Source organism: Homo sapiens, chromosome 11 (genome assembly GCF_000001405.40).
Source record: "Homo sapiens chromosome 11, GRCh38.p14 Primary Assembly".
In the NCBI taxonomy this organism is placed as follows: Eukaryota; Metazoa; Chordata; class Mammalia; order Primates; family Hominidae; genus Homo; species Homo sapiens.
The window spans coordinates 60,963,341-61,173,270 of record NC_000011.10 but is presented as its reverse complement, the minus strand read 5'-3'; the positions used below and the strand labels follow the sequence as shown (position 1 = coordinate 61,173,270).

At 49.3% G+C, this 209,930-nt stretch overlaps 3 protein-coding genes, 4 long non-coding RNA genes and 2 pseudogenes across 28 annotated transcripts, besides 27 other annotated features; 4 read left to right on the top strand and 5 right to left on the bottom strand.

Annotated features, from left to right (window-relative positions):
• Nucleotides 5,957-6,106: a silencer, noted in NCBI's record as "silent region_3386". NCBI's record gives its function as "represses an Ori minimal core promoter by ATAC-STARR-seq in GM12878 lymphoblastoid cells {active_cell/tissue: GM12878}" and the evidence as "EXISTENCE:reporter gene assay evidence [ECO:0000049][PMID:35858748]".
• Nucleotides 6,959-7,636: an enhancer, noted in NCBI's record as "NANOG-H3K27ac hESC enhancer chr11:60933107-60933784 (GRCh37/hg19 assembly coordinates)". NCBI's record gives its function as "activates a minimal SCP1, AML or CMV promoter by ChIP-STARR-seq in primed H9 embryonic stem cells {active_cell/tissue: H9 hESC(primed)}" and the evidence as "EXISTENCE:reporter gene assay evidence [ECO:0000049][PMID:30033119]".
• Nucleotides 11,196-11,788: an enhancer, noted in NCBI's record as "H3K27ac hESC enhancer chr11:60928955-60929547 (GRCh37/hg19 assembly coordinates)". NCBI's record gives its function as "activates a minimal SCP1, AML or CMV promoter by ChIP-STARR-seq in naive and primed H9 embryonic stem cells {active_cell/tissue: H9 hESC(naive and primed)}" and the evidence as "EXISTENCE:reporter gene assay evidence [ECO:0000049][PMID:30033119]".
• Nucleotides 11,196-12,382: a biological region, named in NCBI's record as "H3K27ac hESC enhancers GRCh37_chr11:60928361-60928954 and GRCh37_chr11:60928955-60929547".
• Nucleotides 11,256-11,395: an enhancer, noted in NCBI's record as "active region_4794". NCBI's record gives its function as "activates an Ori minimal core promoter by ATAC-STARR-seq in GM12878 lymphoblastoid cells {active_cell/tissue: GM12878}" and the evidence as "EXISTENCE:reporter gene assay evidence [ECO:0000049][PMID:35858748]".
• Nucleotides 11,406-11,455: an enhancer, noted in NCBI's record as "active region_4793". NCBI's record gives its function as "activates an Ori minimal core promoter by ATAC-STARR-seq in GM12878 lymphoblastoid cells {active_cell/tissue: GM12878}" and the evidence as "EXISTENCE:reporter gene assay evidence [ECO:0000049][PMID:35858748]".
• Nucleotides 11,446-12,205: a silencer, noted in NCBI's record as "silent region_3385". NCBI's record gives its function as "represses an Ori minimal core promoter by ATAC-STARR-seq in GM12878 lymphoblastoid cells {active_cell/tissue: GM12878}" and the evidence as "EXISTENCE:reporter gene assay evidence [ECO:0000049][PMID:35858748]".
• Nucleotides 11,789-12,382: an enhancer, noted in NCBI's record as "H3K27ac hESC enhancer chr11:60928361-60928954 (GRCh37/hg19 assembly coordinates)". NCBI's record gives its function as "activates a minimal SCP1, AML or CMV promoter by ChIP-STARR-seq in primed H9 embryonic stem cells {active_cell/tissue: H9 hESC(primed)}" and the evidence as "EXISTENCE:reporter gene assay evidence [ECO:0000049][PMID:30033119]".
• On the top strand, nt 11,845-43,014 carry VPS37C (VPS37C subunit of ESCRT-I). Of its 4 annotated transcripts, none has more exons than NM_017966.5 (5): nt 11,845-11,880; nt 34,436-34,534; nt 39,064-39,235; nt 39,934-40,016; nt 40,732-43,014. In NM_017966.5, the coding sequence occupies exons 2-5, from the start codon at nt 34,442-34,444 to the stop codon at nt 41,449-41,451; spliced, it is 1,068 nt and encodes a 355-aa protein (NP_060436.4). In that variant the 5' UTR covers nt 11,845-11,880; nt 34,436-34,441; the 3' UTR covers nt 41,452-43,014. The 4 variants fall into 4 exon arrangements, with proteins under 4 accessions (NP_060436.4, XP_047283134.1, XP_005274134.1 ...); XM_047427178.1 differs by having other exon boundaries at nt 39,934-40,140; XM_005274077.4 differs by lacking the exon at nt 11,845-11,880 and adding an exon at nt 12,001-12,190.
• Nucleotides 35,160-35,660: an enhancer, noted in NCBI's record as "H3K4me1 hESC enhancer chr11:60905083-60905583 (GRCh37/hg19 assembly coordinates)". NCBI's record gives its function as "activates a minimal SCP1, AML or CMV promoter by ChIP-STARR-seq in primed H9 embryonic stem cells {active_cell/tissue: H9 hESC(primed)}" and the evidence as "EXISTENCE:reporter gene assay evidence [ECO:0000049][PMID:30033119]".
• Nucleotides 35,661-36,161: an enhancer, noted in NCBI's record as "H3K4me1 hESC enhancer chr11:60904582-60905082 (GRCh37/hg19 assembly coordinates)". NCBI's record gives its function as "activates a minimal SCP1, AML or CMV promoter by ChIP-STARR-seq in primed H9 embryonic stem cells {active_cell/tissue: H9 hESC(primed)}" and the evidence as "EXISTENCE:reporter gene assay evidence [ECO:0000049][PMID:30033119]".
• Nucleotides 37,483-37,998: an enhancer, noted in NCBI's record as "H3K27ac-H3K4me1 hESC enhancer chr11:60902745-60903260 (GRCh37/hg19 assembly coordinates)". NCBI's record gives its function as "activates a minimal SCP1, AML or CMV promoter by ChIP-STARR-seq in primed H9 embryonic stem cells {active_cell/tissue: H9 hESC(primed)}" and the evidence as "EXISTENCE:reporter gene assay evidence [ECO:0000049][PMID:30033119]".
• Nucleotides 37,999-38,514: an enhancer, noted in NCBI's record as "H3K27ac-H3K4me1 hESC enhancer chr11:60902229-60902744 (GRCh37/hg19 assembly coordinates)". NCBI's record gives its function as "activates a minimal SCP1, AML or CMV promoter by ChIP-STARR-seq in primed H9 embryonic stem cells {active_cell/tissue: H9 hESC(primed)}" and the evidence as "EXISTENCE:reporter gene assay evidence [ECO:0000049][PMID:30033119]".
• Nucleotides 43,180-43,474: an enhancer, noted in NCBI's record as "tiled regions #3147 and #8872 (exact overlaps); K562 Activating DNase unmatched - State 5:Enh, and HepG2 Activating DNase matched - State 8:EnhW". NCBI's record gives its function as "activates a minimal TATA promoter and a strong SV40 promoter by Sharpr-MPRA in K562 cells, with weaker activation in HepG2 cells {active_cell/tissue: HepG2 | K562}" and the evidence as "EXISTENCE:reporter gene assay evidence [ECO:0000049][PMID:27701403]".
• CD5 (CD5 molecule) lies at nt 45,419-79,308 on the bottom strand. Of its 2 annotated transcripts, none has more exons than NM_001346456.2 (11): nt 78,955-79,308; nt 58,177-58,215; nt 54,791-55,096; nt 54,294-54,356; nt 53,696-54,037; nt 51,367-51,660; nt 50,239-50,364; nt 49,334-49,387; nt 48,120-48,239; nt 47,430-47,520; nt 45,419-46,983 (listed from the first exon to the last, which is right to left on the bottom strand). In NM_001346456.2, exons 3-10 carry the CDS (start codon nt 55,017-55,019, stop codon nt 47,432-47,434), a joined length of 1,317 nt encoding a protein of 438 aa, NP_001333385.1. In that variant the 5' UTR covers nt 55,020-55,096; nt 58,177-58,215; nt 78,955-79,308; the 3' UTR covers nt 45,419-46,983; nt 47,430-47,431. The 2 variants fall into 2 exon arrangements, with proteins under 2 accessions (NP_001333385.1, NP_055022.2); NM_014207.4 differs by lacking the exon at nt 78,955-79,308 and adding an exon at nt 70,656-70,782.
• Nucleotides 80,350-81,312: an enhancer, noted in NCBI's record as "H3K4me1 hESC enhancer chr11:60859431-60860393 (GRCh37/hg19 assembly coordinates)". NCBI's record gives its function as "activates a minimal SCP1, AML or CMV promoter by ChIP-STARR-seq in primed H9 embryonic stem cells {active_cell/tissue: H9 hESC(primed)}" and the evidence as "EXISTENCE:reporter gene assay evidence [ECO:0000049][PMID:30033119]".
• On the top strand, nt 80,913-144,408 carry LOC105369325 (uncharacterized). Of its 2 annotated transcripts, none has more exons than NR_188502.1 (2): nt 80,913-80,974; nt 142,876-144,408. It is a non-coding gene; the product is annotated as an uncharacterized LOC105369325 (long non-coding RNA). The 2 variants fall into 2 exon arrangements; NR_188503.1 differs by lacking the exon at nt 80,913-80,974 and adding an exon at nt 129,933-130,205.
• Nucleotides 81,591-81,640: an enhancer, noted in NCBI's record as "active region_4792". NCBI's record gives its function as "activates an Ori minimal core promoter by ATAC-STARR-seq in GM12878 lymphoblastoid cells {active_cell/tissue: GM12878}" and the evidence as "EXISTENCE:reporter gene assay evidence [ECO:0000049][PMID:35858748]".
• On the bottom strand, nt 95,362-99,559 carry LOC124902677 (uncharacterized). Its single transcript, XR_007062690.1, has 2 exons — nt 97,080-99,559; nt 95,362-95,624 (listed from the first exon to the last, which is right to left on the bottom strand). It is a non-coding gene; the product is annotated as an uncharacterized LOC124902677 (long non-coding RNA).
• LINC02954 (long intergenic non-protein coding RNA 2954) lies at nt 105,674-117,880 on the bottom strand. The gene is made up of 4 exons (NR_186234.1): nt 117,759-117,880; nt 117,478-117,586; nt 111,396-111,560; nt 105,674-105,840 (listed from the first exon to the last, which is right to left on the bottom strand). It is a non-coding gene; the product is annotated as a long intergenic non-protein coding RNA 2954 (long non-coding RNA).
• Nucleotides 111,156-112,355: an enhancer, noted in NCBI's record as "P300/CBP strongly-dependent group 1 enhancer chr11:60828388-60829587 (GRCh37/hg19 assembly coordinates)". NCBI's record gives its function as "activates an origin of replication core promoter dependent on BRD2, BRD4, P300/CBP, MED14 and CDK7 cofactors, with strong dependence on P300/CBP, by STARR-seq in HCT116 cells {active_cell/tissue: HCT116}" and the evidence as "EXISTENCE:reporter gene assay evidence [ECO:0000049][PMID:35650434]".
• Nucleotides 111,261-111,500: an enhancer, noted in NCBI's record as "active region_4791". NCBI's record gives its function as "activates an Ori minimal core promoter by ATAC-STARR-seq in GM12878 lymphoblastoid cells {active_cell/tissue: GM12878}" and the evidence as "EXISTENCE:reporter gene assay evidence [ECO:0000049][PMID:35858748]".
• Nucleotides 111,851-112,090: an enhancer, noted in NCBI's record as "active region_4790". NCBI's record gives its function as "activates an Ori minimal core promoter by ATAC-STARR-seq in GM12878 lymphoblastoid cells {active_cell/tissue: GM12878}" and the evidence as "EXISTENCE:reporter gene assay evidence [ECO:0000049][PMID:35858748]".
• Nucleotides 116,041-116,541: an enhancer, noted in NCBI's record as "H3K4me1 hESC enhancer chr11:60824202-60824702 (GRCh37/hg19 assembly coordinates)". NCBI's record gives its function as "activates a minimal SCP1, AML or CMV promoter by ChIP-STARR-seq in naive and primed H9 embryonic stem cells {active_cell/tissue: H9 hESC(naive and primed)}" and the evidence as "EXISTENCE:reporter gene assay evidence [ECO:0000049][PMID:30033119]".
• Nucleotides 144,535-144,594: a silencer, noted in NCBI's record as "silent region_3384". NCBI's record gives its function as "represses an Ori minimal core promoter by ATAC-STARR-seq in GM12878 lymphoblastoid cells {active_cell/tissue: GM12878}" and the evidence as "EXISTENCE:reporter gene assay evidence [ECO:0000049][PMID:35858748]".
• Nucleotides 146,523-147,088: an enhancer, noted in NCBI's record as "H3K4me1 hESC enhancer chr11:60793655-60794220 (GRCh37/hg19 assembly coordinates)". NCBI's record gives its function as "activates a minimal SCP1, AML or CMV promoter by ChIP-STARR-seq in naive H9 embryonic stem cells {active_cell/tissue: H9 hESC(naive)}" and the evidence as "EXISTENCE:reporter gene assay evidence [ECO:0000049][PMID:30033119]".
• Nucleotides 151,587-151,636: an enhancer, noted in NCBI's record as "active region_4789". NCBI's record gives its function as "activates an Ori minimal core promoter by ATAC-STARR-seq in GM12878 lymphoblastoid cells {active_cell/tissue: GM12878}" and the evidence as "EXISTENCE:reporter gene assay evidence [ECO:0000049][PMID:35858748]".
• On the bottom strand, nt 152,894-201,591 carry CD6 (CD6 molecule). 17 transcript variants are annotated; one of them, XM_047427881.1, is made up of 14 exons: nt 201,357-201,591; nt 179,892-180,072; nt 166,629-166,697; nt 165,361-165,711; nt 164,426-164,737; nt 163,397-163,699; nt 162,136-162,201; nt 159,708-159,848; nt 159,257-159,352; nt 157,436-157,558; nt 155,721-155,792; nt 155,258-155,512; nt 154,878-154,982; nt 152,894-154,017 (listed from the first exon to the last, which is right to left on the bottom strand). In XM_047427881.1, the coding sequence occupies exons 5-14, from the start codon at nt 164,679-164,681 to the stop codon at nt 153,953-153,955; spliced, it is 1,482 nt and encodes a 493-aa protein (XP_047283837.1). In that variant the 5' UTR covers nt 164,682-164,737; nt 165,361-165,711; nt 166,629-166,697; nt 179,892-180,072; nt 201,357-201,591; the 3' UTR covers nt 152,894-153,952. The 17 variants fall into 17 exon arrangements, 16 of the variants coding, with proteins under 16 accessions (XP_047283837.1, NP_006716.3, XP_011543662.1 ...); NM_006725.5 differs by lacking the exon at nt 179,892-180,072; XM_011545360.3 differs by lacking the exon at nt 179,892-180,072 and having other exon boundaries at nt 154,878-154,979.
• Nucleotides 159,677-160,266: an enhancer, noted in NCBI's record as "NANOG-H3K4me1 hESC enhancer chr11:60780477-60781066 (GRCh37/hg19 assembly coordinates)". NCBI's record gives its function as "activates a minimal SCP1, AML or CMV promoter by ChIP-STARR-seq in naive and primed H9 embryonic stem cells {active_cell/tissue: H9 hESC(naive and primed)}" and the evidence as "EXISTENCE:reporter gene assay evidence [ECO:0000049][PMID:30033119]".
• Nucleotides 160,267-160,856: an enhancer, noted in NCBI's record as "NANOG-H3K4me1 hESC enhancer chr11:60779887-60780476 (GRCh37/hg19 assembly coordinates)". NCBI's record gives its function as "activates a minimal SCP1, AML or CMV promoter by ChIP-STARR-seq in primed H9 embryonic stem cells {active_cell/tissue: H9 hESC(primed)}" and the evidence as "EXISTENCE:reporter gene assay evidence [ECO:0000049][PMID:30033119]".
• LOC105369326 (uncharacterized) lies at nt 165,160-169,909 on the top strand. Its single transcript, XR_950155.3, has 2 exons — nt 165,160-165,224; nt 168,326-169,909. It is a non-coding gene; the product is annotated as an uncharacterized LOC105369326 (long non-coding RNA).
• Nucleotides 165,299-166,007: an enhancer, noted in NCBI's record as "H3K4me1 hESC enhancer chr11:60774736-60775444 (GRCh37/hg19 assembly coordinates)". NCBI's record gives its function as "activates a minimal SCP1, AML or CMV promoter by ChIP-STARR-seq in primed H9 embryonic stem cells {active_cell/tissue: H9 hESC(primed)}" and the evidence as "EXISTENCE:reporter gene assay evidence [ECO:0000049][PMID:30033119]".
• Nucleotides 165,358-165,557: a silencer, noted in NCBI's record as "silent region_3383". NCBI's record gives its function as "represses an Ori minimal core promoter by ATAC-STARR-seq in GM12878 lymphoblastoid cells {active_cell/tissue: GM12878}" and the evidence as "EXISTENCE:reporter gene assay evidence [ECO:0000049][PMID:35858748]".
• On the bottom strand, nt 177,166-177,235 carry TRA-TGC10-1 (tRNA-Ala (TGC) 10-1; annotated as a pseudogene).
• Nucleotides 183,843-183,932: an enhancer, noted in NCBI's record as "active region_4788". NCBI's record gives its function as "activates an Ori minimal core promoter by ATAC-STARR-seq in GM12878 lymphoblastoid cells {active_cell/tissue: GM12878}" and the evidence as "EXISTENCE:reporter gene assay evidence [ECO:0000049][PMID:35858748]".
• RNU6-933P (RNA, U6 small nuclear 933, pseudogene) lies at nt 188,104-188,210 on the top strand (annotated as a pseudogene).
• Nucleotides 201,592-209,930: the final 8,339 nt, after the last annotated feature.

Genomic DNA, 209,930 nt, shown 5'->3' with positions numbered 1-209,930 from the left:
GGAACACCAAAGAGGGCAGCACTGGCATGATAATAGACCTAAAGGATTGTAAGTCACCTGGTAAGGTTAGATGGTAAGGGTCATGGGCCCAGTTGATGCATGATATTAGTCAGCATGGGCAGTATATGCTGCAGTAACAAGCAACACCCAATTTCACAATAAGAAGGTTTCTCTTTTGCTTTCCCTATATGTCCATTACAGGTCATCTAGGGCTCTGGTTTGAGACGTTTTCACTCAGAGATGCAGACCGATGGAGACTTCACCATCTATGGTGTCACTGGTGGCCACAGCAGGGGGAGAGGCACATGCCAACTCATGCACCGGCCACATCAGAAGTGTCTGCAGGAGTGAAATGGGTCACCACTATTTGCACTTCATTGGCCCAAGTGACGCCAAATTTCAAGGGATTATGGAAGTATAATTCAACATGGTTTTAGAATGAGGACTAGGAAACTCTGGAGAACACTGCTAATGATTTACGGCTTAACATGGGGAAGGAGAGCAAGGACTACATCATGGTAGGCTTTGAGTGCCATGGTTAGGCACTTGGAATGTTTCCTGTAGGCAATGAGGAGCTTTGGGTGGGTGGATGAGGTATGAGCCTACAAAGAAGGGAGCAGAAGAGAGGAAAGTGAGGTTTAAACATGAGAAGGGCGCCAGAGCCAAGAGAAGAGGAAGGAAGCACGAAACATCAAACAGAGAGGGAAGCCAGAGAAACGGGTTGGGGAAGCACTGGACAGTGAGTGAAAGTCAGGCCCTCCGGTCTCCAACCCTCCCTTTCATTGGAAAGAGAGAGACTGGGGAGAAAGGGTTGGTGGGAGGAGGTGGGGAAGATGGAGACCAGACAGACATTTTGAGGGGTTGCTTAGACTGGAAAATCAAGACTTCGGTGGAGCTTGAGGGCCAACCACAAATATCTAAAAGTTTTTTGCAAAAACAAGGGACTAGACTTATTCGATAGCAAATGTTCAGAGTAGCATAGGGACAAAGACTGGGAATTATAGGGAGGCGGATTTAACTTTTATTTGATAACAACTTCTGTTATCAACTTAAGCTTGTTATTTGAACTATGTACAAGCACCTTGCAGGGGTGAAGAGGCGTGTAATGTTTTGAAATGTTAATTTCCTTCCTGTTCTCATGGCTGAAGGAAAGAATGAATGAATATTTAATACTGCAGGCTAGGGCAGTGCTTTGAGGGTGACAGGTGACAATTAATGGCTTTGTGGTATTCTAGGACTGTACTGAAGAAAACCCCCACCCAAGCCGGTGTTTAGAAGATGAAGTTAAATGAGAATGGGGAGGTAAATAGAGGGGTAAGTGCCATGTTAGAAATGAAGAGGAAAAAGCTGGGTGTGGTGGCACACACCTGTAGTGCCAGCTACTTGGGAGGCTGAGGTGGGAGGATTACTTGGGCCCAGGAATTGGAGGCTGCAGTGAGCTGTGATCGCACCACTGCACTCCAGCCTGGAAGACAGAGTGTGACTCCATATCTAAAAAAAGAAAACAGAAAATCCCCCCAGAAATGAAAGAAGGAGGAAGCCCTCTCTGGGGGAAAGAGGGGTGATGGCTTCCTTACACAGCTGAGGCTGGTTATGCTCCCAATTCTGGGCCACAGAAAGAGGCAGAACTTATGATCCTAGGTAGGTCTCATTTCTGAGCATGTGGCTTTGGGAGGACCTGGCAGGATACCCTAGGAATTGTCCTTGCCCTGGCTTGGGCCCTTGGAGTGGCATCTCTGTGACCTGCCCAGTGACCGAAGGCATTGCCATGTCACCCTGCGGCAGACGAGGCTGTGGCTAAGAGGGTGATCACCATGGTGTCTAAACTCAGCCCCCATTCCCCCTAATTTTCCTTTTATTTCTTTTCTTTTCCTTTTTTTTTTTTTTTTTTTTGAGATGGAGTCTTGCTCTGTTGCCTAGGCTGGAGTGCAGTGGCACAATCTTGGCTCACTGCAACCGCCGCCTCTCGGGTTCAAGCAATTCCCCTGCCTCAGCCTCCTGAGTAGCTGGGACTACAAGTGCCTGCTGGCATGCCTAGCTAACTTTTGTATTTTTAGTAGAGACGGGGTTTCGCCATGTTGGCCAGGCTGGTCTTGAACTCCTGACCTCAAGTGATCCGCCCACCTTGGCCTCCCAAAGTGCTGGGATTATGGCATGAGCCACTGCACCCTGCTTCCCTCTAGTTTTTCTGACTTTGTCCTGGTCTGGAAATCTCACAGGATTCTATGGAGTAGGAGGAAGGAATGAACAGGCTGCTTTGGGAGCCTCCAGGCCTGCACGGGGATCAAGCAGAGGCTGTCTGACCTCCAGCTGGTCCGAGGGCTCTTCTGGGATGCTTCCCAGAAGAGAGACTGCCCTTTCATTCTGATGTCCAGCTAGCCTTAGGGGTTGGGGGGATTTGTTTGACTCCCTGTGGCCTTATCAGCTGATACCATGTCCTTTCCAAAGACTTGAGAACCTTCGCAACGTTCCTGGGCAGGTCCTTGCCCAGAGACCAATACGGATCCAAGTGTAGGGAGCTGCAGTGGCCGCCAAAGCTCAGAGTTCCTGGGGGCTCAACCTAATGGGACGGAGCCTGGCTGGTCGTGGCCGAAAGCTTTATAACAATCACGCCACTCCCTGCATCTTGCTCTTAAAGAGCTTGTGTTGGGGGGCAGGATTTAAATGCCATGGGTGCCACTGGGGTGAGTGCATTCTTCCTCCAGCTGCTGGCTTCTCCACAGATCACAGGTGCGGTGGGACACACCTGTAATCCTAGCTACTGGGGAGGCTGAGGCAGGAGGATCACTTGATGCCAGGAGTTTGAGACCAGCCTGGGCAACATAGCAAAATTCCATCTCTAAAAACAAAAAACAAAACTTAAAAAAAGGGAATCTCTTTATGTCTTTTCTGTTCCATTGAGGGGGTTTTGGCCACTGGGAACCAGAAAGGCTCTCTCCCTCAAAGCCTTTTTAGGATTCCTGATATGATGTTGATAGGAGTAGAAGAGGTGTGGAACATCCCAACATCACCTGAGCTTGCACTTTCACGGGGTTTGAGGTGCTTTTGCTTCTCATGGCACCTATGACTTGTCTTTGGAGAATAGAATACATTGGCCCACAGGTGTAGGGTGGCCCTTAGCCAATGACTGAGGGGTACAGGTGGGAATGTGAAAGCCCAGCTTGCTTGCCTTAGGTTGGGGCAATTTTCAGGCATGACTTACATTCCAGGGCTCCCCTGTGGGATCAGGCTGGAGCTTCCCTCGGCAGGACTTGCATAAAATCACACTTTGGCTTGGCTTCATCCCCTTCCCAGTCCTGCTTCCCTGCTCCCTCCCTCACTGGTTTCCTGAACCACCTTTGAAATAAATCACTTGTACATGAAACCTCATCTCACTGGTTACTTCTGGGGAGCTTGACCTGAGACAGTTTCCTTCAGGCAGCCACTGAGACCCCAGCTATGAGTTCCTAGAGCACCAGGAAGCTTTCCCTGCCATATGGCTTTGCCCCGGCCTGATTTTCTGAACCCCCGGCTGGACCACATGTTCCTGAGGGCAGGGATCTCACTTGACTTGTTCATAAGTCCATGGTCTCTACCTGCCATAACTCTAATTGTCAAAACCAGGCTAACATCCAGGAATTAGGCTGCAGGTTCAACTGCTGTAACCAAAGCCCAAATAACAGAGGTTTAAGTAAAATACAATTTAATGGCTGGGTGCGGTGACTCACATCTGTAATCCCAGCACTTTGTGAGGCCGAGGCGGGCAGATCACAAGGTCAAGAGATCGAGACCCTCCTGGCCAACATGGTGAAACCCCGTCTCTACTAAGAAAAATACAAAAAAATTAGCTGGGCCTGGTGGTGCGCGCCTGTAGTCCCAGCTACTCAGGAGGCTGAGGCAGGAGAATCACTTGAACCTGGGAGGTAGAGGTTGCAGTGAGCTGAGATTGAGCCACTGCATTCCAGCCTGGCGACAGAGTGAGACTCCATCTCAACAACAAACAAACAAACAAACAAACAAAAATTTCATTTATCTTTCATATAATAGATAATAGTCCAGGTGGCTCTCCAGTGATTGAAACCCAAATTCCTTCTTGTTGCCTTGCCATCCTCAACACATGATATTCATCTCTTGGTCCATTATAGCTGCTTCAGCTCCTGTCATTACATCTGCATTCCAGCCAGCAGGAAATAGAGAAAGGGAAGTGGGATATGCCCCTTTCCTTAAAAGGCATAATCCAGAAGTTGCAAAGATTACTTCTGCTCATATGTCACTGGCCGTAATGAAGTTAACAGGGGCACTTCTAGGTGAAAGAGAGGCTGGGAAATGTAGTCTTTAGCTAGGTGGCCACAGACTAGGGTGAAAGTTGGAGTTTGATTACTGGAGGAAGTAGATGATGAGCAGTTCCTGTTATACCCTCCTGCTTCAGTGAAGATAAGCTGGTTTCCACCCTCCAAATCTCAGAGGATCAATACAACTAAGGTTGATTTCTCACTCACAGCCGACCTGGGTTGGCAGGGAGCTCTACTCCTCGCAGCCATGCAGGGACTCAGGCTGACGGATGCTCTGTCCTGATGCAGGGGAAGGAGATGGGTGAGAAATGGGACTCTGGTTCCTAAAGGCTTCTACCTGGAAGTGACACATGTCACCACCTCTGCTCACATTCCATTGGTCAAAGTAAATTTGACCAATGGGGATGGGTGGCGGGGGGATGAGGGTGGGAGGGGGATAGTGGTTTGGAAGAGGGAGGGGAAGTGTGGTTCTGCTGCTGTGGTTATGAACAGCAACAATGGCCACACCCTTCATCCATGTGCTCATGCCTCACTCACCTTTGGTTCTCCCCACCCCTGCCCTAAGCCTCTTTTGGCCAACATACGCAGAGTTGGATGAGACTATACAGGAGGACATGCACTAGGCTGTCAATAAGCAGGGGAACCAACCAAACAACCAAAGAAAAAAAAGAAAAGAAAACATCCCCAAACTATGCTTAACCATGTTTATAATCACAATTTGCATTTATGCATGATTATGTATATGTGCATTTTTTTTTTTTTTTTTGAGACACGGTCTTGCTCTGTCACCCAGGCAGGAGTGCAGTGGCTCGATCTCGGCTCACTGCAACCTCCGCCTCCTGAGTTCAAGCAATTCTCGTGCCTCAGCCTCTGGAGCAGCTGGGATTATAGGCCCCCACCACCATGCCCGGGTACTTTTTTGTATTTTTAGTACAGATGGGGGTTTCATCATGTCGGCCAGGCTGGTCTCAAACTCCTGACCTCAGGTAATCCACTCGCCTCGGCCTCCCAAAGTACTGGAATTACAGGCGTGAGCCTGTAATAGTCTGTGCTTTTTTTTTTGGCAGCCTGAGCAGACTAAGACACACAGTAACTGTGTGTAGTAGTATCAGGTTTAAGTTTAGGTGCACATTATAGAAAACCTGAAATAACCACAACTTTAAAAAGAGAAAACTTATTTTTTCTCCCTTAAATAAATCTGCAGATAGGCTGTTCAGTTTGAACGCTTTCCATTTCCAAAGTCACCTCATAGTCCAATATGGCTGCAGGAGTTCCAGCCAGCACTTCTGAAATCTAGTAAGTACTTAGAAGGCGGGGGAAGGCAAAAAGACTCACACCCCAGCTGAATCAGCTCCTTTAAAGCAGCCTTCCAGGAAATCCCCCTCAACACTCCTGCTTATATCACAGTCACCTAGTCACAACTAACAGCAAAGGAGGTTGGGAAATGCAGTCTTTTAGCTGACTGGACACATTGCTATCCTGAATGAAATGTACTGTTTTTAAGGAAAAACAGAGAACGGATAATTTTGTAGGCAGCTGCCAGCCCCTACTTCAGAGGCAAATCCATTGTCTGGATTGTGCAGGCTGAATGGCTCGGCACAGCGTGGGAGCCACAAGGAGGAAGCAGAAGTGAGAAACCAGGCTCTCCCTCGCCCTCGCCCTCGCCCTCTCCCTCTCCCTCTCCCTCGCCCTCTCCCTCTCCCTCCTCGCCCTCTCCCTCTCCCTCTCCCCACGGTCTCCCTCTCCCTCTCTTTCCATGGTCTCCCTCTGATGCCGAGCCGAAGCTGGACTGTACTGCTGCCATCTCGGCTCACTGCAACCTCCCTGCCTGATTCTCCTGCCTCAGCCTGCCGAGTGCCTGCGATTGCAGGCGCGCGCCGCCACGCCTGACTGGTTTTCGTATTTTTTTGGTGGAGACGGGGTTTCACTGTGTTGGCCGGGCTGGTCTCCAGCTCCTAAACGCGAGTGATCCGCCAGCCTCGGCCTCCCGAGGTGCCGGGATTGCAGACGGAGTCTCGTTCACTCAGTGCTCAATGGTGCCCAGGCTGGAGTGCAGTGGCGTGATCTCGGCTCGCTACAACCTCCACCTCCCAGCCGCCTGCCTTGGCCTCCCAAAGTGCCGAGATTGCAGCCTCTGCCCGGCCGCCACCCCGTCTGGGAAGTGAGGAGCATCTCTGCCTGGCCGCCCATCGTCTGGGATGTGAGGAGCCCCTCTGCCTGGCTGCCCAGTCTGGAAAGTGAGGAGCGTCTCTGACCGGCCGCCATCCCATCTAGGAAGTGAGGAGAGCCTCTTCCCGGCCGCCATCCCATCTAGGAAGTGAGGAGCGTCTCTGCCCGGCCACCCATCGTCTGAGATGTGGGGAGCGCCTCTGCTCCACCGCCCCGTCTGGGATGTGAGGACCGCCTCTGCCCGGCCGCGACCCCGTCTGGGAGGTGAGGAGCGTCTCTGCCTGGCCGCCCCGTCTGAGAAGTGAGGAGACCCTCCGCCCGGCAGCCGCCCAGTCTGAGAAGTGAGGAGCCCCTCCGCCCGGCAGCCACCCTGTCTGGGAGGGAAGTGGGGGTCAGCCCCCGCCAGGCCAGCCGCCCCGTCTGGGAGGGAGGTGGGGGGGTCAGCCCCCCGCCCGGCCAGCCGCCCCGTCCGGGAGGTGAGGGGTGCCTCTGCCCGGCCGCCCCTACTGGGAAGTGAGGAGCCCCTCTGCCCGGCCACCACCCCGTCTGGGAGGTGTACCCAACAGCTCATTGAGAACGGGCCATGATGACAATGGCGGTTTTGTGGAATAGAAAAGGGGGAAAGGTGGGGAAAAGATTGAGAAATCGGATGGTTGCTGTGTCTGTGTAGAAAGAAGTAGACATGGGAGACTTTTCATTTTGTTCTGTACTAAGAAAAATTCTTCTGCCTTGGGATCCTGTTCATCTATGACCTTACCCCCAACCCTGTGCTCTCTGAAACACGTGCTGTGTCCACTCAGGGTTAAATGGATTAAGGGCGGTGCAAGATGTGCTTTGTTAAACAGATGCTTGAAGGCAGCATGCTCGTTAAGAGTCATTGCCACTCCCTAATCTCAAGTACCCAGGGACACAAACACTGCGGAAGGCCGCAGGGTCCTCTGCCTAGGAAAACCAGAGACCTTTGTTCACTTGTTTATCTGCTGACCTTCCCTCCACTATTGTCCTATGACCCTGCCAAATCCCCCTCTGCGAGAAACACCCAAGAATGGTCAATAAAAAAAAAAAAAAAAAAAGTGAGAAACCAGCCAGAGAGATCTGACTCCCAACTCTAGAGATAAAAAGATAAAGTAACTCTTCACTGGCAATCATCTGAAGACCAAACTAGAGATTCTACATGCCACATAGCAAAACTTCCTTTAAAAACTGCTCTTCCGGCCGGGCACAGTGGCTCACACCTGTAATCCTAGCATTTTGGGAGGCTGAGGTGGGCAGATCTTGAGGTCAGGAGATTGAGACCATCCTGGCTAACACGGTGAAATCCCATCTGTACTAAAAATATTAAAAATTAGCCAGGCGTGGTGGTACGCGCCTATAGTCCCAGCACTGGGGAGGCTGAGGCAGGAGAACTGCTTGAACCCGGGAGGCGGAGGTAGCAGTGAGCCGAGATCGTGCCACTGTATTCCAGCCTGGGTGACAGAGCGAGACTCTGTCTCAAAAACAAACAAAAAACCCCCAAAACAACAACAAAACTGCTCTTCCAACCCAGTTCCCAAATCTCTCGCAATACCTCAGCTTCTCAAATGTCTCATTACCTCGAACTCTTAACTTCCTTGTCTTGTCTTCCTTACTTGTTTACGTTACCTGTCCGTCCATTCAACCAGTATGACAAGGTCCAGGGCTGAGCAGCTGAGCAAACAAGCAAGCAAAGAAGCAAAATGAAACCCTCACTTTTTAGAAGGGGGTAGAGAGGCAATGCAATGTATATACTTCAACGTAGTGTCATATTTTTTGTTCCTGATCAGGGTCATTTGAAGGATTGAGTTATCTTGGGCTAGAGATACTTTGTTTTCTCTCCAATCTCAACCAAAAATGTGACATCCTTGAGGCTGGAGAGGGTATCTGTTCATCTGTGTATCCGCAGGTCTTAGCAGTGTGGGTATTCAGTGAATGCATGTGGAATGAACAAAGGAATGAAGTGAATGTGAGAAACAGAGTAAGGTACCCCCTTCTGTAACTGGGGTTGTTTGTGTTTATAACTTCTTAAAAATTTTGCATTAATCAGGGCCACTCCACTTATGAATGAAATTGGGTGTAATTGAGGTATAGAACGTGGGAACATAGGTGTATGTGTGATAAGAGACCAGGACTGGAGGAGGGGCTAGAGCCAAGGGAAGTTGCAAAAGGCCCAAAGTCGAAAATAGCAGGAACCAAATAGAAAGAGCACCCTTTTTCCCAATGCCACTTCCCTCCCATGACTTGAATTTCCTGCAATTTTCTCTTCCTCCCTCCTTCGTCCTAATTCTCTATCTTTGGTTATTCAGGAGGGCCAGCACCCTGTGGCCCCAGAAGATAATGTGGCAACGACTTAGGACACGGAGAGAGAGCGTAGGCAGCAGTGTGTCATTTCCCCTCAACACCCTTGGTAGAATCATCGTGTCTGTCACATTCACAAGTTCTTCTTCTTCTTTTTTTTTTTTTTTTTTAGCGTTAGCAGTTTCCAGCATCTGCATAAAATGATGTATAAAATAGAGTCTCTGCCTGTCCTTAGAGAAGTTACTATCTAGGGGGAGTGAAAGGTCAACTACAGAAAAGTGTAGAGAATGCTAAGAAAGGGCTGAAGGGTGGGGTGTTTGAATAACATACAAGGGGGGAAGTTACCCAGTCTTAGGATATAGGGGCTTTCCAGAAGTAGAGTCTAAGACTTAAAGGGCACAAGTGACAGAAAATCCAAAACAACAGTGACACGAGGTGGTTTATTTCCCTCTCACACAGAGCCCAGAGGCAGCCGTCCAGTGGTGTCATGGTCCTTTACGGAATCAGGGCTCAGGTTCCTTCTATTTTGTTGTGCCACTAGTGTGGCCTCTATTCCTATGGTCGCCTCATGGTTCAAGATGACTACACTTGCTCCAGCCATCATGTCCATGTCCCACCTTCCAACATGGTACTAATCAGTGAAGAGATTGCTGGATATAAACTCAAGCTAATCCATCAATAGTGTTTCCTAATTATTTTCCTTCAGAAATGAAACACATGCAGAGTTAAAAATCACATAGCAGCTGGGCGTGGTGGCTCACGCCTGTAATCTCAGCACTTTGGGAGGCCGAGGTGGGTGGATCACCTGAGGTCAGGAGTTCGAGATCAGCCTGGCAACATGGTGAAACCCTGTCTCTACTAAAAATACAAAGACTAGCCGGGTGTGGTGGTAGGCGCCTGTAATCCCAGCTACTTGGGACGCTCAGGCAGGACAATCACCTGAACCCAGGAGGCGGAGGTTGCAGTGAGCAGAGATCACACCATTGCACTCCAGCCTGGGCAACAAGAGAGAAACTCCGTCTCAAAAAAAAAAAAAAATCACATAGCACAAAAAGGCTTATGACAAAAAATTAAGGTCATCTGCCCTGGCCCTCCCTAACCCTCAGAAACAATTTCAACCTAGCTTTCAAACAGGTGCTGTCAATGGGAGTCACTCTGACATTCTGTACCAAGTGAAATGTTTGCAAAACCAACATGCCCCCGCTCAAAGGAGTCACCAGTGTCTCAGAAGGGTCAGCAGCTGACCTTCTTCATGGACCCCTTCTGTTATAAGAAGGAGTTTTGACAAATTCAGTTTGACAGAGTTTAATTGAGCAAATAATGATTTGTGAATCAGTCAGCCCCCAGAACCAGAATAGGTTCAGAGTGACTCTGAGGCTGCCAGGTGGTTGGATAACATTTAGGGATAGAAAACGGAAAGCAGGTTGGGCGTGGTGGCTCATGCCTGTAATTCCAACACTTTGGGAAGCCGAGGCTGGAGGATTGCTTGAGTCCAGGAGTTCCAGACCAGCCTGGGCAACATAGCGAATCTCCATTTCTATTAAAAAATAATCATTAAAATTTAAAAATAAGAAAAGAAAAAGGAAATAGATGTCCAGAAAACAGAAGCGAGGTACAGAAACAGTTGGACCAGTTATGTAAGCGCAGAACCAGCCCCATCTGGTTCAACTTTGTGTAATAAAGTGGTGAGTTGTTTTTTCAGTTGCCATGATCCCAGGTTGCAAGTTATGTAACCTGAGCGTGCCCAGAAGAACCAAGCATGCAACCACAGGCGCAACCTAAATGCTCAGACCAAAGAACCGGAACAGAATTAAGAAGTAGATACATGGTATAAGCCATGATCTAATCAGATTGAGCCATGGCATCATCCCATGGCAAGATCCAGTCAGATCATTGCTTATTGCAAGATTCAATCAGATCACTGCTCATTACCCTCTGCCTATAACACCTGTCACAGCCCCTGGCTTGGGGAGACAGATTTGAGCATGTCTCCTTCCCAGTTGACTTGCAACAAATCTTTCCCTCTACAAAAACCTGATACTTCGGTGTTTGGCTTTCTGAGGGCAAAGGGATCCAGTTTGGTTCCCTACCAATGACAGATTGACATTTGCCTTATTGGAACAAGGTTTGAACAGGTGGCTGCCTGTGATTGGCTGAAACTCTGTGATTGGTATGAGTAGGATCCAGTTCACTATGTACGGAGAAACCTTTAGGACAAACTTAAGATACGCCAGGAGACAACTTTAGGCTAAACTGGACACTTCTCCCCTTTTGGTCAACCTCTTGATTTTGAGAGGTTGGAAACTTTAGACATTGACATCAGTTACCATTGTAAATAGACTTATTTGGTCTCAAATTCCCCTGGGAAATAGCAGAGCAGTGGGTTTCATAGGTGGGAAAGGGAACAGAATAGAAAAAAAAAAAAAAACACCTGATTAGTTAACATCAGGTCACTTCAGATTCCTTTTTTTAAGGGTTAGAGCAGAGGGGGCTTCCTTATTATGCTGGACTCTCCTGTTTCCAGGGGGGAAGGGAGGAGATGGGGAATACTGGTAATTCTGTAGAATGAATGGGTGGGGGAAAGAGATTAACTAGTAAATGGAAATGAGTGTGTGGTGGCCTTGGGGCTCCTCAGTCTGAGCTCAGCCCATCTGGGGCTCCTCCTAGGTTCTGGGCTTCCATCTGCTTCCCCCTCCTTTTGGGTCCCTCTGAGAAGCCTCCCAAGATCGAGCTGTGTACAGAGCGAGTCCTCGCTGGCCACTCGGAAGGCGGCGGACGTCCGCGCCGGCGCACTAGCCCAGAGCGGCCTGGTCTCCGCCCAGTGGGCGGGGCCTCTTACCGGGGGCGGGGCCGAGGCGTGCGGCGAGCGCTGGAGGGGTCTCGTGGGCGCTCCCGTGGTTGTGGCCCGGGCGGCCGCGAGCGTGTGTGTGTGGCACGATGTCGTGGTAACTCAGAGGCGCGCGAGGCGGGGCGGCCAACGGGGTCGCGGGGCGAGCACGCGCGCCACTGGGGCGCCGGACGTTGCAAGGGGGTCACATCCGGTAGGGGGCGGGCCTGGCGGACCCCGGAAGTGTGGGCGCGGCTGCGGTTTAACCCGCGGTGGCGGCGGCGACGGCGGCCCTGGCAGGTGAGCGGAGACTGGGGAGGGTCCCGGCTCTGCCGCAGGCGGGCGGGGCAGAGGACGACGGTGGGGGCGGCGCCGGCCGTGGCTCCCGGAGCGCCCCCGCCTGCCCGCCTCATCCTGGCAGAGGCCGGTGATTGGGCACGAGGGGCGCGTGACTCTCGCCGGGGGCCGGCGCCCCTGCCCCTCGCGGTGGGAGGGAGGGAGGGAGAGCGCGAGGCGCCGCCCCGGCTCCCCGGCGGGTCGCACCTCCAGTTCCGCCCCACCACTCACCGCCACCCTCCTTTCTGCGTCTCTGCAGGCCCTCGTCCCATATGTGAGCATCTTGCGGTCACAATTCTGATGACATTAGAGCCAATTAGCCCATTGTATAGATGGGGAAGCTGAGGCCTAAGAGTAGGGTCCGACTTGCCAGAGGGCACGCGGGAGACGAGTGGCAGAGGGGAGGTTGGAGGGACTTTGCTCTGTGACTTACTGGCTTGTGCCCTTTCTCCAGGGCATTGAGAGATGGGAGTTTCAGCTTTGGCTTTGTTCAGGACTCAGACTTGGACCTCCCAGCATCACTGAACATTTCTTACCCCGGGACCCTCTGGGCGCAAAGGGCACTGATGTATACATACCCATTATATGCCTGGTTCCTCTTCATTTCCTCCTCAGCCGATGAGGCGATTTCCCACTTTACGGATGGGAGAAGGAGTTAACTGGAGGTGTTTTGTGAGTTACTGGCAGAGTGGACTCTACAACCTGGGGTTTTAGTCGCTGAGCTGAGGCAGTGCTTTCCCAGCTACACCTTGTCTGGGCTCACTTACCCTGGGAATGTCAGTCTTCAGCTCCAGAAACTTCCCACTCATTTCCCTTCGCTCCAGCGGTACCTCAGTTCTCTTGCTGCCTAAGGCCTTTTCCACCCTCTTTATTGGCTCCAGGAGTCCCATTTCCTACTAATGCACCAAGATGCTGCCACCAGACTCTCAGTTCTGTGACTTTTGGCCTTAGAGCTGGAGGTGGTGGTGACCGAGGAACTGGGGAAAGAAAGACTCTTACTTTGTTGTCCAAAGCTGCAACCCTGCAGACACCTGAACTCTGTAGTTCCGGGTGGGATCGGGGACTGTTGCAATGAAAATACTGGACGCTAAACTGAGTCTTTGTTCTTTGCGGTCATAGTGCCCAGAAAAGCCTTTTACCTAGATTATCTTGGAAATGTGGTTCCGTGCCTTTGTAATTTCCATTAAGTAGAACATTTTCATTGTAGACTTTCTGAGCAGTTTCTGGCCGCTGTTTTGCAGGTAGCAATAGCTGTGATTTGTTGCTTGGCTTCATATGCTGGGCACTGTTCTAGGGCTTTCTGAACATACCGAATTTTGCGAACATGTCCAAATAGGTGATGATCCCGTTTTACAGATGAAGTGAGTTGCGGAGATGTTAGATAACCTGGCTAGTGTCACACAGCCAGTAAGTGGCCAAGTTTGGATTTTTTTTTTTTTTTTTTTTTTTTTTTGAGACGGAGTCTTGATCTGTCGCCCAGGCTGGAGTGAAGTGGTGTGATCTCAGCTCACTGCAACCTCCGCCCCCTGGTTCAAGCGATTCTCCTGCCTCAGCCTCCCAAGTAGCTGGGATTATAGGTGCCCACCACCACGCCCGGCTAATTTTTGTATTTTTTATTTATTTATTTATTTATTTTTTTTTGAGACGGAGTCTCGCTCTGTCGCCCAGGCTGGAGTGCAGTGGCGGGATCTCGGCTCACTGCAAGCAATTTTTGTATTTTTTAGTAGAGACGGGGTTTCACCATGTTGGCCAGGCTGGTCTCGAACTCCTGAGCTCAGGTGATCCACCCGCTTTGGCCTCCCAAAGTGCTAGGATTACAGGTGTGAGCCACTGCGTCTGGCCACAAGTGAGATTTGTAACCCATCAGTCTTATTTCGAAGTTAATGTGCTTTTAACTCTGTGATACTGCCTCTCAGACCGTTTAGTTTCCCAAAGGTGCTGGACCTTAAGAATAATTTCTGATGCTTGTTAAAAATACAGAGCTCCACCTCTAGAGATTCTTGGGCTATTGTCTGGAGGAGGGCCCAGAAATCTATTAACAAATGCACTGGGTGATTCTTACGGTAAGGCAAGTTTGGGAAACACTGCCTTTAAGAACTTTGTAGATTTGCTGGGCCACTGGTAGCTTGGAAGTGACATTATTCCTGAGGATTCTTGTTTTCTTTTTGTTTATTGCTTTGAAATTTGTTAATTTGCCCTTAAAAAGCCTTTGGGTTAACTAGCCATATGAATCATTTCTGGACACTCTTGGCCAGTAATAGTAGGGGTTTTCCAGGCTGACAAAATTAGATCACTCAAGACCTGATTTAATGGATTTAGCTCTTTTAATCCAGCTGGATCTCTGTTGTGTGGAAATTCTGTTAGAAGTGTCCTTGAAGGATGTGGCGTTTCCACAAGGTTTTGGTCTGTTCCCAGGTGCTTACCGAATGACAGAGAGGTGTCTAATGGCAGCACTGTCTGAGGTTTTGCTAGCTGTAAAGGCATGTTTACTTAGTAGGTGCTCCTTCCAATTCATATCTCACCTCTTTATCTTCCTTTACTGGTTTATGTGAAAGACTTAAGCAAATATCAAACAGGTTTGTCTTGATTTAGCTGGGGCTGACAAGTAGGACCCCTGGGGCTTAGGATGGGCTGGAGAGGAGAGAGAGTCTCCCCAGTGAACCTCAAACAGATAGCTCAGGCAGGTAGGCCCTACCTTTGAAGACCTGTTAGTATTTTTAGTTCCGCTGATTTATCTGGTCCCACCTCAAGCAGGATTACAACTAGTCACGGATAAAGTCAGCATTATAGGATTACTTTATTCTCCTATCTGGTAAACACTGATTTCTAATTTATTTTCTTTTAAATAGAGAACATACTTCTCTATTAAATTTGCTGAGACTTCTTCTGTGGTCTGTCTTGGTAAATGTTCTGTGAGCACTTGAGAAGATTGCATCTTCTGCTATTGCCGGGTCAAGTGTTCTATAACTTTCAATTCAGGCAGGTTGGCTTGTAATGTTCAAGTCTTCTGTGTCCTTACTGATTTTTGGTCTTCCGTTCTTTCAGTTATTGAGAGAGGGACATTGACACTTCTGATTGTAATTGTGGATTCGTCCATTTCCCCTTGTAGTTTTATCAATTTGTGTTTCACATGTTTTGAAGCTCTGCTGTTAATTGCATAAACCTTTATGAGTATTATATTCCGTGTATGAATTGACCTTCTTTATTGTATTGCATTAGTCTGTTTTGCATTGCTATAAAGGAATACCTGAAGCTGGATAATTTATAAAGAAAAGAGATTCATTTGGCTCACGGTTCTACAGGCTGTACAAGAAGCATAGTACCAGCATCTGCTTCTGGTGAGGACTCAGGAAGCTTTTACTCGTCTCAGAAGGTGAAAGGGGAACAGGTGTGTCACACAGCCACAGAGGGAGCAAGAGAGATGCCAGGCCCTTTTAAGCAGCCAGCTCTCATGTGAACTAAGAGAGCAAGAGCTCATTACTGTGGGAGGGCACCAAGCCATTCATGAGGGATCTGTCCTGTGACCTAAACATGTCTCACTAGGCCCTACCTCCAACATTGGAAATCAAATTTTAACGGATTTGGAGGAGACAAATATCCAAGCTGTATCATTGATCATGAAAAGACCCTTTTAGCCCCCGGAAATAGTCTTTGCTCTGAAATCTACTTTGTCTGATATTAGTATAGCTAATTCAGCTTTAAAAAAATAGTGTTAGGAATTGATTTCCAGAGTATGTAAAGAACTTCTACTACCCAACAACAAAAAACAACCCGATTCAAAAGTGGGTGAAGGACTTGAATAGATATTTCTTCAAAGAAGATACACAAATGACCAATAAGCACATGAAAAGATGCTCAACATCACTAGTCATTATGGAATGCAAATCAATACCACAGTGAGCTACCACTTCACCCATTAGGATGGCTATTGAAAAAAAACAACAACAGTAAATAATAAGTGTTGACAAGGATGTAGAGAAATTGAAACGCTTGTGCTTTTCTGGTGGGAATGTAAAATGGTATAGCCAGTGGCAAATAGTATGGCAGTTCCTCAAAAAATTAAACATAGAATTGCCATATCATCTAGCAATTCCACTTCTGGGTATATACGAAAATAAGGGAAAGCAGACACTTGAACAAGTATTTGTATACCCATGTTTGTAGCAGCATTATTTACAATAGCCAAAAAGTTGGGAGCCATTCAAGCGTCCATGGACAGGTGAATGGATAAACAAAATGTGTTATATGTATTAGATAGAATATTATTCAGTCTTAAAAAGGAAAGAACGTTTGATACATCCTGTAATACAGGTGAACCTTGAAGACATTATCCTAAGTGAAACCTGCCAGTCACAAAAGAACAAATATTGTTGGATTCCTCTTACATGAGGTTCCTAGAGTAGTCCAATTCGTAGAGACAGAAAGTGGAATGGTGGTTGCCAGAAGACGGGAGAAAAGGAGAATGGGAAGTTAGTGCTTAATGGGTGCAGAATTTCAGTTTAGGGTGATGAAAATCTTCTGGAGAGGAATGGTGGTGATGGTTGTATGACAAAGTAAATGTACTTAATGTGAAAGAACTGTATACTTAAAAATGATTAAAATGGTAAATTTTGTTACGTATAAAACAGTTTTTAAAAATAGAGGATTTAAAAATTACGGTATATCTCTTAAAAAGTTTTTTACTTCTAAACAATTTGTGTCTTTATATTGAAAGTGGGCTTCTTGTAGGCAGCATATAGATGGGTGGTGTTTTTGTTTTTGTTTTTTTTTGAGACAGAGTCTCCTTCTGTTGCCCAGGCTGGAGTACAGTGGTGTGATCTTGACTCACTGCAACTGCCTCCTCCTGGGTTCAAATGATTCTCATGCCTCAGCTTCCTGAGAGCTGGGATTACAGGCGTGTGCCTACCATGCCCAGCTAATTTTTTGGTATTTTTAGTAGAGACGGGATTTCACCATGTTGGCTAGGCTGGTCTTGAACTCCTGACCTTAAGTTATCTACCCACCCCTCCCAAAGTGCTGGGTTTACAGGCGTGAACAACTGCACCTGGCCGGGGGTTGCTTTTTAATCCAATCTCACAAGCTGCATTTTAATTGGGGTGTTAAGACTATTTAGATTTAATGTGGTTATTGATATGGTTGAGTTTAAATCTACCTTCTTGCTATTTGTTTTCAATTTGTCCCATGTGCTTTGTTCCCTTTTTCCTTTTTTATGACTTCTTTGGGATCGAATAATTTTTATGATTCCACTTTGTTTCCTTTGTTGGTTCATTAATTCGAACACTTTTTAGTGGTTGCTTTAAGGTATATAGTATGCATCTTTAATTTGCTACAGCCTATCTTCAAGCGATATTATACCACTTTAGTGTAAGAATCTTGCAATAGTTTACTTTCATTTCCTTCCTCCTGGACTTTGTATTGTTGTCACCTGTTTTACTTCTACACGTGCCATAAATCCCACAACACATTGTTATTTTTGCTTTAAATAGTCAATTATTTTTTAAGGAGATGAAAATGTAAAGTTCTTTTATATTTACTTGTTCGTTTAACATTTTTGGTGCTCTTTATTCCTTCATGTAGATCCACATTTCTATCTTGTTTCATGTTCCTTCTGACTTGAGGACATCCTTTTAACATTTCTTGTGGTGCTGGTCTGTTAGTGATGGATTCTTTCAGCTTTTGGGTGTCTAGAGAAGTCTTTATTTTGGCTTTGTTTTTGGAAGGCATTTTCCCTGTATAGAATTCTGGATTAACTATTTTTTTTTTCAGTGCTTTAAAGATGTTCCAGTGTCTTTTGCTTGCATTGTTTCATATCAGTAGTCTGCTATTTTTCTTTCCTTTTTTCTTCTTGCTTTTTAAGAGGCAGAATCTCACTCTGTCATCCAGGCCAGAGTGCAGTGGCGTGATCATAGCTCACTGTGGCCTCAAACTTCTGGGCTCAAGTGATCCTCCCACCTCAGGGTCCCTAGTAGCTAAGACTACAGGTGTGTATCACCATGCCTGGGTAGTTGTTTTTTAATGATTATTCTTTATTTTTGTAGAGATAGGGTCTTGCTATGTTGCTCAGGCTGGTCTTGACTTCCTGGCCTCAAGTGATCCTACGGCATCAGCTTCCCAAAGTGATGAGATTACAAGCATGAGCCACCACACCTGGTCTGTTTATTTTTATTTTTTGCTCTTCTGTTTGTAATGTATCTTTTCTCCTTATAACTGCTTTTCTTTCTCCCTGTCCCCCCGCCTTTTTTTTTTTTTTGGAGACAGAGTCTCACTCTGTCATCCAGGCCAGAGTGCAGTGGCGTGATCATAGCTCACTGCAGCTTCAAACTTCTGGGCTCGAGGGATCCTCCCACTTCAGCCTCCCAAGTAGTTGGGACCACAGGTGTGTGCCACCATGCCAGGCAAATTTTTTATTTTTTGTAGAGACAGGGTCTCACTATGTTGCCCAGGGTGGTCGAAAACTCCTGGGCTCAAGCGATCCTCCCACCTCGGCCTTCCAAAGTGCTGAGATTGCAGGTGTGAGCCACTGTGCCTGGCCCTAACTGCTTTTCTAACTGAGTTTAAACAATGTAATGATGATGTGCTTTTGTGTAGTGTAATTTTCTTTGTGTGTTTTGTGCTTGGGTTCATTGAGTTTTTTGGATTTGTGGGTTTATAGCTTTCATCAGATTTGGAAATTTTTCAGTCAGTAACTCTGCAAATATTTTTTTTATTCCCTTTTCTCTTTCCTCTCTTTCGGGGACTCCAGTTACATGTATGTAAGGGTGCTAGAGGTTGCTCCATAGCTCTCTGATCATTCATTTTTCCCAGTAGTCCCTTTTTCTTTTCTCTCTGTGGTTTGTTCTGGTTAGTTTCTATTGCTCTTTCTTCAAATTCACTGGTCTCTTCTGCATTGTCTAATCTGCTGATATTACCTTTCAGTATACTTTTTATCACAGACATTGTAGTTTTCATCTCTAGAAGTTTGATTTGGGTCTTTTAAATATCTTCCCTGTCTCTAACATGCTTAATCTTTCTTTTAGCTTCTTGAACATATGGAATATAGTTTTAGGAACTGTTTTAATGTCCTTGCCTACTAATTCCATTATCTGTGTATTTTTTGGGTCTGTTTCTATTGCTTCCCTCATTATGAGTCTTATTTTCTTGATTCTTTGTATGTCTGGTAATTTTTATTGTATATCAGATGTTGTGAATTTTACCTTGTGGGGTGCTGGATATTTTTGTATTTCTAGAAATGTTCCTGGCATTGTTTTAGGACACTGTTAAGTTACTTGGGAACAGTTTGATTCTTTAAAGCTGCTCTCAAGGTTTGTTAGTTGGAATCAGAACAGCCTTAGGCCCAGGCCTGATTTTTCCTCACTACCAAGGCAATTCTGTCCTTAGTGCTTTACCAATGTCCTGTGAATGATGAGGTTTTTCCACTGTGGCTGGTGGGCACGCAAGACTATTTCTGTTTCAGTTTGAGCTCCAAGGATTGTTGCCTTGGACTGGTATAGATCAGTACCAGCTGAGAACTGGAGGGGGACCCTCTGTAGGTTTCTGGGTTCTCTGTGTGGCCCTTTCCTCTCTGGTACTCTGCCCTGTGAACTCTGGCTACCCTGGCCTCCCTGGAGTGTGAATTCCTCTCCTCCACTGCCTGTGTCTTGGGCCCGGAGTCCCTCTAGGAGTAACTTGGAGCAGCTATAGCACTCACCTTGGTTGTTTCCCACTGTCAGGGGTCTGTGCTGTCTGATGTCCAGTGTTTACAAACTATCATTTTATGTGTTTTGTTTGGCTTTGTCTGGCTTTTTAGTTTTTTGTGGCAGGAGAATAAATCTAGTGCCTCTCCCTCCACATTAGCCAAAAGTGGAAGTCCCTGTCCAGTCAGCATTCCTTGGATGCCTGGTGTATTAGTCCGTTTTTTCACACTGCTATAATAAAAAGAACTGCCCAAGACTGGGTAACTAATAAAGGAAAGAGGTTTAATTGACTCACACTTCTGCATGTTTGGGAGGCCTCAGGAAAGTTACAATCATGGCAGAAGGTGAAGTGCGTTCGTCTTAATGGCGGCAGGTGAGACAGTGTCTGTAGGATAAACTGTCAAACACTTATAAAACCATCATAGCTCATGAGACCTCATTCACTGTCACGAGAACAGCATGGGGGAACCGCCCCCATGATCTAATCACCTCCCACTAGGTCCCTCCCTCCACCTGTGGGGATTATGAGGATTACAATTCAAGATGAGATTTGGGCAGGGGCACCGAGCCAAACCATATCACCTTATATGTGCCCAGTGTTGACCTAGGCGCTGGGATGCAGAAACAAACACGACATGGGCTGTGCCCTTGGGGAGCTCACACTCTTGCTGGAGAAGCATGCTGATTCCTAAATAAGAAATGCTATGTGCTGTGTACAGAGTACCATGGAAGGCAGGATGAACTCTTTGGGAGGAAGAAGCAAGGAAAGCTTTAGAGAGTTGCTGGCTTTTGAGGGATGGAGCAGGCATTTTCTACATGGGGAAAGTGTAGGAAAGAGTATTCCAGGCAGAGTGGAGAGCAAGAGCAAAGGCGGAGAAGCCTGTGCTGCGAATTCCTTGCCGGGCAGGATCCCTGTCTTACTGCTGTTTAGAGATCAATATATGTCAAGTGACTGGAAGTGTGGTTTTTGTTCTGGGACTAGTAGGTAGAACAGAAAGAGTTGGGATGGAGTGAGCAACCCATGGAGAAATAGAGGCTCGGGGTCAGCTGATACAAGGCGTTGTATACCAAGCTGAGGAGCACAAGATTTGGAACATAATACCAAATGCTGGGGAGCCATGGGAGGGCCATGGGAGCTCTGATAGTGTTCTCTCGAGGTTACTGGGGGGTGTAGAAGAGGGCTGGAGAGGGCCAAGGCGGGCTTAGGGCAGACTTTCTGTACAAGGATGAAAATGAGTCCAGAGCTCAGTGTGGTCATGGATACAGCTTTGCCACCCTTTGTTTGATAATGGCCTTCGTGGATTCCTGCCTGAGTCAAGAATTGATTTGAGAAGGCCCTGGCTTGGTTTCTCTTTTTCTGTGGCTATACCTGTCTGCCTGTGGATGATTCCACTGGACCCGGAAGTTCTGGGTCTGGCTTATCACTGGCAGGGGTAGGGTCTGCAGCTGCCCCACTTTATGTCAGCGTAGGATGGCCAAACCTCAGTGAGTACAGCGGTCTTATCATCTTGGGCTTTGAACAGACACACCTTGCATGACCGGTGCACACTCCTGGATGTTTGTCCTTTGCCTTGACCTTCCTCTTGATCCCTCCTTAAAGGGACAGTTAAATCCACTTGCTCAGCTTGCTCTGTGCAGATTAGAAGTGGGCTGGGGGAGGATGGACAGCTGCAGATTGAAATCCTTTCCGAGTCATCTGAACAGTAGGGACAAAGGAGATACAAGTGGAAGTTGGTGTGAAGTCAGTATGTTTTCCTTTTCAAGTCAGTCATGGGCCAAAGAAAGAAGAGGCCTTGCCGAGTGGCTTGGCTTTACTGTCAGAAAGTTTCAAAAACCGGCTACCTATTAAATCACCTGTTTCTTGGCCGTCATTTTGATTGACGCTGAATGCTGTTGGTCTGATTACATCCAGCCTTTGGAGTTATGTTCCTCTGTTGACTGATGCCAGCTCTGGAGGAATCTTAAATTCTCTGTCCTGCGTTGACACGGGAAGTGCTTGAGTTGCAGAAGTAAGAATGGGCTGAGTGTCTGCCCTCAGCCACAGTGATAGAAATCACGAGCGACTGTTTATTGATCCCTGCCTGAGAGCCAGACTTTAGACTTTCTAGGCATGAAACTCAATTCCTCCTTACAAAAGCTCCATCTTATAGAAGACACTGAGGCACAGAGATTTTAAATTACCCACCCAAGGTCTCCCCAGACAGTAAGCAAGAGTGCAGGGCTGTCTGCCTTACAGATTCAGAGCCTTTAATCCCTGGGTCTCCCCTGCAGAGCTGAGTTTCAAAGGAGGCACTGCTCCTGTGCTGCCGGGGCTCCTGGGCCGGTACATCTGTTTGGACTTTAGTCTGAGGGCTGGTGAAGGAGAGTAGTTACCACTTTAGTATTTGTTAGGACAGCATCATGCTGGGTTCTGAACAAGATAGAACAGATCCTACTCTTCAGGGGTCTAGTTGAAGATATCCGTACCGATGACCATTGATGAAGTTGGTCCCCAGAGCCAGGCCTGGTGTTCTGTGGATGTAGATAGACTTGATCGAGGCAGCCGAGCACAGTGAGGCGCGTGGGCCGTGAAGCTGGACGGGCTCTGTTGCAGTTCAGGCTCTGCGTTTCCTCCCTGGGAAACTGTGGGCAGGCACAGAACTTCAGTTTTCTCCTATTTAAAATGAGAAAAGCCTGAGGATGGACAGCAGCTTAGGAGCGGTGAGGATTACCTTAGTTGCTGTGTACGGAACACCCGGGCCAGCCTCTGGACTGTGAGCAGCCTCTAAACCTCAGACGCAGGGCCTGTCACAGTTCCTGACACTGATGGAACAGTGAGGCTCTGGAGGGCAACTGGGCAGGAGGCGGTAAGGCCTGGTTTGATGACTCCCCACACTCTACGCTGCTGGCAAGACATCACAGCTGAAAGGGAGTGGAGGAGGGGACCAGGGGAGGGGCTGGTGAGGGTTGGGAGCAGCGGGGTAGGGGGTTAGGGCGGTGGTCTCAGGGGCCAACTCTAGGTCAAGGGGGAAACTGAGCTGTGAGAACAGGGCTCCCCCCGACCTGTTTGCCCAGAGCATATGTGTTGTGAAGTGTTCTGTGCAGTAGGGTTTGGATTAAATGTTCTGTTTGGAAAAAAAAAAAACAAAACTCCTTTGAAAAAGGTTGAAAGTGACAGGATTAGGCCAAACTGGGCAAATGGGCAGAGGAGGGAGGTGTCTTGTCCAGACTGGTTAGGCTACTTGACCCCTCCCGCCGCCACCCATTGACAGGTGGGGGCGGTGAGGGGAGGAGGGGGGCAAGACAGCCAGCCTTAGGGAAGCAGCATGATAGGACACATTCATCCGGGGAGCCTGGTGGGATGGTTGTGAGAAAGAGACCCTGGAGATGGGAAGACTAGTTTGCAGCCTGCATAGGGCAGGGATGGGTGTGTGTGAGAGCCTTTGGAACACTGACTAGCTAAAACTTGGTGATTGGACATCAGGGGTGGGGGGGACCCACATGTCTGAGCTGACCTGGAAGTCAGGGCCAGGAGCTGAAGTCACTGATAGAAACGGAAGCTGGGGGGAAAGTCTGGTTGAAGAGTGAGAGGAGTGGAGATCTAGGAATGCTGGAATGCAGGTGTGTGTGGAGGTTCAGCAGGTTCGGGAGGAGTCCCTTTAGGGGACGGACTGGGTCAGCAAAGCCAAGCCAGCGACCTAGGGGGCAGGGTGTGAGTGCTGGGCTCTGCAGCCTGCCGCGTGCTGATAGAGCCTCCCAGCCGGCTGAGTGGCTTAATTTCCTGAAGTCTTCTGCCACTCTGGGTGCCTCCCACCATTTGGCACAGTGAATGGGCTTATTATTCTTGAGTCTTCTCACTTGACGGCCCTGCCTCTGGACAAAGGGGGGTCAGATGGAGTTTTTCAGTGGATTGAGGAGCATTCAGTTGTTATGTAAATATTTATGTAAAGATGACAGTTTCCTTCATGAAGCAATTTCCCTATGAGAGATTGTACATTCCCCCTATGTATGCTTATGTTTGAGGACTCTTGTCTAGATTGGTTTGGAGCTTGTTTGGAGCCACATCCTTTGCTTCCGTCCAGGATCAGCTCTTTCAGAGTCCTCTGGTTCTAGACCTAGCTGGCCGCCTGGCACAGTTGACAGGCAGCATTTCCTAACAATAAGTTGTGAGGGAGTGGGAATTAATACTGCCTGGTGCCAGACCTGCTGCTTGGTGGTCTTGTTTAATTCTCATTTAATCCTTACAACCCCATGATGTTGGTAGTATTAGCCCCATTTTACAAATGAGAAACAGAGAAAGGCTGAATAATGTGCCCATGGTGATATAGCTAGTGAAAGGTCAGGATGGGATTGAAATCTAGGAGTTTTTATCTCCAAAGCCTCTTCACTTAGTCTTTTTTGTTTGTTTGTTTACTTTGAGATGGAGTCTCGCTCTGTCGCCGAGGCTGGGATGCAGTGGCGCGATCTCGGCTCACTGCAAGCTCCGTCTCCTGGGTTCACGCCATTCTCCTGCCTCAGCCTCCTGAGTAGCTGGGACTACAGGCGTGTGCCACCACGCCCAGCTAACTTTTTTGTATTTTTAGTAGATAAATATGGGGTTTCACCATGTTAGCTAGGATGGTCTTGATCTCCTGACCTCGTGGTCCGCCCGCCTTGGCCTCCCAAAGTGCTGGGATTACAGGCGTGAGCCACCGCGCCTGGCCCCTCTTCACGTAGTCTTAACTATTTATCCCTGGTGGGTGGGAGGAATCTCCAACCCCAACCCAGCCCCAACCCCAGCAATTCCTTAGAAAGGATGAAAGCCATCTGGGGGCAGTGGCACAGGCCTGGACTCCCAGCTACTTGGGAAGTGAGGTGGATTGCTTGAGCCCAAGAGTTTGAGGCTGTGAAGTGAGCTACTTTTGCGTCCCTGCACTCTAGCCTGGGCAACAGAGTGACAGAGCGAGTCCTTCATCTCTTAAAAGAAAAAAAAGAAAACTAAAAACGCAAAAAAATGAAAACTAAAAACGCCTTCCTCTCCATGGTTTACACTGTAACTTTTCCACTTGTGGGGAAAGTCAGTTCAGTGCTGCTTTGGATCAGGTGAGAAGAACTTGATGATTTGATTTTTTTTTTTTTTTTTTTAACCTCCTGTGGGAAGTCAGGAAACAAAAGAGTCTGGTACTTGGACGCACAGCTGGAATCATTCCGGGAAAAGAAAACCAGATTAGGCCTGCAAATATTTCCTCATTCAGCAGCATGATTAGGAAGGTTTCTAAGGCAACAGCAGGTGTTTCTGACATACGGGGTAAGATGGGGCCAGTTCCTTTTTAACATGTGCAGGTTGGACTTTGCAAGTTGCCCTGGTAACAGCTTCTTCTGGTACCATAGGTGGATGTGGGGAATTTGTAAGAAACCAAGGGACGTCACAGCTCTTCTTGCAGTGTGATTTCGGGCTAGAGGTCACTGGCAAGTAAGTGTTGTCTGGTAAGGCGAGGGGAGTGCTGGGAGCCGTGCTTCAGCTCCCAGGTGCTGGAGCTGGTGGAGGCTGGAATCCTCCTGCACGATCTCAGCAGCCATTTCACTTGACACAAGATTGCAGCCCAGGGGTTGCAGGAGTAACGCCAGGAGGTGGAATAATTTATATTTGTTCAGTGCTCAGGAGTTTGCAAAGCTCTTTTTGGGCTGTTCGCTTATCTGAGCCACACAGCAACCCCTAAGGTGGGATTATCATCATGGTGCCCCATTAAGGAAACCAAGGTTAAAGGACTTGATTAAGGTCACACAGTTAAAGAGCTGTGGAGCCAAAGCACAAACTCAAGGCATCTGTTTTCAAATTCCATGTCTGCACAGGACAGAATTCTGTCCAGACACACAATCTGGGGGGAGAGTTGGCATGAACCACTTAGCGGCAAGGGGTGAGGGGCAGTGCAAGTTGTCTCTAGGGCTGGCATGCCACACTCTCATCTCAGTGCCCTCACTGTCTAGAAAATGCTGCATTTTGCAGTCCAGCTTTTTTTTTTTTGTTGAAGGTTATCCTTGGAAAGGATCTCTGATCAGTGGAAACGATTTGTTTTTGAGCTGATTAGCTTGTTGAGGAAAACCATCATTGCATGACTTTTTTTTTCCCCGATAAAAACAGATCTGGAAGGCTGCCCCAAGTTTGAACCCTCCCCAGAGTTCCCCTTCCACCCCGGTCTGCTAGGAAGTTCTGTGGCCTCCTTGCTGGGGACGTGGCGCTGCCTTTGGCGTAAATCCACTGGCCCTGTGCTATCTTTTACCAGATCGTGTACCCTGTGCTCAAGACCTGTGGGATCGATTTAGTCAAGATATAAAGTAATGGAAAGAAGTTGAGACCAGAGATCAAAGCAACAGGTGCCAGTTGGCTGGTCCGGCTGCACCCAGAAATGCTGCTTCCTTGGTTCTGATAGCAAAGCTCCAGCGAGTTCAGCCTGTGCCCCCACCCCAACCTCCTTTCAGTGCATTGTGGCAAATGGTGGGGCTCCAGGATTCTTGTGGGATGTCTTTATCACCTCTCCCCTCTGCCCCACCCCCTTTTCTGTGATCTGTACCCTTGCACTTGTCTCCCATAGAGGATATGGCATCAATTCAGGTCACACCTGAATTGTGGGTTTTGATGGCCCACCCAGTTTCTCACAACTTTGAGTTGAAATTTAAAAATGGGAAGATGCACCTAGATGTAGATTTCTGGCTTCCCTTTGGAGAGCTGATGGGTCTGGGAAAGCTGGCAAGGCTGCAGGAGGGGCCTAGAATCACCAGGGCCGCTTTCCAGCCATACACACTCTGCCTGTCGCTTGGCCTCCTACTACCAGCCTGGCCTTTGTAGGCCACTGGGGTTGGGACCTCTGGTGGGGGTGAAAACTGCAGAGAGACAACTTTAAAAAGCAAAAGGAAAAAACAAAAGCAAGTGTTCTTCCTTCTCAGGGGCTGGTAGTGAGGAACCAGGGGCACTGTTCCTCTTCTCTGTGCAAGGAACGCAGACTGGCTCACGCATAGCTTTCTCACCTTGTTCCCTCCCAGCCAGATCACTTTCGAGTTGATGATATCACCCCAGAAAAGGTGTTTTCTGCTGTACCTGTGAACCTGTGCAGCCGCCTGCCCCGCAGCCCTCCCTCCTCCTCCCCTCCCAGCCCCTTGGATCTGCAGTGGCTCCCGCCTGGGCTGTGCTGCTCCTGGCATGGCATGCGCAGGCCCCTGTGGCCAAGCTTTCCAGGCCCACAGAGCGGCCCATCTCTCCTCCTCACTCTGTTGGTCTCTGCCTCTGTTACGCTGCTCTCATCTGTATTCATGATGAATTATTGTGAGTATTTTTGACTTTTTAAAATGAAACTGAGTTACTTGAGAGTTAGGATCAGCTCTTACCTGTGAATGCCATGTCTGGCTCATAGTAAGAACCCCCCAAATATTTGCTCACATCCTGCTGCCCCCATTTATCCTTCCTCCTTTGATGTGGGTCTCACAGTATTCTTGGCAAATGCAATTGCTTCATAAGTATTGATTCATTAAGGGAGTGGAGAAATGCGAGCAGGCGGGGGTAAGGGGAAGAATGCCCGTTCTCTGTCCCCACGTCTTCAGTGACTTGTTCTCTCCTTCCTGTCTCCATCACTTTTTGGGCAAACGTTATTGTGAGCTATCTGACAGCCAGTCTGCTGGGCTTGGGTTGACGAAGATGAGTGAGACATTCTCCTTGTCTTCAAGGGGTCGATTTATTCTCACCCTCAACAACTCCCTACTCGTGCGCAGCAAACCCTGGGGGTCACTAGAGCAGTGCTGCATCCTCCCGGGCATCTTGGCAGGGGGAGGGGCTCTGGGCCAGGGCTCTGGTACTGAGGGGCCCAGGTAGTTGGACTCGTCACACCCTCCAGAAACAAAAGCCCATGGACTCTGGGTCCCCGAAGGACATCTCAGGAACCCCCTAGTTCTCTACTTTGAGACATATGCGGTGGCTGGGGTCACTCTGAGAAGTGTCACTTTGGACTTGTCCCTTGCGTTGGGTGATGGAGTCAGACACCACCAGCAGTGGATGACCAAGCTTCAAGGGCACCTTCTTAGCAGCTCTGTGGGCTGTGGGCAAAAGAGTTTCCTGTTCTCCCTTCTCCATATTAGGGACCCAGGGAAGTGCTTGCTGCTTCCAGCCTCGCTGATGGCTCTGAGGAGCAGGTGATGGCTGTGGCATTGGTGAGAGAAAGGGACCTGTCATTTCCAGGGGTGGGTGATGCTGTGGTAAACCCCACAAGGTGGCACTTGCCTGCCCAGCCTGAGATGCTGTATGAGGGCGGTGAGGTGGGCGTCCCCAACCCGGAGGCAGGGACAGGGAGGGATGGGATAATTGGCGTGCTTGCGTGGGCTCCTAATCTCTGGATCTCGGGCCTTATGGCTAAACACCTTATCCTCACTGCACCCCTCTGATGGGCCTGCCGAGCAGGTGGGGCAAAGATGTTGGTGAGATGAAAACACCCGCACAGTGGGGCAGTGTCCTTCCTGCTTCTTTCTGGGATTCATTTTATCTCTGAAATAGGAGGCACTTAAGCTCATGCTGGCTTTACATACTAGAGAGGTTATGTAAATTAACGGGAGAGTTTACAGAGGGCTTTGATCTCTTTATTTATTGTTTCAATTAAAGACCAGTGTGATAGTACAGAGGGCTTTGATTTCAGAAGAAAAGAGCCATGTAAGGGTTTGTTTGCCCATTTTACAGATAAGGAAAGTTGAGTCCCAAAACGAACATCTGGCCTCCAGCTATTTGGCAAAGTTGGGAGTAAGGTCCTGAGCACTCCTCATTTGGGACATGTTTGTCTGGCACATGCCAGCAGTGCCTTCTGAAATGGGAGCCCCATGAGCAGAGGAGGTAGCAGCTTGGTGGAGGCCTCCGGTCTCCTTCCCAGACTCAGCCTCCGTGTAGGGGGGACTCCTGGCCCGTTAGAAGCTTGACATCGTGGCAGGCACTGTTTTCACATGAATCTCCCCTGCCGAGCTGGCCAGAGCTTGGGCACTCGTCTCATGAGCTGTGGCCGTGACGTTCCGCCTCTTGGTCTTGACCGTATGTGACGCTGCCTCCCTCTGTGATGTGCATTGTCACGTCACTGCAAATCTGAAGCCTAAATCCTGGCATGAAGACCCCTGTCTTGTGCACCTGGGTGTCACCTGTCCCGCCGTGCCCACACAGAGCCAAGCCTTAGGAAGTGCCCTTGGGGTCCTGGGGGGGCTCACCCTATAGAAAAAACACTGCCTGCGTTCTCCTCCTGCTTCTGCGGTGACTGGGTGACAAGGCCCTTCCTCCCCTGGGGTCTTTGCTTTTCCTCTGTCAGATGGGGTTGCCTCCCCCTGAGTTCCCCCAGAGTGTTGGGGAAAGGGGAAAATAAGATAATAGATGCCAAACTAGTCAGACCCAGGTAGCCTAGTTAAAATGAAAACTTCATTAAAAATTAAGAATTGGCTGGGTGCGGTGGCTCACGCCTGTAATCCCAGCACTTTGGGAGGCCGAGGTGGGTGGATCACCAGGTCAGGAGATCGAGACCATTCTGGCTAGCACGGTGAAACCCCGTGTCTACTAAAAATATAAAAAAATTAGCCGGGCGTGGTGGTGGCTCCTGTAGTCCCAGCTACTCGGGAGGCTGAGGCAGGAGAATGGCGTCAACCCAGGAAGGCGGAGCTTGCAGTGAGCCAAGATCGCGCCATTGCACCCCAGCCTGGGCGACAGAGCCAGACTCCGTCTCAAAAAAAAAAAAAAAAAATTAAGAATCGGCCGGGCGTGGTCGCTCACGCCTGTAATCCCAGCACTTTGGGAGGCTGAGGCAGGTGGATCATTTGAGGTCAGGAGTTCGAGACCAGCCTGACCAACATGGAGAAACTCTGTCTCTACTAAAAATACAAAATTAGCTGGGCATGGTGTTGCACGCCTGTAATCCCAGCTACTGGGGAGGCTGAGGCCGGAGAATCACTTGAACCCGGGAAGCGGAGGTTGCCGTGAGCCAAGATTGTGCCATTGCACTCCAGCCTGGGCAACAAGAGCGAAACTCCATCTCAGAAAAAAAAAAGAATTGGCTGGGCACAATGGCTCACACCTGTAATCCCAGCACTGAGGCAGGTGGATCACTTGAGGTCAGGAGTTCAAGATCAGCTTGGCCAACATGGTGAAACCCCCATCTCTACTAAAAATACAAAAATTAGCCAGGCTAGTGTCAGGCACCTGTAATCCTCAAGAGGCTGAGGCAGGAGAATTGCTTGAACCCGGGAGGTAGAGGTTACAGTGAGCTGAGATTGTGCCACTGCACTCCAGCCTGGGCGACAGCACAAGACTCCATCTAAAAAAAAAAAAAAAAAAAAAAAAAAAAAAAAAATTAAGAATCCTGGAGATTCTAGAGTTCTAGGTCTGGAGGAGGATTTTAGGACTCAGGGACTCCATGAGGCACATGTTGAGAATCCCTGGACCTGAAAAGGCATTTTCATTCCAAACTGCATGACCTTGGGCAAGTAACGTCACCTCTCCCAGCCTCCCCTGTGAGGTGGGGGTGATATTGACGCCCACTGTCTAAGATGGTTGCCAGGGTCCTCATAGCAGCAAATGCTTAGTGGTACTTACTGTGTTCCGCACGCCGCTCTGTTTTACAGATTGAGAAACTGAGGCACAAAGGGGTTAGATGACACAGTAAGTGGCAGAGATGGGTTCATACCGAGGCAGTCTGGCCCCAGAGTCTCATCTCTTTTTTTTTTTTTTTTTTTTTTTTAGCTATTCTTTTTTTTTTTTTATTATACTTTAAGTTTTAGGGTACATGTGCACATTGTGCAGGTTAGTTACATATGTATACATGTGCCATGCTGGTGCGCTGCACCCACTAACTCGTCATCTAGCATTAGGTATATCTCCCAATGCTACCCCTCCCCCCCTCCCCCCACCCCTTAGAGTCTCATCTCTTAACCTCTAGACCAGTGGCTCTCAAAGTGTGTTTCAGGGGGACTCCTGGAGGTTTCCAGAGACCCTTTCAGGCCATCCATGAGGTTAGAGTAGTTTTCATAATCATTCTGAGACATTATTTTCTTTCTTCACTCTCTTTTCTTGCATGAGTGTACAGTGCAGTTTTCAGAGGCTGCATGACCCATGATCATGTCATCATTCTGGCAGCTAATGGAAGGTAGTGTTTGTGTATTCTTGTATTTTAAAAATTTCTCTTCTGGGTGTGGTGGCTCACACCTGTTATCCCAGCACTTTGGGAGGTCAAGGCGGGAGGATTACTTGAGTACAGGAGTTTGAGACCAACCTGGATCAAATAGTGAGACCCCATCTTTACAAAACATTTGAAAAAATTAGCTGGGTGTGGCGGCACATGCCTGTAGTCCGGTTTACTTAGGAGGCTGAGGTGGGAGGATTGCTTGAGTCTGGGAGATTAAGGCTGAAGTGAGCTGAGATCATGCCATTGCACTCTAGCCTGAGCGATAGAGCGAGACCCTGTTTGAAAAAAAATTTTTCTTCCACTTTTAATTTCTAACATGGTAAATACCGATAGCTATAATCCACATAAACAAAACTCTTTGGAGTCCTCCTTAACATTGAGAGTGAAAAGGGGTCCTGAGACCCAAAAGTTTGCGATGTGTTGTTGGAGGCTGTGTTACCTTATTAAAAGTGATACTTGTCAAACATCTGGTGGCACCTCCTGTGGTAAGCAGCTGGAGGGGAGTTGGTGCCTGTCCCAGGGAATCTCGGCTCTTCTCGGGGCCTCCCCACATGTGGAGACCTCCGTGTATGAGACTGAGTCCTGAACCTGCTGGGTGCTTTCACAGATGGTGGTGCTGACTGTGCTGTTTGTGTGTGGTCAGCTAGCTGCCTGCGACAGAGCTTCCATCCTCCACCTGGCTGCACCTGCAGTGCTCAGCCCTGACTGCAGGAGTGAGCAGATGCTCAGTGGTGGGCCTCCCCTTGGGTGGAGCCGATATGGGTGCAGCTGCTGTGGCCCTGCAAGTTCTGTTCCAGGCCAGGCCTGGCACCGAGCCAGCACCGCCTGTGCTATCCCATTGGACCTCGCACCCGCCCTGTGAGGGAGGGGCTGTTGTGAGTCTTATTTTACAGGTGAAGAATTCAAGGCTCAGGGAGGTTCCACCTGTGCGAGGGGCAGGGCCTGGACTTGAACTGTCTCTGGCTGGCTGGAGCCTGTGCCCCTGATGTGTTTCGGTATCTTCACAATGTTGCTTCTGCTTGTGGCCAGCTCATTTGGGTTTGGATTTGGGGTGTGCTGCCAGTGTTCCTCCCAGGGTTCTGCTCCAGCCCAGGCCATCTGCAGGCTGCTCTTTCCCTGCTCTAGCTCTAGCTTTTACTTACTTTCTTTTCTTTTTTTTTTTTTGAGACCGAGTCTTGCTCGGTTGCCCAGGCTGGAGTGCAGTGGCATGATCTCTGCTCACTGTAACCTCCACCTCCCAGGTTCAAGTGATTCTGGTGCCTGGGCCTCCGGAGTAACTGGGATTACAAGTGTGTGCCACCACGCCGGGCTAATTTTGTATTTTCAGTAGAGACAGGGTTTCAACATGTTGGCTAGGCTGGTCGCGAACTCCTGACCTCAGGTGATCTGCCTACCTTGGCCTTCCAAAGTGCTGGGATTATAGGCATAAGCCACTGCACCTGGCCCAGCTTTTACTTATTTTCATTATTTTATTTCATTTTACAATTTTTACAATCAGATGCTATATTGCCTAGGCTGGTCTTGACCTCCTGGCCACAAATGAGCCTTCTACCTTGGTCTCCCAAAGTGTTGGGATTACAGGTGTGAGCCACCGTGTCCGACCTGGCTCTGGGGCTTTTAGACCAAGGGTTTTGGAGCGGTAAGGTGAGGTGTGGACAGAATGCAGGTTTGAATTTTGGCTCTGCTGTTTGCTGGCTGTGACTGTAACCTTTCTGATACCCTGTCTGCATATGACATGGCTGCTGCTACCTCTCCTTGTAAGGGGAGAACAGCTCAGGGAAAACTGACGTTGCATGTACTCAGAAACCAGGGGTCTCCACTGTGATAGGACTGGCATAGAGCTGTCATCTTCTCAAAATCTGGCCCTGGACCAACTGTGTCAGTCTCTCCAGGAGGGATTCCGGATTTCCGGGCCCTGCCCTGACCTACTAATGCAGAGCTCTGTGGGAGGGGCTGGCCACCTGTATGGTCAGTGAGCTTTGCTGGAATTCAGGTGCACACTGAAGTTTGGCAATCCCTGCTTAGAGGTTGGGGGCCACTTTTAACCCTCAAGACATAACAAATACTGGTCTCGTCCCTGTATGGATAGTTCTTTATCAGTGGCCATATGATTTGTTGTTTAAACCAGGGCACCCTTGAGTGGGTGGGGGGAGGGTCCCCTGAGGAGTGCACTGGGACTTCCTGGTACATGGGAACATGTGGTCGTTTCTCAGTCCTCCTCTTACCTTTCTGATGGCCCTAGGAGATGCCGTTCGCTTCCTACTGCAAATGGGGAAACTGAGACCTGGAGAAGGGTGCATCTGACCACACAGCTATAACCTTGGTCCTTGATTCTAGAACGCTTTCTCAGCTGGGTTGTCAGCCTTGGCTCACCCTAGCTGAGTGCTGGTGCAGGTGGGCTGTGGAGGACCCTAGATTTCTGTGGTGCTGGAATCTTTTGAAAACTAACATAATCTTTGTGATGAGAAAAAACAACATTAAAGCTATGGAGCTGGACATGGTGGCACACACCTGTAATCCCAGCACCTTGGGAGGCCAAGGCAGGAGAATTGTTTGAGCCCAGTAGTTCGAGACCAGCCTGGTCAAAATAGTGAGACCCTGTCTCTACAAAAAATTTAAAAATTAGCTGGAGGTGGTAACGCACACCTATAGTGCCAGCTATCGGGAGGTTGAGGTGGGAGGATCATTTGAGCCCAGGAGATCAAGGCTGCAGTGAGCCCTGTTTGCACCATTGCTTTCCAGCCTGGGCAACAGAGCCAGACCATGTCTCAAAAAAAAAAAAAAAAAAAAGCTATGGAATGCACCTCTGGAAGAGATACAAACCAGATGAAAATGGAGGACCCTGTCAGCAGAAAGGAAGCAGGTGCCGGGTGTATTTGTGCTTCCTCTCTTCAGTCCCTGGGGTTCCCTCCTGGGCCTGGCTGTGACCCATCTACCACACAGACAATCGATGGCCCTCTAGGCAGAGTGACAGGGAGAGGGCCGCTGACACTAGCTCTCTGTCAAAGCGATGTCCTCTTTGGGTCGGTCAATTTCTTTCCTTCCTGATTGCCTGCTAGGCCAAATGGCTGATTTTTTTTTTTTTCCTGCTTCTATGAGGATGCGCATATGACAGTCCATTTTGGTGGCACATGGAGAGGGCTGCAGTTAAGGGGAATTCTGGAGGGAAACCTGAGGTTTCTGGAGCACTAAATATAACAAGCAGTGACATAGTTGAACCAGTGATGTCGAAGCCAGCAAAGCCCCCATGTGTGGAGCTTGGTGTATTTCTGGTTCAGACAGAAATAGACACCTACCAGAGGGCATGATGGCATCAGTGCTTGCGGGCAGCCTTGGGCCAAACTTAGTCTCCATCCCTGCTGCCTGGCCCTCTCCTCCTGCCTTTTCCTCTCTGCTCCTTGGGGAGCTCCATCTAGCACCCGAGGATTGTGGTTTTGCTTCTGGCTGCAAGTACTTTCACATATCCTGTTGCTCATGAGAGGGTGGAGGGAGCAGCTCCTTGATCTCCCTGGGGAGGGGGTGGGCTGAGCCGCAGGAATGTGCTCTCAGAGATTTCTGCCTCTCCTCGAGCCTCCCGGTGGAGTGGTATTATCGCAGGAAAACTCCAGTTTGTTTTTGATAAATCATATGTACAGGCTCGGGGGTCCCTTCGTCTTGGGCTGCCTGTTCGTTACTTTGGTGTCACTGTGTTCACAGGGAAGGATGGAGACGCTGAAGGATAAGACCCTGCAGGAGCTGGAGGAGTTGCAGAATGACTCGGAGGCGATTGACCAGCTGGCCCTGGAGTCCCCTGAGGTAGAGGGAGGCTGGTATGGGACCCAACAGAGGCCAGCAGATGAGGCTTGTTAAGAGGCGCTTTTTAAGGATGCTGGCTTATTGGAAGTTTTGGCCAAATTCATCTCCCTTTTCTGTGAACTTCATCCTGGTTTGGACTCAGAGGAATCCCTGAGGCTTCAGACCAGTTCCTGGGAGTTCTTGGGAGTGCTGGGGAGTCCACTGCCTCCTGGTGCCTTCCCAGGACCCAGATACCCCAGGAGTCCCCACACTGTCGTTCCAGCCCAAATCTGGAGGCAGCTCCTCAAAGCACTGGTATGGTTTTGTACCCACTTTTCCCCAAGAGCCTTGTGCGATCCCATATCTCCAGGTGACTCTAAGGCTTCTAGGAGCCATTCTTGGGCTGAGATCTAGCTCGTCTCCCATTTGATCCTGTTTCTCCTCATAACTGGCCCCTAATCCTCTAGTTCTTAATCACAGACTCCTTGAGGAAAGAAACAGAATCCTGCCTGTGCAGAGATTTACACTTAATAAAGGACATTCCCTGCCCCTAGCATCTCCTGTGACCCTGGGATGTCCCCTGTGAGATGGGAGAGGTCAGGCCACACAGCCAGAAATATCCACGGTCACCCATTGAGTGGCTGCAGCTCATCCGTTGTGCTGGAAGCTCCCGCTTCCTATACCTAATGTGAGGGAGAGACACACACGCAAGCAATGCCAGCTCCTTTGATTTGCATTTGGAGTACATGTTTACTTGCACGGATGAGCAGGTATGGTGTGTCTCTTCTGTGAACTTGTATTTTGAAAAAAATAATGACGTTCCCCCATCCAGTGTCTCCGTGCTTCCATGCCATGGGGGGCGCCAGGCCGGTGAGTCCCCTGCTCCTGTTTCTGCTTGTGCTCTTGCTGCCTGCTGCCTGCTCTACTGCCTAAGTGAGGAATCTTAACTGGGGTTGGAGGTGACTGAACATTGGGTTGAAAAGATCTCCTGGTGGGGAGATTGTGAGGAGAGGTGGACACCATGGGCCACATCCTACCACCCTAGGGCTTTTTTAGTCCTCAGCAAGGACGTGGAGCAAAGCTTGCTTGTCGAAGCCCCAGGGCTGACTCAAATGGCTTGTGAGGCTGTGAGCTCTGCCAGGGCGTTGCTCCTGCCCAGCCTGGTGCTGGGCACAGTGCAGCTCTGCCTGCGTTCCTTTGTCACATATTAAGCACTGTGAGCATGGTGCCATGGGAAGCCCAAGGCCTGCTTCTAGAGTGTGCAGAGCTGAGCAGGCTGACAGAATCGTGACAAAGCAGAGAATCATGGAAAATGTGAGCAGAAGCGACCTCTTGGGCAGAAGGCACTTGAATTTTGTGGTGTGCAGCCACACCTGTCCCATCGATCTGAACTCTCTGAGGGGAAAAAACACTCGTGGATCAGGTAGAAATGAAGCAGGACAAGCCACTTAGACTTCAGACCATTGGCAAACTTTTTTATCGTGGGCTATAAGACAGTCATTGAGTCACAGTGGGATTGTGAGAAGAGACAGGAGCTCTCTATTAGTTCGGGACATGGACACGGCTAGGAGAGAAGGGAGTTGGCAGGGGCTCTCTCCGTGTAGAAGAGTGTGCATAGAGGGGTGTGTGGAGGGGAGCTGCTTTGGGTTGGGGGCCAGATATAGAAGGGAAACACCGTAACTTATTAAGGAAAGTTAGTCAAAATGGTTTTATCTCCCACTTTGCAACTTTTTTTAATTTTTGTTTTTTTAGGCAGGGTCTTACTTTGTCACCCAGGCTGGAGTGCAATGGCGCCATCATGGCTCACTGCAGCCTCCACCTCCTGAACTCAAACAATCCTCCCACCTCAGCCTCCCAAGTAGCTGGGACTACAGGTGCACACCACCACACCTGGCTAATTTCTAAATTTTACATAGCAACTTTTAAGAACTATTAGATACTTCTTGTTGAGTTTTGCTGTAGATTCAAAGAAAATTGATAATTATCTATAAAGGTTAGTAGCGACTCCTTCCTTTTCTAGCTATATATCTGTATGAGTATAGATTCTTCCTCCTTATTTCCACCAAAGTAATATACTAGGGCAGATTGAATTCAGAAGCAGCAAAACATGTGAAAACATCTTTTATTTACCTATTTTTAGTCTTACCTCTTTTCAGTGACTGGGAGGACTTCACACTGAACCCCTAATATGCATCGATATGCAATTTTCTAAATTGATGCATATTTTGCATATTTATGGGGAAGATGAGAATCTTTGTTGCATGCATAGAATGTGTGATGATCAGGCTGGGCGCGGTAGCTCATGCCTGTAATCCCAGCACTTTGGGAGGCCGAGGTGGGTGGAAGACCTGAGGTCAGGAGTTCGAGAGCAGCCTAGCCAACATGGTGAAACCCCATCTCTACTAAAAATACAAAAATTAGCCAGGCGTGGTGGCACGTGCCTGTAGTCCCAGCTACAAGGGAGCAAGGGAGGCTGAGGCAGGAGAATCGCTTGAACCCAGGAGGCAGAGGTTGAAGTGAGCCGAGATTGCGCCATTGCACTCCAGCCTGGGCAACAGAGCGAAACTCTGTCTCAAAAAAAAAAAAAAAAAAAAAATGTGTAATTAAGGTCAGGGCATTTAGGGTCTCCATCACCTTGAGTATTTGTTGTTTCTGTGTGTTGGGAACATTTTACGCTTCTTGCTACTTTGAAATATACAATACATTGTTGCTGACCATAGTCACCCTACTCAGCTGTTGAACATTAGAACTTACTTCTTCTATCTACCTATATGTTTCTACCCATTGACCCACTTCGTGGAGAAAGATGTAAGAAGGCTGTGGAGACAGGGAGCAGAAATAAGTAGGGCAAGATTTAGGGGAAAATGATACAGCGTCGATTTGTTGGTTTAGACGCAGGGAAAAGGCAGTGGACCTATAGGGAGGCCAGAGGATCCATGGGGCCCTGCAAGGGATGGGTGAGCAGGAGGGCTTTAGGCCTTTCACTCTGGGTCAGCCATGTAAGTAAAGTTTCCATGGCTAATAAAAATTAGATTGAGAGTCACGTATGGTGGTTTGTGCCTGTAGTCCCAGCTATTGGAAGGATGGGATGGGAGGATTGTTTGAGGCCAGCCTGGGCAACGTAGGGAAACCCCATCTCTACAGAAAATAAAAGAACTTAGCCAGGCGTGGTGGTGCATGCCTGTAGTCCCAGCTGCTGGAAAGGCTGAGAAGGGAATATTGCTCGAGCTCAGGAGTTTGAGGCTGCAGTGACCTATGGTCATGCTATTGCACTCATTCTGGACGACAGAATGAGACCATGTCTGTAGAAGGCAGCAGCGTGGGCTCTAGGCTGGACAGACCCTGGGCCCTACATCCCTGAACCCTGGCAGCCTTGTCTGGAGGGCTCAGGGAGGGCAGGAAGCTGTGGTATCCCTCTTTCCAATCTGGAGCACAAAGAAGAGGCAATGGGCCTGCCCCAGAGTGCAGGACCTCGGCCCCTGTAGCTGGGACAGCAGAAGGGGTAGCCTTTCCCCGAGGCCGCCTCTTCCAGAATGCCCACGGGCTTCCTATGTCTCGTGGGGCATGAGCCAGTCTGGCTTGGTCTGTCACATGCTGACCATGGTGGAGAAGCTGCACAGAGAAGCTGCACAGTGAGGGCCTGACTTAGAGTCAGTCTTGCTGAGCTGTTCCCTGCGCCCTGTGGCGGGTGCCGAGGCCTCTCTTCTGGTGCCCCATGCTGCTGACAGTGTACTGTCACTGCTGGCTCAGCATGCAGGTCTGACTCCTCAGCCCTCCTCTTAGGAAGAGGACTCCTTGGCGGATGCATGGGGCGTCACATCACAACAGCTGGCAAGGGTGCCTTGGCTTCTGTCTCACTGGCTGGCAGCGACGAAGAGCCTGGCAGAGGGGTAAAGTGCCGCTTGGCTTGGGGAAGTGTTTGCAGCAGGGAATGTCCAGGGTGGCCCCTCTGGCTCATCTGTGCAGCTTCTCTGCAGGACACATGTGTGGCATAGGAGGCAGGTCCAGGTCTCTCCTAAGTCAGTGGCATGGTCTGGTCCAGGGACCTGGCTCTCTCACCCCTCACAATAACTTTATTTGGGGCCTCATTATATGTCTTGCCTGTGCATCTGGCCAGGACCACCTGAGCCCACCATGGTAGGTCTCTTGACTCTGAAGCTTGGGGATAAGTAATTGGGACTTTTGATCCCCTCCCTCCTGGAAAGCCTCTGCTTTTTCTCATGTAAATTGGTCCACCCCCTCCTTGGGGCTCTGCACATTCCATCATGGATATCAATCACATGGCCTTGGGCGAGCTCTTCACCTTCAGCGCCAGGTTCCCATGCGTCTCCACCTCGTGGGCTGTGGGTTAAGGATTAAGTGAGGCGCAGAGTACTTCATTCAGGGTTTGAACCTGGCTTTGTCTGACTAGTTGAGGGCTGAGTATTGCCCCAAGGATGAGCCTCTCCGCCCCAAGGTGAGCAATGTGTCCCCGAAGCCCCTGACCCAGGCTGCCAGGAGGTTAAGGGTGATGGACGTTTTCCTTAGGTTCTGTTGTCCTGCCCTTTTAGGTCCAGGACCTACAGCTGGAACGGGAGATGGCACTGGCCACCAACCGGAGCCTGGCAGAGCGGAACTTGGAGTTCCAGGGTCCCCTGGAGATCAGCCGCTCAAACCTCTCGGATAGATACCAGGAGCTCCGGAAGCTCGTGGAGCGGTGCCAGGAGCAGAAGGCAAAGCTGGGTAGGGTGGCTCCTCTGTGAACTCAGGGTCCCCATTCAGGGTTGGACGGAGGCCCACCGTGTTCCCAGCCCTGTGCTAAGTGCTTTATGTATATTTTTTCACAACAGCCATAGAAGGGTGGGTACTGTTGTTACTCCATTTTATAGGTAAGAAAAATGAGGCTCAGAGAGATTCAATAACTTGACTAAGGTCACCCAGCTTAGAAATAGGTGGAATTGGGATTTGAATTGAGACAGCCTGCATCCTTTGCTGCTGCCGTTACCCTTGGCAGCTCAGCTTCTATGCTTTACTGAGCTGTTCCTGAGCTGCTCTGGGCTCTCTGTGTCCCAGGACCTGTCACCTTTGAAGGTGGGAGGGTGGTCCTTGTCTTGATGGTGAGAAAGCTTGACACTCAGGTTAGGTAACTCCCCTTGCTGGCAGGCAGAACTGGGTCAGTTGGGCTCTGAAGCCCAAGTCATTTCCCATCCCAGGATGGCGTAGGGTAGGCTTGGCCAAGGTCTAGGCTAGGTTCATTCGGGCCCTTCTCTGCTCAGGAAGGAACTGGACCAAAAGTGCTCATCAAGCCCACCCAGAAGGACCCTTTGGTGGACCCTGCTGTGGTGGCTGGGCCTGGATGCACACAGAGGGTATGCAAAGTGCCTTTAACACTGAATCAGGAAGCACTTTTCAAATGTCAGTCGTTCTGCCCTCCCTTCCAGAGAAATTTTCTTCAGCACTGCAGCCAGGGACCTTGTTAGACCTTCTGCAGGTGGAAGGCATGAAGATCGAAGAAGAGTCCGAGGTGAGAGGGCGAGGCGACACCCCTCTTCCCTGGACGGGGTGTCAGTCCCTGCAGCAGGGGCCCTTGGAAGGAGAAGCAGATGTCTGCAAAGCATGGAACAAGGGAGCTTTCGTAGATGGCAGAGGTGAAGGACATCTTTAGTCCTGGGGAGGCCTTTTGGGTATAAATAACAGGAACCCAGTCCCACTAGCTGAAGCAGAAACGGGTGACAGTGGACAAGGGCAGCTCGCAGCCCTGGATGGTAGGGCAGCACAGCAGGAGGCCCCCAGGGGCTGAGGCCAGCTCCCTACTCCACTCTCCCTGCTTCCTGCTTCCCTCCGGCCACCTCTTCAGCCTCTGTGGGCAAACTGGTGCTGTCCACTCTGTGTCTGGGTGGAAGAAGCTTCTAGGCCCTCCCAGTCCCTGGGCTAGTGCTCATCCAGGTGTTCAGCACATATATGCAGTGGCCACTGTGGGCCTGGCATGATGCCAAGGTGCCAGGACAGAGGTGACCACGACAGAGACAGTCCTCGCCTTCAAGGGACTGACATTCTAGTGAGGGAGACAGTGCATGTACCATATGTCAGCTGTGAGAAGGGGCGTATGGGCAGGGAAGAGGAGGGGGTGCCTGAGGCGGCGTGAGGTGGGAGGGCTGCAGCTGAACTCAGACCCTGGGGAAAATCAAGAGGCCTTGATCCCAGCTGCCCCTGTTGTCACTGGACCTTATGTCTTCCAGGCCATGGCTGAGAAGTTCCTGGAGGGCGAGGTGCCCCTGGAAACGTTCCTGGAGAATTTTTCCTCCATGAGGATGCTGTCCCACCTGCGCCGGGTTCGCGTGGAAAAGCTCCAGGAAGTGGTGAGGAAGCCCAGGGCTTCCCAGGAGCTGGCCGGCGATGCCCCTCCACCCCGTCCACCACCCCCGGTGCGCCCAGTCCCCCAGGGAACACCCCCTGTGGTTGAAGAGCAGCCGCAGCCACCATTAGCCATGCCTCCCTACCCTTTGCCCTACAGCCCATCCCCCAGCCTGCCTGTGGGCCCCACTGCCCATGGAGCCCTGCCACCGGCCCCTTTCCCAGTAGTGTCCCAGCCCTCCTTCTACAGCGGGCCTCTGGGCCCCACTTACCCGGCAGCCCAGCTTGGACCCAGGGGTGCTGCGGGTTACTCCTGGTCCCCACAGAGGAGCATGCCACCCCGGCCGGGCTATCCTGGGACCCCAATGGGTGCCTCTGGGCCTGGGTACCCCTTGCGGGGAGGCAGGGCCCCCAGTCCTGGTTATCCTCAACAGTCCCCATACCCCGCAACAGGAGGAAAACCTCCCTACCCAATACAGCCTCAGCTCCCCAGCTTTCCAGGCCAGCCCCAGCCCTCAGTGCCCCTGCAGCCCCCTTATCCCCCCGGGCCCGCCCCTCCCTATGGGTTCCCACCACCGCCGGGGCCTGCCTGGCCTGGGTATTAGACACACTCCTGGCCCTCGGCCCCTCCCTAGTCCCACCCACGCTCAACCTTTGGCCCAGCCATCGCCGAGATTCGAGGGTCAACTGGAAGTGGCGTTGGTGCTCCCTGTGGACTTGCGTCGGCACCCAGAGGCCTTGGAGGGACAAGGCACTGGGCGGTGTGACTGGTCATGGCACTTGCTGGCCTTCTGGCCAGAGGTCCTCCTGGAAGCCCCTCCTTTCAGTGCCTGGCTGCAGCGGTGCTAGCCAGGCTGGAGTCCAGCACCTCTCGCCGGTGTCTGTGTGAGTGAGCGCATGTGCGCATTTATGAGCATCTACTTGCGGCTGCACTCAGGGCCATTTGAACCCAGTGCAGAGTTATCTCTATGAGGAGGCCCCGGGTCTCCAGCCCCCTCCATCTCCCCTGGGGTTTGGCATATTTGACATGGAGCCCCATGCCAAGGGATGCAGCTGTTGGTGTCTGTCCAGTCCATTCAAGGCTAGCCTGCCCATGCACTGTGGCAGGGGTTGGATTGGAGGGAGAGAACAGAGTTGGGAAAAACAACAGGTTTGAGTCCTATAAAGCCATAATTTAACTCCAGTAGCTGATGTCAGACAAGCTTGTCCTATGTCCTATTTGAGTGGCAGCAGCGCCAGCCCAGCAAGAAGGCTGGGGGTTGTCAAGGTTGTCCCCAGACCTTGCTTGCAGTGGTTGGAGAACCCAGGGGGCTGCCTTGGGCCCTCTGGCCAGAGGGAAGCGGGCAGCTCTAGCCCTGGAGATTGTGGTCACATTGGGGCTTGTTTAGGATTGGAGGGCCAGGTCACCTCCCCAGCCACCCTCCCTTCTCTCCTCTGGGGTCCCCACTTTAGGGCGACTTTGCCCGAGGCCCACGCATCCATCCACTCCTTTAGTGCCTTGAATCTCATTCACAAGCAGCCCCCTCCCTTCCCCTCCCCTTCTCACTCTGTTGATGTAATCCTCCCACCCCCAGTGTCCATCCTAAGACAGGCATCAAAAGAGGCCCTAACTTTACTTCCCAAATGGTGCTTTTTAAAAAACACCATCACTACATTAGGGGCAATTTTTTCACACCTCCCTGTCTTCAGAATGTAAAGGGTGGGGATTATGTCTCTGTTTAATATGCAGCCCCCTGCACTGTGGGGTTTGGGGCATGTTCAGTAATAAGAATGAATACAATAGACAAAGGGGGTGTGATGAGTGTTAACTTGGTTGTTCCAGAGGTAAACCAGGTCTCAGGGAAGAGCCTGGAGCTGCTATTGCTTAGGAAGTTGTACGTGCCTTGAAATGTCCACTACCTGAGGACGCAGCATCTGGTGGGCCCGGGGCTGCTGGGGCCAAGGAGGGACCTTGACCTTCTGGTGCCTGCCCCTCCCCGGCCTATGTGCCATCCGCGTGACGCTAGGTCAGCGCTGCCGGTTCTTTACCAAATGTGCTTGCTTCTCCTAAGTTATTTATAAAGAGAAATCACTAATGGACTCTACTGGTTTGAGTGCTTCTGAGCTGGATGACCGACCGCCTGTATGTTTGTGTAATTAATTGCCATAATAAACTTTGATGAGTCACATGTGGTGTGGTGTTGCTGGGTTTGAGTGAAGACGTGGCTGCATGTGGGTGCCTTGAACTCTTCTGCAGCCTTCAGATCGTGCTCTCTGGAGGGGCCTCTGTGATTCACATCCCAAAGCCCCATCCGTCTGGATGTCAGCCCTCCCTTGCCCGCTCGCCCCAGGGCTGGCCCTGGGAGTATTTACCTTCCCTCTCCCGCTCTTCCGCTTTCTTTCTTAGCCGTTTTCCTATTGGAGCCTACGTTTGCCTGGTCCTGGACTGAGAGCAATGGCATGCAAGGCCACAGGATGCCACGAGGGGGCGTCTGGTCCTCAGCCTGCTCGGGAGGTGCTGCGTTCCTGCCACCTGCCGGGCTGGCGGGATGTCGGCGTGTGGGCCTGTCTGTGAGCCATCTAATTCTAACCTGGGCTTGCAGGATGGGCTCAGAGGAACAGCAGGCCGCTAAACTGGCTGCGGCACCAACAGTCTTCTAGGCCTTGGCCCAGCCTGCCTCCCTCCCCAGCGTCGCCTCTGCTGCTGAGCTGCCTATCCCGAGGCCAGGGAGGGCGTCTTCAGCTCAGCAGGAAGGGCAGCTTGGAGGGAGTCTGAAGACCAGGCTTCTAACAGTCCCTCATGTCAGCCCTCCGCCTCTCCTTCCCCGCAAGGTGACCGGGCGGCCACCTGTGGAGGATGCCTAGAGATGCCCTGAAGTCGCTATGGCTGCAGGCTGTACTGTGCTTTCAGGCGCATTATGTCCTGGAGTCCTCGCAACAGCCCTTTCATCCCCAGTTTAAATGGGAGGAAACCACAGGGCAGGTGGTTCGGTGAGCGGGTTGCACAGCCTTAGGAGGAGGTGGGACTTGGACTGGGTCGGTTGGATTTCAGAGGCTGCAGGGGCTCCTTCCCCCTGCCTTGGTGGTGCCAGAAGTGCCTCCCGAGGACAGAGCTGAGAGTCTCTGGGCTCTGGTCAAACGTTTACTGCCCTTCACCCCCAGCTGAACTCTGGCTTTGCCTTGCAGGTGTCCAAGGCTGAGGACACAGGACATCAGGGACAGCTGGAAGCAATTTGGCTTTGTAGGAAGAGGCTGCAAATCTCCCTCTAGGCGCATAGTCAGGTCACCTGCCTTGGGTTGGTGCCAGAGTGGTGGCAGGGGGCACGGAGGGGCTGACTTTCTAAGAAAGGACCATCATGAGCTGCCTCAGCTGGTCAGCCCGCGTGTCCCACCCTGTGCTCTTTGCTTCCCCCTCTCCCTGGCCACCTCACCTCAGAGGGCAGCACACACAGGCGCTCCTCACGCCTCCCTCCCTGCATCCCTGGGAGATCACTGGCTGCTTTTCACCAGACTACAGTGGGCCTCCCGCTGCAGGGGGACAGACCCTGAGCATCAAATTTAGAGTCTCAAGAGATTCCTAGCTTAGGACACTTTGCTCTGCTGGATGTGGTGAGGCCATATAAATGTCATGTCCTTACAGCTCTCTGTTCCGCTCTGTACTCCCAGATCCCTGGGTGCATGATAACTTTTTTTTTTTTGAGACAGAATCTCACTCATCTGGCTCCCAGGCTGGAGTGTATTGGCGCCATCTCAGCTCACTGCAACCTCCGCCTCCCGGGTTCAAGTGATTCTCCTGCCTCAGCCTCTTGAGTAGCTGGGATTACAGGTGTGTGCCACCATGCCTGGCTAATTATTTGTATATATATGGTTTTTTTGGAAAAAAAAAAAAAAAGCCTGTTGCCCAGGCTGGAGTGCAATGGCAAGATCATGGCTCACTGCAGCCTTAAACTCCTGGCCTCAAGTGATCCTCCTGCACCAGCCTCATGAATAACAGACTATAGGCATGTGCTACCATGCTCAGCTAATTAAAAAACTCCTTTTTTTGGTAGAGCTGGGGTCTCACTTTGTTGCCCAGGCTGGTCTGGAACTCCTGGCTTCAAGCAATCCTTCCACCTTGGTCTCCCAAAGTGCTGGGATTACAGGCACGAGCCACCATGCTTGGGCACATGGCAGTGTGAAAGCTAGACTTTTTGGTCCTTGGTATCCTTGACCTAATGTGCTAGAATCAGGGGTTGCACGCCCACTCATTGGCCAGGTCACATGATTTACGCAGGAACATAATTTACGGAATGGGCAGGGTTTGAGGGACACACAGGTGAGTGGAAGGGCTGGCCCTGCTCTAGCAGGTTGCTGGGATGCAGGAACGGGGAGGTTGTCCAGGTCACGGCAGCGCGTCCTCTACCAAGGGATGTGGACACCAGCCCCCGAGCACTGGCTGGGGGAGCAGTGGGTTGCCTTCACCAGCCAAGGCAGGAACTTGACAATGGCACGTTGAAGACTAAAGTGCTTCTATTCCATCGCATCACCAAACATCTTTTTGAAATGCATCACCCAAGTCAGCCAACCCTTGAAAAACAGTTTTCTAAAGGCTCATTTCTCCTCAACTAAACTCTTTATTTTTGGTTTGGTTTTTAAGTAGGCCATGGTTGCTTTGAGGCCACTGTATGGTGGCCAAACTATAGATGAAAGAGCTTTTATTAAAAAAGGCACTGATGGGAGACACTGGCTGCCCCCGAACCTTTGCCCTCCCTAAGAGCAGCCTCTCAGTTCCCTTTTGAGGAGCCCCCTCACCTCCACCAGATATGGGAAGACAAATGGGGTCCCTGTTTCTGGATTCCCAGCATGGTCGGGGGAAGATCTGTGACCTGGGCTTGGCCACGGGGGCTCTCAGAAGGCAAGGCCTGGTTGGAGGGTGTTGGTGGGGGCAGAAAGCTGAGCAGATTCTGGGAGCAGCCCACCCCATATCCTAGTAACTCCCTTTTGCTCTTCCAGACTTATTATGCGGCTTGGACCATTGATGCCTGTGCTCCCAGGAGATACAGCATCAAATGGCGTGGAGAAAGGACCTGTCTTAGGATGTGTTCCCATGTTGCTTCACCTTCTTAGGGAGCCGCCGCAGTGAGCTGCGCCTGGCCTCTCCCTTGATCAGACCCGAGGCTCCTGGGTAGACCTCCTCTTCTCACTTGCAGTTAAGGAAGCCGAGGCCCCATGGGATTAGGTGTACGTCCAAGATCTCCAAGTACTAGAGGAGTCTGTTTTCGTCAAGGGAGTTATTCAAACCAAAGGAACATGACCAGCCCCATCTCTGACTCTTGGGTTAGAAGATGAACTGTGATGGACTGAAACTACCTCAGCTTGGGACTTTTAATTGCTGGGTGAAGCAAAAAACCAAGTTGGTTAAGGTTTACTAGGCGCCCCTTTGTGCCGGGCCCTGGGTGGCACTGGTGCCCTGTGGGCTTGACAGCCAGTGGAAAGGAAGGTGTCTTTAGATGAGGGGGTTGGGGAGGGGAGTCATAAGACAGAGGGAGTGGGGTGACGCTGTGGGTCAGGGTGGTGCCCACCCAGACCCCTGGCTGGCAGCTGCGGTGAATGTGCAGAGCTGTCTTTGTGCTCAGGTGAGCAGCCTCTGACCACCACGGCTGCAGAGGTCTCCGGGAGTCCCCTTCCTGTCCTCCCCAGAGGGATCCGCAGGGGTGGATGCTGCACAGAAGAGGCCAAAGCGCTCGATTTGTCAGGAAGGAGGAAAAGCACTACTTACAAAAAACTATTCAAAATGCACTCGCCCAGCTGTGAGCTTCCTTGTCACTCCTTACCAGGGACAGAGTCTGAGGAGAAAGCCGATTTCACTGAGACGCCGCTCCCCAGCGGGCAGGGAAAGGGGGCCCCCTTCAGACACCCCCGAGTCTCTAGTTGGAAGGCTGCTTGTTTTGGGGCTCTGCCCACCACAGCTTCCACAAGTGGAGGGGCGGCCGAGCTGTTGTGCAGCAGAGTGTGAGCTGGCCTGCCACTCGGGGCAGCAGCGCCTGTCCGGAAGGCTTCTGGCCTCTGTCCATGTTCTGGCCGGGGTAGAAATAGGGACATGATTTCAAGTGAAGAGCGGACAGTTTTCTCAGGACAAACAGGTCTGGCTCTCGGCTTTTTGCTCATGGATCCCAGTTCTGTGGGGTGAGAAGGAAACGTGTTAGAGGAAGACACCGCAGAGGTGATGCAGGGAGGTCGGGGACAGGACCCATGCTCTGGGCTCCATCTTGGGGACGGCTGCTGTCCTGAGCCAGGGGCTCCTTCTGCCCGCTGGCAGGTTGGCAGCTCTAGAGGGGTGTGACTCCATCACGGAGCTCTTAGGGACTCTGCCTGTGTGGCCTTCCGAATGGAGTTTAAGAGTTGATTGTTAAAGTTCATGATTGCTCTGCTCTAATTGTCAAATCAGCTCGTATAACCTAAACAGCTGACGTTTGTCTTTCCCTTTACAAGAATCAAGATGCTGGGGGTCCCCTATTCATGTATGGGCAGGGTGGGACTGAGGGGAGGCATTGAGTGGCTGCTGCTCACCCCCAGGACTGTGGGGGACCCTGGGGTGCTGGGGTCAGGCTGGAGACGGGCTCACCTTTACAGCCTCTGAGCCCCATGCAGATCATAGTCACTGTCGGAGGAGTTGTCAGGCTGCATGGAGGAGCGATGCAGAGCCCCTTCCAGAGCTGGGGAAAGAAAGGACGCTGTTTGCAGAGGGTTTTTGACTCCACAGAGCCCCTTGGATCCTAGAGCCGCTGCCCACAGTGGGTTGGAAGATCACAGGGGCTTTATGAGCCGGTGACAACCCCTTATCTGTTTTGATCAAATCAGCCAAACGTTCACTAATGATGCTGAACTCCAGGCTCCCTGGGGCTTAATTGGTAGTGCCAGTCTGGGAGCCTTTAGTACAGCGCTCCTGCAGCCCACTTAATGGCTCTCTTCTAGCCCGGAGGAATCCAAGGGGCCTCATTTACCATCCAGGCCCCTCAAGGCCCTGAAGGGAAACAGGCCCATTAGGTCACAGCAAGGCTGGGGTTGATGGCTTTCTGAGTGCATTCTTCTCTCCAGATGAGTAGTTTGTGGTCTCAAACGGGACAGCTGGGGCCTGCAAAGGCTATATCCCTTCCGTACCCCTGCTGCATCCTGCGATGTTTGATCCCCTTGCACCCTGGGGTCTCCATTCTGTCTTTGGGCCATCACCCGACCTTCAAGGGCATCACGTGACCTGCCTTGGCGGCCTGCTGCAGCCCTGCCTGCGTGCCTGGGAGCACCCGCTGGTGCTTACCTGGATAAGCTGACAGGTGGGAGTTCCTGGGAGGTTGGCTGTATTCGTTATCCACGTGGGAGGCTGTGGGGTTCTCAGCATGGGATCGGACGGTTGCCGTGTGGTTGCGATGGAAAGACACTGGGCAGATGGTAGGAGACAGTGTCAGACTTGTGGCTGTGTCCTCCGTCTCCTTCCCCAGCAGGTGCCCAGAACTTTAATCTCCTATTCCCATGATGTTAGCGGGGAGAGGACAAAGGCACCCACAGCCCCTTCAATGCATCCCCCTCTCCTTTCTTCCTGGGAGGTTCATGCTAGCAGGATCAGCAGCAGACTTTTAGAGCAGGTTTGGGTAACCCAGCAATCTGACTGGCAGGGTGGGGCCTTCCGTGAGTCGGTCATCAAGCATTTACCAAGCAGGAGACTGGAGCACAGGTGACGGGACAGATCTGCTCCCTGCCCTCCAGGAGCTGAGGGCCTGTATGTTATTAAGAAAGTTTCCAGAGCCTTTCTTAATAACAAATTCAACAGAGCCCTCTTGAAGGATTTGGCTGTGGACTTGGGAAGGGGGAAGAAGGCAGAATGGGAGGCAGGAAGAGCGCCATGTCTCCATCCATTAGGGTGTCTCTGACTGTGGCTGGAAGGAGGGAGGATGAAGACCAGGGATGGTGTTGGGCTGGCTGCACCAAAATGTCCTAATACTGGCCCTGTAAGTTGTTCCATGATGAAAATAACTTGGACAGCCCTTCTTAATGGATCCTTGCTTTGGAGATGGGCAATACAAAAATGCCCATTAAGGTTCTGATAAGTCCTGAAATAGCTATGCTTAGCTGTGCCTAACTCATGGTTTTCCAGATCTGTTGATCAGGGAGGCCTCTTGTGAGTGCTGCCTGTTAACATCCACTGGCTACTGTGTTGGGGAATACTGCTGGAGGAGGTGAGGGCTGCTGGGGACCCTAGAGATGGGGCGAGGGACAGAAAGGATACCATGAGATGTTTCTACACTCTGAGGCTTCAGCGGTAGAAACCGCTCAGCCATCAGCCCATCAAGAAGCCTCCGCCCTCCCTGGTGTGGGGACGTCTGTTGGCCACAGTCACATGTCAGACAAGCACCGTGGAGATCAGAGGCTTCAAGCAGCCACAGGCTCCGTCTGTGGTCAGCAGAGAGCCTCGACTCTGCCTCCATGGCCTCTGTCCAGGGCCTGAGGGAGGCTCCTGCCTCCGGGGACACTTACTGTTTTGGTTCATTCCCGTTGGGCCAATCCACTGGCGCTGCTTCTTCTGGCGGACTGGGCAAGAGACAAGAAAGGCACATCAGAGTGGTGGGGGCAGGTATGGGTGGGGGCAGGCAGGGGTGGGGATGGGGCTGGGCCTGGGAGGGAGATGGTGGCGGCAGGTGCAGCTGAGGGCAGGGCTGCTGGGCTCTGCCCCCTGGAGTCTCTCGTAGGCCTCAGTTTCCTAACTTGCTCGGGAAGGGAATTGCAGCCATCCTGTGCCGAAGGAGCAGGCCGAGGATGGTGTAGAGGTGCCCGGCTCCCCAGGAGAAAAGACCACAGGCGTTTAGAACTAGACCTGGGCAGGCACTAGGACCTAACACTGTCCTGCTGGGCCCTCTGTTCCCAATCTCTCCCCTCTCACTTCTTTGTCTGAATAATTTCCTCTTAAGTTCTGCAAGGCAAGGAGAACAACCCCCCGCGTTCACAAGGTGTGCGATTGCCCATTTGGTAGATGAAGAAACTGAGGGTCAGAGAGAGGAAGTGTCCCAATCAGCATCTTGGGCAGTGGTAAGTGGTGGGGCTAGGCCTGGGATGTGTGTCTCCTACCATCAGAGGCTGTACTGAACACCCTCTGGGCCTGCCACAGCCTTGGGAATGGCCACACCTTCTCTCTGACCTGGAGTGGGTCTCAGCTGGGCTCCAGAGATGGACAAATCAGCAATTGCAATTTTGTTTACTTTGTGTTTCTGTTACTTGGGGCAGAAAATGGCTAATGGGCAGGAGAGGGGAAGGCTGGGTGGTGAAGCAGAGGTGTCCTGCGTGCCCAGCTCTCTGGAGGCATGACCCCTCCTCCGGAGGACTCTAGTGCAGCCCCTCCAGTCTCTGCACGTGGGAACGGAGCCACTCAGGGCCGTGACACCTACATTTCTTCACTAGCTTCTTGTAGGCAAGGGGGCCGCACACGACCAGCAGCACCACCAGGAGCACCAGGGCCAGGATGATGCTTGCCACCGTGCCTGCGGCCAGGCCTGCGGGGTTTGGATCCTGGCCTGGGGAAGGAGGAAGAGTTAGGTCAGTCCCAGTCCTGGGGGGAGAAAAACTGTGGGAGGGAAGCTGCTGGCTGCCTGGCTTCCGCCGTCATCCTTGCTCATCTGAGAAATTCACCAGCATGCACGGAAGGCAATGATCTATTTGGCTATCCCTCCATCTATCTCTAGGATTCCCTGCTACCCACTCACCCACCCACCATTTGTCATCTAACAGTTGATCATCTAGCTATCATTTGCCACACTTGTTATAAGCTATTTAATTTTCTACCATTTGCCAGTTATTAGTGATCACCTTGCCATCATATACCATCAGAAACCAATATATGATTGCATACCAATAGCCAGCGGGGCCTCTATTCTTGATCCATCCATCCATCTGTCCATCCGCCCTTCTGTCCATCCATCCATCCATCCATCCACTCACCCATCCATCAGTCCACTCATCCATCCATCCATCCAACCATCCATCCATCCACCCACCCACTGATCCATCCATCCATCCATCCATCCATCCATCCATCCATCCATCCATCATCCATCCACCCACCCACCGATCCATCCATCCATCCATCCATCCATCCATCCATCCATCCACCCACCCACCCACCCACCCACCAATCCATCCATCCATCCATCCATCCATTTCTCTCTTTTACTTCCCGTTTAGTTACCATTCATGTAGCAAATATGTGCTATCTACCATTTGATTTTCTGGCTTCCACCTTGCAAAAGTAGAAGGTAGAAGGAGAAGTTCTATGACTCATCAGCTGCCTGACAGTGATCTGCCTGTTGCTTGCCCTGTCTCCTATTATTGTTCATGCCCATTGCTGTCTGAGTACTCTTGCTCCCTAGCCTTCCAATTTCCCTGTCTCCATCCTTTCTGGGTCTCTGGGACTCTCTGTCTAGCTCCCCAGGGCTTCCCTTTAGAGACATGCACCCTGACCGGGTCCTAGAGGTAAAGTAGTAACTGCTTCCACCCACTGTGGGCTGTGGCCAACTCACATGTGACAAACACCTTCTTGCAGTAGGAATTTCTCTCCCAAAGTTCGTGGCACTGGGACAGCTTCTGATGGGGACAGAAGAGCCCCCGGGATGTTGGGTCACCAGCGTCCAGCACTCGATAGGAGTTGACGCTGCCACACTGCTGCTCCCGGCACACCTCCTCCCACCGCAGCGAGCTCCTGGCTGAAGAGCTGTCACACAGGGCTGCCCACTGAGCCCCCTGGCGCACCTCCACGGTGCCTTCACAGATGCTGCTGCCCCCCACCAGACGGCTCTGCACCTTGGGCTGGAAACCTGAGAGGGGAAGCAATGGGAAAGGAGGGTGCAAGTGTGAACCTGAGCCTGTGTGCTGCTTCCTGGGGCCCCATGCCACTGGCAAATCGGGGCCCTGGCTAGGGGAAGGCACTGTGTGGGACCACCAGGAGAGGCAGCCTTCTTTTCTGCCCTTCCCTCCTTCTGGCACCCTCTGTGGCTCTTCCCCTGACCCAGCACTGTCTCTGGTGCCTCTGGGCAGCTGCCAGCACCATCCTGAGACACAGCAGCATAGGCGCTTTCTGCAGGGAGGCTGTTGGCAGCCACCAGCAGGGAGTCGGCTCCATGCCAGGTGGAGATAAGAGAAGAGCGTGGGAAATAGGCTCCACCTAGGTCCACTTCTCACTTGGAAACATCTTGTCATTATCCCGCTGCACTTTGGGAAGAAGGAGGACTTTTCAGAAGAGGGAAACTGAGGCCTGGGGGTTGGAAAGACCTACTGCCCTGAGTCCTGGCAGTTCACAGTTGGGACAGATCGTGCTGCCCAGGCACTGAACGCTGAGGGCCAGGCTTTCAGCAAGTGGGGCCTGGCTCAACAGAGGCACACATTTATTTCTGCCTGCCAGGGTGGGGCCTGGGAGTCTGTAGCTGAGGCCCACACATGCTCAGTTTAGAGAGAGTTGTGATCTCACCAGCTTTGCCCAGTTCCCATAGCAACATCCACCTTCAAAGCCCTAGTAAATCTATTTAGAAGAAGCTTCAAAGGCAAGAACCCTGGGTATGGTTTTACAGGTTGTAGCCTGCAGGAAGGATAGTAGCTGAGGGGCCGGTGGGACTGCGAGCCAGCCCCTGCTCTCCTCATCAGGCCAAGAGCCCCTTGGGAGCTGCTTCTGCTGGGGGAGGGGCAGCATTTTACTAATTTACACCAGGTACCCAGCGTGCTTGCAGGACAGCCAGGTGGCCCCGAGCAGTGATTCCTAGATTTGTGCACATAAATCACTGAGGACCTTGCTGAAAAGTGGATTCTGATTCGGAAGGTCCAGGCTGGGGCCTGAGCACCTGCATTTCTAACCAGCTGCTGCTGTTCCAGGACCACACTGAGTCACCAAGGCTCAGATAACAGGCTCTAGAGTGACCCTGCTTGAACAGAAATCCCAGCAAGTGCTCCATAGTACTGGGCGAGAGGTTTAGCCTCTCTAAACCTCAGCCTCCTCACTGTAAAAAGGGATGATAATAATAACACCCACCTCCTAAGGCCATGTGAAAAATTTAGAATGTCCAGGAATGGTCCCTGCATGAAGTAAGCTCTCGGTAAGTACAGTGTGGACTTCACTGAGAACACTTCCGGCCATGGGAACCCACTACTTCCGGAGGGAGGCGTACTGCGAAGTTTCTCCGTTTCTCCCTTCGTTTCAGCTGTGGTTTCTTCCCTTTAGTTTTCTTCATTGATCCTGGTTTGGCCCACCGGGGTCTCACAGACTCAGTCTCACCTGCCTCCTCCCCTCAACCACACAGCGGCATCATTCTCTTTACCTTGTCAGCACACGGCGCAGGACCCTCTGCAGAGCCCTCTTGGGGGCTGTCTCTGTTTCTCTCTTTGCCTGCTGTCCTCTGACTCCCGGGCCTCAGGGACCTCCCACCTCTCACCATTGCTGCAATGCCAACTCTTGGGATTTACAAATGCCCTTCCTGCAAGGCCCACCCCTCCAAGTGCCCCATCTTTGGCACAAGCCATAATTCCTACCTAGACATTTTTTTTTCTCCCCCAGACCCACGAAGAGACCTTGCCTCCTCCTGGAAGTCCTGCCGACTCCCCTTCCCCATGTGGCAGCTGAGCCAGCGGTTCCTTTGGGCTTGGGGTGTGTAGCTTTGCAGAGATTACCAAGGCATTGAGTGTGGATGCATCCTCCCCACCCCAACCCTTGTTACCTCTTAGAGGCCAAGACCAGGCCTCCACTTCCCTTGTATTCTCCATAGTGCCCTGTGCTGCACACATGTTCCCTGACCTTCTGGGATGCTCTGTGACCCCACCTAGGGCAGCAGAAGGTGTCATGGGGCTTGGCCAGGTCTCACTTACCTGAGCAAAGGAGGGCAAGAACTCGGCCACTTTTCTGGGGCTTGATTTTCCTGAAGCAATGCTCCAGGGAGGTACAGCTTGAGTTCTGGATCTTCCATTGGATTGGCAAGGGCTGGTGTTCCCGTGGCTCCCCTGGGTCTTGGGCTCTGCCTGCCTCAGTCTCTGGCAGATGCTTCAAGAAGGAGCCACACTGGAGGTTGTTGCAGAGGAAGTTCTCCAGGTCCTGGGTCTTGTCCTGGGCCTCATAGCTGATGGTACCCCCCAGGCTGCCGCTGTAGAACTCCACCACGCCGGCACAGTGCTGGCCGCCAGACTGTGCCACCAGCTGCAGCCTGGGAGGAGCTAGGAGAGGAGAGAGCAGGAGGGGGAGCCACCCTGAGCGCCGAGGGCTTCCTGGGCACTCCTTGCTGTTTGGCCCCAACTTGTGGACAACTACTGACTAACGCTTAGCCTTGGGAGGTGATGGGGTCCCAAATATTGCGTAGAACACACCAATACTAAACATTTCCACCTTTGTCAGAAATTCCAATGTAACTGGGCATCCTGGGTTTTTATTTGCTAGCTCTGACTCCCTGTGGGGGGTTCAGAATCCTCTTACCTGTGGGCTCTGGAGTTGTGGTGGGCGGGGGCCTTGTCGTTGGAGGTGTTGTCTTCTGGGGTTCTGCAATGAGACACTCTGGTGAGGGAGGAATGGGTGGTGTGGGGAGGGCCGGGGGCAGCCAGCAGCCTTGAGAGGACCAGGAGCTCCTGGCATGAGTGCCGCTTGGCACACCAGGTCCACTTGACCCACACGTTGTCTCTAAGCCTCCTGCGAGGCGGGAAGTACCACCCCACTTCACAGATGGGAGAATGGAGGTTCAGAGGCGACGATGAAGTCAGTGATTGGCAGAACTAGGTCCTCCATTGCCATCCTACAGATGGGTGCTGGCCCCTTCCAGTCCCCCTCCTGGGTATGTGTCTTGGGGAGTGGTTATAAACTGGGGTCCCCCCACCCCTTCCACCAGCCTGCTCAGACCCTAGATCACAGGCCTCGGGCAGTCTCCTCGGGGCTGGCGCCCAGGCCCAGGGTGCCCGTGTGGCTGGCTAGTTACCCACCTAAGCAGGTCAGGCCCAGAGAGTGACACATGTCATTTCTGCTGTGGCTGCAGTTGGAGAAGGAGCCCAGTTGTCCGTAGCAGATGATTGAGCTCTGAGGTGTGTAGGTGACAAGGAAGGGGCCAAGGCTTAAGGGCACCCCACAGTTCAGCCGCTGGCAGACTTTTGACGCTTGACTGGGGTCCTCCCACTGCTTGGAGCTCCGGCCCCAGCTCTGGCTGCAAACCATGTGCCATCCGTCCTTGAGGTAGACCTCCAGCTGGCCCTGGCACTTCGAGTTGGAACGGGTGAGCCTTGCCTGGAAATCTGGGGGTCAGAAAGGTGTGGTGGGGGTCAGGCTGGGAGGGGTTCCCCACTGGCACCCCTCACTGCCCTCTCCCTAGGACGCCCAGTTGAGCTCCCTCCTGCCCCGTGGGCTGCCTGCCTTGCCCCTTGTGAGCTTCGTCCCTTCTGGGGCACTGCAGGGGCTTCCCAGAGGACCCTGACCCAGGCAGCCCCGAAGCTAGACCCAGGAGGGTGGGGCTCCAGATTTCAGAGTCAGAAGGGAGCTCAGATAAATGGGCAAGGTGTTCTCGGCACCCACTGTCCAGCAGGATGGCCCCTGTCCTGGAAATTCTGTCTCAAGGGGTCTGAGATTGGGGCTGGTGTCTGCTTTTTAAGAGATCTTTAAAAATTAATTTTAGGCCAGGTGTGGTGGCTCATGCCTGTAATCCCAGCACTTTGGGAAGCTGAGGCGGGCAGATCACCTGAGGTCAGGAGTTTGAGACCAGCCTGGCCAACATGGTGAAACCCCATCTCTACTAAAAAAAGAAAAAATACCAAAAATTAGCTGGGTGTGGTGGCAGGCGCCTGTAATCCTAGCTACTCGGGAGGCTGAGGCAGGAGAATTGCTTGAACCCGGGAGGCAGAGGTTGCAGTGAGCCAAGATCGCGCCACTGCACTCCAGCCTGGGTAACAGATCAAGATTCCATCTCAAAAAAAAAAAATTTTATTGAGGTAATTTTACATACAGTGAAATGCACTCATTTTAAGGATACTGTTCGATGGAATTTGACAAATGTATACATGCATGTAACCACCACCATAATCTAGATATGGAACATTTCCATCATCTAGAAAGTTCCCTAAGGCCCCTTTATAGTTAATTTCCCTGAATCTAGCCTCAGGCAAACACTGATCTGCTTTTTGTCACAAAAGATGAGTTTTGCCTGTGCTACAATGTCATAGACATGGACTCATACAGCATGGATTTTATTTTGTTTGATTTGGCTTTTTTCGCTTAGCATGTATTTGAGATTTAGCTATGTCACTGGACGCATAAGTAGTTCATTCCTTTTTATTGCCGAATGATAGTTCACTACACGGACATGCCAATTTGTTTTCCATTCACCATTTGATTTGTTTCCGGGTTTTGCCTACTATGAATAAGGCTGCTGTGAACATTCACATACAGGTCTTTGTGTGGGCGTTTCCATTTCTCTTGGGTAAATACCTAGGAATGGAATTGCTGGGTCATGGGTAGACATGTGTCTTGTGTGATTTTATCAAACTCCATGAGGGGAAAAATATATGTGTGTGTGTGGTGTGTGTGTCTGTGTGGTGTAGTGTGTGTGGTGTGTGTGATGTGTGTGTGGTGGTGTGTGTGTTGTGTGTGTTGTATGTGTGTGTGGTGTGTGTAGTGTGCAGGTGGTGTGTGTGTGTGGTGGTGCGTGGTGTGTGTGGTGTGTGTGTGGTGTATGTGGTGTGTGTGTGGTGTGTATAGTGTGCATGTGGTGTGTGTGGTGTGTATGTGGTGTGTGTAGTGTGTGTGTGTGGTGTGTGTGGTGTGTGTGGGGTGTGTGTGGTGTGTGTGGTGTGTGTGTGGTATGTGTGTGGTGTGTGGTGTGTAGTGTGCATGTGGTGTGTGTGGTGTGTGTGTGGTGTGTGTGGTGTGTGTGTGTGGTGTGGGGTGTGTGTGTGGTGGTGTGTGTGTGTGGTGTGGTGGTGTGTGTGGGGTGTGTATGTGGTGTGCGGTGTGTGTGTGGTGTTTGTGGTGGTGTGTGTGTGTGGTGTGGTTGTGTGTATGTGTGGTGTGTGTGTGGGGTCTGTGTGGGGTGTGTGTGTGTGTATTTGCATAAAGAGCTCCTTGAAGAATATGCAAGAAACAAATAAACGTAGTCATTACCTGGGGTGTTGGGGTCGACGTCGGGGGCGACTGGGATAGACGGGAATAGAGATGGAAGTGAGACTCTTCACTACAGATCTTTTTATATTTTTTTAAATTTTTGAGCTGGATGAATGTGTCACTGATTCAAGAAATTTTTAGAAATGTGAAAGGCTCTCCCAGGTGATTCTGAGGGGGAGGTTTTCCCTGGTCGGGAACCACGGGTCAGGCTACCCTTTTCTTCCGACGAGGACACTCTGGGGCCAAAGCTCAGGGCCAGGGCTCGCCAAGGGCACTTGGCTGGTTAGAGGGAGAACGAGCGCGTCTCAACACCTAACATTGGTGGGGTGATTTGCAGGCTGTCCGCCCAGCGAGCTGGCTCGTTGCCGCTTCACCAGGCAAGAGATTTTCTTCCCATTTCACAGCTGGGGAAACGGGCTCAAGAGGTCAAGCAGTGTGCCAAAGCTTGGAGCTAGGATGTCAGTGCAGGGCCCAGATCGTGCTTAGGGCCTGCCAAGGCCCCTGTCACCCCCTCTGGCTGCACAGTGGCATCTCAAGACCCTTCAGCCACAATTCTCCCCAGGTACATTCAGCACGATGTTATCCCAGTCAATGTGAAGGAGAGGTCTGTGGTGAAATAAGGGTGCAAAGTGCTGGGTTAAAAAGTGTCATGTATTTCTTCGCTGCAGGATTTCTCAGATCCTTTACTGGGCCGGTGTACACTGTCAGTCTTCAGTGGGAGATGCGGTGTTGCCTGCCCTTTGTCCAACATGCTCCATGGAACCCTATTTGGGAAACAGCCTCTACGACTAAACTCCAACGTCTAAGGCTGGACGTTCCACACACTTTACCATCAGTCTGCGGCCTCTCTCTGCAGACTCCGCTCTAAACATCTTTGACCATGGAGCATCTGTCAGGATTGGGTGGGAAATAAGACTTTGCAAGGTACATTTATGAGCTGGGATGTCTTCTGTGCATGGTGAGCGGGTCATAATAATTATCATGAGATCTGGCATTTGTGGGTGATTTACGGCTGTCGAGGGCACCCACCTGCATGTGAGCATCTTAATGTGCAGTGTCTGCATCTATGTGCCTGTGTGTATGCTGGGGTTCACTCTCTCTATAGGGTGGGGTTCACTCTGGCAGAAGTGATGGCTTCATCGAGAGGTCCCCGATGGCCTGATGAAACCACAGCCCCACTCTCCCCCTGCCCCAGGCCTTTCTCCATGTGGCTCTTCCTTACCTGGGTCATACCAGCTGAGCCGTCCGAGGCAGGAAGCGACTGCAGAAAGAAGAGAGGAGGGTCAGGAAGTGAAACCTCCCACTCTCTCCCTTCTCCCCAGCTCACCCACCCACAGCCCGAGCAATGGCCCTTTCTGCCTCCCCCTATCCACTATCATGGGTTTTAGGGACAGGAATTTTCATACTCCAGGTTGGAACCCCTGAGTGATATGAATTCTATCTAGTGGGCTGCAACTATCGATTTTTTTTCTTCTTAAAAAACGTTACTTTTAAAATGAACAGACGTGAAATTGATTTTTCTTTACTGCATGATTCCGTGAATGTCACATATATAGATGTGTGTGACCACCATCACAATCAAGGTATACACCAGTTCCATTACTCCCTACCTCAAATTCCCTCATGCTAACCTTTGTAATAATGTAACCATCAATTATTATTATTATTACTTTTTGAGACAGGATATCACTCTCCTCACCCAGGCTGGAGTGCAGTGGCATGATCACAGCTCACTGCAGCCTCAACCTCCCTGGCTCAAAGAATCCTCCCACCTCAGCCTCTTGAGTAGCTAGGATTACAGGCATGAGCCACTATGCCTGGCTAATTTTTTTACTATGTATGTGTGTATGTATGTATGTATGCATGTATGTGTGTGTGTATGTAGAGATGGGGTCTCACTATGTTGTCCAGGCTGGTTTTGAACTCCTGGGCTCAAGTGATCCTCGTGCATCAGCTTCCTGAAGTGCTGGGATTCACATGTGTGAGCCACAGCACTCAGGCCATCAATTTTTTTAAAAATGAAATGGAGTAGAATAGAGAGGCCGTGCACGGTGGCTTATGACTGCAATCCCAGCACTTAAGGGGGCCAAGGTGGGAGGACCGCTTGAGCCCAGAAGTTGGACCCTGCAGTGAGCTATGATTATGCCACAGCACTCTAGCTGGGTGACAGAGTAAGACCCTGTTTTTTTTTGTTTGTTTTGTTTTAAATAAATAAAAAAGAGAATGTCAGAATGCACTGATCACTTTTTGTGTGTTGGGGGTTGCAATGTAAAAATGTCCCGCATGTTTCCACTCAAAAAAGTTTGAGCTCCTTAGTTCTAGAGAATGGAGAAATGATCCAGAAAGGGGCCGGGCACGGTGGCCCATGCCTATAATCCAAGCACTTTGGGAGGCCGAGGTGGGGGGATCACTTGAGGTCAGGAGTTTGAGACTGGCCTAGCCAATATGGTGAAACCCTGTCTCTACTAAAAATAACAAAAATTAGCTCGGCGTGGTGATGCATGCCTGTAATCCCAGCTCCTCTGGAGGCTGAGGCAGGAGAATTGCTTGAACCTGGGAGGTGGAGGCTGCAGTGAGCTGAGATTGCACCACTATACTCCAGACTGGGTGAGAGAGTGAGATTCTGTCTTTACAAGAAAAAAAAAAGGAAAGAAAGAAATGAGCAAGAAAGGGAACCAAGAGAACATTTGCTACTTTCTAGCATTCCCAAGGCAGGATAAGAATGACAGCCACTTATCTTTAACAGCTGCCCATTTCTGGAGAAGACCAAGCTCAAAGAGATGGCGTGACCTGCCCACAGTAGTGTAGCCAGCTAGTTGACAAGGGAGCCAAGGCGACAGGCCCAGGGAACACGGGTCTGCAGGGAACCAGCCTTCCCCCATGTGGACCACGTGGAAGCTCTGCCTCCTTGTAGCCTGGTCTCACTGTGGAGTGGGGGCAAAGTTGCCCATTGCGGGGCTCTCAGCAGAGCAGCTCATCTGTGGCTGGGGAAGAGGTTTAATTTGGGTGGGGACGAGGTGAAGTAGCAAGCTCACGTGGCTTCAAAGCTTAACCTCTGTATTCACCACCTAGCGTGATCAGTTAGGTGCAAGTACGGTATTTTGATTTCCATCTGTCCGACTTGGGTTTACTCTTGGATTTACGGCACTGGGTCAAGGAGACTGCTTTATATATTAATAGTGAAAGGCTGTGTTCAAATTGTTTGTGAGAAATTTTTGCTTGGTGTTAAAAAATAGGTGTGTTTAGCTGGGCCAATGGCTCAAGGCCGTAGTCCCAGCTACTCAGCAGGCTGAGGCAGGAAGATCACTTGAGCCAAGGAGTTCGAGTCCAGCCTGGACAACATAGCAAGACCCCGTCTCTTAAAAAATAGGTGTGCTTTGAAAAAGCTGTTCTTGCTTGAGTGTTCTCAAGCTGGCGGTTGAATTTTAAGGGGTGATGTGCTCCACAGTTCATCCTTGTCCCCGAATCAAGACTCTTTGTAATGAAGTCATCATGGCCATGTGATAAGTTTCCCCTGAATCTGCAAGATCCTTTCGTGGCTGTTGCTCTAGGAGTCACGGGCCTTGGAAGGGGAAGGTTATTCTCACCAACAGGGAAGTGTACAGAGCTCTGGCCTGGGTGGAAAAGGATGGTCTAGTTGTCAATCGTCTGATCAATTTTTTCTTTTTTTTTTGAAACAGAGTCTTCCTCTCTTGCCCAGTCTGGAATGCAGTGGCATGATCTTGGCTCACTATAACCACTGCCTCCCTGGTTCAAGCAATTCTCCTGCCTCAACCTCCCGAGTAGCTGGGACTACAGACATGCACCACCACGCCCGACTAATTTTTGTACTTTTAGTAGAGATGAGGTTTCACCATGTTGGCCAGGCTGGTCTTGAACTCCTGACCTCAGGTGATCCACCCCCCTCAGCCTCCCAAAGTGCTGGGATTACAAGCATGAGCCACCGCGCCCAGCCAATCATCTGATCTATTGCAGTGGGCAGGGCAGCCTCAGGAGGCCATCAGGGAGATGTCCAGCTAGCGAGAGAAATCAGGAAGGAGGCCCTTTTGTCCTGCCCTCACCTCTCACTCCTGACCTCTCATTCCCACCTCCCTCTCATCCCAGCTGCCCATCAGGAGCAGGGCAGTCTGCCTTGAAGGAGTCATCCCTCTGGCTAAGTCTCGAGGGCTAAGGCAGCTTGAAGTGCCACCTGTGGGGAGTGGGAGTCCAAATATCTGCCCTTCAGTGCTACACAGCTCAGGATGGGTTTTCAGTCACCGATGACTTTCTACTGCTCCAGTTCTGAGTATCAGCTCTGCCACTTCCTGCCTATAGAGTCTGGGGAGCACGTCTGTCCTGTCTCTGTGCCTCCAAGCCACGATTTCCTCACTCATAGCATGAGGATGAGCATGGGACTAGCTTTCTAGAGCCGTTGTGAAGATGAGATGAGCTAATCGGTGTAAAGGGCTTAGCCCAGTGCTTCCTGGCCTAGTGCTCAGAGCTGGTGCTACTGATCTGTGGAGTAGGGTGGGCTGGGGGAAGCTGTGCCCAGGGCAGCAGACCCTCGGGGAGCTTTCCCAGTGGGAAGATTCCCTGTCCAGGAGCACAGAGAGCCAAGCCATGGGGCTCACCACTTCCTTCTCCTAACTTGGAAACTTCGCGCAGATGGTCCAGACTTAGGGTGGTTCAACTTACGACTTTTCAAGTTTGCAATGGGTTTGTCGGGGTATTAAATGAATTTTTGACTTAGGATGTTTTCAGCTTACAATGGGTTTATTGAGAGGCAACCCCACTGTAGGTCAAGGAGCATCTCTATTTCCCGAGTCATCATACTCAACGTTCATTATTAACAGCAGCTGCCAACTGTTGAGCACCTGCTGCATACTTAGCCCACGGTATGGTTCATCACAGATATTGTTGTTAATCTTCCACACAGCCCCATCACGAGAGTTGAGTACGTTCCTGGTATAAATGTCAGGAGAGGGCAAATGCCCTGTCCCGGGTAATATGGCTGGCAGGTGGAGTCGAACCATGTGTCTGACTCCAAAACCCATGCTCTCTGCTCCCAGCCACCCAATTGCTCCTCCAGAGTGCCAGCTTTGGAGATGCAGAGATGAACACCACCTGGGTCTGACCTGGAAGCGCTCGTGCAGCCAGACCCTGAAGGCCTGGGGACAGGGACTGGGCCTGACAATCTTGGCAGATTCCACACAGAACAGCCTAGGTCTTGCTCAGAGAACATTCTCAGGAAAGACTGAACAAGCTGGAGAACCAAGTGAAATTCTTTAAAAAATGCTCTAACAAATGCTTTAATAAAAAAGATATTTATGCATTCTAGAGTGTCGCCCTGGAACCTTCCTCTGGGTGCCTGTCTGGTCCCCAGATGAGCAGCAGTTCCTCTCCTCTCCTTCCATCTCTATCACCGTCACCATCATCATCACCATCACCGTCACCATCATCATCACCATCACTGTCACCATCACCAACACTTTAAAAGTTTTCACTCTTCCGGGCCTTTTACACATTAACTCTCCCAGTCCTCACCACAGTGCTATGAAGTAGGTGCTATTATTTTGGTCCCGATTTTACAGACCAGGAAACTTGAGAGGGGTTAAATGACTTGTCCAAGCAGCTAATGAGTGCTGGGGCCCGAACTCAAACCTAGCCGCCTGGCACTGAGTCTTGAGCTTTTGCCAGTGAGGCCCAAACTGCCTCCCTTCCCTCCAGCAGGAAGCCCATGATGGCCTGCCCCAGGTTTCATTGATTCCTGCACCACCCTGGTGTGCAATCCTGATCAAAGGGAATGAACTTGTGATTCCGTTCAGTCAGTAAAACATGCAGTGAGAAGACTTAGCTATGAAGTGCTGTGTGACCTTGGCAAGCCACTCAGCCTCTCTGGGCTCAGTTTCTTAATCTGTAAAGTAAGGAAGTTAGATTCCACAGTCCCTCACCTTCCCCCTGGTTCAAACACCTGTGATCTATAATCTTTAGCTCCTGATGGATTTCAGCAGCTGGTGGAGGGAGGGCGGTGAGATGTACAGCTGACTTGGAAGCTTCCTGAGTGTGTTGTGTATATTCTTTCAGCCTGTCCATGAATATGTTCAGGTTTTTTTTTTATTTGCTTGTTTGTTTTTCACTTATAATCTAGGGAGCAGAATGAACATTGAGGTTTTGAGGGTCCATAACCTATTTCTATTTTTTAGTTGCTTCTCACAGGGGTCAGACCAGCACCCTCCATCCCCTGAGCCCTGCGGTCTGTGTTCAGGGTCTCCCTGACCCCCTCTGGGGGCTCTACAGCTTACTCCTGCACCATCCTTCCTAGCCTCATGAAGCCTGAGGCTCCTGCTATTGCCAAAACTGTGGACAGAATCCCCGAGACTCCAGACCAGGAGGCCCCCGAGGCCTGGAAGTGCTATGCCGTTTCCTTATCCGCCAGCCACCCCTCACCCCGAGCAACTGGGGCTACGGATGAGAATTCTCTGAAGACCCCTTCCTTCTCCTGCCCACCTCCCCTTGCAGCTCCCACAATTTAGGGCCTGGACTGGGCAAACCCAGGCAAAATTCAGGGCTAAAGAAGTCAGACGGCTTATCACACCCCTGGAGCTCCCGTCTCTTGTCTTTGCATTGGCAGAGACAATATTTTTGGCCCTGCCTGCCCTGAGGTCTTGGTGAGGATATCCTCCTCCCTGTCCCTCTCATTCCTCTTGCCCCCACAGTATTCAGGATAATTCTCACTTTGGCTCTCATTACGGCATCCCATGAGTTTTATTTGCTCTGCACAGTGTTTAAAAATTTTTTGAGCCAAATTAAAAAAAAAAAGGTTTCTTTTAATTTTGTTTTGCTTTTTAAACACATTTCAAGATCCAGGCGTTTTTGAAAAATAGGACATCCTGGCTCCACTGGCTGCATCTCTGGAGGCCCCAGGCAGTGGCGGTGGCCCTTGACTTCTGTTTCGTCCACGCCTCGCTGGCACCTTACGGTCGCCATGTGTGTGGAGAGACCTGGCTTCAAACACATGGCAGTGTCTGCAGCGAAACATATGCAGTTTCACACTAAGGGGGATGTGTCAAGATTATAAATAGCCTCCCATTCGTTCAGGTCAGGATTTGCACCAAATGCATTTGCCAGAAACTTACAAATGTTTTTTGGGCTTTGGAATTACAGATGAATATTTGTTGACTTGCATGATGGGTCCCAGTTTACAGAGGAGGAGGCTGTCGTGGTGCATGGGAGTGAGAACTCGGCAGGGCCAGAATTCAGCCCAGGGCGGCTGGCTTTGTAACCTGCACTCCTGGCCCCTGCCTCTGGCTCACTCCTAGGTCCTGCCGCCCCTGCACCCTGGGAAATGGAGGCAAGGGTGTGGCCTGCTTAGGGTTTGGCAGGCACCCGGATTCACAGGCCTGTGATAATGACCGATGATAATAAAATGACAGCATCCTTACCCTGTGCAGACCCCAGGACAAGGATTTTTCACAGAAGACCCCATTTCTTTCTAGAGCCTCAGAAGACGGGGTGCTATCACCACTTTGTTCCACAGATAAAACACCTATGACTGATTTAGTGTAGTTTGCAAGTCAGGTGTTCCCTTTTTCCCGTAAACAGTGATTCCTTCTAACAGTCCACAGACCTCCCCATAGCTACAGCCATCGATGTCCATGAAATACAATAGATCTGCCTGTGTTTTGGGTAGGATTCTGGATTTTCCTTCCTCGAATCCTATATGTTGGCTGACTTGAAAGGTCAGAAGCCCCTCTTTTCTGAAACGACAGTCATCTGTAGAGTTGGAGCTGTATCAGGGCTTTAGGGAAACGAAGGTCGTAAAGGACCAAAATTCCCTTTCTTGGGTTGAGCACAGATGAAATGATTGGTTTATGATTAGGCGGCTTTTATGTGCAAAACACATATAGAGTCACACTGGGCTTACACCAGGAGAGGCCTGGGAATGGAGCCCGCAGGAAGGAACAGCAGATTCAGGTCTCTAATCTGGCTCACCCAGGGCCTGTCCCAGTGAGCGGACAGTGGGTCGTGGGCAGAATGACCTTTGCTGTTTGAATTGTTATTTCTCTCTCCCACTAGTAGTCTGCTGTTGCATGAGTTTCGCACCATATACGGTGTCTCTGCTGTCACAGAGACAAGGCTTTGGTTTTGTTTAGAGCTTTACCTACCCCAAAGCTCTCTCATGCACTAGACTTGTTCTTTCTACCCACAGCCCTGTGAAGAAGGGACCATGCTCACCTCCATTTTCAGATCAGGAAACCGAGGTTCAGAGAGGCTGAGTGACTTGCCCAAGGTCACACAGCTAGCTGGTGGTAGAGTCAGGAGAGAAACCCTGTCTCCATCACCTGACAGGGCCTGTGGGAGTCTACCCCAGGGAGGCCCCAGAGCCTGCTTGCTCTGGAGTACAGATGGGGGAAACTGGGGCCAGAAGGAGGGAGGGGTTCATTCCAGATGTCTCTGTGGGAATCTGTGGCAGTGCATGGGACCCTTGTCGTCTCTGCAGACTGCCACCACCCATTTCCTACGCTATTCCTACCGTATCTGTCCCCCGGAGAGGAGTATTAGGGTCCCTCTGGACACCATGAAAGTCAGGCCTTGAAAGGTACATGATGGTGATGATGATGCTGGTCACGGTGATAGTGGTAGCTATAGAAGAAGTGATCCAGGCCCACAGTCTCTTATCTGCAATTCAAAATCCAGAATCTAAAAGTCTTGTTCTAATGCATTTGGTGGGAGGGTGTTTGCTGTCTTTACATCCCTCTAAGTGTGCAAATTCATGTTTCACTGCAGAAATGGGAATGTGTTGAACGCAGGGTGCTGCCCCAGGCCTCACTGCGTGTGTTAAGAGCACACAGTATGTACACAGTATTTCCTTCTACAATCTGAAAGCTTCTGGAGTTCCAAATGCATCTGGCCTGGGGTTCAAGATGCACTTGAGGACCTGGAGAGGTGAGAGTTATGCTCACCTCTCTGCTCCTGTGTGGCTGTCCAGTGCATGGGAGAAAAAGCCCAAGTCCTCACGGGGGCATCCGTGGCCCTCGTGGCTGCCTCATCGATCCCCCACTGACCTGCAGCTGGAGGCCCCTCTGCCTGCAACGCTTCTCCTCAGGTCCCACACGGTGGGCTCACTCCCTTCTTTCAAATATTGACTCAAATATCATCTTCTCATGAGAGCCGCTGAATCCTCCCCAGGTACCTCACACCCCACCAAGGCTTCCGGTCCCAGCCCTCCTCTATCTGTCTGTCTCCACACCTCTCATGACCGTCTAGTATTCGCATAATCACTAGCTTAGCTTGTGTCTTGTTTGTCTCCCCATCACACCCTGACTATTATGCCAGATCCACCAGGGCAGGGATTTTCCACCGTTTTGTTCACTGCTGTGTCCTCAGCACTTAGAACAGCATCTGGCACATAGTAGGTGTTCAATCCATACCTAGTCTCTGAATAAACCCGATGTAATTATTGCAGTGATCTTTTGAGGTGGACACAGCAAGGAACCCCTATTTTTATAGATGAGACCCTGAGAGATGTTCACTTGTGGGTGGCCAAGCAGAAATCAAACTAGGTCTGCATTGCTCCAAAGCTCCCCTCCACAGGGCTGTGCACATATGTGTTCATACGCAAACACAGCACATGGACACACACACACACAGTAGATGTTCAATTTCACACACACACACAGAATAGATGTTCAATCAATTTTGTCAGGTTGAGCTGAATTCGCCGCCTGGTCACTGCAGGGAAAACCCCTCTGAACTGATGGTGACAGAGTGACCCAGGAAGGCCAGGTCCCTTCCTGGGCCCCCAGGTCCCTTCATTCCCTGCTGGAGGTGGGGAGCTCTGGGTCTTCGAGGAGGATGATCCAACCAGGGCCTCGCCCAGCCTGGGACAGTGGGCCTGCTGCCCTGCTCCCAGTAGGAGCCCCACCCTCTCAGGCCTGTCCTTCCCCCTTGCCTTTGCCCTGCCATCCGCTCTGCCTGGGACCCTCTTCCCTTTTTTCTCTGCCTGGCTGGCTCCGTCCCTCATTCAGGTCTCGGATTCTCAGATGAGACCTCGCCTCCTTAGAGAGGCCCTCCCTGCCTGCCCAGCCAAAGGGATGTCCTCCTATCCTAGTGCAGACTGTATTGTGCCTGAGGAACTTGCTGTTCTCCTCATTGCACTCAGTATTTCAAAATGTGTAAATATTTCGGGTGCCTTTTTTTTTTTTTTTTTTTTGAGATGGAGTCTTGCTCTGTTGCCCAGGCTGGAGTGCAATGGCGCGATCTCGGCTCACCGCAACCTCCGCCTCCCAGGTTCAAGCGGTTCTCCTGCCTCAGCCTCCTGAGTAGCTGGCATTACAGGTGCGTGCCACCACTCCCGGCTAATTTTTGTATTTTTAGTAGAGATGAGGTTTCACCATGTTGGCCAGGCTGGTCTTGAACTTCTGACCTCAGGTGATCCACCCGTCTTGGCCTCCCGAAGTGCTGGGATTACAGGCATGAGCCACCATGCCCGGTCTTTGGTGCTTGTTTACTTGTGTTCTCTAACAGCTCTCCTGTTAGCTGATCAAATCCTTGAGGGCAGGGACTCCTGCCTTGGTCCCTGTATCCCCAGTGTTTTGCACAGAGCTGGATGCACAGGAGATGCTCAATAATATTTGTAGATGAAAAATGAATGAATTAGTGAATAAATAGCCTGTGCAAGAGGATTGAGGGGTAGAGAGATTGACGGCTGTGCAGGCCTCTGGCAAGACCCTCCTCCCCATTGGCTCCTACCTCGCATTGTTTCTTGCTGACCCTGGTAATAATAATAATCATAGTTGTTGCTGTTATTATTGTTTATTGAGTACTTACTATACTATATGCCAGGATTGTACTTAAGCTCTGTGTGCATTGATTCATTGAATCCTTATAAGCCTCTATGAGGTACTGTTGCACCCAGTTTACGGATGAGAAAACTGAGGCTTACAGAACTAGTCCAAGGTCGCCCAGTTGGTAAGTGGCAGACTGGAATTCAAACTGCAGAGTCCATGACTTTCCCACGTCCCAGTGCTGGCTTTCAGAGTCGCATCGGCTAGGCCAGTCAGGGACGTGCAGTTTGTGTTAGAGCCGCTTCCCCGCCTCACTGCCAGCAGCTGTCCAGGCAGGCTGGGGCTGAGAGGGGAGCAACTGTGGGAAGCCCTGGCCTGTCACTAGCACCCAGGCCTGCTGGGGGCATCTTCATGCCTCAGGATCCAAAGGTCCCCAAGCCCCGATGCCAGCCAGGAGGCTGTGGTGTCCCCAGGGCTCTGGCATTGCTGCCTCTCTCCTTGGAATGGCTCAAAGGGTGCCTGCACTGTTTGACTCCAGCAACCCTGGCCCTTGGTGTCCCCAGCTCTGGTGGCTGTATCTCTGCTGGTGGAGGTTGTGTCCCAGGGCCATTTTCCTGCACACGGAAGTGCCTTTGGTGGCCTTCCCTTTTAGCTAAGGGAGGGGCCTCTGTGAAGGCAGGAATGCTGGGCTGGGGTCAGCTCGGCTGTGCACCAGCTGCTGCACCCTGGGTTTGCACTCGGCCTTCCTGGGCCTCGCTTTTCCCCACTGTAAAATGGGGCCAATGGGCCCACCTACTTCATTGGCTGTTGTGAAGCTTGCAGCAGAAAATGGCTTTAAAAGTGCTTTGTAAACCGTTACCCACTGAACAAAGGGAATGCTTGGTACCCACCGGCTCACTCAGACACTGGGAACTGAGTATTCCTGGGGTTCAAGGAGGTCCCCATACTGGGGTGAAGGGGCTACCTCCAAGTCTTCCTGACTGTGGCCTGTGTTGGGCCAGGGGACTTGCCTGGTGCCATCAGGAGCCTCACCCATGATGGGATTCAGTTGGGAGGGCCCTAGAGCAGGACACGGGTTCCCATACTCAGCTGGGAGCCGCCCTATCTCAATGAAGTCTGAGGCCAGAGGTGAGGAGCAGGTGGGGGGTTTAAGGGCCTGGTCCCTCCTTAGCAGGGTCCCTGAAGCCAGCCAGAGGTCTGTCTCAGGCCTCTTACTTTGGGACAGAAGGCATTTTGTACCTGTTGTTGTTACATGTGAGAAGAACCATGTGAACATGTGTGCACAGGTGCCATTGTCACATGTGTTGGGGAGATAATCCTGCCTTTGGAGGCCGCATTGTGCTCATGAAAGCACACACACACAGTTCTCACACACATGCGCACAGACTCCCACACACAGACTCACACACAGACTCACACACAGACTCACACATTCCCCCCACACAGTACTCACACACATGCCCAGAGACTCACACACAGACTCACACACAGACTCACACATTCCCCCATACACAGTTCTCACACACATGAACACAGACTCACACACAGACTCACACGCACAGACTCACACTTTCCCCCCCACAAAATACTCACACACATGCCCAGAGACTCACACACAGAGTCACACATTCCCCCCCCACACACAGTACTCACACACATGCCCAGAGACTCACACACAGACTCACACACAGACTCACACATTCCCCCCCACACAGTACTCACACACATGCCCAGAGACTCACACACAGACTCACACATTCCCCCCCAGACAGTACTCACACACATGCCCAGAGACTCACACACAGACTCACACACAGACTCACACATTCCCCTACACACAGTACTCACACACATGCCCAGAGACTCACACACAGACTCACACACAGAGTCACACATTACCCCCCAACACAGTTCTCACACACGTACACACAGACTCACACAGACACACATAGACTCACACATTCCCCCACACACAGTTCTCACACACATGCACACAGACACACACACATGCATTCCCCCACACTCACACCTGCACACCCGGTTTCCCTAGAAGGCTGCTGAGGCTCCCTGCTCAGGCAGGCAAGGCCTCCGGACCCTCTCCCTGCCAGCCTGGAAGCTGCTCGCATCCTCCTGTTTCCAGCCCAGAGTCACGCACCTCTGTCACCCTGCCAGACCTTCTAAATCCTCAGGAAGTGGGTCAGGCCTCATCCAGTTCACACCCCCAACCCCCACATTTCATAAATGGGGAGATCAAGGCCTGGAGAGGCTTGGGGACCTATCCGAGGTCACACAGGGTTGGGCTTACAACCCAGGGCTGGAGTGAGAGCAGGCCCAGCGTGTACTCATCCCAGCCGGCCTGGCTGGGCCCCTCTGGGACTGACCCAGGACTGGGCATGAGAGGGCCTAGGACTTCCGCTATGAGTCCTTGACATTTGCTCAGACATCGTCCTCAGAGGCGGCTCCACCCTGCCTCGGCCCACTGTCTGTCCAGAGCATCATCAGAGCTGCCTCGGAGACGGCGAGTTTCCATGTCTCTGGAGGCGACCAAGTAAAGGCTGGGCTGTCAGTGGGGGACCTCGCAGAGGGAGGCCTGAATGCTCTGCTAAAATCCAACTCAGCCTAGGAATCAAGTTGTCTGGGCCCCATCAAATGCGGGTCCCCCCTGCAGTCTCTCTTGCACTGGAAGGGTAAAGCAGGGTTCTCAACAGCGCATGAGAGAGGCAAGGTTGTGCTCCTGGCGGGTGGGACATGCAGGACAGAGGGCCAAGCTGCGGCTTAGTGGGGGCAGGCAGGGATCCCAGTGGCCCCAAATCTCCACAACGCTCCAGAGGGCTGACATGTGGATCCCAGAGTCAGCCTTGGGTAAAACTGGGAACTCCTTCCTTGCACTGGAGCGAGCCCGGGTGTTCGCAGGACACCTGGGAGGGGTACTCACCCAGCATCCCCAGCAGGTACAAGGTGGCCAGCGGTTGCAGAGACCCCATGGGCATGGTTTCTGGCCTTCTCTTGCCTCAGCCTGGGCAGCTGGGCACCGCAGGTGAGGGTGTCTGGCCGGGTATCTCGCTCTCAGAGAGGGAGAGGGCGGGGTGGCGTGCTCAGGGAGGGGTGGGACGGGGAGCAGGCAGTGTGGGGCCTGCGTCACCCATGTTTGAAGTTGAACTGTCAACTTCCTCCTGGCAAAACCACCTGCCCCTGTTTGAATGGCAGCCCTGGCCTCTGCCAGCTTCCTGCCCAAGGTACCCAGGGCTGGGGCAGTGCTCTCGGCCACCCCCACACAGGACAAGGCCATGCATCCTGGAGGGACAGGGCTGCAGGGGGTGGGGACCCTGAGCGGGGGTTACGGAGGCTGAAGGCCTGGCTGCAGCTGAGGGCTGGGCTGAGGACAGGCGTCCCTGAGGCAGGGGTCTGGGTGGGGAGAGGCGGGAAATGGGCAGCATGATGCCAGTTCTTGTTGCAGACTCCAGTGAAAGCCAAAACCAAACCCTCCATTCCCCCTTTGTGAGGGATGAGGTTGGAAGTTTGAGCTGACTTTCCACAGGTGGTGTTTTGCTAGCAAGTACAAGAGATGGCTGCGCCATGAATGCTGGGCTTGTGCCAGTGTGTGTGTGTGTGTGTGTGTGTGTGTGTGTGTGTGTGTGTAGAGAGAGAGAGATCTCCATGTTGACTTGTGTGATCTCTGTGTTGTGTGTGTCATCTCTGTGTTGTGTGATCTCCATGTTGAGGTGTATGTGTGAGCTCCATGTTGAGTGTGTGTGATCTCCATGTTGATGTGTGTGTGAACTCCATGTTGATGTGTGTGTAATCTCCATGTTGACGTGTGTGATTTCTGTGTTGTGTGTGATCTCCATGTTGATGTGTGTGATTGTGATCGCCATGTTGATGTGTGTGTGATCTCCATGTTGATGTGTGTGTGTGATCTCCATGTTGATATGTGTGTGTGATTTCCATGTTGTGTGTTTGTGATTTCCATGTTGATGTGTGTGTATGATCTCCATGTTGACTTGTGTGATCTCTGTGTTGTGTGTGTGATCTCCATGTTGGGGTTGATGTGTGTGTAATCCCCATTTGATATATGTGTGTGTGATCTCCATGTTTGTGTGTGTGAATGTGATCTCCATGTTGATGTGTGTGAATGTGATCTCCATGTTGACGTGTGTGTGTGATCTCCATGTTGATGTGTGTGTGTGATCTCCATGTTGATGTGTGTGAATGTGATCTCCATGTTGATGTGTGTGTAATCTCCATGTTGATGTGTGTGTGTGATCTCCATGTTGATGTGTGTTTGTGATCTCCATGTTGATGTGTGTGAATGTGATCTCCATGTTGATGTGTGTGTGATCTCCATGTTGATGTGTGTGTGTGATCTCCATGTGGATGAGTGTGTGATCTCCATGTTGATGTGTGTGTAATCTCCATGTTGATGTGTGTGTGTGATCTCCATGTTGTGTGTGTGTGATCTCCATGTTGATGTGTGCGAATGTGATCTCCATGTTGATGTGTGTGTAATCTCCATGTTGATGTGTGTGTGTGATCTCCATGTTGATGTGTGTGTGTGATCTCCATGTTGATGTGTGTGAATGTGATCTCCATGTTGATGTGTGTGTAATCTCCATGTTGATGTGTGTGTGTGATCTCCATGTTGATGTGTGTGTGATCTCCATGTTGATGTGTGTGTGATCTCCATGTTGATGTGTGTGAATGTGATCTCCATGTTGATGTGTGTGTAATCTCCATGTTGATGTGTGTGTGTGATCTCCATGTTGATGTGTGTTTGTGATCTCCATGTTGATGTGTGTGAATGTGATCTCCATGTTGATGTGTGTGTGTGATCTCCATGTTGATGTGTGTTTGTGATCTCCATGTTGATGTGTGTGAATGTGATCTCCATGTTGATGTGTGTGTAATCTCCATGTTGATGTGTGTGTGTGATCTCCATGTTGTGTGTGTGATCTCCATGTTGATGTGTGTGTGATCTCCATGTTGATGTGTGTGTGTGATCTCCATGTTTATGTGTGTGAATGTGATCTCCATGTTGATATGTGTGAATGTGATCTCCATGTTGTGTGTGTAATCTCCATGTTGATGTGTGTGTGTAATCTCCATGTTGTGTGTGTGTGATCTCCATGTTGATGTGTGTGAATGTGATCTCCATGTTGATGTGTGTGTGTGATCTCCATGTTGATGTGTGTGAGTGATCTCCATGTTGATGTGTGTGTGTGATCTCCATGTCGTGTGTGTGTGATCTCCATGTTGATGTATGTGTGATCTCCATGTTGATGTGTGTGTGATCTCCATGTTGATGTGTGTGTGTGATCTCCATGTTGTGTGTGTGTGATCTCCATGTTGATGTGTGTGTGATCTCCATGTTGATGTGTGTGTGTAATCTCCATGTTGTGTGTGTGTGATCTCCATGTTGATGTGTGTGAATGTGATCTCCATGTTGATGTGTGTGTGATCTCCATGTTGATGTGTGTGAGTGATCTCCATGTTGATGTGTGTGTGTGATCTCCATGTCGTGTGTGTGTGATCTCCATGTTGATGTGTGTGTGTGATCTCCATGTTGATGTGTGTGAATGTGATCTCCATGTTGACGAGTGTGTGTGATCTCCATGTTGATGTGTGTGTGATCTCCATGTTGATGTGTGTGTGATCTCCATGTTGATGTGTGTGTATGATCTCCATGTTGACATGTGTGATCTCTGTGCTGTGTGTGTGATCTCCATGTTGGGGTTGATGTGTGTGTAATCCCCATTTGATATATGTGTGTGTGATCTCCATGTTTGTGTTGTGAATGTGATCTCCATGTAGATGTGTGTGAATGTGATCTCCATGTTGATGTGTGTGTAATCTCCATGTTGATGTGTGAATTTGATCTCCATGTTGATGTGTGTTTGTGATCTCCATGTTGATGTGTGTGAATGTGATCTCCATGTTGATGTGTGTGAATGTGATCTCCATGTTGATATGTGTGAATCTCCATGTTGATGTGTGTGTGTGATCTCCATGTTGATGTGTGCGAATGTGATCTCCATGTTGATGTGTGTGTGTGATCTCCATGTTGATGTGTGTGTGATCTCCATGTTGATGTATGTGTAATCTCCATGTTGATGTGTGTGTGTGATCTCCATGTTGATGTGTGTGATTTCCATGTTGATGTGTGTGTGTGATTTCCATGTTGATGTGTGTGTGTGATCTCCATGTTGACTTGTGTGATCTCTGTGTTGTGGGTGTGATCTCCATGTTGGGGTGTATGTATGAGCTCCACGTTGATGTGTGTAATCCCCATTCGATATGTGTGTGTGATTTCCATGTTGATGTGTGTGATCTCCGTGTTGAGGTGTGTGATCTCCATGTTGATGTGGGGTATGTATGTGAGCTCCGTGTCCCTGTTGCTCTTAGAGGGTCTGGAATCATCCCCCTTGAAGAAGAGGCAGGGTCTCTGCAAAGAAGATGGGAAGCCCGGGGCAGGGGAAAGTCCCTGTGTTTCCCTGGGCTGGGCTGGGTTCCGTTTTTTCCTCACATCCTTTGTGCTCCCAGATGAGAAAGCTCCTGGCTCCTTGGGCTTCCTGTACTCTGGGCCACCCCAGGCAGGTAGGAAGTAGTTCAAGGACGTGATCACTGGTCCAGGTCCACTAGGGCCTGGGGCCTCCCCATCCCTGGGCTGGAGAGGCTGGCTCAGTGATGCCTCCACTTAGATTCCACTTAGACCTGTAGCAGGACAAGCCACAGACAAAACCCCTCAGACACCAAGTTAAAGAAAGAAGGGGTTTATTCAGCCGGGAGCATCAGCAAGACTCCTGTCTCAAGAGCTGAGCTCTCTGAGTGAGCAATTCCTGTCCCTTTTAAGGGCTCACAACTCTAAGGGAGTCTGCTTGAGAGGGTCATGATCGATTGAGCAAGCAGGGGGTACATGACTGGGGGCTGCATGCACTGATAATTAGAATGGAACAGAATAGGACAGGGATTTTCACAGTGCTTTTCTATAAAATGTCTGTAATCTATAGATAACATAACAGATTAGGTCAGGGGTCGATCTTTAACTACCAAGCCCAGGTGTGGTGCCGAGCAGATTTCATTTCTGCCTTTTAGTTTTTACTTCTTCTTTCTTTGGAGGCAGAAATTGGGCATAAGACAGTATGAGGGGTGGTCTCCTCCCTTATTCCCCTCTTTTGAGAATCTCACTCATGAGTGGGAGTTCTCACTTTCATTTTCACTACCATGTCTTCTTGCAAGACAGATCAATAGTGATTCACATAGTACACTTGGGCTGAAGCATTTTGGTGAACTAAGGTAGCGATGAAGCTTTTTATCATTTGAAGAAGTACAGGTAGCAAACAAGGGAGCAGTAAGCAGGTTCCTATTACTATTAAAACTCCTATTATAAGAGTTTTAAATCCTCCTAGTGCTGGGAACCATTTTCCAAACATGGCCCCAGGATCAAATTCATGCCACACTTGCACGGGCACATGTGCCAGTTTTGTCCTATCTCTAACTATATCTTCAACTACTTGTCCTTGATCATCTACGTGTAGACAGCAATTAGTAAGGTTAAATTTCCCATAGACCCCTCCTTCAGCTGCTAGCAAGTAGTCGAGAGCCAATCTATTTTGAGAGATAGCATTTCTCATCTGAGTTTCTTGCCAGGCCAGAATAGTCAAGGCTCTGCTGATTTTATCAGTGATTATTTCTAAGGCAGCTTGTAACCGTATGATTCGGTTGAGCACGTAAATGGGGGTCTGGTATCCCCACAAGCCGTCTTGTGCCCAAGTAACAGGCCCATAATATTGTATGATTCTCTCAGGGGGCGGCCATTCATCATCTTTCCAATTTTCTATAGCTATGCTTCTCTTTTTGCGGGAAGCATAGACAGGGAAGCCCAGGAGTTCACCTGTTTTTATGGGCAGTTGGAAGAAAGATGGTTTAATAGTGCCAATAACACAACTACCTGCCCAGTGGTCAGGTAATTTGGCGTAAGCTCTATGCCCACATATCCAGTATAATCCAGTGGGGGCTGTCCAGTCCTGGTGGGACTCCGGGTGGGTCCACACGGTTTGCAACTTTGGGAATTTACTAAATGGATTCCTCTCTATGTGATTTGAACTCCACCAAGTGACTGTTTCTGTGGTACCATTATACAGTTTCTGTCCCAGACAACTAAGTCGTCCTACGGGGTGAGTGAATTCTTTTCCTTCTCTAGCTATGCAATATTGTCCAATAATTGAGGCTTTTGGGACCCAGAAATTATCAGGGTGATTCTTTTGAGCCAAGAATTCATCAGGAACTGGGTCTGTAGGTAGTAATTCTTGGGCTTCCCATGGCCATTGACCTCCCATTACAGTTCCTCCGCATACATAACATGAAGTGACATTGAGAGACTGGGCTACGTGCTCGGCTAATTGCAAAAACAAATTTCTTGTTTTTCCTGGAATTTGTGGTACTGGCACATTGAGTTCATCTTAGAAAGTTTGAAACACTGGCTCAGGAGAGGGTTTGTAAACTTCTCCTCGGACCAAGTCCTGTACTGGCCAGTAGTCCTTGGTCCCTGGTTTAGGGACAGGTAGGAGGGGGGTGTTCCGTGGAGACTGGCAAGGAACTATAATTCCATAGGCTGTCAAGCGCCTGAGAGGAACCTGGATTCCTTCGAGAGCTTCTCTGGGAACCAGATACTGCTTTTGTCTAATTGGTTGGGCCCCAGGCTTAACTTCTATGAGTACAGGGGCTTGGCTGACCACCAGTCCTGGAGGATTATCCTCTGTCCATACTTGGGGCCATTGCTTAGCTAGAGCTGGTTTTATCTCTTGGCCTGGCTTGGTTAGAAAAAGTCTTCATTCTTCTTCCCGGGGGACCGTAAGGGCCATGATAACTCCTGTTGCTGGTAACTTTAGCTGTAAAGAGCCCTGCTTTGTAAAGGAGATGGTGGTTCTCAACTTGCTAAGCAAGTCTCTTCCCAGCAAGGGCAAGGGACAGTCAGGCATGTACAAGAACTGGTGAGCTATCTCATGTCCCCCCACCGAGCAGGTCCGTGGTAGACAGAAAGCCTGCTTAGTGGAAACTCCTGTTGCTCTGATTATATCAATGGTTTTCTTGGATGAGGGGGTGACCGGGGTGGTCACTACTGAAGGTTCAGCACCACTATCAACCAAAAACTTAACGTCCTTGCCCCCAGTTGTAATCCTGACCTTGGGCTCCTTGGGGGTGCTTGCGCCCGGTCCCCTTCAGTCCAGTAGCCCTTCAGCCAGATTGAACAAAGCTCCCTCATCTTTATCTGAGGTCTTTTGTTCTGAATCACCTTGCTTTTCCTTCAGTTGGGGACACTTATCTTTCCAATGCCCTACTTCCTTACAACAGGCGCATTGGTTACATTGCAAGCATGGGAGATTAGACTGGGTATTCTTCCCAGAACCCCCCTTTCCCTCTCCTTTCGGGGGAATTCCCATAATGGCCATGGCCAGTAAGTCGGCGTTTCGCCTAGCCTGGCGTTCGCCTTCCTTACGGCTTTCTCTGTGGCTTGTTGCATTCTCAAACACTTGATTGACTATTTCCAGTAACTGTGAGGTATTCATACCCGCAAACCCCAGTAACTGTGAGGTATTCATACCCGCAAACCCAGCCTGTTTCTGCAATTTTCTCCTGATATATTCCGTGCTTTGACTAAGTAAGGCCATGTTAATCATGGGCTGATTCTCAGGGCTATCTGGATCAAAAGGAGTGTACATACAGTAAGCCTCACACAGTCTTTCATAGAATTGTGCTGGACTCTCCTCTTTTCCTTGGATGACCTCAGAGACCTTATTTACATTTGTAGCCTTTTGAGCCCCTTTCCTTAGACCTTCTATTAATGCCTCACGGTACCGTCTTAGCCTCTCCATGTCTGGTCCCTCGTTCAGGTCCTATTGGGGGTCTGTTCCTGGCAGCTGAATTCTTATATATTCTTGGGGGTTTTGGTAATTGGCTGGGACGTGCTTCTCTAGCCACTTAGTTGCCGCCTGGAGCACCCTTCACCTTTCACCTGTATTAAAGAGGTACATGAGCAGCTGGTGGCAGTCAGCCCAAGTAGGATTATGAGTCTGTATAATAGTTTGGAGCAAGTCAATTAAAGCTTGAGGCTTTTCAGTGTAAGATGGAGTATTATTTTTCCAATTGAGGAGGTCAGCAGAGGTAAAAGGTTGATACACAAAGGCACGCCTTTCCACCATGTGTCCGTCCTCATCTACCCCAGTATATCACTGCTCTCTCAGGGGCATTTGGATTCCAGTCTTGGGCTGTAAGCGAGCTTTCAAGGGAGGAGTTTCTCCCGTGGCTTCACTTCCTCTTTTGTCTACTCTGGGTGGTCTGGGGTGTGGTTATCTGGTGGAGTTGTAGGTGCTGTGGGCTCAGGAGTGGGGAGCCCTTCCTCTTGATAAGGAGGGGATACTGCTGGTACCAATTCCTGCTGTGACTCTTCTGGTGTTGGGTTGGACAGGACTTTTGGTGCTGACTTCCCTCGGCGGGTGGGATCGAGAACCTTCCTTAACTAACTGTCCCTTTGCTACTAGTACTGCTGCTGCCTGTCCTCTTAACCACTGCGGGGGGTCCAAAACTAGCTGTAACCAAGAATCTATATGTGAGAACTGATCTGGGTGCCCTGGCTTACAGGTTACCCTGTGCCATACCTTCGAGACAAGGGACCTGTCCAGGCTTCCTTCCGATGGCCAACCCACCTCTAATGCTGGCCAGTCTATCTCACACAAAGCTCTAAGTTTTCCTGGTGTCATAGTGACTCCAGAGTCTCCCTTAAATCCCTTTTTGAAATTTTTCAACATAGTTCCTAGTGGGGTAGGCTTACTTTGTGTCTGACCCATGTTTCCTCGAGACAAAACACCATGCTCACACCACAAAACAAAGAACGGGTAAAAAGGGCACACACACACTTTTACAGTTTACGCCAAGCCAGAATCAAAACCAAAATCAGAGTATCAAGAAATCCAAGCCAGGTCAAAACCAAAACCAAAGTATCAAGCAATCCAAGACAAGTCAAAAACAAAAACCAAAGTGCTGGTACAGGCACACTGTGGGTGATCAGGACACGCTTCTACTCAAATGGAGTAGGCAAGTTCCCAAGACCAGTCCTGTCAAGCGATTCAAACCAAGTCAAAACCAAAACCAAAACCAAAGTGCTGATAAAGGCATGCCATGGGTGATTGGGCCATGCTTCCACTCAAATGGAGTGGGCAAGTTCCAAGGACTAGTCTTACCAAGTTTCAGTTGTCCGGACTCCAAGTGCCAGTTCCTTCCCTGTGTTCAGCCACTGCGTTGATCCTCCACAGGGGCCTGCCATGCACTGCTCTGACGAGGCATTCCACTGGGGCAATTGCCTACCTGGGAGCGCTCTGAGGATCCGTGTCGCTCAAGCTGGCCAGAGTTCCCCGCGGGGATGCTCCACAAGGCAGGCCTAAGCTGCCTAAGGGGCTGCCTCAACTGTCCGTTAATCACTTTGCTTCCTGGTCAGGGAACCAAGAAATGTAGCAGGACAAGCCACAGACAAAACCCCTCAGACACCAAGTTAAAGAAGGAAGGGGTTTATTCAGCCGGGAGCATCAGCAAGACTCCTGTCTCAAGAGCCGAGCTCCCTGAGTGAGCAATTCCTGTCCCTTTTAAGGGCTTACAACTCTAAGGGGGTCCGCTTGAAAGGGTCGTGATCGAATGAGCAAGCAGGGGGTACGTGACTGGGGGCTGCATGCACCGGTAATTAGAACAGAACAGGACAGGGATTTTCACAGTGCTTTTCTATACAATGTCTGTAATCTATAGATGACATAACCGATTAGGTCAGGGGTCGATCTTTAACTACCAGGCCCAGGGTGTGGCGCCGAGCTGTCTGCTTGTGGATTTCATTTCTGCCTTTTAGTTTTTACTTCTTCTTTCTTTGGAGGCAGAAATCGGGCATAAGACAATAGGAGGGGTGGTCTCCTCCCTTAGACCCACTTAGACACTCCCCGGTTTCTGCTCACTCAGGGCTGGAGGGTGCTGCATGCTTGAACCTCTTTGGCAGAGGGAAGCTTTGACCCCCACCCCAGGATCAAGGAAAGAGAACTCCTAAGGTAGCTGTGATTGGGGCCACACCCATCCCTCATCCAGCCTTCAGAGGTGCCTTTTCCTCCCGCCAGAGGTGCCCTCAGCCTGGGATGGGGAAACCTCACCCGGCCCCTCCCGGCCAGGCCTGGCCCAGTTCCCTGCCCCCTGCCCCTTGCCCTCACATCCATCCTTCCTGGTCCCTTGACTCTGGAAATCCCAGCCTCTTTCATTCATTCATTCATTCACTCATTCATTTATCAATATTTGTCCCATGCTAAGCCCAGGGATGTGAAGACGAAAGAGACAGACATGGCTCCACCCTTCTTAGCACCAAAGACTCTGCTGGGATGTTTTTTCTTGATGAGTGCTGTTCGTGGGTCACACAGCTGTGTGCAGTAAGCAGCCCTTCACAGCCCCTGTTCCCACACTCAGTGTACATAATTGCAGCCCAAAAGAGCGAGGAAAGTTTTACTAAGCACCTTCCTCTAGCCAGAGGCGTCAGCTCCTTCAGTCTTCCCAATTATCATGGAAGTGGGCACAGCTTTCCATTTCACAGATGAGGAAACTGAGGCTCAGAAGGTAAAGTATTCGGCCCCAGGAGGTCAACGCTGAAGTATGATCCCACGTTTTCCTCACTCTGCCACCCTTGCCACCACTCCCCACCTCCTTACCCAAAGAAAAGAAAACAAACCAAACATTTGGGCTTTGCTTTGATCTCAGAGTCTTCATCACAGTACAACTTCTACTCTTTTTGTTTGTTAGTTTGGTTTTGGAAAACTGAAAGTAGCTCAGGGCCTCGGGTTGCTGTCTTCCAGGCCCCCAGGGCTTGGCACTGCCTCGACCCTAGTGGAGGGGGTCGCTGCCCTCTGAGAACACTGCCCTATAGGCTCCCTCCCTGCTGCCCACCCCCATAAGTTACCCCTGCCCCTTTCACCCCTCCGGGCCTCCAGGTCCAGAAACCTCTGGGCCCCTGTCCCCACTCAGACCTCAGATCCCTGGCGGGAGTTTCCTGTCCCCATCACTGCACTTTCCATGACACAAGAGGAAGTCAGCTGAGCCCAGGCTGGGTTTTCCAGGCAGCGAGGCCCAGTAGAGGCTGAAGGTGGGGGAAGGGGTTGCTGAGCCCCCAGGGCCGGGTGTCAGAACCTCCTCAACCTCTACCGGAGAGGTGCCTGCCGGTGCTGCCGTGGGCCACACCAGGTAATCTGGGGTGGGGTGTGCCTGTGTCTGTCACCCCTCTGGACTCGGTGACTCCTCAGTGCCCCCAGGTGTGCCCTCTTCACTGGGGCAAAGGGGCACTAGGATCTGGGGAAAGGGGAGGAGCTGAGGGTGGGAGGGAGGAGGTGAAGGAGGCTGAGGAATGTGACTGGTGCATAGTAGGACCTCAGGGTTTGTTGAATGAATGAAGGAAGAAATCTATGGAATGATTCCCAAAGATAATGGATGGCCTGGTGGCCAGATGAGAAGGGCAGAAGAGGCCTACAAGTGTGTGTGGATGACTCAGTGACCTGGATCCTTGGAAACCTCTGTTTGGCTGTGGGGGTGGGGGCACCCAGGGAGCTGACTTCGCAACACTCCCCTCCCCGCCAGCTCAGGAAGTGCCTCTCCTCCCCCAGCTTTGTTCCCACCCAGTTTGGCTGTTGGTGGGGGGTGGGGAGGGGGAGAAGGAGGATCTAGGATCCAGGTCTGGACATGCATGTGGCGTGCAGTGTGGTGGAGACGCGCTGGCCTGGTGGCACCTGCATTCGAGTCTCACCTTTGGCACCTTTGCAGTCAAGTCCCTGTCATGCTCTGGGCCGAGGTTGGCTCATATGTAAAATGCAGAGATTGGATGGTCCCGAGGCCCAGCTCTCTTGTCCTAGGAACCCAGCATGAAAGTGTTTGACTGGCGTGCCGAGTCCAGTCGGAGGTGGGGGATTTCTCTGTGTGGGGCCTGGAGGTTTACCTCTTTCGCTAGTGTGAGAGGGAGCTGAGTGTTGAGTGAGTGTCAGGGCTTTGGGGAGGGGCAGAAGACTGAGGATTCCAAGTGGCCTGAACAGGGTCCCGCTGGCTTGGGAAGGTGTCTCAGTGTGTGTACTTTCCCCAAGTCCAGGTGCGAGTCGAGCAGCTGGGGAGGAGGCCGTCTTGCCTGGAGGGACAGATAAGGCTCCCCCACTGACCCCCTACTTTCCTAGCCCCTCACGGACAACACTAGGCAGCCTCCTGTGGCTTCTGGAAGGTCTGTGATCAGTGGTACCCTGGCGTGAGCGGGCTGGTTGGCTCAGGCTGCATTCGCCCCCGCCTCTGCTGGGCCCTCCTCAAGTTCCCCTCACTGGGGCTGTGTTCCTGGAGCCCCTTTCCATTGCTACCTGCCCCCCAACCCAGGCCTGCTGTAGGCCTGCCCACAGCCCGGGGTGCCAGTCACACATCCCGCAGCCTGAGGCCCTGAGGACTCAGCATTCATATTCACTCTTCCGCTGCTACTGTAAGATTAGACTTGTTCGACCATAAGGCATAGGCTTTGGTTGAGAAAATAAGGCCTCCTAGTAGTGTACGACAGGTGTTAATGAAGGCTGTTGTTCATGTGAAATAATTGAGGATCAGAGAGGTTATGTGAATTCTCCAAGGTGCACAGATAACCAACAGTGAGCTTTGGACTGGACCGCCAGGCCTCCTCTTCCACAGGCACCCCTTGCCCTGGTGCAGCCTCTCTCTCATCTCAGGCTGGTGCTTCTCGTGGCCATTTAGGGGTTTCGCTGTGTCACAGTAGAGATCTTGGGGGCCTAGGAGGCCGGCTGACCCAACTGTGTGTCCTCGGTGTGGCAGCCTTGGCCCTTGGAGCCTCAGATCCCATCTGTAAAACGGGTGGAACACAGCCTGCCTTGAAGGGATGTTGGGAGGCTGGCCGGGTGCACTTGTGGAAAAGGCTCACGTGGCGGTCAGCACGCAGAGCTTCAGCGTGGCTCTCAGCTTCTTAGAGCAGTGCTTAGCGTTCCTGAAGACCTGACACTGGTCAGGAGCGCTCCTGCCTTCTCTCCCCCGCACCTAGCACCCGGCACAAAGCTATTTCTTGAACAAATGAATGATTGACAGAGAAGCTTTCAGCAGGGACACATGAAACAGACTGACAAGCACACCCTGCTCCCCGCACCCCCCACCACCGCCCTGAGCTTCCAGCCCAGTGGGGAGGCTACCTGACAGGCAACTGGGACACAGCATGGAAAGGCCAGGCCTGAGGGAGCACAGAGGGGGACGCGTGTCCAATCCAGCCTCTGGGAAAATCAGGGAAGGCTTCCTGGAGGGGGTGACATCTAGATGAAGACCCAAAGGATGAGTGGTTTTCCAGCTTGGTGGTGGGATCAATTTTCCAGGCTGAGGGAAGCATGAGGACAATGACTTCTGAGTCCTGCTAGCGTAGTGGCTTCTAGATGGGTCCAGAAGTGGGACGCTGTGGGCAGCATCCTGGCTCAGCCCCTCACTGGCTCCGTGCCTAGGGTGGAGTCTCTCCCCCCGGGTCTCAGTTTATCTGTGAAATAAAGGCGCTGCACCAGATGGTCCACCAGATTCCTCAATCTGTCAGTTGAAGCTTGGAGTCTCATTTAAAGAATATCAGTTACCAGAAGCTGGAAAATTGATACAGCCATTTTTAAGGGATAAAATGGCAAAAGCCACATTAAAAAAAAATCTCGTATACACTATTACCTTTAGAGAAGCCTCCTATACTCACCAGGGTGCAAGGCAGTATGCACAGGGGTGCTGAAGTCACCAACGGATAATAAAACACGGGAAAGATAGGGCAAAGGGCAAATAAGTTCCAAACCAGCTACACTCTGGAATAGTTGGGAATATAGCCATCAAGAAAGGGCTCATAGATCCCCGTATCCTGACACAGAGAAATGTCCATGATATTTTTGCTCAGTGAAAACATTAAATTTCAGAACAATTTATATATTGCAGTCTTATTTTCATAAAATAAAAATATCAATGAGTTGAATAGTTTCTACATTTACAGAAATTAATTGTGGGGGTGAGATTTGATCAAGATGGTAGCATGAGGTTGGGTAAGGATTTTATTTTAAAAGGGGTCTGCAGAAAATCTTTTAAAGAAAAAAGTCCTGGTATTTGTTTGTATAATTATGTAAAACATATAACATTTTTATAACGTGATTTTTTAATAATAAAAATAATGCATGCTTTTGTGAAAAATTAGCAAAACTATAGAATATAAAGAAAAAATAAAACCACTCACAATCCTACCATTCATTATGACCACAGTTAATATGTTATATATTTTATTCTTTTCAATTTATAATTACGATAATCTACTGTTTCAAAATTAGTATCATGTATTTGTGATATACATGTTTATATGTACGAGGTATATATATTTTATATAAATTATATATCTTTTATAAATATACTTAAGATATATACACACAGATATCTATATGTAGATATATATAAAGAGATATCTTTGTATCTGCTTTTTTTCTTAAAGTATATCTTGAGTGTCGTGCCATGTCATAGACTTATATAACATGGTTTTTAAAAATGGGTCTACAATAGCTAATAAAAGTTCTGATTTTTACTTAACCAATCCCTATTATTGGACATTTGTGTTGTTTACTCTTTTTTTTTTTGTTTTTTTTTTGAGACAGTATCTCAGTCTGTTGCCCAGGCTGGAGTGCAGTGGTGCGATCACAGCTCACTGCTACTTTGACTTCCTGGGCTCAAGTGACCCTCCTTCCTCGGCCTTAGCTGGGACTACAGGCATGAGCTACCACGCTTGGTTAATTTTTAAAAACAAATTTTTTGTAGAGATAGGGTCTCGCTGTGTTGCCCAGGCTGGTCTCAAACTCCTAGGCTCAAGCGATCCTCCTGCCTCAGCCCCGCAAAGTGCTGGGATTACAGGCGTGAGCCACTTTACCCAGCTCCTCATTTTTTTTTTTTTGCTATTAAAAATAACTGTGATAAATATTTTTGCACAATCATATCCTTATTTCCTTTAATTAGAATTATTTGAATCAAGGATTATGACCATTTTAAATACTAAAAGCACACTGTAAAAATTGAATTAGTTACCTCCATCCCAACTTACTTCTAGTAGATCTGAATACTGATTGGCTGAGTTTACTTAAAGAGGGACACACTTGAGTAGGTTTATAACTACTTTAGGGATCAGGATTTTTCTGTTCCATGATGGGCACTCTAGGTGCCCTGTGACTGTCAGTGTGGAAGAGGTCCAGGTCCACCTCGAGGGACAGGTTTGATATAAGAATAAGACATGTTTGTGATCATTAGTGAGTGTCCAGGACTCCACCTTGGGGGACAAATTTGATATAAAAGTGAGACATGTTTGTGATCATTTACTGAATGTCCAGGACATTCCTCGAGTGACTTCTGTTTGTCTTTGATGGCGGGTCCTTCCCTTTGCCCATTGCTGGGAGGTTTGGAGGAGCTGAGGTCACCAGCCTTGTTTCAGAGATGAGGAGACTGAAGTTCTGAGAGATGAGGGGATGGGTCCAGGTGCAGTCAGCCTTGGCCTGTGGCAAGAGGCAGGTCCCCAAGGCAATCTGGAGAGAGTCGGTTCTGGTCTGGTGTGGAGGGTGGGAGGGCATAGCTCAACAACTTCTACCCCATCCACACCGATGTGGAGCGCTCACCTCGATATGTGTCCCAGCAAGCCCCAACACTTCAGCATGGGTTATATGTTCCTAATTCTGTAAGCTCTTCTGAGGCCAGGGCCATGTTGGGTTGACCCTGTGGGATGATCTGGAAACAAATACTTATTGGTGTTATATGTGGTGATGATGATAGTGATGATCATGTCAATGATGAGAATGATGATAATGGCAGTAATGATGCTGATGGTGATGATGAAATGATGAAGATGATGGTGATGATGATGTCAGTAATGTTGATGAAGTCGATGATGATGATGATGGTGGTGATAATAGCTACCATTTACTAAGGGCTTACACAGTGCTAGGGACTCTATGTAATTACATTATCTTAGTTTTTTTCCCCAGAGTGAGTATGACACCTTGGCCGGGCGTAGTGGCTCGTGCCTGTAATCCCAGCACTTTGGGAGGCCGAGGCAGGAGAATCACTTGAGCCCAGGAGTTAAAGACCAGCCTGGGCAACACGGTGAAACCCTGTCTCTATAAAAAAATTAAAAAAAAATTATCCAGGCATGGTGGTGTGTGCCTGTAGTCCCAGCCACTTGGGAGGCAGAGATGGGAGGATTGCTTGAGCCCAGGAGGTTGAGGCTGCAGTGAGCTGTGATCATGCCACTGCACTCCAACCTGGGTGACAGAGTTAATATATACATACCACCTTCACTGATGTGGAGGATGACTTGAGGTGGCTCACAGATGAACATTTTTATCTTAATAATGTGTTTGTTTTACTTTATATTAATTTATATACTGAAAATAGATAACTAGCTCACCAGATTCATGGTTTATACATTTCATTTTTAGATTAACTAGTGAGTTGATTTAAAGGAAAAATATTAAGTAAAAATAATATTTGGTACTTGGATAAGGTAAACGTGAATGGAAATTTTGAATCATTGACATTTGGAAGCATTTGGGGCAGATATCATTTTTATTCTATTTTGCAGAAGAGTGAGTAGATACTCAGAGAGTTTAATTAGCCTGAGATTATACACCATCCAGGTGGTAAAGCTGGGCTGGAACCCAGATGCTTAATTTAAAACAACAACAACTTTTTACTTATATATGGGATACACACAGCACAGTACATGCAGTGTGTTATAAATGTAACTTCACACACTGCACGTGCTGGTGTAACCAGCACCTGGGAGGCTCCCCACTGCCCCGCACTGCTCCCTACCCAAGTATCCACTGTCCTGACTTCTGTCATCATAGATTGGCTTTGCCTTTTCTTTGAACTTTATTTTATTTATTTATTATTTTGAGACAAGAGTCTGTCACCCAGGCTGGAGTGCAGTGGTGCCATCTTGGCTCACTGCAGCTTCTGCCTCCCAGGTTCAAATGAGTCTCCTGCATCAGCCTCCCGAGCAGCTGGGATTACAGGTGTGCACCACCACGTCTGGCTAATTTTTATTTTTTATTTTTTTTATTTTTTTTTTTTTTAAGAAATTTAGATTTTATTCTTTTTTTTTTTTTTTTTTTATTATACTCTAAGTTTTAGGGTACATGTGCACATTGTGCAGGTTAGTTACATATGTATACATGTGCCATGCTGGTGCGCTGCACCCACTAATGTGTCATCTAGCATTAGGTATATCTCCCAATGCTATCCCTCCCCCCTCCCCCGACCCCACCACAGTCCCCAGAGTGTGATATTCCCCTTCCTGTGTCCATGTGATCTCATTGTTCAATTCCCACCTATGAGTGAGAATATGCGGTGTTTGGTTTTTTGTTCTTGCGATAGTTTACTGAGAATGATGGTTTCCAATTTCATCCATGTCCCTACAAAGGATATGAACTCATCATTTTTTATGGCTGCATAGTATTCCATGGTGTATATGTGCCACATTTTCTTAATCCAGTCTATCATTGTTGGACATTTGGGTTGGTTCCAAGTCTTTGCTATTGTGAATAGTGCCGCAATAAACATACGTGTGCATGTGTCTTTATAGCAGCATGATTTATACTCATTTGGGTATATACCCAGTAATGGGATGGCTGGGTCAAATGGTATTTCTAGTTCTAGATCCCTGAGGAATCGCCACACTGACTTCCACAATGGTTGAACTAGTTTACAGTCCCACCAACAGTGTAAAAGTGTTCCTATTTCTCCGCATCCTCTCCAGCACCTGTTGTTTCCTGACTTTTTAATGATTGCCATTCTAACTGGTGTGAGATGATATCTCATAGTGGTTTTGATTTGCATTTCTCTGATGGCCAGTGATGATGAGCATTTCTTCATGTGTTTTTTGGCTGCATAAATGTCTTCTTTTGAGAAGTGTCTGTTCATGTCCTTCGCCCACTTTTTGATGGGGTTGTTTGTTTTTTTCTTGTAAATTTGTTTGAGTTCATTGTAGATTCTGGATATTAGCCCTTTGTCAGATGAGTAGGTTGCAAAAATTTTCTCCCATGTTGTAGGTTGCCTGTTCACTCTGATGGTAGTTTCTTTTGCTGTGCAGAAGCTCTTTAGTTTAATTAGATCCCATTTGTCAATTTTGTCTTTTGTTGCCATTGCTTTTGGTGTTTTGGACATGAAGTCCTTGCCCACGCCTATGTCCTGAATGGTAATGCCTAGGTTTTCTTCTAGGGTTTTTATGGTTTTAGGTTTAACGTTTAAATCTTTAATCCATCTTGAATTGATTTTTGTATAAGGTGTAAGGAAGGGATCCAGTTTCAGCTTTCTACATATGGCTAGCCAGTTTTCCCAGCACCATTTATTAAATAGGGAATCCTTTCCCCATTGCTTGTTTTTCTCAGGTTTGTCAAAGATCAGATAGTTGTAGATATGCGGCATTATTTCTGAGGGCTCTGTTCTGTTCCATTGATCTATATCTCTGTTTTGGTACCAGTACCATGCTCTTTTGGTTACTGTAGCCTTGTAGTATAGTTTGAAGTCAGGTAGTGTGATGCCTCCAGCTTTGTTCTTTTGGCTTAGGATTGACTTGGCGATGCGGGCTCTTTTTTGGTTCCATATGAACTTTAAAGTAGTTTTTTCCAATTCTGTGAAGAAAGTCATTGGTAGCTTGATGGGGATGGCATTGAATCTGTAAATTACCTTGGGCAGTATGGCCATTTTCACGATATTGATTCTTCCTACCCATGAGCATGGAATGTTCTTCCATTTGTTTGTCTCCTCTTTTATTTCCTTGAGCAGTGGTTTGTAGTTCTCCTTGAAGAGGTCCTTCACATCCCTTGTAAGTTGGATTCCTAGGTATTTTATTCTCTTTGAAGCAATTGTGAATGGGAGTTCACCCATGATCTGGCTCTCTGTTTGTCTGTTGTTGGTGTATAAGAATGCTTGTGATTTTTGTACATTGATTTTGTATCCTGAGACTTTGCTGAAGTTGCTTATCAGCTTAAGGAGATTTTGGGCTGAGACGATGGGGTTTTCTAGATAAACAATCATGTCGTCTGCAAACAGGGACAATTTGACTTCCTCTTTTCCTAATTGAATACCCTTTATTTCTAATTTTTATTTTTTTAGTAGAGACGGGGTTTCGTCTTGTTGGCTAGGCCGGTCTTGAACTCCTAGCCTCAAGTGCTCCATCTGCCTCAGCCTCCCAAAGTGCTAGGATTACAGGTGTGAGCCACCGTGCCTGGCCCTTTTCTTTGAACTTTAAATGTATCACAAAGTTTATACCTTTTGTGTTTCAATTTTTTTCACTCATTATTCTTGGACGATTCATCCATGTTATTGTGTATAGGAGCTTGTTCTTTTTCATTGCTGTATAGTATTCTGTTGTGTGACTGTACCACCATTTATTTCCACATTCAACCACGACAGGCATTTGGTCATACAAAGTCTACATCTTTTAAGCTTGAAGCTCTGCTGCCACCCGCAGATACCTGCATATCACAGAGTAAACAGGACTTTTTCTCAGAGAGCTGGAGACCAAGGAGGGTGTGAAACACACAAAGCCACAATTACAGAGGCAGGTGCTTTCCCAATTGTAGAGTGGCCTCGAGGTGGCCTGGGTGGTGTATGGTTTGGACACTCTTAATGCCTCTCTTGGAGCACTGCACTTTACAAAGCATTTGCACGGAAGCATCGCACTTCATGTCCCTGACAGCGCTGTCAAGCAGACAGGTGCCCCGTCCCCGCGCAATCAACGAGGAAACTGACTACGACATCCCCAGTGAAACAGAAACAGAGGCAGAGCCTGCACTTGCATCTCCGGATACTAAGTCCTTGGCTGTTTATACCTCGTTCCAGTTGCCTGGTAAATCCAGGGGAGATCTGAGGCCCTGGAGATCCTTTCTGTCCCCTTGCAGGGAACTTGTAGTCTGGGATTTGAGTCTCCCTCTGTGAAGGATTTAAAGGCAAAACAAGTCTCTGATGTTTTTGGAGTGGAAACCTGCTTTCCCTAGAGCCTCACTTTACTTCATCTGCAAAGCAGGGGAGGGTCCCTGCTCCCGGGCAGGGCAAGGGTTGTGGTCACCATTGTCAGTAACAACCCCTGCCTGTGTCTGCCTCGAGTCATCTTCACTGAGCATGGCACTTTCACATTCATCACTGAGATCAACCTGATCTTCATAACAACCGGAGGAGGAAGACAGCGAAGATGACATTTGCCCCATCTTTCAGAGAGGTGAAGCGCCCTGCCCATGATCACACAGCAAGTTAAGGAACCAACAGGGACCCAGGGCTCCTGATTCTCCCGCTGAGAGGATACCCTCCGCTCGATCAGGCGTTGTCCTCTACGAGGTCAACTTCTGTTAGGACATACCCAACTCTGAGGCCGTGGGGCCCTACACACAGGAGCATGGCGGTCCAGCAACGTTAGGGGGCTTCCCCAGGATGCTCAGCAAGAAGGGTTGGGCTGGTGGGAACCCACAGCTCCTGCGTCCTAACCTCTCTGCAGGACAGGGTGGGATGGCAGGGAGACTAGGTGATGAGGGTCAGCAGGGGGTCCCAGGACAGACTGGTTCTCAGGGCAGCCTCCCTGGCAGGGACAGGGGGTTAAAATGGGTTTCTAGAGCCCCTTTTTCTTTTCTGTCAATCACCAGCTGTGCAAGCTCCTCTGAAAGATGGGAATAACACTAGTACCTGCCTCATCAGATTGTCATGAAGATTAAATGGCGTGAGGTAGGTAGAGCAGAGGCCAGCATCTGGCAGGAACATTCACTACTCACCCACTTCCCCACGTGCTCTGCCAAGGAGGGCAGCTTGGGATGAGTGTGTGCCTAGGAACACAGGTCCCCTCCCGATATTCCTGAAGGGACGTGATTTGTAACTGTGAAAAACGCAATCCAACTGTCAGAAGCAGATGGCACCAGCCGGGTAATCTGTGACCTCGGAGTGTCGTTCCTTTGATTCTGTACCAAGACCACTCTGCCGCGTGTGTACCAGGCTGGAAAGTAAAGCGTGCCCCATGGCATACAAGCCACACCCTGCCTGTGGCCTTGCCCGGCAGGAAGGGGGCTGCAGGGGAGCCCCTTTACTGGGCTGTGTGTTTCTGTGGGGGCTGGATCCTGCCCTCCAGGGGGCCACTCTCAGTGCCTGCTCTCTGTGCCCCTGTGAGGTTTATCTGACCAGTGTGCAGGGCTGCCGAGGTCCCTGGATGAGACAGGCATTGGGCAGGAAGCCCCGGGCTTGATGCTGGGCAACACGCCCATGGGTGAGGTCTGGGTAGGGTGTGGGAAAGAGTGTGGGGGGCGGAAGGAAGCTGGACCTGGCCCTGCCTCCGCTCTCACCCTCAGCCAGGCCCTGCCAAGGCTTCCTCCCCCAGGAAGACCTCCTCGGTTCCCTCTCTGCATTGAGGTATGGCCTGCTCCTTCTTCCTCCATCTTTTCTGGAGTCTAAGCTCCCTTCTGACTTTCCCCTCTGACAAAGGGGTTAGATAGAAAAGTGAGAAGTCTCAAATTCTGTAATCCCGAGAGCCCATTCCTCTCCAGACCCCGCTAATACACAGTGCGGACAGAGCGTGTCCAGTCAGGTTCCAGGACAATTTCTGATACAGGATGTGTGGAGAAAATGGGTTACTTAAAGCGCAAATGAAGATTTCTCCTGTGGGGTCCAGAGCTTAGCTGAAGTCCTTCCAGCATCTGGATCCCAAAGAGGGAGGCTGCATGCTGGGGACAAGGGCTGATGTCGGGGATCAGAGAGGCTTCTCTATGTTGAGGTCCAGAGTCGGGCATGCCACGGAGCAGCCACCCCTGGAAATGGGATCTTTCAGCCCAAGAGACCCTCAAAGGCTTTGGGACAGAGAACTCCTTTTTTGAGGTCCTGTTATTCACTGCCCCCCAGTTGTGAGTGAATCTAAAGGGAGGCCTGTGGGGCCCAGCTAATGAGCTCCCTTTCTTCTGGCCAGAGTTTGGGAATCCCAGGGAGCGGGGAGGAGGTTCTACTCCCAGCTTCTCAAGGTAGCCAGAACGACACGTGGGCCCCAGAGCTGGGGACAGAGCTCCCTCTCCAGGCACTTCATTGAGAGCTACTGGGGCTCTAGTCTGGTTTCTGGCTCCTCTGAGGGTGCCCCTGGCATAGGAAGTTGTCTAGGGGCACACTGAGCCCTGGGTGGAACAGGCGTCCTGACCTTGGGATCCATGTTTGTCCTTCAGTGTTCCACAAGCTGCCTGACACCATGGGTGGTCATTTGTGTGTTTTTCTGGGGAGAAGGCCCGCACCTTTAGTCTGCACCTCAGTGCCTCCCATGCCCCTAAAAAAGGCTCTATGCTGGGCTCATGCCTGTAATCTCAACACTTTGGGAGGCTGAGGCAGGCGGATCGCGAGGTCAGGAGATCGAGACCATCCTGGCTGTGGTGAAACCCTGTCTCCACTAAAAATACAAAAATTAGCTGGGCATGGTGGTGAGCGCCTGTAGTCCCAGCTACTCGTGAGGCTGAGGCAGGAGAATGGCGTGAACCTGGGAGGTGAAGTTGCAGTGAGCCAAGATTGCGCCACTGCACTCCAGCATGGCAACAGAGCGAGACTCCGTCTCAAAAGAAAAAAAAAAAAAAGAAAAAGAAAAAAAGAAAAGAAAAGGAAAAAAAAAGGCTCTAGAAGCTCTGGTGCAGTACAAGGCGGGTCTGCCTGGAAGTGTGGTTTCATATTTTGTTGGTTTGCCAGGTTTAGCTGCAGAGAATGCAAGTTCTCCCCACTTCGGAGACCGCGGCTTGGTGACCTGGGGTTTGTGCTTTGTGTCTTCATTGCTGAGCTCCTTGTGCAGTTACTTGTTCTGCTAGAGATTATAGCATTTCTTTCGTCTTCCCAGCTCCTGCAATGAGGTGAGGATGCCTCTGTTCTGAGGAGCCTCAGGTAGGGTGCTGGGGCTTGTTTGATTCAATAGTTGGAGCTGAAATGAATCCGTTATATAGAGAAGAAAGCTGAGTCCCCCCAGGGTCAAGTGACTGACACAGGCCCACATAGCTGGTCCAGACTTAAGGTTCTGGATCCCGGGTCCTTTCATCCTGTTATTCCTCAACCTTCCCTGTTGCTGTGGGAACAACAGAAGGGGCCAGAGAGGGTTAATTCTAGTAATTTTCATGCAGCAGCCGTGTAACCTACTGCACACTGCCATCCTACAAGCATGGGTTCTTGTCCGTGCATTATAGCTGTGGCCCAGAGTGGATGGTTCTGTTGTCTGACCCCAGAGTCCCTGAGTGTCCCACAAAACTATCCTGTTCCTTTGGATTTTCCTGATCTCTTTTTGCATCACCACAGGCTTCTTTGACTCCAGGAACAGCCCATTCATGTCAACCAAAATTCTAAATTCAGCACCTCAGAAGTATGACCAGCAAAACCGATCTGACACTAAGTCCCACTGGCCCCCTACTTTTAGTGGACAAAAAGGCCTCACAGGCTTCGTCTCTCCCAGGAATTTGAGGAGTTCAGAGATGAGGAGAGGGGATTGGACACAGCAAAGCCTGGCCTGGCAGAGAGGGGGGTGGGCGAGCCTCACCCTGAGAAGGTGTTTCTTCCTCCTTATGGCCGTGGTCCTTTTTGATGTTAGATGCTTTTGTTTCCCAGGTGTATGGGGACCTGGGACCTGTGGGTTTTGGAGTGCTTGTCATGACTAGGCCCAGCTTTGGGGACAGGGTGGGGACGACTACTCCCAGGTTCTCAAGAGGAAAAAACTTCTGTACATTTCAGAAATGCAATAGATCTGTTATCAGCTCTACGCACTGCAAAACGCAAGTTCCTTTCTTATTTGATCTGACAGTGAAAAAATTCACAGATGTTTTATTGGAAGGTTAGAAAATAAAAAAGAACCCTTTCTCAGTCCAGGTAGTCTGCCCCCCATCACCTTGGCGTGTCTGCGGCTGTGCTGGGCCTGGGCTTGTGCGTGGATGAGGAGACAAGGCTCAGAGTGGAGCAGGGGGAGGCTCGGAGGCCTTTGCTTTGCAGCCCCACCCGCAGGCTCAGCAGGGTGGGCCCCTGTGCTAACACTCACCCCCACCCTGCCCCTCAGTTCTTGTTTCCATCTACCTTCGTCCCTCTCACCAGTCCCAACGCAGAGGGCCAGGTTTTCTTTAGTTTTCTTAACTACGTCTTTTCTTCTGGTTGGGAAAAATAATATTTACTACCTCTTGTACAGTTTGGAAATACATAAAATATGTAGAAAAAAATTAAATGTGGCTGGACGTGGTGGCTTGTGCCTGTAATCCCAGCACTTTGGGAGGCCAAGGCAGGCAGTTCACCTGGCTGTTGGTCAGGAGTTCGAGACCAGCCTGGTCAACATAATGAAACCACGTCTCTACTAAAAATACAAAAACTAGCCAGGTGTGGTGGCGGGTGCCTGTAGTCCCAACTACTCAGGAGGCTGAGGCAGGAGAATCGCTTGAACCCAGGAGATGGAGGTTGCAGTGAGCCGAGATCACGCCATTGCACTCCAGCCTGGGTGACAGAGTGAGACTCTGTCTCAAGAAAGAAAAAAAATTAAATCAGCTCAGAATCCCACAAGGCAGAGGTCTCCCCAGTAACCACCAGCTGCAGAGGCTGTGTGCCTCAGTTGCGTGCCAGCTGATGACCTCCTCAGCACAACCAGTTAAACCTTTATTTATTTCAGCTTTTCTCTATCTTTATAAAGCTTTTCCCCCCTTCATTGTGAAGATAGCATGCTCATTGGAGACAATTTGGAAAGCACAGAAAGATATTTTCATGCTTCTTTAAGCAAAGAGAGGAAATTTATTCCCATCTCCCCAAACTGCCATCAGCAGTTTGGAGTAGCTCCTGGTCTTTGTGGACTTTTGAAAAAGCACATGTTGTCTGGGCGCAGTGGCTCATGCCTGTAATCCTAGCACTTTGGGAGGCCGAGGCGGGTGAATCACAAGGTCAGGAGATCGAGACCATCTTGGCCAGCATGGTGAAACCCCGTCTCTACTAAAGACACAAAAATTAGCCGGTCGCAGTGGCGTGCGCCTGTAGTCCCAGCTACTCTGGAGGCTGAGGCAGGAGAATCACTTGAACCCAGGAGGCGGAGGCTGCAGTGAGCCAAGATCATACCACTGCACTCCAGCCTGGGCAATAGAGCAAGACTCTGGCTCAAAAAAAAAAAAAAAAAAAAGCATATTTTTTCCAGTTGAGAGCATGTTCTATAGAAGATTCTGGGTCCTGGTTTGTCACGCGACAACAGAGTAACATAAGCATTTCCCATGTTAATACAAACAGCAGTCCTCACGTATGTTCTGGGCTCATGTGCACAGACTCTACCCAGCACTGTGCAGGCACCATCTTGCTCAGTTCTTGAGAAACCTTATGAGGCAGGTGTGGTTATTAATTTTGCAGACAAGGAAGCCGAGCTGACCTCATCTGAGGTCTGAGAGCCAGGGAGCAACAGGGGATTGGCGTCGAAGGCTCAGCCAGCTTAGATCCCTGCTCTTAATCACTAGGTTATCTCTCCTGTGAATTTTTAGTGACCTTTCTAGTTTTGTATAAAACCAGAAAATGACCTTTGTTAAAAATTCAGGAATTACTGAACAGCATAAAGAATATTCAGAATCCTATCACCCAGTGATATTTATTCTGGCAATTGGCAGTTTCTTGTGCATAGTCTTCATATTTTTATAGTTGATGTTATCCTAACCTTTCAGTTTCGAATGTGGTGTTTTTTAAATTTATTTTTGTATGTATTTCCCAAGTCATTAGTTCCTCTTGGCAAAACATAATGTTTATTGATGGTTTGTCCGTCCATTGAGTGGTCGGTCTTGATGGGTGTAATCACTTCCCTGAGGTTGGGCTTTCAGGCTGCGGCTCTCTGAAATAATAAATAATTTAGGAATCAATACGTTTCTGCACAAAATGGTTTGTGTATTTCTGACAATTTCTTTAGGCTGCGCATATTCCCAGGAACTGAATTGCTGGGTTGAGGGTTTTTACAGTTCTTAACTTATATTGCCAAATTATTTTCCAGATGGTCCGTAACTCTTTACTCTTCAATTAGCAATACCCTGTTTACTCCTAACTAGATGAATATGTGACCTTGTTTTAGTTTGCACTCCTTTTATTTCTAATGAAGCTGAATTTCTAAATGTGTTTATTGGTCACTGGTGAGTCTTCTTTTGCGCACTGTCTAAAGCAGTGCTTTCCAATCAAGCTTTCTGCAATGATAGAAATGGCCTGTATCTTCCTGTTTAATAGGGTCCACGTGGCCTATATCTGCCTGTCCAGCAGCAACCAGCCAAATGTGTCCATTGAGTACTTGAAATATGGCTAGATAACTGAGTAAAATTTAAATTTAATTTTATTTAAATTTAGACTTAATTTACCTAAGGTTTTAATTTAAACTTGATTTTAATTTAATTTACCTAAGATTTTAATTTAAATCCTAAATTAATTTAAATTTAAATAGCCACATGTGGCTAGTGGCTACTATATTGGATAGCACACTCCTAAGCCTTTCCCCAGTTAGGCATTTGGGTCTCAGTGGGTGATTTATATTGATTTGTATGAGCTCTTTATTTATGATGGCTACTAATCTTTTTTATGTTTGTTGCAAAGATTTTACCCCACTTGCTATTTGACCTTTTTTGTTCAGGTTGTTTACAGGGTATCAAAATGTTAGGTAGCCAAATCTAGTGATCTTTTTTTTGTGGTTTCTCCCATAGCTTTAGGGTTAGAAAGTCCTCCCCCACACAGAGGTTTGATAAATACTCTCATCAACTTTTTTCAAGTCTTTCTGTGATTTTTTTTTCCTTTAGCTCTTTAATCCACCCAGAGTTAATTTTGCTGTGTGCTATGAGGTACAGCGTGTCTTAGTCACCTCTCTGCTTGGTGCAGAATATGTACCGAGTATATTTTATCTTAGATGGGACAGTTGGGTGCTCTGCTGGTTGGGTTTGGGTGGGTGGTAGGTAAGCAGGATGAAATTAGATAGTAAGTAAACTACTGCTATTTAAAATATTGATCTCTTTTTAAATTTTGTTGTTTATGAAGACTTTAATGACAAAAGAAAATGAATCTGATACAGTGTTGTTTTCAAAGAGAGATGCAAAATCACACCTACAATGTAATATGAACCATGTTTATAAACGCAATTAAAATATTGGAAGAAATATCCCAAAATACTAATGGTAATTGTCTCTGGGGGGTTGGTATTTTTTTTCCTGCTTCTTAACAATTCTATACTTCCCCAGTTGACTACAGTAGTTTTGATTATCTGAAATATTATTAAATACAGCATTTGGAGAAACAATGCATGATCACTTCCTACCTCTAACTCCCCACAGCCGTCATCCACCAAGTCTGCAATTCGCACAGCCACGCTCTGTGCTTAGGGCAGGCGAGTTGGCAGGGAAGGGTCCTCCCTGGCTTTCAGTTCAGGCTGGGACTGGAATTCCTTTGTAGTCACTCACAGCATGTGAGTTTCTTGGGCAAGTGATAGAACTCAGGACTGTTTCCTCATTCCTAAAATAAATATTGTAACAGCTTTGCACAGGGCCAGTGAGGATATGTTTCTTTGTTAATTATATAGGCGTGTGCACACACACACACACACACACACACAGTATATGTATGTGCAAAACTGCAGATATCATCAAGACGCATTCAAAGAGCACCAACTTACATTTATTTTATTTTATCTTATTTCTTGCTTTTTTCATTATTGAAATATGTGAAGGATATCTTTTATTTTTTTTCAATTTGACCAACATACATTTTTAAATAGCAACATTCCATCTTCCTATCACTCCCACCGACCCCACTCCTCAGCTGTAACCACCACTAAAAATTTGATCTGAATCTTTATTTATTTATTTGTTTTACAAAATGGAAATGGGATAATATTATACTGATTATTATATAATTATTTCTTTTTTTCCACTTTCCAATAAATTGTGTGTGACTTTCCATGTTGATACAGGCAGATTTATGTCATTCTCTTTAATATCTGCACAGCCATCCATAACATGAATGTGCAATAATTTTTTTTTGAGATGGGGGTCTTGCTATGTTGCCCAAGCTGGGCTCAAACTCCTGGCCTCAAGCAATCCTCCCACCTCAGCCTCCCGAGTAGCTGGGACTACCATGATTTATTTTATCCTTCTTTATCATTCATCAACAATTTGTCTGCCTGTTACAAGGAGAGCACAGCAAACATGTCTTTAGGCACCTGTGTTTAGTATCTTGTAGGATGGATTTCCAGATATGATGCTGCTGCATGGATATGAACATTTAAAAATATTGAAAGATAATGCCCAAGTTGTTCTTTTAAGAAAGCTGAACCATTGACATTATTACTGTCAAGGAAGAAAAGCTTTGATTACCTTCCACGTCCTCAATTCTGAATGTTACCAATATTTTTTGACTTTTACTAATATGGTAGGTATAAAATATCATGAGTTTTAAATTTTTATTACTTTAATTAGTAGAGAGATTGAACACTTTTTAAATATGTTTTGCATCCACAAAACATTTGTGTTTCTTCATTGGTTATCTATTCATATTCTTTACCTGTTTTGGTGGGGGTTGTCAGTCCTTTCCTGGTGGATTTGTAGGTGCTCTTTATATATAATGGATATTAATCCTTAGTCTGTTGCATGTGTTGAAAATATTTTCTCCCAGACTGTCATTTGTTTTCTACTATTTATTTTTTATGATATCTTCCACTATTCATACATTTTAAATTTTCATGGGGTCCAAATTCTTTCTCTTCAGGATTTTTAGTTTTTATACTATGCTAAGAAAGACATTTTCCACATTCAAGTTATAAAAAATTTTTCCCCTATATTTTCTTCTAGTGTCTTTTTTTATTACACAAATCTTTAATCCAATTGTACTTTATTTTTGAGTAGGTGTGAGATGTGACTTGTTTTAATTATTTAAAATTAACTCTAAAGTTTTTTATTTTTCAGTTTGTTTTCCCCAAAAAGAGAACAGCTGCTTCAACATCACTTTTTGAAAATTCCAGGTTTCCTTCCACTGCTTAGGATTAGCACTACATCATTGAATTTTAAAATAAATGAGATGAATTTCCTTTTCTGAATTCTTCCTTCTTTTCCATTAATTAATCTGTTCCTAAAATGGTATACCCAGTTTTAAATTGTGTAAATCTTTAGATTGAACTATAATCTTATTATGGGAAAGGACATTACTCGTCTGCTTCTAACACTTCTTAGCTATCCTTCTTCATTTTCAAATAAATTTGTCAGATCTCCCCAACTCCCCCCAATCCCATTAGATTTAAAGTTCAGTGAATTTCTGGATTGATTTGAAGTAGAATCAACATGTTTACAATATTGAGCCTTTCCACCAAGGATCTGATATTAGACTAAATACAGTTTATTCTCTTGGGTTCAATTTCCCCATTGGTAAAGAGAGGAGGTTGGATTCGATTTGAAGTTTCCTTCAGGCTCTATAATGAAAATCAACAATAACAGCAACAATGATGACAGCAGTCATTATCAGGCCTAAAGCCAGGCTGGACACGAGGGGAGAAAGCTATGGAAGACATAATCCCCATTCCCCAGGAGTTTTTCATCCAGAGGGAAGATGTAGCATGTATGAGAAATTTTGACCCAAATGTTCAGTTAATGTGTTTCAGATTCATGGGCAGAAGTAGATTTTTTAAAAAGAAAAAGCCATTAATAAATGGCTGGAGGGAGCTGCAGCTGTCAATCTGGCCAAAAACATTGTTGAGAATGCTTTGTGCGTGGAAACTTTTTTCACTATTTTTAGTGAAATCAAAATATGAAAAAAGGGAAATAAATTTAGTAAAAATAAAAATAACAATGGTGCCTGTATCTAAAAATTCCTAGCCCACCCCACACCTTATTTTAGTGGCTTTCTATTTTTATTTTGTATTTTTATTTTTCTTTGAGACAGAATCTTGCTCCGTCACCCAGGCTGGAGTCCAGTAGCACGATCATGGTTCAATGCAATCTCTGCTTCCTGGGTTCAAGTGATTCTCCTGCCTCAGCTTCCTGAGTAGCTGGGATTACAGGTATGCACCACTACGCCTGGCTAATTTTTGTATTTTTAGTAGAGATGGGGTTTCACCATGTTGGACAGGCTGGTCTTAAACTCCTGGCCTCAAGTGAACCACCCTCCTCGGCCTCCCAAAGTGCTGGGATTACAGGCGTGAGCCACTGCGCCCAGCCTTTCTATTTTTAGTGACCAGCTAGTTTGGCTGAGTGTTTGCCTCTGACACAGTAAGAATGTGTCCAGGCTTGGACTCAGAGCTTCTCAGGATCAGATGAAACCTTGGAGACCAAACTCTATCGTGCGGATCAGGAAAATGAGTCCCAGAGAAGGGAAGGGACTTCCCCAAGGTCACACAGCAAATTAGAGGCAGGAGGACTCCTGAAGGCGCTGTGGGTGCCTTGTGGTTTATCCTGTTTCCCTCCTGGCCTCTGGAATTTGGGGCACAATTCTTCTCTGTCAGGGACAATTGCAACCCTGGCCGCCCCAACTCCCAGATGGGGAGCATGAGGGTCGATGGAGGGTCTGGTGGGTGGGGAGTGGGGACTGTGCCCCAGTAGAGCAAGCTGCTACCACTTCCTGCTGATTCAGGCCTCTTGGGAAGCCCTGACTTTTATCGCCAAAACTCCCCGTGGTGCACCGTACGTGAGGCCTGGAGCCCTGGCTTCGGATCCCGGATTGGATTCTGACCTGAGCCTGAGCAAGTCTTCTCTCTCTGGGCCTGCAGAAAGAGGACACCTGAGCAGATGGCTTCCATGTCTTCCTACCAGGGTTCCCGCCCACTGGAGCCAGCTGGGCTGTTTTATGGTGTCTGCCAAGGGTTGGGTCTTCAGCTCTGTGTGTCCATCCTGGTGGTCTGGGTGTGACCACAGTCCGAGTGTGTGTGATGGAAGGTGATGGTTTGGCAGTGGTGACTGAAGTGGGCTCCAGGGTCGTGGCAGAAGATCAGGGAGGAGGGGCACAACAGCCTCACAGTCACGCTCACTGTGAAGCCATCTTGATGCACCGAGAGGCCCATCTCCCAGAAGTGCCCAGCCCCCTGGCATCTGGCCACATGCACAGGGGACCAAGCTGTGCCCAAAGAGAGCTAAGTCTCCCAAGTGACTCAGTCTAACAGAAGTCCTTGACTGGTGTCCTCACCTGGCAGGCGGGGAGCTGGCGGAGAATGGGACTTGGGCCTTATGATCTGAACTCCTGTGGACTGGCCCTCACCCTCTAAAGGCAGGAGACTGAAGCCCAGCAATATTGTCATCACCTCCCTCTGGTGAGACTGCCCCAGGCGGGCCCCACTTCTTCCCAGAAGCTGACTCCCCCTTCCTCTGCACGATGAGGAGGAGTCCTCTGGCTTGTCTAGTAACCAGGCCTCAGGCATTCCCGACTCAGTCTTTCCCTCTTCTCTCTCTTTAAAAATAGCTTCTTTGTTTGGAACACAGCTGCACCTCCACCCGCTGAGAAGCCCAGCTCACGTTGAAGACATTTCTTTCCAAAGTAGTAACATAGGTCATCTTTGCGGATGGCTCATTCATTCATTCATCCTTTCGCTTAATAAGCGAGTACTAAGCACCTGGCCTGGGCTGGGCACCCTGAGTACAAAGTGGATAGAACACAGTCCACCTCATGGATCCAGATTCTACCTGGAAGCCTGGCTTTCCTTTGCTGGTGGCTGTAAGGGGTTTGGTAAGGGGTTTCCTCCAGGCTGTTGGGGACCTGCCCAAACATTCCTTAAAGAGCAGTGGGATCCTATCTGGAGGCCCTGCCATGGGTGTGGCCCTGGAGACCTGCAGGGGAATCCATGGGTCGAGGCCACCTGCTGGCTCTTGCTTCAGACCCTGTCCCCTAAAGCAGGACCGGCTCCATCCCCACAAGGCCCACTGGGCATGTCCCACTCGCAGGCCTCTTCTGCCTGTGATCACCGGCTTTTGGTTAATGGCAGTGACAGTGCGGCTGAGCCCTGGTCACCGTGAGGGCCACACTGCCCTGTCAGTCAGGGTGGCCCCCTGAGTCACGTTCACATTTGCTGAAGGAGCCTCTAGTCCTCACCTCTGGTGGGTGTCTCTCCTCCCTCAGAGCCGCCACCACCACCAGCTCTGCAGGAAGTGGTTCTTTTCTCTCTGTTTCTCCCCCCTCAGTCACACACAGAGGCTTGGATGGAGGTGTCAGGCCCTCAGCTTCGGAGGCTTAGAGGCTGCCTTCAGTGGGCAGGTGCTGGGTCTGGCTGGAGAGAGGGCCCTGGTGGGCTTGGCCCATCGGGGAAGTCTCTGGAGCATTTAAATTTGTTTTTCTAAAATGCATGCACCTTTACTGTTTTATTTACTAAAAATATTGATATATGCTAGTCGTAAAATTATTCATAGTGGAACAGGAATGAAAAGAAATTAAAAACTGTGTAATCAAAAACTCAGCTGAATGTAAGAAAACCCAGTTCCCCTTGAGGAAGAGAAAGGGCTGGAGTCCTTTAAAATTAACTGCCTGTTTTTCTTTCTGTGGCCAGTGAGACTTATCTCTCCCTTTCCCAGGCATTGTGAAGACTCTGTTTCTCTAGCTGTGCAGCTTCAAGGTCACTTGACAGATAATCTCAAGTCGTAAAACATGTTGTTCCTTAAAAAGTAAGAAATGATGTAATGCATGTCTCAGTTGAATAACTGTCTTTGTTTCTCACTTCTGTAATATGCTTCCCTCTGCACAGATTACCCCCCCCGCCCCCGCCCAACAAAATGCTTAAAAGGTAACCGGACTCTTTGTTTGGGGCTCAGTCCTTTGGATGTTAATCCGACTGGTTTGGTGCACCTAAATAATTACATAATTCTTCCTCAACCCCTCAGTCTCTCTGATTCCTTAATTATCCCACAGCAATAGAATACAGAAAAGAATGAAAAAGAGAGTGAGCTCCCTCTAGGCTCACTAGCAGCAGTCACCATTACTGCACCTGATATACTTCCTCCTAGACACTTTTTTTTTCTTTGAGATGGAGTCTTGCTCTGTTGCCCAGGCTGGAGTGCAATGGTGCGATCTTGGCTCACCGCAAGCTCCGCCTCTCGGGTTCATGCCATTCTCCTGCCTCAGCCTCCCTAGTAGCTGGGACTACAGGTGCCCGCCACCACACTCAGCTAATTTTTTGTATTTTTTAGTAGAGATGGGGTTTCACCGTGTTAGCCAGGATGGTCTCAATCTCCTGACCCTGTGATCCACCCACCTCGGCCTCCCAAAGTGCTGGGATTACAGGTGTGAGCCACCACGCCTGGCCCTAGACACTTTTCTTTGCAAACACGTACATTTAAAAAAAACACACACACACGAATGGGCCCATACAACACAGAATTTTAGGCTCAATGTCATTGCCGGCTTTCCGAGTTAGGAAATGTAGGTGCACATTCATTGTTTTCAAGGGAGTCATGGCGTATAAATCCCATTCCCCTATCTGGGGACACTGAGAAGGTTTCCATTGTCCTCCTCTCACCAGCACTGCTCTGCCAAGCACCCCGTATAGCTAACCCTCACTGTTCTGTGTACACTCTTTCCCTGATGGCTTTGCAATAAACCTCTAGGTGTAGGGCTATGGGGTCATGGGGACATGCACTTAAAAAGCTCAGGGTATTATTGCCTCCTGTGTTTTCAGCAGAATCTGCTTTAGGTTGGTTGAGGGGAACCCAAACAGAATCCCCTTCTGTCCTCCCAGGCCCCCTTGAACCCTTTAATCCCTTCTGCACCCCCTCCCCAGTCCCAGTCTTCTTGTTGCTGGTGGACTCATTTTCCCCTGTTGCAAGAGCCTCACTGGTTTTGTCTGTCCTCCATCCAGCACCGTCGTTGTCATCACGATTGGCTTGCAGTGCTGGCCTGGAGGAAGCAGGTGGTAGGGACAGGGTGAATCTGAGCAATGACCAAGCTTGCTGTCAGGATGGGTGTTCTCCTCCCTTCTAAGCTGTGTGTCTTTGGGCTGTTGCCTGGCTCTCCCAGCCTACGCAACAAGGATGCTGAAACCTTACAGGGCTTCAAAGCTATTTGTACATTGTCAAAGGCAGGGCAGATGTGAGGGAGACAGATGATGAAGGAGGCAAGAGGCATCTTGAGGCTTGGAACTGATGGATCTCTTGTTCCCACCACTAAGGGGACACAGGGACCTGCTGGAGACACACTGGGTACCTGGAGTTCTGCCCTGAGGGGGGCACTGAGGGGCCAGAAGAAAGGGGGAGAGCTTTGCTGTCAAGCCTGTGGTTCCAGAGGGAGGTCACTGATCCTGATTCATTCACTTATTCAATAACTTACTAGGTGCCTGCTATGCACGAGGCACTGTCCTTGGTGTTGGGAGACATGGCAAGAACAAAACAGACCCCAAACTTTCCTGCCCTCATGCTCCTTACAGTCTAACCTGGGGCAACTGACAATGAACAAAATAAATAAGTAAAAATATATTGTGTGTCCAGTGGCAATAAATGCTACGGAAGAGACTAAAACAGGAGAAGAGAAGGGGGAAGGGGGAGGGAGGGGTGGCGATTTAAATAGGGCTGTCCAGGAAGGCTCCACCCAAGGCGAGGAAGGGAGTTGAGGGCTCTCCAGGGGAAGAGCCTTCCAGCCCAGGACCAGCAAAGGCCCTGAGGCTGTCCAGTGTGTCCGATGGCCAGCGTGACCCAAGTGGTGTGAGCAGGTAGAGCAGTAGGCTGTGAGGTGGGAGACGTCATGGGTGCCTTTTACATGGGATCACTCCACATCCAGCAGGGAGAACACCCGGAAGGGAATGAGGGCAGGAAGCAGGAAGGCAGGTGAGGAGGCAGAGAGGACGGTGGCCAGGATCAGGGCGGTCGCAGTGGAGGGGGTGGGAGGTGGCCAGAGTCTGACTACATCTCGAAGGCAGAACCCATAGGATTTCTGGCTGGATTGCAGCTGGGATGTGAGAGAAAGAGGAGTCACAGGTGACACCACAGTTTTTGGCCAGAGCACCTGGAAGGATGGAGAAGCCCTGTCTTGAGATAGGGATGGTCAGGAGTTTGCTTTTGGCCATATGACACTTGAGATGCTCTCGGACACCCAAGTGGAGATGCTGAGCAGACAGGGCTGGGTATGAGTCTGGGGCCCAAGGTGGGTGGGGAGAAAGAGAGAGAGAGAGAGATCCAAGCTGGGAACATATTGGTGTTACCACGGTGGATTGGGAGGGATGGGGGTCGTTGGCAGCAGCGCACGTGAAGTCACTGCCACTGCCTGGCCTTTCTCTGCCCCTCAGTCGTGCCTCAGAGAAGAGAGGCAGACATATCTGCCCCGGAGCCCACCCAACTTGGCCCGCCTGCCATTCCCCTCCCCACCTCCCCTCCTGCCTTCCTTTCGTAGTCACCTGTTGTCTAAGTGTGGGCTGGGGGAGGGCGTTGCTGTTTTGGGTTCTCTCTGCCCCCCACTGAACAGAGGAGAGTGCACGGGAGGCCATCAACGCCAGCCCCATCAATCTCGAAAACTAGGTCACGCTGGAGCCTGGGGCCTCCACACTGGGCTCCAGCCACATCTGTCATTGACCTGAGACTCATGCATCCCTGCTCCTGGCAGGCACCATCTGTCACCCACAGCTCCTCTGTCTGTGCTCAGGATGCAGAATGGCCGACTCCTTTGCTGGTTCCAAGCACAGGCCATGGAAAGGGGCCTTGTGTTCATTGCATTTTTCACAGAGAGACTTATTCCCCAGGCTGACTGTCCACTGTGACCACCAGGAAGTTCAGTGGGTTTGCAAGGGCCCCAGTCTCCTATTTCAAGCTATCCTCCTGCCTGGGCCTCCCAAAGTGTTGGGATTATAGGCATGAGCCACTGTGCCCAGCCATAATCAGTGCTTCATACCATCAGATCTGGTATGTGGATTGAAACCTGTTTGTTAACTCGGATCTACACAGAGCCAAGCAGTACAAGAACTTGGAAACTTGGTTGAGTTTTTTAATCTTTTATCCAGGTTTTATCCAGGTTTTAACCTAGATGCTCACTGGGTAGAATTTAAGAGCTCAGGGAAGATTCAGAACCCAGGCAAAACTGTTTCTGGCTGAAGCTTTTCGTCATTTGATCAAGCATATGTAAGGTTAGCTCTGAAAAAGAAGTGTAAACACTGTTAATGATTTTTAAAAATGTAAAACTTTTTTTATATATATTGCATGCACACACACGCCCACACACCCACACACACATACACCGTGTAACCTCCACCCAGCTCAAGATCTAGAACATTTTCATCCCCCATTAAGGTTCCCTAGAGCCTCTCCTATCAGCCGCCCCCTCCCACCAAGAGCTAAGCACTGTTCTGGTCTCTCACTATGGGTCTGTTCTCCAGCTTTCCGTAAGTAGTGTTTTGAATTGCAGCGTATGGACTCTTCTGTGCCTGGCCTCTTCAGCTCCTCATTATACCCATGAAATTCATCCGTGTTTGAGTGTAGCAGGAGTTCCTGCTTTTTAGTTGCTGTGTTGTGCTTTATTGTATGAATACCACATTTTTTTAGTGCTAATGATTTTACTTAAGCAACCTGAAGACGTAGATACTGTGTCTTTTTCAGGATTGTAGCCACAGAGCCTGGCACGGACTTTGTCGAATGAATGAATGAATGAATGAATGAATGAATTGCATTATTGCTCTTACTTTCAGTGGGCTTTAGCCGGGGCTGGGTTCTATCCTCACAGTGTGGCATTGTCACCATATTCATAGACTGCCTCTCGGTCATGCTGGGCTTCTCTATCGAGGGCCTAGTAGTTGCTCATGAAAAGCTCTGGGGAGGACCTCTGGTCCGCAGTCCCTGCCCCACCCCTGCTCTGGCCAGGGCCTGTCCTCTCTATCAGCCCCGTGGCAGAGCACCACCTTGTTATAATCCTGGTTCTGGGGTTGCTTGAGCAATTAACTGATGTGAGCCCTTTCCTTACCTTGGGGAAAGGGATGGAGACATTCCTGTATCGTGTAACCTGAAGTCATCAATGCTTGCTGCAGGGGGGAGGTGCCCAAATCAGAGAGAGGGACTGGACCCAGAGCCCCGCTGTGTGACAGTGGCCACACCACTGCCCTCTCTGGGCCTTGCTTCCCTCAGCACAGAGAGCCTGGCTTTGTCTCACTTCGAGTTCTTTCAGGGCTTTGGTTCACCTTTGCCACAGTTGGCTTGGGAGCCTGTAGGATGGGACAGGTGGGTGATGTTCCAGAATGTTCTGCCTCTGTTAGCTGTTGGGATGGGCCAATGGATCCCGAAGCTGCGGTCCCAGAGTTGCCTCTCCTGGCAGAAACCTGTTGCTCAGCCACGCATGTTGCCGATTGGGCCACATCCCCCAGCTCTGCCCCGGCCCTCGTCTTTGATGGTGAAATGTGAAATCAGGAAGCGGCGAGCTCTTGAGTGAAGTTGTATCGAAATGAATCCATCAAGGCAAATGGGATCTTGATTTTTCTTCTGTTCCGTGGTTGCTGTTTCCTGAGTTGGAAACGCGAAAGGTGACAGGGTGCTTTCAATAGAAAACGGAGTGAGATGGATGATGGAGTGAACGTGGAGTGGGCATGCGAACATGAGGCCCTTGGTGGGGAAACGGGTGCCTCCGACAGGCACTGCACCTTCCAGCTGCGTGCACTGAGGCTGGTCTACGCAGGCCAGACATCTGGGGGGGCCCAAGTGAAGAGAGGCAGAATGTCTAGGTCAAGTTTGTCCAACCCGCATCCCAGGACGGCTTTGAGTGTGGCCCAACACAAATTTGTAAACTTTCTTAAAACATTACGAGATTTTTGTGTGTGTGAATTTTTAGCTTATCAGCCATCGTTAGTGTCAGTATATTTCTTTTTTCTTTTCTTTTTGTTTTGTTTTGTTTTGAGATGGAATCTCACTCTTGTCGCCAGACTGGAGTGCAGTGGCGTGATCTCAGCTCACTGCAACCTCTGCCTCCTGGGTTCAAGGGATTCTCCGGCCTCAGCCTCCCGAGTAGCTGGGATTACAGACGCCAGCCATCATGCCCAGCTACTTTTTGTATTTTCAGTTGAGACGGCCAGGCTGCATGTTGGCTAGGCTGGTGTTGAACTCCTGACCTCAGGTGATCCGCCCGCTTTGGCCTCCCAAAGTGCTGGGATTACAAGCATGAGCCACCGCGCCCTGCCGTGTCAGTGTATTTCATGCGTGGCCCAAGATAATTCTCCCAGTGTGGCCCACGGAAGCCAAAAGCTTGGACAACCCTGGCCTAGGTGTTTTGTCTACACAGTAACAAATATGCAACACGCATATGACTGCTCTGTGTGCTCCCGACAGCATCTCTACTCCATCATAGTATGCGTGTCTGCTGAGTTCAGACGCGGCTCAGACTGATTCTCTGCATAATCGGTGTTTCTTTTTCTTTTCTTTCTTGCTTTCTTTTTTTTTTTTTTTTTTTCGAGACAAGGTCTCACTCTGTTGCTCTGGCTGGAGTGCAGTGGCACAATAATAGCTCACTGCAGTCTGAACCTTCCAGGCTCAAGTGATCTTCCCACCTCATCCTCCCGAGTAGTTGGCACCCCAGGCACACACCACCATGTCCAGCTAATTATTATTATTATTATTTTTTTTTGTAGAGACGGGGTCTCGCTATGTTGCCCAGGTTGGTCTCAAACTCCTCGGCTCAAGCAGTTCTCCTGCCTTGGCCTCCCAAAGTACTGGGATTACAGGTATGAGCCACAGTGTCCGGCCATAATCAGTGTTTCATACCATCAGATCTGGTACATGGATTGAAACCTGTTTGCTAATTCCAGTCTACATGGAGCCAACCACTATGAAAACCTGGAAACTTGGTTGGGTTTTTTAGCTTTTATCTTGGTCTCTGGCTTGATTGAATGTAGATGCTCATGGGGTAGAATCTGAGCGCTCAAGACACGACCACCCAGTGCCTCCTGAAATATCACTGTTAGTCACTCCTTAGGGTGCCCTTTCAAAGTAGGAAATGCGGGAATCTTTTTGAATAGCACCTTCGTGTGGATTTTATAGCCTAAGAAAGGGTCCTGGGATAGCAGCAGAGCTGGGAAACTTTGGGAAGGGAGAGAAGGAAAGATGGAGGGCTCGACCCTCTCTGCAGACTTCCAGCCGGGGGACCAGCCCTGGATTGAAAAACAGGCAAGTGGCCAGGCGCGGTGGCTCACACCTGTAATCCCAGCACTTTGGGAGGCCGAGGCAGGCAGATCACCTGAAGTCAGGAGTTTGAGGCCAGCCTAGCCAACATGGTAAAACCCTGTCTCTACTAAAACTACAAAAATTGGCTGGATGTGGTGGCACGTGCCTATAGTCCCAGCTACTCAGGAGGCTGAGGCTGGAGAATCACTTGAACCTGGGAGGCGAATGTTGCAGTGAGCAGAGATCACGCCACTGTACTCTAGCTTGGGCAATAGAACGAGACTCCGTCTCAAAAAAAAAAATATAGTAAAATAGGCAAGCAATGATGAAGAGGACACATAGCAACAGGGCCTCTCACATCCACAGGTCACTTCCCAGTGTACAAAGCGCTCTCATTTAAAAGATGAGGAGACAGACACAGAGAAGCTCAGCCAGGCATCAGTGCCACACAGCAAACAGGCAGAATTGTCAAATGTGACCCTAACACCCAAGACCTTTCCACAGCTGAGTGAAGTGTTGTCATAGATCTCCTAGTTGTCAAATTACTTTCCTGCTTTTTTTTTTTTTTTTTTGAGACAGAGTCTCGATCAGTTGCCCAGGCTAGAGTGCAGTGGCGTGATCTCGGCTCACTGCAACCTTCGCCTCCCGGATTCAAGCAATTCTCTTGACTCAGCCTCCCGAGTAGCTGGGACTACAGGCGCCCGCCATCATGCCTAGCTAATTTTTTATTTTTGTAGAGACAGGGTTTCACCATGTTGGCCAGGTGGTCTTGAACTCCTGACCTCAGGTGACCCGCCTGCCTCGGCCTCCCAAAGTGCTGGGATTACAGGCGTGAGCCACCACCGTGCCCCACCCTTTTCCTGCTTCTTTCCTGACCACACCATCAGCAGGTCTGTAACTGCTGCTTCTCTGCAGCGTCCCAGAACTAAGCACGTGAATGGCACACGTGAAATAGAAACATGATGTGTCTTTCTCACTCGTGGTCCATGGGGCTTGGCCCCATCTCCCCAACTGGAGGGAAGCTTCTCGTGGCACCATGATCTCGGGCTGTCCCCTCTGCCCACCTCCAGCCTTCCTAACAGTGCTCCATGGTTCAGTGTGGCTTCAAGTTGAAAACATGGTGGGCAGGAGAGGTTTTGGGGGCTGGGAGTAAAGTGAAGTGGTTGACCTGGCCACTGTTTTTTAAGCCTCTGCGACTGGTTTGGTTTAACACTGAAGTGGAATCTGTGTATTAAATGCTGTAATGCCTTAAAATTAACTCCCCCGAGAGCATCTGCCTAATTTTTCTCCTTTGGCTCTATGTAAGTTGCCTTGGCAGGGTCTCTGCGAATCTTAGTCTTCCATATGAAAAAGTACTGCTTGCTAAGTATAGCTTATATCCTGAGCCCCAGGGAGAAAATAGAGAAAAGATTTCCGGTAAAATCAACCTCCGTAGAAGTTCAGTAGAGGGACCTCTTCACACTTGCCCCGGTTCTGATCCTGCATGAACAGTACTTTATCCTCTCCTCCTCTTCCCTGCTGCAGTCTTATGCTCCATGCAGTCCCTCTTCCAGGGAGCTGCTGGACTCATCTCCACGCAGTAGGAGTCTGGCTGCATCACCACTGCCCTCCTCTTACTGGAAACGCTTCAGTCCAAGTTCTGTAGCTCTGTGCCCTGACTCTGCCCTGTCTCACACACACCAGGCAGGTCACGTTGGTGGATTAATGGGACTGGATGAAGGGGACATCAGGCAGTGGAAGTGGCTGTACGGAAACAGGGTGAAGGCTACACCCCATCTAAAGAGAACCAACCCAACTCTGATTATTGCCATGGAAGAATATGGCCTCCATGTTTCCAGATCCTGATTGTTCAACATAATTTTGGGAATCTGAGTTTTTATATGAAATAGCCTAATTTTCAAGCGTTGGTTTATATATATATCTTAAAACACTATATGGGCCATCAACAAAGCGTGTCTGTGGGCCACACACCCACATGTTGGGACCACTTTTGCCCTTTGCTGTGTGGCCCCAAGATGTTGGCAGCTCTCCATAAATGCCATGCCCTTTCCTCTCTGTGACTTTCTCCGTCCTGATCCCTACGCTGTCTTTGGCAGGTCAGCTTGTCCTCATATAGTGCTTGTAACAGCTATGTGACTTTGGGCCAGTTACTCACCATCCTGATGCCTCAGTTCCCTCCTCTATGAAGTGGGAATAAGGGTGACTGGGAAGAATACGTGAGTTAACAAATGCAAAGTGTTAGAAAACGCTGCACATATTGTTCATCAGTGTCATCATCGTCATCATCCTTATTATTGTCCTCCATCTAGTCTTGGCTGTCACCTCTGAGATGCCTGCCTAGACTCCTTGAAAGCAGGCTGTCCCCACCCCACCCCAATTCTGTAACACCCCAATCCCCACAGCCATCTCACTGCATTATCTGTTGGCTTCTCAGTACGCCCTGGACTGTGGGCACCTTGAGAGGAGGAATATCTTTCTGTCCATACACAACTTCGAACAAACACTTGGCCCAGAAGAGGCCTCCATAGAGGCTTACTAAGTGGATGCACCTTTCATGAATGGTGGTCTGGAAGCCTGATACCACTTGATATTTCCATCCAGATGTTATTGTTACCACCCAGGCCAAGAATGTGCTTCTTCTGGAGGCACAACAAGGTGGGGCTTGTCTGGCTGCACCACAGCATAATATCTATCCCTCCTCACAGCTCTGCTCTCTGATGGAAGCAAGGAAACAGGAAGTGAAATTGACAGGCACTGACCAACCTGGTTTCACATCAGGGGTGAATGAAAAGGACGAGCCCCCCTCCCTAGGGTGGGGCGGGAGGGAGGTGGGAGTGGGGGTGGGGATGGGACATGAGTCATGATGTGTCACTGAGATTTTTTTGGATGCATTTTTCAGTTTCAAAAGCATGAGGCGTTATTACTATGGGTTGAGAACCTGGAGTGCCAAATGACTGTGTCCCAAACAGGATGGCGCAATTGGTGTCTGGTAAAGTACCTGGGAGTTTTCTTTGTTCCAAGTGGGGTTTGTGGCTCAGCACAGGGGCCTTACAGTGATGTTATGGTCCCCATACAGTAGCGATCCGGAAGATCTGTGCCCTGACTAATTCTTCTGCCCTTGAGCTGGTGTTTAAAAGAAAAAAAAAAACCCTCTGTGGTCGCAACCAAGATGTAATGATAGACTTTGAGCCCCGAGAGTCTCACCCAGCCTACTCCGGCACGTTTTGGGATGCTGCGAAACTGAATTGAGGTGCCTGTCATCATAAGAGAACTGAACGAGTGGGGGTAAGAATTAAGATCAGCAAGAGCTGTGTTTCTCGCTGGTTGTACAAACAGGCACTTGCCGGAAGCTGCCTCAGTGGGAACAAGGTGGAGCTTCATGAGGGCCCTGTTGAGTCTTTGCTGGGAATGATGGAGGTTTTTTCCATTTTCTCATTTTCCATTACTCTAATATGGTTATAACCTGGGACTTTTTGTGTGTGGGGTCCTGGAAGGATGTTTGTGATATTCAGGAGTTCTGGTGGGAGTCGGGTAGGGTGTGGATAGGGTGAACCTGAAACTTGCCCCAAATTTGTGTTCCATTCATCAATACCAATTACCCACCACATCTTTTAGCATTTATTCAAGAAATGCATGTTGTGGCTGGAAGAATATGGGATTTGGAGTCCACTGTGCCTGGTCTTTCCTGGACAACTGGGTTGGACAAATTCCTCTACCTCTCTGAGCCCCGTTTCTTCATCTTCAATAATGCGTTTGTGATGTAGAGCTTTTGGGAAATAATTAAAGGGATGATGTGCAGACAGGTCCAGACAGACTGACCACAAGGCTGGAGAAGGTCAGTCTTAGGACCCTCCCAAGGCCATTTATCTTTTTTTTTTTTTTTTTTTTGAGATGGAGTCTAGCTCTGTCGCCCAGGCTGGAGTGCAGTGGTATGGTCTTGGCTCATTGCAACCTCCGCCTCCCGGGTTCAAGAGATTCTTGTGCCTCAGCCTCCTGAATAGCTGGAATTATAGGCGTCTACCACCATGTCTGGCTTATTTTTGTATTTTTAGTAGAGACAGGGTTTCACCATGTTGGCCAGGCTGGTCTAAAACTCCTGACCTCAAGTGATTCACCCGCCTTGGCCTCCCAAAGTGCTGGGATTACAGGCACCCTTTATCTAATTTTATTTGTGTATTATCATATTTTTTAAAGAGGGACCCCCAAATTGTATAGGCTTCAGGCTCAACAGAACCTGGACCCAGCCTTGATCTTGTATCTTGAATAATGAAGAACTGGCTCTGGGAGTAAGTGCTGGAATCCTGGCTTCATCTGTCGATAGGGTCCCGCTATTGGCATGCTGTATTTGTTCACCTCATATGCAGTTGCTACGAAGAGCATTTACTTATTACCCCAAATGGGAATCACACCCCTGGGACCAGCCACCCTGTGTAGATAATAACTATGGATAATCCTTGCTAGAAAATAAAAGGTCCAAGGTGATATATATATATATATATATATATATATATTATTTTTTAATTTGCTTCAGTGGCAGAAACAGGAGTAGATGTGAAGGGCTTGGTCCTAGTTGAGAAGTTTCTCAACTGATAATGACGGTTAACATGTACATCAGCTACTACAGGATCTCACAGGTGGGGTTATCAATGGATAGGATGAGGATCTGTGAAGTGGGCAGGGCAGAGGTCATCATGATCCCCTTTTAGCAGATGTACAAACAGACCCAGAAAGGTCAAGGAGGTCATTGGAGGATGCACTGCCACGAAAGGCACAGCCAAGATTCAAATGCAAGTCATCAAAACTCCAAATGTAGTGCTCCTTCAAAGCGTACCACATTGCCTCTCCAAGAAGCTGAGCACAAGAAAGATGGCAGGGTGGAGCTGCTGACAAGTATTTGTTCTTTATGCAGAGTGACCCCATTTTAAGGCTGCCTACTGCGGTGGACGAGAGCAGAGTGGATGGTAGGGCTCTGTTTACTGAGCATTTCTGCCTGCTGGACTCTGTGCCCGGTGGAGCTCACGCAGCCCTCTCAATGCAGCCAGGTACACATCAGTCTCTCGGGTTTATGGAGGAGGAATCTGAGGCTCACACAGGTGGCAGAGGCTCTTTGCTTCCTCCACTCTCTTTCCTTAGTTGTCAGGGTTCGAGGTTAATCTGATGAGGTTGGCAACCTCAACTTGTGGAAAACCAAAACCCCAACTGAGTGTCTTTTATTCTTTCTTTCTTTCTTTTTTTTTATTAGAAGAAAGGGTCTCACTATGTTGCCCAGGCTGGCCTCGAACTCCTTGTCTGAAGCAATCCTCCCGCCTCAGTCTCCCAAAGTGCTTGGATTGCAGGCATGAGCCACTGCACCCGGCTGTGACGACCCTTTGATTCTGCGACTCTATTTCTCCTGACTGACTGTTGAATTAAGACTTTGGTATTGCGTAGGAGGAGATTTTCTTGTGTTTTGATTAATGTTGAACGTTACTCATCTAAGAGGTTAATGTGGAACATCCGTTGCAACTAATCTACCTATACACCTTCAGTCGGGGTACTTACCAGTGCTAGGAAGACTCCTAGGATGTCAGGATGAGAAGGGGCTTTCGAATGTGTCTATTCCAGGGGCTGCAAACCTAGGCACCTACAGGGGTCAGGCAGATGTCTATACCCTGTGATCAGGCCAGGCCAGGTACAAGCCAACAGGGTGTGGCAGGGCCGTGGCATTCAAATTCAAGAACGTCAACACTCTACTGACCGAACAAAACTTGTCATATAGAGAAAATGTGGCCCACCTGCTGTCAGTTTACAACTCAAATGCGGGCAGACCCCTTCATCACACCACCAGTTACTTTGCTGAGGTCCTGAGGGTGAAAGTAACTTGCCCGGCTGGGCGCGGTGGCTCACGCCTGTAATCCCAGCACTTTGGGAGGCCGAGGCGGGCAGATCACGAGGTCAGGAGATCGAGACCATCCTGGCTAACACGGTGAAACCCCGTCTCTACTAAAAATGCAAAAAAAATTAGCCGGGCATGGTGGTGGCGGGCGCCTGTAGTCCCAGCTACTTGGGAGGCTGAGGCAGGAGAATGGCATGAACCCAGGAGGCGGAGCTTGCAGTGAGCCGAGATCACGCTACTACACTCCAGCCTGGGTGACAGAGCGAGACTCCGTCTCAAAAAAAAAAAAAAAAAAAGAAAATAACTTGCCCAAGGTCAAGTTAGACCATGAATGAGTTCACCCAGTCTTGTTTGTTGTTGTAAATTAAAAAACAAAACAAAACACCTACATTTGGATGTAAGGTTTTATAGTTTAGTGTGGTCTCACAAATTATTTTAGTGGGTGCTCATGATATCTTCACTTTAAATATAAGGAGATCGAGGTTCCGAGAGTTTAGCTAACTTCAACTCCATGTTGGGTGACCCCATATCCTGCTTGCCTGGGACAGTCCTGACCAACACTGTCCTATCATCATTATTAATAGCTTAAAAGCCTCTTTTACTCTTCAAAGTGTCCTGCTTGGGGGATAAATCACAGGCCACACTATGGGCCTCAGCCCAAACCATAGGCGGGACTCAGCCGTTTTCCTGGCCTCCTGAGGCAACACGCCTAGTGCACGGCTGTGCAGCTCCGACTCCTGATCTGAGACTCTTTCCTCCTGTGTCTTCTTGTGAGAAGGACGGCAAGGTAGGTGGAGCAGTGTGGCTGTAAAAAGGAGCGTGGACTGCGGTGTCCGTCTGACTTGAGTTCGAATCCTGGCCCTGCCACTTACCCGCCTGAGTTACTTAACCTCTCTGAGCGTCATTTTCCATGCCTGTGAAATGGAGGTAGTAACAACAGCTGCTTCATAGCCTTAGTTTGAGGATGCACTGAGAGAATGCACTCTTAGTGCTGTTGAGTGCTTGGAATCGGTTAACCTTGGGCCCCTGGGGGAAACGTCACATTCTAAAACATTTGAGGCAATCTGCAGCCTCTACCAGCACTGACACCTCCCTGAGGATGAGCAATGGCCTGACCAGCTCCCAGGGCAGGAAGCCGGGCCTCGGCCCACATGCTTGAGATGCTGGTGCCCGAGCCAGGCCTGTGGAACTCAGAGGGGTGGCACTGGGGATGTTTGTGACTCCTCGCTTGTTTCATGGAGGAGGTGGGTTTGGAGTTGAGTTTCTAGAGTGGGAAGGTGACAGGTGGGCTGAGGCGCACTCTGGGATCTGGGTAAGACCTGTTTCCCAGGAACTGCAGGGGCTGGTAAGGTACAGCCAGGGGGCTGGGGGTCAAGGAAGGCTGAGCCGGTGAGCCTGCCAGGGACACGGGGCGATGGGTGTTCTCCAGGTAATCCAGGGAGAAGCACCCGGACCCTAACCAAGCTGCAGCTCCATGGCAGAGGAGCCTGAAATCCAGCCTGGCTTCCTTTGGGGCTGTTCAGCATCTCCTGGGGAGCTTCAAATAAGAAATCCTTTTGTGCAGGCAGCACTCCAGGCTAAGTCAGGATTCTGGGGTAGGCACAGACCTCAGCAGTTTCTGCAGCTCCACTAGGGTTGAGCACCAGGGTTCCAGGCAGTGCGCCAGAGCTCAACCCCCTATCTGGGTCTGATCCTCATTTGCAGACCCATTTGTTACTGTGACGACTAATTATCATTGTGAGCAAATCGGGCAGTGCTGGAAAAGCCCTTTGTAAACCATTAAGGGCCCTGCAGGCATAAAGTCACAGTGAGCAATCCATCCGGCTGGTCACTTGGGGCAGCACCTGCTGACAAATGAGTGTCACCGGGTTACCCCCGGTTTGGGATTTACACTTTGGTCATGGCTAGGTGCAGTGGAGCATTGACTAGATGAAGAAAAGCACCTTTGGGGGCTTCAGGATGGAGCTCTGAGGTCTGCATCCACCTGAACTTGCAGGCAATGGTGTAGTGACCAGCTTCATGTAGGCGGCTCTGGGCCTTCCCTTCTCCAGGCCTCAGTTTCTCCCTCTGTATATGGGGACAGGTGTGAGGCCACCACGTTGCTGTGAGAATTCAGTGTGAGGCTTTTGCTCATCAACACACTTTGAGGTCTCAAAATTTAAAAATCCCCATTTGTTCACAATGATAAATGCCAAAAGCCTTTGTGGCAGGCTGGGGCCTTCTCATTTTTTGTGATTCTTTGACAGGATAAACTGATGATCTCTTCTGATGGAACTTTTTCTATTTTTGCAGCTATTTTCCCACCTTATTTGGGGGCAGTTGTTCTCAAATTTCTTTTTTTTTGTTGTTTAAATAGAGATGGGGGGTTCTCACTATGTTGGCCAGGGTGGTCTCGAACTCTTGGGCTCAAGCTATCCACCTGCCTCGGCCTCCCAATAAGTGCTGGGATTATAGGCATGAGCCACCGCGCCCGGCTTAAAATTGCTTAAGAATTACCGGGGGGACACTTAAAAAATGCAGGTTTCCTGTTTCTAGGCCAGAGGTTCCACTCAGTTGGTTCGGAGTGGGGCCCAGGAACCTGCATTTTCACAAATGCCCTTGGAGGAAGTGTTATCTAGAGTGTGTTTGTTGAGAGGAGAGGTAAGCCCAGTGTATGTGTGGCGGGTGCAGAGGTAGAGCTGAGCCCCTATTCCCTCCCTCCCTCATTTATCCCCAGCCTCCTGCCCCACCTTATCATATCTCCCACCTTAACATACCTCCTCTGAGCACCTGCACTTGGGCTTCGGCATAAATAGACCAGGTTTGACTGCTGCTTCTGACCCAGGAAAATATGTTCCGTGTCTTGGAGGCTGAGTTTTCTTGGCTCTAATGCAGGGGACGATATAGGGCTCAATGAGAGTGAGCCAGCCTTCTTATGCTTCTTTGTACTAGGCACTGGGGGCTCTGAGATGCTCAGCCTGTGGCTTCTCTCTGACCTTGGAGCTGGCCCACTCCTGTCACCCTGTCTTCCTGTCCCAGGGACCCCACTCTTCCTCACCTACGCCTTTGGGCTGACCTCACATTGTGGCCAGTGTTTGGGGAACAGGAAGCAGCCCCATGATGGGCAGAGCCCAGCTCTGGGCCTGTGGGGCCGTGAGGAGGTTCAGGACAGATGACCACATCTAATCCGAAGCCCAAGGAACTGTGATGAATGGCGTGAACCTCAGAAGGGACATTGTGATGAACAGAATGTGTCTCTAGCCCTGCTCTTGATCTTGGGGTCCCCCACTGCGCTGCTGGGATAGAAGAGTGAGGATGAGGATGAGAACAAGAGCTGCCGTTTACTCAGTGCGTGACCATGTGCAAGGCTGTCCTCAGCGGCTTGCTCGTGTTAACTCATTTAATCTTCACATCAGCCCCGTGAGGCTGAAACTGTTACCATCTCCATGGTAGAGATGAAGAGGCAGAGGCCCAGAGTCGTTAGGGAACTTGCCCACGGTCCCAGCTAGTAAGTTCTGGAGTTCCGTGTTGATTCCAGTTCTGGTAGTGCGGTCACACCCACTCTCCGCTATAGCCTTATGAATCACTAGGGCTGGCCTCTCCATAGCACACGACAATTTTCAAAAACACTCTCCTATATGGTAACTGAACTGATCCTTACACTATGTGCCAGCCACTTTTTAAAAACAGCTTTGTTGAAGTATTATTTATATACTGTAAAATTCACTTTTTAAAAAGAAATGGGGCCTCACTATGTTGCCCAGGCTGGACTCAGACTTCTGATCTCAAGTGATCTTCTCACCTTGGCCTCCCAGGTAGATGGGACTGCAGGTGACTTCACTTGTTTTGGTTGAAACTAAAAGTTTAATTCTGTTTAGTAATGTTATGAAGCTGTGCAACCACAGTCCAATTTTATAATTTTTTTTCTTGTTTTTTTGAGACAGAGTCGGCTCTGTTGCCTGGGCTTGAGTGCAGTGGTACAATCGTGGCTCACTGCAACCTCTGTCTCCTGGGTTCAAGCGATTCTCATGCCTCAGCCTCCTGAGTAGCTGGGATCACAGGCGAGTGCCACCAGGCCTGGCTATTTTTGTATTTTTAGTAGAGATGGGGTTTCACTATGTTGGCCAGGCTGGTCTCGAACTCCTGACCTCAGGTGATCCACCCGCCTTAGCCTCCCAACAAGCTGGGATTACAGGCGTGAGCCACTTCGCCCTGCCCAATTTTATAATGTTTCTATCACTGTAAAAAGATCCCCTGGTACCCATCTGCAGTCACTCTTCACTTCCACCCCAGATTAAGGTGACCATCAATCTACTTCGTGTCTTTGTAGTTTTGCCTTCAGATAAATGGAATTATGCAATATGTGGTCTTTCGTGTGGGGCTTTTTTTACTTCGCATACTGTCTTTGAGGTCCATCCACATACTGTCTTTGAGGTCCATCCATGCTGTAGCAGGTAGGCATGTGTGTTCTTTTCCCCTGCTGGGTATTATTTAATTGCATGGATATACTGTTTTTGTTTTTCCATTCACCAGTTGCTGGACATTTTGGTTGTTTTTAGTTTTGCCACCAGGTTCCCTTCCTGTTATTGTGCCGTTTTGCAGCTGGACAAACTTGAGTTCTGAGGATTATTACTGTCCCCACTCGAAAGCTGAAATTCCTTGCTGTTTAACCTGCCACAAAGTTTCAGAGCCAGACTCGAACCCCGTCAACTCAATTCCAAACCCATCCATGGTCCCTGATAACCCTTGGCTTCAGCTACGAGTCTGAGCACCCGTTTTTTTTCCCATTTGCTTTTTTTTGGTTGGTTTGTTTTGTTTTTGTTTTTGTTTTGTTTTGAGAGAAGGTCTTGTTGCTCTGTTACCCAGAGTGGAGTGCAGTGGCACAATCTCTGCTCACTGCACCCTCGGCCTCCCAGGCTCGAGGGATCCTCCCACCTCAGCCTCCCAGGTAACTGGGACTACAGGTGCACACCACCACACCTGGCTAATTTTTGTATTTTTGAAATAGAGACGGGGTTTCATCATGTTGCCCAGGCTGATCTCAAATTCCTGGGCTCAAGCAATCCACCTGCCTTAGCCTCCCAAAGGGCTGGGATTATAGGCATGCGCCACCGCACCTGGCCCCATTTGCTTTTGAGAATCCCTATCCTTTTGCTACTGCAGCTTTCCCACAGAGGGGCAGCCACCAGCCACGAAGAACTTTCTGAGGCTGCTGAGGCCAGGAAATCAATTTAAATTGAATAGTGGCTCACTATCTCTCAAGAGACAGGGGCTCACTTCCTGCAGCGGGAAAGAGGACCATGATGTGTGGTTTGGGCTTAACCCGATTCCCCCAGGTAGGAGAGCCAGGAACACACTGAACACTGCTCTTCAGTGTTAATTAAAGAAAGCTCCCAGATGCTGAGAGACTAGACCCAGAAACAAGCCGCTCCCAGGCATATAGACTGTGTTTTCTGCTCTCCGTTCTCTCTTCCACAGTGTTGGGGAGACAGTGCAGGCTGTTCTGGGGACTGATTGCTCATAGCAGTGCTAGGACATCCACTTTCTCCACCTGCTGCCCCAGGTCTCCAGCCCCCAGGGCAGGACTGCTCCAGGGTGCAGAGTTCAGGCCATGGTTGGGAGATGGGGGCAAGGCGGGAGCCCCCATCTGTGGGTCCACGCTCACTGTGGTTGTGGCGGGATGGTGAGGTCAGAGCTTGCCTTGTCCCCCTTGGTTTGGAAGGCCTGCTCCAGAGAGGCAGGTCTGGGTGGGAACTGCAGACGAGGACCTGCCCGGAGCTACCCCAAGATGATGAACAGCCCAGCATGGGGTACAGGTTGGTCTGTGCTGGTGTTGGGCTGTCTAGCCGGGTGAGTCCCTGGTCAGGAAGGGAAGTGTGGGTGTGACGGGGAGTCCTGTACCCTTGACCTCCAGCCATCAGCTGCTCTGAGCTCCTGTCTCAAGAGGATGCTCATCTTTCCTGGGAAGCAACATGGGTCGGGGAGGGCATTGGACAGGGACTCAGCCAGACCTGGAGGGACCCTGGCCCTGTCGCTGTCCATGTGACACTGGCCCAGGCTCTCCTCCTTTCTGAACTTGTGTGTCCAAACCTGTGGAATGGGGTGGGACACCTGCCCTCGTACCTGCTAAGTATGTTTCAACTGCCTGAAAGAGAAGGGAAAGCTCCCTGGGATTAGAGCCCAGGCTCCAGGGATCCGGTGGTTTCACTGTGACCTGCTCGGAGTATAAAAGCCTCTCACTTTTCTGGATTCCTTCCCGAGCCCCAGGAAATGGCAAGTGCAGGTGCCTGCAGGGCCTGGGAGAGAATGCAACAGTTCTGTCCAGGCACTTGGAGTTGAAATGCTCCCTGTTTGATTCCTCCAGAGCTGGTTTGTTGGTTTTAGCTGGTGATTATAAATCAAAGGCCAAGTGCTCAGGAAGCCACTTCTACAGAGGCATTAATGAAGCCGAAGGGAGTGTGGGCTGGAGATGGCTTTTTTGGAACAGGGAATCTCAATGATTCTCCTATCCTAGCTGTGCTATTATGGCACCCAAATTAGCAGCTGGTCCTGTTAAAAATCAAAGACACTGTGAAATGAGGTCTGGGCAGCCATTAAAAATGATGTAGCAGCTTGTAATGATGGGAAACGCTATTGATAGTGTATAAAGTGCAGCTAGCAAGCTGCCTGTGTAGTTTACAGTGTAATCACTGATACATCGTATATTTTATTATTTTTTTCCTTTTTTTTTTTTTTTTTTGCTCAGGCTGGTCTCAAACTCCTAGCTTCAAGGGATCCTCTCACCTTGGCCTATATATTTTAATTTGTAATTTATAACTTTACATTTTTAATGTATAAAATGTTAAATATGTCATGTTTAAATATATTATAATTCTATTTTATAAAATATTGATTACTGATATTTCTGTACTGACAGTTTATATTTAAGTAGTTATGACCCAGTGGGCACTGACCACATGCCAGTTGTGTAGCCAGCCCTTGCTGTGTCTTAGAGTCCTCCAGCAACCTTGTGAGGCAGATCCTCATCTTCTCCCCATTTCACAGATGAGGAAACGAGGCTGAGGAAGGTTCAATGATTGCCCAAGGTTGCATGGCTCGGAGGTGAAGTAGCCAGGGTCTTTGCACCTCCAGGCCCCTGCTCTCTGTGCTGTTCTATCAGCTCACACTTCCTCTGTGTCTGTGCAGAAGGGGGTGGGAGGCTAGAAGAAAAGGTGCCTCGATGGAGCTTCATTGTCTCAGGGGTAGGTAGGTTATTTATTAGTGATTAAAGTTTTCCTTTAGACATTTGTGGATTTTCTAAAATGTCACATACGACTATGTAGAGGAGATAAAATAACAGCAACAACAATGACTTTTCCTCTACCCTCTTAGGTTCAGTGACTTGGGCCTGAGAATCAAACTGTTAAAAGACGATTGAACAGGAGAAAATATTTCACATGCAAGTGAGGGTTTCACAGGCAAGAAGTGAAAACCCAAAGAAGGGGTTATATACTATTTTAACAAAAGGCAGTAAATCTTGGAGAAGCAACTAGACTAAGAAAAAAGGAGGTTATGACTTCTAAGGGCAGTAAATTGTTGGAAGGTAAATATATGGGGGGAGCTAATGGAAGGTTAGGGTTATTTAATAAGGGTTATTGAGTAAGATTTGTTATGCAAACTCAAGCTGCCTAATAAAAGTGGTCCACATCACCTGTGATTAAGAGTTGTCCTCCTCTTCTTGGTATGAGAAAGAGATACCTTCACAAATGGAATTTTATGTTACTTTTACAAAGAAAACTTTTCTTTTTTTTTTAGAGAAGGTCTCGCTCTGTCGCCCAGGCTGGAGTGCAGGGTGTAACCATAGCTCACTCAACCTCCACCTCTCCACCTCCTGGGCTCAAACGATCCTCCCACTTCAACCTCTTGAGTAGCTGGGACCACAGGCGTGCACCATCAGGCTCGGCTAATTTTTTTAACTTTTTGTATAGATGGGGTCTCCCTATGTTGCCTTGGCTAGTCTTGAACTCCTAGACTTAAGTGATCCTCTCGCTTCAGCCTCCCAAAGTGCTGGGATTACAGGCATGAGTCACAGATCCCTGCTTTCAGAAAGGGGGAGGGCAGAGAGCTTATTGATTTCAGCTCAAATTAATCTTTATGCCAAAGTGGCATATTTGCGGATAGCATAATCCAATCTCCTTTCATTGTATATTACATTTAAACCAGGAAAAAAAATGTGATGACGTTTCTTGTTTTAAATGTCCTAACTTTAAGGACACAATTTAAAGGGGAAAGAGTTGTGCGCTTAAAATGTCCACCGTGAACTTATCTGTTGGGTAGAAAACCCATATGCCATTGATATCATAACTAAGGAAAGGACTGAAAAGCCACTCAGATTAAACAGGCATTAAAAATGACAGACTTTGGGGAGCAGGGGTGGATGGAGCAGCCCAGAAAAGACGAGTGAGCTGGCACAAGACACAACCCTGGGAGGCCACAGAGGAAACTGGAAGGGGAAGGAAATGGGAGGGGAACAGAGTCACTTGGAGCTGGAGCAGAGGGAGCCAGGGCCAGGACACAGTGGTTTGTGGCAGACAAAGAGTGGGGCTGTAGGCTGTGGACTTCTGTGGTGGACGTTGTTCCATTCATGCCATTTTAAAATGAGGAGGAGCCAAGGGGGAGATAATCAATCAATTCATTTACTTTAACAGGGAAAACAGGCCTGGTGCAGTGGCTCACACCTGTAATCCCAGCACTTTGGGAGGCCGAGGCGGGCAGATTGCTTGAGCCCCAGAGTTCGAGATCAGCCTGGGCAACATGACAAAACCCCACTTATACAAAAAAATACAAAAAACAGCCAGGCATGGTGGTGCGTGCCTGTAGTTCCAGCTCCTCGGGAAGCTGAGGATGGGAGGATCACCTTAACCCAGGAGGCAGAGGTTGTAGTGAGCCATGATCACACCACTAGACTCCAGCCTGGGAGACAGAGTGATGCCCTGTTTCAAAATTGTATTAAATTAAATTAAATTTTAAAAAGGAAAACAAAGAAAAGCAAACTAAACTTATGATGTGCCACCCAAATCATTGTTTCATTACAAAATAAGAAAAGTGTCCTCTTCCCACAGTGGTGAAACTGTGTAGTTGTACAAAGAACACAGAATTCAGTTGAACGTGCTATGTCCGTGTGTGAAAAATACATGTAAAGGGCTTTGAAATCTTAGAAGTTAGTAAGGAGCACACAGCATCAGCAGCTAGGGTTTATCAAGTGCCTACTGAATGCCAGGCACTGTGCTAAGATTGTCACAATGATTTGATAATTGTATCACTATTAGTCCCCGGCATTTGAAGATTGCTGGCCCCATTCTAAGCACTTTTCATGCCTTAGCTCATGTAGACTCAAAACAACCCGGTGAGATGAGGAAACTGAAACACAGAGCAGGGAAATAAACAACTACTTAGTAATGTGAGCTGGGCACCGTGATTACCTACATTCCACTGGATAAGAAATTGACAGGAGATGAGGTAACTAACGCAAGGTCGGGGGGTACAAGCGCAGCAAACATTGAGACACATTGTACGGAGGGGTGTTTCTTTTAAACTGTTGTTTTGTGATGCTGGGCTGGGTGTTGGGGTTTATCCTAATTTGAACCATTTACAAGATGCTGCAGCATGGGGAATTTACCATCACTTCTTGCCTAAGGTCAGGTCTTAATAACAGCTTTGGCTAAACTTTCGTTAAAAAGGAAATGTGTGTAGCCAAGCAGGTAGCTTTCTGTGATCTCATTTGAAACCGGGCTGGTGTTTCAAGAACAGGCATCCACGTGGCTTTAGCCGAGGGCAGCAGCCAGGAGGGAGGGGTGGGGGGACAGGGCAGGATTGGAAGCAGTTACCTGCTGAACGGTGCTGAGCTAGCAATAGGTGGAAACAGAATGGAGGCCTGAATGGATGGGTCAGGGAAGGCTTCCTGGAGGAGGCAGGGTTCACAGCAGCACCAGAGTGGATGGACCAGGAGGGAGGGTGGGCCAGGCAGCAAGGCGATGAGCACCGAAGCTTAATGACCAGAAGGAAGGTGATGATTGTGCAGTTTGGTGCAGACGTGCACTTGATGCCAACTTTTTGCCTGTGCTTTGCAGCAGTGTGGGGGCTTTAGGTGGTAGAAGGCGTTTTGGGTTTTGGTTTTAAATTCAGGCTTCCTTTCAGTCACCTTGGAACCTGAGAGGCTACTAATTCAGAGTTCTGGATCCATAGGAGATGGCCCTTCAAGGGTGATTTTGAGTTACTGACCTTGTCACTTTTACCTGGTGGGCAGGGAAGAGATCAGATCTGTTTTGATGGGTAAGAACAAAAGGTGAGGTGGTTGAAGAAGATGTGGAAAGGGCCCACGGTGCACTTTGTTCTGAAATTGCAGTGACTGGGGGTGACTCGGATCAGCCCATCAAAGTGACACCCCTCTTCAGGTGGCCCAATCATCAAAGGTGGGGGAAAGGGCTGGGAGCTAGGGGGCCAGTCTTTTGTCCTGTCTCTGACTTGTAACATTTATTTCCCTTCCCATTCACCATAAGTATGAGGCAACAGTACACAAAACGGAGCAGGATGAAAAATAACCCAGAGAACTCTGTGTGATAGGAAAGCACGGGTGAAAAGATGAATTGATGAGAAAGTTATCCACATGATGCATCATATCAAAAGGTCTGTTCATGTTGTAGGTGGTGGGACACTGGTTTGATTCTGAGCTTCCTGGTGGCCAAGGCAAAGAGGCAAACCCAGAGGCTTGAGGACCCTCTCTACTGTCTCAAAAGACATTCTCGTCATCTTTATGAGCAACAAACAGCAAGTTTCATCATGCTGTTTCCCACAAAATCCCTCAATTCCTGAAGGTCTGCCCCAAAGCACAAGTCAGTAAAAGCAGCTCTTCAGGGCCAAAGCAAGTGAATGCTTGTGAATGATACAAGCTGCTAGGTGCGATTACTGTTGTAGCGGGGATTTATGCATCAGAGGACTGGCTTTTCTAAACCTGGTTTCTAGAGTCAGAGGCACTTTTTAAAGCTGGAATTCTCAACAAGGGTTTTTCCTAACTGCCTTCAGAAACTGGCCAGTCTTCAGAAATGAAGTGATGTGCAAAAGTGAAGTGTGCCTGGCACATAGTAGGTGCCCAGTTAAGGTTTGTTGTTACTGTGGTTGGATAAAGCCAGTCTGCCTGGTTGAATCTCACTCTCATGCTTGCTATGCAACATCAAAAGCTCTTTTCTGGGAAGAGGCCCATTAGGAGCATTTGTCAGGGGTGTGATGCTGATAGCAGGTGGATTATTGAGAGATTTGCTGCAGAGCAAACACCGAGCTCAAGGCATCCTAATATGTATGTATGTTTGAGGTTCAAGGAAAAGTGCAGGTAAAGAAAATGGGCAGAACTCTGAGAGCAGTCTGTAGAAAAAGAGAACTCGACCACTGGGAGAAAGGCAGATGGCTGCACAGTTGTGCTTCTTTGAATGCTACTGGCCTGACTGAAGACAGAGCTGCATTCCAGCATGATTGTAGCCCAAGTTGGCATCAGAAGCCACCTTCCAGTCACCCTGCAGATCGGGAAATATGTACTGTTGAAGTCTGGTGGTAATTTGAGGGCTTCCACAGTATCATTTTAGAGAGGATCCCTATTCTTAGCTGTGCAGATTGCTCTAAATTACATTGAGCACTTCATATTCTTGAGAAACCAGCTGCCACTGCAGGAAATCAGAGAATACTACAGCTGGAGGCACCTCAGGAATCGCCATGTCCTTGTCTTACAAGGGACGAAACTGATGCCCTGACCTGAATAGTGAATTCACAGTAGAATATTAACACTACAGCAGAGGCTGACTCCCGCAGTCCATATCATTTATTGGTATGTTAATGATTAAGTGAAATATTGCAAACAACTTCAAGGTGCATCAATAGAGCATTGGTTAAATAAATAATGGTACGTCCATAAGACAAGATGTATGGGTGGAAATATTTTCACATGGACCATTAAGAAAGAATGAGGTTGATGGACTTTTATTGCTGTGGAAGGATGTCCATGACATATTGATGAGGAAAAGAAGCAATTTGCAAATAACATGCATGTGTCTCTGTATGTGTGTCTACATATAGGTATGTGTATGTATAGAGGTGGTTATCTCCAGGTGGTAGGATTCCAGATTATTTTTACCTTCTTTAGAGATTTTGTGCAGTGTTTAGCCTTTTTTTTTCTTGTTTCCTTTCTATGAGTGTGGATTTGTTATAATAAAAAGTTACATTAATGTTTTTTTTTTTTGAGACGGAGTCTCACTCAGTCGCCCAGGCTGGAGTGCAGTGGTGCCATCTCGGCTCACTGCAAGCTCCGCCTCCCAGGTTCACACCATTCTCCCGCCTCAGGCTCCCGAGTAGCTGGGACTACAGGCGCCCACCACCACGCCCGGGCAATTTTTTTTTTGTATTTTTAGTAGAGACGGGGTTTCACCGTTTTAGCCAGGATGGTCTTGATCTCCTGACCTCATGATCCGCCTGCCTCGGCCTCCCAAAGTGCTGGGATTACAGGCGTGAGCCACCGCACCTGGCCTATATTAATTTTTAAACATGTTAATTGCTCATTTAAAATAGGTTTCAAAAAAATTATCAAGGAAATACATGTTTATGGCACAAAACTTGGAAAACTATTTTAAAAACTAGAAAGAGAAAAAAGAATCCCATCCAAATCTACCATTCAGAGCATCGTGGGCAGCCCTCCTAGGCTTGTTTGCTGTACATCTTGCTGGGATTTTGTAAGAAGAATCCCTTCTGAAAACTGCATGAAATTCTCTTAGATCTAGATACCGGCATTTACCAGATGGGTTTCCTAGATGTTAGACATCTCATTCTAGTTTTTCCTTATATAGTAGAGGACATCTTTGTGCGTATATGTTTGTCTACACTGTTTTCTTGGCAGTTTCTAAATGTGGGTCTCCTGGTCAAAAGCGCAGGCATTGTTAAAGCCCTCGGTACGCATTTTCCAGTTGCTTTTAAAAGCTGTCTCTCAATTTACATTCCAACCTGAAGCACAAGGGAGTGCCTATTTGACCCCGATCTCATGGACGTGATGACTGTCTTTTAAAAATACTTACTAATTAATGAATCATCTTTGAGCACGCCTGGCAACCTGGAGGCTGGTGCAGAGCTCTGGGGTGCTGTGGGCATCATATCATATTGGCTTCCTGACCTTGGCATCCCTTCCAGCTGACTCCAATAAAGATCCCAGGGGAATGAGGGACAGAGGCCCCAAGTATCGTAACTTATAGGTTGAAGGCAGTTCTCCCTAAACCCAAATGGTATTTGTATGTGTGTAGTGGGGGGATTTAAGTAATTTTAAAGTTTACCTAAAGGATAAGCTGGAGACAATTACTGAGAATTTTTTGAAAAATGGGAGTGATGAAACAGAGTTTGCCCTTGCAGATAATAAGATTTAAGTATTTTATAAAAATAGAAAGAGAAGATAATATAGGCCAAAGCTTATCTGATTTAAGAATGAGGGAAAGACTTACCAGACATAGACTATAAAGGAGCTACAGAAGAAAAATAGAAATAGCATTTTGAATTCTATTTTAAATTAAAAAAAAGCGTGAGCAAAATTTGAAGCTATTTGTTTGCTAAGAACACATATTTGCAACATATAGAAAAAATGATTACTATCCCTTGTATATATTCCTTCATTTAACATTTCTTAAGTGCTTATAATGGTTGATGCACTGTTATAAATGCTGGGAATTCAAAAAATATATTAAATACTTTTATATTTCCATAAGAAAGAGATTGAACCTAATGAAAAAATAGATTAAAGTGTAAGCAATTTACAAAAGGAAAGGTAGAAATGGCCAATAAGCATATGAAAAAAATGCTAAGCTCCGTAATAATCATGAGCGTGTCAATTAGTTCAACAATGAGACATGATTATTCACTCTAAAAGTTAAAAAATTTTAGAACGATTGAACTGAATTTTGACCAGTTGAAGGGTAAACTGGTTAAAACGTTTTGGACACAATTTGATAACAGTTGTTTAAGATTATTAATATGATATATAATTTGATCTAGAAATTCTAGGACTCTATCCTATGCATTGAATTAGAGATGTGGCCAAATTTTATGACAAAAAGTGCTTATCACAGTATTACTACACACACATACACACACACACAAATAGACTCGACCAAGAGCTTTAACATTTGAGTAATAGTTTAATAAATTAAGGCACACTTATACAATGGAATAGTATGTAGATATTCAAAACTTTTTTCTAAGAATATTTAATGCCTGTTACTAGTTAAAAATATGATATGAAATGATATAAATTTTAAAATATATGTGTTCAAAAACATATCTTTTATACATGTTTTTATAACGCAATGTTATATAAAATGTTTTATAATGCAATGCTCATACACATATATACATATAAAGGACCGAACCCGTGTAAAAAATGTCTGGAAGGATGCAGAGCAGATTGTTAACTTTGGGTAGGAGGCTCTTATTTCAATTTTTAATTTTAAATTATTAATATTTTGTTTTTAAAATTTTGCTATGAGGGAGTACTGCTTTTGTAAATAAGGAGATATTTTAGGAAGTTAGTGTGAGATAAAAAATATGATTAATATTAAATATACACAAGCACCTAGCAAAACACACAGGAGAAAATAGCATTATGATGAATAGGAACTATATTTTTATTCTTATTTGTATTTTCTAAATCTTCTACAACAAATAAATGTAGCTTTTATAGCTGGCAAGTAAACCACAGCTATCATTATAACATGCGTAACATATTGAGATGACCCTTCTGATCGTTTTTCCAGGCTCAGGGTGGCCCAAAATTCAGGAAACATAGGATACACTTATTTTAAAACATTATATTTGTTATACCTCCAAATTCTGGGCTCAATATGTTTTTCTTTAACTGCTAGACACTTTTTCAGGCGTAGTACCTCTACATTTGAAGCAATGGGTCCAATTGTTAACCTGAACAAAGTACAATAAATAATCACTATTTAACCCTTGTTTCCCGAATTTCTGGATACTCTGAAATGTGTTTGTTGCACTGGGAGTTGCAGAAAAACATATTGCAATAGTATTCAAAAATGTCTTGTGCTGTTTATCTAAACATGGTCCAAACATTTTGGAAAATAGTTTGGCAGTTTCTTAGGCAATTAAACATACACCTACCGTACAACACGATAATTGCCCTCCTAGGTATTTGCCCAAGAGAAGTGAAAGCATATGTTGCTACGCAGCTTGTACACAAAAGCTCACGTCAGCACTGCTCGTTAACAGCCCCAAACTGGAAACCACCCTGATGTCCACTAATGGAGAAAGAGATGAATGGCGATATATGTACATCTACATGTGTATCCGCATTTCTCTGCAATACAAAAGGAGCAAACCACTGCTAACACAGTGTGGACTCCCAGACCATGACTGTGAGGGAAGAAGGCGGAAACGAGTGTGCAGCGTGCAATTTCATTTTTATCGTATTCTGGAAATGACAACGGTAAGCTATAGGGACAGTGTCAGTGACAGTGGTTGTGTGGGGTTGGGGCAGGGAGTGTGGTCGCACAGGGCGGGAGGCACTTGATGGGGTGAGGAGAGGTTCTATATCTTAATTTAAGTCGTTGCATGGGTATTTGTCAAAACTCATCCAACTGTCCACTTAAAATGGGTGTATTTTATTGTACGTACATTATCTCTCATCAAAGTTGATTTTTTTTTAAGCGAGCTTATTCCATGCAGGGCCAGCTACAGAATTACAAAGTAAGATGGTGGCAGCAGAGTGTTAAACCAAGCTTGGGGCCCTGCACGTGAAGCTGGCCCTGATACTGTTTCCTGACTTTTCTGATACCAGGGGTGTGTGTGTGTGTGTGTGTGTGTGTGTGTGTGAGAGAGAGAGAGAGTACTTTACATAAATGGTATCTTACTATCAATGCAGTTTTTAAATTTATTTTTTAACTCAATAATAATGGGCTGGGGTCGCCTCTCCAAGCCAATAAATTGAGCTCTGCGTCATTCTCTGCAGAGCATCCCGCTGTGGGTGTGTCTAACCGACGAACCCATCTCCCTTTGATAGCCTTTGAGGATGTTTTCCATTTCTCACACTCAGCATCACTCAGCCCCATGCAGTGCAGAGCTCTCTCTGTACAGCAGCCGTTTCTGAGCCCTCTGGCAGCAGCCTGGGCCCCTCCTCCCCAGGCGTGGTCTCCGGGTGCTGCTCGGAGGTTGTTTGCCTTGAGCATTTCCCTTCCCGCCTTCTCTTTGTCTTGAGCTTTAAATAGAATGGTTAGAGCTCTAGAATGATCGACTTTCTTAGCTCAGAGGCTGCTGCCACCACACCCTATCCAGGGCCCCTGGAGCCTGAGCCCTGGCACCTGAATTATGCCCTGTCACTCCAGAGGCCTGGAAGGAGTTGCAGGAGGCACAGCCAGGGCTCCTTAGGGGCCAAGAATCCATGCCCCCAGCATTGTCATCCAACGTTCCCCGCATTCCCCTCAGCCCTGCCATGCCCTGTGAAGGGCTCTAAGCCTTGGGATTTCCAGAATCTACCACAAGACAGCTTTATATCTCCATAGCAAGGGGCACTTCTCTGTTTCAAAAGAGCCTCAACCTGTATTTTCACCATATACAGCTTCACGTTGACTTCCCACGCCCAGAACTATTTTTGGGCTGCTGGCTCTTAGGGTCTGCCCACACGAACTGATCGGTGCTGTCAGGGGACTTGGGGTCACCCTCTGCTGGCCACGTGTCAGGCCACGCAGTGTTTATAGCCCTCAGGGCTGTTTGAAGTGGGAGAGGGACAGTGGCTTCTGACTAGCTTCCGTGGCCTTGGGAAAGTCTGCTGCCCTGTCCCCTTCCACTTTTGCTATATAATGTGATCTGTGTCTTAGGTGGGCCTTATGGAGAAAACTTAACAGTCCAAAATGTCAAGGTCTTGTTTCTTTTTCTTTTTCAAAAAAAATTTTATTTTGTTTTATTTTTGAGACAGAGTCTTACTCTGTTGCCAAAGCTGGAGTGCAGTGGCACGATCTCAGCTCACTGCAACCTCCACCTCCCAGGTTCAAGTGATTCTCCTGCCTCAGCCTCTTGACTAGCTGGGACTACAGGCACCCATCACCACGCTGGGCTAATTTTTATATTTCTGGTAGAGACAGGGTTTCATCATGTTGGCCAGGCTGGTCTCGAACTCCTGGCCTCAAGTGACCAGCCCGCCTCAGCCTCCCAAAGTGCTGGGATTACAGACGTGAGCCACTGGGCCCAGCCAAGGTCTTATTCCTTTTCTTCCACAACAGGAGGCACTTTCCTCAATTTAGAAGGAATTTAGTCTGTCCTGCCAGGGCATCTGACCTGGGCTCCCCACAGCACCAGCAAATAAATCCTCAGTGAAGAGTGCACTGAGGAAGGGGAGAGGCTCCGGTGGGAGGCGGCTCTCGTGGGAGCAGTGGCAGCTTCTGTTTTATCTTGTCTGGATGGGCAGCTCTGTGTCCTCTTGGTCTGGTGGCCTCTGTGATCAGTGTAGCAATCACCATGAGAAAGGATCCTCCAGCCCCATCTGGATTGAAGGTCCCACTGTAATTGATCATCGATCTGCCAGGGAGAGGATATTACCTGATCAAAGATAAACAAAATCAGCCCTTGTTAAAGGTGGTAAACACAGATCTATTCAGCGATAGCTTCTATAGTAGGGAAGAGGCTCTAGTGTAAGCTGAGCTCAACTTTGATTTGTGCAGAGGTAACTGGGTGATTTGTTTTTCCTTTTGGTTTTTGAGACAGGGTCTTGCTCTCTCACCCAGGCTGGAGTGCAGTGGTGCAATCACAGCTCACTGCAGCCTCAACCTCCTAGGGCTAAACAGTCCTCTTGCCTCAGCCTCCCAAGTAGCTGGGACCGTAGGTGCACACCACCACACCTAGCTAATTAAAAAAAAATTGTCGAGATGGAAGTCTCCCTGTGTTGCCAGGTTGGTCTTGAACTCCTGAGCTCAAGGGATCCTCCCACCTTGGCCTCCCAAAGTGCCGGGATTATAGGTGTGAGCCACCGCACCTGTCTTGGGTGCCTCTGACTGGGTTCCCTCGGTGCCCTCTGTTTTTAAGGGAGAATGAGGGAGTAGAGAGGAGTGAACCGGGGCTCAAACAATCAGAGAAGTGAAAAATTAGCGTGATGAGGCCAGCTGTGTAGATTAACTGGCCTTTATCAAAGTTAGGCTCCTGCCCTCCCTCAGAGGCTGGGACAGGCCCTATCCTTGCTGATGATATCATTTCAAAGAAATGGTTCTCAAGTCTTGAGAAAGACACTTCTGGGCTGTAGGAGGCACACATAGGACCCAAATGGAGAGAGAAAGGATGTACAACTGGAAGTTTTTAAATAAATGTCTATCCTCACGTGTTGGCTGGAACAAATGGTGAATTCTTTTGGCAGCCCTGAGCTTTTCCACACAGGAGTGCAAAGCGGCGGTGGGTTGTCCCAGGGGTGTGGCCTGAGGCTGCCAGAAGCTTTGCTAGAGCTTGGTTGAGTGTCGTAGGGCAGGGTTCGGATGGAGTTGTTCTTGCAGAGAGCTTTTGCAATTTCCAACACAGAGTATCTGTCTTTCTTCAGCTCTGTTCTAGGCTGGTGATCTTCAGATAGAAAAGGGTATGGGTAGTCTTAAGGGGAGTGGATTTCCAAGTCAGCTTCCTCCTGGACTTCCTTCCTCCTCACCAATGCGTCCCATCAGTTTGTCTGTCCCAGCTGCCTTTCTTAATTGCTGTTCTGCTTGACTTAAAATGATGCAGACCTAACCCATCCTGGATCCTAGTGGGTAAAAAAACTTCTGGGCACCAATAAAGGGACAGTTTGAGGTGTCGGCGTTGGAACCAAGACAGGTAATAAATCATTTTGCAGGTCAGATGGCTTTTAATATTTATCTTTAACATCATTTTATTATTTTCATTATTTTTATTTATTATTTATTTTGAGACAGAATCTTGGTCTGTTGCCCAGGCTGGAGTGCAGTGACACAATCTCGGCTCACTGCAACCTCCGCCTCCCGGGTTCAAGCGATTCTTCTGCCTCAGCCTCCCAAGTAGCTGGGATTACAGGCACGCATCACCACGCCCAGCTAATTTTTGTATTTTTAGTAGAGACAGTGTTTCACCATGTTGGCCAGGCTGGTCTCGAACTCCTGACCTCAAGTAATCCACCTGCCTCGGCCTTCCAAAGTGCTTGGATTACATACGTGAGCCACCCCACCTGGCCTTCAACATCATTTTAAAAAGTAAAAAATAATTTGACTCTAGATTACATTGTGACATTTTTGGCCTCCAACTTGGACAGAGTTGGGAAAATTCACTCTAACAAATTCCTTCTAGCTCCATGGACTCAGTGGTCATATCTATAAAAATGAAAACAGGATGCTAATTCCTGTCTTGTTCTAGAAACAAATAATATCCATCTCTGGGTATGTTAACTAAGTGAGAGGGAAAAACCTAAACACCCATTCAGATACCTTTCCAATAACATTTAGTTTTCTCTGGCTAATCATCCTTTATATTGATATAATAAATAGCATCAAAATTTGTAGTACCCATATTATTTTGCTTTATGTGTGAATAATAATCATAATGACAACATAATCTAGAGGAAAATGTTGTCAGAGCCTTATGATCACAGGAAATGATAACGTTTTAGCATTTTAATTTATATACATTTTGTTTCAAAGAATCAAAGGGCATCGGGCGCGGTGGCTCATGCCTGTAATCCCAGCACTTTGGAAGGCTGAGGCAGGCGGATCACCTGAGGTCAGGAGTTCGAGACCAGCCTGACCAACATGGTGAAACCCTGTCTCTACTAAAAAATACAAAAAAAGTAGCCAGACGTGGTGGCGCGCACCTGTAATCCCAGCTACTCTGGAGGCTGAGGCAGGAGAATCGCGTGAACCTCGGAGGCAGAGTTTGCAGTGAGCCGAGATTGCGCCATTGCACTCCAGCCTGGTGGACAGAGCAAGACTGTCTCAAAAAAAAAGAATCAAAGGATGATTACTGTAGGACTTCAAAGCGTGAAAACATATTAGGATAAGAATATGTGAGGCCGGGCGTGATGGCTCACACCTATAATCCCAGCACTTTGGGAGGCCGAGGTGGGTGGATCACCTGAGGTCAGGAGCTCGAGACCAGCCTGACCAACATGGAGAAACCCCGTCTCTACTAATAATACAAAATCAGCTGGGCGTGGTGGCGCATGCCTGTAATCTCAGCTACTCGGGAGGCTGAGGCAGGAGAAACCCTTGAACCCGGGAGGCGGAGGTTGTGGTGAACCGAGATTGTGCCATTGCACTCCAGCCTGGGCAACAAGAGAGAAACTCTGTCTCAAAAAAAAAAAAAAAAGAAAGAAAGAAAAAGAAAAAGAAAAAAAAGATTATGTGGAAGGGGTGGAATAAGAATCCAAAGAGAAAAAGGGATGGTGTAATGGCACTAGCTGCTCAAGAAAGGTGTACTCATATATTTTTAAAATGGATGATGGTGGGTATCAACATTGTATTCCACTAGGTTTATTTAAAAGGATGACATAAGTTTTAAAATGTCAGTTTTGAAAGTATGACACTGGATATGATATATGAATCACATCCTGCTTCGTCCAAATTAATGCAAACCATTTTAGAAAACAGCTTTGAAATGTGTGAGAGCCTGCAGTGCAGCTTTCTTGAAACCATTCCACCAGACCAGAGGTAAGCTAACTATGGCCCTCAAGCCAGAGCTGGCCCGATGCCTGGTTTTGTCCTGCCCACGAGGCAAGTGTGGCTTTCACATGTTTAAATGGTTGGAAAAAAGGAAAGAGAATAATATTATGTGACACATACAAATTATATGAAATGCAAATCTTAGCATCCATGGGTAGTTTGATGGGAACCTAGCCGCATTCATTCCTTTTTGTGCTGTCTCTGGCTGCTTTTAAGAGAGTTAATAGCAGAATTGAGCAGTTGCAACAAAGACTGTGTGGCCAGCGAATCCTGACATATTTATTATCTGACCATTTACTGGAAGAGTTTGCCACCCACTGCCCTAGACCACAGACTCAGGAAAGGCTCCTTGTGTCTCCTGCTCTGCTCCTGACTGTGGATAAATTAGAAAAAAAGATGTGCTGTTTGGACTAAGTGATCTCTGAGTTTTCTGAAAATTTAAGTCTGGGAAAGCAATTCATACTTGGGTATTAACGGCTGATACTTCCCAGGAGTGCCTGCCTTTAAAAATGAGCCCTGAGAAGACAACCCCTTTTAACGCAAAGGGGTGAGGTGGTAACAGCAGGATTTCGTGCACCTGCATGGGTTGTCAGTGGTGATTTCGAATGGGCTTTTCACCGCATCGGTTGATGGCAGTGTTTGTGATGAACAGACAAAGGTTTGTACAGACCAATCTGTCCATTTACAGATATGCAGCAACGTCCCTAGAGGCCAATTCTGGCCCATTCCAAGCCCACAAACTTCCCAGACCCCACAGAAGCCTCAGGGAAGGCCAGGCACAGAGGAACTGGAAGCAGCGCTGTGCTCAGCCAGGCTCACCCGGTGCCAAGCTTGGGGCAGGATCGGGCCAGCGCGTTGGCCTTTCACACCCTCCGTCCTCGTCTATGAAAAGCTCATCTCGGCCGGGCGTGGTGGCTCATGCCTGTAATCCCGGTACTTTGGGAGGCTGAAACGGGCGGATCACCTGAGGTAGGGAATACGAGACCAGCCTGACCAATATGGAGAAACCCCATCTCTAGCCGGGCGTGGTGGTGCATGCCTGTAATCCCAGCTACTCGGGAGGCTGAGGCAGGAGAATCGCTTGAACCCGGGAGGTGGAGGTTGCGGTGAGCCGAGATCACGCCACTTGCACTCCAGCCTGGGTGACACAGCGAGACCTTGTGTAGGCCTTGTAGGGTGCAGTGGGCAGTGCCAGGTGAGTTACAGGCCAGCCAGGGACAGGCCACACCTGCAGGCCCTGGCACTCCAGATGCCTGGGAGGACACTATGCAGCACCCCCAACCCACTCCAATGGGCTGTGCAGTGTGGTCTTTGCCAGGGGGAGAGCTGGGCATTCAAGGTCTCCCCCAGCATAGTTGGCCAGGATACCAGCCGGGCTCTGCCTCCTCAAGGGCTAAGTATCCCTGAGCTGGCTTTTGGGGAGGGAGAGGCCATGAGCAGTGGGGCAGGGGTGACAAACCCAGTACCAACAGGATCCCAAACCCATCTGGGAGGGCAGCCTCTCCTGGCTCCAGTCCAGCTGATTATAGCTTACTGTTAAGATTTCAGGTCCAGGGTGACCAGAATTTCCAATTTTTCAAAAGAAATAAAAAATCTGGAGTTCTATATGAAATCTCCTAAGTTTCAAATGTTCGCAATTCATTCCAAAGGAAATTCTAAAACACTGAGCTGGCCTCAAAAAGCACATCCGTAGGTTAAATTGGGTCCCCAGGCTGCCAGTCTGAGACCTAAACTTTGAGCCCAAGAGGCAGGACTCGTGTCTCAGCTCTGGCACTGGCCGTGTGACCTGTGGGCTTATGGCTGAAGCCCTGTGAGCATCAGTTTCCTCCTCTCCAAAGCAGGGGAACGTTCCTGTACTTCGCAGGCATATGCTGGGGCTCACCTCTGCCTCCAGCGAGAGGATCATAGGTGGGTGCGTGGAACAGGCCTCACGACTGTTGCTCTTTCCCTGGCTTGGAAACTTGGCAGTGATTTCTGATGACAAGAGGTCAAGTTGGGGCCTGTTATCTGGTGGACTTGAGGCTCTGCCCACTGAGGCATTTCTCAGTTGTTCTGGAAGGTAGGGCTAGATTATGTGGGTAATGGGCCACTTGGCGACCTAATTTAGCTCTTGTAGACTCTGCCAAAGGGCCACCTTGCAGTCCCACCACCCACCCAAGGAAGCCTCTCAGACTGGAGGCGCACTGTGTCCCATTGATCGAGACCCTGGGGAGGGGGTGGCTGGCGAGATGGCGCCGATAAACTTATCACACGACACTCAAGGCTGCCTTCCGGTTTTCGTGTGGGTGTCTTCCTCTTAGAGAAAAATCGGTTGTCCTTGAATTGATGTATGAGAGGGATCCATTCTCTCCTCCCTCCTCTAGGGGCCAAGGCCAGTGTGAGAACATCCCCAGAGAAAATCCTGCAGCCCCTGGTGCCCAGCCCAGCCTAGGCCCCGGGGACCACAGTGTGTAGTGGCAGAGCCCGGGCCTCCGACTCCTCGGGTCTGGGTGTGAGTTCTGGTTCTGCCGCTAGCCGTTTGTTGCCTAAGCTACAGGGATAGTAACAGTAACGACCACAGACGGTTGCTAGGATTCAGTGCAATGATGTATGGAAAATGCCTGGCACAGTGCAAGTGTGTGGAAGGGGAGGAAGAGGCGCCTTTGGAGTAGGAATGGAATAAATGTTTGCAAATTGAATGAAAACAGAAACGAGAGAAGGAGTAACATTCGTTCTAAACAGATCATACAGAAATGGTTTCTTTCTGCCTTTGGAATAACATATTATGATTCCCACTGCCGTGCCCCAAAGGCTTGCTTTCTAATTATGTCTTGTCTTTTCATCTTACTTAATTAAAAAGCGATGTACCGAGGGAGTTTGGGGTTCAGAGCTGTCACTCACAGCTCAGGCAGGGCTTTACACTGGAGAGTGGGGTCTCCCACCTCCACAGGCAAGGTCTGGGCTCCTACAGCCTAGGACTCACTGACTGGGGAAGGACAACCCAGGGTCATGTCTGGGACCTTCAGAAAACCTGTGTCTGACTCAGGGCGTGATGCCTGGGTGGGGGTGGGGTAGAGGGAGCTGATGCTGGGGGCAGGGGGCCTGAGAGGGGCAAGGCTGAGCTCTTTCAGTGTTTCAGACTGGGGCAGAAATGAGGGATGACAGTGACATTCACTTACAACTTTGTTGTTGTTGTTATTGAGACAGGGTCTGGCTGTGTCACCCGCGCTGGAGTGCAGTGGTATGAACATGGCTCACTGCAGCCTCGACCTCCCAGGCTCAAGTGATCCTCCTAGCTCAGACCCCTAAGCAGCTGGGATTACAGGCATGTGCCACCATGCCAGGCTAGGTTTTACAAATTTGTTGTAGAGATGGAGTCTCTTGCTTTGTTGCCCAGGCTGGTCTCAAACTCCTGGGTTCAAGTGATGCTCCTGCCTTAGCCTCCCGAAGTGCTGGGATTACCAGCATGAGCCATCTTGTCCAGCCCATTTACAACTTTTTAAAAACCTTTTTGGGACACAGATGTGCTGGTTGCAGCATAACCTATTTATAGAAACATACGTCAAAGGAACAGCAAGCCTACTTCTTAAACAAAGAGAGACAATTAACTGGAGACCTTCCTATACTGCGTAAAAGCTGTGGAATCAATTTCTTGAAGGGTGCCTATGCCTGCTGGACCTGACATGAAGCCAATCAGGGCCTCTTCATGCCATCCTTCCCCGCAACAGGGAAAAATCATGCCACAGGGTGGCAAGGCAGACAGTTTCAGGGATTTTCCTGAGAGTTTCCCAGAGCGAGTGGGCCAGATGTTTCTACTTTGCCCTAACAGTATTAGATTAATGAGGTCTAATCCTCTCACTGGAATTGGCCCTTTATGTCTCCATGTTCCATTCATCTTTGTAGAGTAATACTTTACCAGGTGTCAAAATAACTGCACAAGCAAAGGCATCTAGGAGGATGGGTGCAGGCAGTGGTAGCCCCAGCGCTCACTCACCTGCAGACGTGGGTGGTTCAGATTCCACATAGATGGGGACATTTAGGGGAGTTTATGTCTGAGGAACAAAACTGCAAGGGGTCTGAAAGGCACTGATGCAAAAGTGGAGACCTGCTACTCGCCTTCCTCAAGCATTTATTAAGCATGTATTATGTGCCAGGCCCTCTTCTGCGTGCTGGGGATACATCAGTGACCACAGCAAGCACACATCCCTGCTTGCACAGCGCTGGCATTCCAGTCTGCCTCTCCTTCCTTGTAGTTCTCTGTGGGGGATGTACATGACTTGTCATTCCATTGCATTCAGTGTTCAATAAATATTTGTTGGCACTGGGATCCACCAGGCAGCTAGCACCACGTCTTACCCACCTTTGCACCCCTAGAGATGAGCAGAGTGTCTACCCATGTAGATACTCATAAAATATTAAGTCTATTGTTTTAAAGACATTCTGCTGGATGTTAGGTTGCAGGAGTAGGGGCAGAAAGAACAAAACCAAGCCCAGGCCTTGCCTTTGAGCAGCTTATAATCTTGGGGAGAAAGCAGGAAACAAGTAAGATAGAAAAGTGACATATGGAATTAAACAATTAAGGAAATGGTTGGCAAGTAATGGGAGTCAGTTTCTCACTGTTGGAGTGGGAGGTTATGGATCAACAAGAAAAATCTAGAATAATCCATGTGTAATGGTTGAGATTTGGTGGCATTAGTATGAACTCATGTTTACCATTTTTTTTTTTTTTTTTGAGACAGGATCTTGCTCTGTTGCCCAGGCTAGCATGCAGTAGTGTGATCATAGCTCACTGTGACCTCAAACTCTTGGGCTCCAGTGATCCTCCCACTTTGGCTCCCAAGCACCTAGAACTACAGGTGTGTGCCACCATGCCCAGTTAACTTATTTATTATTCTGTAGAGACAGGGGTCTTGCTATGTTGCCCAGGCTGGTCTCAAACTCCTGGGCTCAAGTGATCCTCCTCTCTTGGCGTCTCAAAGTGTTGGGATTGCAGGTATGAGCCACCATGCCTGGCCCATCGTAACCATTTTTAAGTGTACTATTCAGTGGTATTAAATACATACATCATGTTGCATAACCATCACCACCCTCCATCTCCAGAACTCTTCTCATCTGGCAAAACTGAAACTCTGTATTCATTAAACACGAATACCCCAAGCCTTGCTCTCCAGCCCCTGGCAACCACCCTTCTACTTTCTGTCTCTATGAATTTAATTATTCTAAGCACCTCCTATAAGTGGAGCCATATGTTATTTGTCTTTTTGGAACTGGCTTATTTCACCTTGCACGATGTCTTCAAGGTTCATCCACGATGTAGCATGTGTCAGAATTTCCTTTCTTTGTAAAGCCTGGAGCATCTTGTAGTGCCAGAAAATCAAGACATGATCAATGGAACCCACAATGATAGGGGTCTGTGAAACTGTCACAGGAGCCCGTGGAACGAACTCCCAATGGCCACACCTGGAATAGCTTGAGTCACAAAGTAGTACTGGACTCTAATCCAAAGTAAATATCCGTGAGCCCATACTGATATAAATAGAAGATAGAATAAATAAAGAAAAGTAGGCTGGGTGCAGTGGCTCACTCCTGTAATCCCAGCACTTTGGGAGGCCGAGGCAGGTGGATCACTTGAGCCCAGGAGTTCAAGACCAGCCTGGCCAATGTGGTGAAACCCCGTCTGTACTAAAAATACAAAAATTAGCTGGGCATGGTGGTGTGGGCCTGTAGTCCCAGCTACTAGGGAAGCTGAGGCAGGAGAATCGCTTGAACCCAGGAGGAGGAGGTTGCAGTGAGCTGAGATGGCGCCACTGGACTCCAGCCTGGGTGACAGAGTGAGTAAATAAATAAATGAATGAAAGTAGACAAATATGAAGAAAACTTGCAAATAATTTTTGTAGCTGCTTTGCCCTTAAAGAGGTTGGGCATAATTCCTCATTTCTTTCTTTTCTGCTTTCTCCCTCCTCCCCAACCCCCTGTTCCTTAAGTGTGTGAGCTGTGCATAGTGACCTCCTTCCAGAGGGGACAGTGTGGAAAAGAGTATCTGCACAGTGGAGAAAGCTGACCAACACAGCCTCAGCCAGGCCATCAGGGCCGATGTCCACAGTGACAAGTCATGTTGATGGCAGGTCCCTTGAAATGATGTGATGAGAATAACACTTGACTTCTGCAGTCTTTCTCCCTCAAACCTGCCACCCAGATTTAAGCATGAGAAAAACAGACAAATTGCAGTTGAGGATCATTTTACAAAACACCTGAGCAAACACTTCTCAAAACTGTCGTGGTTATCAAAAACAGAGTCTGAGAGACTGTCACAACCAAGAGGAGCTTAGGGAGACAGGATGATTAAATGGGATATGGTATGTTGGGTGGGATCCTGGAAACAAAAAGGATATTAGATAAAAACTAAAGCAATCTGGGCTGGCTGGGCACAGTGGCTCATGCCTGTAATCCCAACACTTTGGGAGGCTGAGGTGGGAGGGCTGCTAGAGCCCAGGAGTTCAAGACCAGCCTGGGCAACATAGGAAGACCCTCATCTCTACAAAACATAAAAAATTAGCTGGGTGTAGTGGTGCGTGCCTGTAGTCCCACTACTTGGGGGGCTGAGGTGGGAGGAGTTCTTGAACCTGGGAAGTAGGGGCTGCAGTGAGCTATGATTGTGCCACGCACTCCAGCCTGGGAATCAGAGCGAGACTTTGTCTCTTAAACAAAACAAAACAAAACAATCAACCAACCAGCCGGGTGCGGTGGCTCATGCCTGTAATCCCAGCACTTTGGGAGGCCAAGGCAGGCAGATCATCTGAGGTTAGGAGTTCGAGACCAGCCTGGCCAACGTGGTGAAACCCCATCTCTACTAAAAATACAAAAATTAGCCGGGTGTGGTGGCGCATGCCTGTAATCCCAGCCACTTGGGAGGCTGAGGCAGGAGAATCACTTGAAGCTGGGAAGCGGAGGTTGCTATGAGCCGAGATCGTGCCACTGCACTCCAGCCTGGGCGACAAGAGTGAAACTCCATCTCAAACAAACAAACAAGCAATCAAAAAACAACAACAACCAACCAACCAAACCAAACCAAACCAAGCCAAACAGAAACCCTGAAGCAATCCAAATAATATGTGGACTTTGGTGAATAATCATGTATCAATATGGGTTCATTAATTGTGATGAATTTACCATGCTAATGTAAGATGTTAACAATAGGAGAAACTGAGTATGGGGTGTACAAAATGACTCGGCAATTTTTCTGTAAGTCTAAAATGATTCTAAAATAAAAAGTTAATTAAGAAAATGAAATATGCCCTGAAGAAAGATGGATAGAAAGGCGCCTTGGCAGTCAGAAGGAAGCAGAATGGGAAGCGGGTAGCAGGAAGAATCAGAACAAACACTAAATGGATTAGGGCATCAGGCTGCCCCGTGAAAGACTGTGGGCCCAGTTCCTGCCACCTTACTTCTCGCACACTGATGATGTTCTTTTGTCTTCGCCAGTTCTGAGCCACTACTGCTGGGTGTCTGCTCCTGGGGTACCTGCTGGCCCTGAATCACCCCTCTGGATTCCTGGGACTCCAGGAACTTTGGGATCCAGAGAAGCGAGCTCTTCCATCCCAGGACCCATGACTGCCCACGCTGTTGAGCTTCTGAGGGCAGGGACCATGTTTTCTCTCTCAGAGCCAGGGCTGCATGTTGGAACTGGCCCTGACAGTGTCAGTTAAACTTTCACGAAACAAATGTTCCTGAACTTGAAGCCATAGGACAGGACTCTGAAGATCACAGAATCACACAGTGAGAAAATGATGCCCTTTTCAGCTCTGCACCAGTCCTTCTCATGACAGAAAGGAGAGTGTCTCGGGTTGGTTCGAGGATGTCTTTAACCCCTCTCATCGTTGCCCGTCTCGACACAGAACCAAGAACAGGCGGGTCCTAGACTCAGACTCTAGTGGACGAATGTGTCCAGCAAAAGTAACAGCATTACTTTATTTTACAATTATCTTCAACGTATACCAAGTGATACTGGTTTTCCATTTATAATGGCAATGTAGCTTCCCTTGAGTTTGTTTTAAATTTTAATTCAATTTCAGACATACGGAAAAGTTGCGAGCATAGTAGAGTTCCTGGATGCCTTTCACCCAGATTCCCTTAGTGTTAATATTTTCTCCCAATCTCTCTCTCTGTGTCTCCCCCTACCTTCCCCACCAAACTACCTACCTACCTACCTACCTACACACACACACACACACACACACACACACACACACACTTTTTTTCTGAATTATTTAAAAGCATGCTGTTCTTTCACTGCCAGTCCTGGTAATGTCCTTTATGGCAAAAGAAAACCCCAGGCCATGCCTTGCGTTCAGTTGGGATCCCTCTTTTTTTTTCCTTTTTTTGCCATAGAGTTTCATTCTTGTCACCCAGGCTGGAGTGCAATGGCGTGGTCTCGGCTCACTGCAACCTCTGCCTCCCGGGTTCAAGCGATTCTCCTGTCTCAGCCTCCCGAAGTGCTGGGATTACAGGCACCCACCACCACGCCCGGCTAATTTTTTGTATTTTTAGTAGAGATGGGGTTTCACCATGTTGGCCAGGCTGGTCTTGAACTCCTGACCTCAGGTGATCCGCCTGCCTCGGCCTCCCAAAGTGCTGGGATTACAGGTGTGAGCCACCGCACCAGGCCTCTTTTACCTCTAAATGTGTCAGTACTCCAGTGTGTATTTCCTAAAAGCAAGACTATTTTATTACATAAGTATAGTACACTTTTCAAAATCAGGGAACTAACACTGATATAACCCTGTAGTCACTAGACCTCCTTCCTGTTTCACTGCCTGTCCTTGTAATGTCCTTTATGGCAAAAGAAAACGTCAGGTCATGCCTTGCCTTCACTCGGGATGCCTCTTTGACTCTTTTCATCTGAAACAGTTTTTGAGTCTTTGTATTCTATGACATTGGCATTTTTGAAAAGTACCTGCCAGATATTTTTTAAGATGTCTAAAAATTCCTTTTTAAATAAATTTAAGTTTTAAATAAGTGAGTCCACTTAAAGAAAAACTATCAAGTGACCCAAAGAACAAATGGTCTACAGATAAAGCAAAAACTGTGAAGATGTACATGGATTACAGTTTTGACAAATGTTGCCTTAAATCAACTTCCTTCTGCCCCTGGGGCTTCATCCCACTGGGATGGTCAGGCCTTGGGTCAGTGAGTTAAGAACAGTCAATAAAGTGGTGACACAAGGCTGTGCCAGCCTGTGTGCAGGGAGCTCACTCTCGGGGGCAGAGTCAGGGTTCTGGGCTCTCTGCCAGATACTAGTGAGGGGCTGGGAGGAAAGTGTGCTTTTGGGTGCGTGCAAGGTGCATACAAATCTCAAACATGTCTCAGTGAAAGAACAGGCAGGCCGGGCACAGTGACTCATGCCTGTAATCCCAGCACTATGGGAGGCTGAGGTGGGAGGATCGCTTGTGCCTAGGCATTTGAGAGTAACATGGTGAGACCTCGTGTCAAAAGAAAGAAAGAGAGAGAGAGGAGAGGAGGGAAGGAAGGAAGGAGAAAGAGAAAAAGAAAGAGAGAGAGAAAGAGAGCGAGATAAAGGAAGAAAAGAAAGAATGGAAAGAAAGAATTAGCTAGGAGTGGTGGCGTGTGCCTGTAGTCCCAGGTACTTGGGAGGCTGGGGTAGGAGGATTGATTGAGCTTGGGAGGTCAAGGCTGCAGTGAGCTATGATCATATCACTGCACTCCAGTCTGGGCAACAGGGCAAGACCCTGGCTCAGAAAAAAAAAAAGAAAAAGAAAGAAAGAACAAGCCATAAAATCAGGAAAGGAGAAGAGAGCTTGACAAAGCAGTAGGAAGACTTGAGTATGGGCAGAAGAGGTGAGTTTCCTGGAACAGGAAGGGAGGGAGGGGATCTTGGGGTTTTTACTGGGCAGAGCTCCAGGGTTAATGCTACTGCCATCACCCATGTACTTCAGAGGGGTCCCCACAGCCAGAGGGGCTTTGATGTTAGCAGGAGGACTTGGCTGCTTCCAGCCCTACACTAGCTATCCCCAGGGTAGGTGGCCTGGGGACGAAAGGCTGCGGTGGGTGGCCTTGCCTGGCCCTGGACCACAGAAGGGCTCTCTTACAGGATGGGTTGTTCTTGCTAGAGGGTGAGCGTGGGCATGAGCTGAGAGGGTCCTGCAGGGACAGACATGCGTCTGGGGCTGTACATCTCTAGCATGTACCGAGTCTCTCCTGCTGCACGCAGGATGCACCCACCTAGTCTTCAGGTTGCCAAGAAGGTGGGAGGACTGCAGGCAAGGGCAGCAAACGCAGAGCAGACTGCAGGAAGTCACGGCACCGGCCACAGAAGGGGGAAAAGAGGGTGACTATCGGAGTGATGCGATGAAGGGTATTGCTGTGTCTTGGCTATGCAGAAAAGTTGAGGGGGGCTACTGACCCCAGTTATTTTAGTATCTCATCCTCAGATAAGAAACAGCCTTCACCTGCCTTGAAACCAGGGCAGAGAGTGAGGCCTGGAGGGAGGGATGGTCACCCCAGAGGGGAGGCCATGGGAAGGAAGCGGAGCCCCATGGACCCAGTGCTGTTGTTTCTAGGGAGAGCCGTGTGTGTGACCTGGAGGCCATGGAGGGGAATGTGTCTGTGAGTGTCTGGACGAGGATCATTTTGTCTCCCCACTGTGTGGAAGAATGAAGAGGAGGCAGTGATTGTGGGCCTGGTCGGGCTAAGCGTAGGGAGGGGAGGCAGGAGACCTCGCAGGTAGAGGGACTCTTTGTGAGCAGGGGGCTTGAAGGAAAATGAATCTCAGCCAGAGCCCATGGCCCTGGGGACCACTCCCTCCCCTCCCCCTCCTTCTGCACTTGGTGGGTGGCTGGGCAAGTGGGACGAGCTGGGGGAAGGGAGCCAGGGAGGGGGCACCTGCCCTCAGCCAGGATAGGGCCCGGGTCCTCTGCGGAGGGGGTGGGGGATCCTTCCCCAGGACAGAACGTGTCATGGTCTCCCGGCCTCCCACCCACCCTCTCCCCCTCCAGCCTATCACCTTTCCATCTTCTCTCCTCCCCGCCCTCCTGCTTGCCCCGTGGTAGCTGCACTGACTGGCTGTGAACCTGGCTCCCCTGGTCCTAGCTGGGTGACCTTGAACTAGTCCCATGACTTCTCTGGGCTTCACTTTTCCCACAGGGAAGGTAACAGACGTTAGGAGACCTTAAGGCTCTGGGAGGTTTTGAGAATTAAGTGAGGCCACAATGTAAGGGGTCCAGCAAGTGCGGGGTTCGGGGCCAGGGAAGACAAAGGCTTTGTCTGGCTGCTCCTGCCTTCCACTGTCTGCTCAGGCACACCGCTCCCTCCCTCTGTCTTCCTCTTTTCCTCTCTGTCTCATGACTCTCTCTCCCCACCCCCCGCCCCCCTCCTTTGTCTCCCTTTGTTGCTATTTCGGTCCTTCCTCAATGATGTTGGTGAGAGGTGAGCCTCTTTTCATGTCAGGATGCCAGAACTCCGTCAAACTGGTAAACAGCTGAAGGATGTGGCGGGAGATGAACTTTCCACTGAAGCTTCTTTCAACCCATCCCTTCCCTGGGGCTCCCCTGCACCTCCCCACTCTGGAGACTCCATCCCATCCTCACGAAGCGAGGACGGGGGGCCGGGGACGGCGGCCAAGAGAGGTCCACGCCAGGTGGCCACACGGGCTCCAGCCGCTCTGTCCGTTCACCAGAACCATGAAGAGGGTCTTTGAGAGGGGCGGAAGTGGAAACCGCAGATGGGGCGATAGGGAGGGGTGGGGGATGGACAGGTGTACGTCGGAGGTGAGGTTTCCAGGGGACAAGGTTAGGGACCCGCAGGTGATGCCCTGCCAAGGAAGGAAAGCCAGTACCTGTGCTCCCTGGGAGCAGCCTCGGAGCCTGAGAGCCACATCCATGTGGGCCCTGGTGGGATAATCCTGCCAGAGCGTGCTCCTGACCTGGTCCCCTTGGGCTCTCTCAGATGTCTGGAGGATGCCAATTAATTGTGGGGCCTGAAGAGCTGTGTGTGGCTCCAGCTGGGCATTGGGAGGCACAGAAGTGAGCCTTTGGTGTGGATTGTACCTTCACATGGAAAGGAGGAGGGCAGGGGCAGTGGCAGCCAGGGCCCAGCCACACCATGTTCAGCTGATAGCCCTGGGAAAAACTGAACATTCTTGAGCCTGTTCCCTCAGTCATAAGATGGGGATGATGCTGGTTCTTCATGGGGCTGTTGAGAGCATACATGAGTCAGTACCTGCAGTGTGCTCAGAACAGTGCCCGACACACAGGTTCTGAGTGTGCCCTCAGGAATCGAAGCTATCATTAATGTCACCGTCATATTGTCATCATGGCTGGAGGCTGCTGTGTTGGAAAATCATCTCCCATGTCTGTGATCACTCTCCAAGTCCTGAATCCGTCTCCAACTCGTTCCCTCTTCTCCATCTCCCAGTGCTGACCACCCCCCAGCTGGCCTCCCTTCCTCCAGGCCCCAGCCCCATCAAACCTCCCTCCGCTTCATAGCGGCAACCTTTCTAGAGCATCCGTCTCATCGGATCACTTCCCTGCCTTAGAAACTGCTCGCAACTCCCAGCAGGTCTAAGACAATGACAAGGGTCAAGTTACACAAGACCCTTGGAGATGCTCCCCATGGTCTTTCCCACCTGCGCACCCCCTTTTCCCCTGGCCTTCAGGCGGCATGCACCATACTTGCACGTGTTGCTACTGAGAACATCCTTCACTCATCCATCCAGCAAACTCCTACACAACCTTCAATGGCCGACTTGATTGTTCCCTCTTTTGTCATGCTTTTCCCACTAAACCCTGGCAGTTAGTGGCTTCTTCCTCTCTGTCCACACAGCCTCTGTAGTGGTGTGGTGGAGCCCTACATGAGGCAAAAGTTATCTGCTTGGACAGCATGTGGGAGAAACTCAAATATGGGTAGCATCACTCTTCCCTTAGGAACGTTATCTGGGATACCAGAGAAGTAAAAAGAAGCAAGGAGCCCAAGAGGGTGCCCGGACGTCATTTCTGTATAAGAAGGGGTAGGCAGCAAGAGGGGTTCACATCTGCTTCTTTCTACATCAGAGACACAATTGTGTTTACCTTGGGTGGGCCGGGTGGGGAGGAAGGGGCAGGGTGGAGGGGGCAAGATTTTAATGGTATGAATTCATGTTGTTGGAGTTTTAATACGGTTAAGGTATTTCCCATTTTAAAAAAAGAAAGGGCTGGGCCCAGTGGCTCATGCCTATAATCCCAGCACTTTCGGAGGCTGAGGCAGGACGATCACTTGAGGTCAGGAGTTCAAGACTAGCCTGGCCAACATGACGAAACCCCATCTCCACTAAAAATACAAAAATTAGCTGGGCGTGGTGATGTGTGCCTGTAATCCCAGCTACTCGGGAGGCAGAGGCAGGAGAATTGCTTGAACCTGGGAGGCGGAGGTTGCAGTGAGATGAGACTCTGCCACTGCACTCCAGCCTGGGTGACAGAGAAAGACTCCATCCCAAAAAAAAAAAGAAAAGAAAAAAAAAAAGAAAAGAGAGAGAAAGAGAAGGAAGGGAGGAAGGAAGGAAAGAAGAAGGAAGGAAGGGATGGAGGGAGGGAGGGTAGGGAAGGAGGGAGGGAGGGAGGGAGGGAAGGAGGGAGAAAGGGAGGGAGGAGGGCAGACAGGGAGGGAGGGAGTGAGGGAAAGGAAAGAACACTCCCTTAGGAAGACGCCTGCATGTGAGTCTGCCCTGCTCTGGCTCCAAACCAGGTGTTTTCCCTGCAGCATTAGAGCAGCTCGTTGAAATGGTGGGCTTTGTTTCAGGCCCACCGTGTATGAAAAATGAATCCCCAACAGCTAAAATCTCACCCAGCATGGCAAGGTACCCACAGGATGAACGGCTTCCAGGATCTGAGGGAACGGAGGCTCCACAGCTCCTGTCTGTCTCCTCCTGGGTGTTTGTTCAACCAAGGGAAATATTGGGCTGGGTTGCCCCTTGTCTTTCTGTTTGCTGCTGAGCACACACTTAAGTTCATGTGGGTTAAACATGCTTATCATGAGCCCTCGCTGTGCGGCGTGGTGTTTTCACACTGGGGCTTTGCAGTGAGGTGGAAAAGTTGTGCTACCTGCCAAGCTGTGTGGCTTCTGGCTAGTCATCTAATCTCTCGGGGTTTCAGTTGCCCTATTTACGAATTAGGGAGAATAATACCTTCTCAGAGTGCCCTTATGAGGATTGTATGAAACAACACATACCTGGCACATAGTAAATGCTACCCACCGTCATCATCACCATGTTGATGAACGGCAGTTACTGGTCTCTCTCTGCCCCAGGTCCTGTAAACTCCCCAGCGGCAAGGGCCAGGCTCCATTCCTTTCTGTGCCTCCCAGAGCTCAGCACAGAGCTGGCTCTATAAGGGTGCCTGGTAGTGATGATTCTACATTCCCGAACCCCGTATCCCAGAATGCAGCCGGTGCCTGTGCTGTTGGTGGGCAGATAGGCCGGTGTCTCCAGATTCTAGGCTGGGGCTCTGGTAATAATGCCCAGCCGTGTGGCTGTGGTGGCACAGGGACACTGGAAGAGCCATGATTAACACTCAGACTCTGAAGCTAGGCTGTATTTAAGTCCCAGCACTGTCATTATTTAGCTGTGTGACCTTGGCTTTTTACTTAACCTCTCTGGGCCTCAATTTTCTCACCCATGAAATGGGGTTGGTGTGAGACTTGACCATCCCCAGCCTCATCTCCTCTCAAACTGGACCTCCCTTGACCTCGCGAGCCGTGCAGTTTCTTGCTGTGTCTTCGCTCGTGTCATTCCCTTGGCCTGGAATGCTTTTCCCTCTCCACGTCGGTGGTTCACTCCTATTCATCCTCTACAACCCAGATCAGGCATCAGCTTCCCAGGAATTCCCTGTGCATCACTCTCTGCCTGAGCTTGCAGAGCTGTCAGTCAAATTGCTGGGTGCTTCCGTTCTGGGACACAGCCTTTCCCCCCACGCCAATGTTTCTGGAACCACTGGGTTCCGCTGCCAAGTCCATTGAGCCTCTTTGTGTTTCCTGTCCCAGATCCTTGAGGCGTATTATAATGAGGTCTCCCAGGAGTGGAGGGGAAGCCACCTGCTTATGTTTGTGACTTCCCTGCCAGGCTGGTGCTCCTTCAGGTCAGAGCCTGGCTGTCATTCATCTCAGCTTTCCCAGTCTCAGCACAGGCCTGGCCCATGTCGGCTCAATAAGGTGCAGGTCCCAGGTCTGAGTCCCTGGGAGACATAGAGACAGGGGCCAGCTGGGATCAGCCCTCCTACTGTGTGTGGTGCTGTTTCTTCAGACTGCCCAGGGCTAGGGCAGAGCTTCCCAATTTCTCAGAGACTGTGGGGGGCCCTGGGTGGGAGAGCTGGGGTGAGAGAGGCAGCTCCGGGGAGGTTGGGGAAATGGGGGTGACTCAGAAGGCATTGCCATCTCCCTGTGTGAGCTGGGGCGGGCACGAGGTGGGGAAGGATTGAATTGTGACTCTGTTACTAACTCTCAGTGACCTTGGACAGGTCCTTTCCCACCCTAGGTCTCAGTGTCCTCACCTGTAAAATGAGAGTGGGACAAGACATTCTCCATGTTCCCCCAACCCTTGCCCCGCCCTGCCCCCAGCACTAACGCACTGAAGACCCCAGGCACTGCTGAGTGCCTCCTGGCTTCCCCTTTCTCCTTTTAAGGAGCGCTCTCACCTGCAGTGATTAATCTACCAATGACGGGGTCATTTACTACCAACCCTCTAACCCTCACCACCACCTGTGAGTTACCCACTACTGCCCACACATTCTACAGACCAACTTACAGCAAACAAAGTCTCAGAGATGTTGAGTGATTTGCCTGAGGCCACACTGCCAGGAGGGGTGGAGTGGGGAGTTGAACACAGGCTTTCACAAGCCCCCTGCCGCTGAGTCTGCCCCACCTACCCCAGAAGTGGCTCCTCCCCTAGGAATCCCCCGCCACCCTGGGGAGGGTTCAGAGGGCCCGAGGAGGGGGCCCAACACTGCCAACCACATCCTGTGACGGTTGCCCTGGGGAGCGCGGCTTTCTCTCCACCTCTGGGACAGGTGAATGGAAAGCAGGCCCCGCCCACCACACAGCCCCACCTCCTTCATGATCCGCCCCTCCCGAGACGGCTCGGAGAAAACCTGAGCCCCAACCCTCACCCCGCAGGCAGAGCTGGGCACTGGCCATGGCAGCAGGGATAAAGTCATAGCCCTGAATGGGCAGAGGACTGGAGGCAATGCCGATTTCTCAGTGCGGATCCGCTCCAGTCCCCTCCAGCGCCACCAGCCTCATCCCCACTTCCTTCTGGGGTGGTGCAATCCTTTTCCAGGCAACTCTAAGCATAAAACTCCCTGGAATTATACTACCTTTGAAGATTTGGGGGCTCAGGCGGGAACTCATTCAGTGCAGTAACCCCTGCCGCTGAGCCCAGGGCTGCTGTGGAGCAGCCCAGGGAGGCAGTGAGGTTGAGTTCTCATAGACCCTGCCTCTCAGTCTGTCAGGTTCTGTTTTCCTATCCCCAGTGTTAAAAAAATGTTTTTGAGATAGAGTCTCACTCTCACCCAGGCTGGAGTGCAGTGATGTGATCATTCATGGCTCACTGCAGCCTCAAATTCCTGGGCTCAAGCGACCTCCCTGCTTCAGCCTCCCAAGTAGCTGGGACTACAGGTGTGCACCACCATACCTGGATGATTTTCAATTTTTTTTTTCGGTAGAGACAGGGTCTCACTATGTTGTCCAGGCTGGTCTTGAACTTCTGGGCTAAAGTGATCCTCCTGCCTTGGCCTCCCAAAATGCTGAGATTACAGGCGTGAGCCACGGTGCCCGGCCTCCCCAGTGTTTTTTATGGTGCTGAGCCACCGTGGGTTTTCCAGTTCCCTAGCATTTCCTCCTAAACAGATAGAGTTGCCCCCACCATTGCCACAACCTGACTTCTCCCTGACACGCACACACACACATGCACACACACACACACACACTCTGAACATGGAGCAGTTGCTGTTGGTGCTTTTCCTGGACCATTCCCATGGAAGATGGTTCCTTATAGCATGTGCCTCTGACCCTCTGCCTGTGGCTTCTCCCGACACAGCGTGTGCCCAGCTCACTCACAGGCCGCTCGGTAGTGCTGGGGCTGGGGGTTAATGTCTCCTCAACCAATGACAGGCAGAGAGGGTGGGTCAATATCCCAGCTCCCTGCCCCCTTGGTGGGACAATTCTGAGGTGTGTCTCCCAGAGGTCCCCAGCACCATTGAGCTCTGGCTGCCCATAATAGCAACCTGTTCATGAACATTGTCTTCCTTCCTTCCCCCTCTTTCTTCCTCATTTTCTTACTGCTGCTCCCTGGGATTACTTCCCAAATAAAAGATTTGAGCTCAACTCTTTGTCTCATTTGTATCCAACATATGCCACACACACACACACACACACATGCACATACATGCCACACACACGTGCACACACACATGCAGCCTGGGTTCTATGAGGTTTAAGAAATTGTCATTCCACGCCCTGGTTTCATTCAGCAATTCAGTTTAATCTCAGGATACTCAGAGCAGGACAACAAAGCCTGGTCTGAGCCCATGGGCCTCTCTCTGGGGGCTGCACGGAGACGTTTGCAGCCCCGGGTGCAACACCACATAGTCACGCATCCCTCCCAGGAGCATCCTCATCAATTCAAGGAGACACATGGGGACTCGGGGCCTAGTGCAGCTTCTGAGCCCCTTCCTGGAAAACATCTCTATGCTCCTTGCCCCCATGGAGACTGGGCCCCTATCTCTGGGATCTGTGGTGGGGCTGGGCTGGGGCCCTCTTTGTAAACCATAGGAAACTCAGAATAAAGACCCATTGTCCAGGGACAGTCACTGCAGAACTGGTCTGTGCCCCTGGCGGACTTGGAGTGTCTCTGGGGCAGGACTGGCCTTGGGCCCCAGCTCCTTGGTTGGGGGTACACAGTCAACCTGTCATTGTCAGCTAGTTGTGCCCAGGAAGGCTATATTCCCTGCCCAAGTGCAGTTACCGCCCGGAGCAAAGCCTGGGACAGCTGGTGTGCTACCCTACCCCCCCAGCGCCCACCGATCAGTGACAACAGCTCAGCAGACCCTAGTATATGGGCCCTCCTGCAGCAGCACTGGCATGGGGGTCCAGTTCTGCCCCTCGCAGGACCTCTGGGCCCTGAAGTGTCAGAAACTCAGGCAATCAAAGCGCCGGACACTTGAGGTTTGGAAGGGGCCTCCAGAGTCATCCAGTCCAGCTCCCCAACTCCCCTCCACCAGCTGTCAAGAGGTAGCCCAGACTCTGCTTGTTCATCCCCGAGACAGAGGGCTCACACCTCTTGGAGGCAGCATCCTCCCTGGGGCTGCTATCTGGGGCCGGGGGAGGGCTGTGGCAGCAGGTTTGGCTTGATGGATGGAGACCGAGGGGTACAAGGTATAACGTTTCCTTCCATCTCTCCAAGGGAGGCCTCTCAGCTCCATGGGGAGGTGAGCTGGGAGGGTGGGAAAGGGGAAAGGGAGTAGGTAGAGCAGGAGGCCAGAGGGTCAGAGCCACCCCAGGAGCCTCGGCTGGCCCCGGCCTAGGCTGCGCTGATGTCATCGTAGTCATCGTTGTCGGTGGAGTCAGGCTGAGGGCTGGGGGACCCTGTGGGCAGAGAGGCCCAGATTAGTGGGAGACCCAGTCATTGCCCTGCTGCCCCACAGGACGGAGCTGAGTGGTTCTGGCTCCACATCACTATCCCCGTGGGATGCTGCATGAAGCCATCTGATCATCTTGCTTCCGGCCATGTCCCTGACTAGAACATCAGCACTGAGGGAATAGCCTCGTCTGTCTGGTTCAGGGCTATGGTCTCCACAATGGCACACTGCACGACACGGTGGACGATTGAATGTTGGAAGCCCCTCTGCTACCACAGTCTCCCCCAAGGAGCCAACCAGCTGCTTCTGCTTGAATGCCTCCACTGACAGGGAGCTCACTTCTTATCAAAGCAACCTGTTTGACTATTTCTCCATCCCGTCCACATCCATTTTCCCCACCTCTTCATATTCTTGTTGTGCTTGTGTTTGTTTTCTTGTAGAAAGAGGGTCTTGCTCTGACCCTGCAGGGGCATGATACACAGTGATACGATCATAGCTCACTGCAGCCTGGATCTCCTGGGCTCACACGATCCTCCCACCTCAGCCTCCTGAGGAGCTGGGACTATAGGCACGTGCTACCCTTGGCTAATATTTAGTTTTTAGTTTTGTAGAGACTGGTCTTGCTATGTTCCCGGGGCTAGTCGTAAATTCCTGGCCTCAAGCAATCCTCCTGCCTTGTGCTGGGATTACAGGCTTGAGCTACCATGCCTGGCCTTGCTTTGTTTTTTAAAAAGTTACTTTCCCTCTCTTCTTTTACCCTTCCTTTCTCCTTTTCCCCTTGAGCGAATGCATCCAATAGTTCCCCACTCATTTACTCCCCAGTCCCTCTCTGTCCCCCTCCCACATCCCTTCCCCAGATATTGGCACCTGGACAGCCAAACTGCTCCTCCGAAGGGGGCTGGGGTGGTGGCTGGAAGTTCTGGTACCACTCCCCGGATGAGGTGCTGGAGCTGTCATCAGCCGGGGGCCCTGCTGGAAACCCCCAGAACCAGTCACCCTCTGCCAGCACACAGCCACTTCTCAAGTTGCCAGAGCTGGGGGGCCCACGTGACTCACGAGAGCCAAGTCCCTAGCTTGGCAAATGACAAAGTGAAGGCCCAGAGATGGGAGATGTGTCCAAGGGCACACAGCGAATGGCTGCGGAACTGGGTAGAATCCTGACCTCAGCCTGACTCAGGGCTCCCAGCTTTATGCCTCCTCCAGCCAGGCTGGCTATGGGATGGGGGTTTGGGGGAGGCACAGCTTACCTGAAAAGGCTGGCTGGGTGCCGGCCAGCTCCAAGTTTGGGGGCTGCTCCAGGAAGGAACTCCTCTCTGAAGAAAACACCTGGGGGTTCCATGGAGGCAGCTTGCTTTTGGGACTATTGCAGTAATCCTCCCCTGAAGAGGTGCTCGACTCACTGTTGCTCCTCGGGTGATACTGAGGGCCCAGGGATGGCGGGTCTGTAATGCAGTGTCCAGGGTTGGCAGTTGGGATGTGGGAGGCATGCAACTCTTCAAGTCCTAAGGCAGGAAAGGGAGAATGGTGACGAAAGAAGCAGTGCAGCAAGAGGGCTTTAAGTCAGACTTCAGAAAGCACTTACTGCCTATAGGATTTGTGAAAGTCAGGAAAGACTCATTGAGGGAGGTTCCTGCTGGAAGGTCTCAAGCTGAGCTGAGCTACTCTCTGGAGGTGGGACTGCCATTCACACCCCTTCCCATCCTGACTCACCTTCCTCCAAGGGTGGCATCTGGAACCTGCTTTGCTGGACCTCCTCATCTGTGACCCGATGCCGCTGGGAATCTGCAAGCAGAGGCGGTGGTGGGGAGGGGTGAAGGCTCAACCTCATCATTTAGGAGCCTGGAGAAGAGGCTGGATTTCCCGGGGCCTGGGTAGGCTGAATAGGGTGGGAGGACAACTCCGGAGGCAGAGAGGGCTTAGCATTTCCCATCAAATTCCAGGTTCATATCCCAATCCAGCAGAGCCTTCGCCTTAATCTAGCCTGGGGACAGAAACTCTAGTGCCCTACAACCCCCCAGCCCCCAGCCCCAGCTGTCCCTCCTGCTACTTAGAGAGGTATCAAGAGTCTTGGTTCTGTCCTTGTGACCTGGCAGCTCTGGGCAGGAGAAGGACAGATGTTTGCTCCTTCAAGAAGCCTTCCTAGAGTGAAACCCAGATGGTCTGGAATCACTGCATCACAGGCTCTGTGGCACCTTCACGTTTCAGAATCAGAGATTTATAGAGTCTTGAGGATATGAGTGTCTGGGATCTTGGAGTCAGCTCTTTTGAACCGGGTACCACTGACTTTTAATTTCAATGTTATAGCACTGTGGACTCTCAGTCTTGCATCTTATATGCCTGGGCTCGGAATCTCAGGTTCGACAGACACTTCATCCCTGTGGCGCCCAAACACTGGTCCACAGGCCAGAAGAAGTGGAATCATCCGTGTCCCACCCCCAGAAGCCCTGGGTTAGCAGGCGGGGCAGGGACGGCTGTCTGTTCCCCAATATCCATTCTGGCTTTTATCTGGACACAGCTGCCCAGGACAGAGCCTTCGTTTCCCTGCCTCTCTTGCAGCTAGTGGGTTTTCGTTCTGGGTGCTGGGTTGTGAGCGGGAATCTGTGGCCATCTCCAGCATCCCATCGTTCCCTTGCCCTTGCCTGGAATGTGGACATGGAGGTGAGCCATTCTGGACCATGTAGATGAAGGCAACATCTTAGGGACTGCACAGCAGCAAGAAAGAAGGGGCCTGGGCCCCTGCCAACCTCTCAAGACACTGTCATTTGGAGCTTTCTGTCACACACAGCCAAATTCTCATCCTGACTGATAACATTAGGTGTGGGGAGGGGCTCAGGAATTTTTGACAAGCTCCCAAGTGATTCCACAATAAGGTGTGGGACGCTCTGGTCTATTCCAACCTCCCAGCATTGCCAGGGAACTGCCTTCAGCGTTATCTTTCCTCTTCCTATCCCCAGAAGGCAATGAAAAGAGCTGGCTATGAGGCACAAGCTGGCAAGAGCGTGGAGGTGAGGAAGTGAGTGGGGCTGATGGGGTCAGACAGGGCAGGATGGGACACGGAGGGATATGGCATGCGAGAACCCCTGCCAACTGTGTCTCTCATCCGCACTCCCCCGCTCTCACACAGAGAGCCATCTTCAGGTGAATGTCAAAGGCCTGGTCTTAAGACCTTACGTGGCCAGAGACAAACATGGGAGAGACAGAGGTCAGAGTGGAGATGTCCTGAGACATCGAGATGACCCCAGGGTCACAAAGCACGGTGCAAACGTCAGTGTAGGACCATTTACAGTCAATCCAGTGGGTAACCAGGGGGATTCTGTCTGCATCATGCAGGGGTTACTAGGTGGGACTACTGACCTGACGGTCCCCTCGGGGCCCCCTCCCAGATTCAGGTAGGTGGGCCCTCGGGAGCCCGGCCAGGCACTCACTGTAGAAGGTGGTCAGGGCCACAGGAGGCTGGGCGCTGAAGTCATAGTGCTCATAGTCTGAGTCCGAGCCAGAGTCTGAGTCCTCAGGGGGCGGGGCCTGGACCTGGATGGGCAGCATGAAAACTGGGGAGAGAACAGAGTCGAGGGCATGGCAAAGTGGTGGGCGGAAAGGTGTAGGGAGGGATGGTAGAGTATGAACGGCAGAGGTGAGAGGCAGAGTAGCAGGGGAGCACCAAGTAGCCCCCTTTTTTTTTCTTTCTTTTCTGGGACAGGGTCTCACTCTGTTGTCCAGGCTGGAGTACAGTGGTGCCATCACAGCTCACTGCAGCATTGACCTCCTGGGCTCAGGCGATCCTCCCACCTCAGCCTCCCGAGTAGCTGGGACCACAGGCATGCACCATCACGCCCAGCTAATTTTTGAATTTTTTGTAGAGACAGGTTTTCACCATGTTGCCCAGGCTGTTCTCAAACTCCTGGGCTCAAGCGATCCATCCCCCTCGGCCTCCCAAAATGCGGGGACTACAGGCATCCACCAGTGTGCCCAACCTGGGTAGCCCATCTTGTACAAGCCACCCAGTCTGAAGTTTCTAGGCTGCCTTCGTTCATTTCCAATATGGAGAACTAAACATTTATTTAGCAAACGCTTAACACAGCACTTACTATATGTGAGGCACTATTCTAACACTTACAAGTATTACCTCATTTAACCCTCATGATAACTCTGTGAAGTGGGTACATTATTATCCCCATTTTGCCTTGGAGGGAACTGAGGCACAGACAGGTTCTTACCTGGCCCAGAGCCGGCAGTCTGGCTCTAAACCTCTAGACTGTGCTATTCAGTGAGCAGCTGCCTTATGCTAAGCCTTATGCTAGATGCTGTATTCACATTCTCTTTTCATATATATGGACTCTCTGTGCAAAGGATATTTATAATATTTGGCTGAGTTTTGTATTGGTTTTTATGTCATTGAACTCTTTCCGATAAAGGTGATTGAATACATTCATAATGCAAGGTGATTAAGCTCAAATTCCTCTGCAAGAGGTATAAATCCATATATCATAAAGGATGAATGACTGAACCTTTTCTTTTTTTTTTTTTTTGAGACAGAGTCTTGCTCTGTCGCCCAGGCTGGAGTGCAGTGGCGTGATCTCGGCTCACTGCAACCTCCGCCTCCCAGGTTCAAGCGATTCTCCTGCCTCAGCTTCCCAAGTAGCTGGGATTACAGGTGCACGCCACCACACCTGTCTAATTTTTGCATTTTTTGTAGAGACAGGGTTTCACCATGTTGGCCAGGCTGGTCTCCAACTCCTGACCTCAAGTGATCTGCCCACCTCAGGTTCCCAAAGTGCTGGGATTACAGGCGTGAGCCACTGTACCCAGCCCCAATTTGTTTTTTTGTTTAGAAAATATGAACTATGAAATAAAACCACATTCTAGGAGAATCTTGATGGGGCTTCGCAAGGCCAATTGGGCAGGACATTGATAGGGATGATGATATCACAAGCCTACTAGCCAACTAGCAGAGCAAAGCAGAACAGAGCTTTCCTCTGAGAACCAAGATCTAAAACGTGCTTTGCCTGTATTTGTCCAGAACTCAAAACTCTATAGAGTCCTAGCATGACTGAACTGGAAGGTCATCTGCCCTTCAATGTCCAGGGACGACTTGAGCCTGCTCAAGGTCCCAGGGCCGGGAGTGGGCTGGCCCAGATCTCATCTCCAGCTGTGTGTACGTCTTGGACCTAAGTGGTGCTGACCTTCCAGAAAGCTCACCCTTCTTGTCCTCCCCAGCCCTCCCACACCCAGGATGGGGGACATCCTACCTTCTTTGGGGATGGTGATGGGGACCGGTTGATAGCTATTGCTCCCTGCCGGGATGGTGGTGGGTAGGTGCTGGTGGTTCACCATTACGGGGAGGGCTGAGGGAGGGGAGGCAGAAATTCTACAAGTCATTTTTTTGCCCTCTCCCAGTCTACCTGGTTCCGTTCTGTTCTCATCGACACACCACCCTCCTCATTCCCCCAACACTTGCAGGCACATGTGCGCGCGCACAAACACACACACAAACACAGGCACACACACACATGCACAGTCTGGTTCTCCCCGCTGGTGCGTCCATGACTGCTGGGCATGCTGGGAAAATCCTTTCCACCTTGGGGATCTCCCCAGGGCCAGGGCCGGGTGGTCATTGCTGGACCACGCCACTGCTGCTGGGGTTCTGCCAAGGCTCACATCCCCCTGGGATGGCCATGGCTCCCAGAACCTTGCACTTACCATATTTTCCTTTAATTCTCAAGAGGATGAAGGCTATGAAGATGAGGGAGCCAAGGAGGAGAATTCCCAGAACGATGGAGGGGATGAGGAGCATTAGCTCCCGAGATTCCTTGTTCTCTATTTTCACTGTCACAGAAGATTCTGGAAACAAGAATTCCAATTCAGGAAGAAAGAGGAATGGGCACTCACCCTTCTTCTTGCCTTTCCATTCTCTGTAAAGCTGACCTGCTTCCCTTTTTATGTTATCTTCCTCCTTGCTTCCTTTTTCCAATTTTCTCATTGCTTTTAAGTGTGTGGTGTATATTAGGCGCTCAATAAATGCATATTGAATGCATGAGCAATTGATTAAATGAATTACTGCCTGAAATAGAACTCTGGCCACCAGGCTGCAGAGATCTATCTGTCTGCTAGCTCTTCAGTATGTAGTCTTTGTTCAATAGACAACTATTGAGTACCCGCTGTGTGCCTGGCCCTAGACCCTGGGGCTACACATAAGACAACAGTATCACAGGCCTTGAGGGGCTTTGTCTAGCGGAGAGATCAATAAGTAACCCAGTCCAGTATGATGAGGCACCCGCTGTGATGGAGGTTTGAACAGCGACACTGGGGGCATGAGGCCCTACAAAAGGCACTTCATTCTCTGTGAGGGAAGACCAACGCTGACTTCCCAGAGACAGTGACTCTGAGCCACCTCTGGCAGTGAACAGACCATCAGAAGAGCTGTGCCTGAGTCCCCCCTCCTTCCCACCAGACATCCCCTCCATGAGGACGGGAGTGGGGTCTGGGATTCAGGGTCTCCCACCTCTGCAGCCCCACTCAGGGGTGACTTCTTGCCCTCCCCCTCCCTCAGCCTCCCCTCTGCTTAAAAGAATGTGAAGCACAAGAATGGATACAGGGGTCAGTGAGGAGGGTTCCTGGAGTGAGCAGACCACAGGGCTAGATGACTAGTAGTGACAGCAACGGGGAGGGAGATGAGATCATCCAGACCTCTTTGCTGGGGGCAGAGTCTGCTTCCCCTGGGAGAGAACCCTCTCCCTGTCTTCATTTTCTCCTCTCCCCGTCTTCATTTTCTCCTCTCCCCTCTCTGTCTGCAAATGGGGAAGTTTGGGCCAGGATGGGAGCTGGATCTGGCAGCAGGAAGCAGATGTGAGAGTGAGGCTGGGTGTTGCGGCCATGGGGAGACCCGTGAATGTGGGTACAGAGGGCCGTGGCCGAGGGAGGGGCTGATGGACCAAGGGCCGGGGTGTGGTCCCTGGATCTCTCTTTGTGCTTCACTCTTTGCCCTTCCAGGATGGCGTGGATCCCCACTCCAACCTCAGGAAGAGAAAGCGTGTGCAGGTTGCCTGCGGGGCCTGGCAGGAGCTTGCCCGGCAGCCTGTGCAGTTGTACATTTCATTTCCTCTCTGTGCTGTCATCTATGGCTAAGGCCTCTGTGCCCTCTCCCCAAACCCCTGTTCACTGCTTCTGGGTGTCTGAGAGAAGATGACAGAGAGCTAGGAGGCAGAGCAAGGGAGTCCTGTGGGTATCCCAGGACTGCAAAGGGGCTCAATGCCTGAACTAAATACTCATAGCAACAGCAGACTTTCGGACAGTTCTTACTGTCTTTGAGGCTCTGTTCTAAGTGCTTTACAAAAATTAATTCACTGGAGCCTCACAGCAATGCTAGGAGAAAGTACTATATGCTTATCACCCCCATTTTATAATTGAGGTGTCTGAGGCTCAGAGAGGTTCCGAGTTGCCCAACAGGGCACAGCTAGCAAGAGGCACAGCTGGGAGTTGAGTCCTGGGAGTCTGCTCTGATGCCAGCCAAGCTACACGCAGCTGGTGGGTAGACCAAGAATGGATCTGGAATTCAGAGCCTTGGTTGTCAGTTCTGGCCAGCAATCTCTAGCTGTGACTTCAGCCTCGGAGCCTCAGCTCCTTTCTTGATGTAAGGGTTATAATAAGACCTCTCCCATTTGGCTACCAAGAGGATTAAAGGGTTGGGAAATAATGGCTATAAAGCCCTAGGCCCAGTGTCTGGCCGGTTATGAACACAGGGCTGTGTGCTGGCATTCCCGCTACCCAGCTGGGCCAAGATCACCCTCCCCCTGCTGCCCCGACCCTGACCCCTGCTTGAGGTGGTATCAGCTCTCTCCAGCTCTTTCCTTCTGCCCTCCAGCAGCTCACAGGAAAGTGGGGGAATGGACTTCTGTCCAGGAAGTATCAGGACTCAGTGATCTATGGGCTGACTTGGCAAGGAGGGGATGTAGAAGGAGCAGAAATGCCACCCAGAGAGCCCCGGGGAGGCAAGTCCATTGGCTGGAGGTGGAGGATGAGGACCAAACCATCCTCCACCCCAACACAGGTGTGCACAGGAACACACACACACACACACACACACACGTCCAAGCTTCTGAGAAACCGCGTAGTACCCAGCAACACTTACCTATAGTGACTGTCTGAACACTTGCAGGGACTTCGGGAGTGGACAGATTGTGCAAACTCCGGGAAGCTGTCAGAAAGCACCGCCCAGTCACTCAATGCATGTTACTGAGCACCTACTGTGTGCCAGGCCTTGGGTTAGAAACTGAATGGGACAGACAAGTGACCCAGAACTAGGGTTGTGCTCCCATCAGGGACACGTGGCTAAGGAAACTTACCTCCCTCCCCTACCCCACCCCCCACAGTAAGGAGGAACTCATGGATTAAATGCTGGGAAGGCTCTTTGGTTAAAATAAAGGGCTAATAGAATTATCCCTTCTTTCTGTGTAAGCTGCTACAGACCACAAATCCGTTTTCCATTCAGTTTCAGTTTGTTCTTAATCAGCCTAGGGAGATGAAGAGCGGACATTATCTTCATTATCATAATCGGCATTCCCGTTGGGCAGGTAGGCTCACAAAGAAATGAGCTTAGAAGTCCCTCAGCAGATACTATCAGGTTTCCCAGCTATCCTGCGAAGTGCCTAGTATCAGCATCCACACATGGAGGTTAAGGGACTGTCGGAAGCCTCCTTGCTCGTAAATGGCAGAGCTGGAATTTGTAATCTGGTGTCTGAATGCCGTAAGAATGCAAATACCATGTTTCTTCAGATCTATCTAACACTCACGTTTTTTCAAACTTTAACACGTCTGAAATTGGGATAATGGCCTCAGTCATTACGTTTGGTGGTTTATTTTGGCAGTGTTCGTTCTTCTTTATGGTACATAAAATAATAATGGTGTGACATAAACAATGCCATCTTAGATTTGGCGAGATATGGTGGAACCCAACTCATAGAGTGGGTATGAGGCTCAGCTGAAATAAGAGCTACTTAGTGCTTAACAATGCCTAGCATATGATCAGGGTTCCAGAAGCTGTCACCGATATTATTACTAGGGCCTGCTAATATTATTTTTACTATCATCACCAGGCCTGGGATGGCAAATTGGTGTCAACTCTTGAGTCAATCCCAGTCAAGAGGAACCATTGCTTAGCATATAATGTCTTCATATATGATTCATCATTCTGGGGCTGAGTGGAGCATCTGAAAATACCTCGATGAATTAGCACTGTCTGCCTGGGCACCGTAAGGACAACAGTCCTTCTTATGCCATATGTGCCATTGCCGATCTGGTGCCTATTGTGGTCCTTGGACTGTAAGTTTTTAGGACATGGATTCAGGTAGAATTCTGGCTCAAATCTGGGGGGGTGGAGTAGGATGGGGTACCTGAGCAGAGGACCCTGGCTGCCAGCGACTGGCTGCAGAGGTTGGAGTTGTTGAACCGCCAGGAGCAGTTGGAGAGGGTGAGCTCCTCCCCATTGCATGAGTAGTACATCCTGCCGGACAAGGAGTGGGGCAGCCCCTTGGGCCTCTCAACCGCAGTTCCACAGCCCAAGGACTGGCAGAGCACCTTGGCCTCCGATGGGTACCACTCACTGTCACACACTGTGTTCCAGACCCCTCGGAAGTGTACCTCCACCTGCCCCTCGCAGCGGTCAGCGCCCCCTGTCAGGCGCCAGGACTGGTGCTCTGCAGGGAAGGGGCAGGGGACAGAGTCAGGTCAGAATCCTTTGGGCAGAAATTCCCGCCAGCCCAGACCCACCAGTGCAGGCACCAATGCAGCCATTTGGTCTCCAGATCTTGTGTCTTCTCCCTCCTGTGTCTGTGTCCCCCTGTCACCTGCCCCATTTGCTCTGGCCAACCCTGCTGTGATAAGTGTGGTCTGTGGAGCAGCAGCATCGGCATTGCCTGGGATCTTGTTAGAAACGCAGACTCTGGAGCTCTGCCTCAGACCTACTGAATCAGAATCTACATTTTAACACCCCCACCTCCCCCATCTCCTGCTTATCAAAGAGAGGCACTGGCTGGTCCAGAACCTTCTGGCCCCACCTGGACAGACCAACAGCCTCCTCAGAGGCCTCCCTCCCTTCAGTCTCCCCTTGCTGCTTGAATGCAGGTGGCCAACTCCCACTCGGGAAGAGTCTCACTTTTAATGTCACCTCTTCCGGGAGGTGGTCAGCCTTAGCCTACAGCTCCGCATGGTCTGCTGCCTCTAGACTCCACCTGACTGCCTTTCTTGGGGGCATTTACCACTTTCTCTCCTGAATTATGTTTGTCTCAGTCTCATCTCCCCTCCTGAACTGTGACATCTCAAGGGCAGGGACCACCTCTCCGGCACTAACTCCAGGCTTGGCGCCCAGTAGGCCTATGGTGAGTGTTGGTAGTGACCGGGCTTCAGTGACTCCGCCCACTGACCTGAGCACACCGCGCCCGCGTCCTCTTTGTGGCCGCAGTAGTGCTGTCCTGGCAGCCCCGGGCAGTCCCACAGGTAAGCTTCGGCCCCCGAGCAGTTCACCTGGTCCCGGTGGATAGGCCCGCGGCCGGGCGTGAAGTGCAAGCCGGGCAGGGCCTGGACTGCCCAGCCGCAGCCCAGTTGCCTGCACACCACGTGGGCGTCCTCCAGGTCCCAAGTGTCATCGCACACTGATCCCCACTCGCCATGCTCCAGCATCTCCACGCGGCCGGCGCAGGCGCCGCCACCGTCCACCAGGCGCAGCGCGCGGTTCTCTAGGGGTGGGAGGGGGTTGTGGATGCTGGGGCACCCGACCAGGAAGGGAGGGTTGGGGTGATGGTTGGACTGGCCGGAGAGTTGTGAGCGTGTTGTGGACCCAGTGAGAGGGCTGTAGCCCGGTAGGCAAGACTGGGAATCCCCCCAGGACTGCAGATGGGTTAGGTAGAGCCGCAGGCTGGTGGGAGGGACCAGAGACCTGGTGGGCGGGGCCTGGAGGGCAGGTTTGGGAGCCTGGGAGCCACAGCGCTTAGGGACCCTGTGAACCTGGCATGTTTATGTATATGGCGAAAGGGGAGGAGAGACCCAGAGCGGGCGGGGACAGGGAAGCGGCGGGCCCAGTAAGTGGGGTTAGAGACCGGGTTAGCTTTGGGAACCCAGGGGTGGGACTAGGAACCAAGTGTGGGGGTGGAGTCTGGAGGCCAGATCCAAGGAAACGCTCAGATCTGGAAATGACTCGAGGTCGTCCTCCGGTGTGGGAACCCGGTGCGTTTGCACTGGTAGGCGGTGGGGGTGGAGGTCTGGAGGGCGAGGCTTGCGTCCAGGGTCTGGAGCCAGGGGCAGTGGCTGAAGGCCTGGGGAGTGGGGCAGGTGGGGGCCCGTGTAGGGGGTGCGCTCGTACCTGCACAGGTGACACGGGCCCGCCTCCCGTCGCTGCGGCACGCGTGCTCCACCACCTCGCAGAGCCGCCACTCGGCGCCGCTGCACAGGAGGGCGGGCGCCCCGGCCAGAGTGGCATTAGCTGCTACGCTGGTGTTCCCGGCTGCAGGCGGGGGCGGCAGCTCAGGGGTCGGCGGGGCGAGCTGAGAGGCGGCCTCCGCCCCGCCGCAGCCCAGTGCTCGGCACACGGCCTCGGCGGCGCGGCTGTCCCAGAGCGCCCCGCACGCGGGCTCCCAGGACGCCTCGAGCCGCACCTCCACCGTCCCGCTGCAGCTGCTGCTCCCGTTTGTCAGACGGACCGGAAGCCGCTCCCCTGGAAGTGTCAGACCAGAGAGCTGAGACCGGTGGGGCCTGGGCAGAGGGTTGCCCAGGCTCTGCCACTGACTCTGTGCGTGAACTTTGACAACGCCCTGCCTGGCTAGGGGTCTCAGCTTTCCAGTCTGCAAAATGGAGCCGGGCTGGCTCATCCCTGAGCCCACCTTGAGGCCTGACCCTGTGGTTCTCCTTAGAGTCAGCCGAAGGTGGGGCTTGGGAGTGACTCTAGAGGTTAAGATGGGTGACAGACAACTAGGGGTCCAGCCCCCTAGAAACCCTCCTCACTTGCTCCTGTCTCCAGGGGCACCCGTTTGTGAAAGAAAGGCAGAGTTGTGAGTTCAGGGGCCCTGGTCCAGTGGGCGCATGCTTCCCCTGAAGGCCCCTCTGCTCCTCTGAGGGTACTGTCCTAGAGGCTGTCACAGTGACTAGGGAACCTTGGAGGATTGTGAAGCGGCTGGCCATGGGGTTGATGATGGGCTGCTTCAGCTGATGGTGGTCCTCACTTCCCCAGAACCCCTTCTATGGGAACCACCTGCCCCTTTTAGCCCAGGATTGTACCCCCAGTGCTAGCATGCATCTTTGCATACAGTAGGTCCTTAATAAACGTCTGCTGAGTAAATCAAGGACCCTGCCTCCCCCACCAAGAACTCTAGCCTGTTCTCAACAAATCCCCTTAAAATGCTCCAGGCATACCTGCCCACCTGTATGTGACTTATCAGTGTCCTCTCAAAAATGGTAGTTCTACGACCTCAAAGTGAATTGATAGTGGAACTTCAGGTGATGGGTCAGGAAGAAGTGTTGTCTGAAGTCAGGGAGCCTCCCTGGTATCCTAAATGTCCATTTCCCTTCTTTATTACCCTGGGGGACCACCTACAGAAAGCTGATCATGGACCCCCAGAGGGAATGTTTGCTCACCTGGCTCCCAGAGCTCACTCTCTGCACTGCTGGTGTTGAGCTGGTCAGGTGGGGCTGGAGATGGATGACCTGAAATGAACCAGCAGCAGCATGGTGGGTGAGTGAGCTCAGGCCTGGAGACCACAGAGACACCCTGATGAGCAGGGGGCACTTCCTGGAGCCTGTGGTGGCTACATGAGGCCTTTGGAAAAGACGTGGTCCTCAACTTTGGGTGCATTGGCCTCCCTTCAAGGTAGGGAAAGTTCTCAAACATTGGCATTTCAGGATCCTCCGCTTTACCTATTCATTGCACACACAGCTTCAGAAATCGGAGTAGAACAGGGAGGAAAGGCAGTGGGCACTGGGGCCAGACACACAAAGTGGCTTCGTGACCATGAATGGGTGACTTAATCTTTCTGTGCCAGTCCCAATTTTTCAGCTATGATTCTTAGGAAAATATTGTGAGACTGAAATGAGACAGCCTATGAAATACTTGACATATAGAAAAAGCTCGAAAGTGGGAGTGATTTAGAAAAAGAAAATTTTGTTTATAGAATTTGTTTGAGAATTTCATATCAGACTTTAGAATAATTGACACATCCTGGACTGGGAACCACTGGATTGCAAAGTGCCTTCAGACACTAAGAAACTAGCATTCATGAAGGACAGGTATTTGCATATTTGCATATATTGTTCCATTTACTTTCTTTCTTTCTTTCTTTTTTTTTTTTTGAGACAGAGTTTCGCTCTTGTTGCCCAGGCTGGAGTGCAATGGCTTGATCTCGGCTCACCGCAACCTCCACCTCCCAGATTCAAGCGATTCTCCTGTCTCAGCCTCCTGAGTAGCTGGGATTACAGGCATGCGCCACCACGCCTGGCTAATTTTGTATTTTTAGTAGAGACGGGGTTTCTCCATGTTGGTCAGGCTGGTCTCGAACTCCTGACCTCAGGTGATCTGCCTGCCTCAGCCTCCCAAAGTGCCGGGATTACAGGCATGAGCCACTACATCCAGCCTATTCCATTTACTTTCAACAATGCAATGAGGCAGGTGTTAGCATTCTTATTTTACAGATTAGGAAAAGGAGGCTCCAAAAGCAAAAATCAGTTGTCCCTGCCAGATAGGGTCCATTTATTCCACCAGAGCTACTATCCATTCTGCCCTGGGAGGCTGATCTGTTTGGATTAACCCCTGTCTTCCTGGGCCTTATGGCTTCTGTCAGATTCAGCCAATGGGGAGCCTTAGCAGAGCTAGGCAGAAGTGAGGAGAGCGAAGATGTGACACTTATTCCTCTGGCCCCCCCTGTGAGGTCCCTCGGGTAGGCTGTGTCCCTCATGTGAAGGACATTGCTTATTCAAGGTGACCTCTCCTTGACTGTCTCCTACTCGGACTCACTGACCACTCCCTGGTTGTGTCTCCTTTGGCCAGAAGTTGCTCTTAGATTCTACTTACTGCATTACCCTTTGTAAATAGTTCTTCTGTAAATAAGTCCCCTTTAAATTCCTATTCTAGGTTTCCTGGTGGGAACCCAACTGATGCGTGGGCCTGAGGCCACCCAGTGAGCAAGCTGCAGAGCCCGGATTTAAACTGTCTCCAAGGACTTGCCTCCCCTCTGGGCTGGGATGTTTGGGCTTGCAAAGCACAAAGGGAGGCTCTGGGGCAGGGACTGTTGTGGTTGCCTATGAACTCCTCTGCATTTCCTGGTTTCTCTTGCACTTAGGTTGGGCTGGTTGAAGCCTAGGCAGAAGACGTCTGCCTGCTTTTGAGCCAAAGCAGGGAAGAGGCAGTGAGCCATTTCCATTTACGTCTTCCCTGTTGAAGGATATTAGAGGCCCTGGGTTGCGGAGGAACTGCAAGAGGGAAGGGGATGTTGACCCAGCTTGGATTTTGTGTGAGTAAGGAGTAAGCCCTTATCATGTTAAACCATGAAGATTTGGGGGTGTCCTTGTTGCTACAGCCTTGCCTAGTCCGGCCTGACCGATACAGAGCCTGAAGACTCGGACATGACCACTACACATTCCTGGAGCTTCACCTGAGCAGATTCCACGGACATACCCCCTGAGCCTGAGCTTGTGCATGTGCGCGTGCACACCCTGGCAGACAGCCCTCTCCAGGAAACCGTGTGGGCCTCTTCATCATCAGGCAGAAAGTCTTCAGCCCTCTAATTGCCGTCCTCGCTAACTCCCTGGCTGGCTGCCCAGCCTGAGCCCCTGGAGGAGAAATGACTCCAAATTCAGAGCATAAACTCTGTGGCTGATGTATTAGAATGTTCAGCGCAAGAATTCAGATGCCCACAAGTTAGGATTTCAGAATCCCGGTTCCCACAGCAACCGTCCCAGTGCTCCTGCGTAGTTTTCAATGTTACTACATGGGGTGGGGGAGGGGGATTGAATGATGGCTGCAGTGTGTATGACTGTGAGGTGTGTGCATATGAGTGTGTGTGAGGGACTGTGTGCATATGTGATTACGACTGTGTGTGTGAATGTGATGTGTGTGGGGCAGGGGGGCTTTAGCTCTGCTCTGTATCATCTCTCTCTCTGGGTCTGGAAAACCACTTTCTCATGCATAAAGACAAAAATGTGTTCTCCTAGATCAGAAAACCCTAGAGGGCAGGGCCCATGGCTGGGTCAGCCCTGTGTCCCCCACAGTGTCCAAGGCAATGTTTGTTGATTGACTGAATGAATGAGCAGCAGCTGCCAGCTCCAAGGCAGCTGGTTGAAAGCGGATAACCTCGAGGGCTTTATTTTTGTGTCAAGCATTCTCCCATCCCCTATCCCAAGAAGGGAACCTGGCTTCTCTGTTCTCTGACTTCTGTGCTACAGGAACAAAAGCAGAAATTACCTGGAACCGTCTTTCCATCCAGGCCTCATTTCACAGAGGGCCGAATGGAAGATCAGCGTTTCTCAGACATCATTATCACCTTTTTTGTTTTGAGACAGTGTCTCGCTCTGTCGCCCAGGCTGGAGTGCAGTGGCACAATCTCGGCTCACTGCAACCTCCACCTCCTGGGTTCAAGCGATTCTCGTGCCTCAGTTTCCCGAGTAGCTAGGACTACAGGCGCTTGCCACGATGCTGGCTAATTTTTGTATATTTTTTGTAGAGACGGGGTTTTCCCATGTTGCCCAGGCTGGTCTCAAATTCCTGAGCTCAAGTGATCTGCCCACCTCAGCCTCCCAAATTGTTGGGATTACAGGCGTGAGCCACCACACCCGGCCCATTGTTACCACTTTTGCCTGGCCCTGTGCCTCACACTTTTCTTTAAATTGGTTCACTTTTTTGCTGCAATAAATTTATTTGAAAAGGAGCCTGCTATGGTTTGAATGTGTTCCAAGGTTCATGTGTTGGAAATTTAATCCCCCAATGACCTGTGTTGAGAAGTTGGATGTTTAAGAATTGATTAGGGCTGGGCGTGGTGGCTCACGCCTGTAAGCCCAACACTTTGGGAGGCCAAGGCGTGTGGATTACCTGAGGTCAGGAGTCCGAGACCAGCCTGGCCAACATGGTGAAACCCTGTCTCTACTACAAATACAAAAATTAGTCGGGTGTGGTGGCACATGCCTGTAATCCCAGCTACTCCGGAGGCTGAGGCAGGAGAATTGCTTGAGCCTGGGAGGTGGAGGTTGCAGTGAGCTGAGATTGCGCCACTGCCCTCCAGCCTGGCCAACAGAGCGAGACTGTGTCTCAAAAAAGAAAAGAAAAGAAAAGAAAAGAGTTGATTAGGTCATGAGGAGTCTGCCTTCATGAACGGATTAATGCTGTTATCACAGGGGTGTGTTGGTTATTGCAGAAGTGGTTTTGTCGTAAAAGTGAGAGTTCCACCGTCCCTCGCTCTGTCTCTCGTGCACTCTCTGGCCATGTGACGCCTTCCATTGTGTTATGATGCAGAGAGAAGGCCCTCATCAGATGTGGCCCCTAGATCTTGGGCTTTCCAGCCTGCAGAACTATAAGAAATAAATTTCTTTTTGTTTTAAATTACTCACTCTGTGGTACTTTGTTATAGCAACACAAAACAGAGTAAGAGCAAACTTTTACCCTTTCCTGTGAATTTGCTTTTTTACATCATTAAAGACACCTGATCATAAAAATGTTCACTGCAGATTTTTTTTTTTGAAACAGTGTCTTGCTCTGTCACCCAGGCTGGAGTGCAGTGGCGTGATCTCGGCTCATTGCAACCTTCACCTCCTGGGTTCAAGCAATTCTCCTGCCTCAGCCTCCCAAGTTGCTGGGATTACAGGCACCCACCACCACACCCTGCTAAATTTTTTTGTATTTTTGGTAGAGATGGGGTTTCTCCATGTTGGCCAGGTTGGGTCTTGAACACCTGACCTCAAGTGATCTGCCTGCCTCAGCCTCCCAAACTGCTGGGCATACAGGTGTGAGCCACCGCACCCAGTCCACTGCAGATTTTTGAATGGCAAAATGTTAGAAACAGAGTGAATGCCCATTCACAGGGGAAACGGCTGAATCAATTACGGTCCATTTACAGCATGGCATCTTATGCAGCCTTTATAAAGAATGAAATAGACCCAGATGGGTTGGCAGGATTTCCAAGCTGTGTTGAGTAGGAAAAGCAAGATGCAGAGAAGAGAATATAATATGATACATTTTTTGTGAAGCAAGGCCAAAAAACCCCCTCTGTGAACTGGTATGATTGCAGGAACATGAAGATAAGTGTGGGAGAACACACAGCAGATAATCAAAATGGAAAAATTAAGAGTGGGCTTCAGGGGAAGGGGCCAAGCAGGGCCAGCTCCACAGGCTGGTGGACTGTGCACAGGGCCCCGTGCTTAGAAGGACCCGGCCTTTGCTTGAATCCTCTGCTGTTGCCATCTTGAAATTCCTCATCATTTGTTGAACCAAAGGCCCTGCATCTCCGTTTTGCACTGGGCCCTGCAAACTATGCAGCTGGTCGTGGGACACAGTCACAGCCATGGAAGATAGGGGGAGGAAAAGCAAGCAATGAAGGTAAAAGGCTGTACTTTAAAAATCATGTATGATATGATTCTATGTATGTAAAATTAGGTATGTATGTTGATATGAAAAAAATAAGAAGATATTAAAACCTAAAGGGACGATTTATATGACTTGCTTAAAATAGAAGGTAATTGTAAAAACAAGCATACTAAAAATAAAGCCATGTTAGAGATGTTAAAAGACACATCATCGGCCAGGCACGGTGGCTCACGCCTGTAATCCCAGCACTTTGGGAGGCCAAGGTGGGTGGATCACAAGGTCCAGAGTTCGAGACCAGCCTGGCCAATATGGTGAAACCCTGTCTCTACTAAAAATACAAAAGTTAGCCAGGCGTGGTGGCAGGTGCCTGTAGTTCCAGCTACTCGGGAGGCTGAGGCAGAGAATCGCTTGAACCCAGGAGGCAGAGGTTGCAGTGAGCTGAGATCACGCCACTACTACGCTCTAGCCTGGGCGACAGAGCAAGACTCCGTCTCAAAAAAAAAAAAAAAAAAAAGACACATCATCATCAGACTATCTGATAGAATCAGAAGGAATGACAAAACATTGAAAAATAATAATTATTTAAACTTTTATTGCCACATGATTCAGTGTTATTTAATGCTAAGTTCATTTACCACCTGAAGTTATACTGTGTGCCCCTGAAAATCATCTCTAGTTGTGTCCCAAATTCTGGAAAGTGATGGAACAAGACAGGGAAGGGATGGAGGGGAGCGGCTGGTTTCAGAATAGGAGAAGAAAGAGGTTGGGAGTGCCGACCCCAGCCCAGGAAGGAGGCGGCTTTTTCAGGCCAGTCCCATGCAGAAGTCCCCGAGTGGGACAGAACCTCCAATGGGGTAGTGGGAAGAAGACTCCAGTGGAACGGGCTGCGGAGGAGACTGTAAGCACAGGAAGAATGAAGGCACGAAAGAGCCTTGTTGCCTGGAATTTGAGAAAACGGAACGGGACACTGATACTCCTGTTGTGTCACCCAGGCTCCTGAGATGTCCCATGGGCATCTGAGAGGTGAGGGACTTGTGGAGAAAGGAGGCATAGACATCGAGGGAAAGCTGAGCCTCCCGCTGGCCAGCCCAGTGTCAGAGCAAGCCTGGTGGGGAAACAAGGCACTCCCCAGAATGCCGCCCTGGCCGTGCCCAGTGACCAGTGTCAGGTCAACACCAGCTACACCTGAGGTTACTTTCTGTCCTCCGGCACTGTCAGAGGTGCTGAGGAAAACACGGTTGCATCCTGAATGCTCGTTGAGTGGATGATGGATGAAGAGATGCTGTACAGAGCCAGAGGCAGGGTGGAAAGGGACGATGGAAACATGGAGGTGGAATCTACAAGTGGTGCAGCCAGGTGCATGTGTCACCTGCTAGAAGTATAGTTAAAAAAAAAAATCAACAGAAAGTGTTTGCAAACACAGATGCCAACAGCCTTAACAACAACAGCAAACCAAGCTCTTTCAATCCAGTAATTCCACATCTGGGAACTTATCCTAAATAAAACTATCTCAAGTACCATACTGCCTGGAGACTAAAGTCCATGCTTTGGAACTAGATGGTTCTAGATTCCCTTTTCCATCCACTGGAGCCCCAGAATGCTGTGATGTGCTGGTTTTTTATATTTATATTTATATTTATTTTTATTTTTATTTTGCCATAGAGTCTCACTCTCCCTCTGTTGCCCAGGCTGGAGTGCAGTGATGCGATCTCGGTTCACTGCCACCTCCACCCTCCTGATTCAAGCGATTCTCCTGCCGCAGCTACTGAGTAGCTGGGGTTACAGGCGCCTGCCACCATGCCTGGCTAATTTTTTTATTTATATTTTTAGTAGAGATGGGGTTTCACTATGTTGGCCATGCTGATCTCGAACGCCTGGCTTCAAGTGATCCGCCCACCTCAGGCTCCCAAAGTGCTGGGATTACAGGCGTGAGCCACAGAACCCGACCCTGTGCTGTTTCTGATAGCATAATAAAAACAAACAAATAAAAACCCACCAAAAAAAAATTCAAACCGGAGACAACTGGATTGTCTAAAAGTGATTGGGGGGTTGGTTAGAAAAATATAGCACATTAAAAATATTTGCCAAAAAAAAATTTACAGGGAGTATTTAATGATGTGGGGATAAGTTTATGCCACAATGTTAAGTGGCAGAAGCAGAATACAGGGTTATGTTATAAGTATGGTTGTACTCTCCCCTTCAGTCCCCGTCCTCACCCCCCGCCATGTTTTAAGCTTCTGAAGGTTTTCCAGGACCCACAGAGAGCCCGAGTACAATCTCCCATTCTGTCCTCTCACTGCATCCTGAGATTTTTTTTCATGTGGGCCCAGCCACATTTAATTACATAGCTATCCTGGTCATGAACTGACAACCATCGGCTCACTAGATTCTAAGCATCACCCCCATATATCCAGGACCTTGCGCAGTGCCTTGCCCAGGAGAGATGCTAAAAGAATATCAGTAAATTAAATTTAATCTCTACTATAGGAAAAGAAAATACATGCCCACATGGTATTAATAAGTTTTCCTTCCTTCCTTCTTGCTCTTTCTTTCTTTCCTTTCTATCTTGCTCTGTCACCCAGGCTGGAGTGCAGTGGTGCCATCTCAACTCACTGCAACCTCCGCCTCCCGAGTTCAAGCAATTCTCCTGCCTCAGCCTCCTGAATAGCTGGGACTACAGGCATGTGCCACCATGCCCGCCTAATTTATATATATTAGTAGAGACTGGGTTTCACGATGTTGGCCAGGCTGGTCTCGAACTCCTGACCTCAGGTGATCCGCCTGCCTTGGCCTCCCAAAATGCTGGGATTACAGGCATAAGCCACTGTGCCTGGCCTGTTTTCCTTTTTTTTTTTTTTTTTTTCTGCCTTGTGTTGTTCTAATTTTTTCAAATGTTCTATATCAAATAAAAATTAAAAGTCCCCAAATAAATACACAGGGCTTTTTTCCTGGGGGGACATGTGGGCTAGCTTGAAGTACTAATACAGTGAGCTTTCATACTGACTACCCAGTCACCCTGCTCCAATGAGCCTGCAGAGAGCACCTGGGCAGACAGTGTGGCCACGCCAGCTAAAGCCATACTCATTCCCAGGGAAGAATTGAAGAGCTCATGTGGCTGGCAGGTCAGGGTGTCTCTTCTCGGCAATGTCAGCATTGTTGGGGGCACAGTGGAGAGGGTCACTGGGTTGGGCGTCAGGAGCTGACAGTTGATTTCTATCATTAACTTGCTACATGACCTTGAATGAGTTCTTTCACTTTCTGGCCCCGTTTTGTCACTTGCATAATGACAGATTGATGAGATTTTGATCTTGTCCAGTCCTTACATTCTTTGATTATAATTAGATAAAATATGTAATGAAAGGCAACATCTCTTGAGCACTTACTGTATGCCCCATAGATGATAGCGGTTATCTGTGTGCATTACATGTACTAGCAAATCCTTACAACCACCCTGTGAGGTGCATACTATTAATATCATCATCCCAGTGTCATCACTGAGAAAACTGGGACATAGAGAGCTTAAGTAAATCACCCAAGGCCACCCAGCTGGTCAGTAATCAAAGCAAAATTTGAACCTGGACAGTCTGGCTCTAGAAATCACCCTTTTAACTACTACAGCATACTGTTTTCAGTATGCTGTCAATATAGATGGGAAATCTGTCCTACACCGTCCATTTATCATCACGGAAGTGGGCCCATGGTACACAAAGCACTCATCTGTATAAACGCAGGGGAGGAGCATACATTTGAAGGGCTTAGAGATCACTCAGCCCCACTCGGAGGGAAAATCATATGGTGCTGTGTTGTCCAGTACAATAGCCACCAGCCACGTGTGGCTACTGAGCACTTGAAATGGGTTCGTGCCAATGAGAAACTCAAAATTTCATTTTATTTAATTCAATTCATTTCTATTTAATTTACAAAATGTTTTCCATTTAATTTTAAAGGCATAATCAATTCAATCATTGGAAAACCTTTTCAAATGGCCAGAGTAAGTGAGATATGTGATTCTCCTTTTTCAATTGTAACTAGTATGAAATCTAAATACAGATTGAATGTTTCTGGTGAAACTTGAGTGTCCAAATTGAGACATGCTTTAAGTGTGAAGTACAGGTTGTGTGTCAAAGACTTGGTAAGAATAAAGAATGTAAAGTATCTTATTAAGAATTTTTTTATTGATGTGTAGAAATGATATTTTGGATATATTCAGTTAAATAACATATATTATTAAAGAAATTTCATCTGTTTCTTTTTACTTTTTTGAAAAAATGCAGCTGCTAAAAATTTATTTATTTATTATTTTTATTTTATTTTATTTTATTTTTTTTTTTTTTGAGACGGAGTCTCGCCCTATCACCCAGGCTGGAGGGCAGTGGTATGATCTTGGGCTCACCGCAACCTCCATCTCCCAGGTTCAAGCGATTCTCCTGCCTCAGCGCCCTGAGTAGCTGGGACTATAGGCACGCACCACCATGCCTGGCTACTTTTTTTATACTTTTAGTAGAGATGGGGTTTCACCACGTTGGCCAGGCTGGTCTTGAACTTCTGACCTCAGGTGATCCACCTGCTTTGGCCTCCCAAAGTGCTGGGATTACAGGCATGAGCCACCATGCCCAGCCAAAAATTTAAAATTATAAATGTGACTCACATATTGACATCAGACAGTGCTGTATGGGGGGAAGGTACCTATGTACCTTACAAGGCCTTGAGTTCAAAGGCTTGGGCTGGAGTCCAGCTCTGTTCCTTATTAGTGGAGTGACCTTTGGCCAGTCACTTTGCCAGTCTGAGCCTTAGACTGTCATCCATGAACTGGAGTTAATAATGCTTCTCTCAGAAGGCTTTTTGTCAGCAAGTATTTTGTCAGAAATATTGCAAAATCTGCGGCCCAAAGGAAGAGTATCCCCAAGGCCCACGGGGAGGTCAGGCTCCCAGTGCAGCGCAGTGATCTCCCGGATAGTCCAGCTGCTGCTCTGGAGCACTGCCAGGACAGGGCAGGGTGTGCCTCTCTGCAAGACTGGCACCAGGCCCTTGTGACTAGTGTCCCCGAACCTTGGGAGAGGCGTGCTCCCTGCTAACCTGCAGACCACCGTGCATCTTGTGTATGAAGACTGGCCTTTTGTCCCGAGCAGTGATGACAAATGCTACGTGAACCCTGGTGGGCCCGCCTCCCGAGGCCCTGGCTCAGACTCCAGGTATTCAAGTGGAGCAGGACTGGTTCAGGGAGCTGTCCGGAAACACTCACCTGCCCCTTGCCCAGTGGCCGGGAAGCTGGACTGGGATTCCTGGTTTGCAGGTTTGGGAAGCAGCCAGATGGACTCCTAGTTTTCTACTCCCAACCCACACTGATGGGAGCAGCTACTTATCTCGGGCATCTGGGGTCCAGAGTGCAGGGGGATAAGGGAAGGATGTTGTGATGCTTCCCACTGCTCTGATAGGGAAAGGGGAGGCCCCAAGGCACGTCGAGCACCCGTCACAAATCTGGCACAGCTCAGCAGTAATGGCTGACATTTATTCAGTATGATTTAATTGTCAAAGCAAGACCACGAGATGGGGAAACTGAGGCACAGAGCGGTTTAGTATCTTGCCTAAGATTACACGGCTAGAAAATGGCCAAGCTGGGAATTGAACCCAGGCTGTCTGCTTGCAGAGGCCACATTCGTAACCACACCACTCCCCCGGGTTGGAATCCAACATCCTGATTTCTGCTTTGGTGATCATGCCAAGGGCGAGAGGCAGGAAGTTTTGACAACCCTGGAGGCTTTCCAAACTCCTTTCTCCTCTGCAAGTGTCAACCAGCACTGAGTTTAGAAATGATAACCCACCCTTCCCCCGCAATGGTGACACAACTCAGAACCCAAGATCCAGGGACTCATTTCCCAAAAGATCCCAGACTCCAAAGATAAGCAACAACTAGGAAACCTTCCTTCTCCGGGGCAGGGGGTCCTGGGTGGCATGTGTCATCCCACAGACCTCACAGCAGGGAAAAGATGAGACTTAATAGTCTCACCTCGCACTGCCCCCACCCCTTCCCCACTTGCTCTCAAATATGGGGCTCACTCCAGCACTGTCTAGGGCCTGAGGATGCATCGGCCAATTGGAAGAGGAGGGCCAATGAATTTAGGGGAGGAAGCTCTGAGTGAGAGGGTGCTGGAACTGTCCTAACTATTTTCTTTTTAGAAATGCCCTTGGTATTGTTAATGGTGAGCAATTAATAAAACAACTAGAAAGAAGGGAACGCCTGTAATTCCATTAAAATTAGAAAGATGCGGGCTGGGCCTGGTGGCTCACATCTGTAATCCCAGCACTTTGAGAGGCTGAGGTGGGTGGACTAGCTGAGGTCGGGAGTTCGAGATCAGCCTGGCCAACATGGCGAAATCCAGCCTCTACTAAAAATACAAAAATTAGCTGGATGTGGTAGTGCATGCCTGTAGTCCCAGCTACTCAGGAGGCTGAGGTAGGAGAATCGCTTGAATCCGGGAGGGGGAGGTTGCAGTGTGCTGAGATTGCAGCACTGCATTCTAGGCTGGGTGACAGAGCAAGACTTCATTTCAAAAAAGAAAAGAAAGAAAGAAAAAGAAAAAAAAAAAGACGCATGCGCTGGCTCATACAAGTAATATAATTCAATTGGGAGGGGATAAATGTGTTCAACCTTTGAGGGGACTTGGACTTGAAGAGCCTGTGACACCCGGTTGGGCTGAGTTTACTTTGTCAAGAAACTGAAGCTGTCACAGGCTCAGTCACACAGTGCTGTCCTAGCCTGCAGAGGTGACTGGCTGCTGTGACTAGACCAGCTTATACCCACTTGGCTCTCCAAGGCCAGGAAGGCTAGAGTGACTTCTCTCCCCTGGCGCCCAGAGGAAAGTCAGCAGTTTGGTGCTTTGGTATTATTTTACATGTACACTTATCTCCCGAATACCTGTCCCAGTTCCTAGCACGTGGAACAAGTTCAGCAAGTGTTAATGAAACGGAACATAGATCGGTAATAAACTCATTTCTCAGCTTTCAGGAGAACTTGGCTCATGTGCTTTCATTTTCTTGAGAGAGAAAGAGAAAGAGAGTGAGTATTATTTGGTATTATGTTACAGGATTTTGGTTTGTTTTCACACTCCCCAGTTATACCACAGCAGGGCTTGGGGACACAAATAAAACAATTTACTCAATTGACAGAGACGGATGGAAGTTAAGGCTCAAAGAGTCCCAGTCCCAGAGGACTGCAGTCACTCAGGTCAAAGAAATTCAGCTTTTTTTTTTTTTTGGCGGGGGTGTTGGGGAGGGGATGAGTCTCACTCTGTTGCCCAGGCTGGACTGCAGTGGCACGATCTCGGCTTACTGCAACCTCCGCCTCCCAGGTTCAAGCAATTCTCCTGCCTCAGCCTCCTGAGTAGCTGGGACTACAGGTGTGTGCCACCACGCCTGGCTAATTTTTTGTATTTTACTAGAGACAGGGTTTCACCGTGTTGCCCAGGCTGGTCGCAAACTCCTAAGCTCAAGCAATCCCCCTGCCTCAGCCTCCCAAAGTGCTGGGATTACAGGCATGAGCCACCGCGCCCGGCCAGAAATTCAGCCTTTTTACCTTTCTTTTGCCCCTATGTCACAGGACAGATGATGTTCACCTGTGTGATACCTTCCATGCATGCCCAGGTTTCATCTCCCCTCCTCTCTGTCACCAAATCCAAGGGGAAGTAAAAGACAACGTTTCCTACTCGCCTCTGTAAAAAACTTAAAAGATAAGATCAACATGACTTAACAGGCTTTGAGGTACGTTCAATTGCTGGGACTCCCCCTCCTCTCCCAAGAAAGTGAGAGGGCGTGAGCCATGTTCTCCTGAAAGCTGAGAAATGAGTCTGTTGCCAGCCTGCATTCAGTTCCATGAACATCTGCTGAACTTGTTGCATATGCTGGGAACTGGGGCAGGTATGATATGAGGGAGATGAGTGTGAGCGGGATGATCGAGGGAGCAGGAGATCCCAGGCACCAATTCATCTGGGAAACAGCCTCCATTCTCGGGAAATTCGTCTTTCATGACTTAGACAGGGACTCTGGGGACAGATAGAACAGTGATCTAAACCCATCTCTGCTGATTACTGGCTGTGTGACCTAGGGAAAGTCACTGAGCCCAGCTAGGTTTCATCTTTAACCTGGCACTGGGCATGATAAATGAGCCAAACAGAAGAAGAGTGCACGGGTGGGTGATCTTCGTAAAACGCTTAGGACGCGGTATATGGTAGCTGTGGTTGTTATTATCCTCCAACCTGAGGCTTTCATCCCTTTTCTCTCGTTTGGCCCTTGGTAGCTATGGGACGGCAGCTGGCTATTGATTCTACATTCCATACCAGGCAGAAAGATGACTCTGACAGCTCCTTAGCCTTCTTTTCTGCAAGGGGGTGATTCTGGTTCTCTGAAGGCTGCATTCTCTCCTCCTCACTCCTCGCCTTTCTTGTGAACCTTATCTGAGCTGCTGCAGACTCTCAACTTGGCTGCACCCTTCCCCGGCTCTGCAAACATCCAGTGTTCCTAGGGAGGAGATGTGGGCTGTAGTTGCTGTGGTAACAGGAGTTCCTCTAAAAGAAAAGTCTCCTGGGGTCCTGGCTCCAAGGCTGGCTCAGGCTCCCGTGCCAGACCGTGCCTTCTTTCCAGCTACCAGGTGGTAAAATGAGAAGGTCCCATGGAGGGTTGCAAGCAGCTCAGTAAAATCCCAAGGGATAAGAGTAGGGATTTGGCTCCAAGAGAGCACAGCAGGCCAGAAACACTGGCATGTCACCAGCCCCATCTTCTTGATCCCCCGCCAGACTTTAGACCACTGAGAGGAGGAGAAGAATATTCAGGTGCTTCTTTTATTTATTTATTTATTTTAATTTTAATTTTTTTATTTTTTTTTATTTTTGGAGACGGAGTCTCACACTGTCGCCGAGGCTGGAGTGTAGTGGCACGATCTTGGTTCACTGCAACCTCTGCCTCCCAAGTTCTAGTGATTCTCCTGCCTCAGTCTCCCTAATAGCTGGGATTACAGGTGCACGCCACCATGCTCGGCTAATTTTTGTATTTTTAGTAGAGACCGGGTTTCACCATGTTGGCCAGGCTGGTCTTGAACTCCTGACCTCAGGTAGTCTGCTCACCTTGGCCTCCCAAAGTGCTGGGATTACAGGTGTGAGCCACAGCGCCCGGCCCTCAGGTCCCTCTTTTAGAATTCCCATTCAGTAGGTCTTGGTTGGGAAAAAACCATCTACCACATCATAGGCATCAGAAAGAACACTGGATTGAAATTAAACATGCCTGGGTTAGAAACCCAGCTTCCTCCTTACTATAGTGTGACCCTGGGCGAATCTCTTCACATGCCCCCCTTGCCTCCCTCACCTCATAGTTATATATAAAAAAAAAAAGCCTCACAAGCTGGGCACAGTGGTTCACACTTGTAATCCCAGCACTTTCAGTGGCTGAGGCAGGAGGATTGCTTGAGGCCAGGAGTTTGAGAACAGCCTGGGCAACACAGTGAGACCCTATCTCTACAAAATAAATTTAAAAATAAAAAAATGAGGCTGGGTGCTGTGGCTCACGCTGTAATCCCAGCACTTTGGGAGGCCAAGGTGGGTGGATTGCTTGAGCGCAGGAATTTGAGACCAGCTTAAGCAACAAGGCAAAACCTTGTCTCTACCAAAATTCAAAAAATTAGCTGGACATGGTGGTGTGCACCTGTGGTCCCAGCTAGTCGAGAGGCTGAGGTTGGATCACTTGGGCCGAGGAGTTTGAGGCTGCAGTGAGCCAAGATGGTGCCACTGCACTCCAGCCTGGGCAACAGAGTGAGATCCTTTGTCTCTCTCTCTATAGATATATATACATATATATATACATATATATAGATATATATGAATAAATAAATAAGTAAATTAGCTGGACACATGCTTGTAATTCTAGCTACTGAGGAGGCTGAGGCAGGAGGATCACTTGAGCCCAGGAGTTCGAGGTTGCAGTAAGCTATGATCATCACTGCACTCCAGCCTGGGCAACAGGGTGAGATTCCACCTCTAAAATGAAAACGAAACAAAAACCTCACAGGGCTAAGGAAAGATTACCATAAAAACCCCCAATACCTGGCCCATGGCAAATGCCCAAGATCTTGTGGAATCAATGACTATACCTGCAAATACGTGAAAGATGAATATGTGTGCATATATGTATCGTAGATGGAAAAAACAGATGAAAAACAACATATTCAGGATGATCATAGCCTTATGGATATTGTGCAGAGAAAAATGGCTGATGAGGCCAAACGCGGGGCTCACGCCTGTAATCACAGCACTTTGGGAGGCTGAGGCGGGTGTATCACCTGAGGTTGGGAGTTCAAGATCAGCCTGACCAACATGGAGAAGCCCTGTCTCTACTAAAAATACAAAACAATTAGCCAGGCATGGTGGCGCATGCCTGCAATCCTAGCTACTCGAGAGGCTGAGGCAGGAGAATCGCTTGAACCCAGGAGGTGGAGGTTGCGGTGAGCCGAGATTTAGCCATTGCACTCCAGCCTGGACAACAAGAGTGAAACTCCGTCTCAAAAAAAAAAAAAAAAAAGAAAGAAAAAGAAAAGAAAAGAAAGAAAGAAAGAAAAGGAAATGGCTGATGATACCTCATAGATTTCAAGAGGCTCATACCTTGATCTGAAAGCTATACCCTTTTGTATAAATTATAGAAAAAATTGTTCACATGCAGATGTGTGCAGGGATACTTTCTGCGGAACTGTTTGTAACAGAAGAAAATTAGAAGTACTCTAACCATCCATCAGCTGGAAATAAACAGACTGTATTGTATCATAGGCTGGATTATTCCATTGCAGGAATGAACTAGATGCATATCTATCCACTTGGTTAGATTTTGAAAACAAGGAGAAAAGTATAATAAGTTTCAGAACAATATGTCCAGTAGGGTACAATTTATATAAAATATAGTACATGTCTCAATACCATCCATTGTGTATGGAGACACTTTTTGTGTAATAGGAGTATAAAAATGTGGGAGAAAAGGGTACACACACCACACTTTGGAGTGTGTGTTCTAGGGAGGAAAGGATAAGAATTATTTCAACAGTATCTGTATGGTTTTCTTTCTTATTAATATAGATCTGAGCAAATACGGCAAAAGTGTAAACATTTTCTAAGTCTGGGTGGTGAGGACGCATTGGGTTCATTAAAACATTCTCAGGCCAGGCGCGGTGGCTCACGCCTGTAATCCCAGCACTTTGGAAGGCCGAGGCAAGTGGATCACTTGAGATCAGGAGTTCAAGACCAGTGTGACCAACATGGTGAAACCCCATCTCTACTGAAATACAAAAATTAGCCGGGTGTGGTGGTGTGTGCCTGTAGTCCCAGCTACTTGGGAGGCTGAGACAGGAGAATCACTTGAACCCAGGAGGCAAAGGTTGCAGTGAGCCGAGATTGCACCACTGCACTCCAGCCTGGGTGACAGTGCGAGACACCATCTCAAAAGCAAATAAACAAATAAACAAATGTCATTCTCAATGCATTTCTGTATGTTTGCAATATTCCTCTCTAACGAAATGTCTGGAAGATTCTACAAGAGGCTAGTAACAACAGTTATCTTTGAAGGTAGCTATTGATAAATTTTTAAATTTTTCTGTTTTTGTATTTTCTAAATTCTGTACTATTTTTACTAAATAAAATTTTAGTAAAATAAAATAAAACAAAATAAAAACAAAAAAATTTTAAAATAAAAGCATATATGAAAAACCTTTGTAAATTGTCCGAGTCATATCAATGCACCCTGCCAACGATTTTTCTGCCCTTCTCTGGGTAAGAAAGCCATGGGTTTTTATAGTTTTAAATTCTTGAATCTCCTTAACAATGCTCAGAAGTAAGCACTGTTATTATCACTATCGTGCAGGCGGGGAAATGTAGGATTCAAGAGACAAGGAACTTTCTGGGACAATAGAGCCCCTAAGAGGCAGAGCAGGGATTTGAACCCAGAAAGAGGGTTTCCTGGGCTCTGATAAACACCTCAGGGTGTGCTGTGAATGCTCAACAAATTCTAGTTACTCTTATTATTAATGGAAGTCCCTAGAACTCACTTCACCTCCCGCAGCATTTCTTGAGCCATGCTGCGCTCTGCCGTGGAAAGTAAAGGTAATAGAGCCCGTGGTCCAGCCTGGAGGCCAGATGTTAAGAGCTGACTCGAATGTTGTCTCTCTGAGGTAGGTGCAGAGGCAGGAGACATGCTTGAGGAACCTGGAGGAGGGACAGGGCTGCTCTGCAAGTGGTGGGGCTGGTGAGTGAGTCCAGGAAGGTATTGCCGGGGAGGTGCCCTTTGGGCCAGGACTTCAAAGTCAAGGAGCATTTCGCTGAGGCAAGGGAAGCAGATCCACATTTCCCGAGGACTTCCTCTGTGCCGAGTGCTTCCTCTGTGCTGAGTGCTTTACAGACGTTGCCTCATGGCTACCTTGTGAGGAGACACTATTATGAAACCCATTTTACAAAGAGGCTCAGGGAAATTAAGTTCCTAGCCCACGGTCACATAGCCTGGCATTGATAGAGCCAGAATTCAAATCCAAATTTGAATTTGTTCCCCAGATTCACTCTTTCTACTCTTCAGGCGCCCTCAACAAGTAGCAAGAGTTAAGAAGGCATTCTAGGGAGAGGGCACAGCTCGAGCAAACACCTGGAGGTGGGACAGAAGCTGGTGGGCCAGGCTAGACACTCAAGGTATTAAATTCAAGAATAGAATTCCCCAGAGCAAGACCCTCTGTGCAAAGGCTGGGCTAGGTTTCTGCAGGCTGGAGGAGGGGAGTGAGGAGGGGAGTGAAGGCTGAAACTGCTGAGCTCTCAGCGATTTTCCAGGGGGCCTGCCCCCACCCACTGGCTCTCAGGAGGGGCCCTGGTTCTAGGTCTCCCAGAGCTGCAGCAGAAGCAGTTTTAGCTTGTGTGTGGGCAAGGGGTGAAAATCCTCCCCGCTCCAAGGGGTGATGCTGAGACCTTTCCAGGGTGGCCTAAAGCCCCCTAAGAGAAGGCCCCCTTGAGATCAGACATCCAGAAGCCATCAGACATCATCAGCATCCATCCTTGGAAGGAAACACAGCCTCTCCAGAGCAGGTGGGAGTGTAGGCTGGGCTGGGACCAGAAAGTCTCCTTGGGGTGTCAGGGACCGGCCCTGGCAGCTACGCTCACCAGACACATGTCCTGTGCCCATCCATGTCCTAACAACAGCCCCCTCCTCACCTACCACTCACCTCCTCTCTTTAAATAAATCCAGATTCAAAGAGAACCTGGGGGAGGCACCAGGGATGTTCAGACTAATGCTTTGTGGCCACCTTGCGTCCTTAACAGCTGGGGGCTGACAGCGGCCAATGGCCATGTGGATCTACGTGGCTCAGAGTGCCAGTGGATTCAGGAATTCAAATTCAGGAAAAAAATATGGGTTCCTTGGAAGGAAGGTAACATCTGAATGCCCACTGTGTGCCCCAGCTTTATGTATACAGCACGCACCGTCTTATTCATCTCCATGAGGAGCCTGTGAAGGCTCAGTGTTCCAGATGAGAAAACTGAGGCTCCGCAGCATGAAATGACTTGCCCAAGGCCACAGTTACTAAGAGGCGGAGCCAGACTTCCAGTCTCTCTAATCTGATCTCACACTCTCAGCTCTCAGCCCACACGGCTGTCCCCTACTCCTCTTCACAAGTCACTTACAGGATGCTTCTGAGGCGGCTCAAAGTCCTTCTGAGTTCCCATCTATCTTAACCCTTGGTCAGGGAGATGCCACTCATTCATTCCATTCTCTCAGCTAGGCTCTGGGCCAGGCCCCATGCCCTGGTGGAGGATACAGATGCACTCGTGGTTGATTACGATCAGTTATAAATGCTATCCTTGGGCTTGGAACTAAGTACTCTGGAAAAAAAACAGAGTTAGGAGGGAATAACTGACTCCAAGAAACAGGGGACAATTGGGAAGGGTTTTAGAGGATGAGTAGGAGTTCTCAGGGGTAAGAAATCGATGGAAAGATACCTCTTTCCAGGCCTTTGCCAAATAACCTGAGATATCTAACTTGCATCTCTCCAGAGGATGAGTGGGCTAGGAGGAGAGATTAAGTAGGGCAGTGACCCACCTCTTTCTCCATACCCCCCCACCATACACACACACCACACACACATACATACATGTACACACACACACCCTACACACACACCCTATACACACTACATACATTGCTACGAGTTGTTGAATTGTTCCCCTCCTCTTAAAACAGTCCTAATTTCCAGTACCCCAGAATGTGAGCTTATTTGGAAATAGGGTCTTTATAGGGGCAATCAAGTTAGCATGAGGCCATCAGGGCAGGCCCCAATTCAATATGACTGTTGTCCTCACAGAAGTGGGAAATTTGGACACAGGCACATGCACATAAGAACACCATTTTAAGATAAGGCGGAGATTGGGGCAATGTTTCTATAAGTCAAGAAATGCCCAAGATTGCCAGCAAGCCACCAGAAGCTCAGAAGAGAACAGCTTCTCAGAAGGAACCAGTCCCACTGACTCTTTGATCTTGGACTTTGAGCCTCCAGAACTGTGAGACAATACATTTCTGGTTTTTTTGTTTTTGTTTTTGTTTTTTTGAGATGGAGTCTCGCACTGTGGTGCCATCTCGGCTCACTGCAACCTCTGCCTCCCAGGTTCAAGCGATTCCCTTGCCTGAGCCTCCTGAGTAGCCGGGATTACAGGCGCGTGCCACCTCACCCAACTAGTTTTTGTATTTTTAGTAGAGACGGGGTTTCACCACGTTGGCCAGGCTGGTCTTGAACTCCTGACCTCAGGTGATCTGCCCGCCTCAGCCTCCCAAAGTGCAGGGATTACAGCTGTGCGCCACGGCGCCAGGGAGAGACAATACATTTCTGTTGCCCTGGCCACTCAGTTTGTTGCAGCAACTCTAGTAAACTAAACCACAGGTGTACCTGCAACAAAAGCTGCCTCCGGGGCAGAAGGTGGGAGCTGAGAAGAGCTTCTAGGGCATTCTGGATTAGGGGCGTTGAGAGCGGGGGAAGGAACCCGTAAGAGGGAGAGATGTGTCCCTCTTTCACTTCCAGATGCCATAGAGTCTACAAACCCACAAGTGTTTCTCGGAACTGAATTTCAACACTATGTTGACATGGTTAGGGCTGAGGCAGCCCCCACAGATGCAGGTGACTAAAAGTTCCATAGAGATCTTCAGGGAAGGCTTTAGCATCTACCTAGAGCGCAAAAGCTGAAGAGTGACATGGCCACACCCATTTTACCTCAGAGAGCTTTGGGAACTTGCCCAAGGTCATGGCGGAAGTGGTGGAGCCTGGAGTCAAGGCTGGTCTCAGAGCCACCTGACAAGTGTGGATCAACACCAGCCCGGCACCCATCAGCCACCCACCTTCCTGCTGGTGAGACTGAAGGCCCATGACGCTCCACAGACTCAAAAACTTCCTCCTTCAAGAACAAACAGCCGGGTTGTGTGAAGGTGCTGGCTGAGACTTCTTTTCTCTCTTTGCATTCCTTCTAATGTGGTTGTTATAACGTTTTTACAATAAGGATGACTAATGTTTACATCACATCTGAATTTTCAGCTAGCATTGGGTGGGAGTGATACCGAGGGTGAGTAGAATGGAGAGCAGCTATTACCAGGACCTTGGGTAAGTCCTTGCCCCGTTCCAAGGCCTCAGTTTCTCCATGGTTAAATGGGTGGGCTGGGCCTGTCAAATCCTTCCACCAGTTAGCAAAATGCTTCTCAAATCAGGTCTGAGTCAGAAAGACAGTTTAACATATAAGATTAAATGGAACTGAATCATGCAGTAAACAAATTATTCCTTTTCCAATTTTTCTGTCCGACTGCATTAAGGAGAAAGTCTCATTGTGCTGCTACTTAGTCTTTAACACCTAACACTTTTTGTTAAATTTTATTTTTGCAGAGATGGGGACATGCAATGTTGCCCAGGATGCTCTTGAACTCCTGGGCTCAAGCAACCTGCCTGTCTTGGCCTCCCAAAGTGCTGGCATGACAGGCATCAGCCACTGTGCCTGGCCACCTAACACTTCTTAATGAATGGAGAGACAGCTCATGCTTGGACGGCAGGCTATTTAATGACACTTTTGGTTTCAGTGTTTTCTTTGTTTATATATATATATTCTATTTACTTAAGTAGTATTGGTTTGAGATACATGATAGTGACAGATTTCTAAGTTCAAATAAACTTAAGTTTATAAAAGGAGAGGGTGGCCGGGTGCGGTGGCTTATACCTGTAATCCCAGCACTCTGGGAGGCTGAGACGGGCAGATCACCTGAGGCCAGGAGTTTGAGACCAGCCTGGCTAACATGGCGAAACCCCGTCTCTACTAAAAATACAAAAATTAGCCAGGCAATGGTGGTGCATGCCTGTAATCCCAGCTACTTGGGAGGCTGAGGCAGGAGAATCACTTGAACCCGGGAGGCAGAGGTTGCAGTGAGCCAAGATGGCACCATTGCACTCCAGCCTGAGCGACAAGAGCGAAACTCAGTCTCAAAAAAAAAAAAAAAAAAAAAAAAAAGGAGTGGGTGCAAGCTTCGGCGGTACATATACGAAAACTGGAACAATACAGAGAAGATTAGAATGACCCCTGTACAGGTATGACACGTGAATTCGTGAAGCGTTCTATATCTTTGTTTAAAAAAAGAAAAAAAGGAGTTGATGTACAAAATTCTTAAGTAATTGTATATGCATGAAGGGCAAATGAAATCACATCCTTCTACACCTAAAACTCTCTGATGAGCTCCCATTTCCCTTGGATTAATTCCAAACCCTATTATCTATGCCCTCAAGCCCTGCCAGCCTCTCCAACTCCATCTCCTTCACTCCTCCATCAGTCTGAAATCAATCTCATTCCTGCCTCAGGGCCTCCGCCCCTGCTCCTCCCCCTGACGGGAATGTCCTCTCCCTGATCTCAGCATTCCCAGCTCATCTCATCACTCAGGTCTATATCCCCTCCGAGGTTCTGCCTGTGTCTCCAGTGCAACCGCTCTCAGTCCCCTTACTTTGCCTGATTTCCCTTGGTGCACATATCCCTCTCTGAAATGATACTATTTTAAAAATGTGTTTATGTTTTTGGTCTATTTTCCCTATTAGAATAGAAGCTTCTTGAAGACCGGGACTTTGTCCCGTATCCTCAGTGGCTGAAAAAAAGTGCCTAACACATACTAGTAGCTCAACAAATGAATGGCAAAACTGTAAAGATGGAGGGAGAACTAGCCCTAAGGTGGAGAGGTGCTGACCCGGACTCCAATATCCGAGGCGGGGCAAGACAGCAGCCACCAGAGGCACAGTGGAAAGGGAGCTCAAACCTTGGCCTCATTAGTACCAGCCTGCCATGCACTGAGCCACCTGCCTCCCTCCCACGGAGGCAGCAAAGAGAGCCGAGTCAGCAACTATTAATGAAGAAGGAATGGTGGAATTATAATATCACCACCAGGTAACCATCCTTATAATAACTGATTCCGGCAAGAATCAACAATAATGTTACAACTAGTGGGCAAAGGTTTGAGGAAGAGTAAGATATTTACATATTCTCAAAGAATCTACCCACAAGATACATGTTAATTACAAAGGAGGAAATTATCTTTACAGCAGAGAAATCTAGCAGACAACACCTTAGCCAAGCAAGTTAGACCACCGGAGAGGGGACATGGAGAGCCCATGTGCCTCCTGATATGATTCACTGGGAAGGACAAAACGTGCTTCTGTGATATTCCTGCCAAACAGGCATGACTTAAATGGAACCATGAAGAACCATCAGACAACCCAGATGAGGGCCATTTTACAGAATAACTGCTCTATGCTTCAAAAAGATCAATGACATGAAAGAGAAAGAAAATCTGAGAAATCATTCCAGATTCAAGGAGAATAGAGAGACGAGAATTAAACGCAGCATACTGAACAAAATTTCTTTTGTCTTAGAAGATATTATTGGAACCATTGGCAAAATCTGAATAAATTCTGTCGATTATCCAATAGAATTGTATCAGCATTAATTATCTGGTTTTGATAAGTACACTGTGGTTATGTAAGAAAATGTCCGTATGTAAAAAAAAAAAACAACAACAAAAACACACGTTGGGGTATTTAGGAGAAAGGGACATTACAACCTTCTCTCAAACAGTTTAGGGGGAAAGCAATAGAAAAACAGACACATTGAGAGGAAATAATAAAGCAAATGTGGAAAATTGTTAGCAGTTGGAGAGTCTGAGGGAAGAGCATGGGGAAATTCTTTGTATTGTTCTTGCAACTTCTCAGTAAGTCTGAAATTAGCCTGAAATTAAAAGTTAAGTGAAAAAACAGGCCAGGTGCAGTGGCTCGCGTCTGTAATCCCAGCACTTTGGGAAGCTGAGGCAGGAGGATCGCTTGAGGTCAGGAGTTAAAGACCAGCCTGACCAACATGGTGAAACCCCGTCTCTACTAAAAATACAAAAACTAGCGTGGTGGTGCGGGACTGTAGTCCCAGCTACTCGGGAGGCTGAGGCACGAGACTCGCTTGAACCTGGGAGGTGGAGGTTGCAGTGAGCCGAGATCACAACACTGCACTCCAACCTGGGCAACAAGAGTGAGACTCCGTCAAAAAAAAAAAAAAAGTGAAGTAAAAAAACAAAGAGGAGGCAGAGCCTGAGGACTGGAGGAGCCGTTGGAGGGGCTGGGCAGAGTAGCTACATGAAGCCAGCATGTCACTGCCCAGGGTCACCTGTGTTCATGTCAGACCATGTCAGGCCACACTGGGCCATAGCAGTCCCCCGCATTCTCTCTAGGGGTGGGGGTGGGGAGTTAGTTAAGCCTGTGCCTGGTTCACACAGGCCCCGCCATGCCCTGCTGGGCAGCGTGGGAAGAGGCCCTGGAAAGAGTCCCTGCAGACTGGGCTTCTCAGCCCTGCTCCAAGACCCTGGGGCATGTCGTTCCCCACTTCGCACCTCGCTTTCCTCCTCTGACAAACAGGAGATGGCTGGCAGCTCGCTGGGGTTTCTTCCAGCTCAGACATTGTCATACTTCTAGAATCCCATCCCGGCAAAGCAACATATTTCTCCAAGGAGCTGAATCCATTTGGCAACTGTGCATCCTTTAGTTTGGTTGAAGGAGGGAGGGAGGCAAAACGAGAGCACACCAAATGGAGTGGGGAACGGGCCTCCTCCAGGCCTGGGGGGCTTCCTCAGCTCTGTCTCCCCGCGCCCGCCTGCTCCCAGGCACCCCTCCTGAAAGAGGTGAACACCCTAGCAAAAAGGGTACTGAAGTGCAGATAAACATCCTCCCTCCAAACCCCAGTGACCAGAAGTGACTCTGCTCCCAGCTCTGTCAGCCACTGGCGGCGTTACTTAAGCTCTTGGGCTTCAGTCTGTCCTTCTGTAAAATGAACAGAGTCACGCTTGGCTTTGCATCTGACTCCGAGGACACAGTGACTTCATTTCTGCCTTCTCCCTGCCACAGGGCTCAGTACATGACTCCAAGTCAGAAGTGAGGTCCTCAGATGGGACCCCCAAGAAGCCCCTAGCCCCAAGGCCCCTCGTCACTCTTACAGCCTGTGTCCCCACATGACCCTGGTCCCCAGCCCCATGCACAGACCGCCCCCCACCCGGGCATCTGCTGTCCCCAGCCCCATGCACAGAACCCCCCCCCCCGCCACCCTGGCATCTGCTGGCACCTCCCGGAGACCTCAGCCCAGCTCAGGGTCCTGATGGAGATTGGGGGTGGCCTGGACACTTATTGGCCGGACTTTTGAGTGTGCCCCCACCCCCTAGCACACGGTGGAGACCCAGGGGCACCCTTCCATACAAGGGAAAACAGGGGACCACATTCCTATGACAGGGCCATCTCCCTATCTCTCAGCATCTCCCAGGGACCAGAGACCCAGCCCCGGAGCTTCCTCCTCAGCCCTGCATCCTGCCTCCTGGCCTCTCTCAGCCGCCATTTTCAGGCAGAAGGCGTTCGGGCTGCAGGAGCCTACAAAATGGAGGGTGGGAACCTGGGCTTCCCTCTGCCTCCGTCTGTTGTCCCTGGGAGCGCCTGCCCGGTCCCAGTCGGAGCAGCAGCTGTGGCCACAGGTCTCTCCTAACACCCTAAGGAGCCTGGCATTTCTCCAAGCATGTCACCGCCAACATCTGGGGAGCCCCACACAGCTCTGAGCTCCCGTTGGCCCTGCTTTACAGCCGGGGAAACGAAGGCTGGGCATGGCCACTCAGCCTGAAGGAGGAGAGCTCAGGCTCCATAAAGTTCCATGACGGCCCAGCTGATGGTGGGTGAGGTGAAAAGTCCCTGGGGGAAGGGCGGACCTTTCCTGCAGGAGTCTTGAGTGGGGAGGGGTCCCCGGCCCAAACCCTACCCAATTCCAGGGCTGGGAAAAAGCAACGGATTTGGAGTCATGAGGTAAAACCAAGTATCTGTCATCTATTAGTGGTGCGATCTAGGAAAAGTCACTTTATCTCTCTGAGCCTGTCACTTACTCAGTAAAATGGAAGTATTAAATAGTAGCGCATACCTCCTTAGGGCTGTGACGAGGAGAAGGCAGGTTTACGTATTTGCAGAGTGCTGCACTGGAGGACGTGATCCTTGTACTGCCTGCCTAACACTTGTAAATGTACATTTTGTGGCGCACCTTCCGTGGGCCAGTCCCTGTGCTTGGCGCTCATTGAATCCTCATGGCACACCAGTCTGGGTCAGGAGGCAGAAAAGAGCCTGGACCTCAGCTCCTTTGGGAATTTCAGTCCTGCCTACCCAACATGACCCAACAGGACCAGCCGGACTGGCTGGTCAGCACCTCCCCTCAGCCGGGCCCTCGTAGGCTGTCCCACCTCCAGGTTTCTGCTCAAATGGGTCTTTCTTTCAATTTAATTAATTAATTAATTATTTTGAAACAGAGTCTCACTCTGTTGCATAGGCTGAAGTGCAGTGGTGCGATCTTGGGTCACTGTAACTTCCGCCTCCCGGTTTCAAGCGATTCTCTTCCCTCAGCCTTGCGGGTAGCTGGGATTACAGGTGCCCCCCATCCCCCGAACCACACCCGGCTAATTTTTGTATTTCTTTACTAGGGACGGGGTTTCGCCATATTGGCCAGGCTGGTCTCGGACTCCTGACCTCAAGTGATCCGCCCTACTTGACCTCCCAAAGTGTTGGGATTACAGGCGTGAGCCACTGCACCCGGCCTTCAAATGGGTCCTTCTTTCTGAAATACTTTTTTTTTTCTTTTTTGAGACAAGGTCTTGCTCCGTTGTCCAGGCTGGAGTGCAGTGGTGAGATCATGGCTCACTGCAGCCTCAACCTCCTGGGCTCAAGTCATTCTCTGCCTCAGCCTCCCGAGTAGCTGGGACTACAGGCATGAATCTCACATCCGGCTAACTTTTTAATTTTTTGTAAACGTGGGGGTCACACTATGTTGCCTATGCTGCTCTGGAACTCTTGGACTTCGGCCTCCCAACGTGCTGAATTACAGGTGTGAGTCACCAGAAAGGGCTGAAATCCTTTTTTCCCCCTTAACTTCTTATTTTCAAACTATGGACTCATAAGAAGTTGCCAAAATAGTGAAGAGAAATCCTGTGTACCCATCAGTCAGCTTCCCCCAGTGGTGACATATCATGACATGGATTTAAATTCAGCATTAGCCACCAACCTGGGACAAAATACATAACTTTCTGAGCCTCAGTTTCTCCACCCATAAAAAAGGGGTGATTGTCCTGGTGTTGTCAGGGTGGAACAGCATATGCATAGCTGGTGCTTGGAGAATATTAAGTCCCTGGTAATGGGTGGTGGTTGCAGCTGTCACTGGATTGTGCCTGTTGCCACACCTATCCCGGGGTGGTGCTGGTGTGTCTTACCACAACACTATAAACTGTTCAAGGGCAAACCTTCATGTCCTATGGCAGTGCCAGCACAGGGCCTGGTACTCAGCAGGTACTGAATGAATATGAAAATATGGAGCCTAGGCCAGGCACAGTGGCTCACACCTGTAATCCCAGCACTTTGGGAGGCTGAGGCGGGCGGGTGGATCACCTGAGGTCAGGAATTCAAGACCAGCCTTGCCAAAATGGTGAAACCCCGTCTCTACTAAAAATACAAAAAAATTAGCTGGGCATGGTGGTGGGTGCCTATGGTCCCCTTACTCGGGAGGCTGAGGCAGGAGAATTGCTTGAACCTGGGAGGCGGAGGTTGCAGTGAGCTGAGATCGCAGCATTGCACTCCAGCTTGGGTAACAGACTGAGACTCCGTCTCAAAAAGAAAAAAAAAAAAAAGAAAACAAAACAAAATATGGAGCCTGCTGCCCAGCAAGCTCTCCCCTGGCTCATGGTGCCTCTTTAATTTTGCCTTCCTGCTGGCCCCAAGGTGCAGGGCAACCCCCAGGCAAACCCCATGAGGGCGTGCCATGATGAGGGAGGCAGCCACACTTGACCCCATCTGTTGCTAAGAAGACTTCCAGGGTCCCTAGGACCTCAGAGGTCCCTCAGGGCTGTTCCTAGATTCAGTGGTGAGGCTGCAAGGCTAGGAGTTTGCATTTAGGGGAGAAACCCTATGCTAGAATAGAGCCCACAGGACAGCTGGCTGGAAACAAGCCAGGCAACTCCCACACAATGGAAAAAGCACCAGCCTGCTGGCTGGGAGACCCAAGCTCAGGTCCTGACAAGTCTCTTAGCCTCGCTAAACCTCAGTTTCCTCATCTATAAAATGAGGTCACCATGTGGGTGATGGAGCTCATTGTGCAAACAGCACTATGTTAACCACCGAGTCCTGTATTCACATAGGCAAGGGATTATCTTTGGTCTTGCTGTAGAGCATTTATAAGCTAACATTTCTGAGCACTGCATTTTGTTCGGCTATTTTCAGATGCATCATCTACATTAACTTGTACACTTTGGTGAGTTGGGGATTTTTATCTCTAGCATGCAGGCAAAGAAACCACCCTGGGGCCATGCAGAGATGCAATTCAGAACCCGCGTCTGCCTGACTCCGGGGTCCATGATTCTATACGACAGGATGCCGGCTGGGGTTGATACAGTGCCCTTCCTAGGGCTAAGTGTCTAGTGGCTGGGTCTCTGCTGCGTACAGCCAGATGCCCTGCTCCATAACCTGTAAAGCCTCAAGGAACATACATAAAGTACAAGCATGTTTAGGCTGGGTCCTTAGTGTTCAATTTACCCAGTTTTCCAGAAAGGAAACTAGGGCCAGAGAAAGGAAGGAACTTGACCAAGATTCCCCAGCAAGTTAGGACCAGAGCTAGTTCTCAAAGTCCACACCCACCTCACCCCTCCTCAAGGTTCCTTCTCCTCCCCAGGCTGCAGGGGCCTAGATTCCCAGAGCGGAATCAAGGGAGGTGAACTCGGGTGCCCCCCAACCTCAGGGCTCACTGGGAAAATCCAGGGACTTCTCAGGGTACTGGGGAGCCCCTGAAATGGGGGTCTCATGTGTAGGACGTAACCCCAGGCTGCAGAGCAGTCAGCGTCCCCAGGCTCAGTCTTGTCAGGGGACACCATGCCCACCCCCTTTGTCCTTTCTCTGGATCAGTGTTTTCAAAGTCTAGGGCACATACACAAAACTATGCAAAATTGATTTAGGTGGTCATTGACTTGGCATTATATACCACTATATTACATGATGAGGAAGTTATGCATACTCTTTATTTCCCTTTCAGCCTTTCTAATTACAGACTTGGAGGAGGAAATCTCCCATGGGGTTAGTCTTTAAAGTCTCTCTGACATCTACAGCCCTCCCTTTTGAGGAAAGGGAAAGCAGCAAATGCATCTGGCTAGAATTTAGTAACATTGTTTTATTTCCATTATGTTTATTTTCACCATTATAATCATGATGGTGATTTATAATGAATGGCTTTCCATTTAAGGGAGTGATATATAAAGTTTCTTCTCAAAATAAATGTATTTGCATTTTAAAACATCAATTAAGAAAGAGTAGCCAGGCATGGTGTCAGGCGCCTGTAATCCCAGCTATTTGGGAGGCTGAGGTGGGAGGATCCCTTGAGCCCAGGAGTTTGAAGCTGCAGTGAGCTGCACCACTGCATTCTAGCCTGGGCGACAGAGCGAGACTCCATCTAAAAAAAAAGAAAAGAAAGAAAGAAAAAGGAGGGAAATTACGTTAAGTAAATTGTCAGGTGGATGACACCTTGGCCAACACTGGGAAGGTGGGCTGGAATAAAGTGCTCCGGGAAGAGCTATGCTGGATAACTTACCATGCTCTGAGTCTGGAGAAGGGCCAGTGCCGAGGACAGGATGGAGGGCCTGGAGGTCTTGCTAGCTGAGGAAGTAGATACAGCCTGGGGATCCCAGCCCTACCAGGGGGCTGCTCAGGGCAGGCCTGAGCACATGGCATGGATGTTAAAGCTCATGGTGTCCCATCTGTGGTCCAGGCAGGGAGAGGATGGCCACGCACCTGGGAGGTCTACACTCCAAGCTCCTGTCCTAAAGGACAGTTGGGGCCACCTGTTTATTCCTCCTTGCCCCAGGGAGAAGTCTGATTCCTTAACTCAGAATCTAACAGCTGGGTACTGAATTTAATTCTTGAGTGTTCTATAAATATAATAAATAAAGCCTTAATAAATGTGGTCTGAATGAGGAGGGCCATGGGCAGCATTTCTCACTCATTCTAGATCCCTCTGTAAAGTTCGAGCTCCAGCACCCTAGGAGCTACCCCGTTCCATGGCCCCAATACGGTGAAGGCCACGCTAACTGTCATCAGTCATTGACCTGTGGCCAGAGAGCCAAGCTAAGCCGGGAGAAAGATGCAGAAGCCTGTCATAAATTATTTATGTATCTATGAGATGAAGTCTTGCCAGGCAGGAAGAATGTGAAAAGAGGTCAGAATAGAAAAGTAAACATGTGTGTTTAATTCAGTCCAATCAAACAATAAGGCCAGATGCACGGCAGATGTAGGGGATTAGGTTTGTATAACTTGGATTCAGAGTTCATAGGTCAAGGAGCCAGCCCAGTTAGAGGGCACGGACTATCAAAAAGGGCACAAGCGCATCCATCAGCAACACAGGGGAACCATATCTTATGTTTTGGCAAAACAACAAAAACACCGACCTCAGCTCAGTCCACTGAGATGGAAAAACTTCAACCTGCTTGGCATAACCCAAGTTACCTGCAATGGCGCCATTGTTTCCTCCTTGGTAAGTGGCTTTTAAACCCAGGAAGATTAGAATTTAGAAAATAGAGATGATTAAATAAACAAACACTCATAGTATATATCCAATGGTGTTAAATGTAAGTTGGGTCAAGCTCCGTGAGTTGCATAAAGTCCTATATTTGTGATATTTAAAAACATTTGGCCATTGAGTTCCTCATGAATGTGAGCAGGTAATTGACTTAGGTTCAATTTTGAAGTAGAAAATTTAAGAGAATTTGACAATATCTGTAAACATTAGAATATTTAAGAGAACTTGATATTCGCTTTAATAACTCAGAAACAGAAAGTCAAACACCACATTCTCACTTATAAGTAGGAGCCAAACAACGTGCACACATGGACATACAGAATGGAGTAACAGACATCAGAGATTCCAAAAGGTGGGAAGATGGGAGGGGAGTGAGGAATGAAAATTACTTATTGGGTACAATGTACAACACTCCAGTGCTGGGTACACTATAATCCCAGACTTCACCACTACGTAATATATCCGTGTAACAAAACTGCACTTCTACCCTCATATCTATAAAAATTTTAAAAATAACTTAATATTCACTTCACTTATGCTAGTTTTTTAGTTCTAAAAGCATTTTCTAAAATTCTTGGGAACATTTTGTTTCATGCTCTATAAAATATGGAATTCATCATATTTATAAATGTGCTTAGAATATCAAAAGCAGTGTTATCCAATATAAATATGATGCAAGTTACGCATGTAATTTTAAATATTCCAGGACAACCCTCCCCCTACTTTTTTATTGAGACAGGGTCTCCTTCATCGCCCAGACTGGAGTGAAGTGGCACAATAATGGCTCATTCATTGCAGCCTCAAACTCCCGGGCTCAAACCATCCTCCTACCTCAGCCTTCCGAGTAGCTGGGACAACAGGCTTGTACCACCACTTCAGGCTAATTTTGTATTTTTTGGAGATACGGGGTTTTGCCATGTTTCCCCAGCTGGTCTTGAACTCCTAGGTTCAAGCGATCTTCCTGCCTTGGCCTCCCAAAGTGCTGGGATTACAGGTGTGAACTACCACACCAGACCAGAAACCCCATTTTTAAAAAGTAAAAAGGAATATGTAAACTTAATTGTGATAATAGAATTCATTTAGCCCATCATATCAAAAATATTATAAGTTCGACATATAAATCACATAAAATTTGTTGAAATATTTTACATTCTTTCTTGAAACTCATCTTCAAAACCTGTTGCATATTTTACACTTTACACATCTCAATTTGGACTATCATCACATTTTAAATGCGTGATTGTAGGGGCTACCCTATGGAATAGCACAGAACCAAGGGAGTTTGATTAGCTACATTTGTAAGGGTATTTATTATTTAAGGATGCTAGGTCTGTTCAACTTCATTTGCTCAAATATTAAAGGCCCATCGAAAGTCATTAATCAAAATTACAGGGCTTATAAAATAAAATATGATTAGTATGTTGAACTCACAAGTTAAGAAAAAACAAATTATTAAAAAATTGTTAATTAAAGAATTACTATTTTTTTCAAAAGTAGCCACAAACAGCCTTTTCATACACAAAGGCAGCCCTCGAGGACCTCGCCAGCCAGAGCACAGCTGGCATTAGAGTCACGGAGCTCAGCACTGCCCTGGCGGGAAAGGCCTGGGGCTTTGTTACTGCGTCATAGTGTCAGATCTGGACAAAAGCTTTCTTATAGATTGTCTGACAGAGCACCCCCCTTCCACTGATGAGAAAACATGGCTGAGAAGAAAAGAAGCACAGTCAATGGTGAATTAGAGACGGGACCAGGGCAGAACCTGGGGTCTCATGATGCCACCCCAGCCTCCCCTGTCAAGGGCTCCTAATTCATTCTCTCTGTTCCTTCATCCTTAGTTGGCTGATCAGGAAACTGAGGCGGAGAACTGGAGGCTTGAATCTCTAAGCAACAGAAATCAGCAACACAAACCAAGCCAGGCCCAGCACCCGGGCCACCTGGGCAGAGGCCCAGGAGATAGGGCCTCGTGCTAGGGTTAGAAAGGGAAGAAGGAGGCTGGGCGCGGTGGCTCACTCCTGTAATCCCAGCACTTTGGGAGGCTGAGGTGGGTGGATCACGAGGTCAGGAGATTGAGACCATCCTGGCCAACGTGGCGAAACCACGTCTCTACTAAAAATACAAAAATTAGCTGGGCGTCGTGGCGCATGCCTGTCATCCCAGCTACTCAAGCCTGGCAACAGAGCGAGACTCTGTCTTAAAAAATAAAAGGGGGAAGAAGGAGAGGGGAGGTCTGCCCGAGCACAGCAAGGTTTCAGCCAGGTCTGCCAGGGCAAAGGAGGGCAGGATTCCACCTGCCTGTGGTCCCAGGGCAGAGCCAGGCAGCCCCACCCTGAAATAGTTCTTGGGGTAAAGGCCTGAAACTTCCACACGCACTTCATTATCCCAGCTCCATTTCCTCCCTCTTTGCCATCATTTTTCTTTCTCCTTCTTTTTCTCCTTGGAGGTCCTAGTCTCCTTTCCCCAATATGGTCGGCCCAACACAAACTCCCCACAAGCAGATGTGGGTCAACCTTGCCCTCTGAGGTCAGGTTCTGCTAGCATTTGGGCCTGCTGAGCTGGACACAGAGGAAGAAAAGCTCAGGGAGGCCTGGAGTGTAGCAGCTCAGTGTCCCTTGCATCAGCCCCGGAGAGGGGCAAGGGGCTGCTTGAAGGTGCAGTCTTCCTCCTGCCTGGAGAGGCCATATTTTTCAGCAGTAGGACATACACCCCTGGCAACCCTCAGGAGAGTTTACAGAAGCCGCGTTTAATGCTCTGAAATCGCAGAGTGAGGAAATTATTCCCTGCCCACGGTGTTTTCAGTCCTTCTGCAAAGTCAAGAAGAAAATACCTGCTAGAGCTAGGAGGCCATCTCCTCTCCCCTCCTCATCACCCCTTTCACAGAGGGGATGAGCTCTGGGTCTTCACGATCTTTTCACTTTTTGCTAAAGCGTAATAGAAATTGGGTTTTGCCACCATTTGTTTTTATGTTTCCCTTTACCTTTCACTTATGGCAAATGATATTGATTTTCCACTTATAATAGTGATGTAAACTTTCCTTTCAAAACTGAGCTTGCATTGATAACAACAAGTGAGTCAAGTAAATATCAACACAGTTTCAAAACCATAAAGTGGATGACAGTACTGGGAAGGAGCAGGTCGGGCAAGAGCTGCCAGGGTGGGACAGACTGAATCGAAGGAACTTGGAGGCTCCAGGACTACTTTGTTTGACCTCCCTGAGCTCTGCCCAGGTCTCTGGGTTCCCACCTCTCCTGTGGGCACCATTCAAAGCCAGTTCTCCTGGCTGGCTGCTGGGCCAGCTGCCAAGGCTCGGACGCCAAGGGCACCAATGCCTAGCTCAGCCCCTGGCCCTCATTCCTGCTGGGAAGCTGAGAAGGAGCTGGTCTGAAGCCCTGGGTTGGGGAAAATCTTTTGGACCCGACTTTACTCCTGAGCCTGTGGCTGGGCTTCATGGGGAAGAGGAAAGGGGGCCACTCTCGGACAGTCTGTTTCAGCTCAGGGGCAGAAGGCAGCTGAAATTCCAGAGCTGCTGCTCCAGAAACTCCTGGTAGAGTTAGCAGGGCAAAGCTACATGCACAGAGCTGAAGGCACACAAACTCCAGTTCCCAGAGCCGAATGGCTTTCCCTGAACCAGTATGAGGCCACAGGCTCGGAACACATGCCTGGAGATCAAGGCAGAGAGGAGAGCACTCCCTGCCCAGAGTCTCGCGACATGTACCCAGTCCTCCAAACCAGCTCGATGCCCCCTCCTGACTGGGTCTTCCTGGGTCTCCTCCATCACAAAATGAAAGCACTTGGCTCTCTGGCTGCAAGGTGGACCCAGACTCCCCTGGCCCGAATTCTGTTTCCATACCAGTCTTCCCAAATCCCAAAATGTGAGAGCTCGATGGGGTCAGGATCTCTTGCATCTCCAGGCCCCTGCCCCGCTCTGGCCAGCTTGGACCCTGCACTCAACAGGGGCCAGCAAGTATCTGGGGAGCACAGTCTAGTGCCCCAAACCTTCTGGCCATCTGATTCCCTGGCCCAGGTGGCCAGGTGCCTTGACACTTGGGGGCAGCTTGAGACGTGGGGGTGGCCTTCATGCTCGCTTATGCCCTAGACTACCCCAGCTGGTTGTGCTGAGGCCATCAGCGCCTGGTTGTCCAGAACTCTCCCTGGCTTCCCTGAGTCCTGTTTCGGGAGGTGCTCTCCTGTGATTGGCCTACGCCTGCTGGACCCCAAGCCTCAGCTTTGGCGTTGAAAGTACCACCATCAGTGGTCCTGCCTCTCTGGAAGGTGAACGGTTCCTTCTTAAGAGTTGGCAAGAAATAGGAAATGGGGGAGTTCCTGAGCTTAAGGATGGGAGAGGCACCTCCCTCCTCACACCCTAGGGACCCATTGGTAAGGCACAAAGCATGCTTCCCACATTCTGTCACTCCAGGAGGCTTCCAGGCACAGCCCCAGCCCCTCGAGGGGCTCCTGTGTCCTCTCCTAGCCCCAGATGCTGGACCTCCCTGGTACCTGAGTGTAGTCTTGGCTAAAAGATCCTAGAAAAGTGACCACAAGGAAACAACCAGAAAGGGGACTGAGAGGGCCGGACCCGGCTCCTCCAGCACCAGTGGCAGGAGATGAGGGAAGGGGGCCTACCTGAGAGGGCTGCCGTCAGCAATCCAGTGATCCCGAAGAAGAGCCACATGTCTGGAGCTGTCTCTGGCTGCTACGCGTGGCTGCCTGTGGGAAGCACCATCTTGGGGCCGGGAGGTGGACACGGCCGTTGTGCGCCCCTGGCGCAGGTCTGCTCTACCCTTTGCTGTTCTTGTTCCTGTGTCTCTCTCTGCTCTCTCCTCTCCGACACGCATGCGATCAAACCCAACCTGTGAGTGTCTCACGCCTGCTTGTTCTGCTTGTGGTTTTGGTCTGCAGGAAGCTGGGCTGCTGTTACAGGGGCTGGTGGGGAGAGCCCCAGCTGCCTGTGCTGGGAGCCCACCCATCCAGGCTGCACCCCAAGAGTCACGGAGCCAGACACACGCATGCACACGCATCCATGCAGACACACTTCCCCGAGGGTCTTCTAAGAAGAAGGGAAGTGGAAGAGCCATGCCTCATTTCTGGTGGCCCAGAAGAAAAAATTGATAATGTAGTAGCTGCTCAATCAGTACATATTGGAAGAGGGAGTGAATGACCCATTGCCTGTCCCGGTCCGTGTAATTTGGCTCTCTTGGATTAAATCCTGAGTTTTATCTTAACCTTAGGTGCAATGGTGGTTGGGAAGGAGGGTGTGGTCTTGATGCACTTTTGGAGATAAGAGCCTAAGTCTCCCCTCAGAGAAATATAAATTGGGAAGGGCCTGAGAGATGGCCATCCCACAAGTCCTTCTACAGGGAAGGGTGCCAAGGCCTTGTGGGAGCCGCCCCGTCAGATGGCACAGTGGGGCCAGCTATCCCATCTCCAGGTACCAGACTGGGCATGCCTCCGTGGGAGTCAGGCATGGGAGCTGGGTCTACAAGGCTGAGCAGGATTTTGACAAACAGCAATCATGGGAGGCCTCTGGGCCAGAAGGAATAGCAGGAGCAAAGGGCTGAAGGAAGGAAGCCCAGGGCTGCCTGAGAAACCCCGAGTTGCCCCATTGCACTGCAGCAGACTGACGCTATAGGAAGAAGGCAGGGGCCAAGCGTGTTTAATTCCCATGGTACTCCCTGTGGAGCATATGGTAGGAGGTGAATAAATGTTTATTGAATGAGAAAAGGAATAGATAATTTGGTTGTCCAAGCAGGGCCCTGGAAGTGGTCAAATCCAGAAGGGGTTTGGTTCCAAATCCTGGCCCTGCCTCAATTGGTCCCATCCCAGGTCCACCTCTCCTGGCCCTCCACTTCCTGCATCCTTGCTTGTCTTCATTTCCCCAACATGTGGAATGAGGAGCGGTCCTCCTCCATTGGGTTCGGTCCTAAATGTGGGTGTATGCATTTGATGCGGCAAGTATTAGAGCCACGGGGAACCAGGCGCCCCCAGAGTGAGACTCCTCCCAGTCCTGCCCCAGCGCCGGCACCTGCTGCCGCTGCCCTCTGGTGGAAGTCACTGGCAGCACAGGTTTGCATGGGTGCCTCGAGCTCCCAGATGCAATTCCATTCATTTACACAGTCTTGGTGTGCAGAACTCTGGACAGGACTCTGTGGAAGTGAAAGAGAGGAAACCATATTCCTGCCCTCAAGGAGGATGAAGTTCACACACACACAAGTGACCAAACCACAGGCCAAGGTAGGACACACATAATGTGAGGTCTCCTGGTCCTAAGAGGAACCCGTTTGAAATGGGCCGGGAAGGATGGCTAGACTCCATTTCTGACAATATGGTAGACAGCAGATGCTGAAGAATTCTCCTAATACAAAACACCACAAAAATATTGTAAACCATCTTTTAAAATGTGTAGCTGAGGTGGTGAGAAATGAAGAAAATCATCAGAGATCAAAAACGACAATAAGCCTGGGCAACATGGTGAAACCCTCTCTCTGCAAAAGGTGCAAAAAATTAGCCAGGTTTGGTGGCACACACCTGCGGTCTCAGCTACTCAGGAGGCTGAGGTGGGAGGATCGCTTGAGCCCAGGAGGTCAAGGCTTTAATAAGCCAAGATTGCACTGCTGTACTCCAGCCTGGGCAACAGAGTGAGACCTTGTATATGTTAATATATAAAGACAACAAAAATCCAAAGAGATCACAGCCAGCAGAGAAGTATCTGTTGATCCAGTTGACCAAGAGCTTCAGTCTTATGAACATGGACAAAAGTTAAAGCTGAGAAACAAAATCGAAGTGAAAAACAAAATCCAAAATTTCTGCCTTAAACAAAGAGCACTGAAATACAACATCCACAGTGGAGAACTCGGAGAGAAAAATTCCTTAAAGCGAGCTGACACAGAGCTTGCCCAACTCAGTATGGACTCTGAGTGGGAGAAAAATAAATGTCAACCCTGAATGCCCCTCACCACAAGTCTACCCACTAATAGGCCTGGAGGTGAAACTCATGGTGACTTTGTGGCAAAAACAACCACACAAAAAACAAACAAACAAAAAGATAAGATAAGAATTTAAAGTAAGGTAAATAATAGCTCCTTAGGCACGTGGCAGAAACAAATGATAAAAATTGTCTCTGGAGTAACTCATCCTATATTCATGACTCAAAGAAATCCCACAGAAAAACTCCCATGGAACATGAGTTCACATGTTTGTAAAACAGAAAAATCATAAAACACAGGACACAAGGTGCTTTAGGTGAGAGGAGCACCAAGCAATAAACTAAAAATGCAGACCTTCGAACACATCTCAGATGTTGGAATTGCAGTATATATAATATAAAATAAGGATGTTTCATATGCTTCAAGAATTAAAAGTTGGTAATTGAAAGTATAGATAAGGAACAAGAGACTATTTAAAGTGACCAGGAAGATTGAGGGAAAAAAAGCAAGCAGTTATGTAAAAACATAATTTTTGAAAATAGAAGCCCAGTGTACAGATTAAACAGTAGATTAAGGCTCAGCACTTTGGGAAGCTAAGGCAGTCTGATGGCTTGAGGCCAGGAGTTCAAGACTAGCCTGGCTAACACAGTGAAACCCTGTCTCTATTAAAAATACAAAAATTAGCCAGGTGAGGTGGCACATGCCTGTAGTCCCAGCTACTCAGGAGGCTGTAGCACAAGAATTGCTTGAACCCAGGAGGCAGAGATTGCAGTGAGTCGAGATTGTGCCACTGCACTCCGGCCTGGGTGAGAGTGAGACTCTGTCTCAAAAATAAATAAATAAATACATACATAAAAATAAACAGCAGATTAATATGGCTGAAGAGACAACTACTGGGGTGAACAATAGATTTGAAGAATTTACCCAGGATGGAGCACAGGAGGACAAAGTGGTGGAAAATATGAAAGAGGCTAAGAGACATAGACAAGGAACAAGGATTTAAATATGTCTAATTAGAGTTCTAGAAGAAAATGGAAAATTTCTAGACTTGATGAAAGACACAATCCTCAGATTCTGGAAGCTCCCCCAACCCAAGCATGATAAATAAAAAGAAATCTACACCAAACATTTTTGGTAGCAAAACTGCTGATCACTAGACAGAAGATGGATGAATGATGAAGTAGATGGGCAGCTAATATGTCAATACCAATAACTAAAGCCAGAAGGCGATGGAACAACATCTCAAAGTACTAATAAAAAAATAACTGTCAACCTTGACTATCTTTCAAGTATAAGGTTTAAAAGACACATTTTCAGATGAAAATTGAGAGCATTTATAGCTAACAGACTCTCACCTAAGGGAATTCTAAAGGATGTTCTTCAAAAACAAGAAAAATAATCTCAGAAAAAAAAGTCTAAGATTCAAGTAAGAATGGTGAGCAAAGAAATATGTAAACACAGAAGTGGATTTAATAAGCACTGATAGCATAAAATAATTACAAAAATGTCCACTTTGTGGAGTTAGAAAAAAATGAAATAGGCTGGACATGGTGGCTCATGCCTGTAATCCCAGCACTTTGGGAGGCTGAGGTGGTTGGATCACTTGAGGTCATGAGTTTGAGAACAGCTTGGCCAAAACGGCTAAACCCCATCTCTACTAAAAATACAAAAATTAGCCAGGCGTGGTGGCTCGCATCTGTAGTCCCAGCTATGCAGGAGGCTGAGGCAGGAGAATCACTTGAAACTGGGAGGTGGAGGTTGCAGCGAGCCAAGACTGCACCACTGCACTCCAGCCTGGGCGACAGAGCGAGACTCTGTCTCAAAAAAAAAAAGAAAAAAAAATTAAAAAAGAAAAAAAAAATGAGATAAAACTAAAGAACCATAAAACAATAACAAATTGGTGAGGAGTGATCAGAGTGGGAAAGGTCTATTATTTGGTGGGAGGGCAAAATATTGACTAGCATTTGACCTTGTTCAATTAAACATGCATGTTAAACTAGTTGAACAATAAAATGGAACTTGTTGGGGAGAGAAGCCTGCTGTAAAGCCAAAGAGGGCAGGAAACGAAAAGAAAGAAATGAAAGGGAGAATAGGACAAACAGAAGCGTTGGTAGGTTTCAGCAGGTAGCTCAGGTGTAGGGTGGCGGGAAGGGTGCTCTTGACAGGGCACAGGGTAAGTAGAGGCAAGACAGCATGATGTGAGTGTTGCTGGGGCTGGATTGACATGATACACCCCAGGCAGCCCATGTTTCACAGACTCGAAGTTTCAAAAATGAAGCTGAAAGGTGCACCCAGCTGGGTGTCCAAATCAATGAGCTCATTTTTATTTAGAACTCTTGGAGCAGGACCTTGTGAACTCAATTTGCAAGGGACACCCAGTGGCTCTGCACCCTGTGGAGAACTCAGGAGTTTTTCATCCAGACTGTATCTCTCTTCTGACCTTCACCCAACAAATTGGAATAAGCAACATTACTGAGGGAAGCCCGACTCTCCCACCAGAAGGAAGAGAGGACCTAGAACTGAAAGGCCGCCACCCTCACCATGTGGCACGTGGGAAAGTTTAATGCTGACGGGTACTTAGTGAGCACTTCCTATTGTGCCAGACACTTTATATGGAACCTTAACCCTCAGTTCTCATTACAACTCAACCAAGTAGAATGTGTCCTTAGCACAGCCTTGCAGATAATGACACTGAAGTTAGAGAGGTAGTTTGCTCAAGATCCCACAACTAAGAAGTAGTAGGGGTAGGCTCTGAACTCAGGTCTGTTTGGATGAAGACCCTGGGCTCTTAACCACAGGGGTGGGTTGTGGTACAAGCATAAAGGCTTTGGCTGAAACATGGCACCACGGGCAGGAAAGGCTCTGGTTCTACGAGACTCTAAATTTTGGACCAGCCCTGCTCCTGGGCCAAGCCAAACCCACTCCTTAGTCTCTTGAATCCCGAAATTTCTCAGTCCTGACCACAGTCTCCAAACCAGCTACAGCCAAACCTTGTGTTTCCTGAGGCCCAGAATTTTCTACCATGTTCTAAATATTTAGCATCTAAATGTACATACATTAGCTCTAATCACTTAGTCACTCATTCAACACAACTTTATCTGTGTTCTAGGTGCTGGGGACACTACACGGACCAAAACAGACAAATATCCCTGTTTTTACAGAGCTTATATTTTAGTGGGAGAGAAACATAATCAACAATAGACATAATAAATAGGTTATATGGAAAAAAAGAAACAGAGCCGTGTAAGAGAGGCTAGGAGTGTGAACAGGGGTTACAATTGTAAATGGGTAGTAGCTTAACTTAGCCTCTTCCCCCTCAAATGGAGCCTGGAACAAGGGCTTGTTTGCGACAGGTTATTTGGGAATGCGATCCGAGGGAACAGGTTGAGGAACAAAGAGAAGAGAAATAGGAAAAGAAGGAAAGTCAATAAAAGGATGCCTCATTGATTTGGCCACACTATGGACAACTAGTACTCGATCTCAGACTTCTGAAATGGTTCTCATAACTATCTGTCCATGTGTGGTCTCCATTCCTACCACCCATTGCACCAGCACTGATGTGGCCAATGGAGAGAAGCTGGCTAATGTCCTCTTGATAGTCGTAGGCCTCCCTGTGGTAGAGCTTCTCTACTGGACATTAACATACATCGTGTCCATCCACATGCCTCTACCCCAGATATCCTTGCCTCTGATTTTCCAGTCTTGTTCCTTCCAGGCCCCTGCCCAGGAGTCCATGTATATCTATACCTCCACTTGTTTCCATATACAGTCCACGAATGACCAAAGGTACTATCCCATCTCTGCCTACTGCCAGTATTTCCCTTTACCATTGTTCTTCAGAGCCACCTCTGAGTGAGGTTATAGTATAGCTTCTGTCCATTTCTGGCTAGTAACAACCGATTGTGCTGCCCCATTTGTGAACCAGGTCTGAAGTTTTCCACTTCTATCAGAAAGAGCTTTCTCAAGGCCATAGATGTGAGTTAAAAGAGAAATATGGGGCCGGCGTGGGGGTTCACACCTGTCATCCCAGCACTTTGGGAGGCCGAGGTGGGTGGATCATGAGGTCAGGAGTTCGAGATCAGCCTCGGCAAGATGGTGAAACCCCGTCTCTACTAAAAATAAAAAAAAAAAAAAAATTAGCCAGGTGTGGTGGCAGGCACCTGTAATCCCAGCTACTTGGGAGGCTGAGGCAGAGAATTGCTTGAACCCGGGAGGCAGAGGTTGCAGTGAGCTGAGATCACACCACTGCACTCCAACTTGGGCAACAGAACGAGACTCAGTCTCAGGAAAAAAGAGAGACAGAGAGAAATATGGATGCAAAAGAGGCAGGTGCCATCTGTCCATGTAACTTACTTGTACCTTCTGGTTCTGTTTGGGTTTGAAGCAATTGTACAGCTGCTGCCCCTCTCCCCAGATCTTATAGCCTGGTGTGTGATGGGGTCTTGTGGTCCCCTAGTTGTTGGTGACCCATCTTCAGGCACAAGTCTCTATCAGGGCCCAGTAGCACCCTAGGATATGATTTTCAAGTGACAAGCATTTCTCTACTGCAGGAGCCATGGCTTTGGTTCAGCACCCTAGAGGTTTGTGCTGCAAAATTCTCTTTTTTGGAGCCTTCCAGAGACTCCATATGGCATCCTTATCCATGTGGCATCTCTGATATGACTGAACACGATTGTCGTAGGGCGTCACAGCAGCTTGCACCATTGCCTGGACCTGCCACAGAGCCTTCTCTCGTGCTGGGCCTCCCTCGGCACTAGCAGCCCCTCAAGTCACATGATAAATGGTCCGACAGAATTCCCCAGGATGCTTTAAAATCCAGAAGTACCCACCCTGTGCTGTGCCTTGTTCTTACTGATGGGGGATGCAAGTTACAAAGGCTTGTTCTTTACCCTAGAGATAATGTCCCAACATGCCCCAGACCTTGGGACCCTTAAAATCTTTCCCAATGTGGCAGCCACCAAAATCTTTTTGGAGCTTATTTCTTACCTTTTAGCATACAGAGGGCAGCAGTTCTCAAATTTTTTGGTCAGAAGACCCCTTTATATTCTTAAAAATTATGGAGGACCCCATAGAACTTTTGTTCATGTGGGTAATATCTACTGATATTTATCGTATTAAAAGTTAAAACTGAGAACTCCGGAAGATGGAGAGTACAATCATGGGTACCAGAGGCTGGGAAGGGTAGTGGGGATGGGGGAGTGGGGATGGTTAATGGGTACAAAAATATATAGAATGAATAAGATTTAGTATTTGATAGCACAACAGGATAATTACAGTCTACAATAATTTATTGTACATTTAAAAACAGCTAAAAGCTTATAATTGGATAGTTTCTAACACAAAGAAAGGATAAATGCTTGAGGTGATGGACACACCATTTACCCTGATGTGATTATTACACATTATATACTTGTATCAAAATATCTCATGTAGGCCGGGGGCAGTGGCTCATGCCTGTAATCCCAGCACTTTGGGAGGCCGAGGCGGGTGGATTGCCCAAGCTCAGGGGTTCAAGACAAGCCTGACCGACATGGTGAAACCCCATCTCTACTAAAAATACAAAAAAAAAATTATCCAGGCGTAATAGTGCGCACCTGTAATTCCAGCTACTCGGGAGGCTGAGGCAGAAGAATCACTTGAACCTGGGAGGTGGAGGTTGCAGTGAGCCGAAATAGTGCCACTGCACTCCAGCCTGGGTGACAGTGAGACTCTGTCTCAAAAAAAACAAAAAAAAACAAAAAAAACTCACATACTCCATAAACGTATGTATACATACACACACCTACTATATACCCATAAAAATTAAAAATTAAAAAAGTTTAAACAAAAAACTGAGACATTTAAAATATTTATTTAATACATTTTAAAATATAAACAGCAAACTCATTACATGTCAATATAAGTAACACTTTCTGTGAAAAATTACTGTATATCCCAAACCCCACAAAATTATTGGGGGCCGGGCATGGTGGCTCACTCCTGTAATCCCAACAATTTGGGAGGTCGAGGGGAGCTGATCACCTGAGGTCAGGAGTTCAAGACCAGCCTGGCCAATATGGTGAAACCCCTTCCCTACTAAAAATACAAAAATTAGCCAGGTGTGGTGGTGGGTGCCTGTAATCCCACCTACTTGGGAGGCTGAGGCAGGAGAATGGCTTGAACCCAGGCTGCAGAAGTTGCGGTGAGCCGAGATGGTGCCAGTGCACTCTAGCCTGGGTGACAGAGCGAGGCTCCGTCTAAAAAAATAAAATAAAATTATTGGGATATTATTGTT

What these genes read in the sequence shown, in the direction of transcription:
- VPS37C (NM_017966.5), top strand. Translation starts at nt 34,442, where the DNA reads ATGGAGACGCTGAAGGATAAGACCCTGCAGGAGCTGGAGGAGTTGCAG. An exon ending in TGGCCCTGGAGTCCCCTGAG is followed by an intron (nt 34,535 to 39,063) that starts GTAGAGGGAGGC and finishes CTGCCCTTTTAG; the next exon opens with GTCCAGGACCTACAGCTGGA. An exon ending in GGAGCAGAAGGCAAAGCTGG is followed by an intron (nt 39,236 to 39,933) that starts GTAGGGTGGCTC and finishes CCTCCCTTCCAG; the next exon opens with AGAAATTTTCTTCAGCACTG.
- CD5 (NM_014207.4), bottom strand. Translation starts at nt 70,710, where the DNA reads ATGCCCATGGGGTCTCTGCAACCGCTGGCCACCTTGTACCTGCTGGGG. An exon ending in GCTCAGCTGGTATGACCCAG is followed by an intron (nt 55,097 to 58,176) that starts GTAAGGAAGAGC and finishes TCTGACCCCCAG; the next exon opens with ATTTCCAGGCAAGGCTCACC. An exon ending in CCACCTGTCAGCTTATCCAG is followed by an intron (nt 47,521 to 48,119) that starts GTAAGCACCAGC and finishes TTCTTTCCCCAG; the next exon opens with CTCTGGAAGGGGCTCTGCAT.
- CD6 (NM_006725.5), bottom strand. Translation starts at nt 201,405, where the DNA reads ATGTGGCTCTTCTTCGGGATCACTGGATTGCTGACGGCAGCCCTCTCA. An exon ending in GGCCCGTGTCACCTGTGCAG is followed by an intron (nt 164,738 to 165,360) that starts GTACGAGCGCAC and finishes TCCCACCCCTAG; the next exon opens with AGAACCGCGCGCTGCGCCTG. An exon ending in TGTTCAGACAGTCACTATAG is followed by an intron (nt 159,849 to 162,135) that starts GTAAGTGTTGCT and finishes TCTTGTTTCCAG; the next exon opens with AATCTTCTGTGACAGTGAAA.